At 44.1% G+C, this 271,610-nt stretch overlaps 6 protein-coding genes and 1 pseudogene across 12 annotated transcripts; 3 read left to right on the top strand and 4 right to left on the bottom strand.

Annotated features, from left to right (window-relative positions):
* Positions 1-12,590: 12,590 nt before the first annotated feature.
* On the top strand, positions 12,591-35,099 carry LOC118844298 (ER degradation-enhancing alpha-mannosidase-like protein 2). Its single transcript, XM_036752156.1, has 11 exons — positions 12,591-12,786; positions 13,276-13,386; positions 18,557-18,596; positions 19,904-20,009; positions 20,675-20,800; positions 21,832-22,043; positions 22,550-22,691; positions 24,718-24,842; positions 27,402-27,546; positions 29,126-29,247; positions 34,543-35,099. The coding sequence occupies exons 1-11, from the start codon at positions 12,680-12,682 to the stop codon at positions 35,044-35,046; spliced, it is 1,740 nt and encodes a 579-aa protein (XP_036608051.1). The 5' UTR covers positions 12,591-12,679; the 3' UTR covers positions 35,047-35,099.
* Positions 35,100-44,723: 9,624 nt separating this feature from the next.
* LOC118841921 (transient receptor potential cation channel subfamily C member 4 associated protein) lies at positions 44,724-124,409 on the top strand. Of its 3 annotated transcripts, none has more exons than XM_036749616.1 (19): positions 44,724-44,966; positions 54,811-54,939; positions 60,261-60,377; positions 65,383-65,440; positions 68,880-68,935; positions 70,195-70,323; positions 77,175-77,376; positions 91,557-91,745; positions 105,722-105,864; positions 110,157-110,288; positions 111,310-111,368; positions 113,880-113,981; positions 114,641-114,724; positions 115,389-115,479; positions 116,845-116,985; positions 118,110-118,218; positions 120,837-120,949; positions 122,675-122,881; positions 123,599-124,409. In XM_036749616.1, the coding sequence occupies exons 1-19, from the start codon at positions 44,823-44,825 to the stop codon at positions 123,734-123,736; spliced, it is 2,343 nt and encodes a 780-aa protein (XP_036605511.1). In that variant the 5' UTR covers positions 44,724-44,822; the 3' UTR covers positions 123,737-124,409. The 3 variants fall into 3 exon arrangements, with proteins under 3 accessions (XP_036605511.1, XP_036605513.1, XP_036605512.1); XM_036749617.1 differs by having other exon boundaries at positions 44,815-44,966; positions 118,116-118,218; XM_036749618.1 differs by lacking the exon at positions 91,557-91,745 and having other exon boundaries at positions 44,814-44,966.
* On the bottom strand, positions 87,236-87,693 carry LOC118841922 (40S ribosomal protein S19-like). The gene has a single exon (XM_036749619.1). It carries the CDS (start codon positions 87,685-87,687, stop codon positions 87,250-87,252), a length of 438 nt encoding a protein of 145 aa, XP_036605514.1. The 5' UTR covers positions 87,688-87,693; the 3' UTR covers positions 87,236-87,249.
* A 1,120-nt stretch (positions 124,410-125,529) lies between the features above and the next one.
* MYH7B (myosin heavy chain 7B) lies at positions 125,530-170,160 on the bottom strand. The gene is made up of 42 exons (XM_036749620.1): positions 170,042-170,160; positions 168,587-168,690; positions 164,693-164,836; positions 163,860-164,016; positions 163,622-163,649; positions 162,970-163,066; positions 158,385-158,408; positions 158,079-158,171; positions 157,700-157,763; positions 154,970-155,068; positions 153,103-153,206; positions 152,585-152,723; positions 152,317-152,435; positions 151,205-151,354; positions 149,544-149,714; positions 147,859-148,038; positions 147,423-147,561; positions 147,244-147,320; positions 146,496-146,583; positions 146,135-146,252; positions 144,502-144,625; positions 143,951-144,087; positions 143,596-143,851; positions 140,247-140,489; positions 137,597-137,773; positions 137,289-137,434; positions 135,413-135,503; positions 134,838-135,227; positions 134,096-134,222; positions 133,886-134,004; positions 133,585-133,781; positions 131,840-132,189; positions 131,443-131,567; positions 131,208-131,323; positions 129,698-129,890; positions 129,249-129,452; positions 128,490-128,615; positions 127,397-127,567; positions 126,426-126,530; positions 126,235-126,330; positions 125,897-126,034; positions 125,530-125,724 (listed from the first exon to the last, which is right to left on the bottom strand). Exons 1-42 carry the CDS (start codon positions 170,130-170,132, stop codon positions 125,713-125,715), a joined length of 5,829 nt encoding a protein of 1,942 aa, XP_036605515.1. The 5' UTR covers positions 170,133-170,160; the 3' UTR covers positions 125,530-125,712.
* Positions 170,161-201,278: 31,118 nt separating this feature from the next.
* GSS (glutathione synthetase) lies at positions 201,279-232,360 on the top strand. Of its 4 annotated transcripts, none has more exons than XM_036751947.1 (13): positions 201,279-201,341; positions 206,788-206,921; positions 215,156-215,301; positions 216,629-216,704; positions 217,058-217,197; positions 218,462-218,578; positions 223,920-224,000; positions 224,076-224,153; positions 225,401-225,467; positions 226,954-227,148; positions 227,803-227,884; positions 229,413-229,602; positions 231,937-232,360. In XM_036751947.1, the coding sequence occupies exons 2-13, from the start codon at positions 206,793-206,795 to the stop codon at positions 232,070-232,072; spliced, it is 1,437 nt and encodes a 478-aa protein (XP_036607842.1). In that variant the 5' UTR covers positions 201,279-201,341; positions 206,788-206,792; the 3' UTR covers positions 232,073-232,360. The 4 variants fall into 4 exon arrangements, with proteins under 4 accessions (XP_036607842.1, XP_036607844.1, XP_036607843.1 ...); XM_036751949.1 differs by having other exon boundaries at positions 201,287-201,341; positions 206,785-206,921; XM_036751948.1 differs by lacking the exon at positions 201,279-201,341 and adding an exon at positions 201,511-201,593.
* A 663-nt stretch (positions 232,361-233,023) lies between these two features.
* ACSS2 (acyl-CoA synthetase short chain family member 2) lies at positions 233,024-263,443 on the bottom strand. 2 transcript variants are annotated; one of them, XM_036749520.1, is made up of 19 exons: positions 263,181-263,443; positions 260,621-260,816; positions 244,866-244,957; positions 242,407-242,510; positions 242,217-242,289; positions 241,834-241,909; positions 241,634-241,748; positions 240,847-240,885; positions 236,987-237,124; positions 236,724-236,894; positions 236,400-236,533; positions 235,921-236,053; positions 235,792-235,848; positions 235,526-235,606; positions 235,157-235,265; positions 234,917-234,985; positions 234,181-234,357; positions 233,995-234,069; positions 233,024-233,903 (listed from the first exon to the last, which is right to left on the bottom strand). In XM_036749520.1, exons 1-19 carry the CDS (start codon positions 263,356-263,358, stop codon positions 233,776-233,778), a joined length of 2,145 nt encoding a protein of 714 aa, XP_036605415.1. In that variant the 5' UTR covers positions 263,359-263,443; the 3' UTR covers positions 233,024-233,775. The 2 variants fall into 2 exon arrangements, with proteins under 2 accessions (XP_036605415.1, XP_036605416.1); XM_036749521.1 differs by lacking the exon at positions 240,847-240,885.
* Positions 263,444-269,525: 6,082 nt separating this feature from the next.
* LOC118842147 lies at positions 269,526-271,315 on the bottom strand (annotated as a pseudogene).
* Between the last annotated feature and the right edge of the window lie 295 nt (positions 271,316-271,610).

Raw genomic sequence — 271,610 nt, 5'->3', positions numbered from 1 at the left:
AAAATGTAACTCCTGCCAGGAATGACAGTTCTATGGTTTATTCTCTTTCCATTTAGTTTTGCCTCATTCCAAGTCTCTAGCACTGATCTGATCACTGCTCTCCCTCTAGCTCATCGACTGTTTTCTCACCTCTGACCTTTTTTTCACCCTGTTCCCTCTATCTGAGGTACTTTCTCCCCTGTTCCAGCCTCTTGATACTCTCAGGCTCTGATCAATAATAGTCAAAATAATAACAATAACCAGCATTTATATAACACTTTACAAATATCTCACTTGATCCTCCCCCAAATCCTGGGAGGTAGGTGCTAGTATGATCCCCATTTTAAAGTCGAGGAACTGAAGCAGATGGGGGTGAAGTCACTTGCCCAGAATCACGTAGCTAGTATTGGAGGTCACATTTGAACTCAGGTCTTCCTGACTCCAAGTTCGGCACTCTATCCACTCTATCACCTTGTTTCCAAATGACATCTCCTCTAAGAAGCCTTCCTTGATTGCTCCTATTGGTAATAGACTTACCCCCTCTGATCTCAGATGACATTTTGTGTTTGCGATTTGCGTTTGCAAATGAATCTACTGTAAAACATTATGTCTTATAGCTATCTTTCTTTGTATCTCATCCCCCTTCTAGACCATAAGTTTCATGAGGGCAGGGATCCTATCTTATCCAAGTGTCCAACTGCAGGACTCTCTGCCCACAATTGGATCATGGAATCATAGAATTTAGAGCTGAAAGGTACCTTAGGTGTTAAAAAAAAAGAGAGTTCTTGAAACTAGTTTCACAAAACTGATTGGAAAAAAATAAATGCCAATTAGTAATGAAATGTATGGGTCAGGTAGGTGGTACAGTGGATAGAACACTGGGCCTGGAGTCAGAAAGACCTGAATTCAAATCTAGCCTCAGATACTTACTACCTACGTGACCCTCGGCAAGTCACTCAACCCTGTTTGCCTCAGTTTCCTCATCTGTAAAATGAGCTGGAGAAGGAAATGGCAAACCACTCTGGTATCTTTGCCAAGAAAACCTCAAATGGGGTCATGAAGAATTGAACACAGCTGAACAACAACAACAAATAATGAGATATATAACTACTAAACAGACCAGATACTTATATCAGTTGGTCAACACTTCCTCTCTCTAATAGGAAAGCCCATTTGGAGAAACACATTAATAATACAAAAATGATTGAGGAATGACCTTCAAAGGTATTGTCCTATGACTATGATATACTATCTCCTTTTTAAGGTTAGTCCTGATGAGTCAACCGGATATTACTTGCTTGGAGTTCTGAGTCTGATACTTATTAGTTCTGTGACCCTGGGCAAATAAATCACTTAACCTCTGTGAGCTGCAGGTTCCACATCTATAAGGGAAGAGAGTTCTATTTGGGTTACTTAGACACTGTGCCCTAGAGGAAAGAGCATAGATTCCAGAATAAGAGAACCTATGGTCACATCCCAGCTTTGTTACTTACTGTCTGTGTGACCTTTCTTTAAGTCAATTCGGCTTTCTGGGCTTCGGTTCTTTCATCTGTAAAATGATGGAGTTGAACTAGTGACCTCTGAGGACCTTTTCATCTCTAAATCTGTGATCTTACCTCAGAGCTTCGGTCAGGAAATTGCTTTACGAATGTGAATTATTATGATTCTTTTTACTATGATTCCTTGAACCAGCTCCTTCAAAGCAGGGATTTATTTCCATTTTGTCTTTGTTTCCTCAACACCTATCAAAGTGCTTGTTCCTAGTAGGGGCTTAATGCTTTTTGGTTGATATTTGCTGATCTCAGCACCCTCTTCCCGGATGGTGCTGGAAAAATATCTACAATGTCTTCCTCTTTAGATGTCCTTTCTCCTAGAGCCAAAGCAGACTATCTCCTTCTGCTGTGCTATTAATTAGATCCTATCTTTTTTTTTTTACATGTACCTCATATACCCATGTCAATGAAATCACAAAATCATGTAAATATTGAACTCTGTTTGGGGATGGGCATCTCTTATGTCTGAGAATAAAAGGGAGGCTTCCAGGAGAAACACTCCTCTGTCCATGTGGTTTGGGGAGTCAGCCTGTTCTCCTTGATTGAATCTGGGAGATAGCTGTCAGAGCCCAGATAAAGCCCAGCTTCTGGAGAAGAAGCTCAGAGATGAAAGAAAGGTTTAGAGCTTACAGGTCATCCAACTCCCTCGTTTTGTAATTGGAGAATCTGAGGTCCAGAAAAGTTACGCAATTTGCCCAAGGTTACACATGTAGCAAGTAGAAGGGGTGGGATTTGAACCCAGGTTCTCTGACTCCATATCTGGCATTCCTTCCTGGGGCTTTCAAGAAGATATCAGTGGAAGATCAGGTGGAGTAAACAGGAAGCTGGAGAGGGAAGCAAAAAAAGAAGAAAAAGAAGAAGCAGATCTAAGGCACCAACCGAGTTGACTACAGCAAGAAACAAAAGAAACTGAAATGAAAAAGACAAATAAATGTAGAAGATGGAAAGAAAAGCTGGGCTTAAGTACATGAAGACAGGAAACAAGTGTTAAGGGATGAGGTAAGCCAGTGCATGATCTCTTTTTTGAATCATACAATTTAGAGCTGGAACTACTGGCTCTGGGGTCAGAGGACCTGGCTTTGAATCCTGACTCTGATGCCTGCTATCTGTATAATTTTGGACAAGTCACTTCGTCTCCCTGTGCCACAGTGTTCTCAGGTATTCAACGAGAGGGGTTGGATTAGAAGAACTCTAAGGTCCCTTCTGACTCTAGAGCCATGACCTTTAGATCTTCTAATAATGTAATCCAGCTCCCTCATTTAATGGACGAAGCAGCCAAAGCCCAGAGAGATTTAGTGACTTGCCTGAGATCACCCAGGGAGTAAGTGTGTGAGACCAGATTCTGGACCCATTTCTGCTGACTTTTTAGGCCACTGATCTTCCTTCTGCACCAGGATGCTTCCAACCTTATGGCAGTGGCTAAGGCCAACCAGCATCCTGAAGACGTAAGTCAGATCCCTGAGGATGTTCTCCACTCTTCACATATATGCACAATCCATCTCAGAGTAGGTGACTTTAAAACAATTCAGATCTTATGAGGTGCCCATGATTAGCACTGGCAGATTTCTACAGCTGCTCAAAACCCTTTTTTCTCAGTAGGTGAAATTTTCTAATCTTATCCCTAGATCTTGAGGCTGTCTTCTGTTTGGGGCCATTGGGGTAAATGTTTAACAACTGGTTCTCCCCAACCCCACCAAAAAAAGCATGCAGAATACACTTTAAATTTTTTGTTGTTCATTTGTTTCAGTTGTGTCTGACTTTTCATGACCTCATCTGAAGTTTTCTTGGCAAAGATACTGGAGTGGTTTACCATTTCCTTCTCCAGTTGTTTGTTTTTTCCCCAGTCACATCCAATTTTTTCTGACAGGGTTTTCTTGGCAAAGATCCTGGAGTGGTTTGTCATTTCCTTCTCTGGTTCGTTTTACAAACGAGAAAACTGAGGCAAACAAGGTTAAGTGACTTGCTCAGGGTCACACAGCTAGTAAGTAGGCCGAATTTGAATTCAAGCAGATGAGTCTCCTGACTTCAGGCCCAGCACTCTGTGCAGTATGGCGCCACCTAGCTGCCCTTTAAAAGGAGAGTTATAATGGTTATTGGCACTAACTTCACAGAATTTCTATTAGTCAGTAAATTGCTTTGGAAAATGTATATAAAATTATTAGTTTTTGTTAGTAACTCTAACCTTTGCACAAGAGATACTATAGCATAGTGGATAGAGGGCTGGCCTGGAAGTCAGGAAGACCTTGGTTCAAGTCTTGTTTCTGATACAAACTACATGAACCTGGGCAAATCACTTAATCTCTCACTGCCCTAGGCAAAGAATTGCCCAAGTACATGGGTAGGAGTTCCCTTATTTCAAGTTCCCTATGAAAGTGATGTCATTGAACCTGTCCAAAAATAAACAAATAAACAAAGCCAACCTAATATCTTCTTGAGGAGGTCAGGTCTTAATCTTAATATTAAAATTTTAAAATAGGAAGGAGGAAGAGCAGCCAGTCCCCAGGTAGAACTAAAATCTTGGAGGTCTCAGCTTTCCTCTGGTTGGACATCCTCTCTTCTTATTCCCTCGGGGTAGGCATATACTCTAAGGGTACCCTGGGGCCATTCTCCCTCACGATCAGAATCTGTAGGGAGAATCTGTAGGGGGACAAGGACTTTTTGCCTTAACAATAGGAATTCAGGGTCAAGGTCACCTATCTGCCTATGTCCCCTTAACTCCCCCCTTTCCACTCCCCCTCCAGTGTTACTAAGTGCCTTGAGACTTGTGAAAACTTCAAAGTATTTTTCACAGTTTTGGTGCGATAGGTGTTAGCTTCCAGGGGCATGAGAGGATTTCAAAGGATAAATGAGACAGACAGACAGGCAGACAGACTTGACTCAACTTGATCCAACTAGGAGTGAATATTGGAGGCCTTTCTATGAGAGGGTTGAGTAGGAGAGGTCTTGATCAACCCTTTTACCTTCCAGCTTGGCTGTGTTGTTGATGAACCATCCAGGCAGAACCATCCATAACTCACTCCCTGAACAAAGAAGCAGCTGCACCTACAGATGATGGTTCTAGGAGAAGGCCAAGGAGATGGACAGCAAAACGGTTCTAGAGGAAAAAACCAGTGGGGGAAGGCTGAACTTCAGCTAACTATAGCTGCAGAGCTAGAGTAAGTAGAATGATAGTGATAAGGGGGCTCAGGAATCACCCCAAGGGAGCCAGGCATGAGTTTCAAAGAAGTAGTGATGCACAACTGGTTGCCAGAAGTTGGAGCTATGAGAGGTGTTTTGGCTTCCACAAAACCCTCCCTCACTTCAGAGTTTTCCAGGGACAGTTTGTTGATGGGTTTAGGGGAGTCAAGGGGGAAATATATATCCCTTTCTGTATAGGAGCATTGAGAATAAATCTATTGCTTGATTTTCTGTTAGTTACGCGCCTTTTTGGTGCAAAACTGGGATAACAAGAGGTTCCAGAATCTTGTTCAGACCATACAAATTGCCTTGATTTTTTTTTAATAGGCCCCAAGAAGCCATTTAATAATGTGGTTAGGGAAAAGGTGTAGTTGTTCACTTTTGTCCTGAATTTCTGCAGTCCAGGAAAAAGTCCCTTATTCCTCTCACTATTAGAAACCATGACTTCTGCCACAGCCTTCTAGTAGTATCCTATTGACCCTACTGCAGGAAACATTTGTGGTCACAAGTTAATGGAGTTCAATAAGGCAGGATTGCAGGAAAAGAATGCCAGGAACTCCTCCTGGAATTGGATTTTTCTGACCTCCAATGTGCACTGACTTGTGAAGTTTGCAGCCAGATCATAGAGGGACTTGCATGTCAGAGTAATAAGTTGGGATTTTATCTTGCCAGTAATGGGGAGCAACTGAAGGGATCCCCATTTTTTTGCCCAGGGGAAGGGATTGTTTTTAGGAAATTAAATCAGATGGCAAGAAGGCATTTGAGTGGGCAGATACTGAAAATGGGGAGAGCAATTTGGAGGCTAATGTAAGACTCTGAGAGATAATAGATGTGAGCCTGGTCTGGAAAGCCAACTATGAGAATGGAAAGGAGCCAAATGAAAGTGAGATTGAGGAAACAGAATAGAAAGAAATTGGTGACTGACTGAACCATGAGGAGTGAGAGAGAGGGGGAAATATCTACAAGTTTCTAACCTGGGTGGCTGAGTGGATGATGTGGGTTTCTGAAATTTAGTCTGAAGAAGCCAAGCTAAGATGGAATGTGATTGCTATCTTCAAATATGGAAGTGGGAAAACCCAATGACAAGTGATCAGAGGATATGAACAAACAATTCTCATGAGAAAAATTGCAAACTATTAATAACTATATAAAAGAAGGCTCTAAATCACTAATAATAAGATAAATCCTTATCGAATCAATCCTGAAGTTTCACCTCACACCCTGAAAATTGACAGAGATGATGGAAGATGGAAATAGTCAATGTTGGAGAGGTTGTGAGAAGATAGGCACAGTGGTGCATCATTAAGAATCAATGTAACCATTTTTATGCAAATAAAATGACTAAAATGTCCACTCTTTGAATCAGAGATTTTGCTACTTGGGTTGTGCCACCATGAGCCATCAATAAGAAGAAAGTTCTTATATGCACCAAAATATTTATGGTGGCACTTTTTGTGATAGCAAAGAATTGGAGACAAAATAGATGTCCATCAATTAGGGAATGCTTAAATGAATTGTGGCACATGAATGTAATGGAATATTGTTATAAAAGAGTGATAAGTATAATTAATACAAAGAAGCACGAAAAGATTCACATGAAATGATGCCAAGTGAAATAATTAGAGCCAAGAAAACAATATATACAATGACTACAACAATGTAACTGGAAAGAATGGTAGCCACAAAATAATTGTAAAATTGCTGTAAAATTACAAAGAATGAGCCTTGCTCCAAAGAAGAGATAAGAGAACATGCCTTTATTTCCATCCCTTTTCAGAGATAAGAGGTTAACAGGTGTGACAGATTTTGGACTTCCAGACATATTTTCAGACTTTTTTGATAATATTGACCAGTTTCACTAGGTTTTTTTTCTTTAAAAATGTTATTTGTTATATGGGATGGCTCTCTCGGAGGGAGAGAGATACGGGGGAAATTTTTGGTGATGTAAAAAAAAATCAATATTTTTTTTAACACGGAAGAAGAGGATGGCTAGACTCATTATGATTGGCTCCAGAGGGCAGAAAAAGGAAAAGTGGGTTAGAGTTACAGAAAGCTGGATTTCTACTCCATAAAAAGACAAACTTTCTAACAAATAAATATGTTCATAAGTAGAATGGGCTGCCTTGATAGAAAGTGAATTTCCCACTCTTGGGATGGGAAGCTTAGATGACTATTTGTCAAAAATATTATAGAGGAGATTCCGCTTTCAGGTACCAGTTAGTCTTGGTGCCTATTGAGATCCTGAGAGCTGTGGTGTAGTGGAAAGTGCATTGGGACTTCCTGGAAAGGGAAAAGAGCAAGAGTTTGAAAGAAGGCCGAGCTCTGTGACATTTGCCTCAAAAACAGCAGTGAAAATGCCCCAAAGAAGAAAAACCAGAAACCCTTCAGAAGGAAATTTGTTGGCTGTAGGGGGGGAAAACACTCAAAGAATTTTTTTAAAAATCCTGACACAATAATAAAAAAAAAACCTTGTGGATTATAAGAGTAAAGACAAAAACACCAGAAGAAAAATATATCATGCCAACAGCCAGTTCGTCCAATGATATCAAACTCAAATAGAAATGAGAATCCCTACAGGTTACATATTGACTTAGAAAACCACACATTTATGTATTTATTATTATTAATATTATTAATATAGCAACACATTAAAATCAGATAGGAGCTACATTTTAATCTGGTTCAGGCCATACTTGAGAGTACTGTGAGTTGAATCCAGCCTTCAGGCCACATGTTTGAAATACTTGAGTTCGTCAATAAACATTTATTAAGCACCTACTGTGTGCCCAGTACTTTGCAAAGCCTTGAGGATACAAAGAATGATAAAAGACAATTCCTTCTCTCAAGGAGTTCACCAACAGGAACATCAGAAACTACACTAGAATTTTCTTGTGATACAAGAAAAAAAATGGGAGGTGTTAAATAGTCATCCTTTACTTTCTTTTAAAAAAATTTTTTATTCATTTTGAACTTAAATACAAAAAGAAAAAAAAAGCATTTCCATGTACACAGCACAACACAAAATGAGGATTCAATATGAAACCATGAATCTCCATTTCACACTGTTTATTAAAAAAAAAAACCAATGACTGTGTAATAAGCACTACACATTGTTTTCAAAACTACCCTGCTTTTCTGTGCTTCCTTCTGAGTTTTCTTTTCTTTTTTGCTGTGCACAAGAAAATGCTTCTTTTTAAAGTACACTGACAGAATTAAGTGAAGAAATGGAAATAGCAAATATATTACAAAACAAAATAAGGAAAGATCTGGGTATGACTAAGAAATCTCAGCTAGGATGATAATGAAAGTCAGCAATTTAGAAATATCATTAGAAAAATTTTTTTTAAAGATAGGCTTAATGAAAAACAATAATTTTTGGAGAATAGAATGATGGAAACATTTGTAAGGGGGATAAGAGCTTTGCTGTGAAGGCAGAAGTTTCAGGAGAGGACTTGCTGCTTTTCCCTATCCCTTTGAAATGTTTGGTGACTTTTTAAGACTTCTCAAAGTTTCAGGATAATTTGAATGACAGGGCATGGTCGAGATTGGACCAAACAAGAATGGTGTATATATTTATCCCCCACCTCATAAAACTGAAGTGTGATGTGTAGATACTGTGAGCAGTCATGTTGTCGGTCCTTGAGGTAAAAAGAGATAAAACAAAGTAGCCCCCCTGATTCAGAATGGAGTTAAGACTTGAGACTTTTTGTGGAGAGTGAAGAAGTGTTTCATAGCAGCTTCCTGAGGAACCCTTTTAGGAGGTTAAGTGATTTCAGCAAGGCCACATAAATAATAAGTATCAGAAGAGGAATTTCAACCCAGATCTCTGACTCCAAAGCCAATGGGATGTACCATGAAGAATTAGGATGATTGAATGATTTTATTACATGGGTTTTCCTTGTAGTCATGGATTTTTAAAAATATGATTCAATTAAATGCCTTATCATTTGATTTCTGTTTATTTTTCCTATCTGTGGGTAAAATATGAATTTCAGTGGATTGTAGACAAGAATATATTTCCCTTCCTCCACATTGAATCTGATCATGGAATAGGGACTTTTGGAGTGGAATGGATTTCGATTGTCATATGTTAAAGGAAACAGAAAAGTGTACTTGGCAAACTATACAACAGAAAATGATTTGGAGTCTATGCAAACAAAAATCACATTTCTGGAAGATGGAGCAAGGAGAGAAAAATTTAAGAAATATCAGGCTTTCAAAAAGCTATGAAGAAGAAAAAAAGTCTCACTACCACACATAAGGAAACCATCCAAGGATATTCCCTAGAAAATATTGAAAAATATGGACTAATTGCAAATTGACAGAATTCACAGGATGCTGACATGGGTGAGTCTTAAATTCAACTTTATATACATTATTGTTAACTTTCAAGATAGCTGTGACAAAGGGATAACGTGATTTTTAAAATAAACATCCCAAAAGGAAAATGTCACATACCTAAGAAACTTCAATTTCATGTTCTCAAGACTTTCCACAAAAATGAGAAAGGACAGAAACTTGAACATAATATGTCAAAAAATAAGACACTGGACTTCACCCCCAAATCAACTACCCAGCTAATCTAAGCAATCTCTTCTAAGACAAAAGAGGATTATTTAACAATTCAGCAAAACCAACAAAAATAGGGAGCATAAATGTATCATCAAGATAAATACTAAACTCAATAGATTCTTTGCATTTATGATTAACTATTTGATATCTCACTATGATCACTGTGGGTCATAACCAACAACTGTAGCTGTTTTGATTAACAACTGAATGACACAAGCAGTCTTGAGAAAAGGGGGCGGGGAGAAGACAGAAATAAGTTGATTTGGAGTATCAAAGAGGGGTCTTACAAAGAATGACCAAAAAAGAGAGTGGAGAGGGGAAGGGGTTTGGGAAAACGGACAAAGGTTTGTTAGCATTGGTGCTGGGGGAAATTCCAGAGGGATATTCTCATTTCAAACAGAATGGGAAAGTTTAAAGTTTTGTAAAACCTATTGTTAATATCATAAAAACAACTTTCAAAGATTTAGAAACCCTGATCAACACAATGGAACCACATTTCCAGAGGACTCATGATAAAACCTGCTATCAACAACCAGATAGAGAGGTGATGGACCCAGAACATAGACTGAAGCATATTTTTGGTTACATGAAACTAAAAATCTTCAGTACAGACAATATTAACACATCTAGGATAAGAAGGGATGTTGTCAAATGGGGGGAAAAATCTTTGTACTAATGCAGAGTACAGTAAGCAGAGCCAAGAAAACAATATACACGGTAACTACAACAATGTAACTAGAACTATACAGCAAAAAAAAAAAAAATCAATAGTGAATATAACAAAATTACAAAGATCGAGTGGGACTTGAAGCAATATGAGAGAATACCCTTCCTAGAGGTGGGAGGTCCACAGGTGTTACATATTGCACATGTTTTGGTACTTTTTCAATGTATCAGTTATGCTGATTTTTTTCTAAAAAAATATTATTTGTTACATAGACGAGCTCTATGGGAGGGGTGGAGAAGGGATACTTGGGATAACTACAATGACGTAAGAAACAGAAGACACCAATAAAAATTTATTTTAAAAAAGATTGAAGCATTTTTTTGGTTAAAGCTAATGCAGGAATTTGCTTTGCTTGGCTATACATATTGGTAACAGGTTTCATTTTCCTTGCATTCTCAACAGGTGGGGGAGGGAGATGTGGGAGGGCAAGAATTTGCAAATGAAAGTAAAACCGAATTTAAAAAATAAAAATAAAATGTTTTATATAGGAATATATGTAGGAACTGTGTTTAGTATTGCATTTTAAAGGTAATTAAAATTTTAAGGTAATTGACAAAATATAGTAAGGTAATGAACTGCTTCGTCTACCACAACTACAGAGAGGTGGAAAATTCTTAGCTCTACAATAAATAGAAGAAATTGTTTTAAAGCTAAATTATTAGTGATTTAGAGTACATAAAACTAAAGAGCTTTTACATTACAAGAAAGTTATTCATTCAAAATGAAAAAGAAGGAAACAGATTGGGAAAAATCATTAATAAACACATTTCTAGTTAGTGTCAGACATTCAAAATGTACAAGGAATTGATAATTTTCTTAAAGTAAGAAGCATTATCCGATAGGTAAGTAATCAAAGGATATGAATTGTCGGATTGTAAAAGAAATGCAAATGATCAAAGAACCACCTGGAAAAAATGACAATCTTATAATTAGGGAAATGTAAATTACAACTCTGTGATATTACTTTATACCACTAAGTTGGCAAAAAGTGTTGAAAATGATAAAATTCAATGCTGGCAAGGTTGTGGAGAAACAGACTACTATCACACTTCTTGGTGCTTCTGTAAATTGCTGAAATCCTTTTGGAAAGCACTATCACATAATACAATAAGAGATACAAATCCCTTTGCTACAGTAACCACATTCCTCGAACTGTATCTTAAAGATATTATTGGAAGAGAGGAGACCTAGCTGTACAAAAATATTCCTTGCATCATTATTCATAACAGCGGCAAACTGGAAAAAATTCGTATCTCCAGTGATTGTGGAATGAAATGACCTAACAGATTGTGTTATATAATTGTAAGAGATATTATTGTGCTTAAAGCAATAACAAATATGAAGACCGTTAAGGAACATGGGAAGATATAGGAAATGTTATAGAACAAAGAAAGCAGAACCAAAAATACTAATATGCATTACTTACAAGTATAACAGCAACAAGATCAGGGGGAAAAAAAACCGCAGAAGAAAAAAAAAAGACCAGGTGGGGACTCAGGAAGAAAACAAGCTGATTTTGTTAATACTGTATCTTGTTAATGTTAATGTTTAGATGGAAAATGTTCCACTTAAACAAACTGTAACTAACCGGAAGTGATGGTTTACCATGCAATACTACTGTTTAAATCCTCATTTCTGTATTTGAATGTCCGTGTTTGTCGGAGACTACTAAAATCATTTAGAGGCAAAACAGTGGATAGAAAGTCAGCCATGAAAACATGGGTTCTAGTCCTAACTCTGATAATGTACTGTTCATTTGAACCTGGGCAAATTAACTTCTCAGTCCTTTGGGCAATACGCCAAGGGGCAGAAAAGGTGCCAACCTGAAATGGTAGAGCAAGTTCTCTATAGGAATGAAATAATGGGTCCAATACTTACTTCTGCTTAGTTTACATTAAGATTTCTTTAAAAAGGGAAAAAGAAAGTGGGCAGTCTAGGAGAGTCAGGATATCTGTATTTCAATCTCAGCCCCGCCAGTTACTAGCAACATACCCTTGGGAAAATTTGCTTCAGCTTCCTCATCTGTAAAATATTGGGGTTGAAGTGGATTTTAAAAGTACAGAAAGGCAGGGTGGCACAGAGGAAACTGAGGTAGGTTTTGGAGTTACAAGATCAAAGATGTAAGGTTGGAAGGGCTACGGAGGGCCCCTCATTTTACAGACGAGGAAACTGAGGCAGAGCTCTGTCCAGGGCCACATTACTAGTAAGTGTCTTGAGGTTAGATTTGAAGACACATTTTCGGACTCTACAGAGGGACTGGGTTCGAATCCCAGCTTAACCTGCGTGATTTTGGGCAAGTCACTCAATGTATCTGAGCCTATTTCCTCATCTGTAAAATGAGGGGTTTGAATTAGATGGCTTCCAAGGTCTCCTTCTAGCTCTAGGTCTATAATCCTGACAGTTTTAGCAATCTCGTAAGGAGTGGAAGAGGATGGAATAGGAAGATCTCAGCAGCACAGGATCTGGAAGCTAGACCACCGGGGAAGCCACCCTGAGCCTTCAGGACCACACTTCCCGGTTTACACTGCGGCCCCGTTGCATGCTGGGTCTTGTAGTGTGCTGCGGTCCGCGGCGAGGCACGCAGGCGCAAGCAGGGAGCGCAGGAGACCCCGGAAGCGCGGCGGAGGCGGCTGCGGGGCTATGCCGGCATCTCTGAGAGCACCTGTGCCACATGCCCCGGTGCCGGCTGTACTCGCTCTGTCTCCTGTGCGCGCTGCTGCCCTTGCACCACAATGCGCCCGAGCCCGAGGGCACCGCGCCCGATCCGGCCCACTACAGGTGAGCAGGGGCCGGGTCTGGGGAGGAGGCGGGACGGCACCTCTCCCTCCCCGCCCCCACTCCCAGGTCCCACGTTCCCGACTCTGCCCCGGGGGTCGGGGCTGAGCTCCTGGGCACTCGCCGGGGGGTGAGGCCTCCCTGCGTGAGCAGCAGGATGAAGAAATCAGGCTGTGGCTTCCCTGCCTGATTTCCCCCCTCCCCTCCTGATTTTTGTTCTCCTCCCCTCCTGATTTCTCCCCCTTCACCCCGTTTGTCACCTCCCATCCTGATTTTTCACCTTCTCTCTTGATCTCCCCTCTCGCCTCCTGATTTCTTCCTTTCTTGTCCTGCCCCCGCCTGCTTTCTTGCTTCCCAATCCTCCCCTTTAGGTCTTGCCTCGCCCTGTCCCTTCCCTCGTTTACCGCTTTATTTCTTGCCCTCACCCCGACCCTGTCTCCTTCCTCTCTCCCCTTCTTCCTCTCATGGCTTCCACTTTCTTTCCTGCCCCAGGGAGCGAGTCAAGTCCATGTTCTATCACGCCTACAACAACTACCTGGAGAATGCCTTTCCCTACGACGAGCTGCGGCCGCTCACCTGCGACGGGCAGGACACCTGGGGAAGGTAGAGCCGGAGGGCGGGGTGGGAGCGTGCCAAGGGTTAATCGGGCTGCAGACCTGGCCGGGGAGCTGGAGATGAGCCTGAGTCTCCCTGGCCTCAAGGACCTGGTTCCGGAAGAGTTCCCAGCTAGCGGAGCTGAGCTGTTTGGGGCGGGGATTCAGAACAGTACTGGCTATTCTAAGCCCAGCACTGAGTCACTCAGTGTCAGAGCTGGTAGAGCAGTGAGAAAAATAAGTCTCCTACTCATTGTAGGGGGGGATGGGGAGGGATGGGGAAGCTGAGGCCCCCAGAAGGGGTGTGACTTGTCCAGGGATAAACAACTTCAGTGACAGATTGGAGGCCTAAGTGTCCTGAAGAGGCACACACATGAAATAACAATCTGTGATAGCATGGTGTTCTACCAGGTCCTGGTTAGTGCAAATATAGCAATAAAACATTTGTCTTGGAGACAGGAAATCTGGATTTCCTGGAAACTAAGTACCAACATTAGCTGTGTGACCTTGACCAAGTCATTTTTTTTTTTACTTTGGTCAAGCATTTATTTATTTATTTATTTTCATTTGATTTGTTTAATATATTTAGTTTTCAGCATTGATTTTCACAAGAGCTTGAATTACGAATTTTCTCCGCATTTCTACCCTCCCCCTCACTCCAAGATAGCGTATATTCTGGTTGCCCCCTTCCCCAGTCAGCCCTCCCTTCTGTCACCCCACTCCCCTCCCATCCCCTTTTCCCTTCCTTTCTTGTAGGGCAAGATAAATTTCTACACCCCATTGCCTGTGTATCTTATTTTCTAGTTGCATGCAAAAACTTTTTTTTTTGTTTTTGAACATCTGTTTTTAAAACTTTGAGTTCCAAATTCTCTCCCCTCTTCCCTTCCCACCCACCCTCCCTAAGAAGGCAAGCAATTCGGCATAGGCCACATATGTATCATTATGTAAAACCCTTCCACAATGCTCATGTTGTGAAAGATTAACTATATTTTGCTCCTTCCTAACATGTCCCCCTTTATTGAATTTTCTCCCTTGATCCTGGCCCTTTTTGAAAGTGTTTGGTTTTGATTACCTCCTCCCCCATCTGCCCTCCCTTCTATCATCCCCCCTTTTTTTATCTTCTTCCTCCTTCTTTCCTGTGGGGTCAGATGCCCAATTGAGTGTGTATGATATTCCCTCCTCAGGTCAAATCCAGTGAGAGAAAGATTCACTCATTCCCTCTCACCTGCCCCCTCTTCCCTTCCTACCGAACTGCTTTGTCTTGCCACTTTTATGGGAGATAATTTACCCCATTCTATCTCTCCCTTTCTCCCTCTCTCAATATATTCCTCTCTCATCCCTTAATTTGATTTTATTCTTTTAGATATCATCCCTTCATATTCAACTCACCGTGTCCTCTGTCTATATATATATATATACACATACATGTATACATACACATACAGATATATAAACATACACACACACACACACACACATATACACATACACACATATGCATATTCCTTTCAGCTACCCTAATACTGAGGTCTCATGAATCATACACATCATCTTTCCATGTAGGAATGTAGACAGAACAGTTCAGCTTTAGTAAGTCCCTTGTGATTTCTTTTTCTTGTTTACCTTTTCATGCTTCTCTTGATTCTTGTGTTTGAAAATCAAATTTTCTATTCATCTCTGGTCTTTTCACTGAGAAAGCTTGAAAGTCCTCTATTTTATTGAAAGTCTATATTTTGCCTTGGAGCATGATACTCAGTTTTGCTGGTTAGGTGAAGCTTGGTTTTAATCCTAGCTCCATCGGCCTCTGGAATATCATATTCTAAGCCCTTGGATCCCTTAATGTAGAAGCTGCTAGATCTTGTATTATTCTGATTGTGTTTCCACAATACTCAAATTGTTTCTTTCTGGCTGCTTGCAGTATTTTCTCCTTGATCTGGGAGCTCTGGAATTTAGCGACAATATTCCTAGGAGTTTTCTTTTTGGGATCTTTTTCAGGAGGCGATCTGTGGATTCTTTCAATTTCTATTTTACCCTCTGGCTCTAGGATATCAGGGCAGTTCTCCTGATAATTTTTTGAAAGATGATCATGGCTTCCAGGTAGTCGAATAATTTTTAAATTATCTCTCCTGGATCTATTTTCCAGGTCAGTGGTTTTTCCATTGAGATATTTCATGTTGTTTTCCACTTTTTCATTCCTTTGGTTCTGTTTTATAATATCTTGATTTCTCATAAAGTCACTAGCTTCCACTTGCTCCAATCTAATTTTTAAGGTAGAATTTTCTTCAGTGGTCTTTTGGACCTCCTTTTCCATTTGGCTAATTCTGCCTTTCAAGGCATTCTTCTCCTCATTGGCTTTTTGGAGCTCTTTTGCCATTTGAGTTAGCCCATTTTTTAAAGTGTTGTTTTCTAGAGTATTTTTTTTTCTGTATTTTTTTGGGTCTCTTTTAGCAAGTCATTGACTTGTTTTTCATGGTTTTCTCGCATCATACTCATTTCTCTTCCCAATTTTTCCTCTACTTCTCTAACTTCCAAATCTTTTTTGAGCTCTTCTGTGGCCTGAGACCAGTTCATGTTTTTCTTGGAGGCTTTTGATGTAGGCTCTTTGACTTTGTTGACTTCTTCTGTCTGTATGTTTTGGTCTTCTTTGTCACCAAAGAAAGATTCCAAAGTCTGAGACTGAATCTGAGTTCATTTTCTCTGCCTGGCCATGTTCCCAGCCAACTTACTTGACCCTTGAGTTTTTTGTTGGGATATGATTGCTTGTAGAGTAAAGAGTACTTTATTCCAAGCTTGAGGGGATGCGCTGTTGTTTTCAGAGCTATTTCTATACAGTCAGCTCTGCCACACCAGCACTCCTCCTTCCCCAAGAACCACCAACCTGGACCTGACTCAGATCTTCAGCAGGCTCTGCACTGCAGCTCTGATCCACTACTTAATTCCTCCCACCAGGTGGGCCTGGGGCCAGAAGCAACTGCAGCTGTAGTTCTGTAGCTGCACCTCCTTCGCTGCCCCCCGGGGGCAGTGGCCGAACCTCGAACTCCTTTCACTCCCCACAGCTTTTCCCACTAACCTTCTCTGTTGTCTTTGGTGTTTGTGGGTTGAGAAGTCTGGTAACTGCCACAGCTCACTGATTCAGGGTGCTAGGGCCTCTTCTGCTGGGCTCCTGGTCTGGTTGGTCCTTGGTCCACGCAACCCACACTGGGCTCCACTCCTCTCCGCTCCCAGCTCTGTGCATGGTAGACCTCACCCAGCAACCATCCAGGCTGTCCTGGGCTAGAGCCCTGCTTCCCTCTGCTATTTTGTGGGTTCTGCAGTTCTAGAATTTGTTCAGAGCCATTTTTTATAGGTTTTTGGAGGGACTTGGAGGGGAGCTCACGCAAGTCCCTGCTTTCCAGCCACCATCTTGGCTCTGCCCCTGACCAAGTCACTTTTAACCTCAGTTTCCATATCTGTTTAAAAAAAACCACTCTATCTCACTGCTATGGAAATGTGATCCATTAGTAGTACAGGTTTAAAAGTGGTCAGTGGGTAGGACCAAATGCCAAAGTATATGGGACATACAGTTAGCCTTCCTACTGCCAGTCAAGAAAAGCAATGTTGAGTGTTGGTTGGAGTTATCTGAGAAGGACTTGAGATCTGTCCCTTGAAAGATTGGTATGATTTACATGGGGGGGGGCGGGGTGGGATGAGGAAGGAAGGAAGGATGAAGGAGTGAGGGGGACGGATAGTATAATAATCTCATGAACAGAGCTGAGAATGAGTTTGTGTTGTGCGGTGGGGCAGAGAGGAAACACAACAGTAAGTGCTATAAAGTGACGTTCTGGCCTGAGTGTTGACAGTGGGGTATAGTGGACAGATTACAGAGGTCTCAGTTGCCAGAGTTGATTTAATAAACTGTTTGTGTCGGCGGGGGGGGGGGAAGAGTAATACCCTGTCTTTCCTGATATTCTTTTTGCTTTCCATTGATTATCCTCTCTCTTTTGCTTGCTGTCTTTATCTTTTCCATGCTATGCTCAGCATTCACTCCAGGCACCTCTGTCTCCTTAGAGTTTGAATCACTCACAACTATGGAATTACTTCCAGAAAGCAGATGTTATGATAGGGTGGGCTTTAAATCGTCATAGAGGGGCGCTAAGCTAGAGTAGCCGAGGCCCAGAGAGACTCCCTACGTCTCTAAAAGATCCTCAGTGAACCATGGAGGTGCTTCATTTCTCAAATACATAGGAACTAAGCCAAATTTATAAAAATAGGAGCCATTCCCCAATTGATATTCAAAGGATAGGAACAAGCAGTTTTCAGAAGAAATCAAGTCGTTATTCGAAACAGTGCCCCAAATCACTAATAATTAGGGAAATGAATATTAAAAGAACTCCTGAAATACCACCTTATACCTATCAGATTGGCTAACATGATAGGAAACAAATATGACAAATGCTGGAGGGGATGTGGAAAACTAGGTACAGTAATGCATTGTTGGAGTTGTGAACTGGTCCAGCCATTCTTTAGAACAATTTGGAACTATGCCCAAAGGGATAGAAAACTGTGTATACTCTTTGACCCAGCAGTACCACTACTAGATCTGTACCCCAGAGAGATCAAAGGAAAAGAACCAAATGTACAAAAACATTTATAGCAGCTCTTTTTGTGGTGGCAAGAATTGGAAATTGAAGGGATGCCCATCAGTTGGGGATTGGCTGAACAAGTTGTGGTATATAATTTTGCTATAAGAAATGGCATAGGGGATGGTTTCAGAAAAACCTGGGGAGACTTATATGAACTGATGAGCAGAACCAGGAGAACATTATACATAGAGCAATATTGTAATGATAATCAACTGTGAAAGACTTATCTACTCTGATCAATACAATGAATGTTGTGGATACAACAGTTCTAAAGGATTTGCAAATGCTGTTCACCTGTAGAGAGAGAACTGATGGGCCCTGCTAATAGAAACCTTTTTTTTTTCACTTTATTATCATTTTTTTGCAACATTGCTAATATGTAAATATGTTTTATATGACTTCAAATGTATAATGGGTATCAGATTACTTGCCTTCTCAATGTGTGGGGGAGAGCCTGGAGGAAGGGAGAAAATTTGGAACTCACAATTAAAAAAAAAGAATGTTAAAAAACAAGTAAACATTAGAAAAAGAAACAACGGGGTTTTTGTCCTTTTGCAGTTTTTCTCTGACACTGATAGATGCCCTGGACACCTTGTTGGTAAGTGTATTTTTTTCTTTCTTATTTCCTTTCTCGTGTTGCTCTTTTTTCATTGAGTTTATTTCAATTAAAAACCAGTTCACCCCCTGCATGTTTTTCCTCTGGTTATTCAGAATCAATAATATCAAATCACTCAGTTGAAGCCGTGGAGGATTAGTCTCACTTGACTGACTTCTCCTCAGGAGAGTATTTGTGATCCTGGCAATTCTTTGGGGTATTGACCTGCCCCGGGAATGGGGATCAGAGCCCAGAGGGCCTGCCAGGCTTAGGTTGTATTAGCTTCTGGGAGTCCTAGGCAATGAGGAAAATGCAGAGAAAAACAGGTGATTCTGATCCTCAGGGTGCTTACAGTTTTGATGGAGTGACAAGACTGTCTTTCCATTTTACCCCAAGAGCAGGAAAGTTAAACTGTGAGATACAGAATAATATATATAATGTAAATAACACAACAATGTAACATAACACAATATGAGAGGTTACAAGGCAATCTCTGCTCAGTGCCTAGTGAATGGCACACTATTGGTACTATGATTTAGAGGTGTCACAGATGCCTCTGAGTTGGAGTAACCAAGATAGTTTCTTGTAGGGAGGTGTGGATCTTTACCTGGGCCTTAAAAAATAAATAGGATTTGTGTTGACAAATTAGGGTGGATACTTTCCTGGCAGGAGAATCAGCCTGAGTCATTATTGTAAAGAGGACAGTAAGAATTGGTCTGGCTAAAATGGAGGATTTTACATAGGAGAGTAATGAGAGATCAGACAGAAAGGTAGGTAGGGTCCTTGTTATGGGGGGGGGACCTTGAATCCCATGGCAAAGAGTAGCCACAACACATTATTTTAAAATGTCAGAATCAGGGTTTGGAGAAGATTTACTTGATGGGTGAATGCCTGGGCACAGCCTCTGCCTGTGAGACTCCCTAGGTGAGCAGAGAGGCAGAAATCGGGCTGAGACTCCCCTGCCTGATTTCTGATTTCCCTGCCTAATTGCCCCTCCTGGAAGCAGGAAGGGTGCTTGTTGGGGACAGGAACTGGGGAAGATTTCCTTTTCCTCACTCTCAAGTATTTTCCTTATATAGCTCATCAATTTGGCTTTGAGAGCTTTTCTCCTATTCTTTAAGTAGACAGCAACCCTAGCATATTCACAAAGGGGCAAAGAAGCAACCTGAGACCAAGATCTGGAGTGAGATCCATGAAGGAAGTGCCAGGACAGGGCTCATAAATCTTGCATTTTGTTTCTTTAGCTCCTTCTCCCTCCCTGCTCCCAATGGCCTTACCTCTCCTGGGATTTCCTGCCTTTGTTCTTTCAGATTTTGGGAAATGTCACTGAATTCCAGAGGGTTGTTGATGTGCTTCAGGAAAGTGTGGATTTTGATATCGATGTTAATGCCTCTGTGTTTGAAACCAACATTCGAGGTAAGCACTGTCCAGGAGACCTCAGGGACCCAGAGCCTTTGGAAAAGGGCCTGGGTCTTTCACTAGGCAAGCAGAGGGGAGGTGGAGGAGAGCTAACCTTGAAAAGACAAGTAATTTCAAGGAGCTACCACCAGACCCAGTGTCTGAGAGAGTAAGCCCTCATTGTGGAAAAGGGTGAGGGAGGGGAGACACCTTCATTTCAGACATCACAGGGTTAAAAAGACCACAGGCTTTTGTCCTCAGACTTCTCTTACTCTCATTACCCTGTGACTATTGAGTAAGCCTTTAACCTCTCTCAGATTCAGTTTCCTCATCTGTTTCTAAAAAAATCAAAGGGTTGGACTGAATGGCCTCCTAGGAGCCTTTCCAGCTGTAAATTTATTATCCTTTGATCTCGTCTTAATTTTTATTTATTTTTTAATTTTTTTCTTCTGTCAGGCAATTGGAGTTAAGTGACTTGCCCAGGGTCACACGTCTAGTACGTGTCAAGTGTTTGAGGCCAGATTTGAACTCAAGTCTATCCTAACTCCAGGCTGGGTGCTCTATCCACTGCACCACCTCACTGGCCCCCTTTGATCTCTTCTTAAGCATCCAGCATCTTGATTTTGCATGAATGAGCAATTCAGTTTCTTGGTGCTAGCACTAACTGGCTGTTTATTCTTCAGTGGTAGGAGGCCTCTTGTCGGCTCACCTGCTGTCCAAGAAGGCTGGAGTAGAAGTGGAGGCAGGATGGCCTTGTTCTGGACCTCTCCTGAGGATGGCCGAGGAGGCAGCTCGAAAGCTTCTTCCAGGTATGGACAGACCTTTGCCCATTTCCAGGGGTGAGCATGGGTCACTTGTATCTGGTATCGCTCACTTGACACAGTGGGCCTAGATGTAAGTTGATTTCTTATTGTAAATAGTTCTCCCTTTTCCCTCTGGGCCCAGGAAGAAAATATGGGGTGGGAGAAATGAGAGTCTTGATTGCTCTAAAGACTTGCTGTTACTTTCCTGGAATTGGTTTAGGGTTGAATAAGCTGACTTCATCATTGTTGGCAGGGAAGGAGTATTGCTTAAGGAGGGCCTAATAGGTATAAATCCCTTGCTTAAATAAGTAACCCTTTACTCCTTTCCTTCCAAGTCTGCTACCCAGCTGTAATGGAAGCACGGTATAGGCAAATGCCTGCCTGCTGGAGGAAAGCCATGTTTGTACTGGGCTAAGTTCACCAGCCATACCTTGGCCTCGCCATCATGGACCACCCCACCCCCATCTTCCCCAACACACATGCATCATACAGGCATTTCTTTATTCTCTTGACATGCTACTTGCCTCTGGAAAGAGTAAAGCCCAGGTCCTGGGCCTTGTAGCACTGATAACATACTCAGCAGCTTCCTTTTCAGTGGTATATCCTGTGTGATTCACTGTGCTGGGAGCCCTGCCTGGCTGTTCCTTTGTTTTAGGACAATGTGAAACTCTCCAAACATTCCCATTGTTACCTTTGGCCATAACATTCTCCTGGGCCTACTGGATGGTGAGATTCTCTAAGCCTGTTGCCATTAAGGAATTTGAGGAAATATAGATTCTTCTGGTTGGAAGAGGAAATCCCCATGGTAGCATCATGCCCTCTAGATGCAGGCAGGCAGTCTGGTTCCTGCCCTTGGACTAACATGTCAGGTGTGGCCCCTGTTTCTCAGGAACTACATCAGTAGTCCAGGGCTCTAGCCTCAGCTTCCAGTGTCCTGAGTGGGAGGCCCCATCAGCCTTGCAGTGCTCCAAGGTGTGGGATTTGCCATGAGCATGGCCCCTAGCTCCTTGCCCAGACTCCCAATCTCTGTGGTTCAGCTTTTCAGACCCCAACGGGGATGCCATATGGAACAGTGAACTTGATGCATGGTGTGAATCCTGGAGAAACTCCTGTGACCTGCACCGCTGGAATAGGAACCTTCATTGTAGAATTTGCTACCCTGAGCAGCCTGACTGGTGACCCAATATTTGAGGACGTAGCCAGAAGGGCCCTGAAAGGCTTGTGGAAAAGCCGGTCAGATATTGGGCTGGTGAGTAGGAGGATACTCTTCCTGTTTGACTCAGATCTGACACATTGAGATGGCCTCTTTGGCAAAGGGCTTTGAGCCAAGCCGAAGCCAGGCCAAGGAAAACCTAGAGAGGTAGAATGTAGAATGGGACTTGACTTGTTATGAGGGCTTTTTTCTGGAGTACTTAGGACTCTTAAAATAGACCACTACCAAATTAGAATGGGTGTAGGGTATCAGGAAAGTACAATTCAAAGAGTAGCAAGAGGTCTCAAGTGTTTTCATCTTGAGTTTTTCAAGTTTCCAGGGCATTTGGCTATACTTCCTAGAAACGTTTCTAATAATAGTATAATGGATTCCATATCCAAGCCAATAACAGACCCCGTTGGTATGACGGGAAGAAAGTTTCCCTGTATGCCCGAATTGCATGTGTCCTTCTGGTGGGGGTGGGAAGCTGTGCAGGTGTTATATGAGGTGGCAGGGGTGGCATGGCTGTGGGCCCTCGGTTGGGACCTGCTTCTTTTTCACAGGTAGGCAACCACATTGATGTGGTGACAGGCAAGTGGGTGGCTCAGGATGCTGGCATAGGTGCTGGTGTGGATTCCTACTTCGAGTACCTCGTGAAGGGAGCTATCCTGCTTCAGGACAAAGAGCTGATGTCCATGTTTTTGGGTAAGAAAGGTTCCATCTCTCTGCGTGTGGGTGGAGTGCCTGTACTTAGAGGCTCCAGCCTTTGGTCTAAAAAGCTAAATTAGATGCCAGTAACTCCTTGTGACCTTTAGGCCTACATGAGGGCTATGACCTTTTTTTTAAAATGACAAAATTCCCTTACAGTGATACATTATCACAATATAAAAGGAGTCTCTTGACCTTTACACCAAACATACAACATTTCCCAGATGACAGAAGCCAGAACTTCAAAGCTGGTAACTGATTGGCTCTTACTTTTTTGAGTTGTTTTTGCTGGAAAGAGAAGACATGATTTCTCTGGCTCTCTGTTGAATAGGGTTGTTGGTTTTTCTTTCCCCATAGCTCCCTCTGCTCTGTCTCATGTTTGGTGGGGAATTTGGGAGCCTGACTTCTTCCAAGAATCCTTCTAGGGTCACTCGGTGACGCTAATTTGTACTGCAGCAGACTTTATGTGACATAACTCTCTTCTCAGGTTGGGAGCCTGACTTCCTTTGTCAAACTAGGGAGATTATCTAGCTTTCTTTTAAGATTCCACTTGAGTAATGTGTGATTTCATTGATGCTGGTACTCCCTACTCCAACCTAGATTGCAACCTTGATAGTAGATGCTGCCCAACATGGAGTTAGATGGCCTTCCAGCATGTCAGTGGGGCTAACCCAGTGAAGCACCTCCAAACTTTGCCAGATTGTCTGGGCCTCAAAACATAAACCTAGAGCTCCTGCCATATGCTTGAATCCTTCCCAGCTCCATAGACCTTTGGTAGGCTCAGACTGATCAAGGTGGCCTCCCAGCTTCAGAGAAGCACTAGAAGAGGACTCTGATCCTAACACTGGTACTAAGGACCTAACTATAGGAAGGCTTAGACTGTCAACAAGAAGATCAAGAAATAAGGAAACTCAGGGATGACTTCTGTGGCTTCTGGCTTTGTAGGATCTAAGCCCAAGAAGACTGAGCCCTCACCCTCCTGCATACCCTGATGCTGTGAGACAATGGCTAGACTGTTGGCACTAGTGAAGACGTAGAAAGCATGTGAACAGTTTTTGTAGGCTTCCGTAATGCCAGGAATACAGATAAGGGAATTGGGGAGGCAATCCCTGGTCAATCTTTTTCAAAACAGTAGCTTCTAACAGTAGCCTCTGAACCAGAAGGCACCTTAGAAGTCCTCTTTTCTAACCTTCCACCCAGTGCAGGGGTCCCCTGACATTCCTGGTGTTGGAGTGGGTAGCAGGCCCAGGGCTAGGGAACCTGCGGCCTCAAGGCCACATGTGGCCTTCTGGGTCCTTGGGTGCAGCCTTTTGACTGAGTCCAGGTTTTGTAGAACAAATCTTTTTATTAAAGGGATTTGTTCTGTGAAGTTTGGATTCAGTCAAAGGGCCCCAGTTAAGGACTTAGAGGGCCATGTTGGCTTTGAGGTTGCAGGTTCCCTAGCCCTGGTGGTAGCCTATGCCATTGTTGAATAGTTCTCACTGTTAGGAAATTCCTCCCTGTTAGGAAATCTGCTTGCCTACCACTTTCCCCTCTTGAATTTAATTCTCCCCTCTGGGCCAAGCAGAATGAGTTTGATCTGTCTTTCCACATCACACGAGTTAGAGCTTCAGGGAGGGAAAAGAACCAGGGTAAGCCTATTGCAAGCCAGGTTGAGAGGCAAGCGAAGGCGTGCTTGCTAGGCCTGGAGAGACTTTACATAGGGGTCCACATTGGAGAAGAAATGGAGAATGGGCTTCTTGACTCCTTTGCCCTTGCTCTACATAACAGCACCTGGAAAGGGAACTGGCTAAAGCATGCCATCGTTGGGCATGGGTTTTCTATACTTTAAAAGAGGCTGTTCTGGATGAAGTATTTCTGAAGTTTGACCATTTTACCCCTTTACTTACTGAATTTTGAACCATTGCAATTCCATCCCAGCTTTGGCTGCTCCTTATTGGATTGTATTAATGCACCGATCCCCATTCAGTGATGAGGGCTGTCTTCCTATTCCCTGACATGACTAACCCCATCTCCACTGCAGAGTATAATAAAGCCATTCGGAACTACACCCGTTTTGATGACTGGTACCTATGGGTGCAGATGTACAAAGGGACTGTTTCCATGCCAGTATTTCAGTCTCTGGAAGCCTATTGGCCAGGTTTACAGGTAAGAATGCTTATCTTTCAATCCCTGGAAGCCTGTTGGCCAGGCTTGAAGGTGGGAATGATCAGAGTTGTAGTTTTACTGTGAAAATAAAAATGTGAAGGCTTTTTTAAAATAAGTTTTTATTGGTCTTTTAAAAAAAATCATCTTAGTTTCCCCCAGTATCCTTTCCCCTACTCCATCCAGAGAGCCATTCCATTGAATAGATAATATTTTTCAAAAGAAAAAGAAAACAAAAAAATCAGCATAACTGATTTGAATTAATTAGAGTGCTTTTGTATTTGGGGTAGTCTGAGGTGAAGGAGATACATATATGCAATGGACATCGCTTGTGGACCTCCTGCCTCTACCAAAGGGTGGGCAGGGAGTGTCTTCCTAATATCTCTTCTTCTGAGCCATGCTTGGTCTTTATAATTTTGCAACATTCACTTTTGGTCTTCCTGTTGTGTGTGGCTGTTCTTTATGTTTACATAGTTGTGGTCACTGTGTGTATTGTTTTCGGGTTCTGTTTACTTCATTCTGCCTTAGTTCTTGTAAGACTTTCCATCCTCTGAATTTATCACATAAAGAAGTTATTTTCAATGTAGAATTTGAATTAGGTTGCTTTTGTATTCGGGGTAGCCTGAGGTGAAGGAGATGCAGGAGTCATAGGTTTAGGCATAATTTCCCTCCACACACTGGTCGATCCTGCCAAACTAGCCTGAGTTCTGTCCTAACAGCAAGCTGATATTCTTGTCCCTGTGGCTCCCGTATCTGAAATGAACCCCCTTTGCTTCTTAGAATCTGAAGTTCCCCTCAAAGCTCAACCTAAACATCACCTACCTGAGGCCTTTCCCAGGCTCCAGCTGCCGGTGCTTTCTGCCCTCCCAAAATCATTTTTCCTTTATTTTATGTGTATTATGTATGTGTGTGTGTGTGCATATGTATGTGTGTCTATATACACGTAGACACACATACACACATGGGTATATGTATATATGTTTTTGTGTATGTGCACACACCCTAACACATGGATATATATGTATGCATGTGCATAGACACATGATATTTACATATAGTTCTAGAGATATGACCATATTGCAAACATGTGCATGCACACGTGTGTATATGTATACACACAATGTGCAGATACGGATATATGTCTATGTGCACATGCATGTGTACATATATAGACACATGGATATATGTATTCGTATACACACATTTAGATATGGGTATATGTGTATATACGTATATGTCTATGTGTGTATACAAACATAAATATATCTTCATCTGTGTCTGTATATATATATGTATGTGTACACACACACACACACACACACACACACACACATCTCCCTGATGAAATGTAAACTCCTTAAAGCTGCTGAGAGTTTTTGTCTTTGGACCACTCCTTCCCCTGCCCCCACCCGCCCAGTACAATGCCTGCCACTGGTAAACCCTGAAGAAGTCTTTGTTGACTGATGGGCTGGTTCAGAGCTACAAGGGTCCTCAGAGATCATCTGGGGCAGCGCCTTCATTTTCTTGATCTTAACCTTTACTTGCTTCTACATTTTCTTAGCAGATCCTTAAGGTGAGAAGGCTGGGGCTTTTTGTCAACTGGGAGTTCCTAAGTAGTTCCCCCACTCAAAATTTTCTACCTAAAGCATATTCAGAATCCTCCTGGGCCAAGGAGAAATTGGGTCTATGACATCTTCCTCCTCGTGGTGTGGGATTTCTATCAAGTCTGCTGGGGTAGAGAGAAAGAAAGGAAAAGGAGCTAAGATTAACCCTTAAAAATGGGAGGACCCTTGTAGGGCCCATCTCTATTATCTGCTGCAGCACTTAGCATGGTGCCTGGCACATAGGAGGTGTTTAACAAATGCTTGTTGACTAACTTACAGGAGTATACTCATGATACAAGAGCTTACATTTACACAGCACTGTAGGTCAACATATTTTCCTCACAGTGGCTCTGTGCAGCCAGTAGGACGGGTATCATCCCCATTTCACAGATGAGGAAACTGAGCTTCCTGAGAGGTAGGATGATTTGCTGGAGGTCTTACAGCTGTGGACCCAGGTCTTTTGAATGGAGTCAAACTCGTGGTGGTGTTGTAGGGAAGTGGAGAGAGTGCTGGACTGGGATTCGGGAAGACCCATCAAGTCGCTTCACTCTTCTCGGCATCAGTCCTTCCTTACCTGTAATAGGAGAGAATTAGGCTGGAGAGTCTCCAAGATCCCTTGGAGCTCTGTAGGCTCACAGGCTTCTATGAATCCTGAAGCAGTCTCTTCATAGCTGTGTGACTCTCCACAAATTGCTGAACCTTTCTGAACCTGTTTCCTCATAGGGTTATGAGTACCAAATGAGCTAATGTCTGTAAAATGCTTCCTAAACCTTAAAGCATTTAGCTATCTTTTTTTCATTAAATGTTTGTTATTAGTAATACTGTTCCTTTTTCCATGGCACCATCTGTCTCTGATTTCCGTTACCTAATTCTCTAGGGCTTGGCTCTGGTGGTGTCAGCGAGCCGGACAGACTGTGTCACATATCATCCTGACTGGGTAGCTTGTCTGTCTTTGCAGAGCCTCATTGGGGACATTGACAATGCCATGAGGACGTTCCTCAATTACTACACGGTGTGGAAGCAGTTTGGAGGGCTGCCAGAATTCTATAACATTCCGCAGGGCTACACCGTAGAGAAACGAGAAGGATACCCACTTCGGCCGGGTGAGTGGAAGCATCAGCCTGGCCGCTTGGCTGCACTCCTGGGCTCTCCTAATACCAGATTAGCCAACCAGAGCCCAGAAGAGGTTGGGGGAGTTAGAAAATGACTGTGGGAGATGCCATGGAGATCAGTGGAGATGGAGGGAAGAACAGAGCTTCCAGCTCCCTCTTCTCTCCAGGGGTGAGGCACTTACCTCTTACCTCTTCCTCCCCCCAGATTCCAGAAATTTACAATCAATTTTCAGCTGGGTGGAGATTCTCCAAAAAAAAGGGGCGGGGTGCAGACTTACAGACAGGTCTGGGCTTATGATTGATGGGCATGAGAATCAGCTCAGGAATGGGTTAAATTTTTTCCAAGGGTGTAGTTAGCCTAAATTGACACCTTTTTTTTGGCCTTTTCAATTAAGGGGTTTCCCAGTCTTTCTTCTATGGGGGCATTTGCTTTTAAAAGATAGTCAGGAGAAGGGGAGCTTACATAGCTTCCCAGACAAATACTCTTCAAGTTAACTGCCTGGAGGGAGGTAACTAAGACCCCTGACTAGAAACCCAAGCACTGGGAGCAAGGATGCCTGGATTCTAAATACAGCTCTGTCCCTGACTCAATGTATGACACTTCCTCCCTGGCTCAATTTCCCCTATGAACAATGAGGATGTTATATTTAGTCTTCCAGCTCTTAGGCTCTGTGATTCTACAAAATGCATAGATTCTCACAACCCCTTTGAGTTCAGGCAGAGTGTTATGACCCTTTTCAGATGGATAAAATGAAGTGGAGGGCCTGGGATTTAGTAGTTCAGAGTCATAGAACCACAGAATGTTAGAAGCTGGAGGGAAACTTGGAGATCATTGAGACCAACCCTCTATTTTTAGAGATGAGCAAACTGAGACCCAGTGAGGTTGTGACTTGCCCAAAGTCTCACAAGGAATTAGTAGCAGAGCCAGAACCAAAAGCCAGTGTCCTTTCCACTGCCCTTTGACCAGCAATGGCCTCCCTGCTCCCCAAGGAGGAAGAATGGAGAGCCTTGGTGGGGTGAGAGGGTGAAGAAGGGAAGAACTTAGGTCGGATGAGGGCTTTCATTTCCCAGACAGCTTTATTTCTTTCTAATGGAGGAGGAATGAAGTTGGGGTAAGGAGTTGAGAGAGATCAGCAGAGGAAACCTTAGTGTCCTCTGGCCTAGTTCCTGTTCCCCAGGAGTCAGATTGTTCCTCCCATTTGGGGGTGTGTGTATCTGTCTGTCTGTCTGTGTATGTGTGTTGGGAATGGGAGAGGAACAGAGGAACGGCTACCCTGTACAGGTCACAAACTTAGTAAATTAAGAGACTTGATTTGGGAATTTTGTCTCTCATTCTTGGACGCATCCTCTCCTAGACTGGCCAGCTTTAGGGCTGTTTTTCACCCTGTTCCATCCTTGTGATGGATCAGAAAACATGGCAATGGACACTCTTACTTCTGTGCCCAGTAGGATACCCTTGGCCAGGTGGACAGAGGATATAATGGGAAGATTTGACCTTGCATCCGCCCAGACCTACCCTGATCCCAACCCCTATGCCTTTGTGAGAAGGACTGTGCTTTGGATTTTGCAGAACTGATTGAGAGTGCGATGTACCTCTACCAAGCCACAAGGGACCCCACTCTCTTAGAACTTGGAAGAGACGCTGTGGAGTCCATCGAGAAAATCAGCAAAGTGGAATGTGGATTTGCAACAGTAAGTGTTTCTGAAGAGTCAGAAGTCTGGCCAGTGCCCCCTCTGGCTGCTGCTGGAGATTGGAGGAGCCTCGTCACTCACTGCCTAAAGAGCACATACTCTCCCTGTGCACTCAGGCCCTTTTCCTTGTGCTAGTGAAGGAGCCAAGGGAGGTAGTGTTTGAAGCTCTCCCCTATGCCAGGAATGAGCTTCCTTCTCATTTCCACCTCCCAGAATCTCTTATTTCCTTCAGAACTTGACTCAAGTGTCGCCTTCTACATGAAGCCTTTGCTGTCCCTCCCAGCTGCCAGTTCTTCTTCTCCATCCTCTCTCCCCATCCTCACTGCTGCTGCTGTTGAGTCATTTCAGTCATGTCTGACTCTGTGACCCCATTTAGGGTTGTCTTGACAAAGATACTGGAAGTGGTTTGGCATTTCCTTCTCCAGCTCATTTTACAGATGAGGAAACTGAGGCAAACAGGGTTAAGTGACTTGCTCAGCCCCATTACCTTGTATATATTTTGTACACATCTATGTGTGTGCTGTTTCCCCCAGAAAAGTACAAACTCCTTGTGAATAGGGATTGTTTCATTTTGGTCTTTGTATGCCCAGCACCTGGCATGTAGTAGGTACTTAATAGATACTTACTGATTGAAGTGCTTGTTGAAGACCACCAGACTTAGAGAACCTGGCTGGATTGTGCTGCCAGTTCTGCTGTTTACTGGCTGTTTTGTCCTGTGCATGTCAGTGGACATCTTTGAGCCTCACTTTCCTCATTTATAAAGTCCCTCCCATTCTCCTCCCCACCCCCCACCCCCACATTTGTCATGAAGATCAAATGAGATTTATACATAAAGGGCTTTTTAATCTTATAAGTGCCAGTATGAATGGGAGCTACTCCACCCTTTCCCTAAACCCAGAGACTTGTTGCCCTGGATCATATAACATTGTAAATAGTTTGGAAGACAGCCCAACCTTTTGTAATCCTCGGTCCTTGTGTTCATAACATGGGATTGTTGTTTGTCTTGTGCCTTGGCAGTGGAGGGTGGACTCAACAGGGGCATGGATGGATTTGAAAAAGTTCTGTCTTCTCCTGTAGCACTTTGTTTCATTTATCTGGGCTATAGGAGGTGACTGAATGTATTAGGCAGTCTGCCTTGCAGTAATCTCTTCCCTTCAGAAGTGTTTCAGCCTGACCTGTTTAAGAGGGGTGGGTCAGTGGGTCCCTGGAGGTTCCTTTCAGCTTCAGTAGCTGGGGATGAGAACTGCTTGTTCTTGTTCTTCCTAGGGCCCCTAACCCAGGCATCACTTCTTAGGATTTAGAGCAGCACATGATCTCCTTACTGAAAACAAAGGCATAAAAATCAAATATTTGGTAGAACTTTTGAACCAAATGAAACCTTAGGGAACCACCTAATCCAGTGGTTCTTAGCCAGGGGTCCGTGAACTCACTTTGTTAATATTTTGATCATTCTTTCAATCTAATTGGTTTCCTCTGTAATCCTATGTATTGTTTGATGAATTTAAAAAGATCTTACGAGGGGTACTCAGGCTTCCACTGCCAATGGCATACGAACTTCTGATTTAGACCAGCCTTTTACAGAAGAGGAAAGAGACCTAGAGAGAGGAAATGACCTGCCCAAGGACACAAAGCACGTTACTAGTAGAGCCAGGATTAAATGCAAGTCTTCTGGCTCTCAGCCCAGGGCTCTTTCTATTGCACTACAGTGATGTGCCTGGACCTGGCTAGTTTTGTGAAAGGAGGGCATAAGAGGAGAGCATTTTCAGGGCATTTTTGATTCAAATCCGAGGACTCTTTCTAGGAGGATTATCATGAGTCCCCTAACTCAGAAAGTGACTATGAAGAGAAACAATTTTTTGACTAGTTGGAGATAGTTCCTTGGCTCCCTAATGCCAACAGAGTAAATTTCAGACTCTAGTTACAAACTGTATTTCTTGACTGTTCTTATACTATGTCTCATATAGTCTATTCCTTTTCCTTTTATTTTTCAACTAATACCCCCATCCCCAATTTACAAGAAAAAAAGAAACGCAAAAACCTTGTAAAAAAATTCATCATCAACCAAGATAAATTCCCACATTGGCTGTGTCCAAAAATGTAAGTCTCATTCTTCATCTTGAATCTTATTTCTCTGTCAGGAGGTAGGTGGCATGCTTCATCATCCGTTCTTTGGAATCATGGTTGGTCATTATGCTGATCAGAGTTCTTAAGTCTTACCTTTATAATGTTATTGTATAAATTATTCTCCTGGTTCTGTTCACTTGACTGCATCAGTTTATTCAAGTCTTCTTAGGTTTCTCTGAAGACCTCCCTTTTGTCATTTCTTATGGAACAATAATATTCCATTGCATTCATATACCATAATTTGCTCTCCCATTCCCCAGTTGTTCTGGTTCCCCTTGGTTTCCAGTTCTTTGCCACTACAAACATATTTTTGTATGTATGGCTTATTTTCCTCTTTCTTCCATTTCTTTAGGGGTATAGATCTAGGATAGGTATTGCTGGGTCTTAGTGACTTTCGAGGCACAGTTCCAAATTGTTTTCCAGAATGGCTGCTCCACCAACAGCCATGAGGTCTCTTCCAGTCTACTCCGTAGCCAGACTGGCTGGTCGTCCATCCTCTACATACACTCCATTGCCTTTATTCATATCTCATCTTTCCAAGTTGAAATTCCACCCACGTTGGGGAGGCAGGGAAGGAGAGAATTTGGAACTCAAAATTTAAAAAAACAAATGTTAAAATTTATTTTTACATACAATTAGGAAAAAATAAGATATTATTTTAAAAAATTGAAATTCCACTCAAACTTTAAATTCACATGCCACCTTTCTCCATGAAATGTTTCTTGATTTCCTTCCCATTCAATAATGACTTGCACCTAGCTTTTTTTTTTTAAACACAGCTCTGTGTAGACCTCATATATACACATACTATTCAGTGCTTTTTATTATGGGTATTTGAGCATAGTCTTATCTAGACTCTAAGCCCCATGAGAGTGAGGACCATGCCTTATTCATCTTTGTAGCCCCCACCTTGTCTAGCATAGTAGAAGCTTAATGTTTGTTGAACATGAACTGTTGTTGAGGCCCAAACTTTATAACTGTTGCTCAGAGCTTAAATTCTAAAAGTCACAAGTGCCGCTTGTCAGAGATGTTGAGTTCTCATTTGGCTTCCACTTGGCCTGGATAACCCTCTGAGATTCTGTGATTCTGGATAATCCAGACCCCAGCAAACCCACATGAAGGAAGAGAAGGAACAGACAGCCTGGGTAGTGACTGCAGGGTTAAACACCTGTTCTGACCACAGTTTTGTTCTAAAGTTTCGTAAAGCACACGCATGTTTTTGAAAAGCTATTTTCTGCCAATATTTGCATATATTGAATCCCGAACACCAAACTCTCAGCTATCGCAACTCGCCTTACAAGGGGTGGTTTGTACTGCCCTTTGAGCCTGTCCCATGTAATAGAAAGGTCTCTGGTGTTAATGGTGGAGAATGTGCCCCAGAGCTGGCATTTTTCGGTACCATGCTCCTGACTACATGCTCTACACTCCATATCTAGGAAGAAGGCTCAGGGACCCTTCCAGATTGCCTCTGTTGCTTACCTGGGTGATTTCACCTATCTGTGACTCAGTTTCCCAATCTGTGAAATGAAAGATGGCCTCTGATGATCCTGATCCACCATGACCGAAGAATCCCTGCGCTGCCTTAGTATCTTCGCGCTAGAAGGGATTTCAGATGTCACGTCTAACTCCTTCACTTGGCGGATAAGGGAATTGTGACCTAGAAAGGAGGTGTGACCTGCTCAGTGTCATTCAGTCCACAAACACTCTGTGCTGGGGGCTATGGAATATGAAGATTAATTTGGCAAACCCTCATCAAGCACTTGGTATTGAGGGCTTATTTACAAAGTCCTGTTCTCAAGGAGCTCACGGTAGAGTGAGCACAGGAGGCAGGAGAAAAAACCTCCACAGATAGCACATGCTGACTTGCGGTTGTGTTGCCAGAGTGGTTTTAACAAGGACCTATGGGTATCCAAATGAGGGAGTGCTTCAGTCTGGCCTGGGAAGGGTCATTGTAGGTCTTAGGCAGGAGGTAACGTTTGAGCTTGGCTTGGAATAGCAGAAAGGATTTTGGACCAATGAAGATGGGGTGGGGTAAAGGAATGTACTGCAGGCCTAGGGAGCAGTGAGTTAATAGCAGAGATTTGACCAGAAATGAAGATTCCTGGTTCTTAGGCCAATTCTTTTTTTGCTATGCAAGGTGCATTCTCTCTCTCTCTCTCTCTCACACACACACAAACACACACACACATCCCTCTCTCTCCCTCTCTCTCTCTTCCTCGCCCTCCCTCTCTCTCTCTCTCTCTGTCTCATCCCTCTCTCCTCTCTCTCTCTCTGTGCCTCTCTCTTTTTCTCTCTCTCATTTTCCAGCATCTTAATGGAATTAAGTTTCATTCTCCATTCAAGCACTAACCATTTCGATTACCCTATTGGTTTTAGAATGTGGAAGAGCCTTGGTATGCTTATGCTTCACCTCTTCCTTTCCCTTTTCCCGGCCTCCATTAGAAATACGGAGGAATCTGTATCAGCTTCTCTCTTGAGGTCTTGTCCAGTTCAGCTTTGGTAGCTAACCCACGGCCAAAAGGATATTGACCTTATAGAAGTCAGATGTGGTAGCTGAAGCCTGGTACCATTGCTTTGATAGAGTCCTACATCATTTGTTTTGTCCTGGCTGTACTGAAGCTAGCTCTCTCCTTAGGACATTTCCCACCACTGACACTCATGCCGTTCCACACCCAGCCTTGGAGCAGACTAAAAGGGATTGAAAGTTGGAAAGCTCTTCTCAGTTTGTCACTGTCCCCAGCCAGTTAGGTCATGGGGACTTGGGACTCATTGCTGTCCTTTGGAGGTACTCCAAGACAGAGCAACAGAGGAACAAGCCTCTTGAGTTCCTCAGCTTTTGCCAAACAGCAAAAGAACAGTTCCTGGTTGTTCCAAATCCTTTCTGAGTCACATTTATGAATAAAGCTAGAAATCCACTGAGAATTGATTGTTAAAGGGAAAGCACTTTTCTAATCCCAAATAGTTGAAGTGGATCTGACTCATCTGTGCCAGTAAACTGAATTAGCTTATTCAAGTAACTTGAAAATCAAAAGCTGTTTCAGCCACAGATTTTTGAGATGGATCTAGTATACTGCCTTTCACCTTTACTGACTTTCTCTCTTGGTCCAACAGTTGAGTGGAGTCCCTGCTTCTAGTGATGATCTGACTTCCTTTTTCTCTCCCATCTTTCAGATTAAAGACCTGAGAGATCACAAATTGGATAACCGGATGGAATCTTTCTTTCTGGCTGAGACCGTCAAGTATCTCTACCTGCTATTTGACTCAACCAATTTCATTCACAACAATGGCTCCACCTTTGATGCAGTGATCACACCCTACGGGGAATGTATCCTGGGAGCCGGAGGTTACGTCTTCAACACCGAAGCTCACCCCATTGACCCTGCAGCCTTGCACTGCTGTAGGAAACAGAAGGAAGAGCAGTGGGAAGTAGAAGACTTAATGAGGGAATTTTACTCCCTTAAACGAAGCCGAAAATTCACATTAAGGAAAACTGCCACTGGCTCTGGCCGTTGGGAAATCCCAGCAAAAGGGAAAGATGCCTCAGCTTCGGAAAACCATATAGAGATGAATGGTAAAGAGAGCTCCAAGCGTAGTGTTCCACTCCTCAGGTGTCCCAGCCAGCCCTTTACTTCCAAGTTGGCCTTGCTTGGACAAGTTTTCCTAGACTCCCCATGACCACATGAAGATTTATTTTGAAGTGAACTCTAATAAACGTGTTTGGTTTTGCCTCTGCCGTTTTTTCCCTCAAGAACCCAAGTCCCAGGACCTTTATGATCACCTAGTACAGGGCTGTCACTTTGCAGATGGGGAAGGTGAGGTCTAGAGAGGGGGGAGGGACTCACCCAAGGTCAGTCTGTGACATAAGGGCTGGGAATAGGGGCTGCAACTTTAGAGACCTCCTGTGACACTGAGACCCAGGGAAAGGAAAGTGACTTACCCAGGGTCATGAAGTAAGTTAAGGGTAGAACTGGGATCAGAATCCAGACGTCCTGACTCCCGGTCTCTGCAGGTTCTTGTCACACCACCTCCACTCAGATTCCAGATTTGGATATCGGAATCTTAGTAGAAATTGTATTGGCAGAGAACTGAAAAATAATCTCCAGGCATGAACCCAAACTATTTCGGTATACATCAGATGTGGCTGCTACTTTTCTTGGTTTTAGAACTTTTTTTTTTTAATCAAAGGTTAAGCTTTCCGAAGGCCCAGGCTACCAGAGTAACTCAATTATTGGAGTTTAGGAATTAGGCCCCAGTGAAGAGCTTTTGAGATAGTATGAAAGGTCATGGGAGGTTGGTAATGTTAGGGCTGAGAATTGGCTATTTCTCTCTAGCTTGGGAATCTGAAAAATTTCATAACTTGTCTGTGTGGGGGAGAGGCTAAGGACATATCTCAAGTAATTTGGAAGAGAAAGGTTACTGAATATCAAGGAAGAGAGTGATGGAACCTTGTGGGGTGCGGAGGGGGAATGTTGCACATAAGTGAATGTGCCCTTTGGGGACTGCCTGTTCCCCAAACCACATCCTGGGAACATTGCACAGGTCAGCAAGTTACAGTGTTCTCTCTACATGGAATTCCATCCTTCTGGACCTCCACGTCAAAACTCCTGCCCATCCTTAAAACCCCAGTTTAAATGCCCACCTTGTCTAGGAAAGCTTCCCCCACTCTACGTTAGCAGTGACCTTCCCCCTCCTCCCCACCCATAAAGGCCACTTTGTACCTCCCTTAGGAATGTGTAACTTTTATTCTGGCTGCTTATGAATGTTTCACAGCCTTCTACTAGACTGGATGTAAGCCGCGCCACCCCCCCCTCCAAGCTCGGAAACTGCCATGTTTATCCACTTGTAGCTTCACCAGCCTTCTGAAAGCTTACTGTCTCCCTGGTCAGTCAGTCAAGAGACGTTAATTGCCTACTCTCTGCCAAGCACGGCATACTATGGGAAATGTGAGGGACCTACCTGCTGTGACTAAACTGATATGACTAATTTCAAAGATAGACAAAATAAACTTACACATGTAAATGAGTAACCATCTTGGGAGCCTCTACAGTAATCCCAATGAGGCCAGCATCGCTCCAAACAATTCCATAACTCCTCTAATTTTCCCACTTCTTTCCCCCAGCCCTTATGTCTGACTCTGGCTGAATTTTCATGAATATCTCTGGTCATGTTATTTGGCTGCTGAAAAACAGTTTTCCATCACTGACTGAATTACATTCAAATAATAGCTTGTCATTCAAGGCCTTTCAATATGGCTCCAACCTACCTTTCTATGATCCTCCTTGCATTCTCTACACCACCACCCCACCAGCCACACTTGGACCAAACCCTCTCTCTTGGACACACCTTGTTCTTTGCTTTCCTCATTGCTTTTGTTCATGCCTGAAATGCCCTCTACCCCCACCCATCCATCTCCACCTTTTGAAGTTCTGCTGGTCTTTCAAGGTCCAAGTTAAATGCCACCTGCAAAAAGCTTTGGGTCTCCCTAGCTAGAAGTAATCTCCCCTTTTCTGGACCTTTCTGTTTCAGACCTCTCAGGTATTTCAATTCTATTCTGCATGTTAGTCGTCTTTTTTTTTTTTCTGTCACATCTGTTGGACTGTAAACTCTGTGAGGGCAGGACCTAGTGTCATTCTCTTGTAGTTAAGTTCCTCAGCACCAGGTTCCATAAAGAGTGGGTGCTAGATCAATATTTTTGGTTTTTTTTTAATAGTCTGCAGAATTTGTGAGCTCTACCACCCCAAAAAAAGAATCAGTCTCTTCATTTTAGTTATTTTCCCTAAAAATGGTTTTTCCAAGTTTAATCACCCACCTTTACCAAATATGGTTTCAAATTACACTTGGCTGTTTCTGGAAATCAGATCCTTTCTCAAAGAATGAATATCTGTCATGATGGAGGATATTCAAAAGAATGTCCTGAAAAAGTTCCAAAAATGCTTTGAAGAATGGCAGTCTTGCTGGACTGTATGTGGCAGGGGTGGGGAGCCTGCAGCCTCTAGGCCACATATGGCCTTCCAGGTCCTCAAGTGTGGAATCCAAACTTCACGGAACAAATCCACTTAATAAGAGAATTTGTTCTGTAAAACTTAGACTCAGTCTAAGGGCTGTGCTTGAGGACCTGGAAAGCCACATGTGGCCTGGAGGCTGCAGGTTCCCCACTCCTGCTGGGTATATGGCCTTAAAAGACTACTTTGAAGAGGAAGGCCACCCTTTGGAGATGTGTGTAGATTGCATTTATCAGACTAGACTTAATACCAATAATCCTTTGTAAGCCTAAGAGCACTATATAAATCACAGGTTAAGGACAAAAAAAGTAAAATAATGCATTGTATTTTTTAGGAGGGGCTGGGGATCTGGACATATGATTTCTGGTGAGGTGGAACTTCCAGTATGGAAAATTACTCCACTGTATAGGCAAATCATCTGTAACTTAGAATGTTGAGGCGTAGCCTGGGGTTGTAAGAGGTTCAGTACCCTGTCAGTGGTAGCTGGTCTGTGGGATAGTCAGGGCTTGAACACAGGTCCTACTCCAGCTCCAGCTCTCCCTTATGCTTTGTTGCTTCTCTATTTGTATGACAAAAAAATAATTAAATTTCACATTTTCTGCAGCCTTTTACGAAGTTTTATATGCCATTTGGTCTACCTTTGAGCAGAGGTGGTTTATGTGATTCCCACTTTACAGATGAGGAAGCCAAATCTCTGACAGAAGAGATGACCTGGTAGGAGATTGGAATACGGCTTAGGATGTTGAGATGGGGACATTAGAACTCAGTGACTTGTTGGATAGGAAGCATAAAAAAGATGAAGGAATATGCTTCCATGTGACTTTAAGGACCAAGTCTTGATCTTGGGCATCCTCATGGCAGGTTAGGTCGTTAGGAGACTCAGGTATAGGGCCTTGTCTGTGTAGTTAAAGTAAGTTAGCAGTTCACTAGCCGGCGTAAATGAGAGTGAGATAGTTGTATTATCCCTGTTTTATATATGAGGAAACAGATTCAACAAACTTGCCCAGTGAGTTAGAGCTTGAGCACGTGCCTTCTGACTTAAGGCTAGTTCTCTTTCTGCTGTATTGCATGTAAGATGGAGACTTTGCTCTCATGGAATTTATATGTCAGAGTCAGAAAAATCCACTCAGTTTGGATTATTAGGAAGTAAATGAATTCATTTTTCAAATGCCATTTTGCTGCAACCTCCACAGTTCTATCATGGGAAATCAATGAATACTATTTGTTTCGCCCTCTGGTGGCTAAAGCTTGCCAGTGCATTCTCTGGGACAGAGAGGATGTGGCTATTTGAATACACAAAGTGATAGGACATATGGGGTTTAGGATCATAGAATTTAGAGCAGGAAGGAATATTAGACATCTAGTCTATCTCCTGCCCCTGCTTTTTTTTTTAAACAGATGAAGAAAATGAAGCACAGAAGTCATAAGTGACTTCCCAAGGTCACACAACTAGAAAGTAGGAGAACCTGTGGTTTTTCCCTTTTGTTCTAATTCTTCCTTTACAACACGACTAATGTGGAAATATGTCTAATAGCATTGTACATGTATAGTCTATATCAGATTGCATGCCATCTTGAGGAGGGAGGAGAAGAGGGAAGGAGAAAAAATTTGGAATTCAAAATCTTTTAAAAGTGAATGTTTGAAACTATCTTTACCTGTAATTGGTAAAAATAAAATACTATTAAGTACGGACAAAAATGTAGGAGAACCAACCAACCAGGATTCCAATCCATGTTTCCTCCAGATCCCAGTACTTTTCCTATTGTCTTACTATTTCCTAGTCACATCATGTGTCTGAGAACTGAATGTGAAATTAATTTAGTATTTTATTTTTCCTCAATAACATGTAAAAACAATTTTTAACATTCATTTTTAAAAATTTTGAGTTCCAAATTCTCTCCCTCCTCACCTCTCCCCCCTCATTGAGAAAGCAATTTGACGTAAATTATACTTGTGCAGTCATGCAAAACATGTTTCGATATTAGTCATGTTATGAAAGAAAACAGACCAAAAAAATCCCCCAAAAGTATGCTTCAGCCTTCATTCAGACTCATTCAGTTATTTATCTGGGGATGAATAGCATTTTTCGTCTTAGGTCCTTCAGAATTGTCTTGGACCATGTATTCCTGAGAATAGCTAAGTCACTCATAGTTGGTCATCATACAATAGGGCTATTACCATGTCAAATTTGAAATTCTATCTTTAACCAAGGAACTGGTTAGCTTGGTGGAGCCCTGGACCAGGTGAGACATCCATTCAACATTTATTAAATACCTACTACATTCGGGTACTCTGTTAGGCCACGTGGCGTAAAATGGGGGAGGGGAGGAAGATATAAAGAGGAAGACTCAACTTTTGCTCTTAGGGAATTAAGATTCTATTAAGGGAGAAAAGATATGCACAGAAATGACTACTACAAGGCTGTATTTGATAGGGGCCACAAGAGTAATAGAAATTCACCGGAGATAGAACTTCTTAGGGGAGGACGGGGAGGCAATTAGGGAACACCAATAGTGCTCACACTTCTATATCACTTTAAGGTTTACTTTAAGGTTATCCTGTGAGGTAGGGAGTAGAAGGAGCCCAAACCCATTTTAGAGAAGGTGAACTGAGACTCAGTGAGGTTCAATGAGTCACTTAGTCCTGAGTCACAGGGCTAATAAGTGGTAGAGGAAGTGGCATTTGAGCTGGGCTTTGAAGGATGAGTAAACTATCACAAGCAGAGATGGAAGGTTGGAGAGGAGATTGGGGATGCTGGAAACAAAGGGTGGGGATGGGGAGACCCTAGGAAGAGAGAAGCACCAACATGCTTTTGGACGTGGCTGTTATGAGAATTTGTTTTGTTTGTCTGTGCTTATTTGTTACAAGGGTTTTTCTATCTTTCTTTCTTTCTTTCTTTTTCTTTCCTTCTTTCTTTTTAGAGAGAAGGGAGGAAAAATAAATAATAATTGAAAAAATATTGAATTGAAAGAGAAAGTCATGAAAGGGAACATATGTGAGACTTTGAAAGTCAGTTGGTACCAAATTGAAGAGAAATCAAGTTTTGGTGTGAAAGAGTGTCTTCTGTATAGTTTGCTGTCGTCATTCAGTCATGTCCAACTCCTTGTGACCCCATTTGGAGTTTTCTTGGCAGATACTAGAGTGGTTTGCCATTTCCCTCTCCAGCTCATTTCACAGATGAGGAAACTGAGGGAAACAGGGTTAAGTGACTTGCCCAGGTTCACATAGCTAGTAAGCATCTGAGGCCGGATTTGAACTCAGGAAGATGAGTCTTCTTGACTCCAGGTCCAGCGCTCTATCCACTGCACCACTTAGTTGCCCCTTCATATAGTAGTCATTTAATAATAAGCCCTGGACTTGAAGCCAGAAAACCTGGGTTCAAGTTCCAGGTCCAGTGCTTACAAGCTGTTTATTACTCAGCAAGTCACTTAACCTAGCTAAGCTTTAGTTTTCTATGTTAAATGGGGAATAAGAACATCTGAACACAGGGTTCTTGTGAGGATCAAATGAGCTGTTTCTTTGTAAAGCGCTTTTTAAACCCCAAGCACTATAAAAATGTCAGCTCTTCCTTTTTAGGCCTGGCATGTGAGGACAGGTTTGCAAATTCAGGCATCAGAATAAAAACTCTATTTGCAGTTGTTTTTTGCTGTTGTTGAGATACTGAAGCCAGGCCCCTGTTTTCTGGGTCATTAGGGTGAGCCTAGGTTCCAATTTGCTGGGTGCTTTTCTCAGCTATCTGCCCATGTGAGCAGGGAGGGGTGTGTAGGGGCAGACACAAGGCCTGTGCCTCGAGTCACTGACCACCAGGAGGAAGCACAGATTCCCAGGAAAGAGGCTGAGGTGGGACCTTGGGCTGGAGAAGGATCCAGGTCTGGAGAAGGATCCAGGTCTGATGTTGCTGTTCTTTGTTGCCAGAGTCGAAAGTATAAATGGTGGTTGTGTCTGTGAGCTGGCTGCTCAGAAATTAAGTTGGGTCAACTAGCATTTATCAAGTGTCTAGTATGTGACAAGGGATACAAGACAACATGCAAATAACTATACAAATGATATATAATATACATTATGTATATAGTCTGTATATACATACATGTGTATACAGGTGCATATATATTTATAGATACATCTAAATATATATAAGTTTGCATTAAATGTCTCTTCTCCTGGCTAAACAACCCCAGTTACTTCAACTGATCCTCTTAATGGCATGGTCCTCCTTAATCTTAGTGACTTCCCTCTAAGATTACCTTCAATTCATATATATATATATATACATATATACACACACACATATAGATATATATACACATATAGATATATATATACACACACATACATATATGTATAAATGTGTGTATAGATATATATGATAAACTGAAAATATATACGCTAAATTAAAGAGATGTATGATAAATTGGATATATCTCTAATTGACATATATAGGCTTATAGATAGCTATTGATTTATATATATTATATATAGAGAGATATAGATGATATATCCAGTTGATAGATAGATAGTGATCAGTTGAAGTAACTGGAGATATTTAACCAGGAGAAGAGAAATTTAAGAGGAGGGACATGTTAGGGGTCTTCGAGTATGTGAAGACCTGTTAAGTACAAGAAGGTTTAGATTTGTTCTGCTTGGCGCCAGAGCTAGAAGCAATGGACGGTAGTTGCAGAGACGAACATTAGGGAGAGGGAGAGAGTATTTATTAAGTGCCTACTATGTGCCAGGCACTATGCTAAGTGCCTTACAAATATTACCTCATTTGATTCTCACAACAACCCTGGGAAGTAGGTATTATGACAGATGAGGAAACTGAGGCAGAAAGAGGTTAAGTGCCTTGCTCAGGGTCACACAGCTAGTAAGTATCTGAGGCTGATGTCTTCCATTTGCCCCAAAGCAACCACTTCCACCTCTGCTAGCATAAGGCAACTTCTACTTTGCACTGCCAGCCCAAGTTGTGGAGAACCTCTGAAGAGCAATCCTCCCTCTGACATAAAGCCTCCCATCTTCTGCTATATCTGTCCTTTAATGGCATAGGAGTAGCTCCCATTTACTCAATAACTGCTAATACCATTCACATCCCAAATTTATCTATCCCGCTCCAAACTCTCTGCTGATCTCCAGTCTCGAATCTCCACCTGCTTTTCAAACATCTCAAACTGGATGTCTAGTAGGTATCTTAAACTCTGTGTCCAAAATGTAACTCATTATCTTTCCCCCTAAACCTGCCCCACCCCACCCCCACCCTTCTTGGTCGCTCAGTTTTGCAACCTAGAAGTCATCCTGGGGCTCCTCAGTATCTCTCACCGTGCCCCCTGCCCCATATGCTATCATTTATTGTTAAGGCCTGTCAATTTCACCTTTGCAACATCTCTAGTATACATCTCTGGAAGGCCCTCAGCACCTCACACCTGGACTATTGCAATATGCTGCTGTGGGTCGGCTTGCCTCAAGTCTCTCCCCACTCCAATCCATCATCCATTCAGTCACGAAAGTGATTTTCCTAAATCAGTCAAATCATGTCACCCTCTGCCCCCATTTAATAAACTCCAGCAACTCCCTATTGCCTCTAGGATTAAACAACAATGACCCCTCCATTTGTCATTCAAAGCCCTTCATAACCTAGCCCCCTCCTACCTTTCCAGTCTTCTTACACCTTACTTCCTGCCACAGACTTTAATCCAGTGACACTGGCCTTCTGGCTGTTCCATGAACAAGACACTTGATCTCTTGACAACCCTTGCACATTTTCTCTGGTTGTCCCCCATGCCTGGGGGGCTCTCTCTTCTCCTTTCTAACTACTGACCTCCCTGGATTCCTTTCAGATAAAATCTTATCTTCTACAGGAAAGCTTCCCCAACTTAAGTCTAGTGTCTCCTCTCTGTTAATTGTTTCCTATTTATCCTGTATATAGCTTACTTTGTATATATTCGTTTGCATACTGTCTCCTCCATTAAACTGTAAGTCCCTTAAAGGCAGACTCTTTTTGTGCATCCCTCACACTTAGCACAGTACCTGGCTCATAGTAGGCACCTAATAAATATTTACTGATTGATTGCCTCACTCTGCCATCTAGTTGCTCGATAGATGGAAAAACTCGAGTTATCTAGAAGTGGCTACCTCGGGGAGTCGGTGGGCTCCCCATCACTGGAGATCTTCAAGCAGAAGCTAGATGACTACCTGGTAGTGGATTTGTAGAGGAGGTTCCTGTTTGGGTGCAAGTTTGACTACATGATCCTTCTGGCTCTGAGAGGCTGTGACTATATGGTACTTTGAGTTTACAGCATCATAGGATGGCAAATTTTAAAGCCAAAGGGAACAGCAGCAGGAAACTAATCTAATTCCCCTCATTTTACAGATGAGGAAACTGAGACCAAGAGAGGTTAAGTGACTTTCTCAGCCTTGACCAGGTGGCAAGTTTCAGAGAAAAGGATTTGAATACAATCTCCTAACTCTAAAACCAAACACTCTTTTAAAAAATTATTCTATCTGCAGGTCTGCATTCTTTCCCTCTCTCTACTTCTCACATTGAGAAAGCAATAAAAACAAAACCAGTTACAAACACTTATAATCAGGCAAAACAAATTCCCACAATGTCTATGTAAAAAAAATGCCCCAATCTGCACTCTGAGTCTGTTAGTTCTCTATCTGGAAATGGGGTAGCATGTTTAATTATGAGTCCTCTGGACCTATAGTTGTTTATTGTATTGATCACTTCTTAACTCTTTCAAAGTTATTTGTCTTTGCAATATGGTTGTTATTGTATAAAATTGTTCTGGTTCTGCTCACTTTCCTCTGCATCAGTTCATACAACTCTTCCCAGGTTTCTTTGAAACTATCCCCTTCATCATTTCTTATAGCATATTAGTATTCCATTACATTCATATCACATAACTTGGTCAGCCATTCTCCAGTGGATGGGCACCCTTTTTTGCCACCATAAAAAGAGCTGCTCTAAACAATACTGTACACATGTATCCTTTTCCTTTGATCTTTGATTCTGAGACCTTTGATCCCTTTGGTATATTAGACCTATATAGCAGTACTGCTGGTAAAAGGAGGGGCAGAGTTTCAAAGTGCAAAGTAAAATACTCTTTCCAGTGTACCGTGTGTGTGTGTGTGTGTGTGTGTGTGTGTGTGTGTGTGTGTGTGTGTGTGTGTGTGTGTGTGTGTTTTGGAGGATGGTATTTGCCACTGATTGACCCTGAAGCACCCACCAACCCCGCCTTCTATCTCTTACCTCGTTCCATATTCCAGAGGGCACTGAGCACTTCCCCACCACCCTGAGACAGCCGAACTACATTTCCCAGAATCCTCCGCTACGGACACGCAGCTTGCGCTTCGGCCCTGGGCCAGCTGGGGTCGCTGCGGCGGCCCCTCCGCCGCTCCGTACAAATCGCCACTAGCCCCGGAGGCCGCTTCCTGTTTGTCCTAGGAGGAGCCATGGCGGCGGCGGCTGTTCCCGGGGCCGGCCGAGAGCGGCGGGCGGCGGCCTGGGGCTGGGGAGGCCGGCCGTGCTCCGGGAACATCTTGGATCAACTCCGGCAGGGCCAGGTGACGGGCCAGGGCCTGGCCCGGGGCGCGCAGGTAGAGCCGGGCAGGCCTGAAGGGGCGGGGCCTGGGCTGCGGGCCCGGAGCAGTCTGTCTGTCCGTGTGTCAGTCAGCCAGCCAGCCGGCCCTGGGGCCGGGGCAGCTGCCACGACTGGGGCCGGGACTGGCGGCTCGGGGTGTCAGCACTGGCGCGTGACTGCCTGCCTGCTTGGCCGGGGAGGGGCGGGCCGGTCCGTCGCGGCTGGGGAGGGGGCCGCTCCGAGGGTCGACCGGTCACTTGGTCAGTCAGCGCCGCTCTGGGACCCCGTCAGGCCGTAGTGCAGAGGGCAGGCTCATCCCTCCCCCACCCCTCCACTCTGGCCCGTCGGGTCTGTCAGCTCGAGGCGGGGTTAGTCTGGGGGCCCAGCCCCGGCCCCTAGAGGTAGCGAGGGAAGGCGACTGTCCGCCCTGGTTTAGAGCCCCCCTCAACATCTGGAATGGTGAAGGTGGATGGGGCATGGGGGAGCCTGGTAAATGTCAAAGAGTGTCGGGAAAGTGACCCCAGAGGAAGAATTCACACCCTGTTCTGACCCCACTTCCCACGTAGTGATATGGGATAGTCAGTAAACTTTTACTGAGTACCTACTATGTGCCAGGCATAAGCCCTGGGGAAATCAAAAGAGGCAAAAGGTGGTCCTTCCCACCCCCAAAGAGCTTACTATCTAATGAGACCACAAGCAAATAAATGTGTACACACTCGCTATATATAGAATAAATAAGAAATAATTTAGAGAGGGAAAGCACTAGAATTAAGAAGGGTAGGGAAAGGCATCCTGTAGAAGATGGGATTTTAATTGGGACTTAAAAGGAAGCTAGGAGGTTGAGGATGAGGAAGGAGAGCTTTTCAGGCATGGGGAGTAGCCAAAGCCAAGAGATGGAGTATTGTGTTCATGAAACAGCCAAGAATCCAGTGTCACTGGATGGAAGGGGGTTGAGGGGGCCAGTGTTAAGGTTAAAAACACTGTAAAAGTGTGTGTAGGAGTATGTGGCGTAGTCAGACCTGCACTTTAGAAAAATCTCTTTATTGGCTGAAAGGAGGATGAATTGAAGTGGGGAGAGATGTGGCAAAGGGACCCACCAGCAGGCTGTTGCAGTAGTTCACGTGTGAGGTGACCAGGGCCTTCATAAGAGCCCTGGAAGTGTCAGAGGAGAGAACATGGACTTGCCAGAGATGTTGCAAAGGTGGTATCAGCAAACCTTGGTAATGGATTCAATATGGGGGGGTGAGAATGAGGAATCCAGGGTGACCACTAGGTTGCTAGCCTGAGGGACTGGGAGGATGGTGATGCTCTGGACAGTCAGAGGGAAGTTATAGGAGAAAAGTTTAGGGGGAAAGATAATGACTTCCCTTTTGGACAGGTTAAGATTTCTTTTGAACATCTGGTTTGAGATGTCTGAAAGGCAACTGGAGATGGGACATAGGTCAGCAGAGAAGTTAGAGCAGGATGGGTAGGTTCAAGAATTATTAACATAGAGATGTTTAATTAAATCCATGGGAGCTGATAAGGTGACCAAGTGCTGTAGTACAGAAACCTGAAGTTTAAAAAAGGATGGCCCTGAAGGGTCTTTGGACAACTTCTTAAAGCATGAGGTGCAGCGTTCAAAGTGAAGTCTGAATGAATCATAGTATGGTGAAAAAGGTACTATCCTTAGAAGACCTGTGGATTTGATTTTTGGCTTAGCAAAGTTAAGGGAGTTTTTTAATCTCTCAGGGTCTCAATTTCCCTATCTGTAAAATGAAGAGGTTGGACTAGGTAATCCTTAAATTCCCTCCCAGTCCTATCATTCGATGATCATTACTTGCTACACTGGGGTATAGTGAGGAAGACACTTTGTAATTCTTTATGTACTATATGATTTTGACTTAGTTTTTGTCATTATTGGCCTGGGGAGATTACCCCCACTCTTACTAATCTTCAGTCTTTTCTTTTCTACCATTGCTTCCTTGCTGCCTACAGACACTCCCATGTTTCCCTCATCTTCCAGAAGTCCTCACCTGATCTGTCGTCCATTCCTACTAGCTGTCCTCTCATATTTCTTTTCTTTGTCTTGGAAAAACTCTTTGAGTGGGACATCTATAATCAGATATTTCTCTTTCATTCTCTTCTTAACTCTACAGTTAGGTTTTTTACCTCATCATTCAACAGAAGCTGCTCTTTCCAAAGTTACTGGTGATCTCTTAATTGCCAAATCTAATGGGCTTTTTACAATCTTTCTTGACCTTTCTGCTGCCTTTAACTCTGTCCACCCTCTTTTTTTCTCTAGCTTTTCATGACACTGCTCTCTTGTCTGGTTACCTACCCTTTTGACTACTCCTCACTTTCCTTTGCTGGATCTTGGTTCAGATTGCACCCACTAACTGTGGAGCCCCCAGGGCTCTGTCCTGGGTCTTCTACTACTTCTATACTATTTCACTTGGTAATCTCATCAGCTCCCCTGGATTCCAGATTCCCAGGTCTATTTATTCAGCCCAAACCTCTCTCTTGACCTCTAATATTGCATCTTTAATTAGCTATGAGAAATCTCCAACTGGATGTACCACAAACATCTTAAACTCAATGTGTCAAAAATTGAATTAATTCTCTTTTTCCTCAAACCCTCTCCTATTCCTAACTTCTCCATTTGTAGACACCACCATCCCCCTAGTCATCCAGGCTTGCAATCTAGAGGTTATCCTCAGTTCCTCACTCACCATCACCCCCATTCAATCTTTTGCCACTTCCTGTCCATTCTACCTTCTCAAGATTTTTCATATATGCCCTGTTCTCTCCTCTTAAACTGCTACCACCCTGATCCAAACCCTCATCACCTCATGCCTAGGCTATTGCTTTAGCCTTCAGGCTGATCGCCCTGCCTCAAGGCTCTCCCCATTCCCATCCATTCTTCCCTCAGCTAACAAAGTGATCTTGGTAAAGCACAGAACTGAAAATGTCACTCTCACTACTGAAAAAATTCTAGTGGCTCCTTATTGCCTCCGAGATCAAATGTAAAATCCTGTTTGGCTTTTAAAGCCTTTTTATAACCTGGTTTCTTCCTATGTTTCCAGTCTTGTTGCACCTTATTCTCATCTCCATACTCTGTAATCCATTGACTCTGACTGTCTTGTTGCTCCTTGGACAAGACACTCCAACTCTGGACTCCGGGGATTTGATTGACTGTCCCACATGCCTGGAACTCTTTCCCTCCTCATCTCTGCCTCCTGTCTTCCTTCAAGTCTCAGTAAAATTCCCACATTCTGCAAAGAAGCCTTTCTGGTCCCATTAATGTGGTGCCATCCCCCCGCTATTATCTCTAGTTTATCCTGTATACATGTTGTTTGTACAGTTGTTTGCATGTTGTCTTCGCCACTAGATTATGAGCACTCTGAGGGCAGAGACTGTTTTTGCTTTTCATTGTATCTCCAACTTTGGCTCAGTGCCTGGCATATATTTGGCACTTGACAAATGCTTGTTGACTTGTTTTGATGAGGGCTGGATAAGGATTCGTGGATGAAGTAGAATTGAATTGTACTTTAGAAAAGGGAGAGGAATTGAACAGGCAGAGAAGGGCATTGTAGGCATGGGAAACTGGATGAACAAAGGTTTGAAGTTGTGATTGTTGCAGGTTCAAGTGCTTGTGAGTAGTTTGACTGGAGAGAAGACTGTTGGAGGGGAAGTAGTGTGAGAGAAGGTTACCTCGGTGCCAGATTGTGGAGGGCTTTGAACATTAGGCTAAGGAGTTTGGACTTTGTCCAGAAAACAGTAGGGAGACATTGAAGGGTTTTGAACAGAGAAATGATCTGTCCCAATTTATGCATAAATGTGTGCAGTGATTTGGCCATGGGATTGCTTCCTGTGGTTTTCTCTTTGCGTTTGGTCATTCTCCCAATTCATTATACCTTTGTTTGCCCACCTGATCCCTTGTTCAGAACTTGTTTCATTTTACAGTTGATTCACTTCAGCAAATAATTACTGTACTTCTGCAGCCGTCGTTTTTTGCCTACTCAGACAGTGTTCCTAGTTCAGAATGGAATCACCTTTCACATGGATTATTGTAATAGTCTCCTGATTGGTCTCTCTGCCTCCATCTTCTACAGAGCTGCCAAATAGATTCTCCTAAAGCACAGATCAAAGAGCTTCAGTGGTGCCTTAATACCTATAGGTTAAAACACAGACTGGTCTTTGGCATTAAAGCCTATCACCGTCTAGCTTCAGTGTATCACTTTAGGCTGATGTCACATTGCTCCCCTTTGCACGCTCTTGAGTTCTAGCCACACCGACCTGTTTGCTGCTCACAGTGTTAATTGAAGCATTCCGTTTCCTCCCTCCATGCTTTTGCAGAAGCTGTCCCTGATACCTGAAAAGTTCTCCATCTTCAACTCTACTTTTTGGGATGCTTAGGTCATTTCAGAATTCACCTCAAATACCATCTCTTCATGCACAAATCTTTTAAAAAATTTTTTAATCCTTCCCCAGTTCTTAGGATTCCCCACCCTGCCCCTAGCCCCCTCCCAAAATTGTATTTATTTTTATTTTTTTATCTGTTTATTTGTGGTTTTCCCCTCAGTAGAATGTAAGCTCCTCGAGGGCAGGAATTGTTTTATCTTTGTATCCTCAGCACCTTGCACAGTGAGTAGTGTATGTTAGCCCTTAATTAATGCTTGTCATATTGTGTTATGTGCTGAGCATTCTGCTAGGTGTTGTAGGTGATACAGAAGAAGTCACAATGTCACAGTGAAAAGAGCACCAAACTGGAAATGAGAAGACCTGGATCCTAGTTCTGGTTCTGCCACTGCCCTGTAGTATGTATGACCTTAGGTAAATTACTAATCTCCTTTGTGCCTCAGTTTCCTTATCTGTAAAATAGGCAGGTTTGATTGGTTAGTTTGTTACAACCTCTCTCAGCTACTATGAGAAGTATAAGAGAAATTCTCTGTCCTCCAGCAACTTACAGTCTTATTGAAGATAAGAGATTAACATTCACAGAACAGCTGGATAATAATATAGTTTGTATTTGATTAGGTGCCAAAATGAATATAGACAGAAAGTGCTGTAAGAGAGAAGGCAGAAAAAGGCCAGGTCAGAGAAAGCTTAATAGAAGAAATGGGCCTCATACAGGCCCTGAAGGATGAGTGGAAGATCCTTTGAATGGTGGGGATAGAGCATGGCATTCCATGTGTTGGGGAAAGCATACACAAAGGGCTAGATGATAGGATGGGTCCAGATTATAGACACTCTTAAACATCAGGGAGAGGAATTTGAACTTTATCCTGTAGGGAATCAGTGAAAATTTTTGAGTAGGCAGAGCTGTGGTAGATCTGTTTATTAGGAGGCACTGTTTTGTGAAGAATAGATATGAGGGGAAGAGATTGAAGGCAGAGGGGCCAATTATAAGACTATTGAAATAGTTCACTTGTGAAATAAGGGCCTGAGCTAGCGTGTTGGTTCTAAGAAGGGACCTAAGAGAAGCTTAGACTCAGAAGAGGAAGAAAAGAAGAAATCACTGTATAGGATTTTGCAGCCAGTTGGATATTCCGAGGAAAGGAAGACCAATTAAGGCTCCAAGGTTTTGGAACTGGGTGATTGGGAAAATGATGATGCTGTTGTCAGAAATAGGGAAGTCAGGAGGGAAACCACTTTGGGAGAGGAACAGGGACAGAGTTTAGTTTTAGACAGCATTGGCTCTAGTTAATTACTTCCTGTTAGCTTTTTAAGTTTAGAATTCAAGGTTAGATGGCAAAAGAGAAAAGCTTTCATTTGGTTTTCACATTTTTCATAGTAAAATGTCATTTGTGAGAAAGTATCTGAAACCCCCACATATACTGGTCATTGGCTTATTAAGCAAGCTACTCTCTACGAGCTTGCTTAAAGTTCTTTCCACTTTTGTAAGAGGAGAAAATCATGAAAGGACTTCAGTTTCCTGTCTCTGAAATGGCATTAAGTACTACGTGGGTATGCAGCATTGGACTTTCAGTATGAATATGGTTTCTGAGGCCCTGGGGTCCTCCCTGAAAGACACTTTTTTTTTCCATGTGCCACTCTAGCCCCCCTTATTACTTGATGCCTAGCCTACGAGCCTGTCTTCTGTAACCGCTACTGTCTTCCCTTTTCTCTATAGGGTAAAATCAAACTCTTTTGCAGTCAAGGCTCTCCATTGTGTTGCTTCTGCCCTATCTGTCCAAGTATTATCTCTTACTCCCCCAATATGCCCTCTACATTCTAGCTGGACTCATCTTCTCACTGTCTGTCACCATACCATACTTAATCTCAAGTATAATTCAGTTCTACTAATATTTAGTAAAGTATATGAGACTAAGCGTCAGGTTAGCTGAATTTGAGTCTTAACTCTGTTGTATGATAGTGCTAGCCACTTATTTTCTTCCTAAATCCTCAGTTTCTTTGTCTCTTAAATGAGGATAGTATTTGTACTAACCTACTTTATGGGGCTAATGTGAAGATACAGTGGGATAGTGTTTTTAAAATGCTTTGCAAACTAAGTCAATATATAAATATAAAATAGTCTTATCATTTATCCCTCAGGGCCCAGCCCAAGTATTGCTTTCTCCCAGAAGCATTCCTAATTCTCTTCAGCCTACGTTGCTTTGCTCTATCTCCTTTGCACACCTACAGGGCTTATTGTCTGGATCATTCATTATTGGCACATATATTGCCTTATGTTGTTATTTAATTAGTTCATATGTTTATGTCCTATGTCTTAGAGACAGCTGGTGGCACAGTGATGCTGGGTTTCAAGTTGGGAAGACTTGCATTCAAATTTGTTCTCAAACACTTATTAGCTGTGCAGCCTTGGGCAAGTCACTTAACCTGTGTTTGCTTCAGTTTCCTCAACTGATAATAGAATAATAACCAGGATAATAACCACACCTACTTTGCAGGGTCATTGTGAGGATCAAATGAGATGATATTTGTAAAATGTGTTCAGCAAAGTACCTGGCACATAGCAGACTAGATTAAATGCTTATTTCCTTCCCCTTCCCTTCCCACTTTCCTCATTTCTCCAGCTAGATTAAAAACTACTTAAGAACAGGAACTATGTCTTCTTTGTCCTTCTCTTCTAGCATGTAGCGCAGTGCTTCCTAGTAAGCACTGAATGAAGAAATGAAATAAAGAGTAATTTTAGGACTAGAGGTTCAGGATTGGCTCAGGCATTCCAGAACAGTGTCCTAGGCCTTCTCTTTAGGAGCAAGCCAGAGTCCCCAGCTGCCAAAAATGAAGATATGTCTGCTTCCAGATTGTAAGCACTTTGAAACAGGGAGAGACTCTGTCCCCTTTTCCATCTTTTCATCCTCAGTACTTTTACTCTACAAGTAAGCTCTTAACAGGTTTGTTGAATTCAATTATAATCTTACCTGTCCTACCCACTTTCACATTTCATTGCCATCAGTTTATCCCTGTTGGTGCTCCCAGTGTGCTTCTGGTATATTTGCAGCTGTCTCTACCTGTTTTTCTCTCCAAAATGATAAGATCATAAATACAATCCATGGTTCATTCCAGTATATTAACTAGTATTCTGTCTGAATAAAGGATTGTAAAATATTAGAGTTAGAAGGTATTCTTAGAAGTCGTGTGATCTACACTTTTCCTATTCTTGGCTGGTTTATGGGAAAGCATGGTGTTAGTGACTTCAGCCTTAAGATAAGGGTTGTAACCAAGCACCATACACTTTTCTGTATAACCTTTTATGAGTACATGACATTATCTACATTTTTCTTGAATGTATGTTTTCAAAAGGCTAACAAATTCCATATATTATCATTGTATAAAATAGAATGATTTTTATGTATACTAGAACTATCCCTTTAGGCTTCAAAAAGGGCCTCTTATTCTGGCAAGTAGGTCTGGATTCACCCTATACATACTTTTAATAATCTTATTAATTTCAGTCATATTTCCCTCCAGCCTGTATCTCTCTTGGCTGAAAAGGTTTAATTTTCATAGTTTATTCTCATGTGGAAATTCCTCTATCCTTTTGATAACTTCAGTTGACTGTCTTGGGGAGGGCCCAGTGAGAACTGTGGATATACATAATTTTGTACAGAGAGAAACTCCTAGCAAACGCTTTCTGTTAATGCTTTTGAGTAATTCTATTTCTTTTATTCCAGGGGTTTCCACTGTTATAGTATTCTTCTGTGAACCTCTTCATTCTCTATTAGTTGCCAGGGATTTATGTTGGTGTTTCACAATGCCATCTATGGATTCTGTTGTGTGGGACTGCTGTGAAGCAGTCCCAAGGATTTCCAGTAGCTCCCCTTGCCTACCATGGTCCAAGATGGAGTTTATTAATGTATTCAGACACTATCTTCCATATTTATTTGGCTCTGTACTTAGCAATGTGGGAAGTACAAAGGTGTGTATAATCTAGACTTGGTGCTAGAGGGGCTTGCAGACTAGGTGGACAGGTAAGATATGCACAGCAGATAACCATAATGCAAGGCAATATACAGGGCAATGGAGAGAACAAGTGGTACAAAATGGTATAGGAATTCAGAGAAGGAGCCAGTTACTTCTGGCCAGGGGTGCATAGACTGTTGCATGGAGGTGGCATTTGAGCTGGACATTGGAAAAGAGGTGGAATTTTGATAGGTGAAGCTGGGGGAACATGAAAAATATTCCAGTAAGAAAAGAATTTCATGAACAAAGCACACCTGGAAAATTAGTCTTAAGTTAGTTGTACTGTGTGGATGGGTCTAGTGGGGAAATAGAGGTGGAGCCAAGGACCTGGGGGGTTGATTATAGGATTAGAGCTGGGAAGGTTTGATAATCTTACCCTCGCATTTTAAAGATAATGGAACCCAGACGTGGAGGAGCTAAGAGCTGGGATTCAAAACCAGGTCATTTTCCTCCAAATCCAGTGTTTATATCTTGCTGATCCTCCTATTTAGCAAATGGGCCGTACCATGCATAAAACAACATTATAAATATAGTATGTAAAGTAAGCCCCTTGGAGAATTCTTTTGGTTGTACCCTTTTGTCTCCCCAGTGCTTAGCAAGATTGCTTGCACTTGGTAGGCATTCAGTAAATGTTAATTAATTAACCTGCTTCCATTGTAGATGAATTCTTTTAAATAAGATATTATGCCTTGATTTAGACTGACAGTGTCTTTTAATAAATCAAAATGCTTTTGGATTTCCACAAGCATGCTTGACTTTAACAGACCTTGAATTTCATATGTTAATCTGGAGTGAATAAGGTAATCTGGATTTTAATCTCTGTCACCTAATTACTGTGTAACCTTGAACAAGTTGCTTCCTTTGTTCTGGGCTTGTGTTTCCTCTTTAGTAAAATGAGGGTGTGGACTAGAAGATATTTAAGGTCACTTCTAGTCCTGAAATTGTGTTTTGCCTTAGTAATAAAATGGGCAAAGAGCATTTGGAGTATAAATAGGTGCAGAACCATAATTCATTAATTTACCTTTTTATGTACCAATATTTGCCTAGTTGAAGCCATCTTATTCTTTTTACCGTAACTAGGTGGCACAGTGGATAGAGTGCCAGGCCTAGAGTCAGGAAGACCTGAGTTCAAACCCAGCCTCAAGTGCTTACTAGCTATGTGACCCTGGCTAAGTCACTTAACCTCTGTTTGTTTCATCTGTTAAACAGGAATAGTAATAGCACCTATTTCCCAGGGTTCTTGTAAGGCACTAAACGCAGGGCCTGGCACATAGTAGGCACTATGTAAGGGCTAGCCGTTATTATGATGTCTCTACTCAAATGCTTTAAACATTTTTCTTTGAACGGGGTGTCTTATCCCAGGTCTGTCTGAGCAAGGCATGCCCCTCTGCCATCTTTGCCAGGGGCATCTGTCTGGAGAGTGAACGTTCATGTTGTTGTTTCAATTGCAGATCACAGAGGCTTTTCTGAAAGAAAGAGACAAACAAGCCAAATGGAATGGGATCCCTCTGTTGCTTCAGAAACTCTATGTGAACAGTCAACCCAACAGCGACTTTTCTAAGTGCCAAAGCATCCTCAAGGTAATGTCCGCAGTCTCTTGGAAAAGGTTTCGTTTTAACGACATGATTTTATTTTATACCTGTGTTATTTGTAACAATTGTTATGTTTGAGGGGTGTGTGATAATTCTTAATACAAATAACATTTAAAAGATAATAGGTATTTATGTAATATTTTACAGTTTATAAAGTGAGGGTGCGTAATTTCATTTAATCCTCAAAACAACCTGTGAGGTTAACAGTGTAAGATTGTTGTTCTCGTTTGATAGATTAGGAAATTGAGCCTCAAAGAGGGGAAGGGGCTGCTGGCAAAGTCATGTACATAAGCTAGTAAATGGAGGCTCTGGTACTAAAATCCAAGCCGTCTGATTCTAGTCCAGGACTTGCTGAAGTAAGCCATGTTGAAAAGGACATCTCTAGCCCAAACTCTTCCCTACCCAATCTCCTTGTTGCAGTGTGGCCCCTAACTTAGATGAAAAGAGATGCAGTCTAGGAGACTCTCGGAAATGGTGAGAAAAGAGACGTGGCAGTGGCTGAGAGGTTTGCTTATATTTGGGTGGGGTTGGTTTTTAGCAGAAGAAGGATTCTTCTCTCAGGTCAATTGAAGGAGCAGGACTGGCACAAAGTCAGCAAAGGAGAGATGAGATGATAGAGTTACCTTTCTAAAATCTTGTTATCAGATCTGGGATTTTTAATTCATGACACCCATTCCAAAAAGCAGCTAAGTGGCACAGTAGATAAGAATGCAGGGCCTGAAGTCAGGAAGCCTGAGTTCAGATTTGGCCTCAGATACTAATTTGACCCTGGGCAAGTCACTTAACCCTGTTTGCCTCAATTCCTCCTCTGTAAAATGAGCTGGAGAAGGTAGTGACAAACCACTCCCGTATCTTTGCCAAGAAAACCTCAAATGAGGTCATGAAGAGTTGGACAAGACTGAAATGACTGAACAACAAAATTCCAGCTAAAGATAAACATTATCCTTATAATTTTATCTTAGTGTCCAAACTAAATTTAATATCCAAATTAAAATTTTATCTTAATGTCCAAATTTATATTGAGGTTAAAATATTGCATCATATAACATTTTTGTCCGTCAGAATATATTTGGTACTAGATAATCATCATTATCTGCAAGAAGGATAAGAATAAAGATTTCTGATAGCATGTGTTAGAAATGTTGTATGAGGAATTTTTGAACCAAAGAGTGAAATGGACAAGGTGATCTCCCAAACTCCTTTCATTGCTGAGATTCTGTGATCCCCAACCTACCAAAGCATACAAAAGACTCGAATAGATTCAGTTACAGAGTGGTCCTCAGAGAAATAACAAACAATTTAAAGAACTAGTGGAATATTCAGTGCTCACGGCTAGGCTGTGCCAACAGAATAAAAATGACAGTACTACCAAATTTAATTTATACTTTTCATACTATACCAACCAAATTACCAAGGATAAACTTTACAGAGTTGATTAAATAATAACAAAGTTTACTTGGAAAAACAAAACCTCTAGAATATCAATGATGAAAAAATAAAGGTATGAAGGGGAAATTACACTTCTAAACCTCACACTAGTAAAGCAGCAATTGTCAAAGCCTCTGTTATTGGATTAAAAAAGAGCAGTAGATCAGTGGAATAGGCTAGACAAAGGAGAATCAGAAACAATAGAATTCAATAACCCTGTATTTGATAAAACGGAAAATGGAAATTACTCAGGAAAAACTCCTTATTTGATAAAAACTGCTGGGAAAACTGGAAAATAGTCTGGCAGAAATTAAGCTTAGACTAAAACCTTATATCATTTTCTGCAATACATTTTAATTAGATATACAGCCTTATTATGAAAGATTAGAAAATATATAGAAAACTATAGAAAAATTAGAAGAGAATCAGATGATATTATGATATACCCATCACATCAATGGATAGGAAAGGTATTCTTAACCAAATAAGAGAAAAAAGCAATTACAAAAGATAAAATAGAAAACTGGTTACATGAAATTGAAAAGTTTCTGAACAGAAAAAATTAATGCTATCATAAGAGCTGTAGTCGAATAGGAAGAAAAATCTTTGTATCATATTTCTCTGATGAGAATTTAGTATTCAAGATGTATAGACATTTAATAAAGATATATAAGATTAATAGCCATTCCCCCATAGATAAGTGGTCAAAGGATGATACGGACAAACCATGCTCAAAAGAACTACATGAATGAAAGAATGAATGTTCCAAATCACTAACAACAAGAGAAATGCAAATCAAAATAACCCTGAGATTTCACCTCATACCTTGCAAATTGACAAAGATAACAAAAAAATGCCAGTGGTCAGTTTTGGAGGGTTGTGAAATGAAAGGCATGTTAATACATTGTTAAGAGCTCTGAAATGGTATAACCTAGGGGTGGGGAACCTGTGGCCTCAGGGCCACATGTGACCCCTTAATGAAAGGATTTGTTTTGTAAAACTTGGACTCAGCAATTTGGGACTATGCCCAAAGGGCTATAAAAATGTTCATACCCTTTGAGCCAGCAATACCACTTCTAGGGTTGTATCCCAAAGAGATCGCACAAGTGGGAAAAGGACCCATGTGTACAAAAGTATTCATAGCGGCTCTTTTTGTAGTAGCAAAGAATTGGAAATCAAGGGGATGTCCATCAATTGGGGAATGGCTGAACAAGTTGTGGTATATGAAGGTAATGGAATACTGTTGTGCTATAAGAAATGGGGATGATACAGACTTCATAACAACCTGGAAAAACCTATACAATATAATGGTGAGTGAGTGGAGCAGAGCCAGGAGAACATTGTACAGAACCACAGATATATGGATTCTGTGATGACGAACCCTGATAGACTTTGCTCTTCTCAGCAACACAAGGTGCAAAGACAACTCCAAAGGACTCACGATGGAGAGTGTTATCTACATCCAGAGAAAGAACTATGGAGTCTGAATGCAGATTGAGGCACACTTCATGCTTGCCTTTTTTTTCCCTTTTTTTTTTCCTCTTTTTGTTTTTGGGGGTTTTTTTGGTTCTGTTTCCTCTTTCTCATGATTCATTCTTGGTCATAATTTTTCTTCACAGCTTGACTAGTGTGTTATACATAGTAGATATATCAGATTCCATGCTGTCTTGGGGAGGGAGGTGCAGAGTGGGGAAAGAAAACCTAGAACTCAAAATTATGTAGAACCGAGTGTTGTAAACTAAAAATAAAAACTCTCAAAAAAAATAAATAAAACTTGGACTCAGTCAAAAGGCCACACCTAAAGACCTAGAAGGCTACATGTGGCCTCGAGGCCACAGGTTCTCCACCCTGGTATAGCCCTTCTGGAAAGAAGTGTGGAATTATGCACATAAAATGGCTAAAATGTCTAGACCCTTTGAACCAGAGATTCCATTATTGGGCTTATACCCCAAGGAAGCCATTAGTAAGAAGAAATATTTATAGCAGTACTTTTTGTGATAGCAAAGAATTGGAAATAAAGTATATGTCCATCACTTGGGAAATAGCGAAATAAATTGTGGGGTCATGAGTATAATGGAACTTTACTGTACTGTAATAAATGATATGTGTTGATGAGTGCAGAGAAGCATGAAAAGATTTACATGGACTGATGTAGAGTGAAATAAGCAGAACCAAGAAAACAACACACACAGTAACTATAATAGTGTAAATAGAAAGAATAACCACACACCAAAAAAGCCAAAAGTAAATGCAACAAAATTATAAAGATCAAGCAGTATTCAAAAGAAGAGATATGAGAGGACATCTGTCCATAGATATCACATATGTTATGTTTTTGGACTTAATCTGTTTGTCAATCAGGTGTGCTGGGGTTTTTTCCTCTTTAAGAAAAATGCTATTTGTTATGTGGGATGACTGGGAGGGGGGAGAAAGATTCTGGGGATAAGTATGATGATATAAAAGACAGAAGATATCAATAAAAACATTTCTTAAAAAAAGGAACCTTTTTCAAAGCAAGGCTTATTTCACTTGTCTTTGTATTCCAACTGCTAAGCACAATGCCTGGCATAGTAGTCCCTTAATAAAAATGGTATTCTGTTAAAAAAAAAGGATTCTATGATTCCTTCTAAAAAATCTACACACGGTTCATCTTTAGTAGAAGGTTCAGATTTGAAGGGAAGAGAAGGCTAAAATAGACTGTTATTACTTGCAGCTGGTGGCTGATGGCTTTTCCTGAATTCACTGCTAAGAATGGTTCCTCAAACAGGCACGCTCTGCATAGTGTTCCTTTTACCAGCATCATTTCCAATAATGTGTATAATATTTGTTAACCTAACCCTCTTATCACATTACAAAACCCTACTGTAATGTCATTTGACCTTTCACCTGAGATGGGAGTGGGGTAGTCAACAACCAGTCAGGCTGCCATTGGAACTCGAGTAACCTTAGCTCCTACAGGTGTCAGTCTACTTACTGCTTACAAAATTGGTCCTGTGGAACTATGTGCCTCTCGTGACATTGTTTTGTCTGACTGGTGTGTTCGAGAAATCAGTTAATATTAGTTGAGGTGTGCCTGTATTTGTAGTCTTCCTACTGAGGAATGAGAGGAAGCTTAATTGTAGTGGAAAGGATATTGGATTTGAAATCAGAGTCTAGGTGTGAATCTGGATTTTGTTACTTAACTACCTGTGTGACCCTGGGCGAAAATCATTGAACTTCTCTGGGTATCAGTTCCTTATCTTTAAAATGAGAAAGTGGCCTCTAAGATTTCCTTTCTGTTCTAAATCACAGGATCACATAATCCTGTGAACTTACAGTGTTGGTAATTTATTATAACACCTTATCTTGTCATTGGCTTAAGATCCTCACATCAGCTCTTTGAGGCAAAAGTAGATCATTTGATGAATGAAGGAATAGATTCAGCAAGACTAAGTGACCTGCTTATATTTATCTGTCCATGTAGTGATGGAGTCAGGACTAAAATCCAGATCTTCAGACTCCTGGGTCTCCTTGCTTTGAAAGGACTAATGATGCAGCTATCTGAGTATGGCATTCTCAGAGTATTCATATTGGAACTAAAATGACCATTAACAAGACAGTGCAGTAGGAAGAATTCTAGGAGTCAGGAGAATTGATTTTGAATTCTGGCTTTACCATTAAGCTTTGTGACCTCAGGCAATTGATTTCATCTCTGAGTCTCAGTTTTTTCATCTGCAAAGCAGAGATAGTACTTTCACTCCTCCAAGGATTAGTTAGGACCAAATGAGATTGAGATTGTATATGTAAAGTACCACCTAAATGTACCTGCTATTAGATACAGGATTTGCTCTATGATTATGGTCATTCAAAAGCCTTTCTTTTCCTTCCTATTTTTCAAACAGGAAATCTCTCCACTTCTCTCTATGGAAGCTATGGTGTTTGTTACAGAAGATAGAAAATTTTCCCAAGAATCCACCTTCCCCAACACATACACTTTTGATTTGTTCGGAGGTGTAGACGTAAGTTTGTTTTGGTTTTCTTGGTATTGTGCTCTGTGTAACTGTTGGATATGAAGATATTTCAGAATTTCATTTGAGAGAGACCATTCTAAGCTTGCATCTTTTAAATGTGAATAGCTTTAGCTGTAGCGCAAATACATAACATTATAGAAAAGATCTTGCTTGCTATTTAAAGTAGTTAAAAACCTCTGTTTCCATCTCTGCATATTGAAATCCCTCCCTTCATTTAGGGGGCCTACTCAGGATACCACCTGCTGGGTAACCTTCCCTGATCCTTCTGCTAGAAGTAATCTCTCTCTCTCTCCCCCCCTCCCTTCTTCCCACTCCCCCCCTTCCTCCCTCCATCCTTTCTCTTTCTCCCTCTTTCCAGTTTCTCATAGCACTTTGGATTTCTCTTTTGCATTTAACACAGTTTGTCTATTAATTTTTGTATGCATTTTAACCCCTCTATTAGATTGTAGTCTTCCTTTTGTATCTCATCATAGCATGGGAGTCACTGTACCAGCAGAACATTTGCTCTGAAAGATCCTATAAAGCCAAAGAGACTGTTGAGGGAATGGATTAAGTGATGGACTGTGCATGTCTGTTGTCCTGGTACCAGTTCTCTACTATGTCATGCTGTTTTAAAAAAAAAATTCAAATTTTAAAGGACATTTTACAAAAATGAATAGAAAGCAACCTAATAATTTCTGAGTACATTTTTAGTAGCTTAAGTGGTCTATACAGAAGAAGTCTATTTAGAATCATAGACTCTGTGGGCTGGAAGAGACCTCTAAAAATTATCCAGTGAAAGTAACATCCCTTGTCTCTGATTTGGCAGATTTGTTTCAGCCTGGAGACTTGAAGACATTTTGAGGTGCTAGGTGCTCTTCTCACTTGTTGAGCTTCATTTTCCTCTTAATAGAATTTATCCTTTTCTTTCCAATTTGAATGTCTTTCTCCTGGGATGGAAAAGACAACAGCTAAATAGGAATTAAGCTTTCTATCATTCAACTTAACAAACATTTATTAAGTGTTTATTATGTGCAAAGTTCCTTCTGATGGGACCTGGGGAGACAAAGACAGATAAAACACAGATCCTGCTTTTAATGAACTTACACTTTAATTTAGGGAGGGATGGAGGGGGGATGGACATGTACACAAATAACCATGGTAAAAGGAAAGCAGCATGATATGGTGGATAGAGCACTGGGCTTTGAGTTAGGAAAACCTGGCTTCAAATTCTACCTCTTGGGCAAGTCACTTAACCCCTTTGGGCCTCAGTTTCCTCATCTGTAAAATGAGAGGTGGATGAGGTGGCCTTTGAGGTGGGAAGGGGAATGATGAAAGGAGAATGTGAAAAGTGTAAAGGAGAGATCCTATGAAAATGCTGGGAGAAATTTGAGGAGGAAAAGATCGCTTACAGCAGGGGTTCTATGTCATCTTATGAGTGCTGTTAATAGAGATCATAAAGCTCTAGTCAGGCAAAAGTCTCTGAATATTTTGAAGTCTACTTTTCCTTAAATCCTATACCTAGAATTTTTTCCTTCCTAGTTATCAGTTCCAAGATTACATTGTCATTTTCTCATTTGCTCAGCAAATATAAAAACAAAGCAGTTTTTAGGGGGATGGTATTAACATCTGAGGGGATTGAGACAGGTCTCATGAAGGAGGTAACATTTGAGCTAAGTCTTAAAGGGTCCCAGAGATTCCAAAAGGCAGAGGTCACAAGGGAGTGCGTTCCAGGCATGGGGGATAGCCTGTGCAAAGGCACGGAGGTGGGAGATTGAATGTTATATATGAGGAGCAGCAAATTCTCCAAAGATTATGGTCACTTAAGTATCATCAGTTAGTTTTTCCTCAGTTGTAAGAGAGTCTGGTGTCTTTAGAAAGCTTATCCCCTCCCTCCCACCTCCCACTCTGCCTGCTCACTTTACTTTTCAAGAGATAAAATTGTTGATTAGGCAAGCCAAGAGTTTATCAGGTTCTGTACTTTTAACAGAGTTAGACTTCTGGCTGATACCCAGAGAGATGAAGTCTTTCATTTGCTACTGCTAAAACGGTTATCCTTATGTAATCTCTTCAATTTATCATATCTAGTTTAGAGGCCAGGTTTTTATTAACTGTTAGAGGAAATGTCTCCATGGTTTATGCTAAAGGAAGTGAATCATTTTTTTCTTGGTGAAAGGAATTTGTGTTCATGTTGTCATTTAATTATTAGGTCTTTTGGAAGATTTCTATTGGGTATGGGACCATTAGCTTCATTTTGTCATTTTAGTTTACAGTCCTAGAAGCCTTTACAGTGGGATCACAAAGAGGGAAATGACTAGACATCCTTTGAAGATTAGGGATTCTTACAGCTTCTCAGCCAAGTGGGGGTCACTCTGCCATTCCAACTAGGATGTGGTGGTGGCAAGGGCTTGCTTAGGAAATGGCAGCCTTGACAGGGTTGGCTGCTAGTCTTCTCTCTCGTTTTTTGTTGTTCAGTCTTCAGTCATGTACAACTATTTGTGACCCCATTTGGAGTTTTCTTGGCAGAGATGCTGGAGTGGTCTGCCATTCCTTCTCCAGCTCATTTTACAGATGAGGAAACTGAGGCTTACAGGGTTAAGCAACTTGGCCCTGAGTCGCACAGCTAGTAAGTATCTGAGGCCAGATTTGAACTCAGGGCTTCCTGACTCCAGGCCTGGTGCTCTACCCACTGTACCACCTAGCTGCCCCGTTTTCTCCTACAGAGTTTTGCTATTTTAAGATCGTTGAATAGCTGCAAGGTGCTGGTGGGATTTCTGTCCAACCCCTAGGCTTCTGGACCATTGTTCTTTCTCAGTGCTACCCTGATAAAGGCAGGATGTGTAGTGAAAAAAGCCCTAGGCTTGCAGTCAGGAGACCTGGATTCTCATTCTGGCTCTTTCACTAACTAGTTGTATGACTTTTGGCAATTTGCTTTCCCTCTGGGATGTAGGCTCCTCACCGCTAACACAAAAGGGTTAGACTAGGTGACCTGAGGTCTCTTCCAGCTCTTTATATGTTATGATTTGTAAAATGTTTTGCCCCAGTTATATATAGAACAGTCACTGTGAATTACATCAAGGGCAGAAAAATCATTGAAATTCTAAGTAGTAAAGGTCACATCAATAAACTCTCTTCCCTTAGGCAGTTGCTTACATAGCAGTTGCTTTGAAATATGAGGCACTTAAAATATCACAAAGTATTAGCTTCATTTTTGTATGCTGTCAGAGTTTGCCTGTGTCTTGGGAGCCAGCAGGGCATGTGAAGATTACTTAAGTCCTCTGCTGAGCTGGGTGCCATATAGAACCTAAAATTGGTGGGTTCCCATGGTACTGAAGGGAACCTTCTTTTGGGTTTTCTTTTCCATATATTATATGCTTTCCTCCTGGGGCTTCATTAATTCCAAACTTCTGAGTTGTATATCTTCTCCTACTAGCCCCATGGCAGTTAGAACTGAACACAATTAGAAAGGGGAAGGGGGAAGAAGAGGGGGAAACACTAACACCAACTCATAGAATATAGTACCTTGGAGCTATAAGGGATCTTAAATAGTGTAGCTTCCTCATTTGACAAAAAAATGTCATTCGAGACTTGCCAAAAGTCGTATGGGCTGGGATTAGAATGCTGAGTTCAGTGCTCTTCCCATTACGTGAAAATGTGTCATCGTTTAGAAGGTACCTTGCCTCTACCCCAGGACCATAGCAACATTTCAAGCTAGCTGCCCTGGGTTTATTCTTTGCTGTAGCCCCTTAATTCTATATTGGTCTCACCAGAATTTCCCACATCAGCTCTGGAATTTGGGCCTTTCCCCAGATCAGTATGTACTTCTCTGACCTTTCAGTAGGCCCTTTCTTGCTGAGCCTGCTTGCTGAATCAGCTGCCTGCTTTTGAAGATACTCTCTAATGTTAGTCTGCAACTAACTGCCATAGCTCTCTCTCATCTCAGGGTACTGGAGCTGCTTTGCTAAATCCATCTTTGGAGCAATCTCAGGAATGTTGATTTGTCTTCTAGAGTGGAAGTTAGATTCTGAGCCCAAGGAATCTGTTTGAGTTAAGCTGAAGCTTTTCTGTTACCTGGAGAGGGTTCATTTATTACATGTGTACTAAGCTCCTACTATGTTCATTGCATTGTGCTGGGCCCAGGTGGGGATACAGAGATGAATAAGATACAGCCCCTGCTTTCAGAGAGCCTACAATCTGATAGGGGCAAGAGAACATGTAACACAGAGAGCTGTGATAATATATTAAAACATGACAAGTGCAGTTTAAGGGGACACAGTGCTAGAAGGTCAATGAGGGAGCTGTTACCTAGTTTAGCCTTATAGGCAGAGCCAGAGACAGCCTTACAGAAGAAGCAGCATCTGAGCTGTATATTGAAGACAGGGACGATAGCACATAAGGGTGGAGAAGGGCTTTAGTAGGGAGCAAACGGTGATTTTATAATTACAATTGACAATGCAGGGTGTATTCCTTTGACCATTAATTGTAGCATTGTCTATCACTGTGAAAGCAGAAACGAGAACTTATGGTAGAGATCAGAAATAATCTAGTCTTAAATATCCTCATTTTATAAAGAAGGCTTCTGAGGGGCCTAGAGGGGCAGTGACCTACCTAAGGACTTACATCTGTTTATTGGTAGAGTCAGGACTAGGATTCACCTTTTCTGATTCCCCTTATTAGTCATATAATCTGGGGCAAGTCAGTTGACTTTTATGAGCCTTGGTTCTGTCATTTGTAAAATGGAGGATATTTTTCTCTGTTCTGCTTCCCTCATAGAGTTGTTTTGAGGATGAAATGGCCTAACAGATCTAAAAGTATAAATTGTAAAACATGAGACAAATGTGATGGATTATTGTTATTCCATTGTTCTGCCTCTCTTGTGTCCTGGATATGTGTGGGAGGGTCTTAAAAGTCTTGGGAAGAGCACATTGAGCCCTGAGCTGACACAGACAACACTAGGCCATAACTTGTACTTTGAAATGACTTTGTAGATTTAATTCAATTCTTTTTTTAATAGCTCCTTGTGGAAATTCTTATGAGACCTACACTTACTACTCAGAAAAAGAAACAGAAAAGTAAGTGAGCCTGTCATTGTCTCTTAAGCCCTTGTTTGTTGTGCTTTCCCCCACATCAGCTCTAAAATCCTGTCGCCCTTAGCCTCTATGACTCTCTGGGAGAATTCTGTTCCTGTGTTGGGAAGAATTCCTTGCTCTTAAACCTCGCCTGTATTGTCTCAGGAAAAGAAATTGGTTATTTAACAATTAATGGTATTTGTAGGTAATCAGATTAGCTATTCAGAACTTAAAAATAAAAAAAAAAAAAGATAAAACTTACCAATGATTGATTTCCTTTCCCCATAGGGGCAGGTCCTTGGAAGGGATTATGTTGCATCTGATAGGGTTGAAATATGGGACAGTCCAACCCTTGTACCCCACGATAGGGAAGCCCTGTCCTGTTGCCACTCTTGGAGGGCATAGCATCGTCAGATGTTAGCATTGGCAGGCACATCAGATCCTTCAGTTCAGCCTCTTCATCTTAGAGAGGAAGAAACTGAGGCCCAGAGAAGTGAAGTATTTTCTCAGAGTTATCCAGCCACAAAATGGAAAAGCCAGAACTAAAATTCAGCTTCATGACTCCAAGGCCGCATTTCTTTTCACTTTACCATCTATTAGAAAATTCAAGTAATCAGACTTTCTGCCCCTTCCTCTGTGTTTACTAAATATACTGGTTAATTGATGTTTTTTTGTATATTACTATGTGTATAATCAAAGGCAACATGAGATATTATATAATACCCCGGACCTGGAGTCAGGAAGCCCTAGTTCAGATCTTACTTCTGACATTAGCTACATGTTACCATGGACAAATCACTTAACTTCTGAGAGCCTCAGTTTCCTTATCTGTAAAATGGGAATAATATGCCTGTAGTTTTAAAACACATGCTTTTTGTGAGATTTCAAGTGAGATAATGTATGTGTTTTGCTTTGCAAACTTTTATAGTCAAAAACAACTATGTCAGTTGCTGTGGAGGTTATGGTTTGACATAGACTATCATTCAGTAAATCATTAAAGTGCCTACTGTGTACAAGGCATGTGTTCGATGCTGGGGATTCAAAAACCAAGGTGAGAGTCCCTGCTCCCAATATCCTACCATAACAAATACAGGTAAGTATAATATAGTATAAGGAATGAATGAGTAGCCAAGGAGACATTAGACAAAAGTGCTAGGAAAGTTTGATGGGAGCAAGAGCTGACCCCTGTGGCTGTCTTGGAAGGCCTGTCCAGAGGACAGCCTGTGTAAATGTGTAGAGGCAGACACTTGTACTGATAGAGCCTGGAACACAGGGGAATGTAAAGTAAGACTGAGGAAGTAGATTGGACCAGATTGTGGAGAGTTTTTCAGATGTCAGGCCCAGGAGCGTGTATTTTATCCTAGTGGTGGTAGGGAGCTGCTGATAGCTTTTGAGCAGGCGTGTGACGTATCAGTCCTGTGACCATGTTCCATCTTAGAAATGAATCTGAGGTGAAACAAGTATTTTTATAACAAGGCTTTACTGTAGGTTCTTTTTGGTTTGCACGTGGGGCTAGAAACGTGTTCAGACCAGTGGTCAGTTTCCCCTAAAGGAAGACAAGACGTGGAATGAAGGTTCTGTAAGTGATCAGTGTTCCCTGGGCTGTGCTCTGCTGAAAGACTTATTCTGGCCACGTGGAATGGCTAAAGGATTGAGTAATGGGTTAGCTTTCCAGACTAGCAGAAAAAAATTAGGCCCATAAGGCTGGTTTCCTGTTTCAGCTTATTTTAGACAGATTTTTTTTCAGTAGCACAGGGATCCTAAAGGAGCTGACTTAGTGGGGAGACTTTGAATCACTAGGGTAATATTGAAGCCTATTCTTACTGATTGTGAGCACACCAGTTTTCTTCTAAGGAAGAAGTAGCAGTAAGTGACAAGGAAATAGCTTATGCTAGAAGTGGCTGTCAGCATTCATTTAAGCCTCTCCATTTAGTCCTTTTCCAAATTAAAACAAACACCACACCAAGGGCTGAAGGCAAACTTATTCTTCTATCCAATATCCATTTCTAAACAAGCAGACTGAAGTAAAACATCACATGTCATCTTCATCTCTTTAGACTTCCTGGTCAAATACTTAGAGTTTGCACAGGTCTAGAAGATGAAGGTTTGAAGGCAAAAAGACATTAGGTCATATACCCAACCAGAAATACCGAATTGGGAAACGGAGAAATTTATAGAGGCTCTGTGGCGAGGATGCAGCTTTCGTTTTTGGAAACTCCTTACTGGTGTCGCTGATACTCTAAGGAAGTGAGTGGTCCTGTGAACTGATGCTAGTTTGAGTTTCTGTACATTTTGTGATTTAGGCATTCCCCACCTAACCCCAGTCATTGGTTTTGTAAAAATGACATTATAGGAAGTAGTTAGTTCAAGAGGAATAATACCAAAATTGGAATGGGAAGTTGACTGACTGTAAGGGGAATTAACATTGGGACTTATCACTCATCAGCTGGTCATTGTCCACCTTATTTATGTCTCTGGTGATAGGGCAAATGATGATAGTCTGTTTTTGCAGAGTTACAATGGAGTCTGTTTAAAATGCCTTGAAGATGTTATTGTAAAGTGACATTTCTGAGCCCAGTATTATGTTGGGTTTGTGCATTCTTCAACCAGCTCAGTAATGCTCCTTCCTCTAGGACAGGGCTGTCCAAAAATTTGGCCTGCCTACAAGCATAGAAATTTACATAAATGCTTTAGTAAATGAAGCCAGCTACTGCAGACCTCTCACTAAAATGGCAAATCAAAATATAATGTCTATTGTTTCAATAAAAACCTAAGGTTGGACACCCCTGCTCTAGAAAGTGAAGGCTGTGGTAGAAAAGAGCAGGGATTGAGACTTGGTGTCTACCCTAATAGCCCATGAATTCCTAGAGGATTGGAATTCTTTATTTCATTCGGAAGTGTTGGCACAATTTTTCTTAAGAGCAGATATCCAGAGAGATTGCCCTACTTGCCATGTAGGCCAAACGCTAGCACAGGGTAATGGTGAGGACAAAAGTTCTGGGATTATGGATTAGAACACTTGGCACAGAATTAGATACAACTCGCATTAGGTGGGCTGCTCATGGGGATATGAGAGAGAGAGAGAGAGAGAGAGAGAGAGAGAGAGAGAGAGGAAAATATCTTTTGTTGATCAGTAAGAACTTATTAATTGCCTTCTGTGTGCTAGGCACTGGGGATACACAGACAAAAATGAAACAGTACCTGTCCTCAGGGCAATAACAGCATGATGTTAGTAGTTACTGGGGTTTGTGCATATGTTTATTTTAAAATGTGCTTCACTATTCACAGCCATACTTGGCCCCCTTTGGATTTTGAGTTTTGCAGCTGATTAAAAAAGGAAGTTTTATTTTGGTATTATGGTTAACCTCCATCCTTGCCTAGCCTCTTGTTAAAGTGATTCATTCCAGCATTAATAACCAGTTATTATTTTTTTTTCTTTCAGTAAGTGATGATCTGACTAAGGACTGTTTAAGCATCTTGTATAATACGTGTATTTGTGTAAGTATCTCTGCTTTGGGGAACCTGATTTTTGTTTCATTGATAGATTGGCAAGTAGGACTTTTCTGGTGCTTTGGCCCAAATCAACATGTGGTATTTTTGTAAATTAGCCACTTTACATTTTCAGGAGACATCAAAATTCACTGGATTCAGGTGATTAGACAGATATTTCCCATGTCTATCTGTGAAAGTCCATCAGCTTCCATGATCCTGAGTTTTGATCTTTTTCTTCAGAATATTCCTAAGCTTGGGAAGATATTGGGAATGTTATCTCTGGTCCCTAGTTCTTCAAGGATTCCCGTGGTTTTGGTTGATTTTTGAATTGTCTTCCTTACTCTGACAGTAAAGTTCTTAAATGGAAAAACAATGTGAATGCCTTTGCTTCGCCCAAGGAGACTACTAAATGCAAAAGTAATATAATTGAGTTTATTTGCCTGGTTATTATTGCTATTAATACTATTCCTTGATGATACTGTGCATTTATAGAGAATTTTGCAATTTGCAACATGCGTTACCTCATTTGATCCTCACAAAAACCTTGTAAGACAAGCAAGGCTGTAATTATTCACCCCGTTTTTCAGATGAGAAAATAGGGTTAGAAAGGTGAAGTGTCTAATCCAATGTTTTATAACTGAGTGGCAGATCCTGGAGTAGAACCCAGGTCTTAGGAGTACTTTCAGTGCTCTTTTCCTTTTGCCATCCTGTCACCCTATATTGTACTGTCTCTCTTCTTGCTGGCACCCTAAGTGTTTGACATTATAATCCTTAAAGATGTGTACTCTTCATCAATACTCTTGACTTTTGGCTAGTTGCTTAACTTAATCCTATTTCCTAGATTGAAACATATTTTCCATTTGAGAATTCTCATGAACAGAATTTCTTTATTTACACATTTGATTAAATATTCTTAAAAGATTTCAGGTCTCCTTCACACATGGAATTGTTCCTATATCTTGTTTGGAGGAGAACTAAAGAAAAAGTAACAGCATTATGACCCTGATATGAGACTCTGCCTGAAGGTAGCAGTTTTTTATGTTGGAGGTGTTATATCTCATCTCATGGGACTTGAACTTAATCAAGCAGGGAGCATTCTATTCCAGTGTTGAATGATGAGGAAGTATATGTGTGGCATCCTAGCTAAGCTGGCTACTTGTTTGCAACATATTGACCATATATATCTAACAAAAGTATGTTGGCATCACTAACCTTTATCCAAGGTGGCTGTACTTCAGCCAACATTGTTCATTTCCTTTTAACAGACTGATGGAGTTACAAAGCGTCTGGCAGAAAGAAATGACTTTGTCCTCTTCTTGTTTACACTGATGACAAATAGGAAGACATTTTTACAGACAGCAACCCTTATTGAAGACATTCTGGGTGTTAAAAAGGTGAGTTTTGTCTCAAGATTGACCATCTAGTTGGGGTTGATCCTTAGACTACAGTATGATGCTGAGGTCATTTTTTCATGTGTTTATTCATTCAGCATCCATTTATCGAGTACATCCTATGTGCCACACAACGTACTGAGCACCTAGCTTGGCTGGATCAGAGGGAGCTAAGACATGGTCCCTGTTCTCAGGACGCTTGTGCTCTAGCAGAAAGGCTATGCAACACATGCTTTCCTAGGCCAAACAAAACTAGTCAGTCAACATCTGTTAAATGCTTGCTGTGTGCAGATTAGTCTGCTGACCATGACTAGCATGCTTGGAAGCTCTCTGATGTCCTGGGCATGGGGGATTCCTGGTGTGGGAGCTCCCTCCACCAATTTCTGCAACTACGCTAACACATCTCAGGGAGGCACTTGAGCCTTTAAGAGGTTAAGAGATGCAGGACTGTGGGAGCACAGATTTAAAGCTGAAACGGACCTTGGACTCCATCCAAGAACCCAAGACAAAGAGAGGTTGAATGACTCCAAGGTTTGCCAAACTAGTGTGGGTTTGAGGTGGGACTTGAACCCGTCTTCCTGATTCCAGATCTAGCGCCCTTGTTATTTGCTCTCTTAACAGCAGCATAAGAGAGCCACAAAGAGGTGTGTAAGGCCAGAAGAAGGGAAGCTTACTTTTATTTCTTTCATTCATATTGGGTAGTGGGGTGGCACAGGGGTGGAGCACTGGGCCTGGAACCAGGAAGCCTGAGTCCAAATGTGGTCTCACACTTAAGGGGCTGGGTAAGCCCCTTAACCTTTACTTGCCTCAGTTTCCTCAGTTGTAGAATGGGGATAATTATAGCCCTTATCTTGCAGGGTTGTTGTGAGGATCAAATGAGCTGATAGTCACCAAGCATTTAGCACAGTGTCCGATACACAGTAAGCGCCATATAAATGTCATTGTTCTTATTTCATGGAGGAGCTGATGTTGGAGTTAGCATTTGAAAGAAGAGTAGGGTCACACATGCACAGTGTACCAACCAACCGGAACTAGAAGCCGTTCCTCTAATTCAGAGGTCCATCTCCTCTACTCAATCACACAGGCCATACCCCAGATTTCTAGAATTCATGTCCCTCTGATCTTCTACCTTGAAAGGTTCATTTCAGCTTCTACCACCTATGTAATTTCTCCCCCGATGAAAGTGTTCTCTTTCTCCTCAAATCTCCTTAAAGTACATTGCCAGGAACTAGATTTGGAGTTGTAGGCCATCGTGTTCAAGCCTCTCGCTTTCTAAATGAGGAACTGAAGTGTAGAGTGGTTGAGTGATGTGCTTAAGATTTCATAGGAAGGAAGTAGCAGAGTTGGGTTGTGGACCCAGGTCCTCTGATTTTAAATCCAACATGCTTTCTACTGTATCATGCTGCTTCCAAAAATAAAAATTACCTAGGATTACAAAAGGAAAAGATGAGGTATTCCAGGCATAGGGAAACAATGTAAGCAAACGGATAAAGGTGGAAAAGTTCTGAATATATACAAGGGATTGTTTAGAGCTCTTGTAGTGGAGCAGAAAGCAGAGATAAGGCCAGAAAGTCATTCTACCAGCATTTATTAAGTGCCAAGAACTGTGTTGAGTGCTGGGGATAAAAAGAAACACAAAAATAGTCTTGCCTTCAGGGAGCTAACATTCCAGTAAGGGAGAAAAACATGAAAACTAGATACATACAAGTTATATGCAGAGTCGATGGAAGGCAGTAGAAGTCGAGATAGTGGGACGAGGGCACTGGAAAAGGCATCCTGTAGAAGGTGGAATTTAAGTGAGTCTTGAAGGAAACCGGGGCAGCATTGAGAAGGAAGAACATTTCAGGGTATGAAGGAAAACCAGGATAAAGGCACAGATAGGAGATGAAGGTTGAGGAATAGCCAGTAGGCCAATTAGGGTTACATTTTAGAATGTAGGGAGGAAAGTAAAGTGTAAGAAGATTGAAAAAGTAGCCAGGGAACAGGTACTGAAGACCTTTTTTTTTAATTAAATTTTTTTCCCAATTACATGTGAACAACAATTTTTATTGTTCATTTCTTAAAAATTTAAGTCCCAAATTCTCTCTCTCCCTCCCTCTTCTCCCTCCTCCCTGGACAACAGGCAATTTGATATAGATTACACATATGCAGTTGTGCAAAACATTTCCATATTAGTCGTGTTGCAAAAGAAAATACAGATTAAAAAAATAGAATAATAAAGAAAGTTTAAAAAAAGTATGCTTCTCTCAATATTCAGACTCCATTAGTTCTTTCTTTGGAGGCAGTTATCTTTCTTAAGTCCTTCAGAATTGTCTTGGATCGTTTTACTGCTGAGAATAGCTAGGTCATTCATAATTGTGATCATCTTACAATATTGTTGTTACTGTGTATAGTGTTCTCCTGGCTCTGCTTATTTCCCTTTGCTTCAGTTCATGTAAGTCTTCTGAATAACTTTAAGAGCTGACCAGGGGATGTTATATTTGAGGAGGTAATAGGGGAATCATTAGAGTTTGGTCCAATCTCTGCTTAAGAAAAATCACTTTGGTAGCAGGGTGGAGGATGGATTAAAGTAGGAAGAGACCTGAGGAAGTCAAATCAAGTAGAAAAACATTTTAATAGTCTTAGCAAGAGGTGATAAAGGCCTGAACAAGGCTACTAACTGTGTGAACAGAGGGAAAGTATATGAGAATCATTGTGAAGAGAGAAATAGTGAGGTCTGGCAGTGGATTGTGTATGTGGAATTAATGAGAGTGAGGAACAGAGAATAACACTGAAGTTGAGAACCTGAGTGACTGGGGAGATTGTGGTATTGTCAACAATAATAGCAAAGTTTAGAAGAGGAAAGAGTTTGAGGGAGAAGATAATGAGTTCTCTTTTGGACATGTTGCGTTTAAGATGCCTAAGGGGCATCCAGTTCACGATGTGGGACTGTAGCTCATGAGAGAATAGTACTGGATATATAGATATGGGAATCATCTTCAGAGATAGTAATTGAACCAGTGGGAGTCAATGTGATCACCAAATGATACAGTATAAAAAGAAAGGAGAAGTGGGCCCAGAATAGAGCTTTAAAGGGAAACCCACAGTTAGAGGGTGTGACATCAATGAAGATACAACAAAAGAGACTGAAAAAGAGTAGTCAGGTAGGAGGAGAGCCAAGGGAGAACAGAGTCACAAAAACCTGGAGAGGAGAGAGTATCTAGGAGGAAAAGATTATCAATAATGTCAGATGCTGCAGAGAGGTCAAAAAATATCAGAATTGAGAAAAGACCAGTAGATTTGACAATTAAGACATCGTTGGCAACTTTGGGGAAGATATTTGGAGAGAGCAGTTTGAATTAAATGATGAAATTAGAAGCCAGATTGCAGAGGATTAAGAAGAGAATGGAAGGAAGAGAAATAAAGGCACTTAGTGTAGCCAGCTTTGTCAAGGAGTGTAGCTGAGAAAGAGAGAAGACTTGTGGGAAGATAGCTAGTGGGGTTGGTCAGATCAACTGAAGATTTTTAAGGGTGGAGGAAACTTGGACATGTTGTGGGTAGCAGGGAAGAAACCTGTAGAGAGGGGGAGATTGAAGATTAGAGGGAGACTGGGGATGATAGGCAGGACAATTTCCTGGAAAAGGTGAAAGGGGATGGGATCAAAGCTGCATTTAGGTGGGTTGGCCTTGCAAAATGAGATCCTGGACAAGTCACTTAACCCTAGTTGCCTCACAACTCCCCCCCCCCCACCAAAACCAAAAACAAATGAAGAAAAAATAAAGAAGGACCACCACCTTTTCAGTTGATAGAGGAAGTGAAGGGGGAAATAGGGAACATATGAGTGATGCAAGATGAGGGGAGGAGGTGCTCTGGCTGAATGGACAAAGGGCAGGGGATTCAAGAGTAGAGGATAGTGTAGAGTTGAACTGGTTCATCAAGGGGTCAAGACAGGGAAGGAGGGATTGTGTAGTCAAGATCTGAGAGGTAGGAGGAATGAAAGTCACAGTGAAGAAGAGTGGCGCTATGGATCATAAGGCTTAGGGAAAGATGAAATGATAAAAAGCTTCAGTCAGGTAAGGAATTTGAGAGTTCATGAATGTGAAGGCATACGTAGAACCTATCCTGGATTACATGCCATCTTGGGCGGGGAGGAGAGGGAGGGGAAGAAAATTTGGAACTCAAAAACTTGTGGAACTGAGTGTTGTAAACTAAAAATAAAAAATAAAAAAAAGAATAATAACTATCCATAGGATTTGATTCTGACATTGAGGAATATCAGCACCTCCCACAGTAATCAAAAGTGCTACTTAGAGACTATATTTGCAAATCATAATTCTGTCTAATCCTTACAAAAATCCTGTGAGGTGGGTGTTACGAATATCCACATCTTACAGATGAGAGAGCTGTGGCTCCAAGAGGTTCAAAGATTGACCACACACATAATAAGTGTCAGAAGGAGGATTTAAAATTGCTTTACAGTGTCTTGTGTACCGTCTACTAAGGTGTAGATTTGGATTAGCTGAAGGAAGTGACTAACATCATTAAATAATGTATAGATTGGTCATTCGCATTAATAAAAATTTTTAAAACTCCTTCAAAAAAAAAGTATTTTAAATTCACCTAGGAATGATTGAGAATTGATTCATGGTATCTAAACCCATGAGAGACTACTTCATAAATCAGGATGCCAGTTTACTATGGTAGATTTGCCTTTCTAGTAACCCAGATGCCTCTTAGAGTGGTTTACTTCTACATGGCTTAATCACATCCATTTTATATTGCTTCTTAGCTCCAGATTCATAGGGGACCATTTTCTGACTCTTTACAAATTCTGTGCATACCTCTTGATATGGGGCCCATGGCCTCCTGTCCATGACATCTTCAATTAACAGATTTCCTCTTATTAGTATTGAGGTACACAGAAGGAGCCTTCTAGGGAATATATGGGTAGGTTATGGTTATTATTTGATGATAAGAGATCTGTGTGCTCTCCTTTCCTAGTCCCCTTTACCCCCAGTTTGCCTGTTTTTCAATCAGGCTCCCATTTCATTGTCCCTGCTGAATTCTCTCTAGGCCTGGTCCTTTGTTCTGGTGTGATGAAGCACAAATGGCTAATTGTCTTGTCCCAAGCTCCATATGAGTGCAGTGTGTGTGTGTGTGTGTGTGTGTGTGTGTGTGCGTGTGCGCGCGCACGCATGTGTGTGTGTGTGTGTGTGTGTGTACACTCGCCCTTTTACAAAGGGCCCCAGGCCAGTCCATTGTACCTTTAATGAAAGGGTTTTATTCTTCTTTACCAGTTATTTTTTCCAGCTTATGAAAAGGGAGGAGCAGACAAAATGGGGGGGAGGACCTAAAGTGGGGCATCTGTGGTGTGGTAGGAAGCACTGGCTAGGGAATCAGAAGATTTGGGTTCTTGTGTACCTCTGTCACTCGTTATGTAAAAGTAATTTCTCTTTACTTCTTTGCCTTGGTTTCCCCATTCACAAAATGAGAGGATTGTCCTAAAACCATTCTAGTGCTAATGTTCTGTGATTTTTTTAACAAAGGTACTTCAGAGTCCTCTTATGTTCTTTGGCACCTGAGCAAGGAGGGAAAGGATCATGCTAAAACCTTAGTCTCAAGTGACTGGCTGAGGCACTCACTATTCCTTCATCAACCCTCATCTGTATTGAAAGCCTGCCTTGTTCAGGAAGGCTTTTTCTCCCCTCCAGGAGGCATCTTTATTCTCCCAGAGTTTGGAGGTTCCTGTTGCAACAAGCTAAGTCTACTAGTAGGTACACTGTGCTAGAACCTACACTGTTTGATTTTTTTCCCTTAAAAAAATGAAAACATTTAAAAGGTGATTTGGATTTTTTTTCCCCTACCAGTTTTCCTTTCCAGTCCTCTCACCTTGTACAAAAAATAGCAAGAAACAATCCTTCTCCCTTCTTGGCAGGAAGAGCCTGGCTTTCAGCTTTGTCTGATGTCAGTCTCTCATGTCAAGATCTCTTGCCGTAGACCATGTTTTCAGGGACAGCTAAATTTGAATGAGGTAAATAAGTCCTTTTAGTTAGTTATTTATATTGTAAAAAACACAACTTTAGTTTTTTCTCCTTAAAACATTTTTTGACTTTTAAAAGGTGATTCGGACTTTTTTTTTCCCCATATTGATCTTTCTTCTCATTCCTCTATAGCCCCATTATTTTCCTGCTCATCATCCTCAACATATCCCAGAGGCTGAAAATTCAGATTAGAACTTAACAGCCAATGGCCAAGGATACACAACATTCCTCTTCTCATTATCTGAGATTGTTTTCTTCCTTTTCCTCTACCTTCTTTTCCTAAGGCGAGGAAATAAAAATTAAAGGTGAAATGCCAGCTTTTTAAGCCCAAGTGCCACACAGAAAGAATCTGGCCTGTGGCTCAGTGACGTTTCAAATGTAGGCTATAGAGAGGGCCTCTGGTTGAAAGGTGCTGGCATACAATGCAGAAATTTATTTTGCTTGACTATATGTATTTTGATTTTCTTGTCTTATCAATGGGGGGGGAAGAGAAAATGGGAGGGAGAAAAGGTGGATCTTTGTTAGAAAAAAAATTTTTTTAATTAAAAAAAGTTACTGGCAAAGACATTTCTTACTGGGAAGTGGGCCATGGCCAGGAGCTGCTGAATATATGTAGCTATCAGCATGCCCCTTTCCTTACACAGTAGAAGCAAGATTGTTCTGTCACTACTTCCCCTAATACTTATTTCCCTATTAGTCAGAATTTCTCCTCCCAAGTCAGTGACTGTTTGGCAGAAAGGAAGAGACTATCCCTTTACCCTAAAAAAATCAGTTTTCTGGTTTGCTCTGTGAAGTAAGAGTATATAGAAAAAACTTCTTTTGTGTTTTTTGCAGGAGATGATCCGGTTAGAAGACATCCCCAACCTTGCTACTTTAGTTTCCAGTTTTGATCAGCAGCAGCTTGCTAACTTCTGCAGGATTCTGGCTGTCACAATATCAGAGCTTGACACTGGAAGTGATGACAAGCATACACTTCTTGCCAAAAATGCCCAGCAAAAGAAAAACCTGGGTCCTACTCGTGCTGAGATCAACCAAGGTTAGTGGCCTGGCTCTCAGACCATGAGGCTTTAACTCACCCTGAGACATCCTGTTCTCAAAATGTTTCTCAAGTTTCAGAAGAGGGTCTCACGTTTTCCTTTTGACATTCATCTGTATTAAAAGCCTACTTTGTTTGGTAAGACTTTTCCTCCCTTCCAGGAGGCATTTTAATTTTCCCTGTACTAGTAGGTACACTGTACACTACATTTATTGATTTTTTTACCTTAAAAAAATTAAAACTTTTAAAAAGTGATTTGAATTTTTTCCCCTGTCAGTTTTCCTTTCATATCCCATAACTGGGAGCTTTTGTAAGATTATCAGTTAAAAAATATAGCAGAGATAGGGAAGAGAAGTAAATTTTTGTTTTTATTACTATCTGTGACACACACTTTCGTTACTAAGTGCTGATTTAGTTCATTTAATTCAAACATTTATTAGGCATCTACTATGTTCAAAAGACTGTTAAGTGCTGGTCATACTAAGAAATGACTGAAATAATATTTCCTCTCAAAGGAATTTACATTCTATTGGGGTATAAAACATGTAGACAGTTCCTTAAGTAAATTGAAGAGGGAGAGATCAAGGAGGTAGCACCTAAGCTGGCTAAGGTCTGAAGCAAGATAAGGGTTTTGAGGAGGGAGTATATTCTAGGCTTGTGGGGAGGTGGGAGAAGTCAGGCAGGGACAGTTTGTGCAAATAGATGGAGGCAGGAAATGGATTGTTCTGGAAATAGTAACCTCATTTAGCTAAATTATAGATGCAGAGTGCCTGAGAGGGAGGGCATAAGGAGAAATAGAGCTGGAAAGGTAGGTTGGATCCAAACTCTGGATGGCCTTAAATACTGGGCCAGGAAGCTCAGATCTTATTCTAGAGGCATTGGATCCACTTTTTGAGTTTTTTAGAGGATTACTAAGTTGTTTAGATTTGTGCCTTAATAAACAGGTTTTGAGATCTTTCAGAAAACCATTAAAATGGAAACAGGAAGCTGTTACAGTTCAGGTGAGAAGTGATAAATTTCTCTAAGAGTGGAGAGAAAGGAATAAATACAAAAGATGTTGTGGAAATAGAATTCACAGGACTTATTAATTGCACATTCAAATGTGAGGGTGATGAATAACAGAGTTTAGTATAATACAGATGTTTCAAGCTTAGATGATTGGGAAAATGTGGTGGTTCTCCTAGAAATAGGCATGTTTGGAAGAGGAGCAGAATTGCGAGGAAAAGTGATGAATTCCATTTTGAATTGGAGATGCTGATCAGACATCCATATGGGGATGTCTGGCAGATAGTTGAAAATATAGAAGTAGGGTTCAGGAGACATATGTATATGTACATACACAATCATATGTTTCTATGTATGTGTGTGTGTATACACACGTGTATACATATATATATTTCACATATATGTATATATACATGCATGTGTACATATATTTGCGTATGTGTGTGTATTTATTACATACACACACTTTTAAGTCATCTGCATTCAATTATCAACCGATGGGAACTATTGAAATCACCAAAGAGGAGAAGATCTATAGAGAAGAGAGATAAAGACAGAACATTGGGGATAAACAAGGATCAAGACTAACTTTAGGATTGTATTTGTTAGAAGAGAGGACTATACTGATAATTTTCAAATCTGCGTTTCCTGCCCAAAACTCTCTGCTCACTCCCAGTCTCATATCTCTAAACTGCTTTTCAGACATCTCTGGGTGTCCAGTAGACAGCTTAAGCTCAGTATCCCCAAACAGAACTCATTCTCTTCCTTCCTAAATCCTCCCCACCTCCTATCTTTCCTGTTACCATAGGGGGCATCGCTATCCTCCTAGTTCCTCAGGCTCAAAATTTAGGAATCATCCTGGACTCACCTTCCACGTTCAAGGTATTGCCAAGGCCTGACAGTTTTGCCTTTGTAACCTCTCTGGTATATGCCCCCTTCTCTCCTCTGAGACTGCTACCACTCTGGTAGGCTCTCATTGCCTCACAGCAGATTATTGTTCAGTAGCCTTCTGGTGAGTCTGCCTTCCTCGAGTCTTTCCTCACTCTAATCCATTCTCCCTTCAGCCACTGAAGTGATTCTCCTGAAGTGCAGGTCTCATGGTGTCACTGTTCCACTCAGTAAAGGTCCCTAATGCCTCTTTGTTTGGCATTCAAAATCCTTTATAACCTAGTCCTCTCCAACATGTCTTCTTATACCTTACTCCCTGTCATATACTCTTCAATCCAATGATACTGACCTCCTGGCTGTTCCCAAACAAGATACTCCATCTCTGGTTTTTGGGCATTCTCTGGCTGCCCCCCATGCCTGGAACACTCTCCTCCTCTGCTTTATTTCCTCACTTCCCTTGCTTACTGACCTCCTTTAAGTCCCAACTAAAATCCCTTGTTTTACTAGAAGCCTTCCCTAACCCCCTCTTAATTCTAGCTTTCCCTATGTTAATTTTTTCCTGTTTATACATATATAGGTTGCTTAGGGCAGCTGGGTGGCACAGTGGATAGAGTCCCAGGCCTGGAGTCAGGAAAACTCACCTTCCTGAGTTCACATCTGGCCTCAGACACTTACTAGCTCTGTGACCTTGGGCAAGTCATTTAACCCTGTTTGCCTCAGTTTCCTCATCTGTAAAATGAACTGGAGAAGGAAATGGCAAAGCACTCCAGTATCTCTGCCAAGAAAACCCCAAATGGGGTCTTGAAGAGTCAGACATGACTGACAAATGACTCCACAACGACAACATAGCTTGTTTTCTATATATTTGTTTGTATGTTGTCTCCCCTCTTAGATTGTAAGCTCCTTGAGGGAAGAAACTGTCTTTTGCTTCTTTTTCTATCTCCAGTCCTTAGTAGGCACTTGATAAACGTTTTTTGATTAATTTGGTTCTGTTTGGGTGTTATTAGGAAAAGCAAAAAAAAGTGATTGTTTAGGGAAAAAAAGACATTTTGATCAGAGATGTAAATTTCAGAATAGAGGCTGAACCATTTTGGGTAGTGTAAGTAAGATTTGACCCTGAGTGTGGCCTCGTGGGGCATGTGGGTTAAGGAGGTTGATGAATGGAGAGGCTAGGGTTTTTGAGGGAACATAATATGAATTTTTTAATGTAGTATTTATTTTAAACATTCTTTTTTATCTTTCAGATTTTGAATTCCTAATTCTCTCCTTCCAGCCCCTTCTCCACTCATTGAGAAAGCAAGCAATATGACATTAGTTATACATGTGAAAACATACAAAGTATATTTCCATATTAGCTGTGTCACACAAAGCAAGAAAAATAAAATGAAAAAATTATAGTTCAATTTGTACTCAGAGTTCCTCAGTTTTCTTTCTGGAGGCGGGTAGCATTTTTCATCATCGTCCTTCAGAATTGCCTTGGATCATTGTGTTGATCAGAGTAGCTAAGTCTTTCACAGATATCATGTGAATATTGAAGCCTCTGAGAATGTGATTGAGATGGACAGGAAGATTGAGCCAGGTACTGAATTCCTTGAGAAAGAAAAGGAATGGCCTGAGAACCAATAGATAGCAACAACAAGGTAAGATAAATGGAGGGAGAGAACCTCAAAGAAAGAGAGATTTCGTTATTGCTTTTGCTTCTGCAGTGTCTACTGGCTTGTTGTTGGCTTAGTGGCTTGCTTTGTTAACTCCGTTTAGGTTTTTGATAAAGGATTTTTTCTTCTCCATGCCCAAGTTTTGGCATTATAATTACTCAGAATTTGGTTTCAGTTTTTTGTTCTTTCTGTTTACATTGCTGTCTGTCATTGTATATATTGCATTCCTTTGTTGCTTCATTCTCTATCAATTTATATACAGTTTTCCGTGTTTCTCTGAATACTTCACATTCATCTTTTCTTAAGGCACAATAACATTCCATTACTTACCACAATTTGTTTAGCCATTCTCCAGGCAATGAGCACCTACCTCCTTTGTTTCAGATTTTTGCGACGACGAAAACTGTTGCAATGAATGTTTTGGTGTACGTAGGATTCTTCTTTCTGTCTTTTATCTCTTTGGAGTCTATGCTTAACAGTGGGATATCTGGATTTAAAAAGTATAGATGTGGGGCAGCTAGGTGGGACAGTGAGTAGAGCACTGGCCCTGGAGTCAGGAGGACCTGAGTTCAAATGTGACCCCAGATACTTGACACACTCACTAGCTGTGTGACCTTGGGCAAGTCACTTAACCCCAATTGCCCTCTGCTCCCCTGCAAAAAATAGAAATAAAAATAAAAAAGTTGCGTTGGTAAATAAAAATTTTTTTTTAAAAAGTATAGGTGTTAATTCCTTTCTAGTATACTTAAATATTCATTGCAGAATGTTTGGACCAGTTTTTCAGTTTTACCAACGGTGTATTTTAGTGTACCTATCTTCCTACAGCTCAGTCATTGTTAACTGTTTCCCTTTTTTGTCGTTTTTGCCAATTTGTTGGGTGTGAATTGAAACTCCGTAGTTGTTTTGGTTTGTATTTTTCTTGTTAGTGATTTACAACCATCTTTCATATCATTCATTGTTAATAATATGCAGTTCATATTCTTGTTATTATTTTGAGAGGTGCAGTGTAGTTCAATGGACTTTAGAATCAGAGGACTTCAATTCAAGCTGTTTCCTTGTCACTACCTCTGTGACCTTGATAAATCACTTCACCTCTTTGGGCCTCAGTTTCCTCATCTATAAAATGAGGGGGTTGGACAAGACACTGAGATCCTTTCCAGTTTTAAATCTATAATCCTAAATGTTCACATCCTTTGTTTTACATATTTGTGTCAATTCTTTCAATATCTTGGATATCAGATCTTTATTGAAGATATTTGATGGAAAAGTTGTGGGTTTTTTTTTGTACTCAACAGTTTCCCTTATTCTGTTCATGCAAAGACTTTTTAATTTCTTATAGTTCGTATTATCTCTTTTTTCTTTTTTGACTGCTTCCATCCCATGTTTGGTTGAGAATTCTTCCCTAAGCATGGAAAAATGTAATTGTCAGATCTATGGATAAGGGAAGAGTTTATGACCAAATAAGAGATAGAGAGGATCATGAGAAGTAAAATGGATAGTTTTGATTACATGAAATAAAGGGTTTGCACAAACAAAACTAATACAGCCAAAATTAGAAGGAAAGTAGGAAACTGGGAAAAAACTTGCAGCAAGTTTCTCTGATAAAGGCCTCATTTTTCAACATATAGGGAACTCAGCCAAATTTATAAAAATATGAGCCATTTCCCAATTAATGGTCTAAGTATATGAATAGGCCATTTTCAGAAGAAAAAATCAAAGCTGTTAGTGAAAAAAATGCTCAAAATCACTATTGGTTATAGAAATGCAAATTAAAACAACTCTGAGATGTCATCATCTCATACCTATTGGATTGGCTAATATGACAGAAAAGGAAAATGACAAATACTGGAGCAGATATGAAAAAATTGGGATGCTGATGTACTGTTGGTGGAGTTGTGAACAGTTCAACTACTCTGAAGATCAATTTGGAATTACACCCATAGGGCTATAAAATTGTGCATACCCTTTGACCCAGCAATACCACTACTGGGTCTCTATCCCAAAGAGGTCAAAGAAAAAGGAAAAGGACATATATGTAAAACAATATTTATAGCAGCTCTTTTTGTGGCGGCAAAGAATTGGGAATTGAGGGGATGCCTATCAGTTGGGGGATTGCTGAACAAGTCGTGGCATATGATTATGATGGAATACTATTGAACTAAAAGAAATGACGTGGGATGGTTTCAGAAAAACCTGGGAAGGCATATATGAACTGATGTGAAGTGAAGTGAGCAGAACTAGGAGATCATCATACACAGTAACAGCAATATTGTAAGGATGATCAGCTGTGAAAGACTTAGCTATTCTGATCAAGACAGTGATCCAAGACAATTCCGAAGGACCCATAAAAAAGAGAGAGAACGGATGGATCCTGAGTACAGATTGAAAGATAATTTTTTTACTTTATTTTTTGTGTGTGTGTGAGTATGTGTGTTTTCCTCTGCAACATGATTAATATGGAAGTATATTTTTCATGATTTCACATGTATAATAGATCTATTGATTGCCTTCTCAGTGGGTGGGGAGGTGTAAGAGAATTTGGAACTCATAATTTTAAAAAATGAATCTTAAAATCTTTTTATACATAACTGGCAAGTAGTTAATGAAATAAATAAAAAATATATTTTAAAAAAATTTTTTGCTAACCATAGTCAGGAAAGATACTTTTCATATTTAAGGCAAATATCCATTTGAAACTTGTGGTACATGGGATGCTGTTCTAAGCCTCTTTTTCTTCAGTTACTTTCCAGTTTTTTTAGCTGTTCTTGGCAAATAGGAAGATTCCCCAAGGAGATAATGTTCTCAGATTTATTGAAAACTGGATTATTGAACTTAATTTTTTCTGATTTTTGCTTATCTAGTCTGTCCTCCTGGTCTACTTTTCTATTTTTATAATTTTGACAATTACTGCTTTAAAGTATAAGTTGAGGTCTGGGAATGATATTTTTTGTTCCTCCTTCATTTCTATTTTTTTCATTATTTCCCTTAAGATTCTAATTCTTTTGTTCTTCTAAATGAATTTTGCTATATTGGTAGTTTTGTATAGCACTAAATCTTTAAATTAGATGTCATTTTCATTACCTTGATATGGCCAATCACTAGCAACGAATATATTCCTCTAATTTATTCTTCATTTCTTTAAAGGAGTGTTTTGTAATTGTAGTTAGGGTGGTTGAGTATTGTAAGCATAGCAGCAGCTGAATTTGTTTTAAGTTTTAATGTGATAAATTAGTTTAGTTTAATTTACCCACTACATTTGATGGCTGCAGAGAGAGGGTCTGGAAGTAGCTATGGACAGCAAGAAGTCTGCTCACTCCTTTCCCTGTCTTAGTCTGTCAGAGACCTCTTACAAGAGAGTCAGAAGCCACCTTCACTGGAGAGCAGTGGCCAGGAATGAGGTGTCTTCAAGAGAACCAGATTTCTGTGAGCCTAAGAATATGGAGAGTGAGAGGAAGAGATCCAGGTTGAAGGGGAGTTTGTTAATGATAAAGCAGGGATTTCTGAGGATATAGTGAAGGGATAGGGAAGAAGGATAGAGATTTGAGAAGGTGAAGTCTCTGAACTGGACAGGAAAGAGAAAGCAGTGGCAAGGAGTAAGAGAAAGGGGTTTTTCCTTTGGCAGATTGCAGCCCTGAACCACAGGTATTAAAGGAGCAAGAAGTAGGTATTCGCTAGTTATATTACAGAGAGGAAAAGCAGCTGTTTGGAGTATTCAATTCAGAGTTCAAAGGGATCGCCAAAGCCATCTTGTCCAACCCATACCTGAAAAAGAATCACCATTATAGTATTACCAACAAGCAATTATTCATCTCTACTCAAATACTTCCTTTTAGGGGCGGCCTACTACCTCCCAAATAGCCAGTTTCACTTTTGGACATGTTTAATAACCTCGGGACTTGAGAGATGTATTCCCTTCCACAGAGCCAAAATCTGCTTCATTGTAACTTCTACCCAGTGCTCCTACTTCAGCCCTTTGGCACCAAGCAGAACAAATCCCTCTTCCACGTAATACCCCCACTTCAAACACTTGAAAAGAGCTATCGTCTCTACCCTTAGTATTCCAGTTTAAATATCCCCAGTTTCTTCAATAGATATTCATACAGTGTGATCTTTAGACCCTTTACCATGCTGATCACCTTCCTCCAGAGACTCTCTTACCTTGTTGTTCAGTTGTGCCAAACTCTTCGTGACCCCGTGGACCCTACTGACCATGGGGTTTTCTTAGCAAATATACTGCAGTGGTTGTTCACCATTTCCTTCTCTACTGGATTAAAGCAAACAGAAGTTTAGTGACTTGTCCAGGATCACACAACTATAAGTGTCTGAGGCTGGATTTGAACTCACATCTTCCTGTTTCTAGGCCCAGTGCTCCGTCCACCGAGTCACCTAGCTGCCTCCTGGTTTGCCTATTCTTAGCTTACCAGGGTCCTTAAACATTGGTGTCCAGAATCACACACATTATTCTTCATGTAGCCTGACCAAGATATTATTCATATTGGTGGAAATCTATATGGACTTTTTGAATTATTGAAGAAAGTAGAATTTAGAGTTGGAAGGGCCTTTAGAGAGCGTCATTTTACCGATGACAATAATAATAGCAGTTAACGTTTATAGAGTGCATTCATGTTTGGCAAAGTGCTTTACAGCTCATTATCATTACATAGCTACAGCTTTAGCAGCAATATTTGAACCCTTGTCTTCTGTTTCTGAGTATAATACTCAATACCACATTGGCTCCCAGATTTATCAGGGATAGGTATAAAGCCTCACCGGTGTATTCAGACAGTCAGCTGGCAGTAGAGGATGGAGGAGATTTGATTTGGAAGCAGTTCATGGGCAAAAAGATCTGGAGATACTAGTTTACCAGATGTGTGTGTTAACATTGTGGTCTAGCAGCTTCAAAAAGATACACAATCTCAGGCCACTAATGGACATGCAGCATCAGAACAATTTGAAGAAAACTATCATTCTCCACTTAGTAGAGGCAGCTAGATGACTCACTGTATAGAGGGCTAGCCCTGGAGTCAAGAAGATCTGAGTTTGATTGTGGCTTCTTAGATACTTAGTAGCTGTGTGACCTTGAACAAGTCACTTAACTTCTGTTTGCCTAATCCACTGGAGAAGGAAATGGCAAACTACTCCATCATCTTTGCAAAGAAAATCTTATGTGGGGTCACAAAGAGTCAGACTCAACTGAATAACTGAACAATGATAGCAATAATTATATTTCCCTTTAGTTTGGTTCCATCATCAAATATGGTTCTCAGTTCTAGTCCCTGCATTTGAGGATGAATATTAACAATCAGTCAGTAAGCACTTATTGTTTTTTACAGTATGAGTTAACTCATATTATTTTTCAGTAAGCACTTATTAAACACCTACTATGTGTTAGGCACTGCGCTAAGTGCTGGAGATAAAAAAGCAAAAGACAGCCCTTGTTCTCAAGGAGCTTGAAGTCCACTGGAGAGACAACATGAAAACAACTATGTACAAACAAGCTATATACAGGCTAAATTAGAGATGATCAGTAAATTGAAGGCATTAGTGTTAAGGGGAATCAGGAAAGGCTTTTTGTAGAAAGTGGGATTTTAGCTGGGTCTTGAAGAAAGCCAGAGAAGCCAGAAGGCAAAGATATGGAGGAAGGGCAGTGAAAATGCCCAAAGTCTGGAGATGGAGAGTTATCTCTGAGGAATAGCAAGGAGGCCAGTGTCACTGGATCACCGACTTATGTAGGGGTGTAGGAATTGGGGGGTAGGGAGCAAGGTGTAAGAAGACTGGAAAGGTAGGAGGGAGCCAGGTTCTAAAGGGTTTTCAATGCCAAGCAGGATTTTATATTTGATCCTGGAGGTGATAGGGAACCACTGGAGTTTATTGGATAGGGGAGTAATGTGGTCAGATGTGCACTTTAGATTCATTTGACAGCTGAGTGGAAGATGGACTGGAATGAGGAGAGATTTGAGACAGGGAAAACAAGCAGGCTGCTGTAGTAAGTCCAGGCATGAGGTGATACGGGTCTGCACCAGGATGGTGACAGTGCTGAAAGAGAAAGGGGGCATACATGAGAGATGTCAGGAAATTCATATCGATAGGACATAGCAACAAATTGGTTGTGGGGGGTAAGAGAGGATGAGCAATCCAGGATGACACCTAAGTTGCAAGCCTGGGTGACTGGGAGGATAGTAGTGCTTTTGAAAGGAAGTAATGAAATTTGGATGTGGGGAGAGTTTAGGAGGAGAGATAATGAGTTCAGTTTTAGACATTTTGAATTTATTTGTTTATTTTTTGAGAACAAGGCAATTTATTAATGAATCTGATCTAGTTTGTCTTAATGTTTCTTGTTGGCAGCTGCCACCTGTCCAGCAATTCTGTCCAGGTCTCTCTGTCCCTGAGGTGTCAGCTTCCGGCCCCCATCCTGGTCCTTTTCCATCATCTTGAGGCCTTCCAAGGCTTGCAGGACCCTCCAGGCCACGCTCTTGGAGCCCCTGCTGAAGTGACTGGGCATGACCCCATTGCGCTGGCGCCCCCTGTAGATCTTGGTCATGGATCCTATGCCGGCCCCGCCTCGGAGGTTAAGGTGCCGGGCCGTGGAGGCAGCCCGGGTGTAGAACCAGTTCTCGTCGTAGGGCGCCAGCTCCTTATGTTTGGCCAACTTGACTGTGTCCACCCATTCGGGGACTTTCAGCTTCCCTGACTTTTTCAGCAAGGCGGCTAGGACCTGGACGAACTCCTGCTGGTTCACGTCCTTCACCATGACTCCGGGCATCGTGCGGGCTCCGCGTGGCCAGCCGACATTTTGAATTTAAGATACATACGGGACATCCAGTTTGAGATAGCTGATGAGCAGTTGGTGATGTGAATCTGGAAGTTAGGAGAGAAGCAGAATAAATAGATCTGAGAAAAGTGGGCATAGTGATGATCATTGAAACCATGGGAATTGATGTGACCACCAAGTGAAATAATATATAGACTGAAGAGAACCCAGGATAGAGTCCTGGGGGACACTTAACTTAGTGGGCATGACCTGGACAAAGATCCAGCAAAGGAGACTCATAAAGAGCAGTCAGGTGGGAAGAGAACTAGGGCAGAACTATGTCACAGAAACCTAGAGGGTGATTGACAGAGGCTGCAGAGAGATCGAGAAGGATAAGGATTGAAAAAAGGACCTTAGATTTGGCGGTTCATAGATCACTGATGACTTTGGAGAGGGCAGTTTGAGTTCAGTGATGAGGTCAGAAGCCAGACTATAGAGAGTTGAAAAGATCAAGGGAAAAGGAAGTGGAGACACCCATTTTAGATAACCTTAAGGAGGTTAGTCACAAAATGGAGAAGAGATATGGGACAGTAGCTAGTGGGGAATGGTCAAGTGAGTGTTTTTTTTTTTGTTTTTTATTGTCTTTTGAGGTTGGGGGACAAGGGCATATTTGTTTGTAGGCTGTAGGGAAGCAGCCAGTAGACAAGGAGAAATTGAAAATAATAATGTAGGGGGCAGTGTGCTAGAGAAGATGGGATGGAGTGGGATCACTTGTGCAGGTAGCATTTTGCCTTGGAATACAATGATCCAAGACAATTCTGAAGGACTTATGGTTCTTCAGAAATGCTCCCCACCTTCAGAAAAAGATCTGATGAACTCTAAATGCAGACCAAAGCATACTTTTCAAAACTTTTTTTAAATTTTTCTTGTTTTTTGTTCTAACAGTGTGACTAATATGGAGATATTTTTTGCATGCTGCACATGTACAACCTGTCAAATGGCTTACTTTCTTGATAATGGGGGAGGGGAGGGAAAGAATTTAGAACTCAAAAATTTTTTAAATGTTAAAAAATTGTTTTTTGCATATAATTGGGAAAAAATAAAATACTAAAAGATGTAGAAGGTTTACCTTGGTAAGGAAAAAGGCCACTTCTTCCACGTGAGTCCGAGATGGAGGAGGAGATAATAGTAGAAGGCATCCGGGTTATGAGATGAGGAGGAAGGGAGAAGAAGAAGAAGAAGAGAGAGCTCTTGACAGATAGCCTCAATTTTTTTCAATGAAATATGAAGCAGAATTCTCAGACTACAGCATGGTGGGGAAGGGGAGCAATGGGAGGTTTAAGGAAAGATGAAAAGGTTTGGAAGAACCGCTGTGGCATATGGGATAGTAAGTCGGTTAGGGAAGTGTAAAAGGATTGCTTTGCCATAGCATGGGCCCAGCTGAATTTATGTAGCATACATTTGTAGTGGACCCAGTCAGAATGGTATCAGGATTTTTCTCCAGCTTTGTTCAGCAGCACATGTGTATAGGAGCAAAGGCAGCCGCAGATGGTGGGAGTGATCCAAGGCTGAGGTTTGGTAGCGACAATATGGCAAGGGGGCAGGGGACTCAAAAGGACAGTGTAGGGTTTAACTGCTTCACAAGGGAGAACAAGTGTAGCTAGCTAGCACAGGAGTGATGGCCTGAGAAAGAAATGAGGAGTTGAAGAATGGGAGGACCTGGTGAGGATGAAGAACAGAATTTAGGGTTTCAAGGCAGAGGAAGAGGTGTAATGACAATAGATTGTAATCACATTAGGGTATTCCAGAGTTCATGACCACGGAAAGGGTTTGTTTATGAATGATGACAAGAACAAGGGTACCCATACAAACTAGGATGTGCCCTAAGGAGGGTGACTAGGATCCTGAGGGGCTCTAGAAACCATATAATGAGGACTGGTTGAAGAAAGTGCAGATGTTTAATTTGGAGAAGGGAAGTCTACAGGAAGTATGATTGCTTTCAGAGATTTGAAGGGTTGTCGTGTGAAAATGAGAGTAGACATTTCATTATTTCTCCAGAAGGCTGGAGTAGCGCTAATAAGAGACAGATTTTGACTCAACATGAGAGGACTTTTAAAAAATGTAGTACAGGCCAGCAATGGACTAGGCTTCCTCTTGAGCTACTAAATTACATGTCATTGGAAGTATTGAGGAAGAATCTAGCTGATCCATCAACAGAAAGGAAACAAACAAAAAACTGCCAACTTAATTGAGGTTTCTTCTAGTTAGCTGAGTTCTGGTTATAACCAAGGTTTTAGGGTGGGTTGTGTTAAAGTATATTTCTTATCCTTCTAAACTATATATCTACCCCTATAAAATGCAGATTTAATGGATATAGCTAAAATATGTTGCCCAAGAGAGGGTATCCAGTGTTGACGGATGTGCTTACATTCAATCAAACCTGTCCCATGTTTACAGTTCCCCACTCAGCCTCCCCTATTGACTATTTTCTTTTGCTTTGTGTAGATTTCTTACAGGAGATCAGGCCCACCTTTCCCCTGTCTGTGTTGATGGGTAGAAACTTGTATGATTTTTTATCTCCTCTGTCATTGGGCAGTGTCCTAAGGTAGTCCTGCAGTAGACTTGTGCATAGGCCTTTAATCCATACTTCTGTTTGCATACTGAGCCATAAAAGTGAATCTGATAATCAGTTTTCATCAGATCCATTTGGTACTCAGTTCCTATATTCCGGCTGGCCTATTCCCTTTAAGAGGAAAAAGAATATCATAAATACTTACTGAACAGAAGAGTACCTGGCCTTTGTATGCCAGCCAGTTACCAAAGGAAAACCGTGGGGAGGCATATGTTTTCAGATGGCAGCCTATTCATTTCTTTAGGATGACCTATCTGGGCTTCCTCCTGACTGACTCCTTGGTTTCATGATTGCTAGCTGCTGTCCTGGTTCTTCCATTCTTGTCCATAGACACTTTGCATGCCACACTCATCTCATTTTGACACAACTCTTATCTTGGCATCTGTTTCCATCTGTGCCTTGGCTTTCTCATTCTAGCCTAGTTACTCAAGGCAATGGTAGCTGACTGTTTGTCTTAACCATTTTCTGTGCTGAAGGAACTGAATCAGTTGATTTGGACCAGATTGACCTTTAGGGTTCTTACAACTATCACACTGTAGAATTCTGAGTGTGCCTGGTACTGTGCTGGGTGCTTTAGGAAATAGAGAGGTGTTTTAGGAATATTCCTTGCCTTTATATGAAAAATCAAACCTAGATGGAGAATCCAGGGCTAATGCAGCTGAAAATTTAAGTAACAATGTAAGACAGTGACAAAAACCAATTGAATGACATGGATTGTAAATAACTGCAGGAGATTAGAATGCAAGTTAATATCCAAAACAAATGAGTGGTTTTCACAAAGTATACATTTGTAATATCTTGTTTCTCAGTTTACACTTTTTGTGCAGGTGCCAAAAGATTGAGATCTCAGACAGCTGCTGTCAGAAATGAGTTCAAAAGAAGTATGACTAGATATAGGGAGAGAAGAACTGGTGATCGTCATTTAGATGATAAACTTGAATATAGGGCATTAATGTTCCTAATTAGACTGTTATTAATTAATCTGGCAATCATTCTTTCAATAAAGTGGGTAAAAGTGTTGAAAAGCTAAGTGCCATATCACTTTTGCTACATAAGTTGACTCAGAATTTTGGTATAAAATAACAATTCTGGTTTAGTAAAATTGATCTCTTTCCAAGTAAGAGTCATTTCCTGTCAAGCTGGTAGAAAGGAAGTACTTGCATGCTTGAAGAGTTTGGGGGTAGTATTCCTCCTCTGTGTATTCAGTTTTCTTAATTATGAAGATTTATCACTTTTTTTTCTTTTTCAGCAACTCTTCTGAATATCCCAGGTTTTATTGAGCGCCTCTGCAAGCTAGCAACGAGAAAAGTATCTGAAAGCACAGGCACCTCCAGTTTCTTGCAGGAGCTAGAGGAATGGTACACGTGGTTGGATAATGCCCTAGTGTTGGATGCACTGATGCGCGTAGCTAATGAAGAGACTGAGCACAGCAGCCCAGGTACTCCAGTTGAGACCTGTGAAACCATGCCTATGAAACCATAAACTGGGGACTCTTAAGTTGAGCTATTTGTTTTTCTTGCTTCTGTCCCGCTCTACCCTGTTCACTTTCTACTTTCATCAAATCTTTGAGCCTCCCTCCTGTTTAGCATAATCCTGTTTAGCGATCTCCATTGCAGAGAAAGAGAAAACAGTTTAGAGAGAAACATGGTTTTCTTGGACAAGTTTTTATATGGAAATTGTTTTCTTCTAAATTTCACATACTATAACCTTGTATACTTGGATAATAGGAATAGGGACTAGGCAGTGATCTCATGATAGGCAGTTTTCAGATGGGGAAACTCCCAATGCAGATCAACATCTTCTCTGTAATTTATAGTCTTAGAGAATTTCCTAAAACACTGAGATATTAAGTGCTTTAATGTCCAAGGTGGGACTTGAACCCAGGTCTTCCTGGCTATGCTTTTGGGTCTGCCATGCTATGATAAGATAAAGGAATTCCTTTCTGGTGCACATCTTTCCATCTAGCCTTTGTGAATCAAGGGGCAAAGGAGAGTAATGATTTTTAAGAACCATCATACATACCTGTTTCTCATATGTTTGTTTATTTTTTGGTTTTTATCAGAAAATCCAGTCGTAGCATTTTACCATTGTGAGCTCAGCCACTACTTTCCCCAACTATCACCTCTTCCATTGGTAACCCCATTCTGTATATCCTGATGTACAGGGTGTTCTTAAAGTCTGGACACACAGGCAAAAATGCATATTTTCAGGAAATGAAATGAATGAAATTTTCAACATTTTATTGAATTGGAATATTAACAAATAACATCTTCAATTTATTTGTGATGCAAAGGTTGGTGTACTTTGCAAGATTAACATGAACTCGATGCGGTAACTCCACATTGCCGTCAATTGCCTATGTGTCCAGACTTTAGGAACACCCTGTATAAGTTGATACATTAGAAGTTGTTTTTCCCCCCTCTCCAGATTGGACCAGTTTTATACGTCTCAGGTGTCCAATGTGTCCTCAAAGCCCCACAAACTCCTATCTGGTACTGAAGTAGAAGACTCTTTGCTATGGCCATTAGCGCAGTTGCTCAACTTTGAAACACCTCTCACTCAATTCTTTCTCCATTGTGTGGTAGATATTCTTCCACTTGCCCTGCTCCAAACTTCCAAGGGAGAGAGCCAGTAATGGGGCCAGGGAAGAGAGACAACTGAGGGTTTTCATGACTAGATTATCCAGATAACATTGGTATAGGAGCTTTGAAAGCTGCCTGCTGCCACAGCATCAGTAATAGTGGTCTTAGTAGCCTTGGGAAAGCCTCTTCGGGGTGGGAGAAAAAAGTAGCAGTCTCAAAGTGTTCCCCCCTCCCCACCCATTTTAGTGGCAGCTAGTGGAGGCCAAGGGAGTGACATACTGGTCTTCCAATTAACAGTGCTGGCAGCACCCCACTTCTGGGGCTACATGCTAAGAGTAAGCACAATGAACGGAAAAAAAGAGATCAACCTCTTTGCATGGTATTTTATGTTTAGTCAGTTTGTACTCCAGGATAGTAGATTGATGTTTCATAACTCCATTAGGAACTGGAGTTGATTCTTAATCTTCCTTTGTTTCTTTCTTGAACCAGCATTGGGATTAGACTTCTAAAATTAAGCATGTCCTTAAAAATGCAAGTCATTAGTCTAATTTGAGGGTGTAGTAGTTTGAGCCTAAATCATCAGTATTTCTTTAAAACTCATAGTATTAGTAAACTTATCCAGAGGAATATAGCACAGAAGACACGCAGTGACTGTTGGTTTCCAAAAAAAGTGAGTCATGGTCAAATCATCAACTGCAGATGAAAACAAGTCCCCACCCTAGAAGCTAGAGTGTCTAAACTAAGGACAACAACACTGCTGTTCATCTTTGAAGTCCAGACCATTGCTTTCACCATTTTTAGGTGAGAAACTTTTTCTCTCACCTAGAAATATCTCCTTGGCCAGATGCCTTGTGGAGGCTCAACAAAACTCAAGAACACCTGCACAATTTGCTGTCACAGGGGGCTTTTTTCAGGTGCGTGATCTCCAGCGGTGCCAGCAGCCAGTTCAAAGTCGAAGTGCTGTAAATGGCCAGTTCTGTGGGGTCTTCGGATTCAGGTGATTAGAAAGTATTTCACTGGATTTTCCAGGAAGTTTCAGTCTTCTTTTTTTTCCTTTTCAGCATACAGGAGAAACTAGATCATAGAATGTCAGAAAAAAAAGGGAATCTAAAGTCATCTAGCCCATTCTCTTCATTTTATAGTTGGAGAAACTGAGAGAGACCCGAAAGGAGAAAGGAATTGCCCAGTTTCATTGTCCAATAATAGGCTACTGTATACCAATTGGTGTGCTAGGTGATGAGGGTACAAAGACAGAAGTGAAGCAGTCCTTACTCTTAAGGAGCTTCTGGTCTATCAGGGGAGATAATCTATACATGTAAAAGATTATGCAAAATCAATACAAAGTGGTTTGGGGAGGCAGCACGCTAGAACCTAAGAAAGTGAAGAAAGGTTTTGTGCTAAATGTGGTCCTTAAACTGAGTCTTGAAGGAAATGGTTTCTAAATGTTGGAGGTAGGAGAAGGGAGCTTATTCCCAACACAAAGGACAATCAGAACAAAGGCATGGAAATGAGAAGTAAAGTGTCAAGTGTGAGAAACAGCAAGATGGATGTTTTGGATGGACCATGGAGTAGGAGAGACAGGGTAATTTGTAATAAACCTGAAAAGGTAGTTTTGGGACTGGGTGGTAAAGCCTAGCTCTGAATGCCTAGCGGAATAGTTTGTATTTTATTCTAGAGGCAATAGGAAGTCACTAGAGTTTAATCAGTGGGGAGAAACATGGTCCGACTTGAACTTAAAGAAAATCATTTTGGCATTTATGTGGAGAACGTATTGGTAAAGGGAGAAACGAACCAGGGAGAATAATTAGGGGGCTATTGCAGTAGTCCAGGCAAGAGGTAATGAGGACATGAACCATAGTGTTGGCCGTATGAATAGTAAGAAGGGGGATGTGACAAGTGTTGTAGAGGTTAAAATGAAAATATTTGGCAACTGATTAGATATGTTGAGTGAAGAATCAAGGATAACACCAAGGTTGCAAACCTGGAAGACATGAAGAATAGTGGTGCCTTCTACAGAATAGGGAAATGTGAAAGGGGACTGAGTTTTGGGGTAAAGATAAGAAGCTCTGTTTTGAACTTGTTGAATCTGAGGTGCTTATGGGACATCCAGTTCAAAATATCCAGTAAGTAGTTAGTGACGTGAGGCTAGATGGAGCTCAGGAAAGAGAGTAGGACTGGCTATATAGATCTGGGAGTCGTAAGTATAGAGATGATGATTGAATCTGTGAGAACTAATGAGGTCATCAAGTAAGAGAGTTTAGAGAGAGAAAAAGGCCTGGATCGGATCCTTGGAAAGTGCCCACAGTTAGGTAGAGTGATGTGGAAGATGAACTAGCAAAGGAGATTGGTAAGGAGCATCAGAAAGAGGAGAATCAAGAGGAGGCAGTCACAAAAACCCAGGAGGATAGTGTAGTTAATAGTACCAAATGCTACAGAGGTCAAAAAGAATGTAGTTTGAGAAAAAGCCATTAGGTTTGGAAATTAAGAGATCATTGGCAACTTTGGAGAGAGCAGTTTTATCGAATGATGACTTCAGAAGCCAGCTTGCAAAAGCTTGAAGAGTGAGGGTAGAAGAAATAGAGGCAAAAAGGATAGATAACTTTTCCTAGAAGTTGGGTAGTGAAAAGGAGGAAAGATAGGATTTAAGAGGATGATGGAGTCTATTGAGGGTTTCTTAAAGATGGCTGGATACGGATATATTTGTAAATGGCAGGGAAGGACCCAATAGGTAGATACTGAATATTAAATAGAGGGAAGTTGAGTAAGGGGCCATTCTGCTGGAGAAGATTGAGGGAGAATAGATTCATAAGTATATGTTAAGGGATAGGCCTGGGTGAGGAGAACAGCCTCTGAAGGAAATGGGATAGAGAATCAGTGGAGGAGGGAGGAGTAAAGGTTACTGCGTTAGACCAGTTGAGATTAGAGTGACGTAGTTGAGACTTTATTATGGGTTTGAATTTCACAGATAGAATTATAGATTTAGATTGGAAGGAACCTTAGATGTCATAGACTCCAACCTCTTCATTCTACAGATGAGGAAACTGAGGCCTAGAAAGGTAAAATGGCTTGTCCAGGTCACACAAGCAATCAGTAGCAGAGCTAGTATTTATTGATTTTTAAAGTTTTATTGATGTAGTTTATTCTTATATTACAAATATTTATTGAGCACCTCTATTTTGTGAGGTCTTTCAGCAAAGGAATAGCAATAGTTAATCGTTAACATTCATATGGTGCTTGCAATATGCCAGGTACTGTGCTAAAACTTTTACAGTTATTATCTCATTTGATCCTAACAACCTTTGGAGGTAGGTGCTATTATCATTCCTATTTTACAGATGAGGAACTGAGGTAAACAGAGGCTAAATGATTTGCTCTGGGTCACACAGCTGCGAAGTGTCAGGGACCAGCTTTGAACTATGGTCTTCCTGACTCCAGGCACAGCACACTATCCAATTGCACCACCTGGATGCCTGATAAACAATTAAAATTAATAGTCTGAAAATGTGTGCATCATTCCAGCACATCCACCTCTCTATTTTGTAATTGATTTTTTAAAATTAGCATCTATTTTCTCTCCTTCCTACCCCATTGGAAAAAAGAGAAAAGAAAAACAAATTCCTTGTAACAAATATGCATAGTTAAACTAAACAAATTTCTTTGTTGACTGTATACAAAAATACAAAGTCTCATTCTGCATCTTAAATCTATTACCCCTTTGTCAGGAGGTGTATAGTGTTTTATCTTTAGTCCTTTGGAATCATGGATAGCCATTGTAGTGATAGTTCTTACAGCCTTCCAGATTGTTTTTACATTATTATGATTCTACTCATTTAATTTTTTACTAGTTTATAAGTCTTCAAAACTGTTCATTTTTATGGTATTGATGTTAAGAGTATATATGGTTCTTCTTATTTCACTATGCATCATGTCTTTCCATCTCTTTGACATCATCTACTTCCTCTTTTCTTACAACATAATAATATTCCATCACATTCATGTATCATTCATTCAGCCATTCATCATTTCATTTCCATCCCTTAAAAGCATATATGTACACACTGTATGGCAATATAGATAGACAGAGGTTCATCCCCATTGATTCAAGAAACCCACGAGCTTGAGGGAGAGAGAGGCATGTTGGAGGCAGAGTATGTTCAAAGTTGGGCTTCAAGCAAGGTGGTTATATACCCTAAAAATTGGCTTTCTGGAGAACAGGTAATTGGTGCCAGATGTAAGAGGGGACATTACTGATCAGATGTGATAGAGAAGTGCTCAGGATGATTTATTGATAACAGTCTTAGAGGGGAGTTTCTTTATTAGGACAAACAATTGAGAGGGTTTGCATTGACTATCTGAGGTAGCAAAAAAGGAGTTACTCAGACTGCTGCAGTCAGTTTTATCCAGTTAGAAGCTGCAAACTTCACCAGGGCAGTCAACCCTATAGCAACAGCAGAGCCAGTGCCAGGGCAGACGACTCTGCAGCACCAGCACTGGAAAGCTCTGAATTAATTAGCATCTGGCTAAAGAATTGAACAGAGGCAGTGGACAGGATATCACGCATATGCACAACTATGCGGCATCCTACCAAGCCTGAAGGAGAGAGCATAGCATCTAGCTGGGGTTAGTTCTGACCACCCAAAAGTCACGTGGGGTCAGAGACCTAGACCGGTGACACTTTGAGAGCCAGCCCCCAAGGAAATCACAAGCAGAGGGAAGAGAGTCAGAATGTGAGCAATTAGGGAAAAATAAGAAAAGAAAAAAAAACACTAGAGCTACCAAACATTTCAGAAAAAAAGAAAATGCAAAGATCTTGAACATAAGCAGATAAATCAACAAAGAAAACAGTAACAACACAAGGAAATATGGCCTCCAGATTAGTAAAAGAGTTCAGACATCTATGAATAAATACTTTTAAAAAAAAAAGGAAAACAGTCCAATTCTTTTTTTTTTTTTGAGGAAAGAAGGCAGGGCAATTGGGCTTAAGTGACTTGCCCAAGGTCACACAGCTAGTAAGTGTGACAAGTGTCTGAGGCCGGATTTGAACTCATGTCCTCCTGACTCCAGGGCCGGTGCTCTACTTGCTGCACCTCCTAGTTGCCCCAGACAGTCCAATTCTAAAAGACACAGACGACCCTGTGGAATTTCAGGAGAACGTGGACCCCCAACATGCTGTTCATGAGTAATTCAAAAGAGAAATGAGAATTATGAAGGCAGAATGTATGGCCTGCACAGAAAAAAATAATGGGAAGAATAGAAAAACTATAATCTGCCATGGGAAGCGTCACCAAAGAAACAAAAAAAAAGAACAATAGATTGGAATTCAGATACGCAGAAGTAAAGGACAATCAAGTCGAAAAGAAACAGAAAACAACATTAAAAGAAAACATGCCCATTCAAGCAAAGCATACTAATCTTGGAGATTGGATGTATAGAGACAATCGAAGGATCAATAATCTTCCAGAAGAACAACAGTACAAAAAACCCTTAATACCATAATGAAGGATATAATCAAAGAGAACTGCCCAGAACTAATGATCGTAGAAAATGAACTACTAGTTGAAAGAATTTACAGATTTCCTCCAGAAAAAAAGGCCAGGGCTACAAACTCTGACACATAGTGATTACATTTAACAGTTTGATTCAGAAACAATTTCTGCAATTGAGGAGAAAGGAGAAAGACCTTCAAATACAAAGGAAAAGAAACTCAAATAATGTGAGACTATTCTTCATCCTTTAGAAAACATACAAGGGAATAGAATAATGTGTTCTGAAAAGCGGTGGAGCTCAGGATGTAGCCCAGAGTGACCTATTCTGGCAAATCCGAGCTTAATCACACAATAAAAAAAGGTAGACCTTCAATAATAAAGAGACATTTGAAACATTTTAAAAAAGAAAACCAGAACTGATAAGATTATTTGTTTCTTGAGCACCCCAAATAACAGAAATGCAGGAGGAATTAATAAATGCAGCAGCCAAGGACAGCAACAGCAACAGTGACCACAGAGAAAATAGTAAGAGATTTCTTTCTACATGCACAAAAGGAGACAGGCAAAGATCTTGTGGAGGTAATAGTGAAGAATACAGTGGGTGTTATAGACAGAACCTGACAACACTTTGCCTACAGGTGAGGACTATATTACAACATAAAAGGGGAGGAAGAGAATGGAGGATAGAAATATGTGATATGCTGTGGTCAAATCAGGGGCTAGCAGTGAGGGAAAGGTGACGTCTGTGGATTCAGAAAGAAAAGAACCTTCAGGGGAGTGGGTAAGAAGGAAGTGGGGAAGGACTGAAAAGAGGGAGAAAGGAAGGAAGCTTTACTTAAGTAGTGAGAGGAGGTTCCATTGATGAATATTTCTACAAGTGAAGGGAGATGTGGACCTTACACTCAGTGAAACCTGGGGGATTTGGTATTTGAAAAGTCTATTCATCCTACATTGGGAGGAGTGGAGTTGGAATCCCTGAGAGGAACTAGCCCTTGGGAGGTAGAAGAATATGGACACAAGGAGCAGATTTTGAAGCAAATGTAGTGGGGAGAAAGGTAACCAGGAGAAGGTATAGAATAGTGGCAGGCTACGTAATCAGTGATGTGGGGGCTGGGGCCCTACTAGGGGGCAGTGTCCTCACTGACACCTGCAATAATTTACATTGTTACATAAATGAGGCACAATTGAAAGGGGAAATCCATTTTACAAACTCTACGAGGCAATGACAGAAACCTAGCGGGGAAAGGCTAGACTATATGAGGATGTATGAGAAATACAGAGAGAGACTAGATAATATTAAGGGTCATGAATTAGAGAATGAGGTTCTACAGTAGGCAGAAAGAGAGGATGGATAATGTTCCATTATCCATCCAGAGAGTAAAAGGAAATCCTTTTTTGGAAATGGGTGCAAAAAATGAAATTTTAATAGTTAATGAGCAGGACTAGTTGAAGGGGAGAAGAAGGGGGAATTTACTAGACTGATAGGAAAGAAAGGGGCCAAGAATTAACCAGATAAAAGCATGAGAGAAAAAGGAACTAACCCTGAAGGGAAGGGAGTAACAAATGAGAGGAGGAAATGAGGGGTGAAGGGAAAAGAACCTGTGGGAACAGGGCCACTTAAAAAAAAAGAGTAAGGTAAAGTAACTGAAGGAATATAGTATTGTGTTTACAGCAGAAAAGGGGAAAAATAATAACTTGCAAAACCCTACAATATTAGGGATAAATGAAGATAAAAGCCTAACTTTCTTTTTAATTTTTTTTTTTTACATCTTAAGTTCTGAACAGTCTCCCTTCTTCCCTCTGCACCCCACACTAGAGAAGGTTACCATTTGACTCAGATTTATAAATATATGTAAAACCATACTATGCATACTAAATTTTTATCAATTCTTTTTCTGGAGATGGATAGTGTCTTCCTTCACAGGTCATTTATAGTTGATTTGAGTATTTATAGTACTCAGAATAATTTGTCACAATTATTCTTTGGAACAATATTGCTGTTACTGTATATAATGTTTTCTTGGTTCTGCTCACTTCACTTTTCATTATTTCATGCAAGTCTTTCCATGGTTTTCTAACATAAACTAGTTCATCATTTCTGAAAGCACATTTCATCACAACCACAAGCAGTCTGTTTAACCGTTCCCCAGCCGACGGGCATCCCCTCAATTTCCAGTTCTTTGCTACCACAAAGAGAATTCTGTAAATGTTTTAGAATGTATTGATTCTTTGCCTTTTTGTCTTGTCACCTTGGGAAACAGACCTACTAGTAGCATTGCTGGGTCAAAGGGTATACACAGGTTTATAACTCTCTGGGCATAATTCCAACAGAAATGGTTGGATCCGTTCACACAGTTCTACCAACAATGTGTTAATGTCCCAATTTTTCCACATCCCCTTCCACATTTATCATTTTCCCCTTCTATCATTTTAGCCAATGTGATAGGTGTGAGATGACATCTCATAGTTGTTTTGATTTGCATTTCTCCAATGAGTAATGATTTAGAGCATTTTTCATGACTTTATCAAGAAACTACCTGTTCATATCCTTTGACCATTTATTTGACAAAGTTCTCCATATGTTGGGGATATGAAGCCTTTATCTGAGGAAGTGTCTATAAACATTTTTTCCCAGATTTTCTGCTTTCCTTCTAATTTCAGCTACATTGGTTTTATTTGTACAAAACCTTTTTAATTTAGTGTAATCAAAATTATACATTTTACATTTTATGATGCTTTATGTCTCTTGCTTATTCATAAGTTCTGATAGGTAATGTGTTCCATGTTCTTCAGATTTTCTTATGCTATCTCCCTTTATATCTAGGTCATGCATCCATTTTGACCTTATTTTGATAAATGGTGTAAGATACTGATCTATACTCAGTTTTTGCTAGATTGCTTTCCAGCTTTCCCAGCAATTTTTACCAAATAGTATATTCTTATCCCAAAAGCTTAAATCTCTACATTTGTCAAACACAAAGTTACTACAATCATTTCCTCTTGTGTGTTGTATGTCTGCTTTGTTCTACTGATATGCCTTTCTATTTCTTAGCTAATACCAGATAGTTTTGATAATTGCTGCCTTATAATATAGTTTAAGATCTGGTACTGCTAAACCTCCTTCTTTTACATTTTTTTCATTAATTCCTTTGATATTCTTGACCTTTTGTTTTTCCAGATAAATTTATTATTATTTTTTCTAGCTCAGTAAAATAATTTTTTGGTAGTTTAATTGGGATGGCATTGAATAAGTAGATTAGTTTAGGTAGAACTATCATTTTTGTTATATTGGCTCAGCCCACCTATGAATAGTTAATATTTCTCCAATTATTTAAGTCTCACTTTACTTGTATAAAAATGTTTTATAATTATGTTCATATAGTTCTTGTGTCTTGGCGCAGGTTTATTCCCAGGTATTTTATATGTTCTACAATTATTTTCAATGGTGTATCTTTTCTTACAGGGTTTTGGTGATATATTGAAATGCTGATGATTTATGTGGGTTTATTTTATATCTTGCTACTTTGCTAAAATTATTAATTTTTTAAACTAACTTTTTAGTTGACTCTCCAGGATTTTCAAAGCATATCATCATATTGTCTGTAAAAAGAGAGAGTTTTATTATTTATTTTTGTTATTAATATATTAAATATATTTATAATAATTATGTATTTAATATATTTATTCTTATTATTGATATTGCCCAGTCTAATTCTTTCCATTTCTTTTTCTTCTCTTCTTGCTATTGCTAGCATTTTAGATACAATATTGAATAATATTGGTGATAATGGGCATCATTGCTTCACTCCTGACCTTATTGGGAAGGCTTATCCCCATTACAAATAATGCTTAATGTTTTAGGTAGATGCTTCTTATTTTAAGGAAAAATTCATTTATACTTATGCTTTTGAGTGTTTTTAATAGGAATGAGTATTGTATTTTGTCAAAAGCCTTTTTTGCTTCTACCGATAAAATCATATGATTTTTGTTACTTTCATTATTTGATATACTCAATTATGCTAATACTTTTCCTTATGTTAAACCATTCCTGCATTCTTGGTATAAATCCTACTTAGTCATCAGGTATAATCTTTGTTAAACCTAATTTTCATAACTCTAAAAGTGAACGGATTAAACAATCCAATAAAACAAGAAGAGTGACGTTGGGTAAGGAAACAAAACCCAATGATATGTTGCTTACAAGAAACACATTTAAGAAAAAACATACACAAAGTGAAATTGAGGGGATGGAGAAATTACTATGCATAAAATGAATTTTTAAAAGGAGGAATTGCATCATGCCATCTGACAAAGCAAAAAAAGCATTAAAAAAATAAAAAGAGATATACAAGGAAACTATATTATGCTGAAAGAAACCGTAGACAGCAAACCATTGTCAGTAATAATCTTATATATTCTAAATGCCTTAGCATCCATATTCATAAAGGAAACATCTGAGCTACAAGAAAACATTGATACTAACAGTGACAGGGGACGTCAATATTCTTCTCAGTTTTTGATAGGTCTAACAGAAAAATAAACAAAAAGAAAAAAATGGAACTGAACAAATTACTAGAGAAAACTAGAGTTAAAAGACTTACTCGATGGAACAGCAAAAGAATATGCATATTTCTTAGAACCATATGAATCTTTTAACAAAAATTGACCATATACTAGGGCACAGAGATATTGCAAACAAATGTGAAAAGGCAGGAATAGTTAATGCACTTATTTCAGAACATACTGCAATAAAAATAGTAATTGGTTCAGGGACCCAAAAAACAAAAGACACAGATCCAAATCAAGTGTTAATGAAATCTTAAATAATGAGTGGGTAAAAAAACACATCATAGAAATAATTAATAACTACATGAAAGAAAATGATAAAGATGAAACTGAAACTGTGAGTGTTAACTACTTGACACAGGGTTAAAGTTCAGAAAAGTGGAAAAGTGCAAGCTTCTATGTCTTTGCCCTTATGCTTTATGGACATTGGGACCACTTAACCCAAGTGACTCCATATTGGAGTCCTGTCATTTTAATTTTAACATCAAACAATATATAAATTACAGTTATCATGCCTTTAGTTTCCTTTTTTTGCCTCACAAAAAGAATTTTTTGTACATCATAGGACCTTATTCTTTTTCTTTGATCTCTCTTGGCAGTAAGTCTAACAGTGGTGTCACTGGGTTAAAGTTAGGCAGGTACTATTTAGTAACTTTCTGTGTGTAATTCCAAATTGTTTTCCATAAGGATTGTACCCATTCTCAGATCAACCAACATTACATTAGTGTCTCTGTTTTCCCACATCCTTTCCAACATTTACCATTTTTCTTTTTCCTTCTCTTTGCCAATATGATGACAGTGACATAGAATCTCAAATTTGCTTTAATTTTAATTTCTTTAATTAGTAGTGATTTGGAACATTTTCATATCATTTTAAATAGCCAAAATTTCTTCCCTTGAGAACTGCCTGTTTATATCCTTAGACCATTTATCAGTTGGGGAATGGCACTTATAAATATGAATCAATTCCTTGTATATCTTGGAAAAGAGGCCTTTATCAGAGAAACTTGCTGGAAAGATTTTTTCCACAGTTAATTCTCTTGTAATAGTAACTTTATTGGATTTGTACAAAACCTTTTAAATTTTATATAATCAAAATTATCTATTTTATCTTCTGTGATTCTCTGTATCCCTTATTTGGTCACAAACTTTTCTCCTTTCCACAGATAAGAGATAGTAATTTTTTTTCCATGTTTCTCTAATTTGCTTAGGATGTAACCTTTTATATCTAGATTATGTATCCATTTGGAGCTTATGTTAGTATAAGGCAGGACTGTCCAAAAGTGCGATTTATGCAGCTGCCTACAAGCATAGAAATTTACATAAATGCTTTAATAAATGAAGCCAGGCTACCTCAGAGCCCTCACTAAAATGGTAAATCAAAATATATTGTCTTCTGTTTCAGTAAAAACTCAAGGTTGGACAGCCCTGGTATAAGGTGTGAAGTATTGGTCTAAAACTAATTTCTTCCATATTATTATCCAATTTTCCCAGCAGTTTTTTAGGTGTCCTTGTCCCACTAGCTGGGGTCTTTGTGCAGATCAAATACTTGAGCACTAGATACTTTTGCTTCTCTCTGATGTATAGCTAATCTGTTCCATTGCCTTAATTTCTCTCCTTTTTAATCAGTATCAAGTTGTTATGAAAATTAACGCTTTGTAGTTTGAAATTTGGCACTGCTAGGCTCCCTGTGTTCCTGCTTCTTGTCATTATTCCCCTTGAGATTTTTGACCTTTTTTCTTCCATATGAATTTCATTATTATTTTTTCTAGCTCTATAACGTAATCCTTTGGTAGTTTTATTGGTACGACACTGAATAAGTGAATTAATTTAGGTGATATTAATTTTTTGGTAGATGCCTAAATATTTTATTGCATTCTGTAGTAATTTCAAATGGTGTTTCACTTTGTATCTCTTCTTGCAAAGTACTGTTGGTATTGTATAGAAATGCTGATGATTTGTGTGGATTTATTTTATATCTTGAAAATTTGCTGAAGTTATTCATTATTTCAATTAATTTGGGGGTCTTAGGGTTCTTAAATTATGCCATCCTATCATTTGCATAAAAGCAATAATTTTTTTTTCTTTATCTATACGTATTCCCTCAGTTTCTTTTTTTTGTTGCTATACGTGCATTTCTAGCGTCATGTCAAATAGAAGTAGTGACGATGGTTATTTCTGTTACGTAGCACATCTTGAGACACACACACACGCACACACACCCCATAGTTATTGATGCTCTGGGGACTCCTTGTACTATTTATCATTTTAAGGAAAAGGTCCATGGGTGTTCAGAGCTAGGATTTAAACTCTGGTCTTCTGACCTGGTTTCCCGCCCCCACTTACCCTCACTATATCGTACTGCATCTCGTACTTGCTTTGCCATTCTCCTTGATTTTTTCTGGGCTTGCCAGGACACCCTGGACTGACTGGTATTCCAGCCCAAGCCCTGGTTGCCAAGAAGCCTGTTTAGTGTCCAGGTGTGAGAGCTGCCCTTCCAAGAGGGTGTAATCGCATGGCCAGAAACTTTTTATGCTCACAAACAACTTAGGGAATAAAGGATCTAAGAAAGAGTGGCAAATTCTGTTTATTCTGAATTTCCAAGTTTGCTTTTGGGAATTTGGTGAGCTTTCTGGTGCTTTTATAAGACCGTCTTAGTTCTGCTGGCATGGGGACCTAAGCTTGGAAGTCTATACAAAGCAAATGTGACTTGAAAGGATTTGGTCTTTATAAATTCCTTTTGAAATGGGTTTCTGAACTTACTGCATTGCCTCCTTTAGAATCTTCAGATGAGAGTGGTGTGGCAAACACTTCCTCAAGGACCCAGCTGCCCCAGTCAATGAAGATCATGCACGAGATCATGTACAAACTGGAGGTGCTCTATGTCCTGTGTGTGCTACTGATGGGCCGACAGCGGAATCAGGTGACTGCCTTCCTACGGCAGGGGTTCAACCACTTTTTGACACAGAGTGCTGAGAGGCCGTGGTGTTTGCTCAGAATTGGTGTATAGCATGAGACTGCAGCAGGGGGTGGGGAGTGAGGGGGTTGCTACGGAAGGTTTTGGCTTAGTACTTAGACACTGTGGGTCCCTGCCAAAATGAAAAACCAAGGGGATGGAGAAGCTTGGGCCCTTTTGACACCACTGTGCCAGCTGTGCTTCTGTCGTGGGAACAAATGTAAATAGAAGTAAATAGAAGTTCCTGATGGGTCAGTCTTTGAGAAACTCTAAGGAATGGGAAAGCTCAGAAGATGGAAGAGGCACTATAGAACTGTATTATACTTGGAATTATACTTGGGTAGCATTCAGAGTAGCTTTCAGCTATGCTCAGAGTCGTTAAGGTCCCTACAGTAGCCTTGCGTCCAGAATCCTGTGCAGGACCCTATGTAGAAGAGACAAGTATTTAGCAACTTCTTCTGGAGGAAAGGGAACCATGATAGTCTCTGGTGGTTGATTTATTTTTTTAAATTGATGAGGATTAGCCATTTTCCAAAACTCAAAGATCCATGGATATATTCCTCAATAACCAAAGGTGTGGGAGGAAAGGATAACAGCCAAGTCTAGTGTTGGAGAGGGAAATTTCCCCCTTTTCAACTGGAAAAATCTTATTCTTAACATCGTTGATGTACAGGGTATTCCTAAAGTCTGGACACATAGGCAAAAATGGATATATTCAAGAAATGAAATGAATGAAATTTCCTTTTTTTTATCTTTTTAAAAAAATTATTTATTTTATTTATTTAATATATTTAGTTTTCAGCATTGATTTTCACAAGAGTTTGAATTACAGATTTTCTCCCCATTTCTATCCTTCCACCCACTCCAAGATGGCATATATTCTGGTTGCCCCGTTCCCCAGTCGGCCCTCCCTTCTGTCACCCCACTCCCCTCCCATCCCCTTTTCCCTTACTTTCTTGTAGGGCAAGATAAATTTCTATGCCCCATTGCCTGTGTATCTTATTTCCTAGTTGCATGCAAAAGCTTTTTTTTTTGAACATCTGTTTTTTAAAACTTTGAGTTCCAAATTCTCTCCCCTCTTCCCTCCCCACCCACCCTCCCTAAGAAGGCAAGCAATTCAACATAGGCCACATGCGTATCATTATGTAAAACCCTTCCACAATACTTGTGTTGTGAAAGACTAACTATATTTTGCTCCTTCCTAACCTATCCCCCTTTACTGAATTTTCTCCCTTGACCCTGTCCCTTTTCGAAAGTGTTTGTTTTTGATTACCTCCCCCCATCTGCCCTCCCTTCTATCGTTCCCCCTTTTTTATCTTCTTCCTCCTTCTTTCCTGTGGGGTAAGATACCCAGTTGAGTGTGTATGTTATACCCTTCTCAGGTCAAATCTGATGAGAGCAAGATTCACTCATTCCCCCTCACCTGCCTCCTCTTTCCTTCTTACAAAACTGCTTTTTCTTGCCACTTTTATGGGAGATAAATTTACCCCATTCTATCTCTCCCTTTCTCCCTCTCTCAATATATTCCTCTCTCATCCCTTAATTTGATTTGATTTTTTTTAGATATCATCCCTTCATATTCTTCAACTCACTCTGTGCCCTCTGTCTACATATATGTTATATATATACATATATATTCCCTTCAGCTACCCTCATGGATTATACACATCATCTTTCCATGTAGGAATGTAAACAAAACAGTTCAACTTTAGTAAGTCCCTTGTGATTTCTCTTTCTTGTTTACCTTTTCATGCTTCTCTTGTTTCTTGTGTTTGAAAGTCATATTTTCTATTCAGCTCTGATCTTTTCACTGAAAAAGCTTGAAAGTCCTCTATTTTATTGAAAATCCGTATTTTGCCTTGGAGCATGATACTCGGTTTTGCTGGGTATGAATGAAATTTTCAACATTTTATTTAATTAGAATATTAACAAATAACATCTTCAATATGATTTTCATCATTTGTGGTGCAAAAGATGCACTTTGCAAGATCCACGTGAACTCCATGCAGTAACTCCACATTGCCATCAATTTTAGCACGTTGACTCTTTGAGTTTAATCAAGTGTATTTCATCTGTGATTTTCATTGGATACACCTTCTCCTTTAGCATACCCCAGAAAAAGAAGTCAAGGGGGCTAAGGTTTGGTGAACAAGGGGACCACTCCACATGGCCACATCTTCCAGTCCAGTTAGGGAAATTGTCATTCAGCCAATCTCTTACCACCGTGGCGAAATGGGCAGGGGTGCCATCCTGTTGGGACCACTCAGGAAGTCCTTCACCTAGCTTTTCCAAGTTGGGGCATTAACTGGTCTCTCAACATGGCAAAATAAGTCTCACCAATTGCATGTTCATCGACGAAAAATGACCCCAACACATGAGCTTTCCACAAACCACACTACACCATAATTTTTTGTGCTCCTTGCTGTTTGGAGTGGTCCACCCAATGCAGATTGCTTTGCGACCGGTATCAAACATTCTGTCTGTTAACCTCACCATTCACATAAAACAGAACTGCATCGCTGAACAACACAGAGTCTTTGGTGAAACGGTTAATGAGATTTCGTGTCCAGACTTTAGGGATACCCTGTAGAGATGACTTCTAGAAACCCACCTAGAATGTCAGAACTGGAAGGGATCTCAGAGATCAATTAGTCCGATCCTCTTGTTTTATTTTGTTTGTTTTTTAAATTAAATTTTATTTCATATTCAGATCTGTATTCTCTCTGTCCCACTTCCTCGCTTCCTCCCCTCCCCCCCAACCTTCTTATTTTAAAGAGGATTTTTAGGCCCATAGAGAGGAAGTGACATCTAAGGTCATGTAATTAAATTGGTTATATAGCAGCAGGACCCCATTAATGGTACATTAACATTCAAGGTCCACAGTTGGGCAAAGACATTCACAGGGTTTGACGGACTGTTATAAGTAGTTCAGCTAGTATCCAGGGAATATCAGATCATAAAGTCCCCATGTATTCAGATGTTCTTGCTTACAGAGTAACTTAGAAACAAGCGGCTGGAAGGAGCCTTTTACTAGTTCTCTGTTCCAGAAAGGGGTCCCAGCTTTTAAGCATCTGTGAAGTAGAAATTATTTATTTAGGGTAATTCACTTCACATTTATCTAAAACATTGTTTTAGAGCCCAGACTAGACATTGCACATAGCCCACACTCACCTCCACCCTTTGAAGCACATAATGTGTGATGAAATACCTAACCCCCTTAAATCATCCAAATGATATTTTAGGGAAAATGTCAGATATTTTTAGGGCATGTTGCATTCAGAAGCAGGTATAGCAAAAAGAATAAATCCAAGATCAGCCATTTTTGCCCACTTTAGTGTTCCTACTTTGGAACCAGCCAAATACTCCTTTTTGTATATATTATCCTATTTTGTTAATTCTGTATATACAGTGTACATCAGATGCTTGCTTTGCATATGCAGATTATGAAATTATTGTCTTCACTAGAACACAGACAATGCATTTTCCCCTTGTGCCAGCCCTAGATGGGCTAACAGAGGAAAGGAAGAGAAAGACACAAACTCACCCAGTCAAAGCGAGGGAGTAGTCCTAGATGCAGAAGGCAAGGAGTTCTGTAATTTTTACACTCTTGTCCAAGAGTTTTGGCTATAAAATTAAGAGTCTCTGCTCTACAATCACTTTACTTAACTAGATGGAGACAAGTGTCTATATTCTTAAATTTTGTGACCCCTTTCAAACACTCATTTTAAGGTTCCCAGCTTTCAAACCCTCTGGTGAGAGGTAGACACTAATGTTGGACTCTGTAGGAGGCATACAAGGAGAACAGCTTAGGGGAGGCTCCTGTAGGAGTCCTTTTTGACTTTGACTCCCTCCTGAAGCACCTGTGGTGCAGTAGGAGACATCTCTAGTGAAGAAAGTCAGGAGGACCTTCTTTTCTTTATACCCTAGTCCCTAGTTAGCATAGCTGGCATGAATTTGGTTGCTCTGCTATAAACATGGCTGCCACCCAAGGAACAGCTCTTTAGCCTTTGGGAGGTTGGGATTCCTCAAGGTAAATGGTATGGAGATTTCTGAGAACAGTGGCCAAAGAGGACTCTTAATATCTTGTATGGTGGCCCAGAACTTTGCAAATTTAGGCCCCCATTTTGTGACACTATCTCCTAGATCTATTGCTTTTATTTCTGAAGACTTCCCACATCCCTTAATTTTCATGCCATATAAGATTGGCTGAGTTGACAGTATTTTGTTGTTAATGTTCCTCTGCTTTTTGCCCCATATAGGTTCATAAAATGATAGCAGAATTCAAACTGATCCCTGGGCTTAATAATCTGTTTGACAAGTTAATATGGAGGAAGCATTCAACATCCACCCTTGTTCTACATGGACATAACCAGAATTGTGACTGCAGTCCGGTGAGTTCTGCTGTGAATTGTTCTCTTTCAGGAGTTTGGTTCATAAGTAGAGGTGACTGCCTAGTAAGGCAGGACCCATGACCTTGAGTACAGGAGCAAAATATACAATGTCCCTTTTATTTATTTGTTTTATCAGTAATGGTGTCATTTCCCAATGACTTCTCCACCCCAATTACCTCTTCCCTCATAACGAAGTATAATTAAGCAAAACAAGCCAGCTCAATAGCCGAGTCTAACAGTATCTTCCTTCTTACGTTTCTGTAATCTAAACACATCCCTGACAAGAGGTGGGAGGCATGGCTCACCATCAGTCCTCGAGGTTGATAACTGCTTCGATCATAGTTCTTGTTTGTTCTTGTTGTTTTCCTTTACACCATTCTGCCCATTCTGCCTCAGTTCACACAAGGCCTCCCAAGTTTACCTTAGTTCTTCAGGTTTGCCATTTTGGACAATGCCATTTTGTTCCATCACATTCATACATCTGTTTTTTTAGCCTGTCTCTTAAGAGATGGTCACTCACTTTGTTTCCAGGCTTTTTGCTACCACAAAAAGTGCTACTGTAAATATTTTTTGTATTTATGGGTCCTTTCCATTCAGTCTCTGACCTTGGGGGTCATTCCTAGTGCTGGTATCACTGGATCAAAGAGGTACATAGAGCATAGTGAATTTTCTGGTGTTATTTGAAATTGTTTTCCAGAATTGTTGGAGCAATTCACGACTCTACCAGTAGTGAATTTGGCTGCCTGTCTTCTCACAACTTCTTCAGCATTTTTTATTTTTGCCAATCTAGATATGAGGTGAAACCTTAGAGAAATTCTAACTTGCACTTTTCTTAATAATGAATGTCTTCCTTCATTTTGCTGTAACAGTTACATTTTGATGTAACAGACCTAGAGAATGGACTTGATTTGCCTGAGGTCACATACCTGTCTGTCTTATTTGCTTTCATAGATGCTTAATTCTTGTTTTAACAGATTCTGTAGTCTATTTTGAAGACATTTTGCTTTTTTTTTCCCCTTAGGACATCACCTTAAAGATACAGTTTTTGAGACTTCTCCAGAGTTTTAGTGATCACCATGAGTAAGTATGATCCTCATTTTGGAAAAGGGTTTTATGTTGGCTGCTTCTTTAAGGCACTTTTTTCCTCCAAGTCATTAACCTTAGTCAGGATAGCCAGGCAGTCTGAGTACACCCTACTGATATGGTATGTTCTACCAAACATCCATTCCTCTTTCTAAGTATGTTTTTTAATATTGTGATTTTTATTGATGTAGAGAATTCCTGCTGAGATAAATCCCTCTCTGAATGCAGATGAGTAGTTCTTCTGTAATTTCTAGTCCCTGCTAAGTTCTCAGAGAGGCTGAGCTGATTGCCCAGGGTCACTGAACCAGGGCATGGCAGAGGCAGTATTTGGAGCCTGGTCTTACCAAGTGAGGCTGGCTGTCTCTCCAGCCACACTATACCATGCTGAGTGTTCTGAGAAGCACTGTTGAGACCTGGATTGAGTTGAATAATCTAAATTAATAGACTGAGTCCTGGCAGGGTCCCTCTAGAGTCTATTTAATTCAATTCAACAGAATTTATTAAGAATCTTCCTTGTACTTAGTATTTGGGTCTGTTGGGAGAGAGCAAAAAACACATGGACTCTTTTCTCAAAGAGATTGTAGTTTCGTTAGGGAGACACATGAAACAGAAAACTGTAGTAACCACTAGGTGGTTAAATGTCAAATGGGTACATTAGATTGTGGGCTCCTTGACAGTCTCTTTTGCCTTTCTTTATATGCCCAGCACTTAGCATGGTGCTAAGCACATAGTGAGGACAGAATAAATGTTTATTGACTGACTGACTTAATATAGTGTATGTGGAAAACACTTTTAGCTGTGCCGTATGAGTCACTGCTTCACTTCAGGGACTTGGGGAAGGGCTTTTAATTCCTGCCTCGTCAGTCTTGCCCTCACTGTCAAATGGACCATAGTATAGCTTGTTGTGAACTTTATGGTAACCAAGAAAAAAGACAAAAAGAAGAACAGAATTGTGTGTGGGAGGAAGAAGAAGTCAAGTCAGTAAGAAGGAAGGAAGATAGTCCTACTCACTATTTAAAAAAAATTTTCTGTTAATATTTTTTACATCAGTCAATTCCTAATAACTTTCCCCCTTCTCTCCCCACCTACTCCCCAACATGAAACAACTTCCTAGTTGTAAATAAATACAGTTAAGTAAAACAAAATAACACATTGGCTATGTCTGAAAATGTATGTGTTATTGCTCACCTGTTATTTACCACCTCTCTCCCAAGAGGCAGGAAGCATGCTTTGCCGTAAGTCCCCCAAAGTCACAATTGGTCATCACATTGGTCATAGTTTTGAAATCTTTTAGCGTTGCTTTCCTTTATGTTGTTGTCTTTGTCATGTAAATTATTCTCCTGGTTCTGCTTACTTTGCTTTGCATCAGTTCATACAAGTCTTCCCAAGTTCCTTAGAATTCATCATATTTGTCATTCTTATAGTAATACTCTGTTACATTCATATGCCATAATTTTTTAGCCCTTCCCTAATCACTTTCTTTCCAGGTCTTTGCCACTACAAAAAGTACTAATATAAATATGTTTGTATATATAGGACCTTTCCCATTCTCCTTGACCTTCTTAAGGTATATGCCCAATAGTGGTGTCACTGAGTCAGAGGATTTAGTGACTTTGCTAGTATAGTTTAAAATTATTTTCCAGAAGAATTGAGCCAGTTCAAAGCTTTGCCAACATTGCTTTAATGTGACTGTTCCCACATGGAACCCTGGTTCCATTTCTGTCATCTGATGGATATAAGTTGAAACCTCATAGTTTTAATTTCCATTTCTCTTTTATTAATGATTTTGATAATTTTTTCCTATGGTTTTTGTTAGCTTGAATTTCTTCTTTTGAAAACTGCCTGTCTATATTTTTTTACCATTTTTGTATTGGCAAAAGGCCTCACTTATTTTCTGGAGGCCAGAAGTGATCTGCTGTAGTCAAATCACCCTAGGGAGAAATCTTCCTACTCCTTGTGGGCAGGAATGCAGCCCTAGGCTTTGGTACCATTCTGTGACTTGTAAGAAAACACACACACACAGAACACACACACTCACTAACATACACACACACACTAACACACACCAACACACATCTCTCCTGCCCCAAATACCCACAAAGATGTGGGCCTAGCTGAAGTCACAGGAGTGTCTCTTGTGTTGAACCATCTCTAGAGCTCCCCCGGGACCATGCTATGTGCTCAGCCCTATGCTAGGCTCTCGGAGGAAATAACTGGGTCTCTGCCCTCAGGGAACTTAATGTCTCGCTGGATTTATTTCATATATGTCACTTATGCATATGAAATAACAAAAGGGCAGGACACTCCACTACAAAATTTAGTACAGTCCATGAATGCTGTGGATGGTCAGGACAGATTTTGGTGAAGGCAAGAGCTGTCAGGGAAGTAGATGAGTGAATGTCTCATAAGCCCTGAGAACACGGCAGCTGCACAGACTGCAGAGTCCTTTGGCCAGTGAGGAAACCATAGTTCTTCCCCCTTACCTACCTCAAATCCCATCTGTTTCAGGAACAAGTATCTGCTGTTAAATAGCCAAGAACTGAATGAACTCAGTGCAATCTCCCTCAAGGCCAATATCCCTGAGGTAGATGCAGTTGTCAACACAGACAGGTAAGTCACTTGTAGTGGAAAACCTCAGCAGAACTCACCACAGTCTCACCTTGATTCACCCTGTTGCAGCTTTGTAAGGAAAGAAGGTTTTATACTCCACTTGACATGATGGCATTGACACAAACAGTTTAGAAGTAGAGGCTGAGGGACAGGAAAGAGAAGTTAACTTTCTGAGTGTGCCCAGTTTGGCCACCTTCCATTCCACCTTGTTCCAGACCCATTCTTCCTGGACTCAAGTCTAGTGCAACCTCAGGCACACATCCAGCATCTGAACACTAGCCAGTAGTTTAGGGAAGGAAAAGCTGCCCAAGAGTTGATGGGGAGATCAGTTGAAAGGGAAAACTTGTCCAAAATGTGTGAGGGAAGTGCTTGGCTGTTAAATTCTGAGTTCTCTAGAGTCCCCTGGGGAGAAACGGGGTCCTGGAGGGGAAGGAAAGCTGACAGCTGTGCTGTGTGGCATCCAGCCGATCTGGAAGGACTCTCTTCACCAGTCACTGCCAACACAGGAAGCCTGTCCTGGACTCTGGGGCTAAAACTTAAAACTCTGTAAATCTTTTAGACAGTGCTGATTTCCTTTGTTGGCTAAGTTGTGTCTTGGCCTCTTCCTTCTCTAGCCTCTCAGTTCTGTGTCAACTTTTACTTTTGTCTTTTGATTGTAGAAGTTTGGTCTGTGATGGAAAAAGAGGTTTGTTAACTCGCTTGCTGCAGGTCATGAAGAAAGAGCCAACGGAGTCGTCCTTCAGGTAGGTCTGGACCTGTGGCCCTGTTGGAGTGAGCCTCGCCACATTATTAGAACGTCTTCCCAGAATTCCTCCGGGGGTTTGGTTGTCCTCATATACAGACCTTCCCCCTTTTCACCCTTGTGTGGAGTTGAGTCACACACATGAATTAAATCCCTGCTACATTAGCGTCGCATATGAGGAGTTATGAATATTAGGAACAACAAAAAGCAGCCCATAAAGTTCCTGCTATCCACGAGGAGCCCACTAGCAACTAGTTGGAGATGAAACTACCACTAACACTAGTAATTGTGATTATTGTAGTTCACACATTACTCAGTCTGAGGCTTTAAAACCCTATGAGGAAAGTAGTACGAGTATCATTATTCCCATCTAACAGATAAGGAGGCTGAGGTCCAGAGAAGGGAAGTGACTTACCTAAGGGCACTCCTTTAGTAAGAGGCAGAGTTCAGCCTCAAGCCCCAGATCATCTTACTGGAAATTCAGTGTTCTTCTTGCTGCACTGAGCTCCCCTTTTAAGACATCTTTGAAACAGTTAAGGAGCATACCTGCAGGATAGCAGGAAAAGAAGTATTGCTATGGTGTCTAGAGTTTAGGAAAATAGGGCTGCTGCCTACAAGCTGGCAGCTTCTTTGAGGGAGAACAGCAGATTGTGTTTGGGTCACAGGTTTTGGCAAGCAAGGGCTGTTGAAAGTTTCCTCCGAGGGGCCACTTCCTATGCTGATCAGATGTTCCTGCTGAAGAGAGGCCTTTTAGAGGTAAGTACCCAAATGATGAGGGATTAAAATTTTTTTTTTCAAAGCGAGTAGGTTTTTTTTAATTGTTTGATTGTTTATTTGTTTGGGGTGGGGGGGAGGTTTTATGTATGTGTGTGTTTTGAAAATTTTTACTGAGCTAATTGAATTTTTTATAATGCTTATTTCCCTATAGCAACCAAAAGAGGGTATATAGCTATACTCTCAAGGCCTTCACAGATGGTCTGCTATTTACTGAGTGGCCTTCAGCCCCTAACCTTTAGGTTATAGCAGCATAAAATCTTAGAGATCATTGAATTCAACTCCTTTTTGCAGAAAAGGAAATTGAGTCTCAGAGAGAAGTGATTTGCCTAGATTAGAACTTGGGTTTGCTGCTCTTAGCTTGTCACTCTCTATAACGCAGTATAATGGGTGTTACCTTTAGTTCGGGTTTATACTTCAATGGACCAATGATTCCCATGAGTGTGGGTGCTCTCTTCCCTGGTACAGATTATAGCCCATCCTTACCCTTTCGTCTTGTGTGATTCTTGCCCATGTCTTTGTGTTAATCCAACAGCCTAGAAGCACATTCCACTTCTTTTAATCTTTCCTGGGTACCAGTGCAGCATTCTGGCCATCTTTTATTCCTCTTTCACCAAATGATGGGTGCATTGACAAAAGAGATCTATGATGTTTGGACAGTGATCCTGAGGAGCTGTTTTTAAGAGTAAAACTTCAGCAGCTTCAGTACTAAAGAAATGTAAAAACCTCATTTCTAAGGACAGTTCTGCTCCTCCCTTTATAGTAGAGAGCCCTGACCAACTTTGTTGGAGCAGTTTGGCTCCCCACCAACACCTGGAGACAACCCTGCCACCTCAATTACTTATGCTGCCCCAGCTCAGAGACAGGTCAGGCCCTGGGGTGTTTGGTCATTTGGAATGAGTGACTTCTACTGAAGATTTGGATCCAGGCAAAGGGGAGATTTCTGCAGATCTGAGTTTGACCCAGTATGCAGATTTCTGCTTCATATAAGGAAGTATTTTCTAACAATGAAAGTTGTTTAGCAGCGGAACAGGCTACTTTGTGAGATAAAAAGTTCCTTGTCACCAGAAATACACAGATGCAAAGTGACTGCTTGTAATTGATGTTTTAGAGATTTGTCCATTGGGCTGTGGGTTGAACTAGATGACCTTTAAGGTCTCTTTTGCTTCTAGGATTCTATTAGTACTAGGTTGAAGTCTTTATTTCATGAATAAGTCACACCTCCGTGGTTCACTATTCATAGCACTATGGATTTCCTAGCGCGTAGTCAGTTTGTCTGTACTCCAGGTGAACAGCTTTCTGGCCCGCTTAGGAATCTTGTTTTGTTTTGCTTTGTTTCCACAATAGCATATTCTGTATTGCATCGTGGACAGTGAGTGTAAATCCAGGGATGTGCTCCAGAGTTACTTTGACCTCCTGGGTGAGCTGATGAAATTCAACATCGATGCTTTTAAAAGATTCAATAAGTACATCAACACAGATGAGAAGGTAAAATAGAAGAAACTTTTGCAGTCGCCGTACCTGTCTTCAGAAATTTGTGTTAGCATAAACATGTCTTTTTCAAAATCCGCTGATTCTTGGCACATGCTCAGCTCTGTTTGTGGTCTGCAGTGCAGATGGCCTTCAGCTCCCAAACTAGAGAACACTGAGAAACTAGTGAGTTAACAAGTATTTGCTGAGTGCCTACCGTGTGCTCAGCTCTAAGGAAGAGCTGTGAGCGAGACAGAAGAAGTAGAAGTCACGGTCCCTGCCCCTGAGGAGTTCAGGATCTTGTTGGGGAGACAGACATGTGAAATAGAACCAAAAAGATTGTTAAGAGAGCATTAGATTGTGGGGTTCGTATGGTAAGTGCCATTAAGGGTTGAAAAAAATGGGAAAGATGGATGCGGGCTGGGGCCGTTAGGGAAAGCCTCATGCTGGAGATAACATCTGATGTAGACTTTGAAGAATGGTAGAATTGAAATAGAGGAGGGGGCAGTGTCCCATGTGGACAGAAAAGTGTTAGCAAAGGTAGCATGTGATGGGGACTGCATCTGGGCCAGCCTGATTGGAGCATTGTGGAGTAGTGGGGGGTATTATTCGTTAGGTACAGTGTCAGATGTTATCTCTCAGGAGTGTTTTATTAAGTGTAGGGGGATGTATTACAAACAAGACCCATTTAATACAATGGCTCTTAAGAGTCACACTTCTTTAGAAAGGTGGGCTCCAGAGATCCCTTCCATTAAGAATCTTTGGCGGAAGACATTAGGGATACAGGTAGCAAACTTGTGAAAGGAGATCAGAAGCTTCGGCATGCAGGTGGTTTGAAGGTCAGGGGATCTAAAGTTTAGGTCCCATAGATGGTTGGCCTACGGACCCAGCAGGTATACCCCCCTTGTCAATTTGCCCCTAAGTTGGGATTGACCAGATACGGATTTCCACATGAAATCTCCTGTTGATTCTTCAGAGATAATTAAAGGAATGAAAAGAAACCACATATTAAGGTCTCAGTAGCTGAACAAGCAGTGAGGATGACAGGAGCCCACGGTCTTATCTTTGTTAAGGCTCCCAGATTTTGTCACACAGGATGCTTTCCACTACCCACCCGTGTTTCAGTGAGATCTCTGCTCTAGTTCCAGGTTTTCCTGAGCCAGATCAATAGTTCGTTGGTGGACTCCAATATGCTGGTGCGCTGTATCACACTCTCTCTTGACCGATTTGAAAACCAGTCGGACATGAAAGGTAATGGGAAGGTGGCTCCTGGGGAGCAGAGTGCGTTCGTTAGAAGCAGTGAAGGTGGAAGCTGTTTTTAGCTGTGCCCCTTATTGACAGCAGTAGATGGAGAGTGGCTGGATTTTCCTTCTAATTTTTGCCTTCTACACAGTTCAAAACTGTTTGCATTACTTCAACTTAACACAAGGGGGTAGTCAAATTTAAAAAAGTCACTCATCTTAGCCCTTCTACTTTGCTAAACCTTTTAGTGATTGGCCTGTGGTAGAGAATATAGTGTTCGTTCTCCTGACACTGCTGAAATTGTGCTGTTTTCTTCGCTAATCCTACTATGTGATACGAACCACCATTGATGTTTGTTTGTTTGCTTTAGCTTCAGTAACCCATTGTCAGTTAATGTCTTGTAATAGAGCTGGGAAATATTAGAACCGGGAAGGTACTCGTGGATCATCTAGACCACGGAGGCCCAGAGAAGGGAAGGGACTTGTCTCAGGCTGTCCACTAACTATAACTGCTTACTGCAGGGAAAGAAAAAAATAATAGATCACTAAATTAGACTGCTGTTATCATGACTGATCATTGTGGGGGGGAGGGGGGTAGCTGGGGCAGACATCTCGGCATTTAAGGTAATTTTCGTCAATGAGTTAATGAAAATGTTACATTCCTTAAGTTTTATATTCCATAGAATGGATTCACACTCATACTTTTCTGGAATAGCATCTAGTGTAAATATACCAGGTCTCCACCTAACATTTGTTTAGCCTTTACGATACAGATGTGGACAGAACCCTAAGCCTTGAGTTTGCTGATTTGTTTTTCCTTGATGCAGTAGCCAGCGTCTGATCTTATCTGATGATCACGTGCTGCTTACATGAGCAGAAGAGGAGTGACTAAAAACTCAAGACAACTAGATCTGATGATTTCTCAATGCTCAGCTAGCAAACTCTCTGGCTTCTTTGCTCAGAATTTATTGACCAGTCACCGTAGTGTCCTGTACAGGATACTCTAAGCAGTTTTAAAGAATATAAGATATCAAATGTGATTCTTACCTTTGAGGAACTTATGGTTATGCCAAATTGTCCTTTTCAGAAGATAATGTGGGTGTGGCTAACAGGATCAAGTGTGGTATTAAATAATGCACTGTGTTCACAAAAGTAGATAGCACAAGTATTAAGACATAAACAGATAACCAATGAGTCATAAGTTATTAAAATTAGTGCTTGAAGTTCATCACTGAGTGCTAGTCTTGGAAAGAGCCTCGTCCTGGGAGGCCAGAAACCTGGATTCTAGGCCTGGCTCTCTCACTGACTTAGCATGTGACTTTGGTCAGATCACCTTTGCTGAGTCTCAAGCACCTCTGTAAAATGTGAGTTTGACTAAATGATACCCAAGGTCCATTCCAGCTCAGACATTCTGTGATTCTTGAAAAACCCCAAAAATTCATTCATTGAAATTATCACCACTTGTAATTTCCCATAGGTATTTTTGATTTAGATTCATTGAATTTCCTCTAATGTATTGAATTCTTCCATTTTCCATACACCATCCTCATGTGGAATGCCTCACAACTGTTCTCCTTGTTTCCTAAGAAATTAGCTCTAAAAAATGGACAAAGACTCCTATGTAAGCTGCCAGTGGCTGCCTAGCTCATTTAGAGAGCTGTTGCTCACAGACCAAGTGTCAGAGCTAGAAGAGACCTCAGAAACCATCTAGTTCACCCTTCTCTTTTATCTTGGTTATTTAAAATGTTTTTATTAGCATGTTTTGGTTTTATATCACCTTCATTTCCCTTCCGTATTCAGTAAGCTCTGTCTTGTAAGAAAGAAAAGAAAAAAAAAGATGTGTCAGCAAACCAGAACTAACCAACACAGTGACTGAGTGTGTGACAATATATGCATTATTCGACACCCCCAGTTCTAGTCCTTGTAGGCAGTGAAATCACCCCACTCCTTTCACAGAGGAGGAGACTGAAGTCCAGAGAAGTCAACCTTGTATACCTGTCTTTATGGATACATAGGATACTAAGGTTGGAGTGAACTTGCCAAGGGTCACATAAGTGAGTTAGTACTTACTCTGCAGCAGTTCACATATGTGCCCCAAAGGATTCTCGGCTTGCATTATGCAATAATATTGTTACCAGTATTAAAGTAGAACAAAGGATATCCTGATTACTCCTCTCAGTTCCTATTTACAATATTGTTACCCCACTCCTGGGAATATTTGAAAGAGGAGGCCTTTCCACATAGAGTAGTCATGAGCGGCAATCAGATGGGGTGAGGAAAAGCTCCCTAGAGAGAGGTGAACTGCAGGCACTATTTTAAAGAAAGAAAGCTGTGGATTGGTAGAAGGAAAAGATACTCCAAACAGGAGGAATATCTTCAAGGTAAGAGCAAAGAAGTTACAGTTCATTAGGTGCCGGTCACTTTTTAAATACCTACTCTGTGCAGTTTCCCGTGATCATTGCTGTAAGGAGACAAATTGGACTGTCAGGGAACAAAGGTTAATAAGTTGTTTTGTTTGGCCTGAGCCAGACCACTGGCAGATGAGGGCTCTTAGCCAAATCTGCCCTCTTCAGCTTGTCTTTAATTTCCATTGCAGACCAAACTCTGACCTTTTTTCTTGTCCCGCAGTTGTACACGTTTTGTCAGAGTGCCGCCTACTCTCCTACATGTACCAGATGTCCAACAGAACTACTTTCCTTTTCCGTCTCATTAACATTATTCATGTACAGACTTTAACACAGGTAAGAGACTAAAATGTGATACTCAAGAGTATACAGCTAGCACAAGTATTAAGGCATGTCGCCAGCTTCTGTAGTTCAGATTCTTGCCTGCTTGGCCACGCTCCCTTTGCTCTGTGTGCATAGCCTTCTGGGCTCTTCAGAGAATCCTGTTCTTTTTTTCAACAGTAGCACATTCTGTCTACTGGAAATCTTATTTCTTTGATATAACAAGATCCCCCCCAGTTATTGGTGCAAGAGGAGAAACATTGAAAACTTGCCTACATAGGTGTCATAATACTACTAGGGTTCATCAGAAAGAAAGATCCCTTAACTTTTATAGAAAAAAAAAACCATCGAATCCCTCTTAACTCTCAGCAAGCTATGCTGAGAGGGGTGTAGTACCAGCATAGGACAGCACTGTCATTTGGTTGGTTGGTTTTTTCATTGTGATCCTGGAAGAGGATACATTACACCTGGCCCAGTGGTGAACTTCTTACTGGAGTACAGGGTTACACAAGAAGATAATTTCTAGAGGCCTCAGAAGAGAGGCAAGGGGTGAGGATGAAACAAAAGTTTGGAAAATAGGACGGTTAAGGAGAAGGTGGGAAACTGAAAGGCTCAGTGGTCTGTAAGCTTATGAAGGATGTGTACAGAGGATGGTGCCCACATATTCTCCATCTCTGCTGAACAGAATTTAAAAAATGGACAGGAGCTGCAGTGTGAATGACTTAGATGAGATGTGGCAAACCTCTCAACATCCGGGGTTATTGGGGAAAACTAATGAAGTTAGAGATATCCCTCCTTGGATATCTGGGACTGGTCCTGGGAGCTGTCTTCTGCATCTCAGAGTAAATTCTGAGACCACAGCAACAATCACTTGTTTGCATAACAAAAGCTGTGGGATGTAGGAAGCATTTGCAGACTAACAGCCCTTTGGAAGAAATGCCCTTTGTAGAGATTAGTCTCCCCGATTTAGAGATGACATTACTGAGGTCTATGGTGTGTCCCTTGAAGCTCGCAGCTGTCAAGTGATGGAACTGGGCTGCCAAGGACTGGAATCCAGGGCCTTTTATTTCTAATCCACAGGCCTTTCTGCCAGGAGCTAGATTGGCTATGATTACTGCTGGCCAGTTAGGGCAGGAAGCATTATTTTGTGATCATCTGTTATGCTTTAGGATCACAGAGTTGAGGGGACCTAGTGGGTCAACTAGTCCAGCCTTTAACTAAGCAGAGATCCCCTTAGAGCATCCAGATATTACTTGATGATCCCCAGTGACTAAAAACCCACTTTAGACAGCTTGGATTGTTAGGAACTCTTTTCCTTCATCTTCAGCTGAAATTTGCTTTCACAAGTTCCACCCCTTGCTCCTAGTTATGTTTCCTATAATGGCCCTCCAGATATACAAGTGGTTGTGTTCCTGAGACTTCTCTTCCCAAGACTGAATAGTGTTAGCTCCTAGGACCTAGGCTGCCAAACTTCCTGTCTGAAGTCCACTTTTGTGGGAAGAAATGGGCCCCTAACTAGGCCTCTGACAGGGGTGACCCTTTCATATCCCTACTTCAGGTCAGAGCTAAAGGCCCTGAGGCTTCTTTCCTGCCTGTTTTCACTGTGTCTGGCCCCATAAAATTAAGCCCATTCCTCCTCTCAGCCTGGCACTTGGTCCCCTCCCCCTGTCTGGGCTCCAGACCTGCTGTCCTGGCTCTGAGCTCACTGGTTTGGGGCGGGCTGGGGCTCTGGCATTTCAGGAGAACGTCAGCTGCCTGAACACCAGTCTGGTGATCCTGATGCTTGCTCGGAGGAAAGACAAACTGCCTGGGTACCTGAATGCCCTCCAGAAGATGGAATATGATGAGAAATATCCTGGCTTCATCCTCAACAACTTTCACAGCCTCCTGCGCTTCTGGCAGCAGCACTACCTCCATAAGGACAAGGACAGCACCTGCTTAGAGAATGTAGGAGTGTGTGGGAGCCCAGGGGGCTGGGCAGATATTCCCACATTTGGGGATTGGAGGGAGGAGGCTATGAATTCCTTGGGCCCAAGACACCTGGGGGTAACAGAGGGAGGGGATGAGGTGGGGTCCAACCTTGAGTGTCCACTCGTCCTGCCTGTTTCTTGGAGAAGGGTCGATTCTGGCCTCATTACCTTGAATGCTATAAAATGGGCCAGCAGTTCCATACCACCTAGAAACAGATTGTATAAAACCAAGAGAGGGGAAGCCTAAGCCAGGCCTCCACCATAGGCGCCTTCATGTCATGGAGACCAAAGCCACTAGAGGAGTTCTTGAACTTTTTATGTGTCGTTATTCCCCACCCTCTCTCCCCTACCTGTGCTAAATATTGGTGGAGTTTAATTGGTTGCCCTCATTCTGAAATTCTCCCACAGTCTTGGAGCCAGGAGGCTATTCACCTTTTCCTGAGGGCAGTGTGGACTAAGATGTCCAAATTCTGTGTTCCAAGGGGCCTAGATACAGAAGGTTCATCTTTCTCTCCCCTCTTCAGCAAAGCCTCAGTCCTAGCTGGAGGACAAAGCTGGCCCAAGGGGAGGAGCTATGAGTGATGGCACCAGCTGGCCCATTTCTAGCCTTGGATGGGGGACGGTGAAATGGAATATGTGGTTGTGCTATCTCTGCATCCCTTCTGCAGCCCTTTCTCCTTTCTCTTCTCCACAGAGCTCCTGTATTAGTTTTACCTACTGGAAAGAGACTGTGTCCATCCTGCTAAGTCCTGACCGGACATCGCCCTGTGCCCTGGTCAGCTATATTGAGGAGCCCTATATGGACATAGATAGAAGCTTCACAGAGGAGTGACCTTCCAGGGCCAGGCCTCTGAGGACATCTTGCAGACAGTGGTGATTCAGGGATTACAGTGTGGTGTGTGTGCACTTCTCCATTTGGATCCATGGACCGTGTGGGCCCCCTCCTTCATTCCTGCCCCCTCTTGCTACTCCCCTCTCCATCCCCTGCTCCCATTGCTCCTGGGATGGGACATTTCAGGGACTTCTGGTTTGAAGGAGAAAATACCTTTTCCCGGAAGAGACAGTGCTATTTTCTCTCCCTGGGGGAGGCAGGGCTCACCGAGAGCTCTTTCCTTCTTTCCTGCCTCTCTGTCTCTAATCCCTCACAATTGAAGCTTCTGCTGACCAGTATCACCAAGCACTCTGTTTGGCTGCCATTTCTGAGGCTAGGCCTGTGCTGCAGGCTCCTGGCCTGGGTCACTGACACGTGAATTCAGATGTTCCCTGAGCAGGGGCTGTAGACGGACTCATCATTTCCTCTCTTCCCCTTGCTCCTGAAACCTGGTACTCCATTTGAGGGTCTCCATCTTTTTATCTGGTGTTCCCTCCGAGCCTCTCATTGTTTTTCTCCCCCGGGGAGAATCCTTTTCCCTAAAGCACTGGGCCGGAGCGTCAGACCATTGCTTAGATGTTGTTCACTGCCCCCACCTGTGGCCGAGTGGAACTTAAAATCTTCATATCTCAGATGTTTCCTCAGCGCTTTTCTGTGGTACCTCCTCCCACCCTGGCATTACAGTCCTCCATACAAGGGGAGTGGGGCTGGAGAGAGGGGGAGAGGGTATACTGGTCACCCCAACAGTTGGTACACTTGGCCTTCTCTGGAGCCAGAGAGAGGTCAGAAGGAGTAGTAGGAAGCTCCCCACAAAGTGTCCACCTCCCCAGAATTCAGACTATTTAGAAGTATGTTGTCCCTCATTCTCTGGTAAGATGGCTCAGTGCTGATGAAGAGCACAGAGAAGGGGCCCAGGGAGTCCTTAACGTCTCTGGGCCATTCCTGTGGGAACTTCACCTTGGTTAGCCCAGGACCAGTCCAGCCCTAGCAGGCCCATCCTGAGTTCTCAGGCTTCCTTTCCAGGTCAAGCCCCAGAATGAGGGCCAGCCCACCCCCATCAGTTTCTTGTTTATTTGATCCCTCTCCCCTGTGTTCCTTTTTTGTTTTGCCACCTTTTAGTGCACAGGCCGCTCACGAGAAGACCTGTCATCCTTCTGACCTGCCCCATGTCTCTTCCCTTAAACCCCAGACAGTCTGAGTCACTTTTCCTTCCCACACCGGACTCAAGGGGGCTGCTCCCAGCAGAGCAGGGGAATGTGCCCAGGGAGGGCTAGGTCCAACAGCCCATGCTCCCTGGAGTTCTGCCAGCAGCTCTGGGAAAGGAAGAAGTCTGTCTTCTTTAAATCCAGATGTTATGGAGTTGTATCCCTTGACTGTCCCCAGAGCTGACTCAGTCCTTTCCTGGGGGACTTCTCCCCAGGCCCCCCCCCCACACAGATCGGCTCTGCCCCTCCCCCAGGATGAGGACCGCATGGCAGTATGGCCAATCTATTAACAGCAAATAAACTGCTTATTAGATGGAGAGTATTAAAGTATTTTAAGTGAGGGACGTGGAACTGGCCTTTGTTTGGGTGAGCAGTTCTAGGGCCTGGGAGACTGGATGGACTAGGGGTGTGCTGTAGGCCCAGTTCCCCTCCCTTTGTGCTCTTTCTGCCCAGTGGCCTGAGTCTAACTCTCAGGTTCTTCACTACTCTTAGCTCCAGAAAGGTTTCTCCCCCTCTCCCTCCCCTCAGTAGAAGGCATACAAAATAGGCTGGGTTAAGGAAGTTGCATTTATTTGGGAAAGTAGAAGGGACTGGAGGGAGAGTTACACTAAGTGATGGAGCTGGAGGTACTGGGGATAGGACAGGGAAGCAGTGAGATGGTCCGTGATGCTGTTGCAGCAACCGTTCTTGTTCAGATCTCAGGCCCCCGAGGCCTTGGGGGCTTCTGTGCCCTCACTCTTTATGCTGAGGAATGGTAGAGACATCTCAACTGGCCACCCGTGCCTCCCTCCTCCCTCCCTGCTACCCGTAGGCACAGACAGCCCTGCAGAGAAGGAGGAATTCTGAATTTGCTTCCCCCCAGACCCTCCCCAGGGAGCTTCTTTCTATTCTCCACCTTCTGTCCCCAGCCCCTCACCTTCGGGGTCAGGGCGTCCCGAGTGCGAGCCCGAAGCTTGTTAACCTGGGTTTCTGCGATGTCTGCCCGTTCCTCTGCATCGTCAAGCTCGTGCTGAGCCTTCCGATACTTCACCAGGTTGGAGTTGGCCTGTTGCTCCTGGGAAGGAGTAGTCACACGTAGGATTAGTCCATTAACAAGCGTTACGTTAAGTGCCTACTATGTAGGATTATGCACAAATAGTTGTACATGGATGTTTAGGCCAAACCACATTTCTCTTGGCCTCAGTTTCCACTTCTGTAAAATGGAAAAATTAATGCCTGGCACACAGCCACGTGTGTGTTTGCACACACACTTACCGCCTCCTCAAACTGGCGCTTATAGCTCTTGACTTTGCTCTGTAGCTTCTCAATGAGATCCTGCATCCGGGCCAGGTTCTTCCTGTCTTCCTCAGCCTGAGGAGGAGGGACAGTGGGGATCACTCAGGGCCATGAACTCTTCTTGCAGCCCCAGAGACACTATCCAGACCCCAAGCCCCACTCCCACTGACCTGATAAGTGAGCTCCTTCACTCGACGCTCATGTTTTCGAATGCCTTTCTGGGCCTCCACGTTCTTCTTCTGTTCCCCGTCCAGCTCCAGCTCCAGTTCCCGTACCTACAGAACAGTGGGGAGATGTTCAGGGAGGTAGGATCTTGGTACAGTGGGAAGAGTGCTTACTGGCCTAAGGGACCTGAGTTCAAATCCTGATTCTGATACTACCTGCGTGACTTTGGGCACATCATCACTTCTTGGGCCTCATTTTCATCATCTTTAAAATGAGGGGGTGTTCTAGGTAGCCTTTGAGGTCCCTTCTAGCTCTACATCTCTGATCTCCCTAGAACTAGGGGAGAGTAACCATGCTGAGGAAAGAAGAGGTGAAAAAAGGACAAGGAGGCTGAGGAAATGGGTAGGAGCCCCAAAAGGAGTTCAAGGCAGTTGGCAGGTGAAGAATCTGGGCCCTGATGAAGAGCCAGGGGAGTGGTCAGGAATGCCCAGAAGAGATCTGGAAATGCCTGGGGAGTTCAGAAGCATCTTGGAATCTAGAAGGCCATATGTCTTTGGGGTACTCAAAGTTCTTCCCCAGGGTGCAGTGGGATGCTTAAAGGATCACCTAGGAGAGGAGAGATCCTGTTCATCCCTGAGGGTGAGGCCTGGAGCTGCTTGGCCCATGCCCCTAGATGCTGGGTGATGAAACACCCCTTCCCTCTCCAAATAGTTGATAGCATGGCTAATGTTGGTTTAGTGAGGCCTCCAGTGCCTAGCGGTGATCCTGGGTGAGGTGGCGAGGGAGAGGAGATTCTTGCCACAAGGAATGCTGAGTTTTGGTTCCCTGCACTGGAAAGTGATGGGGAGATATACAGGACCCTGCTAGCAAGGCCTGGAGAATCTAGGGAGAGGACTGGCTGAGTCGGATCGAGACTGAAAGCACCAGGAAGGAGAGAGGCAGAGGGCAAGGGGACGGGGCACGGGGACGGACTGACCTTTGCTTCCAACTTTTGGACCTGTTTCTTGCCACCCCTGAGGGCTACCTGCTCAGCCTCATCCAGCCGAACCTGTAGTTCCCTCACTGTCTGCTCCAAGGTCTTCTTCATGCGCTCCAGGTGGGCGCTGGTGTCCTGTTCCTTCTTCAGCTCCTCAGCCATCATAGCTGCCTGGAGGGAGTGGGGGCACAGGGCGCAGACGAGTTACAATCCTAGTCTTCCTCACCTCGTACTCTGTAGTCCAGCAACATGGGCACAAAACAGTCCATCTACAGGCTGGGCATTCTCACGGACTGTCCCCTTTACCAGGAATGTTCTCCCTTCTGCCTCCTGGCCTTCTTCACAGCTAAAATCCCACCTTCCTCAGGAAGCCCTTCCCCATCCCCTCCTCATGCTAATCCTTTCCCTCAGTTGATTATCTGAGATTTAAACTGTACATAGCTTGTTTGTACATAGGCGGTTTGCATGTCGTCTCCTCCATAAGACTGTGAGCCCCTTGAGGGCAGGGACTGCCTTCTGCCTTTGTATCTCCAGAGATGAGCACAGTGCCTGGTACATGGCAGGCACTTAATAAATGTTTATTGACTGACTGTCCCTGCCCCCTTCTGAGGGTCATTCCCCACCTCCCTCTTGGATGGGGGTAACCTAGTATCAAGAGAATTGGATTTAGTCAGAAAGTCTGGGTTCCAATTCTAGTCCCGTCACTATGACCTCGAGCAACTTAACTTCTCAAGGCCTCACTTTCTGCTAAAAGAAGGGGTTGAGCTAGATCTCTAAGCTGCCCTCTAACTCTAGAGACTGATTCTGATTTAAAGTCAGAAGACCTGGGTTCAGATCCTGGTTCTGTCATTTTAATACCAATGTGACCTTGGGCATCACTTCAATCTCTCAGGACCTCACTTCCCTCATGAGCAAAATGTGGGGATCCCTTCGAGCTGAAAGGCTATAATCTATCATCCTGCTGGAAAGTCCTTCCTTCTGTCCTGAAGCCTTCCTGTTCTAGTCGCAGCCCGGTTCTTCAGTTCTGAGGTGGACCAAGCTGGTCCCCCTCCCCAGGACTGGGCCCAGCCCAGTCCAGCCTCTGGACCCTCACATCAGTGATGGCTTTCTTGGCCTTCTCCTCAGCCTCACGACTTTCCTGCACGGCCTCTTCCACCTCACCACTCAGTTGTGACACGTCAGCCTCTAATTTCTTCTTCTGGCTGACAAGGCCTGTGTTCTGGGAGCGTATGTGGGTTGAGGTGGGGGGCAGGGCGGAGAGATGGAGAGAGAGAGAGAAGAGAGGAGAGAGAGTGAGTCAGAGTCAGATGTAGGTTGGGTCCCCTCTAAGGCAGGGGTCCTTAATCTTTTGTGTCATGGACCCCTTTGACAGGCTGGTGAAGCCTATGGATCCCTTCTTAGAGGAATATTTATAAATGCATAAAATAAAATACATAGGATTACAAAGGAAACCAATTCTATTGAAGTACAGTTATCAAAACAGTGTGAAAAAAATGAAACCCAAGTTCACAGGTGAAGAACCCCTGCTAAGGAGAGTACTGAGTGCCCTGGGCAGGCCCTCAGCAGAAAGGACTCATGGGGCCTCTGAAGAATGGGGTCTCAAGGGTCTCCAGGTCCTGTGTTCCTGTGCGTAGTGTCTGGCAGGTCCCACTTTGGGGCCAAGGCCTGCTATGACCTATTCTCACTATGTCCTGTGTCTCATGTTAATATATTTTAAATATGCATACAAATATAGAAATTATAATTAGTAAATATAGAAATTATGTCAACAAATATAGAAATTATAGTAGTGATTATTTGTGCAAATATTTATTGAGTACTATGCACAGCCCTGGTTGCTGCCCCTGCTCACCTGGGAGTGCAGTAAGTTAATCCTCTCCGTGGCCTCAAGCAGCTCCTGCTCAGCGAGTCTCCGGGCTCTCTCCCCTTGCTCCAGCACTGCCCGGAGCTCCTCCAGCTCTGCCAGAAGCAGCCCATTCCTTCGTTCCAAGGCCTGGGCCTGTTCCCGCAGCTCCCCAGCCATGCGCTGTGCCTCATCCTGGGCCACCTGGGCATCCTGGAGAGGTGGGGATGGGAGGAGTGGGGAGGCAGAGACCAGCTCACCCAGCCCCAGTCTGAACTCATGCTTCCTGATACTTGTCCACAGCTCCTTGTATACCCCATTGCTCCCTGAATTCCCCTGTGGCTCCCTAGCTTTGCCCCAAGGCACTGCCCCCCCTTTCCCCTGCCAAGCTCAGCTCCCTGGTGTGCCCTTAGGGTGTCTTCCCATTGCTTCTCCTCCCACCTCAGCCACAGTCTCACCTTGAGCTGGCCTTGCAGCAGGCGAGTCGCTGCATGGGCCTCACTGGCCTGGCGGGTGGCATGACCCAGCTGCAGCTCCAGCTCATTCAAGTCCCCCTCCATCTTCTTTTTAAGCCTCAGCGCCTCATTCCGTGCCCGGCCCTCAGCATCCAGAGAAGCCTGCAGTGACTCTACTGTGCGCTGGTGATTCCGTCTGGAGTGGGGGGGGGGTGGGTAGGATTAGTGCCAAGGGCCTCCTGCCTAAATGACTTCCAGGGTCTTAGCCCCAGAGTCTCCTCTACTACCCACTAGCTCCTGCCACCTCAGGTGCCACTTCCTAGCCCTTCTTCTCTCTTCTTACTGCCACTGATCACTGCTTCCATCCAATCAGGAGCTATGCTCAAATGGAAGGAGCTGCCTGGAGTGAACTCCCCATCATGGAAGTATTTCAAAAAAAAGCTAGATGGCCCCTTGTCTGGGATGTTGTAGGGATGACTCAGGTTCCAGTAGGGCCGGGACTAGGTTGCACTTTGAGGTCTCTTCCACCTCGGAGATGCTACAACCATAGAAGATTTTCATGTTCCAATAAAAGTTCTCTGCGGTGTTCAGCCAGATAGTCCTCTCTGTGAAACCCCTCTGGGAGGGAGAAATCTTTTGGAAGCCTGGCTCCCTCCGAAAGACACTGCATCCTGGCTACCCTCTTCCAGTGCTGAATGTTCCTTCTCACTTGCCCCTCAACACAGAGGGGAGAGGGGGAAGAGGAAGAAGAGGAGGGGGAGGAGGAGGGAGGAGAGGAAGAGAAGAAGAAGGAGGTGAAAGAGGAGGAAGAAGAGAAGGAGGGAGGGGAGAGGAGGAGGAAAAGAAGGAAAAGGAGAAGGAGAAAAGAGGAGAAGGAAGCAGAGGGGGAAAGAAGGAGAAGGAAGAGGAGGAGGAGAAAGCGGAGGAAGAAGAGGAAGAGGAGGAGGAGGCAGTTTGCTCCTTGGTCCTCATTGCCACTTCTAGACCATCCTTTGCCACCATCGCTCAGCAGCCTCTTCTCTAAAGTTCATTTCATCCATCTAGGTCACCTGGTGCTTCATAGCCTCTTACCTGCCCTCCTGCTTTTCAGTCTTTTTACACCTCATTCCCTTCGCCCCAATCCCCTGTAGTGACACTGGCCTCCGTCTTATTTGCACAAGACACTCCAACACCAGATTCTGAGCATTTTCACTGGCATCCCTCATTCCTGGAATTCTCTCCCTGATCCCCCATAATAAAAATGTTTATTGACTGGTGAACTATTTTAGATTCTTGTTACAATCATACTAGCTTCACACACACACATGCACATGCTCGTGCACACACACACACACACACACTCACACACTAATGTATGGAGGTTTAGGAGTACAAAGGAAGAGTTTTCTACCTCCTCAAGAGAAGCCCAGACCTAGGATCGGCTTTCTAAGGGTGAAGGGCCTAAAGTCACTTGAAGGGCTCACTCAGTGTCAGGGGGAGCATAGGCTGAGTGGGGCATCTCTGGCCTTCCCACCTGAGGTTCTCACTCTCCTCATTCTTCTCCGCCAGCTTCCGGTCCATGTCTGCCTTCACCTGGGACAGTTCCAGCTGGCTTCTCAGAGTCTTTGTCTCCTCCAGCTCCAAGGCCCCCTGGAAGTCAGTGACAAGGAGTCAGCAGGTGTCCAGGTGGTCAGTGTCCTGGCAGTCAGTGTGAGGAAGTTAGTTTGGGAGGGTCAGTATCTGGAGACCAGTGAGAGGAATGCTCTGACCTCGGCTTCCTCCAGTGCGGCCTGGAGCTCACTCTTTTCTCCCTCTAGTGCCTTCTTTACTTTCTCCAGCTCTTGTAAATTCTTCCCACTCAGGCTGATCTGGTCAGTGAGGTCACTGATTTCCTCTGGGGAGGATAGGAAAGTGTTGTGAGGCCTGATCTCTGGGGATGCCCCTAACATAAGAAGACCCCCATCAATCCCATTGTGACTCCCCTAGATGCCTACAGATGTCAGGATGACCCCAACCCTCCAAAATGACCCCATGACCTGGAATGATCTTTGACCCCAGTGATCTATGATCTTAAGGGCTTCCACATTAACCCAGAAGCTGCTGACACCCAGAATGACCTTCTGCCCCGAGATGCTGCTCACAGGGTAGGTGGGCAGAGAGTCATACCCTGGAGGTGCTTATTCTCCCTCTTGAGGGTCTCCAAGGCCTCGAGCACCTCCTCATGGCTGTGCCGGAGCCTGAAGAGCTCAGAGCCGAGGCTTCGTGCCTCCCTCTGCGCAGCCTCTAGCTCCCGCTGAGTCTCCTCCTCCTGGCGCCTCCGCTCCTCCAGTGCCCGCTCCAGAAGGCGTTGCTTCTTGTCCAGGGCAGCTGCAGCAGAGGTGGACCGCTCCAGCTCCAGGCTCACGTCATCCACCTCAGTCTGCAGCCGTAGCTTTGCCTTCTCCAGGGATGAGCACCTCGCATGGGCCGCCTCTGCAACCTCCTCGGCCTCCTGCAGCCGAGCTGCCAACTTCTTCCTGAGGCCATGGGGAGAGTCATGGGATCATGGCCAAGGGTTCATAAGGTCAGAGGGTCAGGAACATGGGGTCACAAGACAGAAGCATGGCCAAGGGTTCACAAGGTCAGAGGGTCAGGAACATGGGGTCACAAGACAGAAGCATGGCCAAGGGTTCACTAGGCCAGAGGGTCAGGAACATGGGGTCACAAGACAGAAGCATGGCCAAGGGTTCACTAGGCCAGAGGGTCAGGAACATGGGGTCACAAGACAGAAGCATGGCCAAGGGTTCACAAGGTCAGAGGGTCAGGAACATGGGGTCACAAGACAGAAGCATGGCCAAGGGTTCACTAGGCCAGAGGGTCAGGAACATGGGGTCACAAGACAGAAGCATGGCCAAGGGTTCACAAGGTCAGAGGGTCAGGAACATGGGGTCACAAGACAGAAGCATGGCCAAGGGTTCAGAAGGTCAGAGGGTCAGGAACATGGGGTCACAAGACAGAAGCATGGCCAAGGGTTCACAAGGTCAGAGGGTCAGGAACATGGGGTCACAAGACAGAAGCATGGCCAAGGGTTCACTAGGTCGGAGGGTCAGGAACATGGGGTCACAGGGCAGGATCATGGCCAAGGGTTCACAAGGTCAGAGGGTCAGGAACATGGGGTCACAAGACAGAAGCATGGCCAAGGGTTCGCTAGGTCGGAGGGTCAGGAACATGGGGTCACAAGACAGAAGCATGGCCAAGGGTTCACTAGGCTGGAGGGTCAGGAACATGGGGTCACAGGGCAGGATCATGGCCAAATGTTCATGATGTCAGGAACATGGTGGTCACAGGGTCCTAGACACAGAAGTGATCATAGGGTCACAGACCTAGAGCTGAAAGGGACCTCAGATCTGCACTCCATTACTCTGACTTCAGTCATCGCTCTTTCCACTGACCATGTGAACATGGGGTGAGCTGGTCAGAGACGGGGCCAAATGAGGCCAAGGGGAATAAGGGAATAAGCATTTATCCAGCACCTACTATGTGCCAGGCACCATGCTAAGCACTTCTTACAAATATTATCTCATCGGATCCTCACAACAACCCCTGGAGGTAGGTCCTGCTGTCATCCCCATGTTACAGATGTGGAAACTAAGGCAGGCAAAGGACCTGCTCAGGATCACACAGCTAGTGTCTGAGGCCGTATCTGAACTCAAGTCTTCCCCACTCCAGGCCCAGCACTCTATCCATTGGGCCACCTGGGGGAAGGGAGTGGAACAATCACATATGGGTCAGAGCATGCCACCAGTTCCCGGCCAGGGGTTCCCAGGAACATGGGGGATGAAAGTTACAGACAAGACAGTGATGGGGTCCTAGGTAGGAGTCTCAGACCCTGCAGGCAGGCAGGCAGTGGGGCCTGGCTTGGGGCTCCTTACTTGGCCTCCTCCAGCTCCTCGGTCCTCTGGATAGCATCAGCCTCATACTTGCTCCTCCACTGGGCAACCTCGGCATTGGCCTTGGACAGGAGCCGCTGCAACTCCGCCTGGGCCTCGGCCTCCTCCTCGTGCTGCTCCCTTAGGAGCTCACAGTCGTGGCGAGACGCCTGAATGGTGTGGGCCAGCGCGCTCTTTGCCTGTGTGGAGAGGACAGAGAATGAGGGGTGTCGGGAGCCAGGCAGCCCTTCCCTTTCTTAACTGCCCAGGTCCATCCTCCCCGAGCCTCTGGGTCCCCTGGGACCTTGGTCTCCTCCTCCAGCTGCCGCCGCAGCTCCTCCAGACTCTGGGTCACTGATATCTTCCCGCGGCTCAGCTGACTGATCAGAGACTCCTTCTCCTCCAGCAGGCGGCTCAGTTCCCCTGGAGGTGGGGGACAAGGCATCAGCGAGAGGAGCTCCATCCCCCTTCCCCTGCCCCAGGATCCTTCCCATCCTGCTCACGGGGACCTCACCATTCTCGGTCTGCAGCCTCCCACGCTGGGCAGTCACGTCTGCCAGTTGCCTCTGCAGCTCGTCAACCTTGATCTTGGCTTCGCTCAGATGGTCCTCGGATGCCCGGCAGAGCTTCTCTGCGTTGGTCTGGTTTGGGGAAGGGGTATCACAGTGGGACATCAGAAGGTCAAAAGTTGGAAGAGAGGTGGTGGGGGTCCCGGGGAGTGGAAACAAAGGTTGGTAAGTCAGGCATCATTAGAGTTTGGGGTCAAAGGCTTTAGAGCTGTGGATCTGAGGACAGGAGCAGAGGGTAAAGGGAAGTCATGGATCCATAGTCTGATCAAGGATCAGGGTTTGGAATTCAAGGGTCATCCTTAGGTCAGGAGGCAAAAGACACCTTAGTGGTATGGGGCCTGGAGTCAGGAAGATCTGAGTTCAAATCTTGCCTCAGACATACATAACCCCTGTTTGCCTCAGTTTCCTCATCTGTAAAATGGAGATAATCATAGCTCCAACCTCCCAGGGTTGTTGCGTGAATTAAACGAGATAATACTTGTCAAGTGCTTAGCCCAGTGCCTGACTCATAGTAAGTGTTTTATAAATGTTAGCTATTATGCAGAGGAGGAGGAGGAGGCATGTTGAGATGAGGGTAGGGTGCAGGGTCATCAGAAGTTGTCTGGGTTGGGTCAGCCAGGGTCCTAAGCCTGAAGGTGAGGTCAGGGATGGGTGAATTGGATCAGTGGTCAAGCATCCCGAATCTACCTTGCCCCGGGTCAGGGCCTCCACGTTGGCACTGAGGTCATCCACCTCCATCCTGAGCTCGCTCTTCTCCTTCTCCAGCTTCTGCCTGGCCCTCTGGAGACTGTCGATGTGCTCCCCCAGCTCAGCCGCGCTGTCCGCCTGCCTCCGGCGCAGGGCTGCCACGTTGGCCTCGTGCCTCAGGGTGGCTTCCTCCAGCTCCCGCCGCAGCCGGCCAAGCTCTGCCTCCAGTTTCCGACTGCCCTCACGCTGCCCGGCCGATGCCCCTCCCGCCTCCTCCAGCCGCTCGCTCAGCTCCTCCAGCTCTTGGGCACTCTCTGCCCGCTGTTTCTCCACCCGAGCCCGGGCCGCCCGCTCTGCCTCCAGCTCTTCCTCCAGCTCCTCTCCACGGGACTGGGGAGGGGGGCCAGGTAAGGTGTGAAGATGCCGGGGTTGCCAAAGGGATTCCCACCCCCACCCCTTGGTGGCACAGGGGAGCATTTAACGCTGCCCAAGCCAGTCAGCCAGGCTGGAACCTCACGCTTGCTGACCGCTGGACCCCATCGGGAGGAAGGGGTGAGGGTGCGAAGGAAAGGCACCTGTAGTTCTTTGATCTTTTTCTGCATCTGGGCTCCCAGCACCTGTTCATCCTCAATTCGAGAGTTCAGCTGGCTCATCTCAAAGTCCTTCCTGCAGTGGATAAGAGATGGCTATGGGTGATGTGATGAGAGGGCAAGAGCAACCAGCCTGCAGTCCAGTCTCAGACAGGGCCAAGGAGCCGTGAATGAATGAGACAGGGAGGTGGGTTTGGGTTCAATGAAAGAAAAAACTTCTTAGCAATCAGAGATGTCTAGAAGTGGAATGGACTTCAAGGCAGGTGGTGAGCTCATCATCGGAGGTCTTCAAGCAGAGACTGGATGACTGTTTGTCAGGGATTGTAGAGGGCATCTCTGGTCAGGTACAAGTTGGCCTAGATGGGCTCTGTGGGCCCTTCTAACCCCAACTTCTTGGGATTCTGTTCTGACACAGAGAAACCATAAGAGTTAGAGCCCTCTGAGCTTATTCACTCTATAGAAGAGGAAGCTGCGGGTTGGAGAAGGAAAAGAGTGGTGTTCAAGGTGACACAAGCAGTGAGGCGCTGGGCCAGAAACGGACCCCAAGGCCTCCAGCTCCAAATCCGGAGTTTTGTGCCACTATACCCATTTGGCACCTTTGTCCCTGATTCTATGTGCAGGACACTATGCTAGGTGCTGGGCAAATAAGGGTGAAAATGTACCAGCCCCCCTGCCCTCAAGGAGCTTACAGTTGAAATACTTCAAAAGCCCTGTGATTTCATCAGTCTGGGAACTCCCTCCATCCAGTTTCTTGAATTGACATGGCCACAATATTCCTCACCTGATGGCCAGCCTTTTGATAATGCACCTCTGAATTTAGCTAGGCTGGCCACTGAAGGACAGGCCCAAGGTCTATCATTATGCCCATCCTTGAATAGCACCAACCTCTCAGGGCTGTGGTGAGGTTCAAATGAGATAATATTTGTCACAGTGTCTAGAACGTGGTAGGTGCTTAATAAAGACTTGTTCTTCCTTCCCTCCTTCATTTCTCTCCTCTTCTTCCTTCCCTTCTTCCCTCTCTCCCTCTCACCCTTCCTTCCTTCCTTCCTTCCTTCCTTCCTTACTTTCTGTCTTCCTGCCTTCCTTCCTTCCTTCCTATAGTACTTTAAGACCCAGCTCAAGCCACCATCTTCTAAATGAAGACTTTCCTGATCCCCCCCAATTGCTAGCATGCTCTGTCGCTACCTTGTATTTAACTGCTTTGCATGTATTTATATTTATTAGCTTTCTGTCTATGCTGTTTGCATTTTTGTATGTACTTGTCTTCTCTATAAGAATGTAACCTCCTTGTGACTGGGGATCATTGCATTCTTTGCACTTATATCCTCGGCACCAGCACCTGGCACATAGTAGGAGCTTAATAAGGTCTTATTGACTGATCGATTGTTCCTTCTCCTGTCCCTCGGAATCATGCCAGGTTTATAAAATGTTAATTACCAAAGGTCCATACTTTCTACTATAAACTCAAAAACCCATCTCAGATGCTTCCCTGTGCCTTACTTCTCCCACTTCTGTCTCCCCAGACCCTAGGCCTTACCCACTGAGTCCTGAAGTGTGCAGAAGGCTGAATAGTCTCCAGAGCAAATTTAGATCTTTGCACATCAATGGTATGGTTTGGAGTTGGAGGCACCAGCCCTGAGAGTCTCTGATATTTTATGAGCCTGACCTGGCCTCCGCCATCCCTGCCTTGGAGTGCACCTGGCCCTGAGCTATCTGGTCCACAGTTGCCTTGAGGGCATATAAGAGCCCATTTTATCCAAACTCTCTTATTTTACAGATAAGGAAACTGAGGCCCAGAGAGAGGAGAAATGATGCCCCAGACCACCAGCTTCTACCCTCTATCACTATACACTAGACCCACTTTTTGAGCTTCTCCTCCAGCTGCCGCCGGTCCCGCTCTCCATCTGCCACTGACTCCTGGGTGAGCTTCAGGTCCCCCTCTAGCTTCCTCTTGGCCCGTTCCACATCCAGGCGTAGTTTCTTCTCCTGCTCTAGGGAGCTTTCCAGCTGTGGAAGGCAGGAGTACAAGCTCAGGCTTTCTCAGTTCTTTCCTCTCCCAGCCCCAGGGCTGCCCATCCTCTCCCATCCCTGCCTGGGGCCCTGTCTGGGGCCCAGTCCAGGGCCCAGATGGCTTCCTCCTCCTGCACACACCTGCCAGGTCACACTTACATCATCCACCTGCTGCTCCAGCTTGACCTTGGCTTTGCTCAGAGTGTTGACCTTGTCCTCCTCAGTCTGCAAGTCATCCAGCCCTTGCTGGTGGGCTTCCTGCAGAGCCTTCTTCTCCTTTGTCAGCCTGACAATTGTTTCATCCCGCCCAGCCATCTCTTCCACCAAGGTCTTCACCTGAACCAGGAGAAGTGATGAGATGACAGGTGGAAGAAGACATGGGAGCTGGAGGGGAGATGGTTCTCCTTCCCTCCATTTCAATCTTAGGTCTTCATCCCCAAGTCTTGGGTCAGAGCTGGAGGGAAACTTAGAAGTCATCTTGTCCAAATCCCTAATTTTTTTCTTTTTTTAAAAATTGTTTTATTATTTAACATTTTTAAATTTTCAACATTGATTTCCACAAGAATTTGAGTTACAAACTTTCTTCCCATTTCTACCCTCCTCCTGCCCATGACATATATTCTGATTGTCCCTTTCCCCAGTCTGGCCTCCCTTCTATCACCCTACTCCCCACCCCATCCCCTTTTCCCACACTTTCTTGTAGGGCAAGATAGATTTCTTTACCCCATTGCTTGTATATCTTATTTCCCAGTTGCATGTAAAAGCAACTTTTTTCTGAGCATTTGTTTTTAGAACTTTGAGTTCCAAATTCTCTCCCTTCTTCCCTCCCCACCCACCCTCCTTGAGAAGGCAAGCAATTCAACATAGGCCACACATGTATCATTCTGCAAAACACTTCCATAATAGTCATGTTGTGAAAGACTAACTATATTTCCCTCCAACCTATACTGTCCCCCTTTATTCAATTTTCTCCCTTGACCCTGGCCCTTTAAAACTGTTTGCTTTTGATTACCTCCTCCCCTGCAAATCCCTTATTTTATGGATAAGAAAATTGAGACCTAGAGAGAGGAAGTCACTTGCCCAAGATCACACAACAGTAAAGAAGCAGGACTGGGATTTGAACCTAGAACCTAGACTTTAAGTCAAGTTAAAACTCTTCCCATGATGCCATGCTTTTCTTCAAAGGGCTCATATTTCTCAATGTCTTGGTGAGGGGAGGAAAGGGCATAGCAGGAGAATTAGAGCCCATGGGACAGCCCCCAGGACATCTATGTTCCCATGGTGCCAAGTTCCCATATCTGCTGGCACCAACCCTTCCACAAATAGTAAAATGGAGGTTGGTGAGATGGTGTGCTTTAGTGGAAAGGGTGCTAGACCAGCAATTGAGAGACCTGAGGCCAAATTCTGGTTCTGCCATTTTCTAACTATGTGACTTCACTGAAGGCCTCTGAGCTTCAGTTTCCTTATCCACGAAATGGAGCTAATCACAGAGGAATTGGGAGGAAAGTACCATATGAACTTCGATGGGCTACCTCGCTCTGAGCCATTGATGATCTTGAACTGGTCTTTGTGGCAATGAACAGAGCGTTTAGTGGAGTAAGTGTTCTCAGTGAAGGGGGAAGACCATGGAGGAATGAAGCTGAGAGGCTTGGGTTTTTCTCCCTGTATGTCTTTACCGTGGCATGGGGGTAAGAACTAGGTGTGTGTGTTGGTCACGGCTCAGGTCTACGTAATGGCATGAATTGGGAGTTAGCAACGATGGGTGCCACGTTGAGAATGTGTTCTCAGACATTGACAGCGTTGCCTGCCAGAGCAGTACCGGCTGAGATGACCCCCTGACCTCCCATCCTCGGAGAACAGGGCCCAGTAGCACTGAGTGTCTTAACGGTGTTTCTCTAATTCTCATTTTCCAAGGATTCCCGCATTGACCTAGATCAGAGCTGTCCAACCTTAGGTTTTTATTGAAACAATAGACAATATATTTTGATTTGCCATTTTAGTGAGAGCTCTGCGGTTTACTAAAGCATTTATATAAATTTCTATGCTTGTAGGCAGGCTGCATAAATCACAGGGCTGCATGCGACCCGTGGGCATTTTGGACAGCCCTGACCTAGATCATTGACCTAGGTTTAGAAGGGAACTTGGGAGTTACCCAAACCTCTCATTTTACAGGAGGGAAAACTGAGGTGCAAAGAGGTTAAGTCACATATGTAGCCCAGGCAATATTCAGTCAGTTAGCCAACAAGCATTTATTAAGTGCATACTGTGTTAAGTGTTAAAGATACAAAAAAGGGCAAAGAAGTGTTCACAGTCTGATAGAGGAGACAACACACAAACTCTGTCTGTACAAGATATATACAGGCCAGATGACTCCAAGTTCAGTAGTCTTTCCAGACTTCTCACCTTCTAGATCCCAAGCCCTTTACCCCATTCCTTGACACAAAGCCCCGCTTTTCCCCCCCAGATCTCTGCTTCAGGCCTTCCCGGTGTTCTGGGTTCCTGCTTGTTTCCCAGCCCTTCCTTGTTTTAGGCTTCACCCTGGTGCCTTTCCCAATCATCTGCTCTAGTCCTGTCCAGTCCCAATTCTTTGCTATTTTCTGAGCCTTCTCTTTGCATTTCCCTCTGAGCTGGTTTTTCTTTCCCTGGTTCTCTGCTCTGGTCCAATCCAGCCCTCATTCTAGGTCTTCCCTCAGATCTAAGCACCAGCTCCTCTGGTTCTCCTGCGCCCAGTGTCTTGCTCTGGGCTCTGGACCCAGTTCTAATCCTGTGCGGTGGCTCTCCCTCATCCCACCCCTCACCACACACGAACCTTATTCTCTGTGGCATGCTTCTCCTTCTCCACCTTGGCCAGAGTCAGCTCCAGATCATCGATGTCCTTCTTGAGCTCGGTGCACTCATCCTCCAGGTGTCGTTTCCTCGCCGTAAGATCTGAGTTCGTCTCCTCTTCATCCTCCAGCCGCTCACTCAGCTCCTTCACTTTGGCCTCCAGCTGTACCTTGGACTTGATCAGAAGGTCACAGCGCTCCTCTGCATCCGCCAGGTTGTCCTGCTCCTGGAAGGAAAGGGGACAGACAGCAGGGATCGGCACCCCAGGCCCAGGGGCAGAGCAGGACCCAGAGACATGAAGCTGGGACTGAAAGGGGACAGGCTGCAGGCAGGTGAAAATGCAGATGGGTCTTATTCATTGGTTCATTCATTCATTCATTCACTAATTCATTCCCAAACATTTACGGAGTACCTATTGGGGTGTTTAGCCTGGAGAAGAAAACATTTAGGGAGAAATTTGATCACATATCTGAAAGGGAAGAGGAAGGGCATGAGCATTTATTAAGAGCCAGCTATGTGCCAGGCACTTACAAACATTGCCTCATTTGAAACTCAAAACATATCTGGGAATTATTATCCCCATTTCACTGAGGCAGACAGAGGTGAAAGAAAGACTTGTCCAGAGTCACAAAGCTAGTAAGTGTCTGAGGTCACATTTGAACTCAGGTCTTCCTGACTCCAGGCCCAGCACTCCATTCATTGTGCCAACAAACTGCCTGTAAAGGTCATTATATGGAAGAGAGGAGCTTTGCTCCATTCGGTTCAAAGGCTAAAACTAAGGTGAGACAGACAGACAGACAGACAGAGAGACAGAGAGACAGAGACAGAGAGACAGAGAGACAGAGACAGAGAGATAGAGAGAGACAGAGACTGACAGACAGACAGAGAGTTACAGAGGCCAAATTCAACTCAATATAAGAAATTTTAAAAAATAGAGCTATCCAAAAGTGAAATGTGCAGTGATGCAGTGAACAAGGTAGGTAGTGATCTCCCTGTTACTGGAGGTGTTCAACTAAAGTCTAAATGGCCACTTGCTGGGGATATTGTGGAGAGGACTGGACTAGAGACCACTGAGGCTCCTCTTCCAGCTCTCAGACTCTGCATTTCTTTTAGCTTGGGGAACAAAGATAAATAAGTCAAGATGACTCATAAAATACTAGGCCTTAAAGATACTGACTTCATATAACTTAGTTTAGTAAGAGGGAGAAGTGGGTACATCTGAATACAATTCAGTTCAGCTGGGGGCATTTGCTAAGAGACCTGTCTGAAAGACATGTTGTGAGATGACCTAAAGGATCATAAAATATCAGAGCTGGAGGGAACTTTGGAGGCAATCTAGGCCAACCTCTAGAGGAAACTGAGTCACAGAGAGACGACACGTGAAGCTGGGTTATAGATTTAGGCCTGGAAGGTACCTTGAAAGTCATCTAATGCAGAAGGGTCAAACATGTGGCCACAACACTCCTGAGTGCTGCTGAATCAGACTGAAGTATAATTCAGAAATATTTTTTAACAGTAAATAGAAATATAATAGAACATAAATACCATTAATATGTGGTTTTCAAAGTCAATATGTACCTTTAGGGATCCTTATTACGATTTAGTGGCCCTTGTTTCTATTTGAGTTGGACTCCAGTGAGCCAGGCTAATCCTCTTGCTTTATAGATGAGGACAGAGGACCAGAAAGGGGAAGGGACTTTCACACGTTCACAAAGGTAGTAATTACATTAATTACTACTTTTTCCCACAATATCACATTGTACCAGTTGTGATACAAGCTTAGCATTCAAGGAAGGCTTTTCTTCCTTTCTCCCTTCCTTCCTTCCTTCCTTCCTTCCTTCCTTCCTTCCTTCCTTCCATCCATTGATTCCCTTAATTCCATTAATTACTAATGAGATCATGATTCAAGCCTGGGTTTCACTGATTCTGAATCCAGCCCACTTTCTGATGCACTGTGACACATACCCAATAAGACCTTCAGGGGAAATTCCATAAAAGGAGGTGGTATTTGATCTGGGCATTGAAGGATGGGTAGGCTTTTTAATAAGGCAGTGGGGAAGGCAAGACAGAAGGAGGTGATGGAGAGCAGGTATTCCACATTGGGACAACCACATAAGCAAACAGGTGGAGGCAGGAAGGTACAGGCCTATGAAGGGGACATTAGGTAGATCCATTGGAATAAAGGGGCAGGATGTGTGGGGAAGTGGGAAGAAATGAGTCTAACCAGGGGTGTGCCACATCGCTGGCCTGACATAAATGTCTGCTGAATGAATTAAATGAAATGGAAGGAAGGAGGATAGGGAAAGGAGAAGGAAGGAAGGAAAGAAGAAGGACAAGAGGGAGGGCAGGAAGGAGGGAAGAAGGGAAGGAAGGAGAGAAGGAAGGAAAGAAGAAAGGAGAAAAGGAAAGATGGATGTAGGAAAGAAAGAGATGAAGGAAGGAAAGAAAAAGGAAGGATGGAAGGAAGGAAGAAGGGTAAGAGGGAGGGAAGGAAGGAGAGAAGAAGGGAAGGAAGGAGAGAAGGAAGGAAAGAAGAAAGGAGGGAAGGAAAGATGGATGGAGGGAAGAAAGAGAGGAAGGAAGGAAGGAAAAAAGGAAGAAGGAAAGAAGAAAGGAGGGAAGGAAGGAAGAAGGGTAAGACAGAAGGAAGGAAGGAGAGAAGGAAGGAAAGAAGAAAGGAGGGAAGGAAAGATGGATAGAGGGAAGAAAGAGAGGAAGGAAGGAAAAGAGGAAGGAAGGAAAGAGAGAAGAAAGGAGGGAAGGAAAGATGCATGGAAGGGAGAAAGAGAGGAAGGAAGGAAGGAAGGAAGAAGAGCCTTCCTTGAATGCTAGGCTTGTATCATGACTGGGAGAATATGATATTGTGGAAAAAACAGGTTTAGGGTCAGGAGGCCTGATTTTAAATCTCAGTTCTATTACTTACTACTCATATGGCCTTGGAAAAACTGCTTGTCTTCCCTGTTTCCTCATCCACAAAATGAAGAACCTGACCTGAATCCTTCACAGGGGACCTCTAAGATCCCTACCAGTTCTAAATCCTATCATTTGAGTCTGAGTCTTAGCTCCAATACTTACTAGTTATATTGACCCTAGGCAAGTTACTTTCTGCCTGTTTCTTCCTCTCTAAACTGAGCATCACCATCCTTGTTCTCCCTGTCTCATGGGGCTAATGTGAGGAGAGCATTTTTGCAGACTTTGACGCCTCCTGTCTAAATGTGGGTGGATCCACTGGTGTCTACTGGGGATGCCAGAAGGGCTGGTGCTCTAACTGCTGCTCCCGAGGGCCCAGCCTCCCCCCAACCCAAGCCCAGCCTCTCCCTGCCAGGGCTCACAGCCTGCAGCTGCAGGGACAGGTCGTTCTTCTCCTGGGCAATGCTGATGTGCTTCTCCTCCAGCTCCTGTCTCTTGGCCTCGGCCTCGGCCAGGGAGCTGCGCAGCCCCCGGAGCTCAGCCCGCAGGGCCCCCAGCTCCTCCTCCGCCTGCACTGAGCGCAGCAGCGGCTTCATCTTGAAGAAGAGCTTCATCCAGGACCAGTTCTTCACAGCCGCAAAAGCCCGGATATTGCACTGAATGGTGTAGAGGGCATCCCTGGAGATGGGGAGTGAGGGTCAGGGGGCAGAAAGAGCCAGGGGGAAGTCTCCAGCCCCCTGCCCCACCATGGGCAGGACACCCCTGGACTCCTCATACCGTCCCCCTCTCATGTGCTGGTGTTCAATGCGCATGAGGTGTCCCCGGATCCTCGCCTGCAGCAAGGTCAGGATCTTGGCCAGCCGCTCATCCCGAAGATCCTCCAGCACGGCCAGCAGCCCTGACTTAAAGAACACCTGCAAGGAAAAGATGGGCTTTCCTTGACCCTGTCTGACCCCTGACCGCCCCTTCCACCCCATTCCCAGTGTGAGCCCTCAGCCATAGGACTTTGGGCGAGTCATGTGCCCTCCCCAAGTTCTCAGTGTCTACGTGTATAACATGAGGGGGGTGAACTGGATGACCTTGAGATCATTTCAAGTTCTAGACCTGTGATCCTATGAACCCGTGTGTCTGGTAACCTCGGAGTGACCCTGACCTTGATATAACCCCCCTTGGTATCTCCCTGACCTCAATGGGACTTCTGATCCTTTTGAACCACTCCTAAACTCAGTGGGACCCACATGCGCGATTCCCAACGTCAGAGTGACCCTTGACCCCTGACACTTGACAGTGTGTCCCCCCCCTCATCTTGGTGTGACACCCCCCCTCACCTTGGTGTGACCAAACTTGTACTGTGTGTGGTCAATGTCCAGTGAGCCAAGGAGCTTCTCAGTGGCCTTCCTGCTATCCACAAAGGTGTCATCTGGGACGGCGCTGGGATTCAGGATGCGATATCTGGAGAGATTGTGAGAATGAAGGGGTGGCAGGTGGGTCCCTGGAAGTGAGCAGGGGATACATGGGGGAGGGGGTCAGGGACCAGGTATCATGAGGTCAAGGGGAAGAGCCATGTGTGGCCCAGACTTAGGGCTTAAACTAGAAGAGGTCAAGGTAAAGGCGGGTAGAAGGGCAACAGAGGACACTGAGTCATGGGAAGAAATTGCTTTATATCTTGATTTTAGAACCTGGTTCTATCCTGTTAAGAAGCCTTTTTTAAAAAGGTTAATTCCTTTGATTGGGAATAGATGGTCCGACATGGTCACTATGTTGGTTGATTTGATGTTAAACTGTTGGACTACGTTGGAGTGATTTGTTTTCTTTTTATTAAGTTTTTGTTACAAAGGATGGTTTACTAGTGGGGGGGGAGGGGAGGGATATATTTGGAAATGTGTGTGATATAACCAAAAAAGGCATCATTAAAAATAATATTTAAAAAAGTTAACTCCTTTGGAATGTTCCTAGCATCTGTTTCATCTTTGTGATACCCAACCATAAGATAACAACAGATTTTAGATCTGGAAGAGTCCATAGAAGCCACCGAGTCTAACCCCCTCATTTTACAGATAAGGAAATTGTGTCACAGAGAAGTTTAGTGACTTGTCCGAGATAACACAGCTAATAAGTATCTTAGGACAAGATTTGAACCCAGGTCTTTCTGATTTGAATTCCAAATCCCTATCTGCTATCTAGTATGATGTTGCTTCTTAGCTCCTCCAGTCAAGCTTCCTCCTGCCTAAACATAACAGCCTCTTAAATGACATTCTTCCCTTTCTATAAGGCACAACTCTGAGCATCTCCCTCCTCTTGCTCAAAAACCTCCACTGGCTTCCTATCACCACTAGAGAATAAAATTCCAAACTCCTCATCCTGGCATTCAAGGCCTTCTATGATCTGGTCCCAATCTTCTCCGCTACAAACAGGCTAGGTTTCCCCAAATACTTGATTCCCAGCTCTGACCCTTGGCTCATACATTTCCCCTTCCTAGAACGCCCTCTTTGCCTCCTCTTGTAATCATTTTCATCCTTCAGGACCCATCTTGGAGCAGCCAGGTGGCTCAGTGAGTAGAGCACTGGCCCTGGAGTCAGGAAGATCTGAGTTCAAATTTGACCTCAGACACTTGACACATTTACTAGCAGTGTGACCTTGGGCAAGTCACTTAACCCCAATTGCCCTGCCTTCCCCCGGGCAAAAAAAAAAAGACCCTTCTGTCCATCTTTCTCCAAGCAGCCAACCATTCTTCTAAGTCCTCATAGACCTGACTGACAGGCCTCAAGCATGCAAAATCTTGTCTGATTATTTAACTTTACATATGCATTATGTGGATTTTGTTTTCCCAGCAAGATTCTTGGATTTCATAAGGGCAGGGCTTGCAGCTTTGTCCCTATGTGGCCATTTACTACCGAGGAAGAAATGGAGGAGAACCTATAGCACTGTCACATTGTCACAGGGAGCAGGGGAGTCACGGACCGCTGTCGGAAATCCATGTAAAGCAGGCGGTTGGGGAAACCCTGGCGGCAGATGCGGATTCCTTCTAGAACTCCATTGCAGCGTAGCTGGTGTAGCACCAAGAAGGCATCCATCACTCCTGGGATGGGGATCAGGGGGTAGAGGTCAATGGAGACTAGATCTCAGCCCAACCTCCAGAAAACCCAGCAAAGACAAGTGGGGACAGGCAGAGATCTCTGAGGTTGTGTGCAATATATCAGGGAGCGGGGAAGGGGAAGGGATGATGATATCAGGTGAGGTCGCCCAGTCCCAGGTTTCTCTGCCTAATACCCTCCGGACACCAGAATTCCCCAAATCCCCAAGTGCACAGTCAGGTGCCTACCTGGTGTCTTGCTCTCATTAGGGACGATGCAGCGGACAAAGTGTGGCTGGGTGGCCCGTAGGTTGGTCATCAGTTTATTGAGGTTTTCCTGGACAGGAGAGGAGGCAGTGAGTGGGGGATAAAATGAGAGGGAGCCCCTGGCATCCCCTCTCAGCTGATTGCCCCTCTCACCTCCCAGTATTCCTGGTCATGTCCCAAACCCCTGGCTTTGGGGTTCCTTATGTCTGTTTCATGGCCTCCCCATCCCCTATGGAGTTTCCACATTCCTCAGCTTTCCCTGTGCCTTCATGAGTCTCTCTTACTTCCAGAGACCCTCTATGCCTGAGCTGGCCTGCTTCTTGGTTCATGAGATTAAGAGTAGGCAAGGGCCTTAGAGATGATATAGGCAATGCCCTCCGCATTTTACAAATGAGGACACCAAGGCCCAGAGACAGCAAAGGACTTGTTGCCCAAGGTCACACAGCTGAATATCTTTCTACATGCCCCAGGGCTCCAGTGACCCTTTGGTATTCTCCACTGGTGACTCCCATGGCCAATCCTTCCAAGCCCCCAACCCCAATCCCCATCTGCCACCAGCTTGGTCCCAGATGTGTGGGGCTGGGAAACTGTATAGACTTGTTGTGATGTTCACGTAGAGAAGAATTAAACATCACTGCAAGTCTTAACAGCTGCCCACCCAGAGATGCAGGGGACTGGCTGAGGAGAGGGGTTAGTGCCCAGGGGAGCAGGGAAGGCATTGCCCCCTCACCTTGTGCACCTGGGACACCGTCTGAAACGATGCCGCCTTCTTCCGCTTTTCCTTCACCCCAGATTTGGGGCCCTCAGCTGGTGGAGACAAGGACACGGGTCACATGGAAGGGACAGCTCCCCATTGCACCCTTCATCCCTGGATCCCCCCACCCTAGGCTACGGGGTGGGGGGACTGACCTGAAGCAGTGGTAGAAGCTGAGTAGCTCTCATAGAGTGAAGCCAACAGTTTGTTCTGGGATTTCTGGAAGACAGGGACGACAGTCTCATTCAGTGGGTCCTTGTTCTTCTCCAGCCATCCCACGATGCTATAGGGTACCTGAAGTAGAAAGAGCCAGGAGCAGGGGTGGGATCAGGCCTTCAGTATGCAATGGTAAGCACCTCCCATGTACATGATACTGTGGTCAATGCTGGAGATACAAATGACAAAAGTAAAACAGCCCTATATTCTTATATTCTATTGGATGGAAGGTTGAGATAAGGGTAAAGGATATGAATAGGGTTAGGGTCAGGGTTGGGATCAGGGTCAGGGTGTCAGAGGTCAGAGTTGGGATTAAGGTTAAGGTTAAGGAAAGTTAAAGAAGGTTGGGGGCCAGGGGCCAGGACTGGTACACACCACCCCAGCGTAGTGCACAATCTCAAAATGTGCTTCATATTTGCGCTTCTTATCTGGCCGCGGCTTCTGGAAATTGGGTGATTTCCCAGCATGGTTGTCATAGAGCTTGGCCCGGAAGCTCACATCAGAGGCCTTAGGGAACATGCACTCCTCCTCCAAGATGGACAGGATGCCCATTGGCTGCAGAGTCAGAGCGGGAGGCAGGTCAGTGGGCACACATGCATGCAACACACCAGAACATCTGAAGTCCTTCGCTATCTGGCCCCTTCCTCACTTTCTGGTCTTTTTATACCTTACTCTTCTTCATATACCCTACAATCCATCTATACCAGTCTCCTGCTATTCCTCAGGGGACATTCCATTTCCCAACTCCCTAAATATGAAGTGGTCACCCCAATGCCTGGATGCTCACCCTCCTCCCCTCTGACACCTGGTTTCCTGCAAGGCTCAGCTCCAATCTCACCTGTGGCCAGAGGCCTTCCCAGCCAACCCCCATGGGGCCCCTTCTTTCTGAGATTACCTTTCATTCATGCTTTATATATCTTGTCTGTGTATGTGTGTGTATGTATTATATATATATACATATATATATATATGTATGTATATGTATAGTTATTTTCAAGTCATATACCCCATTAGAATGTGAGCTTCTTGAAGGGAGGGACTATGTTTTTCCTCTTCTTTGTATCCCCAGTGCTTAGCACAGTACCTAACACATAGTAAGCACTTAACTGACTGACTCTCTCTCTCTCTCTCTCTCTCTCTCTCCCTCTCTTCTCTCATCTCCCTTCTCTCTCTCTCTGCCTCTCTCCTCTCTCTCTGCCTCTCTCCTCTCTGTCTGTCTCCCTCTCCCCTCTGTTTTCCCTGTCTCTGTTTCTCCTCTCTGTCTCTTTCCTCTCTCTCTCTCTCTCTCACACACACACACACACACACACACACACACACACACACTGATAAGATAATCAGAAGAGTCCTGGATATGGAGGCAGGAGACCTGGGTTGTTCTACTCTCAACTCCGCCGATAACTCATTATATAAACTGGGTAAGCCTCTAAATTTCTCTGGGCCTCACTTTCCTCATGTGTATAATGGAATTATTAATAGAGTCATTCATGAAGAGCGAATGAGAAGACTTACACCAATATTGGACGCCATGCCGTGGAGGACCTGATAATTTTATCTCCAGAATGTCTATTCCTGCTCTCCTGGTTGGTGAGGAGCCATCTATATCAGGCCTGGCTAAGTTACACTTAATTTACTCCCTGGCTATCTATCTCCTTTCCAGCTGCCTTGCTGCCCCAATCAGAGGCCGGGTTCCAAACCAAAACACCCCTCCCTGGCTGCTGCTCCCAGCTCTTGAAGATAGCTATCATCCCCACAGGGAACACTGAGTCAACATCAGCCTGGAAGACCCGGGATTGAGCCCCTCCTTTGGCCTACCTAATTTATGGTGACCCTGGACAAGCTATTTAAGCTCTCAGTGCCCCTAGGGGACTCTCTAAGACAAGCTGATGAAGCTGGAGGACCAATGCCACTGGTGGATGGAGTTTCCTCCTTGGGAGTTAATGACACGGAGGAAGTCACTTGTCATGACCCCCTGCCCAGATCTTCACTACCATGGCTCTCCCCAGCATTCTCAAGGGAACACTTGGGCCCCCTTCCCTTCCTGAAAGCGCAGAGCCCACCTTCTCAATGAGGTCGATGCAGGGCTGTAGGTCAAGGCCAAAGTCAATGAACACCCACTCGATGCCCTCCCGGCGATATTCCTCTTGCTCCAACACAAACATGTGCTGGTTAAAGAACTGCTGAAGCTTCTCGTTGGTAAAATTGATGCACAGCTGTTCAAAGGAGTTAAACTGCAGATGGGACATGGAAGAGGAATGTATTAGGTACTCCCTATGGGCAAGGCAGCTAGGTGGCACAATGGAGACAGCTGGGCCTGGAGTCAGGAAGACCTGAGTTCAAATCCAGCCTCAGACACTTACTAGCAGCGTGACCTTGGGCAATTCACTGGACCTCTGTTTGCCTAGGATAAATATATAACAACTGGCTCTCTGGAAGGGGTAGGGGGTGCACTTTAAAGTTTCATCTTCATTATTAACAACGATAATATGGAGAGACAGTATGGTGTGGAGGAGAGACCTGGCTTCAGTCAGAAAGGCCTGAGTTCAAATCATGCTTCTTACACATTCTGATAGAGTCTAATTTGTCAGTGCCCCATCATATATTTCAGCATAGATTCTTATCTGCATGGCATTCTTCACCAGGCGTCTAATACTGATGAAATCACAGGTCTGGTTTTTAGAAAAAATGATTTGTATTCATGTAGCACTCTAGGTTTACAAAATATTTCCTCGTACCATACAAAGCTGCTGGGTGAGTTCTGAGGGGTAAGTTTGCCCCCAACAGGAGAGATCAGGGAAGGTATCTTGGAGGAGGTGGTATTGAGTCAGGTATTAGGGGAAGGGGAAAAAATTCAACAGGTGAAAGGTGAAGGGAGGGATCCCTGACCAAATCTTTTTGTCCTTTAGTTGTTTTTCAGTTGTGTCCGACTCTTCCTTTTCCCATTTGGGTTTTCTTGGCAAAAATACTTGAGTGGTTTGCCATTTTCTTCTCGAATTCATTTTACAGGTAAGGAAACAGGGGCCAATAGGGTTAAGTGACTTGCCCAAGGTCACACAGCTACTAGGTGTCTGAGGCTGGATTTGAACTCAGGAAGATGAATCTTCCTGACTCCAGCCCCAGTGCTCTACCCACTGTGACACCTACCTACCCCAATCTAATCAATTCTATTCCAATAAATTCAGCTCTCATTTCTATGTGAATGATTGCCTGAGGCGGCTAGATGGTGCAGTGAATAGAGGCCCGGATCTGGAGTCAGGACAACCTGAGTTCATTCAACTCCAGACTCAGATACTTACTAGCTATGTGACCCTGGGCAAAACTCTATTTGTCTCAGTTTCCTCATCTGTAAAATGGGATGGATAATAATAGCACCTCCCTCACAGTGTGCTTGTAAGGAAGAAATGAGATAATATTTGAAAAGCATTTAGCACAGTGCCTGGCACACAGTAGGCATTATATAAATGCTTATTCTCTTCCCTTCCTAGGAAGAAATTCTTTTTCAGACATGGGTACGGAGAGGGAGCTGAAGAATTGAGGAGATGATGCGCCTGTGCCATCATAAAACTACGCTGGAGCCCCTTCATTGAGGGGTCATCCATTGCATGTGGGTATCTACCTCCTCCCCTAGGAAGCTGAGGGACCTACAGAATTAAGCGGTCATGGATGCACGGGAGCCAAGAGCCCAGGGACCAGACTGGTGCCTGCCTCCTGGCCCCCTCACCTCAAAGATCTCGAAGCCAGCGATGTCCAGCACCCCGATGAAGAACTGCCGGGCCAGCTTTGTGTCCAGGGTTCGGTTAATACGCATGACCAACCATCTAAAGAGCCGGTCATATGTAGCTTTAGCCAGAGCCCCCACAGCAAACACCACCTGCAAGAATGCCCCGAGGGACTGGGTTAGGAACAATTCTGACCCTGGGAATTCAGGCTCTCAGGCAGGCCCCTCCTCGCTAAGGCCCCGCCCCTTCATCAGGTAGGCCTCTCCCCCACTCCTCAGGCAAGCTCCGCCTCCCTCCTCAGGAAGGCTCCGCCCCACCACTCCTCAGACAGGCTCCGCCCCTCTCAGGTGGTCCCCTAAGCTCCCCTAAGTCCATCCTCATGCTCCCCACTACTCAGGCAAGCTCCGCCCGTATCCTCAGGTAGGCTCCGCCCCTCCTTTGGACAGGCTCCGCCCCCTCCTCGGGTAGGCTCCGCCCTCTCCCTTCTCTTGCTCCTTTTTTTTGTCCCTCTCACCTGGTCTTCTTGCTGTCACCCTCTTCCGCTCTTCTGTTCCCCAACACTTCTCCTCTCTATCCCCCCCCATTCGTCTCTCTGTTCCCTAACACCTGCTCCTCTGCCTCTCATACCTGCTCCTCTCTATTCTCCCTTACTTTCTTTTCTCTGTTCTGTCTTACCTTCTCCTTTGTCCCCTTCACTTTCTTCTCTCTGTCCTCCCCCCTCACCCATTCCTCTCTCCTCTCTCACCTATTCTTCTGGCCCTCCACACCTGCTCCTCTGTCCTCCCTTCCTGCTTCTCACTATCTCCACATACCTGTGCCTCTGACCCCTCTCCTGTTTCTCTGTCTCCCTTCATCCGTTCCTCTGCCCCCACTGATCCCTCTCTGATCCCATACCTGCCTTTCTCTGTCTCCTCTCACCTCCTTTTCTGTCCCCCTTCATTTTCTTTCTCTGTCCCCACTCACTTGTTCCTCTGCCCCCATGCCGCTCCTCTAGCCCCCCTTACCTGTTCCTCTGTCCCTCCACCTAATCCTCTCTGCCCCGCTATCTGCTTCTCTGTCACCTCTCACATGCTCCTTTGTCCCCCTCGCCCCTGCTCCCCCTCATTCCACTCACCTGCTCCACACTCTGTCCCTTGGTCACATACTCATTCCCCACTTTGACTCGTGGGTGCAGCAGTCCCTTTAGGAGGTCCCCACTGCTAATCCCCATCAAGTAGGCAGCCTTATCTGCACCTGTGGGGGTGATCAGGAGAGATTCAGCAGTTTGGGGGGCTGTGGACATTGGAGGTAACACCTGGTAGGACTGGGGGCCATTGTCCCCAAACTACACAAGGGTATCAGTGACAACAGGGCAGGGGCAGAGTCCAGGATCTGAGTCTCACTTTCAGTGCCATCCGCCTCTGCCTGCTCCTCCCGCTGCTTCTGCTTGAACTTCATGTTGCCAAAGTGCATCAGAGCGCCCACTACTTTGTAGCAGGCACACTTTTCATCTACGCTGAAGCCCAGGATGTCCATAGCGTGCTGGGCAGGAGAAATGGGAAGAAGGTCACACAGGATATAAGCGTCCTGAGCCCCAAACATCTTCCTCTTTCCCTTATTTGTGCCCTCCATGAATCTCCACTCTGTCACCTAACATCCTGAGCCCCTCCAATACATCTCCCTCTGTCCCTAAACACCTTCTATGTTCCCCTAAGTCCACCCTCATGCCCAAGCCTCCCAACTGTCTCTGTTCTTCCATACCCCTGGCTCCCTAGATGTTCTTCCTGCTTTTCCACTGCCCTGCCTCTACATCTCCCTCTGGCCTCCCAGAATGTGTCCCCTGCCCCTCTAACATCCTGGGCTCCCTGTAGGTCTCCTTCTGCCCTTCTCATGCTAGAGGTTTCCATCCCCCCCAATATACATCAGTTGCAATCAGCTCTTGTCCATCATCCATATTGTCCACAGTCGTGACGCCCTGGCTGCAGAAGTGGTAGTCATAGGGGTTCAAGGAGAGCAGCAGCATGTCTGAGGACACACAGAGAAATTTTAGGCCTGGCAGGGACAGTTTTCTCCCTGGGGCAGGCCTCTGGGCATAGGCTAGCATGAGGGGACCCCAGAGAGAAGGATGCTCAAACCAGAGGTCAGCCCCTATCCAGAAAGCTGCCAGGGACTCCAGCCAGGGCATCCACTCCCTGAATCAACCCTGGGTCTCAAGAAGCTCCCCCAAGGCTTGCCTTCATCCTGCCTCCCATGGCCCCTGGAACCCAGGCCACCTGTTTCTTCTTTTCTAGCTGACAACCCTGAGCCTCTCTATACCTTGGTCCTTGTGAGACAGGGCAGCCCCAGTGGCTCCTTCCTTCTTGTCCCCATAGTGACCACATAGCCCTGGGCAGTTTCACACTCAGAACTGCAGAGACCAGAAGGTAAAATACGGCTTGGGGAAGCAATGGACCTACTCTAAGCATCTCCAGTGTCAGCCAGTCAAGGTTCTCCCTGGCTCCCCTATTCCTCCTAGTAATAATTTCATTTCTCTAGCGCTTAAGGTCTACATGGCGCCTTCTGCCCAAATACCTTATTAGACAGGCAACACAAGTATTATATACACCCATTTTACATATGTGTAAACTAAAGGTCAGAGAGCTTAAGCAACCTGCCTATACACACAGCTGGTAGATAGGAGAGTCAGAATTCAAAGCCAGGTCTCCTGATTCCAAGTTGAAGAGGATGCTTTCTCTGTTCCTTCCTTCCTCCCAGTAGCCCAAGGTAGTAGAACAAGGGCTGGCCTTGAAGTCAGGAGGCCTGGCTTCGAAACTTGACTCAGATATTCACTGGCTGTGTGACTTAAGCCTAATCATTTCACTTCTCTGCTTATCTATAACATGGGGGTCAATGCTTGTAAACCCCAAATTTAACAGAATCGAGAGTTCTTTTTTTTGGTCTTGGAACCAGCCCCTCCTTCCCCCTCCCAGAGTGGAAGCCACTCCTCTTCTCTCTCCCAGCATACCCTTTGAGGAAGAGACAAGGGGACCTATAGGTGCTAAATGAGGTATCGATGGGGAGCAGGGAAAGGAGAGGGAAGGGCTTTGTAAATGCGAAAGCCCTAAATCAAAGTGAGTTATTCTGATTAGCTGTGACTTTAGGAGGGCCTGCTTCTGCTTTCTCTGAACCCCTATGACTAACGTTTTCTCATTTATGAGATGGGGCTAATAAGCCTTCTTTCATTCGCTCCTCCTGAGGAGTGCATTCTGAAACCTTTAAACACTGGAGAAGTGTGGCATCATCATTATTACTATTCGTGATAATTACCCATGGACATCTCAGAGGAAACTCTAGGCACGCTGTCTGGAGGTCAAGATCTTTGACATTTTAGGCCTCTCCTTGACAGATGGTGGCCACTTGTCTCCAGATGGGGGCTCCCTATTGCACTCTCTCATTTCCCTAATACCTGATCTTCTCCTCCACCCTCTGTCCTCCTGACCCAGTACCCAGGGCTTTGCTGGAGCTAGCTCTAACCCACTTGAGAGAGGATTGCTAAATTTTCAGGGTGAGCATCATTTACACCTCAGAAACCGGCAAACACTTCAAATTAGGCCTTCATGTATTGTTTTGTTAATTTTCCAGTGATGGTGGGTAAAATGTTAAAAATGTAGATTAAACTTAGAAGTGTATCCTGCAGACATTTTTTCAAACATCATTAAACGTTTATCCACACACTGGTGCTTGCAACCCCATGCCGTTTGGACCTGGTCCTACTCGGTCCCCCTTTCCCACCTCCTTCACCCCCTTACCCTGAAGCTCTGGCTTCTTCCCTGACAGGATCTGGTAGTAGATATGATAGCCTCGCTCCCCGGGCAGCTGGAAGATCACTCGGGATTTCTCCAGGAGGTCTGGGTGGGAGGCAGGAGGAAGGGAGGAGTTAGGACCCAAGAGGAGGACAAAGTAGCCTAGATTCTCCTATGGGCGGGGTGGGGGTAGGGGGGTGGGGGGGTGGGGTGGGGGGGGTGGGGATCGGGGCAGGAAGCTGCCCTAGAGGACAGTTGGGCAACCCTTTTGCTGATGCAGGAGGATCCTGGGATGTGTATGAGTGAGAACATGGCTATGTGGGTGAATGAATGAATGTGAATCTGCCCCAAAATGTATTCAAATCTGTAGCAATGTTATCTGTGTGTTGGCAGATTTGTTTCTGTATCTATCTGTCATTGTGTCCATGTCCATGAGAGTGTCAGCATGTAAGGAGGTGATGTACATGGTACAGGAAAAAGAACATTGACTCCGAAGTCAGGGGACCTGTCTCTGAGAGCTTATTATCTATGTGACTTTGGACAAGTCCCTTAACCTCCCTGTGCCTCAGTTTCCTCAATTGTAACATGGAGGGGTTGGACTAACTCTAACTCTATGATCCTATGCATGTGTTACTATATCTATATAGTCATATGTGTACGTGTGCATATTTGTGTGTCAGTGGCAGGGGGAGGTGGGACTGTGCTGTGTATGTGTGTGAGAGAGGGATGGAAAGCCAGAGAATCGGGATATTCTCATTCATTCAACAAACATTTCCTGTGTGCCTAGATTGGTGGGGGATACAAAGGTTTGTGCCAGAGACACACGGATACTAGGTGCTCTGGGAGCAGTCACAGGTAGGAAGCAGGACTTCCTCTGAGTCTTGGAGGATGGACAGGGTTTGGAGGTGGGGGGTGGGGGAACAAGAATCAACAGCATAAGCAAAGGTGAGAACAAGTATGGTGTGTTAAGTTGAGCTGGGGTGTTCTTGTTTGGTGTGGCCGACTCTTTCGTGACCTCATTTGAGATTTTCTTGGCAGAGACGCTAGAGCGGTTTGCCATTTCCTTCTCCAGCTCATTTTACAGATGAGGAAACTGAAGCCAGCAGAGTGAAGTGACTTGCCCAGGGTCATACAACTAGCATCTGAGGCCAGATTTGCAATCAGGTTTTCCCAACTCCAGGTCTGGCGCTCTATCCGCTCCGCCACCTAACTGCCCCGCCGGACTGGAATACAGAGATGGTTCCCAAGACTGATGACAATATGGCAGAAGACTAACACCAGACTGAGGAGACTGGACTTTTTCCTACGCGTGAGGGTTGGGGAGGAGGGGGGAGCCATTACGGGTCTTTGAGGAGGAAAGTAACATAGTTATATGGTTAGATTGATAAGTTAGGGATCGAGACTGGACTTGACACTTTATTAGGGCAGGCAGCCATGTGGAAGTGCTTAGAGTGCCGAATCTGGAGTCAGAAAGATCTGAGTTCAAATTTGACCTCAGACACTTAATAGCTGTGTGTCTCTGGACGAGTCACTACCTCTGTCGGCCTGAGTTTCCTCATCTGTAAAAAGGGGATAATAATGGAGGAGAAGGGGGAATAAGCCTCTATATGGCACCTACTAAGTGTCGGGTACTGTGGCACATGCTTTACATGTTATTTCCTTTGATCCAGGGTTGTTCTGAGGGTGAAATGGGATAATGTTTGTAAAGTACTTTTTAAACTTTAGAATGCTATATAAATGTCAGCCATTATTAGAAATATTAGTTATAGGGAACTCCCAGGTGAGGAAACTCCCCCCACTAAGGAAGGATGGCGCCTTGTTTACAACTTAATTCTTAAGGAATTGCCCAGAATACCGAGAGGTTCATTGTCTTGCCCAGGGTAACAGAGCCAGTGCATGTCAGAGGCAAAACTGAATCCCAGATCTTCCTGGCTTCGAGGTCAGTTCTCTAGCCACTAACCCCTACTGCCCTCCCTCTGCTTGTCATGAAGAGAGGGCAGTTCTATGTGAAGGGTGGATTGGAGGTGGGGGACACTGGGGGTAGGGAGACCAGTTAGGAAGACATTATAGTAATCCAGGCAAGAAGGGAGACCTAAATTGGAGAAGAGGTGGCAGTAAGGGGAGAGATGAGGGAAATATTTTTTTTGAAAAAAATCCTCAGGTCTTGGTGACTGGAGGCACAGAATAAGAAAGGGGGAATTTGCAATAGAACTGTGACCTCTGGTCAAGCTCACAATCCTCATTCTCTCTGTCTCTCTGTCTGTCTCTGTCTCTCTCTCTGTGTCTCTGTGTCTCTCTGTCTCTCTCTGTCTCTCTGTCTCTCTCTCTCTCTGTCTCTCTCTCTCTCTCTGTCTCTGTCTCTCTGTCTCTGTCTCTCTCTGTCTCTCTGTCTATGTCTCTCTGTCTGTCTCTCTCTCTCTTTCTCTCTCTCTCTCTCCCTCTCTCTCTCTCTCTCTATCTCTCTCTCTTTCTCTCGCTCTCGTTCTCTCCCCCTCCCTCCTATTCTGCCTTCTCCGTTTCTTCTGTCCCTGAAACTGGTGCTCCTAAATCTCTCATCCCTGTTATAAGACAATCCTGAAATGTCAAGCCTGGATGACTGGGAGGTTGACAGGGCTGGGGAAAGCTAGAGGTGTGAAAAGAGCAAGCCTGTTTTTGTTTCTGGGTCTAGTATACAGAAAACCAGAACCTTCTGCCCCCTCCATTCCCCCTCCCCTCTCATCCTTCCCTCTGACTTACAGCTATCGATATCGGCAGATGCCAGCTTTCCTGATGGTCCAAAGTGGATCCGGATGAACTTACCCTGAGGAGTGAAAAGGACACAGGCAGGCTGTGAGTAGGCCTGGATTCTAGGGTTCCCAGCCCCCATTCACTCCATGCCCATCCCAGTATACCTAAGACCCTGCACCTCTACTCCCCCTGTACCAATCCTTGATGGCTGATGTTCTTCTTCCAGCCCCCTCACCTGCTCCTCTCTCTATCCCCTCACCTATTCCTCTTTACCCCAGACCACTTAGCTGTGGGACTCTGACCCTAACTGCTAACTGCTGGGGCCACAGGGCTATTTCCCCCACCCCACACCTCCTTTATTCCCTCAGTTGCCCCAGGAATAACTTACAAAACGGGAGGAGTTGTCATTCCTCAGGGTCTTGGCATTTCCAAAGGCCTCCAAAGCTGGGTTGGCCTCGATGATTTGATCTTCGAGGGTTCCCTGGAGTGGAGGGGAAGTAAAAGGGGAGGGCATCTTAATTGGGGGCTTCTGACTACAAGCATAGCTGAGAGTTAGAAGGGGAAGGCTGACAGGAAGATGCCTTTTATTTTTTAATCTCCCAGCCTTGCTTACTAAGAGACACAAGGGTAGCAGTGAGGGGAAGCCCTGGGAGTACATGTCTCCCTCTCTCCTCCCTAAGACCCCCAAACTCACCCCAGTCTTAGTTGCCAAAAGTTGCTGGAAAAAAGAGAGATAGAAAGAGAGATAGTGAGAAACCATTGTGAGGTGAAGGCAAAGGGCCAAGGGCAGCATGTTGGTTAGTGGGGAGAACCTGGGCAGGATTAACTTGAACCACCCAAATGGCCTCCCCCCAACTGGAGGATAACCTCCCCCCCAGAGTTCTTCTGGGAGAAGGAAGAAGGGACAGATGGAGAAATGCAAAAGGCAGGAGGGACAAAGGGGGAGAGAGAGGGAGGAAAGGAGAAAAGACAGAGGGGCTGGGGGGGCTGGGGTGGGGGGGTGCTCCCTGGTTGCTCTCTACTCCCTCTCCTCCAGCCCACTTCAGCCAGAGACTCCCACCAAGAGTCTCTCCTTTGTCCTCCCTCTCTGTATGTGGACTCAAAGTCAGGAAACTGGAGTAGGAATCCTGAATCTAGCATTTCCTAACCGTAGGTCCTTGAGCCAGCTAGGTTTCTATTCTGAGCCTCAGTTTCCTCATCTGTAAAACAGGGGTGATGATACCTGCCCTGGCTCCTTCACTGATCTATGAAGATGAGCAACCTTTGTTATCCTATCCCCTGCCCCAGTATGGCCTGGCTTAGAGGTTCAGCTCACTCTCAGTTGCTGACCCCATGGGACCAAAGTGGACCCCCCTTCACCCCAGAGCACTGAGTTATGAGAAATGACTTAGACTTATAGAATGTCAGAGCCATAATGGCCCTTGGAGAATACTGAGTCCAAACTCCTTTAATATGGGAAGAAACAGAGACCCAGGAAAGGCAATAAACATGCCCAAGGTCACCTAGTACTAGAATCCAGATCTCTTGACTCCCCATTTGGGATTCTTACATTACCTGGGATTTGGGGGTCTATTGGGCCAATTGAGGGCAGCTAGGTGGCACAGCGGATAGAGCACCAGGCTTGAGTCAAGAAGACTCATCTTTCTGAGTTCAAATCCAGCCTTAGACACTTACTAGCTGTGTGACCCTGGGCAAGTCACTTAACCCTGTTTGCCTCAGTTTTCTCATCTGTAAAATGAGCTGGAGAAGGAAATGGCAAACCACTCCAGTGTCTTTGCCAAGAAAACCCCAAATGAGGTGACAAAGAGTTGGACATGACTGAAAAAAAAGTGAATGACTGACTCGGCCAGCTGCAAAGACATAAACATATTTTTCCCTGCCACCATCTCTCAGAAGTAACAAGTCTAAGTGTAGACGTGTGTAAGAAGGTAAGGGGGACTCCCTTTCTGCACACACACTATACTCCTTGGAGCGGTTCCCCAAAGCCTGGCTACAACAATACAACATGGCCCCCAGAAATGCTAATTAATTAAAAGAGAGGCAGAAGGGAAAATGTGCTGGAACCACTGTCCTCTGCCCAGATCAGAGCACATTTCGACTGTCCTATGTAGCTCATTTTAAAGAATATTGCAAGTTGGAGAAGAGTGGGGACCAAGGCCATCTAGGGCACCAGTCGAAGGAACTTGGGATGTCTAGTTTGGGGAAGACATAATTGTTGCCTTCAGATATTTGTAAGGCTGTAAAATATGGAAGCTGTAAGAGGCCGTGTCAGATGGTGGAGGACGCTGCATTTGGAGGTAGAGAGAATCTGGGTTTGGATCCCAGCTGCAATGTCAACTAGCCATGTGACCTTGAGCTAATCAGTCCTCTGAGCCTCAGTTTCCTTATCTATAAAGTAATAGTGGCATAGTGGATAGAAAGCTGGGCTAAGAGCCAGGAAGATCTCCATTCAAATCCTGCCTCTGAAGCTCTCTGACTGTGATAACTGGGCAAGTTATGTGACCTTTCAATGTTCTAGGCAACTCGGTAACTGTAACTTGCAGAGAAGGTGCTAACTTTCATTGATAGAGTGAATTTCCTCATTGGGAATTTATTATACTGGTGAAATCCCGTGTCTAATCCATCAGTCATTCGGTCAACAAGCATCTGTTGAGAACCTAAAATGTCCCAGGCTCCGTGTTGGGCACTAGGGATAAAAATGTAAAAATGAAATAATCCCTCCAACAACACTTGTCCTACCTACCTGGCCTAACCGTTGTAGAGGCTTTGCCAACCCTTTGTTGCTAGAGTTTACATTCCAGTAAAACATAAGCTTTTTTAGGGCAACGATTATCTCATTTTTGCCTTTATATCCCCACAGCCTAGCACAGTACTGGGGGCACAACAGGAACCTAATAAATATTTGTTGATTGATTGCTGACTGAGAGAAAAGCATGTAATTATCTGTATTACTGCTCCCAGAGAGCAGAACAAGGAGCATCTGGAGAGAGTTACAGGAAGACACATTTTAGTTGGAAAACATTCCTAATAATTAGAGCTGTGCACGAATTTTTAACTAGCAATTCTTATATTCAGGTCAAGTACTATAAAACACGCCCAGGGTCAGCAGCATGGAGTGCTTCCTCAAGTCAACTTGAGAGAAGTTTGGTTGGTGGAAGGCAGGGAAAACCTCAGCGAGGTATCTCAGACCTTATGGAGAGTACCCAGTTCATCGCCCCATGCTGGTGAGCCAGTGAACACTAGCCCCCATGACACTGGGAGGCCAGCTCCATAGAAGGCTACCATGTGAGAGGGAGCATAGTATGGTTGAGGCCCAGAAAGAGCTCAATGAGGGTACGACCTTGGGGGAAGAGGAAGTAGGTCAATGGGTCACTTCCTATATACCCAGCTCCAGTCTCTCTCCTGATCTTCAGTGCCACCTCACTAACTACCTTCAAACTGGAAGACCCATAGACACCTCAAATTCTACATGTACAAAAAAGAAAATCCATTATCTTTCCCCAATGCTCATCCGTCTACCAAACTCCCCTACTTCTGTTGAATGTTCTTTCAATATCCCAGGTTTGTAACCACTGTGGTGTTATCTGAGACTCCTCCCATTGTCCCACCCCACACCTCCAATCAGTTTTCAGATCTTACCATGTCTAAATCTACAACATCTCTCTTTGGCCCCTTCTCTCACCTCAAACAACCACCACCCTAATTCAGACTCTCATTACCTCTCCCTTGGACTAGTTTCCCATTGGGTCTCTCTGCCTCATCTCTCCTCCACACAGCTGCCAACACGACTTTCCTTAAGTGCAGATCTGACGGCGTCACTCATTCTCCCCACTCAATGAACTCGGGGCGGGGGGCCTCATTATTGCTCCTACTAGCTCCTCCTACCTTTTCAACCTGCCCCCAACCTATCTTTTCAGGCTTATTATAGACCATGCTTCTTAAGCACTCTGAGGGTCAGTCATACTGACCTTTGCATTTCTCATGCAGGGTACAGCATAGCCCATCCCTTTGCTAAAGCACTCGTCATTCCCCATACCTGAAATGCACTCCTTACCCTAATAGAATTCCTCCCTCCCTTCAAGACACAAATGATACTCCGCCTTCTTCATGAAAGCTTTCCAGATGCTTGAAGCCGCTAGTGCCTTCCCTCCCTAATTACTTTGTATTTATTCTGAATATCATTCTACACTTGTCTCCCCTCATCGACTATAAGCTCTTTGAGGGTAGGGATTATTTCATTTTTGTCTTCTATCTCTCTACAGTCACCCAACCCAGTGCCTAGCACCTCTTTGACACACAATAAATGTTCATTGAGTGACTGATTCCAATTTTAACTAATTATTCTTGCTAATGAGATGCTAAACTTGGTTGTTTCTCTCATTGTTTCTGAAGTGCGAACAGCCTCCCTTAGTTATGGATCTGTCTGTCTGTCTGTGGAAAAGTGGAATTGGCTTCCTTTTTTGAGTAGTGGGCTTCTCATCAGTGGAGATTTTTAAGTGGAAGCTGAGAGGACTCAGAGGACATTTCTAAGGTATAGATTGGACTAAATGATTGCTGATGGTCTTTCCAAGATAGCTTCCAAGATTTCATAGTGAAGAGAAAGGGGTTATGGCCCTGATCACTTCCCTTCTCCCCCTTCAAAGTCCCTCATCCTGTTCTGTGGGATCTGAAACGGTTCCCTTTTGCTTTTCCTCACTTTGCCCATACAGGCTGCTGCTCTTCCCTGCTAGCCCAAAGCTCCCAGACTACCTTTCTTTATGTAGTTTCATGTCCTCTGGCCACTCAGGAGAAGGTAGAAGGTGGAAAAAGGAAAGGTTTAAAAAAGAGAGAGAGAGAAAAAAAAAGAAGTAGAAGAAAAAACACCCCAAACAGGGAGATAAGACATGAAAAGGGAAAAGTGATAAAATAAAGAAAAAAAAGATGATAATGTCAAAAGCACAGGAAAAAAACAAAAACACCACAAAACCGAAAAGCCCCCAGAGAGCAAGGCTCAACAGTTGGAAATGGGACTGGACAGGACCAGGAGAGGCCTGCGGGTGGGTGGGCATCGTTCAGTAAAGGGCAGAAGTCCTGGAAGGAAGGAGTGGAGGGAACCCCAGAGCTCTGGACACAGGGCCCTGGGCTGGTCAAGCCTTGCTCAGGCCAGAGTCTTGCCTCCCTGGGGGAGGAGGCTCAGGCAGGGCCAGGGCTGAGAGGCCCCAGAAGGAAAATAGGAGAAAGGGGAAAAGGAGGAAGAAAAGAAAGGGAACAAGCCGAAGCCAAAACAGGGCAGGTCTTACGGCTTTCTTGCCCGGCCCCTCTCCCAGGGCAGCGACGATGGCAAAATATTGAATGACCCGCTTGGTGTTAACGGTCTTACCGGCTCCTGACTCTCCGCTTGGGTGACAGAAAAGCCAGTCAGTCTCCATCGGAAGGCTTCTCCCACCCCTTTGGGGCCCCTTCTTCCTTAGTCCTCCCCTTTACATTCCCTACCCCTGGCTCCAAGGCTCCCTGCCCTGGGATCCCCAAGGAAAGTCTTGGTCTTGTGCTGAAACAAAGATCAGATCCCCTCCTCCCACCTCTGATTGGGAGGTGGAGGCATGAACTCTTGAGGCAGAAAGGGAGTGCCTCCCTAAAGGAACAAATGTAGGCTTACTCTTGGTTCAGGGGCTGGTTTAGAGCTGTGATGCGGGTGGGGGGGGGGAGGCGGATATCAGGGACAGGGTGTCTCTGAAGCCCCTGAGGGCTTTGAACTTCTCCCAGCCCCAATCTAAAGCCTTGGTGTCCTGCCATCTGTCTGGAGCCTTGGGGGATCCTGAAATCCCAATTCTAAGTCAGCAAGCTAGAGAGGATGGGGGTGAGGGGAGATAGTCTCATTATCTCCCTAGCCCTAGGCTGGATTCCCAGTCCCTTCCCCAGCCTCCCAACCCATCCCCAACACTGGGTACTCACGTGATAAGCATGGACTGGTTTTCCCGATCTGTAGTGGAAAAATGGAAGATGTGAGTCTCAGCCCCTACCACAATACCTCCCCCCACCCCACAAGCTCAGCCTAGCCCCAGATCCTGGGCAGCCTTGTACTCTATGTATTAGGGGAGCCAGCCAACAGCCTGACCCATGGATCAGGATGGAGGAGAAGCTAGAGGAGGGAGTCTGATATTAGGGGTGTGGGTCCGGGTCAGCCCCTTACTCTGTAGCATGGTGTGGTAGGCATTGTCCGCCACAGAGTAGATGTGGGGTGGTGCCTCTGAGCGTCGTTTGCCCTTGTAGGCAGCCACTACGGTTGCAGTGTAGACAGGAAGCCACTTGTAGGGATTGATGGTGACACAGAACAGGCCTGAATAAGTCTGTAAGAGAGACAAAAACCTGGTCAGAATCTGATTGCTTCCTACCTTTCTAGGGTCTTCACACATTCTCACACATCCGCACACTCCATGGTGCTACCAAACCACTGTATTTGCTGTTTCTCCTACTTAGTACTCCATGCCTTTTCTTGGTTTCTTTGCCCGGGCTGTTCCCACTCCTGGAATGTTCTCCCTTCCCATCTCCCGCTCAGAATCCTTGACTTCTCTGGAGGCTCAACTCAAACACTGCCTCTAACATGAAGCACCTTCCTGATCATCCCCTGCTGCTGGTGCCTCCTCCTGAGTCTCACTCCCCCAAATTATTTTGTACTTCCTTATGGATCTTTTGCATTTACTTATCTGTGTATATGCTGTTGCCCCTTTCCCCTCCCCTTCAACCTATCCACACCTATATCCCTCCCTTAGAGGGCAGGGGCCATGTCATTTTTGCCTTTGGATCCCTAGTACCTGGCACAGGGCCCAGTTCATCAAATAACAAATACTTGTTATTTGATTATTTGTCAGGTGCTGCCTGAGATGCCTATAGAAGCCCAAAATTCCCTCCCTCTTGGGCTGAGGGAGTTCTCTGAAACGTAGGACTCCCCTGTCCCAGGACCTTCTGAAGGGCTCCTGCCGGTCCCCTGGATGCCCTCCCCAGCCTTGGCCTCCAGGGACTCACATAGATCATCCAGTGGGCGTAGCGTTGACGAAGGTTATGTAGTACTGAGGCTTCGTTGAGGTGGGTCATCATGGACATGTCCTCCAGCAGGTCAAAACGAGGTGGGTTCATGGACTGCACGTCAGCCTCACGTACAGTCAGGACCTGTAGGGGAAGTGGGGGCTATCACCTGGGAGTCTCAGAACCCTTCCCTCTGGCCCCAGGCCCTGGGACCCCTCCCAGCCATCTAGGGCCCCACAGCCCCTAATGTCCCTCAGGGAGACCAAGGGGAGGGTCCAACCTGACCCAGCAGGTCAGTCTTGGGAAGGAGAGGGGTGCAAAGGTAGGGAGGGCAGGGCTACTATTCTGGAAAGAGGGGTAGGGGAGGATAGAGGGTCAGAGGTGGAAGGGGCTCATCCAGCCTGCCCCCCAGTTTAGGAATCCCATCCCAGACAGGGAGTCATCTTTTGCCTGAAGACCTTCAGTGACAAGGACTTCACTACCTCCCAAAGCCAACTATTCCATGGCTGGACTGCTCTCCCCAACTGTTAGAAAGTCCTTTCTTCTACTGAACTGAAATCTGCCTCCCCGAGACTGCCCCATCTCTTCTAGCGCTGCCTTCTGGTACCAAACAGGACAAGTCTAGGTGGTATAGTGCCTGGAGCACTGGGCCTGCAATAAGGAAGACCTGAGTTTTCAGATGCTGATTGGCTGTGTGACCCTGGGCAAGTCACTTAACCAGTCTACCTCCATTTTCTCCCTGTCAAATGGGGATAAGAACAGCACCTGCTTCCCCAGGTTGTTGAGATCATATTTGTAAAGCGCTTAGTACAGTGCCTGGTGCATAATAGGTGCTGTATCAATGCTGGTTCACCTCCCTCCTGTCAGATATTTGATGAAGGCTATCATAGAATCAGAGATTTAAGGCTAAAAGTGACTTTAAAAGCCGTTGAGTTTAACCCCTCCTCTCCTTTTTTTAAACATGTAAGAAATTTGAGGCAGAGACAAGTTGTGACTTGGCCAGGGTCACATAGCTGATAAGTGTCTGAAGCAGGATTTGAACCCAGGTCCTCATGACTTGAAGTCCAGTGCCCTAGACCAGGCTGCTTCATAATATCCATTATGGCTCTTCTCTTCTACAGACTAACCCACCCCATTTCCTTAACTGAGCCTTGTGCGGTATCAAGTTCCATTCAATTCGTTTCAACAAATGCCACACACATGCCATGTGCCAGGCATCATGCTAGATGCTGGGCATACAAACAGAAAACTGAGACAGAGTTCCTGCTCTCAAGAAGCTTATGTCCTCCTGAGGCACACAGCCCGAAAATGTAAGTGAATAAATGAAGGATGATTTAAGAAGGAAGGGCACCTTTACTCATGCCTGGAATGGCTCCCTCCTCCCTTGCCAGTCTCCACCTCCTGAAGTGCATCCATCATTCTCTGCCCTGCTCAGGTGCCACCTCCTCCACGAAGCCCTCGTGATCCCTCCTCTCAGTTCAAAGTGACCCTTCCGTCTCCACATCTCTCAGGCTTCTCTATTTGACCTTTAGTTCACCTAATTGTGGTGCAGTGGAAAAACCGCAGGACTCATAGATGGGAAAACTGGGTTCCAATCCTTCCTCCAATACTTACTAATTGTGTTACCCTCAGCAAGTCTCTAGACCTCATTTGCCTCATATTTAAAACAGGTATAATAATAACCATCCTATTGTCTCTCAAAGATATGAAGAAAGCACTCTGTCGATTCAATGATTCAATTAAATCCGAAAGTATTTATTAAGGATTTTACTATGTGGTGGGAGGACAGGGACAGAAATAAAATTCACCCCCAATCTCAAAGAGCTTCTATTCAAACTACAAGCTCTACAGAAATGGAAGCAATGAATCATGATGTAATCATCTATATTATACCTATACCGATATATCTATAGGAGCTAGGGATAGGACCTGTGATTTCATTGGTATAGAGAACTCCCAGGTGAGGGCATTCCTCCACCAGTGCAGGTCGGCACCTTCTCTGCAATTTATGTTCTTGGAGAGGTTAAGTGCTCCATCAGGGGTCACACAGCCAAGATGTCAGAGGTGGGGCTCAAACCTAGGTCTCCCTGTCCTCGAGGCTGGTTTTCTATCTGCTGCTGTACCCTGCCTCTCATTTATATATCCATCTCCCCCTTCTTCCAAATGGTGAGCTCTCTGATGACAAAGACTATGTCTTTTTTCATCTTTGTATTCTACGTGCCCTTAGAGCTTAGGAGAATAGACCACAGGATCATAGATTTCAGACCTGGAAAAGACCCTAGAGTCCACTGAATCCAATTCTCTCATTTTACAAATGAGGAAACTGAGGCTGAGTAAGGTCAAGCGACGTTCCCAGGGTCATACATCTGCTAAGTGGCAGGTAGGTCTTCAACTTAAGCCTTCCTGACTCAAGGCCCAGTGTTCTCTCCACTGAGCCCCCTCAGAGATATTTAATCGAATCAAATTTTAATTGAATCAAAGTGATCCAAGCAGGGTGGTCAGCAGGACCACCCACCCTCTTCCTCTCTTTGTTCACTAGACTTCTGTTAATTCAGCCTTAGAGCCCATTAGCTTTTGGGGGTTGCCACTGCACACATGATTCATATTGAACTTGTGATCACCCAAGTCACCCCCTCCCCAATCTCTTTTTCAAATGAATTTTTTTTTCTAATCAGGTCTCCATTACAACCATGGCTAGATGGCCAATATTCCTATGGGGAAGTGTATCAGGTTAATCATGTGTTCCCCTTCATTGCTTTCTATGGATTGGGCTCTCTCTCTTTCTCTCTGTCTCTGTCTCTTCTCTTCCCTCTCTTCTCTTCCCTCTCTTCTCTCCTCTCTCTTCTCTTCTCTTCTCTTCTCTGTTTCTCTCTCTATTTCTCTCTCTGTCTCTCTCCCTCTTCTCTTCTCTTCTCTTCTCTTCTCTTCTCTTCTCTTCTCTTTCTCTCTATTTCTCTCTCTGTCTCTGTCTCTGTCCCTCTTCTCTCTCTCTCTCTCTCTCTCTCTCTCTCTCTCTCTCTCTCTCTCTCTCTCTCTCCCCCCTCTCTTTCTCTCACTCTCCCTTTCTCTTGCTCTCTGTCTCTCTATCTGTCCCTCCTGTCCCTGTCTCTCTGTCTCTCTCCCTCTTCTCTCTCTTCTCACTCCCTCTTCTCTCTCTCTCTTCTCTCTCCCCCTTCTCTCTTTCCCTCTTCTCTCTCTCTCTCTGTCTCTTCTCTCTCTTCTCTCCCCCTCTTCTCTCTCTTCTCTCCCCCTCTTCTCTCTCTTTTCTCCCCCTCTTCTCTCCCCCCATTCTCTCTCTCTCTTCTCTCTCCCTCTTCTCCCTCTCTTCTCTTCTCTCTCTCTTCTCTTCTCTTCTCTTGTCTTCTCTCTCTCTCTCTCTCTCTCTCTCTCCCTCCCTCCCTCCCTCCCCACCCCCTACATGATAGAGAGACAGAGATAGAGAGAGAGAAAGAGACAAAGAGAGCAAGCTTATAGGTTCAAATGACCTTTGATTATGCATGTTTGCTGTCATAGGCTCACAGCTGCAGAGCTGAAAGAGAGCTTAAGAGGCCACTTAATTCAACCCCCTCATTTTGCAAGTGAAGAAACTGAGGCCCAGAGAAGCTAAGTGACTTGCACCAGGTCACACAGGTCCTCTGCATCTTCTCCTGTATCTTACTGTCTCTTCATCACAGTCTCAGCCCCAGCTTATCTGTCTGGATTAGAGTAAAATTCCATTCCTCCTTGGGAAGTTGATTTCCCTTGAATCTTGGCTCCTTGGGTTAGGGAAGACCGTGTTTTAGGATTATAGGCCTGGCCCCAGGTGGCCTGAGGGTCTCAGAGTAGTCAAAGCAAGGGAGGCCTGTGATGTCAGGGGTTTTCGGGTGAAGAACAGCAGAGTCCAGGGGCTCTTACCTTCTGGTCCTTGGTCTCCACAGTGACTCTGCCTGCCTTGATCTCCTTGACCTCTGCCTCCAGATAGGCTTCCTGCTCATCCGGGACCCAGACCCATTTCTTCCCTGGAGAAGGGGAAATAAGAATGTCAGGATGGGGGGTAGGGGGGAAACCTCTTCTAATTGAGGCTCAGGAGCTTCCAGGGAGAGGGTGTGAGAAATTCAACGGTTCTCTCTGATCTCCCCACCTCCAAGACCTCCTATTTCCCCCCAACAATGCTACCCCCCTAAACACCAGGCCTCCTCCCACCCCCAGCCCTGAGGCTCCTCATTTCCCTCCCCACCAGCCCTAAGTGACAGGTATGTAACTTTCCTGTATACACAAGGGGGACCTAGGTGCAAGGAAACCTGGATTCTGACCGGGCTCAGCCACTAACTCACAGGGTGATTTTGGACAAGGCCCCTTTGAGATTGATTTTAGTCACCTGGGAATGAGAGTGTTAGTAATACTCATCTCTATAAATATGAGCACAGAGACGCAAGCACACCGAGAGGCCCAGCCTTCTCTCCTGGTTCCAGCTTACGCCCCTCAGGGCCCTAGGGGTTTAACTGAGGTAGCCTCCCCTAGCCATCTAGGGGCTAGGCTACTCGTGTCTATGACTCTCTCCAGGGCCCTTGGCCCACAGCCCCATTTTCCTTGTGTTCACATCACTCTGCCCGAGTCTCCACCTTTGTTCAAACTGTTCTCTATGCCTGGAATGTCCTCCCTCCCCCTCCTGGCTGGTTGGATTCCTACCCATCCTTAAAAATGCAACTCACTCATGCACCAACTCTTCCCCTGACACCCTCAACCTTCCTCCCCTCAGATCACTGCTCACAGCCCCTCGTTTCACACCTCTAGTGTGCTTATCCTGTTATATTGGGTTTTATAGTTCCAGTATCTGTGAATGTGTCTTGTCCTCCCACCATGAGCTCCACAAGGGCAGGAACCACATCTTGGCCAAACTTATCCCAAGGCCAGCAGAGTTCTCCACACACACCCCTATATTTGTTCTTAATAAATGTCTATTGAGTTTACCGATAGAATTTACTATGTGGCCCCGGGGAGTACGAGTATGGGACTGGGAGTTGGAAACACCAAAGTCTGAATCTGCCTCGGATACTTGCTGTGTGAGATTTTTCAAGGCACTTAACCCCACTTGGCCTCAGTTTCCTTTTTCGTGAAATTAAAAATGGTAATAGCACCTATGTCTTAAGGAATGTGAGGATCAAATGAAAGAATACATGGTATTTTGTAAACATTAAGGTGCTATATGAGTTACTATCATATTAATACCTATCATTATTAAATTGAAACATCTGCCTTCTCTGTGTCATGGTCTCCACACTCCCATGCTCCTGTAACTCCTGGATCCCCATACTAGCGTCCCACATCTGTGTCTGTGCCTGCGTCCCTATGTCCCATGCCCGCTCTCACCATCTCCCGGAACGGTGTGCACCTTCACCGTCTCCTGGTAGCTCTTCCTCAGGTAGGCTGCGGCCTCCCCCAACTCACTCAGGTCCATCATGGCGGCAGAGGTGGCAGCCGGGCAGTAACGACAAGAAATGAGGAACAGTAGGAGAATCTGGGGAGCCCCATGAGGAGAAGATAAGAAAGAAGGAAGGGTCAACAAGGAAGTGCCAGAGCTGGCCGAGGGCAAGTCAGCGTGCAAGAGCCCTGGAGTATGGAGGAGGGCAGGCCTCAGAAGCTTCATGGAATCATTCCTTCAGCCTCCCTCAGCTGAGAAGCCAACCCAAAGGTCCCGAGTTAGGGGCAGGATAACAGCCCGGTCCTCCTTCCTCCTTCACACGCACACGCAGACATAGGCATGGTAAACCTACCAATGTAGGACACAGCAGTTCATGGGTAAATACATCCACGCTCAGACCCACTCACAGAGAAGTGGACTTGCCCACTCAGACTCATACCCATGCGCTGTCTTGTACCCCTGCACACTCACAGCCATAGTCTAAGACAGCCTCCCGCAGACATACCCACAGAGCTACCCTCTCCCACATACAGCCAAGTGTGAATAGCTACACACACAGTCCGAGTCCCAGCACACTCAAGCCCAGCTCACACTCCCCCACTGTGTATCACCAACCTCAGCACCCGAAGTGAAGGCCTGGGGCAGCTCAGGCTCTTTTATCAGCCCTGTCAAGGTCAGCAGGGAAGCTATGTCAGCAATCCCCATGTGTCAGCGCAGGCCCAGCGACCCCCCCATCCTGGCCACAGGACACAAAAGGCAAATTCCCTTTTATCTCTATCCCAGCCAGCACCGCCCAGGGGCTATTTTTACCTCCTATTGTCAGGGGAGCACAAAGACAGACAGAGACACTGAGAGACTGAAATACAGAGATACAGAGAGACACTGAGAGACTGAAATGCAGAGATATAGAGATACACAGAGAAACTGAAATACAGAGATACAGAGAGACACTAAGAGACTGAAATACAGAGATACAGAGACACGCTGAGACTGAAATACAGAGATACAGAGAGACACTGAGACTGAAATACAGAGATACAGAGAGACACTGAGAGACTGAAATGCAGAGATATAGAGATACACAGAGAAACTGAAATACGGAGATACAGAGAGACACTAAGAGACTGAAATACAGAGATACAGAGATACACTGAGACTGAAATACAGAGATACAGAGACACTGAGACTGAAATACAGAGATACAGAGAGACACTGAGAGACTGAAATACAGAGATAGGGAGAGACACTGAGACTGAAATAGAGATAAGGAGAGACAACTGAGAGACTGAAATATAGAGATAGAGACAAAGAGACTAAAATACAGAGACAGAGACACTGAGAGGCTGAAATACAGAGATACAGAGAGACACTGAGAGAATGAAATACAGAGATACAGAGAGACACTGAGAGACTGAAATACAGAGATAGGGAAAGACAACTGAGAGACTGAAATATAGAGATAGAGACACTAAAAGACTTAAAATATAGAGACAGAGAGAGACCCTGAGAGACTGAAATACAGAGATACAGAGAGATACTGAGACTGAAATACAGAGATACAGAGAGACACTGAGACTGAGATACAGAGATACAGAGATACACAGAGACTGAAATATAGAGATAGGGAGAGATACTGAGAGACTGAGATACAGAGACAGAGACAACTGAGAGACTGAAATATAGAGATACAGAGAGACCCTGAGAGACTGAAATACAGAGATACACAGAGACTGAAATATAGAGACAGGGAGAAACACTGAGAGACTGAAATACAGAGACAGAGACACTAAGAGACTAAAATACAGAGACAGAGACATTGAGAGATTGAAATACAGAGACAGAGACACTGAGAGACTAAAATACAGAGACAGAGACACTGAAAGATTGAAATACAGAGGCAGAGACATTGAGAGACCGAAACACAGAGTTAGGGAGAGATACTGAGAGACTGAAGTACAGAGATTGAGAAACATAGAGACAGAGTCACAGAGAAAGAAAAAGGGATAGAAATATGGAGACAAAGAAGGAGACAGGAACAGAAACAGACAGGCATGGAGACAGAGAGACACAGCAAGACTGAGACACAGAGACCAAGTCCCAGAGACAGAGACATGGAGAGAGTGCAGGGTGCAGAATGCTGTGCACACTGGGACATTAGCATTGCAGAGACAGAGATGCAGAGACACACAGGTAGAGGCAGTGCCTGAGAAGGTCAGGGCTATAGAAACACAGGGAGAGATGGGGATCTTCGTGTCCCCAGAGCCTGGCATAGCACAAGGAACCTTTCAAGTGCTTAATGCGTGTTTATGGATTGACCGAGGAAGGAAAACATAGAACTAGTGAATACTAGAGTTTGTAGAGGCCTTAGAAATTAGACAGTTCATTCCCTTCATTCCATACATGGAAAACTGTGAGCCAGAGAGGGAGAGGAAAGGGACTAGCCTAGAGTCACCCAGAAACTCAATGACAGAGCTGAGACAGGAAGAGAAACAGTAAAAGATGGAAACTCCCTGACTCTTCTCCTAGTCCACTGTCCTCTTCCTTTGCTCCCTCCTGTCCCCCCTCCCAAAAAGCCCCACACAGAGACCCCAGTGTCAACTGGCAATACTACAAAGGAAATTGGAACTGGTGACTCAGAAATTACAAAGAAAAAACATGGTTTCATAGAACCCATATGAAATTAGATTAAAATTTTAAGTTTAATTAAATTAAAAGCCCAAGTAAATTAATAGCCACAAATTGTGAGATTTTTTGTGGGGGGGAGGGATTCTGGATCTGTGATTTTATTAGTATGGTGAACTCTCAGTGTGGAAACTCACTCCACTGATACAGAGCACCACCTCCTCAGTAACTTAGGGTCATAGAATTAAGAACTGGAAGAAAACTGAGAAATAAATGGTCTAATCCCTCCCTTTTATAGATGGAGAAACTAAGGCTCAGAAAGGTGGATTGATTTGCTCAAGGTCACTCAAGTAGTAATTTATAGTCTTAGAGAAATGTCTGGGACACAGAGAAGTTAAATTACTTTTCCAGGGTCACAAACATAGGAGTAAGTGGCAGAGTCAGAATGTGAACTCAGGTCCTCTGACTCCAAAGCCACTGCTTACTCTACTGTGAATTTTTTTAAATTTTTTATTGTTATATTTTAATTTTACATGACCTTAAGTATTGAATGGCTCCCTCCCTCCTTCCCCACTCCAGAGAGCCACCTCTACTAAAAAAAAAGAGAAAAAGAAAAAGGGGGTGAGGGGAATAGTATAGCAAAACTAACCAAAGATTGATTAAGACTGACAGTAAAAGACTTATATGAACTGATGCAAAGTGAAATGTGCAGAACCAGGAGGACATTGTACACAGTAACAGCAATATTGTAAGGATGATCAACTGTGAAAGATTTAGCTATTCTGATCAATTCAATAATCCAAGACAATTCCAAAGGACTCATGATGAAAAATACTATTCACCTCCAGAGAGAGAAGTGATGCACTCTGAGTACAAATAGAAGTGTAATTTTCTCATTTTCTTGCTTTTTTCTGAAACATAGTTAATATAGAGATAGGTTTTGCATGATTTCATATGTATAATTGATATACTGCTTGCATTCTTAATGGATGGTGGAAACTGAGGGAAGGGAGAGAATTCAGAACTCAAAAATGTTTTTCTAATGAAGTTTAAAATAAATAAATAATGAATTTTATTAAAAAAAAAAAAAAAGACTGACAGTATAAGTAGTGCCCCACACCGCAACTCTGCAAGGAAATGAGAGAAGTGATTTTTCATTTCTTTTCCTGGGAGCCAAGCTTGGACATTATTATTACACAGAGTTCAATTTTGTGTTTTCTTGTTCTTTCCACTGATATTGCTGCAGTCACTACATATTCTGTTTTCCTGGTTCTGCTTACTTCATGGTGTACCAATTCAATATAAGTCTTCCCATGTTTATCTAAGTTCTTCATATTTCTCATTTCTTATGGTATAATAATGTTCTGTTACAGTCATGTACTATAATTTATTTAACCATTCTCCAATCAATGTGCGTCTATCTTGTTTATAATTCTTTAATGTCACCAAAAGTGCTGCTTTTCATGTTTTGTTGTGTGGGACCTGCCTTTCTCTCTTCAGTCTCCTAAGGGTACATGCCCACCACATTCTTGGAGCCATTGTCCTTTCTTGCTATTTCATCCTTCTTCTGCCCCCAGATCAGAGTTTAGCCCCCTCTTTGATCCCCAGTTCCCTAAAGAGAAAGAGCCCTTATCTGCCTAGGTCCCTGCTTCATTCCTCTTAGCCTTAATAGGAAAGAATTGCTATCCTCAAAGTCACCTGAATTCTAATGTAGAAAATACCTTCCGAATTCTTCCCACAGAAATTTCCTCATTGATTTTTTTCCTGCTTGGTTCTGCATGAGCAATATCTTATTCAGTTTCCTTGAGCTGAAACTCCATCACAGTTACACCTGCAGTGTTCCCTTTCCCCTTTCCTTCTCCATTCTTTTCCTAAAACCTTGCCCTTTTTAAACCTTCCCTCAAATCCCACTTCCAGGTCTTCTTGTTCCAAACCCAGCACTCTCTCCAATATACCACCCAGCCTCTTAAGTTCTCAACCTTGGCTCTAAGCAGGTAACTCAGAGAGAAAGGTAGGCTGGAGCTGAAGTCCCCTAGAGGAGATAACTAACAATGAGTGTACCGACAATCACCAAGCATTTATTTAGCACCTACTAAGTGCTAGGCAATATTAGGCTCTGGAGAACCAGAGCCTTCAAGGCAACTAGGGGGCAGCCAACATGGAAACATACACGTATGTTCAAAATATATACAAAGAAGACCAGAGTAAGTAAGGATGATGACAACATGAAGACTGGGGAACTGAAGAAAGAGAAAAGGTCTGATGAAGGGAGAGAGTGGGAAGAGTAGGGCTTGCAGCAGCCTGGAACGCTGTAGTTTTGTTCATTCATCTGTCCCTCCATCCATCTGTCTCTACACTCATTCATTTACCCATCTTTTGAGTTCATTTGTCCATTTATCCATTGGGCCACCTATCCATTTACTCATCCTTTCACCTATTCATCCATTCATCTGTCCGTATGTTTGTCTACCCATTCAATTCAATTAAGCAAACATTTATTTAGTGCTTAAATATTCTACGCAGTGAGAATGGCGCTGAGAATACAAAGGCAAATGAAAAGTAATCCCTGCCCTTAATTAACTAACATTCTACAGGGAGAGGGGAGGGATGAAATCACTGAGTTCACAGATAAGTAAGCTCAAGATAATTTTGAGGATGGGGAGAGCATTAACAATCAGGGAAAAGCTATAGAAAGCTGTCTCAGAACTGAGACTAAAATGAAACCAGGGATCCTAAGGTGAAGAAGGAATGCATGAATTGGGTGAGAGAAGGAGGGAAAGGAGCAGCCTTTACAAAGTCAAAAGAGAGAACACCAAATTTGAGAAATGGTAAGTGGGCTGATTATGCAGATTGAAACTGAGTTCAGGGAACAGCAAATAAACCAGTTTAGGGCCAAAGTGCATGAAGGGGAGTAATGTGAAATAAATCTAGAAAGGTAGGTTGGAACAAGATTGTGAGAGCTTTTCAATGTCAAACTGAGGAGTTGTATTTTGATTCTATAGGCAGTTGAGAACCCTAAGATTCTGGAGCAAGACAAAAATTGTCTGAGCTTAGGTATGGCTGCCAACTATACAATCAACAAGGCAGAAATGGCCTGGGGGGATGGCTTATTATGCTCAGAACATAGATTCATCACATACAAAAATCATTCAGCCCTGAGCAGCAGTTTCAACAACCTTATGTAGGATAAGCAGGATGGGTACAGTGGAATTTCAAAAAGTTAATAAAGATGATGATTTATAGACCAAAGAACAGATGGCAGAAAGGTAAGATCTGTATCAGATAAAGGAAACTAGCTGGCAAACACTGGAATTATAATTGATGTCTTTGCAAGCTCTGGCTAGTTATATGGTCTGCTCATCTTTAGTAAACAGCAATTAAGAAAGTTAAGCCAGAAATTCTCTTATCATAGGGTAATAGGTTCAGATCTGCGGTTTAGGAAGATAATTTTGTTGAATTAAACTTATCTATCAGATCACCCATCATCCATCCATAAAGTAATGTCAATTCATCCTTCCTCTATCTATTAATTAATCCACTAACTTCTCTATCCATTCATCCATACATCTATTATTTACCCATTCCACAAAATTATTGAGCACAAAGTACAAAGCCCAGAGCAAGAAGAGGGTATACTATACTCTATATAGACTGTAGCTAAAAGTGAATTCTCTCAGAGTTTAGATTGTGGCTACAGGTCAGGGCAGGGGTGGGGAAACTGCCATCTCAGGTCCATTTCTCCTCCATCAGATAGAGCTTGAATACCCCCAGATTATTTGCTACCCTAACCCAGAGGTGGGGAACCTGTAGCTTCAAGGCCACATGTAGCCCTCTCAGTCTTCAAGTGCAGCCCTTTGACTGAATCCAAACTTCACAGAACAAATCCCCTTAATAAAAGGATTTGTTCTGTAAAACTTGGACTCAGTCAAAAGGCTGTACCCAAACTTCGACTCAGTCAAAAAGCTGTACCCAATGACCTAGAAGGTCATATGTGGCCTTGAGGCTGCAGGTTCCCCACCCCTGGGTTAGGGTAGCAAATAATCTGGGGGTATTCAAGCCCTGTCTGATAGAGGAGAAATGGACCTGAAATGGCTTTACTCTCTCTGACACGTACCAAGATCAAGTAAGTCACTGCTGTCTCAGAAGTCTTAAAAAAGCCCATGGAAGAGTTTCCTCATACTCCTGATCACTGCTCCTATGTAGGGCCAATCCCACAAAAACACAGAAGAGAATCCAGAGACCAAGGTTTTATCAGGACCATGATCTGAGCTAGGGGTTATGTTGCTGGGATCTTGAAGACCAAGGCCTGAAGGTTGAGGGATGAAGAATTTAGGAAAGTTCAGGTTCAGGGGCTTTAGGCAGGTTCCAGGCTCAAGTGAGTTGGGGACTAGAGGTTCAGTGTTGGAGGCAGGAGTTTCAGGGCTGGGAGACTAGAAGTTCATATATGGATGCTCAGGGTTCAAAATGGGGTCTGGCTGCTGGGTACTGAAGGATTGGGGGTGTCCAGTTAGGAGCTAGAAGCTTCAAGTCGAATGGACTAGAGGCTTAGGTCTGGGGAACTGGAAACTTGGGGATGGGTGGATGCTAAAAGGAATCAAGGCTAAAGGCCTCATTGGAACTGGGGTCTGGAGGCTGATTAGAGAGACTGAGATGTGACAGGCTGGAGACTTAGGCTGAGTTGGGGAGCTAGCACCTCTCAGCTGAAAGGGCTAGATAGTCAGGGCTAAGGGCTTGGATCCTGAGACTGGGAAAGCAAGACCGGACCTGGAGGCAGAGTGCTGACAGCTGCCATCCCCCAACACCTTCCTATCAGCAGTTGCTGGGAGAGATATTGCTCATGGAGCCCTCAGTCACTGATTATCAAGGCAGTTACTGAGCTGGGAGCTATTTTGGGGAAATTGGGCCCCACTGGAAAGAAGGGTGAGAGATTGGGGGCTTGAGGTGGCTGGGGGTGGGGAAAACCAATCTCAGCCCAAGTTCCATCTGAGCCTATATCTTGTTCCATTGGCACAATCAGAGCACAGGTTGTAATTGGGAGTCAAACCATGGTCCTAGATTCCCAGGACAAAGAAGAGGACTTCCATGAAGCCCAAAGTAGTCAGGAAAGGTTTCCTTATAAACTTTGAGAGACTTCAGAATTCTGCTCGGTGCCATGACCAATAACAGCTCTGGAAGACCAATGAAGCATGTTTCCTAACTTTTGGCAAAGAGATGGTGGCTTCGTGGGTACAGAATGAGGCATACATTTCAGACGTGATTGATATGTGAAGTCAATTTTTGACTATACTTATTTGTCATAAGGGAGTATTGGGAAATAAATAGGAAGTGAGATTGATACAAAAAAAGAAGAAAAGAAAAAAGATTGTCAACGAAACAATACTTGTTAACATTTACATAACACTTTAAGTTTTACAAAATGCTTTACATATATTGTCTCATTGAATCCTCACAACAACCATGTGGGTACTTATATAGTCCGCATTTTACAGATGAGAAAAGTGAGACAGCTTACCCAGGTCACAGAGCTATAAGGCAGGATTCAAACGCAGATCTTCCCAACTCTAAGTCATCTGTACAATGGGGATGATATTAGGCCCAGGTGCCTTAACTATTCCTTAACTACTCCTGCCCCTTACATTTCCCCTCTCATTACATTGCATAGATTTGTTCTGCTTATTGATTAATTATGTCCATGTGTCCTCATCCATAAAGTGAGCTGGAGAAGGAAATGCCTAACTATTCCAGTATCTTTTCCAAGAAAACCCCAAATGGGGTCATGATGAGTCAGACACGACCGCAGAACAACGACAAAGATTTAGGAAAGTGGTAAAGAAAATGTTAAAATAACAAATTAAATTTCAACCTATGCCCTTTGGGACCCGTTATGAAAAGTGCTCGCCACCTCCAGAGAAAGAACTGATGATCTCTGAATGTATACACTTTCTTTATGTTTCTTGCTTTTATTATTTCATTTTGTTTTTGCAATATGGCTAATATGGAAATATGTTCTGCATGACTTCACATGTATAATTGAGATCATATTGCTTGCCTCCTCAATGAGTGGGGGAGGGGTGGAAGAGAGGGAAAGAATTTGGAAATAAAATCTTTTTAAAAATTAATATTAACAATAAATAAAAGAAAGTATGTCCTTTGTCCATTCCCCACCCTCTCCCCAAGAGCTGTTTGTCACATATGCTCTAGAAAAACCCTTGCCTAAAAGGCACCTCAGAGGCCATCTAAAATAAAGTTAGAGGGGCAGCTAAGTGGCGCAGTGAGTAGAACACCACACCTAGAGTCAGGAGGACCTGAGTTCAAATCCAACCTCAGACACTTGACACACTTACTAACTGTGTGACCTTGGGCAAGTTACTTAACCCCAATTGCCCTACCTTCCCCCCCTCTAAAAAAATAAAATAAGTTGGAGAAATGTGACTGAATACCTATAACTCACTTGGGGGAGTGGGAAAGACAAAGATGGAATAAGACTCCTCTGTCCCTGAACTTTTGGAGCTTAAAATCTAATGAAGGTAAGACAGACACAAATAATTATAGTGCAAGGTGGTATGTTATCTAGGCCACCTGAAAAGTACAAATCAGTCTTGAAGTTCAGAGCACAAAAGGATCACATCTACCTGAAAAGTCCCAGGAAGACTTTCTGGAGGAAGAGTCATCTGTAAAGAGCCGTAAGGAAGGGATAATATTAGCCCAGGTATAGGACATAGTATGAGCCAAGGCACGGAGGAGAGAGAGCTTGGGTTATTTGGAAAACAAATCCAGTTTCACTGGAGCAAAGGACATGTGTAAAGAAGTACTGGCAAATAAGGAAGGACCTATAGGTGCCCTTACCTTCACTCTCTCTTCTCTCCAGTCCATCTTTCTTACTACTGCCAGAGGTGACTTTCACATGCAGAGATTCCATTCAAAAATATCCCATGATTTCCTATTGCCTTCTTTTTAGGGTCGAATTCTTTTTTCAATTAAGAAAAACCCATTTTCTGTCCCTTTGACTCCTCCTATTGGAAAAAAAGAGAAAAACAAAACTCTTGTAACAAATATGTATAGTCAAGCAAAACAAATTCCCATCATGACCATGACCCTCAAAATATGTGTTATTTTGCATCTTGAGTCTATCACCTCTTTATCAGGAGGTAGGTAGCATATATTATTGTTGGTCTTCTGGAATTGTTGCCAGTCATTGTGTGGATCAGAGTTCTTAAATCTTTCAAAGGTGTTCATCTTTACAATGTACTGTTGTACTGTTTAGCAAAATGTATTTCTGAATCCTACTGTGTGTATACTTTCTTTCTTCCTTTGACCAGTTCAAATGAGAGTGTTATTCTTATTTGTATAGATACGTACTTGCATACAAGCCTGATACCCATCAGTGAGTTAGGGGGTGTCTACCTCAAGAACGTGAAGACTTCCCCCAGTGAAGTGGGCAGATGAGAATAATTTGTTCCAGTGGCCACGAAGGCAGCTGAAGCAGGCATTGTGGCGTGCTTAGAGCTTGGTCAGACATCAAAGACACCAAGGTTATCCACTGCATGGTCACCGCCAGTTGTCCTGACTTTTGTCCTGCCACCAGACTTTAATGACTCTGGAAGAGAGAGTGAGGCTGATGACTTTGTACAACTCTACCTCACTTAAATCCAATTCACTGTTAAATCAAGATATCACCCCATGATATCACCCCGTTAGTCCTTTTCAAAAACAGAGGATGAACAATTCACATACCCCAAATTTATGAGATAATTTTCCCTAACCTTCTTTTACTTCCCCCCTCCAAGTATATTCCTCCTCCCCTCCCTTTCCACTCTTCTTTTAAGACCATCAAGATATAACAGAACCAATCCCAAACCTTCTGTCCAGTTAGATTCTATGATCCCTGATGATGATGGAGTTCAGAGAAGGCACACGTTTATTCTCTTTCCTTACTAGAACATAAACAATTTGTTTAGACTCCTAACATTGTTTGCACATGTTTAATTTACATTTCTCTTGACTCTGTACTTTCAAGTTTCTATTCAGTTTTGGTATTTTCATCAGAAATTCTTGGAAGTCCTTTATTTCATTAAAGATATATTTTTTCTCTTGCAGGATTATACTCAGTTTTGCTGGGGAGGTTATTCTAGGCTGTAAATCAACATATCCTTTGCCTTCGGGATCATCATATTTTAAGCTCTCTGCTCCTTTGTAGTGATGGCAGCTAAATCTGGTATGATCTTGACTGTGACTCCTTGGTATTTGAATTCTTTCTTTCTGGCTAGTTTCAGTATTTTTTTCTTTGACCTGGAAACTCTGGATTTTGGCTCAATTCCTGGGATTTTTCACTTGGGGATTTTGTTTAGTAGGTGATTGATGGATTCTTTCTCTATACATTTTATCCTTTGATTCTTGGGAATCTAGGTAGTTTTTTTTTAAAGATTTTTTGAAATACGATGGTTGAGATCTACTTTTAGTAGTGGCTTTTGGTTAGTCCAATGATTCTTAAGTTATCTCTCCTCAATCTGTTTTGCAGGTCAGGCATTTTTGCTATGAGATACCTTACATTTTCTTCTATTTTCTTCTTTTCTTTTGACTTTACATCGATACTTTTTTCTTTCTCATGGAATCATTAACTTGTTTAGTCTATTCTAATTTTCAGAGTTTGCTGTTTGGGCAAAGTTTTCTATTTCTTGTTCTAAGCTGCTAATTCCCTTTTCCATCCTTCTTTCCATGGCTCTTATTTCCTTTCCAATTTTTTTCCTCTACTCTTCTCATTTCATTTATAAAAACATTTTACTCTGTTTGTTTAACTCTTACATTTTTTGAGGCTTTGATTACAGATGTTTTGGGATCATTCTCTTCTGGTTTACATCTTAAGCATCCCTGTCCTTCTGGTCACTTTTTATGGTGAGATTCTTTTTTGTTTGCTCATTTTTCCAGTCTACTTCCTAACTTCAGCTCTGCACACTTCTGGTGGGAGTGTCTAGGTCAGTACTGCTGCTGTTTTCTTGGGGTATTGAATGTTGCATTACTCCAGAATTTCAGAAACAGTTCAGGCTGGCGCCTACAAGTTTTCAGTGCTCCTAAAGTGGCATGATCTAGGGCAAAGTCTGATTGCTGCCTCCCTGATCTGAGTTCTGCAAATTCTGGACCTGGGTTTGGATTTGAGCAATACGTCTGTGGGTTTACCCTACTTGGAGTTTCAGGAGACTGCCGCTGAGCTCAGTCATTATCAGTCAACTAGAAATCACCCAGAACAGGGTAGTAAGAGATAGATTTGCCAGCGGCCACCTGTTCCTGCACCCTCCACAAATTTAGGTCCCTCTAAGCTGGATCCTGGATCTCTTCTTGCCTTGGTGCACAGGTTCTTCCTTTAGTAGAGAACTCTTCAGGGCACATTCTTGGCCAGACCCAATCCTCAGTGTCCAAAGACTTCTCTGTCTGTCTCCCAATGCTAACCTGGGCTTGAAAAATGACTCACTTTGATTTTTTTTCTTGGATTTCCTGATAAAGATTCATTATGGTTCATTTTCTGGATGTGTTTGGGAAGAGGAACTCAATATATTTTTTCTTGTTACTTCAGGATCTTGGCTCTGCCTCTGCCTTCATAGGTTTTTCTGAACTCATCCGTTTCATCATTTTTTTATGGCACAGTAGTATTCATATGCCGAAATCCATTCCCTAATTGGTGGGCACCCTTCCCTATTGCATTCTGTAGGGTTTAAACTCTTTATTCAAGGCCCTCCCCAAGTTGACCTCACCCTCCCTCTCCAGCCTTCTCTTATAACTTCCCTTTAGTAATGGAATAGTGGACACTCCAGTCAAAATAGGCAACTCTGCTCCCTAAGCATACCCCACATTCTGCCACCTCTGTGTGGCTCATCATAACCCCACTGCCTTTTCAAAGAGATTCCCTTCTCCCCTTTGCCAGTTGAATTCTTACCCAGACTGCAAAACCAGAGACTCAGATGCCACCTATCACCTCCCTTCCTTGACTCCCCTTTGTCAGTAATGACCTTCTCCTTCTTCAACTCATGTAACCCTTTGTTCTCTCCTCTCTGGTGAGAGAGACCATCAAGCTGAGCAGTTTGAACTTCATCCTTTAGGCACTGGGGAGTCATGGAAGGCTTTTGAGCAAGGAGACCGATATACCTAGATATAATAAAGATTACTTTGGCAGGGTATAAAGAATGGTTTGGATCTTGATACTGGGTAGAAAAGCTCATCATTATACCCTTAAAGTTGGTAGTCACTGGCTACAAACATTTGTCAGAAATATGGTAGTCCCAAGAAAACAAACACGCTTGTATAAATTGCAGAGAATTCTGTGGGGCCAAATGGTATCACATTAGAAGTGATATGGTCAGTATAGAAAAAGATGCTCAGAATCCTGGTTCATATTTTAAAAGAACTCATTTTTTTAAGTAAAAGATTAATGAGCTTGTGTCATTTCTAATTTGTTTATACTGATGCAGTCCTATGAACATTCCCTGGCACTGGTTTCAAATGTTTTATAAATCGGAAGCACCTGTTGAACTTGGTAATATGTGAAAGTTTCTCATTTTCTAAGCAGTTTTTCTTACGTAGCATTGTCTTTAAAAAGCCAGATCATTTCTCCAAGGTTGAAAGTATTTTATATTTTCTGATTCAAAAAATCAAAATTTTTGTAGAGTTTTCATGCAGTCAAGCTGAAATAAATAGAATGTATGGTTTTTGTAAATGCCTTACCAGCTGATAAAATTTTGTTTGTAAAATTATTGTAATATATTGTACTGATACAAAAGAGTTTTTAAACTCCCCCAAAAGGAAAGGATTGGTGGGGGAAGACTTTTGTTATGAGGGATGGCTCTCTGGGAAGCAGAGGGGACATATTGGGAAATGTAATGGATATAAAAACAAAAGATAGCTATGACATTTCCTTTAAATGGAATGAAAGAAGAGAGAGTAGAAGCAGGAAGGCTGTTTAATTGTGCAGGCAAGACCAGATAAGGACCTTAACGAGGATGGGGGTGGGCTGGTCTCAAGGTCTCAGGACAGCTGGATAGAGAACAGAGGCAGGTTCTAGTCATGGGGGGTTGGGGTGGGGGAAGCGGCATGCGGGGGAGACAGGAGGTAGGGAGTCAGATCAGAGCCATAAGAACAGATGGAAAGGGTAGGGACTATTTATCCAGGAGAAGATAAAATACAGTGGATTTACTACACCAAGGTTATCCTAAGGGGAAGGTTGGCCAGCTGTTCCCCACGCTCACAGAGCTGGGCTGGGGGGTGGCTTAGACTGCAGTGGGAGGGAAGAAGGGTGGACACACTCAGAACAGTGGGAGAATGTTGAATGACCACAGAATATCAGTGCTGGTAGGGCCTTAGAGATCATTTACCCCAACTCTCTCCTTTTCTAGGTGAGTACATTGAGGCCTAGAAGGGGAAGTAACTTGCTGAAGGTCATGCAGTGAGATGGTGGCAGGGCCAGAGCTAAAACCAGGGGTCTCCTATTCCCAAGCTCATTGCTCCTCTCCTCTCCCTGTGGGGGAGTAGTTAGACCCCACAGAACGATACTATGGCCTTCACTTCAAAGATCTTTGGGAGGATCCCTACTGAACCCAGGGAAATCCAAGGTCTATTTTATGCTGCTAGCAATATTTCCATACTTCTGCCCACCGTGACTTTCTCCCTCTCTCGCCGGGTTCCATTTCCCAGCCTGACACTCAAAAGCTGTGACAGTGTTTAAATCTGGCCTTTCACTGGCTGTGTTTCCAGGGCCTCACCAGTACCATGGAGGCATTAATAGCACCTACCTCACTTACCCTGAGCCTCAGTTTCCTCATCTGTAAGATGAGGCTGATAAGCATCTGAACTACTTATTTCGATGGGGTGTTGTGTGGAAAGCTCTTTGTAAACTTTTAAACATAACAAAGATGTGAGTTCTCAGAAAATCAGAGAATCTCAGAAGGGACCTCTGAGACCATCTATCTAGTTCATGTGTCTTCAACTCTTCTCTGGGGCTGGGCTGGGCCCCGAGCCCCATGGTGCTGCCCCACACACAGACAATGCCTGGGCACTGTGCCCTTAGGGGAGGTGGAGGGGGAGCCTAGGACAGACAGTGGCAGCTGCAGGCCTATCTATAGCTCTCTGTGCCCTTCAATTGTTGTTCCCAACTTCAAACAATAGTCGGACAGAGGATTAGGACCCTCTCCCTGGCCCCTCCCCACCCCAAGTGAAATGGATCTCAAAGGGCCTCCCCCACCAAGGCCTGCTGCGTGAGGCCCCCGAGGTGTCTGGGGCCTGGGACACCATGTGGGATATCCCTAACAGGTTAGAAGGGCCCTGGAGAGAGAGGCTAGACCCCAGCACTAAGGCAGGGGTGAGCCCTCTGAGGGGCTGGGGAGCAGCCTAAGATGGAAAGTGGATATGCATTGCTGAAAGAAGCAGGGGAAAAAGAAATGGCTAATGGCTGGATTGGGAGAATGTCAGAGGGCATAGACCATCAGAAGGAGAAAAGTCAGAGCATAGAGCACCAGAATGTCAGAGCCAGAAAGGAGCTCAGTATACAGACTACAGGATATGAGAGTTGGGAGGTGCCTAGAATGTCAGCGCTGAAGTGAACTTTGGACCACGGAACATCAAATGTCAGAATGGTTTAGAACCCAAAAAACTACATGGTAAAATCCTCTCGTTTTACAGAGAAGGAAACTGAGTCTCAGGGAAGGGGTATGACCTTCCCCAAGGCCACAGAGTGAAAGCTGAGCGGTGAAACCAGATCTTCTCACTCCCAGACCAAGACTCTTTTCTATTATATTGTAATGAGGTTTTGGTGAAGGGGAAGTTGGGGGGAGGGTGGAGGCAGGTAGGGATGAGGGATTATAGAAAGGCAGTCAGGCTTTGGTGTGCTCTGGTTTGTAGCAGCTGGGCTGGTGCTGGTGCTGGATGGAAATGGGGTAATAGTAATAATTAGTAATAATACCTAGCCTAGCATTTATGTAGCACTTTTAAGGTTTGTAAAGCTCTTTACATAGGTTTTCTCATTTGATTCTCACAGTCCAGTGAGGGAGGTACTATTATATCCCCATATTACAGATAAGAAAACTAAGACCAAGAGAGGTATAAATAACTTGCCCCACCCAGAACACCCAAGCTAGTAAGTGTCTGAGACAGGATTCAAACTCAGGCCTGAAGGTCCAGACCTAACCCAGAGACTGCAAATCCTTGGAGGAGGCATCAGCACATAATAAACACTTAATAAAGTTCACTGAATGAGTGAATTGCAGGGATTGGATCATGGGGTCCATGGTCTAGGGGTGCAGTCTAAGAGAGTAGGATTGTAACCTACAGGTAGACAGAGGCTATAGAACATGATAATGGACCTGAGCATCCCGGGATGGTGGGTATATGCATACATGTCAGTCAGCCTACATTTATTAGCATTTACTATATGCGCCAAACATTTTGCTAAGCGCTGGGGGTACAAAGAAAGGTAAAAATAGCCCCTGTCCTCAAGGAGCTTACATCCTAATATAGCATGTATATAACTAGATCCCTACCAGATAGCAGGTAATCTCAAAGAGGAAGGCATGAGCCATTGCTGAGGGAGGGGAGATTAGGAAAAGCCTCCAAGAGAAAGTAGGGTTTGGGTTGAATCTTAAAGGGAAGCCAAAAATAAAAACAAAAACACACACACACACACAAAAGAAGGGAAGCCAAGAGGCCGAGGTGAGGAAGGAGGACATTCCAGAGATTGAGGATCTCCAGTGAAAAGGCCTGGAGGCATAGTGGGATAGAAAGATGGGAAAGTGCCAGGTTGTGAAGAGTTTTTACATACCAAAGGGAACATTTTATACTTGATTCTGGTGTAAGGGACAGACAATCTATTCCTATAGTCCTTGTCCTCTGAGTCACATCTGTCCAATGAGCTAACATCTGTCCCATGGAGACATGGAAGCTTGTTGGATCTCTGACTGAGAAGACCTGCCCGGGGCCTGTTGAGAGCAAATCACATCCCTAGCAGCCTAACAAGGCAGAAAGAACCCTGCAAAAGCAATCAGGACACTTTGGTTTTAGTCCTGGCTTCACCACTGATTTTCTGGGTAACTGATCCAGCGCTTATTTACAGAGCCTGGCACATAGTAGGTGCTTAGTAGATGCTTGCTGACTTGACCAGGGACACATCCCTCTGGGCCTCAGATTCCTTAAGATGCAAAATGAGGATAAGAAGTATTGTCCTGATTCTCTCACAAGGCTGCATAGAGAATAAATAAGAAAATGTATTGGAAAGTGTTTTATAACTGAAGAGTGACCACCTCATGGGAAGGAGTAGTATGTCTGAGTTCCAGATGGTGAATGGACAAGTACCTGTTTTGTACCTAGTTTCCTCACGCCTGTATTAGGCTCTGTGAGGAGGCCTAGTAGGAGATGACAGGGGTCTCTGTCTCTGGGAGCTCACAGTCTGATTAGTGGTACAAGAGTCATCAACATATCATTGTTGTTGTGTTTTTCCTTCGTTCTCGAAGAGGACCATGACATCAGGGAAATGACATGACTTGCAGTTGACTTGGATTTGAGTGAGGGAGGGCTGTGCAAGGTCACTGGCCTCACTTTCTCCTCCAGAGCCATCTGGGTCCAGTGGCCAGATATTCACCAGGATGACTGGAGATGGCCCAAGATGTAATGGGAGACCCTGGCCCTTTTAAGCTAAGGCCTTTTCATGTACTCACTTAGAGTGAGGTAGCCCATTCAGTGAACAGGCCTCTTTAAAAAGTGAGTCAAAGGATGGCCCCTTTCATTAGAAAAAAAGACTTAAAAAAATCAAACTGGGAGGGGAAGACTTTCAGGGTTGCTGTTCCAAAGAGAAACAGTTACCATTGACATTCACTCTAAGGCAGGAGGGCCCAAAATACAGCCGTTAATTGGAGCTTGGGCTGGGACCTAAGACTAGTGGAGGAAGGAACAAGGTGAAGATAGCAGTTTGCACCAGGAGAATTCAGTTCGAATCCTGCCTCTGATTTCCTTTGTGACCTGGTGCAAGCCATGTCACCTCTTAAGACTTAGTTCCTCCTATATAAATCAAATGAGATATTTGTAATGTGCTTAGCCCTGTGCCTAGCATACAGTAGGCACTTAATAAATGCAAGTTCCCTCTCCTCCCTTAAAATGAGGAGGTAGGCGGAGGTAATTTCTAAAGTACCTCTCAACTCCAAATCTTAAAGATCCTACTTTTTACCATTCTTTTTTTCTAGCCTTTCTAGTGGGAAAAGCACTGGATTATGAGTCTGAAGATCTGGGTTCAAATCCTAGCTCTACTACTTATTACTAGTAGTGTGACCTTCTCATGCCAGTCCCTTAATCTTGCTAGGCCTCAATTTTCTCATTTGTAGAATGAGGAGGGTTAGGTTTGATGACTCCGTAAGTACCTTCCAACCCTAAATTTATGATCTTTGCAAGAGCCCAAAGGTGGGACTCAGGAATGCCTGGGCTCTGTACCAGCTCTGCCAGTTCAGTTTCCTCTACTCAAAGATTTGAGGTAGGCTTTGCTGATCTCTAAGGGCCCTCCAGCTCTTATCTTCCATGAAACAATTACACAATTGAGACAAGACAGGAAAGCCTGGACTCATGCATTCCATTTCAGGGTACAGACAGCAACTGAAAAGGAGTAGGGAGATAGCAGGATCCCAGAGTAATCCAGGCAGGCTTCCCAAAGGAAGGGACCATAAAATGAGGTCTGACTTCTCTCCCCAGGCCTCAGTCTCACTGTGATGAGTCCAGTCAGCTATTCCTAGCCCCACCCCCCATCTCCACTCCTCCCCAGTGGCTATTCTTGGGCCAGAGATAAGGCCCTTCCAGCTGCTGCTGTTTGTCTCTGTCTACTCCCGGAACCACCACAGCCCTGGATAAGGGGCTGGAGCCACCCAAGGCCCACAGGCGGTTGGGGGGTGGGGGCCGGGAGGGTCCTATCTGCAGGCTAAGGAGCCTGCTTTGTGCTCTGCTCCTCTCCAGTGACACATGGGCTAAGCAAAACAGGTATGTAGTAGGCGTCTGTCTGGCAGGCAAGCAACAGGCATGGGGCATAGAGAGCAATCCTCTCTTTCCTTGGGGCCCTAGGCAGGGGGCTTAGATACCAGACTCCCATGCAGAGAACCAGACTAGATGCTTTTACAATCCGTTACAGCTGTAAATCCTAGGATTCTGTGACCCTTCCTGGTCATAGGGCCAAGGCTGGAGACTCCACAGAGGTGCAGGGGGGTAAACTGAGCTTTCTGACCCACAAAGAATGCAACCTCAGCAACTCCCAAACTATCCCTGATATCATGGGTGGAGGGAGTTTTAGGGGGCTCTGATATTCTAGGGGAAATGTCCTAGATGCTCTGATTCTTTGGGAAAGGTTAAAGTTTGAGGGAGCCTTGTAGAATAGTGGTTTGGAAGGAGTTATCAAAAGTGCTCTGACATTTCAGGGGGAGCAGAGTCCTTCTGTGAGGGGGAAGAAAGAATAGGAAGGCAGTGTGGTACAGTAAAAAACAAACAAACAAAAAACCCCTTGCTCCAGAGTCTGAGGACCTGAGTTCAAATCGCACCTCTGACCCTCACTCTCTATGTGACCTTGGGCAAAGTGATTATTCTTCTTGGGCATTGGTTTCCTTATCTATAAAGTGGGTTGGGGGATGTTGAGGAGAGAGGGCATCTGAGGTCCTTTCTAGCTCTGGATCTATGAGGATCCACAAATGTCCACCCCCTGGGAACCAGCCTGAACTGTGCCCTCTCTCTAGATACAAAGCCCGTATGCCAAGATTATGCAGAAAGAGGCCATAATATGGAGCAGACAGGGAGTCTTTTAGCCTTTATTGGACACTTGTTTCTTTCCAAATCCCAGGAAGTACTCCCCTGACCCCTCCAGGATCCTTTGGTCCATCCCCAGGATATTACTGCAGGACAGAAAACTTCGAGGATGATTAAAGGGTTGGATGGCCTAGGTCTGTGTCTGTTTTCATGCGAAAATGTTTTTTTCTATGTATGTGCTCATGGTGATGTGCTTGAGATGGCATCTCTATGTGTATGTTCATGTCTGCATGTGCCTGTGTGTCTGACCATTCACCATATGGCATCAGGCTAGCACACCCTTGTGTGGGACCCAAGTCTAGCTGAGGTGGCTGCAGGACCCTTGCTTCACCAGAGTCTGTATGACCGAAAGGCTGAGGTTGGCCCCAGCATCCTGGTGTGGGCCGGCCTGCCTCTGTGGTTCCATGATATGCCTGGCACACACTCATCTTAGGCCACAGCTGTCTGGCAGATTCAGGCCTTATCGAGAAGGAGCTCATCAGCTCCACAATGTCTTTCCTCTCTTCTGTGTCCATCTTCCAATCACTTTGTCTGGGATGGGTAGACAGGCCATGGGAGGAGTTGCGTGTCACCGGCTCTGTGGCCTCTGGGAGAGAGAAGAGCGCTATGGGGCCCAGCTGCCCACAGTTACAGCTAGCAGGATGCTCTGTGCTTGGGGCCCCCAAGGCCTCAGAGATGGGGGTGAGGCTGGATTCCCACAGCAGCTTGCTTCTGTCCACTACCCCAGTGGATCCCTCCCCATCAGGGGATAATACCGCATCCCAAGGGCCCTGGTCCTTCTCTGTGCTGCTCATACTGTCTCCCTCTAGGAAGCATGGCATGTTGTCTGGGAGGATTTCATTCTCCAGAAGGGCATCTTCTGCCTCTGATGGGGGGCGGCCCATGATCTGCAGCAGAGGGGCTTCAATCTTGGGCAGGAAAGGCTGGCTGTTCTTGGACCCTAGAAAGCGTCCAAAGCAAAAGCTCAGGATGTTCTGGATACTGATGTCCATTTCCCAGGGGCTGGGGGCCCACACTTATGAGCGGGCACAGAGATGGACCTGATCCTCCAAGGGGGAAGAGGAAGGGGGAATTCTTTTTTTGTAGTGAAGCTCTTGGACAAAAAGGTTTGGAACTACACAAGGAGCTGCCTCAAGGGTGAAGTCTCAGGCTGAGGGGATTTGACTTTCCTGTTAGGCATTAAATATTTGTGCCCCTGGGAGTGAGGGAAATGGTTTCCAGTCTTCTTAGTGAATCAGGTTTCTTTAAATCTGGGTGCTTGTAGCCAGATTTGTAGGCCTGGCCTGGCCTGTGGTTTCAGGGTCTTGCTGTCTGACTCAGCTGCCCCTGGGACCAGGGGTGTTCCTGACCCTACTTGGACTGAGCAGGCAACATCCAGGACTCTCTTGGGCTCAACGGCTGGTGATGGTGTGTGGGGCCTGGAGGGATGGATGGATGGATGTTCAGTTCCAGGTCCTGATCACCACCGAGTGGCCACCAGATGATCACAAGGGCAGGGGGATGTCTGACAGCCTCTCCCAGGCCCTGGGCCGAGGGACTGGGACAGCTTCCCTGCAGGAGAGAGGTGGGATTGGAGAGGACGGGGTAGTTTGATATTCTTAAGGCCCTAGGTGGTAATTTGATATTCTCAAGGCCCTAGATGGCTAAGGGTAGGAATTGTCCCCACATGAAATGAATCCTGGGCTGGGTGTTTGCCTATCAGGTAAGGGGAAAGAAGACCTCTATCTTTCTGCCCTGATTCAGTCATTTACTATTCGCTAATTTCCCAAGTAGTGACAATCTCCTAGCCCAGGAGAAGAGCCCTGTCCTTCTCTCTCTCTCTCTCTCCCTCCCCCCCTCTCTCCCCCTCCCTTCATCCCTCCTTCTCTCCCTTTCTCCCTTCATCCCTCCTTCCCCCCCTTCCTCCCTTCATCCCTCCTTCCCTCCCTTTCTCTCTTCCTCCCTCCAGTGGAGGGATGGAGGCAGAATGCCTAATGTCTATAGCTAGTTAGCCAGTCGAGGCCTCCCTGATGCCTTGGGACACCAGAAGGAAGGACACCTGTCAGGTATCCCCCTGGAGGAAAGGGAGTCTTCCCTTGGTGTGTTAGGAATCATGACTGGGAAAAGCACTGAATTTGCAGTCGTCATGAAGGTCTGGCTTAAATCCCAGCTCCAACATAACTAGCTGTGTGACCCTTAACCTCTCTAAACCCCAATTTCTTAATATGCAAAAAAACAGCAGGTGGGGAATAATGCCTATACTATCTCCTTAATAGGTTTGTTGGTAGGAATCCTGCACTTTGTTATCTTCAAAGTGTGTGAGGATTATTTATTTTTCCGAGACTTCAGCATTTGGGCTTCTTGAGGGGAACATTATGCTCAAGCCGAGGAATCTTCCCGGTGGGGACAGGGAGCTCACTCATGGGTGTTTTCTGCCTCTTTGTCCCAGAGCCACCCCGGGCCCATCTCCTCCTCCCTCCTTGGGTCCCGGGGACAACATAGCATAAGCAACCCTACGCCCTTGATAGAATGAAACTGAATTTTGGGGGAGGCTGAATGTTGCAAGAGAAAGGGCGGGATTAGTCTCTTGGGGCGGTTGAACCATCCTTACCCCCAAAGACTGTGTAGGAGACCTGGGCCGAGCTCTGGGAAGTCCCCTCCCCATCCCAGCGTCCTCCCTTCAGGCTCGAGTTTTCATCATGCCCCCCGGGAATGCTGTGACTTTCCAGGGTCCGCCCGGAGCAGTGCCCCTTGCCCTGATCCATCGGCGGGGCAGCTCCTCCTCCCCAAACCCTCCCCAAACTCTCCCCAAGTCCTTTTATTCACCTGCAGAGTCTGGCGCCGCCCGGGGTTCTGGTCCTTACCGGCATTGTGGGGGTCTCAATGCCGGTGACTACGTCATAGCAGCCCCGGCCCCTCCCCCGCCCCACTGTGAGCCAGGCTCTGGTCCGTCTAGAAATTCCTCTACCATCCCTCCCACACCCACACCTCTAGGGGTGCAGTGACCCCCTTTTCCCGGTCGGAACAAAGAGAGCCCAGGCGCACAGCCCCTTGACAGGGCTGCCTCGCGCTGACCTCCACTGTACTCCCTGGCCCCACGCCAGGGCAACAGAAGACTGGAGATCGAAGAACCGGTAGCTTCACTCTCTGGGTGAGGGAAAGGCTGGACAGCGCACCTACAACCTCATCCCTATCCCACGGGATCAAGTTCCAAACCACGTATAGGGATGGATAAGGCATGATGTGAGAGAGGCTTTGAGTGGAGACCAAATTAAGCAGCTGGTTTCTGGTGGTACTATTGTGTCTGGGAATTCTCTCAGCTATGCCACAAAAGAGGGTGACCTTAGACAAGTCACTTAACCCTTCAGTTTCTCCAATTGTAAAATTGGGGCAGCTAGGTGGTACAGTGGATAGAGTGCTGAGCCTGGAGTCAGGAAGACCTGAATTCAAATCCCACCTCAGACACTTACCTGTATGACCCTTGGGCAAATCACTTAACTCTTTTTGCCTCAATTTCCTCATCTGTAAAATGAGGAGAAGGAAAGGGCAAACCTCCAGTATCTTGGCCAAGAAAACCCCAAACGGGGTCATGAAGAGTTGGACACACTCAACAACAAAGAATAAGGGCTGGTTGATTTGGGCAGATCACCTCTAAAGCTCCCTTAATTCCATTCTTGCTCTCAATGATTCCAATAAATTTAATTCGACAGACATTAAGTGCTGACTCTGGTCTACTGCTCTAGACCCTTAACTACTTACTAGCCCCTACCATGTGCCAGATTCTGTGCTAAGCATTTTACACATATAATCTCATTCTCTCTGGCTGTCTCCTATGCCTGGAATGCTTTCCCCCCTACTCTTTGGTAGCTGGCTTTCCTAGCTTCTTTTAAGTTTCAGCTGAAATCTAACTTAAAAACTAACCCTTCTTAATTCTGGTGCTTTCCCTCTTCTAATTATTTCCTATTTATCCTCTGCATAGCTTGCTTTGTAAATTTATTTGCATGTTGTCTCCCCTGTTAGATCGTAAGCTCCTTGAGGGTCCTCTTTGGCCTCTTTTTGTATCCCCAGTGCTTTGCACAGTGCCTGGCACATAACAGATGCTTCATAAATGTTTACTGATTGATTTTTTGATTGCTCCAATAACCCTAGGAGGTAGGTGCTATTATCATCTCCATTTTACTGTTGAGGAAACTGAGGCAACAGAGGTGAAGTGGCTTGCCCAAGGTCACATGGTAAAGGTCTGAGACCACTTTTAACTCAGGTCTTTCTGACTAGGCACACCCTAGTCTCCCTCTTCAAGAACCCCACACCCTACTGAACCTTATGAGCAAGTCCCCTGGGCTGAAGTCCTGAGCAAGACCAAAATCAAAACCAAAACCACCACCACCACACACAATGTATATGGCAGAGTATGGAAGTAGTCTTAAGAGGTAAAGTAAACCAACATCACTACTGTCTTCAAATGGAGACTGGATGACCACTTGTCAGGAGTTTTCAATACAAGGTATTCATTCTATAAGGAAAGAATGTTGCTTTCTTTGAGTCTGGGAGTCAGAAATTATTCCAAGATTGAGATCTAGAGGATGTTAGATTTGGAAGAGTGTCGTTTTAATGGGGGAACTTTGAGCTTTGCTTTCTGCCCCCCCCATTCCCCAAAGGCAGAGCTGAAAGAAATGTGTAAAAGTGGTGGACAGACAGATCAATGGAAGGAAGGACTTCTTAATGTGACACCTGCGGGTTGTGTGTTCACTTGGTGGATCCTTGGAGTGACACTTGGGGCGCTGTGGTAACAGCTTACATCAGTTTCTAAGCCTCCTTCCTTAAGCCTGCAAAAAAGCAGTATACCACTAGATGAGTGTAATATCAGAATTGTCCACCAGGCAACACTATATTCACTCAATCGGCTAACTGGTCTCATCAGAGTCTCTCTGGCTTGCTTGTGTGAGCTTCCCACACATCCTTGGAGCTGCAGGGTTCCAGGTGGCTGAATAAATTAAAACCATTGCTGGCCATGTTCTGGATTTAGAATAAGGAATAATGAAATAATAGCTTTACAATTTTAAAGTTTTTAAAATTATTTATTTTTAGTTTTCAACATTCACTTTTATAAGATTTTTAGTTCTAAAATTGCTCCCTTCCTCCCTCCCCCCTCCCAAAGACGGCATGCAATCTGAAACAGGTTATACATGTGCAATCATAGTAAAGGTATTTTCACCTTAGTCATGTTGTGAAAGAGAAATCAGAACAAAAGGGAAAAACCATGAAAAAGAAAATGATGACAAAAGTAGAAAATAGTATGCTTTCATCTGGATTCAGATTCCAAAGTTCTTTCTTTAGATGTAGATAGCATTTTCCATCATGAATCTTTTGGAATTGTCTTAGATCATTGTACTGCTGAGAAGAGCTAAGTTTATCAAAGTTGGTGTAGCTGTTACTGTGTACAATGTTCTCCTGGTTCTACTCACTTCACTCAGCATCAGTTCATGTAAGTCTTTCCAAGTTTTTCTGAAATCTGCCTGCTCATTGTTTCTTATAGAATTTTGGAGGAGGCTAAATGTTGCAATTGAATCATGGCAGCAGTGGCAGTTTCCAAACCTCTCAGCCCACAGACAGTAAGGGGATCAGTCAGAAGGGCATTTACAGGGGTCCCTTGCTGGCACCAAGGGCAGGACTCTGTTGCATTGGCTATACAGTCCTGGGTCTTAGTCCCACTGTGAGGAAGAGCACTAGCTTGTGATTGCAGGGGAGTAGAGATCTTGGTCATAGTTCCAGGGTTGAAAACATTGCTTGTAGTCACTCACAAACCAGTGCACAGTACGGGAGAGTAGTAAACATACCTCCCCCTAGATTATACCATCTTGGAAGAACCAAAAACTTACAGGTCCCCAGAACTGCTTCTGAAAACAGTTGCACAAAAGACCCTGAAGGTTGAGGCAGTCCCCACCTTGGGGCAGAGCCCCACTTTAGTAGAGAGTTAAATGTCACGAAATAGGCTGGAAAATGAGCAAACAGAAGAAAATTCTGACCATAGAAAGTTACTATGGTGACAAGGAAGATCAAAATACGCACTCAGAAGAGGACAACCCAGCCAAAATTCCTGCATCCAAAACCTCAAAGAAAAATATGAATTGGTCTCAGGCCATGGAAAAGCTCAAAAAGAATTTAAAAAATCAAGTTAAGAGAGGTAGAGGAAAAACTGGGAACAGAAATGAGAGTGATGCAAGAAAATCATGAAAAAGGGTCCACACCTTGGTAAAGGAGGCACAAAAAAATACTGAAGAAAATAAACACCTTAAAAAACAGAATAAGCCAAATGGAAAAGAGGCACAAAAATCCAATGAAGAGAAGAATGCCTTGAAAAGCAAAATTGGCCAAATGGAAAAAGATATACAAAAATTCACTGAAGAGAAGAACTCCTTAAAAAGTGAATTGGCCAAATGGGAAAGGAGGTATAAAAGCTCACCAAAGAAAATGATTCCTTAAAAATTAGAATTGTGCAAGTGGAAGCTAATGACTTTATGAGACATCAAGAAACGATCAAACAATCAAAAGAATGGAAAATCAGAAAAACAACTGTCCTGGAAAATAGATCCAGGAGAGATAATTTAAGAATTATTGGACTACCTGAAAGTCATGACAAAAAAAATCTTTCAAGAAATAATCAAGGAAAACTGCTCTGATATTCTAAAACCAAGGAGTAAAATAGAAATTGAAAGAATCTATTGATCACCTCCTGAAAGAGATCCCAAAATGAAAACTCCCAGGAATATTATAGCCAAATTCCAGACCTCCCAGATCAAGGACTAAACACTGCAAACAGCCAAAAAGAAACATTCAAATATCATGGAGCCACAGACAAGATAACACAAGATTGAGCAACTTCTACATTAAAGGATCAGAAGATTTGGGGGGCAGCTAGGTGGCGCAGTGAGGATAGCACCAGCCATGGAGTCAGGAGGACCTGAGTTCAAATCCAGCCTCAGACACTTGACACATGTACTAGCTGTGTGACCTTGGGCAAGTAACTTAACCCCAACTGCCCTGCCCCCCCCAAAAAAAAACCAACAAAAAAGAAGATTTGGAATATGATATTATGGAGGGCAAAAGAGCTAGGATTACAACCAAGAATCACCCACCCAGAAAAACTGAGTATATTCCTTCAGAGGAAAAAAATGGATATTCAACAAAATAGAAGACTTTCAAGCATTCCTGATGAAAAGACCAGAGCTAAATAGAAAATGTGTCTTTCAAATACAAGATGCAAAAGAAGCTTAAAAAGGTAGACAGGAAAAAGAAATCATAAGGGATTTGATAAGGTTAAACTGTTTATATTCTTATGGGAAAATGATATTTATAACTCCTAAAAAGTTTCTCATTATCAGAGCAGTTAAAAGGAGTATACAAAGAGAAAAAACAGAGATGTGAGTTGAATGTGACAGTATTATCATCTAAAAGAAATAAAATTAAGGATTGAGAAAGAAGAATGCACTGGTAAAAGGGGAAAGGGAGAGGTAGAATGGGATAAATTATCTGACATAAAAGAGACCTGAAAGAGATTTTACAGTGGAGGGGAAAATGGGGGAAGCAGGAAGGGGAGCACATGAACCTTACTCTCATTAGAATTGGCTCAAAGAGGGAATAATAGATGCACTCAGGTGTAAAATCTATCTTTTTTTCCTTTTAAATTTATTTTTAGTTTACGACATTCAGTTCCACAAGCTTCTGAGTTCCAAATTTCCTCCCCGTGCCTTCTCTGCCTTTCCTCACCCCTCCCCCACAACATGGCATGCAATCCAATATAGGTTCTACATATATCTTCACATTAAACATATTTTCACATTAGTCATGTTGTAAAGAAGAATTATAACCAATGAAAAGAACAATGAGAAAGAGGAAACAAAACACAAAAATTTTCTTAAAAAAAGAGAGCAAATAGTTTGCTTCAATCAGCATTCAGTCTCTAATTCTTTCTCTGGATGTGGATAGCTTTTTCCATCATGAGTCTTTTGCAGTTGTCTTAGAACCTTGCATTGCTGAGAGGAGTCAAGTCTATCAAAGTTATTCATCTCACAACGTGTCTGTAATTGGGTACAATGTTCTCCTGGCTCTGCTCCCCTCACTCAGAATCAGTTCGTGTAAGTCTTTTCAGGTTATTATGAAGTCCGTCTGCTGCTTATTTCTTATAGCACAATAGTATTTCATTACATTCATATACCACAACTTATTCAGCCATTCCTCAAGTGATGGGCATCCCCTCAATTTCCAATTCCTGGCCACCACAAAAAGAGCTGCTACAAAAATTTTTGTATACGTGGTCCTTTTCCCATCTGTATGATCTCTTTGGAATATAGCCCTAGAAGTGGTATTGCCGAGTCAAAGGGTATGCACATTTTTATAGCCCTTTGGGCATAGTTCCAAATTGTTCTCCAGAATGGTTAGATCAGTTCACAACTCCACCAACAATGCATTAGTGTTCCAATTTTCCCACATCTTCTCTAGCATTTATCATTTTTCTGTTTTGTCATGTTCAGTCAATCTGACAGGTGAGATGTGGTACCTAAGACTTGTTTTGATTTGCATTTCTCTAATCAATAGTGATTTAGAGCACTTTTTCATATGACTATAGATATCTTTAATCTCTTCCTCTGAAAACTGCCTGTTCATATCCTTTGACCATTTATCAGCTGGGGAATGTGAAATCTATCTTAATATACAGGAAAGTAGGAAGGGAAGGGGATAAGAGAGGGGGCGGGGCTGATAGAATGGAGGGCAGTTTGGGGGAGGTAAAAGTCAGAAGCAAAACACTTTAAAGACTGGACCAGGGTAAAATCAGAGAGTAGGATAAACGGGGAAAATAGGATGTAGGGGAATAGTTAGTAATCATTATTGTGAAAAAAAATTTTACAATGAGTTTCTCTGATAAAGACTTCATTTCTCAAACATATAGAAAATTTATAGAAATAAGAGCCATTCCTCAATTGATAAATGGTCAAAGGATGTGAACAGGTAGTTTTCAGACAAATTAATCAAAGCTATCTATAACGGTGTGAAAACAATGCCCTAAATAAAGCCACTGTTAAATAGTTCAATTAGATGTGTAAAAGCATGGTAACGGCAAGAAACATCAGACAGCTGCATCATAGGATACAGTAACCCAGGAACTTTCCATTTCCGACCCTCCTTTTCAGACTATATAAATAGTTCAGATGCTAGTCATTCTAGCACCTTTTTTTTCCTTTAGTATTTTATTTTTCCTTATTTATATGTAAGAACAATTTTTAACATTCGTTTTCTAAGACTTTTGAGTTCTAAATTTTCTCCCTTCCTCCCTCCCCACCCCACCCCCATTGAAAGGGCAAGCAATTTGATATAGGTTGTACACATGTGGTGATGCAAAACATTTCTATATCAGTCATGTTGTGAACGAAAACATAGAGCCAAAAAACCCTCCAATAAAAATAAAATTAAAAAAAGTATGCTTCAATCTACATTCCGACACCATCAGTTCTTTGTCGAGATGAATAGCATTTTTCATCATAAGTCCTTCGGAGTTGTCTTGGATCATCATATTGCTGAGAATAGCTAAGTCATTCACAGCTGATCATCTTACAAAATGGTTGTTGCTTTGTACACAGTACATCTCACTTTGCATCTGCTCGTGTAATTCTTTCCAGGTTTTTCCATTTCTTACAACACACTCCTAAGCTGAGAAAAAGACAGCCTCAAAGTGTCAAGTCTTAATAAATTTCCCATTTCCCAGCATGCACACCATGCATGCTGGGACTGGAAAGTGCTACAAAGGCTTTTGGTGACTGTTGGACAAGGCTGCATGGGACAACCAGACAGCCCAGTCCCTGATTCCGTGGTCCCAGTGGCTCCCAACTTCTGGAAGCTACATGGCTTATTGTTCTGGCTCAAGAGTGGGAGCATTTCTGCAACACCAGCCCTGGAAAGAAGGGCTTCTTAAATACCTCATAGGCTATAGGAAGCCACTCATGAAAAACGTAACACTGATAAATCGGGGAAGGGGAAAAGGCAGGCATAACTGTGTGGAAGCCTTGGCCACCATTTCTTTTTCTTCTCTTCTTTAAGCTCCTCATGCCATCCCTGATGTCTGGGGTCACATCTGCAGTCAAACGAATTTGGGTCGTGCTGACACCAAAGCCAACTGTAAAGTGTCTTGGTACTGGCAGTCTCTGTGGAAACACTGTATCTCAACAAACACATTACGTATTTGAAGAACTGTAAAAATGTAAGCTATGAGCTACACTTACTATTTTTGGATTATATGCCCCTGTTGGGCCAGCTCCAAGACTTTTTACCTTCTCTTGCATGTCACAGTACCTAGCACAGAGAAGGCACCAAATGAATACTTGATCAACGAAGCTGTAAAATAATATAATTTTACTAAAGCATACCTTGCAAGCAACGTGCCTATTTGCAATATAAAATGGAAAGTGTGACTATAAGCTTCCTCCTTTTGTATCAGCTAATTAATTTTTGTATCATTTCAAGGAGGATCTGGGTCTTCTTTTAGAAACCCCAAACTACAACTTGGGGAGTTCATGCAGAGTCAACCTGGGCTCCCAAATCTACTTTGTTTTAAACCTTCCCCCACTGCTGTTCTTTCCCTCTCATTTTATCAAATTCATTTATTCAACATTTGGTGAGACACATACTACCCTTTTTTGTAAGGCCCTGATGGGACTGGGAGATGAAAAGATTACCTGGTCACTGTCCAAGTGAGACTCGCAGGACAGTAGGGAATATACAACACGTTTCTTAACACTTAGAATGTAAGAGAATTTGTAATAAGAAGCCACATAAACAGAGGCAACACGGGCAGTGGAAAGAATGTTGCATTTGGAGTCAAGGGCCCTAGCTGCCAAGCCCAGCCTTGCCAAATGGCAAGTAAATACTAATACTGTCAAAGCCATACCTCTTGGGCCTCAGTTTCCTCATCTGTAAAACTGAGGAGTTCGATTCCTTCTAAGATCCCTTCCAATTCTAAATGTACGATCCTGTATAAGGAAAATAGTTCCACAGTTTGAGGATGAAAGGGTGGTGGGGGTATATGTTCTGCCAGTAACTCCCTGTGTGGCCTAGCAAGCCCCCAGTGGACCTCCTGCATATGGTGGGGGGGAAGGGTGAAGACCAGGACCAGGTGGTTTGAGGTCCCCTCCAGCTCTGACTTTTTGCACTTGATCAGGGAAGGCTTTGCAGAGCACTTATTTAATGATTTCAAAAAATCTTTACGCCCAGCCGTTATGAGCTGGTGCCCAGGTCCCCTGCTCCCGTTGGAAAAGACCTCCCCTATCATTTTACAGAGGAAGAAAACTGATGCAAGGAGAGGTGAAGCGACTTGTTCAAGGTCATACTGCTAGTAAAAGACTGGGGTGGGATTTGAACCCTTGCCCTAGGAGCACCTCATCACGCCTCCGGGTCAAATTCCATCTGGGGAATTCCATGACGTCACCATGGGGAGCCAGAGCAGCGGAGGAGCCAAGCCTGGAGAAAGCTGGTGCGCGTGCACGTCCGGAGGACCCAGCTCTCCAGCGGTCCGCGAGCCCGCCTGCCCTCCCCTCCCTGCCTCTCCACCTCCAGTGCACGTCTCTTCCCGGCCTCGGATCACCACCCTTCCTACAAGCAACCTTTACCCCCGCTCTGTTCTTCCGTCTCCCTGGCTGCACCCAATGCGCAGACGTACGCTTTCTGGCCCCGCCTCCCTTGTGCCCCGCCCCCTCCTCCGTTTCTCCCCTCCCTTCCGGGGCTAGGGGGCCTCCCACCCTGGAGCGGCGCTTGAAGCCCAGTTGCTGCAGCCTGGGCTGTGCGAGCGCTCGGGTAAGTGAGGGGATGCCCGGGACGGTGGCCTGCGAGGGACATGCTCCAGGAGACTTCTTCCAGAGAGCGGGGAGGGGCCGTAGCCTGCTCGTCTGGACCCGGGGAGGAGGGGGCGGGGGAGAGGACGGCGATAGGTCCGCGGGTGCGCCCGCCTTGGCGGAGCCGGCTCGCGGCCCAGATCCGCGCTCGCGTGGGTGAAGGAAGAAGCTCCTGGGCCGAAAGGAAGGACGGGGCTGGAGCCTCCGACCAAAGGTCCCCCGAGGCGGCTGTGGGGCCCTGAGCCGGACGAGATCCACGCCCCTTTCACGGGCCGCCCCCGCCTTCTTCCTTCCCTCCCCCCATCCTTACGCCCCCCTCCGCCTTCTCTCCCCTTCTTTACACCACCCTTCTTTCCCTCCCCCTCCTTGCCCCCTTCCCTCTTTTCTCCTCTCCCTTCATTTCTCCATCCTTTCCCCTCCCCCCCTTTACAGCTCCCTTCTCCCCTTTCTTTCCTCCTGTCTCCCTCCTTTCCCCTTGTTTCCCTCTCCTTCCTTTCCCCTCTCCCTTTTTTCTCTCCCTCTTTTCCCTCCCTCTTTTCCCTCCTCCTTCCCACCTTTCCACTTCTCCCCCCCTTCCACTGTTCCACATTGCTTCCTCTCCATCTCTCTTCCCACTATCCTTCTGTCCTCCCCATTCCCATCCACTGGGGTGTCCGGCAGCTTCTTCCCACAGTGGGGACCTAAGTGCTCTTAGACTCCCAGGGAAGAGCTCAGGGTTTGGAATCGGGATCTGAGTTCAAATGCTGTCTTTTCTATGTGACCATGGGCAAATCACTTCTTTCCTACTGTGGACCCTAGTTTTCTACTCTGTAAAACAGAGCGACAGGTTGGGCTAGGTAATCTTGTTGGAGGCTCCTTTCGGCTCTGCATCCTGTTTCATGAACAAAGGGGGCACTTGCATCTCTCCTCTGTGCTCTTTTCTGGGGATGAGTAGTACCACGTTGTTCTTGTCCTTGAGGATAGGAGGGTTGGAGGTAGAGGAGGGGGTACGGACAGAAGAGGAGATGTGTAAGCAAAATAAACGTAAGAGAAGTTGTTGTAGGATAAAGGCAGAGAGAGGCCCTGGTAAGGTGCTATTAGAAATTTGAAGGATAATCCTTTTATTCCTGCACAATGGTGTTGTGAGAGGGAAAAAATACTTTAAGCCTTAAAACCCTATAGAAATGTGATGCTATTATTCATGGTACTAGAGTCAGGAAGCCTAAGGTCAGATCTATTCATCTAAATGCAGATCATTGTCTGGACATGAGGTATGTTCGGTTGGTAGTTTCCCTTCCCCCTTCCTGGAATTATTATATTTGTTCCATTTTTGTCTTTGGTATCCAGAGTACCTGGCACTTTTTCTTTTTTAGTAGGTGGGGAGAGTGGAGGGTATGGAACTATGATTTCATCTCTACAGGGAGTTCCCAGAGTTGAAGCTCCATCCCTGATGGCAACACTACAACTCATCTGTAACTTAAAATATTAGATTTGTCTGAGGCCCTGAAAGCCAGTATGTGAGACCAGTTCTGTATCTACTACTCCAGAGTCTCTCTCCCTCCTCCCCCTCACAAAGACCAAAAAAGTCCCTTCCCTCAAGGAGCTTACGTTCAATATGAAATAACGTCTGTATGTGACAGAATAAATGTAAAGTAATTCCCATAAAGACCTCATGTAGGAGAAGGCATTTGAGCAGATCTTTGAAGAAAACTAGGGATTCTGGAGCATGGGAGTGAGGAATTGCATTCCAGGCAAGGCTTGGTGATGAGAAGATGGCATGTCTTTTGAGGAACAGACAGAAATTCAGTTTGGCTGGATTGAAGAGGGTGTGAAGGAGAGTGATGTATGAGACTGGAAAGGTAGGTTAGTGCTAGGCTGTGAAGGACAGAAATCGAACCCAGATATTCCTGACTTCCAGGAAGGAGCCTGTACTGAGCCACCTCTCACCTGACACTTGGCATTTTTGAATAAAAGCTTGTTGAATGAACAGTGACACGTAATAGCTTTTGTGACTATTTTCAGATTACTTCACCTCTGTAAAATTCAAGTGATAACTTGTAATATTAACCTTACAGATTTTTTGAGGGGGTAGGGTGGGGTGGATAGGCAATGCTTTGTGGACCTTGTGGTTTATTATTAATTGAGAACCCAAACCTTAAGGGAGCCAGAAACATGCACGCTCATTCGCTAAACCTGAATTTCTAGTATACCACAGTAATTTTTCTTACCAAAGTACTTAAAAACTCCCACCTCATTAATACTCTCTCTTTTCTTTTTTATTCTTCTCTTTCTCATCTCTCCTTTCTCTTTATTTTTACTCTCATTTCTTTCTTCTTTCTCCTCTTCCTATTTTCGTTCTTTATCTTTTCTTTTTCCTTTCTCTTCCTTTTCTCTTTCTCCTCTCTTCCTCTTCTATCTTTTCTCCCTCTATTGTCTTTCTCTATCTCTTCTACTTCCTCCCTCCCTCCTCCACCCCCCCCCCACTAGTAAAAGGAATTTCTTCACTTTGGAGTTCACTATGCTAATGAAATAATAGATCCAGTCCTCACACATCTATGTCTTTGAAGTTCTTCATTTTTCTAAAACCATCCACCTGGATCATCTGGATAGTCCCTGAACTGTTTAATTCCAGACTACACTGTTTAATTCCAGTGAAATTATGTTTTTCTAAAACTACTAAATCAGATCATTTGCATATTTCCCTGAATGAAGGCATATTTGGTACAGTTTGAGGCCCCAGCTCCTATCTACTTGAAAACCCAAGGAGGCACAAATATACTAACAGATTCTGTCTGCACAACCCTGGTCTAAGAACTGTTAGCTAATACAGAACTGTTACCAGAGCGGTACGGCCCAGAACATGTCTGACTTTGCTATGAAGCGGGCCTGGGCATGGTGCCCGTCCATCTGCCTCGGGGCAGGATTGAGGAAAGCCTGCCTCCTGGTTACTCTAATGAGTTAACAATGCACTGGCTGCCTGAGCAGTGCCCCAGTTAGGGTAGTTAGAGCCTTTCTTTCTAACAGCAAGACAGCTAGGAAGCCAGACCTCCCTTCTCTTCTGACCTTCATTCTGCTGGATGGACGGACGGACCTCAGGTGGGTGGGAATAAGCAGGTAGGATCGTGGAGCAATTGAGCACCTGAGTCAAGAGATCTGGGTTCTTCTCTTGACTCTGCCACCAATATGCTCTATCATGTTGGGCAAATTGCTTCATGTCTCATCTCAGGTGTCCTCCTCTGTAGAATGGGGATAATAATACCTCGCAATCAAATTAGGTAATGTTTGTGAAAGTATGAAAAGTCACTGTAATATCACAGAAGAAATGCTGGATTTTAAGTCTGAGGACCTGGTTTTGAATCCTGGCTTTGTTATTTTAATACATGCATGGCCTTGGGAAAGTCACAAAATCTATCTGGGTCTGAGGTTCTGCATCAGAAAAATGAGAGGTTTGGGCTAGATTGTCCTTTCCAACTGTAAATCCTATGTGCTGTACCAGGGATCATAGGTAACTAGGTGGTTCAGTAAATAGGGCACCAGCCCTGCAGTCAGGAGGACCTGAGTTCAAATCTGGCCTCAGACATTTACTGTCTGTATGACCCTGGACAAGTTACTCAACCCTATTTACCTCAGTTTCCTCATCTGTAAGATGAGCTGGAGAAGGAAATGGCAAACCACAGTATTTTTGTCAGGAAAACCCTGTAAGGAGTTACTAAGAGCCAGACACAACTAATCAACAAAATAACCAGAGGTCAATGATATTTTGAAAAAGTAGGGTGCTAAGATTCTGTTCTATTTTTCCATTGTATATGGGTGCTTTAAGTGGCTTACTCCTATATAAATACTGAGAATCGTAGAAATTGGGTAGGATCTGAGAGATAATTTTGTCCAATTCAAATAAGATCATGTATGATAACATAACCATGAAGTATAGATAAATGTAAGCTTATTATTACAAATAATAACTTTACAGATGAAATTAAGAAAACTGGCCCATAGAGGTTAAGTAGTATGCCCAAGGCCACACAGTCAGTCAGTCAACAAGCATTTTAAAATGTCTTGTATCAGGCATTGTACTAAGTACTGGGGATATAAAGAGAAGCAAAAACATGGTTCTCTGCTCTCAAGATGCTCACAATCTACTAGGGGAGGCAACATGCAAATAATTGGGTGCCTAAAAGATAAATATAGTATAAATGGAAGATTAATCCCATATGGGAGGGATTGGAGGGTTGGAGGACAAATGGAAAGGGAACAACTTTGAGCTGAGTCTTGAAACCAGGCAAATCAGGAGGCAGAGGTGAGGAGGGAGGGCATACCAGGCATGGGGCACAGCTAGGGCAAATGCTCAGAGATGGGATGTCGTGTGAGGTACAACAAGTAGGACAATGCAGTTGGATCAGAGTTGATGGAAGATAGTCTAATATCAGAAGACTGGAAAGGCAGGAAGGGATCAAGTGGTAAGGGCTTTAAATTCCCAAAAGAGGATTTTATATTTGAGTCTAGAGGTAACAGGGAGCCACTGGATTGGGTGGAGGTATGTGTTGTATGTGTGCTGTAGCATGGTCAGACCTGAGCTTCAGGAAAATCACTTTAGCAGCTAAGTGGAAGATGGATTAAAATAGGGAAAGACAGGGCAGGGAGACCCAATAGGAGACTGTTATAACAATCCAGGTAAGAGGTAATGAATTTCTGAACTAAAGTTGTGGCTAAGTGAAGAGAAAAAGTGTGTGTGCGTGTCGCGTGCGTGCGTGTGCGTGTGTGTACACATGCACGTTGATGAGTCCAGCTCTCCATGACCTCATTTGGCGTTTTCTTGGCAAAGATACTGGAATGGTTTGCCATTTCCTTCAGATCATTTTACAGATGAGGAAACTGAGACAAACGGGGTTAAGTGGCTTGCCCAGGGTCATATAGGTAAGTGTCTGAGTCTGGATTGGAATTCAGGTCCTCCCGACTCCAGGGCTGGCATTCTATCCAGTATGCCACCTAGCTGCCCCATGTATTTGAGAGATGTTGTGGAGGTAAAAGTGACAAGATCTGATAACAGACTAGATGTGTCCAGTGAGCGAATGAGCCAGGAAAATAACAGACCTGAGACCTTAGTCTCTCAATTTCCCAAAGTCAGTCAGTACTCCACCATCCGCCCATTCGAAGCAGGAATCCAAATTTAGAAAGGTTAAACAACTCTGAGGATCGTGGCTTTAAAGCTGAAGTGGACCTTATAGCTCGTCTGGCTCAACCTGCTTGCTCATCGTGTAGTTGAAGCAGATAGAGGGAAGACGGTTTGTCTCATGTCACATAGGTAGTAAAATCAAGAACTCTCACCCACTCCCAATCCAGATGAGTTAATATAAAAGCCCTTCTATAGGGTTATTTGGTGTAGCTTAGTAAGTAGCCTCTGTAACTTTGTCTCTTGCATGTCCTAGCAGGGGTGATGGCGGCCAGCTGGGAAAGCATTCTGCAGAATGAAGAGCAGCTGGAAGAGCTGGCCCGGCAGGCCGTGGACAAGGCCTTGATGGAGGGAGTGCTGATGAGAACCAAGCAGGACCCTGGCTCCTCTGATGTAAGCTGCACCAAGTCTGGTCTGGGGGAGGAGGGTGGTGGCCTGGAGTGAGAATGTTGGCTGCTTTGCTGATGGGGCAGCCACTGAAGCTTCTCTGAGCTACAAGCCATGATAGGACAAGGGTTTTGCCTTCCTCTGATTTCATTCCTCCAGTCAGTCAGCAGACATCGATCTGTTGAGAAAGGCCACCAAGGTCCTGTACGTGTTCCTGTGGAGAGTTAACTGACAAAGGGACAGGGGATATGTGTGTATGCTTGTGCATGCCAGCATATCCATTTGCGCAGAGAGATAGTCTTGTCAGCAGTAGCACCTCTGTGTGGAAGTGCAGGAGTTGTAGGTCATGAGACTGTTGGATGTTGTTGGGGCCTGACAGGACACGTTTGGGAACAGTGAGTTCCAGGTAGAATTTTAAAGATGGGAAAGGACTGTGGAATTCTCGTAAATCAGTGCTTATTCCAGAGCTAAATTCCTAAGCCACCCTGTAAACCTGTAACACTTAAAAGCGTTTCCCTCATAAAATACTTCAGCTTAATATTGTTTGAAAACTAATGCCAAATTCTTTGTCCTCAAATAACAACTAATGTACATAACGCTCGACTCCTTCAGCTTTGTGAATTATGCACTAAAGCCGCATCCGATAGATAGCCTCAAGCTGTGAATGTACTTTTTCAGAAGATAATTGTAAACTTGTTTGGAACTAGGACTATATTTTTGCATAGACATGATCTTAATAGTATAGTTCAACTAACAGTGGATTAAAAACGGCTTTTCTAGATTGGCTTGAGAACCTAACCTGAACAGTGATTCTCTTACCCATCCTGAGTTCCAGCTTGCTGTTCTGTGTTTATGTTTCTCTTCTGAGGCTCTAACAGTGAGATCAAGGAGCCTCCCTGCCCCTCCTCCTGGAGTATAAGAGGGCTTTGAGGCAGGCTCAGCATCGTGGCCTGAAATTGGGAATTAGCACACAGAAGGTTAATTGGCTGTATAAGACTCTTTGGCTCCACAGGACTTGCCAGAGCCAGCAGGGAGCAGCAGTGGCCTGGCTGAGAAGAGCTTATTCCCATGGACACCAAGAAAACAAGGGAGCTATCAGTAAACCACCACAAGCACTGTTGCGGATATCTACCTGGAATGGAGTGAAAGGCAGGGCAGGACCTAAGCAGAATGATGGACAGCAGCAAAATTATGATATAAGCTGTGAATTGGCAATCTTGGGAAGCAGATGGAGCACAGGGTCAATGGAACCAACTGGATATGAGTGGAATCAGAGCCTATAGAATCAGAAAAAAAACAACAGGAAGTTCAAGCAACAAATGGCAGAGGTGAATTACCCACCGACTGGGCTCTTTGAACAAAGAGCCAATGGGGAGCTGTGTAGAATACTATCTTCCCTTTTAGGACAGCTAATGGTACAGTGGATAAGAAAGTGCTGGGCCTGGAATCAGGAAGACCCAGATTCAAACTCAGCCTCAGAAACTTAGTGTGATCCTAGGGAAGTCACTTAACCTCTGCCTCAGTTTCCTCAGCTCTAAAATGGGAATAATACTAGTACCTGCCTCATAGGGTTAGTTGGGATCGAATGAGATAATATTTGTAAAAAAAAAAAAAAAAGAAAAAAGCCCCTGGCACACAATGGGCAGTATACAAATCCTTATTCCCCCTCCCCTGAGGGTAACATACTTCCTAGGAAGCTGGCAATCAGCATGTGGTTGGGTAGTAGCCATTGAAAGCCTTTGGAAGCCTAGAAGCACAAAAACTAGTTCTTATGTATAGTCCTTCAGATAACAGCCTTTCCAGGCCACTGTGGCAGACTGGTAACATGTTACCTTATAAACGGTAGGTGCTTCACAAGTATTCATTGAATTAAATCATGGCAGCAGCAGGAGACCTAATGGCCCAGATCTTATCCTAATTCCTTTAATACTGGAGGGGCATCTTGGCAGCTATAGGTTGGAGAGTTGAGTCAAGCCAGACCTGCCAGGGCACATAATGACAGAAAACAGGGTTGGATTGGACATGGAAGTAGGTCGTTGAAGGCAAGAGGTCATTTGATTTATCACTTATGGTATAGGAAGGGATCCCTCCTAGAGGTCCTCTATTGTTTGGGGTTTTTTTGCGGGGGGAGCAGGTATTTCAGAGGTTATAAGTAAAGAGCCATGGCTGGTATCTTATCTGGAGAGACTCCCTGGAGAAACAGAATAATATTTATAGGCCCATTGGAGAGAGCTTTTAGATTGACTTGGGTCATCTCTAGTTCCTTCAGGAAATGTTCATGGCAAGTACTTCCATGTGGGGAAGGGGTAGAATCTGGGAAGTACAAGAGGTGAAAGCTATTGTTATCATGGAGAAAGGAATCATCTGTGCAGATAACCCTTTGGTTAGGGTTATAACAAAATCCAGACAGCAAGGTGACCTGGTTGATCTGTAGCATCATATCCTGCTTGAAAGGTTGATTGGTGCGGTCAGTCTTTCTACCAGCTTGAGGGAGATAAGTGGAAGCCAGCTCTCCTTGTATTTGCAGGATAGAGAACAGGGAGTTTCAGAGGTGGGAGATGATCTGGGAGTGGTGGTCCAAGCTGAGGAGCTTGGGCGGCTGTGGAGGCAGGTCATTCTTTTTTTTTATTTTTTATTTTTTTAATATATTTAGTTTTCAGCATTGATTTTCACAAGAGTTTGAATTACAAATTTTCTCCCCATTTCTACCCTCCCCCCCCTCTCCAAGATGGTGTATATTCTGGTTGCCCTGTTCCCCAGTCAGCCGTCCCTTCTGTCACCCCACTCCCCTCCCATCCCCTTTTCCCTTTCTTTCTTGTAGGGCAAGATAAATTTCTACACCCCATTGCCTGTGTATCTTATTTTCTAGTGGCATGCAAAAACTTTTTTTTTGTTGTTTTTGAACATCTGTTTTTAAAACTTTGAGTTCCAAATTCTCTCCCCTCTTCCATTACCACCCACCCTCCCTAAGAAGTCAAGCAATTCAACATAGGCCACATGCGTATCATTATGTATAACCCTTCCACAATACTCATGTTGTGAAAGACTAACTATATTTTGCTCCTTCCTAACCTATCCCCCTTTATTGAATTTTCTCCCTTGACACTGTCCCCTTTCGAAAGCGTTTGTTTTTGCTTACCTCCACCCCCATCTGCCCTCCCTTCTATCATCGCTCCTTTTTTTATCTTCTTCTTCCTCCTTTTTTCCTGTGGGGTAAGTTACCCAATTGAGTATGTATGGTATTCCTTCCTCAGGTCAAATCTGATGAAAGCAAGGTTCACTCATTCACCCTCACCTGACTTCTCTTCCCTTCCTACAGAACTGCTTTTTCTTGCCACTTTTATGCGAGATAATTTACCCCATTCTATCTCTCCCTTTCTCCCTCTCTCAATATATTCCTTTCTCATCCCTCAATTTTATTTTATTTCTTTTAGATATCTTCCCTTCATCTTCAACTCACCCTGTGCCTGCTCTCTCTCTCTATATATATATATACACACATACATATATACATACATACGCACTCACATATACATATATATATATATATATATGAATATTCCCTTCAGCTACCCTAATACTGAGGTCTCATGAATCATACACATCATCTTTCCATGTAGGAATGTAAACAAAACAGCTCAACTTTAGTAAGTCCCTTGCAATTTCTTTTTCTTGTTCTTTTTCTTGATTACCTTTTCATGCTTCTCTTGACTCTTGTGTTTGAAAGTCAAATTTTCTATTCAGCTCTGTTCTTTTCACTGAGAAAGCTTCAAAGTCCTCTATTTTATTGAAAATCCATATTTTGCCTTGGAGCATGATACTCAGTTTTACTGGGTTGGTTGTAATCCTAGCTCCACTGACCTCCGGAATATCGTATTCCAAGCCCTTTGATCTCTTAATGTAGAAGCTGCTAATCTTGGATTATTCTGGTTGTGTTTCCACAATACTCAAATTGTTTCTTTCTGGCTGCTTGCAGTATTTTCTCCTTGACCTGGGAGCTCTGGAATTTGGCAACAATATTCCTAGGAGATTTCTTTTTGGGATCTATTTGAGGAGGCGATCTGTGGATTCTTTCCATTTCTATTTTGCCCTGTGGCTCTAGAATATCAGGGCAGTTCTCCTTGATGATTTTTTGAAAGATGATATCTAGGCTCTTTTTTTGATCATGGCTTTCAGGTAGTCCAATAATTTTTAAATTATCTCTCCTGGATCTATTCTCCAGGTCAGTGTTTTTTCCAATGAGATATTTTACATTGTCTTCCATTTTTTCATTTCTTTGGTTCTGTTTTATAATATCCTGATTTCTCATAAAGTCACTAGCTTCCACTTGCTCCAATCTAATTTTTAAGGTAGTATTTTCTTCAGTGGTCTTTTGGACCTCCTTTTCCATTTGGCTAATTCTGCCTTTCAAGGCATTCTTCTCCTCATTGGCTTTTTGGAGCTCTTTTGCCGTTTGAGTTAGTCTATTTTTTAAGATGTTGTTTTCTTCAGTGTATTTTTCAGTATTTTTTTTAGGTCTCCTTTAGCAACTCATTGACTTGTTTTTCATGGTTTTCTTGCGTCTTCTCATTTCTCTTCCCAATTTTTCCTCTACTTCTCTAACTTGCTTTTCCAAATCCTTTTTCAGCTCTTCCATGGCCTGAGACCAGTTCATGTTTTTCTTGGAGGCTTTTGTTGTAGGCTCTTTGACTTTGTTGACTTCTTCTGGCTGTATATTTTGGTCTTCTTTGTCACCAAAGTAAGATTCCAAAGTCTGAGACTGAATGTGGGTGCATTTTCGCTGCCTGGCCATATTCCCAACCAACTAACTTGACCCTTGAGTTTTTCAGCAGGGTATGACTGCCTGTAGACTAAAGAGTTCTATGTTCCACGCATGGGGGGATGCACCAGCTCTGCCACCCCAGCATTCCTCCTTCCCCAAGAACCCCGAACCCGGGCTGGACTTAGATCTTCAGCAGGCTCTGCACTCCTGCTCTGATCTGCCACTTAATTCCTCCCACTAGGTGGGCCTGGGGCTGGAAGCAACTGCAGCTGTACTTCTGTAGCTGCCCAACCTCTGCTGCCCCTGGGGCGGTAGCCGAACCAGGAACTCCTTCCACTCCCGCAGCTTTTCCCACTAACCTTCTCTGTTGTCTTTGGCGTTAGTGGGTTGAGAAGTCTGGTAACTGCTGCAGCTCACTGATTCAGGGCACTACGGCACGGTCTGCCCGGCTCCTGGTCTGGTTGGTCCGCTCCGCTCCCCTCCGCTCCCAGCTCCGTGCGGGGTAGACCTCACCCAGAGACCATCCAGGCTGTCCTGGGCTGGAGCCCTGCTTCCCTCTGCTCTTTTGTGGATTCTGCAGTTCTAGAATTGGTTCAGAGCCATTTTTTATAGGTTTTTGGAGGGACTTGGTGGGGAGCTCACGCTAGTCCCTGCTTTTCAGCCGCCATCTTGGCTCCGCCCCCTGCCAACTCCAGGTCATTCTTTTTTAAAATTTATTTTTAAGTTCAACATTTACTTCTGTAAGATTGAGTTCTAAATTTTCTCTCCCTCCATTTCCTCCCCCCACCAAGATGGCATGCAATCTGATGTAGGCTTTACATATACATTCATATTAAACCTATTTTCATATTAGTCATGTTGTAAAGAAGAATTAGAACCAATGGGAGAAATCACAAGAAAGAAGAAACAAAAAAAAGAGAGAGCAAGCAAATAGCATGCTTCGATTTGCATTCAGACTCCAAAGTTCTTTCTGTGGATGTGGACAGCATTTTCCATCACAAGTCTTTTGGAGTTGTCTTAGGTCCTTACATTGCTGAGAAGAGCTAAGTCTATCAAATCAATCCTCAAAAAATGTTGCTGTTCCCGTGTACAGTGTTCTCCTGGTTTTGCTCACTTCACTCAGCATCAGTTCATGTAAGTCTTCCAGGTTTTTCTGAAGTCTGCCTGCTCATCATTTCTTATTGGGACAGTAGTATTTCATTACATTCATATACCACAACTTGTTCAGCCATTCCCCAATTGATGGGCATCCCCTCAATTTCCAGTTCTTGGCCACCACAAAAAGAGCTGCTATAAATATTTTTGTACATATAGGTTCTTTTCTCATTTTTATGATCTCTTTGGGATACAGACCTGGAAAAGTGTTATTGCTGGGTCAGAGGGTATGCTCAGTTTTATAGCCCTTTGGGCATAGTTCCAAATTGTTGGAAATCCGGAATGGTTGGATCAGTTCACAACTCCACCAACAATGCATAAGTGCCCCAATTTTCCCACATCTTTTCCAACATTTATCATTTTTCTGTTTTGTCGTGTTAGCCAATCTGATAGTTGTGTTGTGGTACCTCAGAGTTGTTTTGAATTTGCATTTCTCTAATCAATAGTGATTTAGGGTGTTTTTTCATATGACTATAGATAGCTTTAATTTCTTCATCTGAAAAGGAGGCAGATCATTCTTGAAAAATGGGTGGGCTGACTTGGTGGCTCTGGGAGGACCAGAGCAAGAGAAAAAACGGGGTCTGCTAATGAAAATGTCTTCTAGGAAGAAAATTACATCATAGATGTCAGATGGGAGAAGGTGAATTAAGAAGTTGAGAGATAATGTGGCCTGCAGTTGCCCAGGGATGGATAGGAGCTCTCAGAGGCCTTCTGTTTTCCTGACTAGATGGATCCTTTGCTGGGGCACAGGCTTTGCATGTGCTCATGTCGTGGCTGACAGACTCAAGGCCACCAGAAGTCCGAGATAACCAGAGGCTCTGAATGAAATGGAAACCTCTTCATTGGGCAGCTTCAAGCCAGCATACAGGGCAGTAAGCATGGCTTATGTATGGTTTGCTGGTGAACCCCGATGAAGGAGATTCTGCTAACTCCTAGTTGGGTACTGGGGATGTGGGGGGAGATGATGATGGCTTCCAGTATTCAGTTTTGTGTGAGAGTACCTCAGCCCTCTGGTTCTTATGGCTATGTATGGCTTATGGCTTATAATCATATGCAGGTAGAGACCAAATATTTGCTGTTGACTTAGCTCATGGCTTCCAATAGATACGTGAGGTTGGGGTGATCTGTTCTCATGTTCCCTACTATTTGAGTCCTGTTTAGGTGTTCCTAAGCCTTGAACATGGCCTTAGTGATCAGGGCTCCTTTTTCTAGGGGATACTCAGTGAAAGTTAGGGGAAAGGGAGAGGGAGGGGGATGGTGTATAAAGGGCCAAGTCCAGAGAGCAGGAACATGGCCCTGGTACAAGCCCGAAGTTGAGAAGCCAGGGGAAGAGACTGAGCCAACGAAGTGAAGTCTGAAAAGCAGGGGCCCAGTCAAGTACCTGAACAGACTGGTAGCGGACAGCAAAGATTGGAGGTAGGGTGAGAGAGCAGAGGGAAGGGGGAATGTGGAGCAAGCCATACTTGGGAACCTGGGTAGCTGACTAGAGAGATGTCTGGTGTGCCCAAGACCGATAAGGAAGTTGGAATGAGGAGTGGGTAGAGTGAGAGTTTGTGTCTACTCATCACTCTTTGTCCCTGAAAAAATGAGAATCATGGATATTTGTGTGTTGGGGCCAGGAAGAGAGCTTATTCACCAGCTTCTATGGTGAGAAGCTGTCACTATGGTAATGAGGGACAAGAGGTGGGGAGGTGCTAGAAATTTGCCTACACAGCTGCTGTTGCTCCCTATGTCTTGTTAGGGTATGTTTTTCCCATTGTGAGGGGAGGCTGTGCCTCTTGTAGCCAGTGCAGGCCAGATATAGGAGCAGGCAGAGGGAAGGAGTATTGAACAGAGATGGTATGACTGTGTTGGAGAAAAGACCACAGTTGTTTATAAGAAGAGGGATGGTGGGATGTGACCTATCTTCCCACCCTCTGTTCACTATACCTTGAGATCAAGCCACAGTCCTCAATTTGGAGACCACTGTAGGTGTGAAGGCTTAGGAGGATGTGGTCATTGATTCTATTTCAGAATCTTAAAGGGTCAGCACATCAGTGGACCAGGGCCTGACAGTTCAGAAATGGAAGTTCAGAGATGTGGGTATCGTGCTGCGAGGTGGGTGGCAGCAGCTTTTAGTATATGTAAATTGTTTCGACTAACTAGCTGGAATATGTTATCATAGAGCAAGACCCACATTGATCAGAAAACTAGAGCTTAGAGAGGTCTTGATTTGGTGTGGGGGTCCTGCTTGTGCACGAGATACTTCTGCAGCCTGCCTCGTATCCACGTGTGTAGAAAGGCTAATAAGTTGTTTCGTCTTCTGTCATCTTTTCCTATTTAGATTGTAAGTTATGCCCCCTTCACACTGTTCCCCTCCGCAGTACCCAGAGAGCTTCTGGAGCAAGCCTATGAGGTGCAAGTGGACTTCAACCTCCTTGTAGACACAGTCAGCCAGGACTCGGCCTTCTTGGAACAGACTCTCTCCAGGTACCAGGGCTTCTAGGTGGGAGACATGGAGGCTGGGGAGGGGAGCTATGCGGGGCATCAGTGCAGGCCTGTGACTTCACCAGGGCTACTGACTTCTTGTTTTGAAGATGGGCAATTCCATTTGGAATCAGGTTGGGTGTAAGTGACATAACCACATTTTCAGCTAGATTTGGCAGACTACTCCAGCGAAGGAACGCTCTGGTTTGTTGACTTCTGCTTTTCCTGCTGCTGCTTTATGTAGCCTACCCTGCTTGGATACAACCCAGGCCCAGGCCTACCCACCGCCAAAGTTCATGTGTAACCTGTCACAACCCCAAGAGTAGCTGACCGTTTTTCTCCTATGAGTCTCTCTCTTTCTCCCAAGAGGCAGAAGGAAGGAACCTGTCTTCATTCCCCAAAGCTCAGGTGGTCTGACCTTGCACAATTCATGACCTTTAGATGGATTGTTAATGTGGGCCATTCTTGTTGTACCACATGTTCATGTTTCCCTAACTCACCCTTTCTACCACCTTAACTCTCCTGTATTATCCAGGTTCCAGGAAGATGAAGTCTAGGCAGGTGCCAGGAGTTCATATGAGCAGAATAATGTCCCCTCTGAGGGCAGAGCAACAATTGGGACATTTTTATTTCCCTGAGATCTGGGTTGGGATTTTTCACAATGGAGTGATCTGCAGGGTCTCCAGCCTGGCTGGGGGCAATGGGTTTCTAGTAGATAATAAACTCACCAATACCCCATTCTTCTGTCTCTTTTCTCCATCTCAACTGAGTCACCATGGAGGAACACGGGAGCTAGGCCTGGAGATTATTTGGAAAGGTCGTTTTGGCTCAGATGATACAAGAAACTTAGTTTTACCCACAGGTCCTTGCTAGGGACAGCTAGGTAGTAAAGCGGCTGGAATGCTGGGCCTGGAATCAAGAAGAGACTTGAGTTCAAATCTGGCCTCCTACATTTATTAGTTTTGTGACCGTGGGCAAGTCACTTAACCTCCCTGTGTGCCTCAGTTTCTTCATCTGTATGTCTCACAGTTTTTATGAGAATTAAAGAAGATGGTATTTGTAAAGCACTTTGCAAAACTTAAAGCGCTATATAGATGCTAGCTATCATCATCATGATCATCATCTGATATAGTTCTTCCTGAGCCCTTTTCAAAGTGTATCCGGACAGGGACAGCTTTTTCTTCTTACTGCCTAAGGCAGGCATCCTGAGACTCATCCTTTAGATGGAAAGCCCTGGGTCAGGGAAGGATCGTTGGTGGAAATAGGAAAAAGGCCATAGTTGATATTTACTCCGTGGTGAGTGACTGCTTTCTGCTTCTTCTTCTTCTAGCACCATTAAAATAGATGACTTCATTGCTCGGCTCTTTAGCATCTACAGACAAGTCCTGAAAGAGGGCATTGCCCAGGTAACTCCCCCACCTAACCCACCTTGCCCCGACCCCACCACATGCACTACCAGGCGTGGCCCCTGGGCCTCTTTTCTTTTCCTCTAAAGCATTTTATTGGGTGCCGGAGCTCATTTGAATCTATCTGGTAGAGATGACAGGGAGGAACAGATAAACTGTCTCATTGGATTTGAAAAGTGTTAATGAGCTCCCCTGGGGTCTCTGGCAGATTCTCTAAGAGCTGTCCTGTAGTGATGCGGCCCCAGGAAACCTTCTCCCCCTGTGGAAACAGGTCCGAGTCCCCTGCTTGCTGACAGTGCCCGCGCAGACCCCTGGTGACGGCCATCCTCGGCGTTTTGTTTTCCCTCCTGCAGACGGTGTTTCTAGGACTGAATCGCTCTGATTACATGTTTAACCGCAGTGCAGCTGGCCCCCCGGTCCTGAAACAAATCGAGATCAACACTATTTCTGCCAGCTTTGGGGGCCTCTCCTCCAAGACCCCAGCTGTGCATCGGTGAGCCCTTGATATGCAGCCACTTCTAGGCCAGAGTTTCTCAGGCCACGAGGCAGACCTAAGGTGTCTCTATCCACAGAGGGCTGTAAGACCCAACCTGCTGCAGGCAGAGAGCACTGGTTGTAATGAGAGAGTTTCAGTCACACCTGGGGGAAAAGAACACAAGCCTGGCTCACAAAGACAGGCCTGGGCTTCCATATATCCAGCTCCTGACCCTCTCTTTATACTTTCGAGTGAAAGTTTCAGGATTTGGTTCATTTCCACACATCTGTATTGAGAGGACTGCTCTGTGTATAGCCGTGTTCAACGCACCATGGAAGTACAAGAAAACCCACCACCCCTCACCTCAATAAGCTTGTGGTTTGCCCAGGGAAAACTAAGCACAAATCAGATTTAAGAGATGTTGTGCAGTGAAACAAGACTGATTGTCCTCCGGATCCTGCCAGAGCCCCACACCTGAAGCAATGTTGTCCTGTAAGCACAGTAGCTCCCAGAGAAGCTGTGCATTTATTTTAACTCAAAACATGCTTGGAAATCCTCCTTAGAAACTGCCTTCAGTGTCAGGTTACAAACCACCTAATGAGAGAATTAGCCTCCTTACTTAAGTTATAAATGCAGCTGACATTTACAGAGGATTCTGAAGTTTGCAAAATACATGCATTCTCCTGTTGGGTTACTGTATAACCACAACTTGTTTCTATCCCTAAATAGTAATGATTGGTCCACCTTATTCGGTGCACTCCACTTACCATATTTTTTGGCTCTTTCTGCCTTTGCAGGACAGAGATTTGCCACTGTTAAGATTGTTCCAAAAGGAAGGGCTTTGGGTTCTCTCTGAAAGCAGCTTCCAAAGCAGTGGTAGCCTCACTGAAATCAGTTTGATGCTTTCCAAGGGACTTCTTTGCACAATAACACTCATGTGGATGGATGAATTCTGACATAATTGATTTAAAAAAAAAAGTAAACACATTATGGTCTCATTTCATACGAGACAGTGTGTAATCTCCTGATGTGTGTGGTGTGAAGAGTGAGGTAGACCTCCCTTCAGCAGGAAGAGACCATGGGCTGGAATTGCCAGGGAAGACTCTCTGGACGAGGTGGGACCCCTGGTGGGTCCTGAAGGGTCGTGTTTCTAAAATGCTTTGAGTTACTCAGCAGACATCGAGGATGTAGCAGTGCTGTTAGGAGAGTGACTAGTTAATAAGAAGCAGACCCTCAGATATTCCCCGGGCCCATACTATAACCCTTGTCCTTCCTCCTACAGGCACATCCTTAATGTCCTGGGCAAAACTAAGGAAGCTGCCAGTATCCTCTCCAACAATCCCAGCAAGGGGCTGGCCCTGGGCATTGCCAAAGCATGGGAACTCTACGGTTCACCCAAGTAAGGATGAGGCAACGAGGCAGTGCCTTTATAGAGGTTTTGTGAAGATGGTGACTACAGACAGCAGCACCTCATTTATTCCACGTCTCTAAGGAATAGTTCTAGGACTAGGGAGGTAATAATAGTCCACCCACCATACTGTGCTCTAGGCGGACCAGATATGGAATATCGCCTTCGTTCCTGAGTGCCACATTTTAGCAGGAACATGGATGAGCAGAAGAGTCTAGAGGAGGGTAACCAAAATGGTAGATAGCTTTGAGATTATGCCATGAAGATCATTGGAACAAAATGAGAATATTTAGTCTGGAGAAGAGAAGATATAACCGTCTTCAGATATTTGAAGGGCTGGCCTGTAGAAGAGAGATTAGGCTTGTTCCATTTAACCCCAGAGGGCAGAAACAGTGGGTAGAAGATGCAGAGAGGCAGCTCTGGCTGAAGGAAGGCTTTTTAACACTGGGAGTTGTCCAGAGAAGCACAATGGCTTCCCCCTCCCTGAAGGTCTTTAAGCAGAGGCCGGAGCTATGGGCACTTGTGGAGTTTGTTGTAGAAAGAATTCTTGTTCAGATAGGATTGGACCAGATGACTTCTGAGGCCTCTAACTAAGATTCTATGAACTGAATACTCCATTAACAACAATTGATTGGTATTTCCCCTCTCCCATTCTGCTAGCAAACTCCCATGTCCCCTATCTCAGTCTGTCTTACCCCCATTCCCACCCTGACCCCACATAATTGTGATTCAGAGTCAGAGTCAAAGCAGAAAACCTGCCTTCTTTCCTTTTGTAGTGCAGGCATAACTATTCAGGTCTAGTTCCTCCACCAAATTTTCTTATAGCTTCTGGGTTCCCTAACATCTTATTTATGTTTTCTTTTTTTTTTTTCTTTTTTTTTTTAATTTAAATTTATTTATTTGACATATTTAGTTTTCAGCATTGATTTTCACAATAGTTTGAATTACAAATTTTCTCCCCATTTCTACCCTCCCCCCCCACTCCAAGATGGCGTATATTCTGGTTGCCCTGTTCCCTAGTCAGCCCTCCCCTCTATCACCCCACTCCCCTCTCATCTCCTTTTCCCTTCCTTTCTTGTAGGGCAAGATAAATTTCTACGCCCCATTGCCTGTGTATCTTATTTTTTAATTGCATGCAAAAACTTTTTTTTGTTTGTTTTTGAACATCTGATTTTAAAACTTTGAGTTCCAAATTCTCTCCCCTCTTCCCTTCTCACCCACCCTCCCTAAGAAGTCGAGCAATTCAACCTAGGCCACATGTGTATCATTATGTATAACCCTTCCATAATACTCATGTTGTGAAAGACTAACTACATTTTGCTCCTTCCCAACCCATCCCACTTTATTGAGTTTTCTCCCTTGACCCTGTCCCCTTTCCAAAGTGTTTGTTTTTGATTACCTTCACCCCCATCTGCCCTCCCCTCCATCATCCCCCCCCTTTTATTTTTTTTTCTTCCTCCCTCTTCTTTTCTGTGGGGTAAGATACACAACTCAGTATGTATGGTATTCCCTCCTCAGGCCAAATCTGATGAGCGCAAGGTTCACTCATTCCCTCCTCACCTGCCCTCTCCCCTCCTCCCACAGAACTGCTTCCTCTTGCCACCTTTATGTGAGATAATCCACCCCATTCTATCTCTCCCTATCTCCCTCTCTCAGTATGATGCTCTCTTATCCCTTAATTTCATTTTATTTCTTTTAGATATCTTCCCTTCATCTTCAACTCACCCTGTGTCACACATATATATACACATAGATATATACATACATACACATTCACTTATATATATATATACATAAACATATATATATATATGCATATTCCCTTCAGCTACCCTAATACTGAGGTCTCATGAATCATCCATGTCATCTTTCCATGTAGCAGTGTAAACAAAACAGTTCAACTTTAGTAAGTCCCTTGCAATTTCTGTTTCTTGATTACCTTTTCATGCTTCTCTTAATTCTTATGTTTGAAAGTCAGATTTTCTATTCAGTTCTGGTCTTTTCACTGAGAAAGCTTGAAAGTCCTCTATTTTATTGAAAATCCATATTTTGCCTTGGAGCATGATACTCAGTTTTGCTGGGTAGGTGATTCGAGGTTTTAATCCTAGCTCCATTGACCTCCGGAATATCGCATTCCAAGCCCTTCGATCTCTTAATGTAGAAGCTGCCAGATCCTGGGTTATTCTGATTGGGTTTCCACAATACTCAAATTGTTTCTTTCTGGCTGCTTGCAGTATTTTCTCCTTGATCTGGGAGCTCTGGAATTTGGCGACAATATTCCTAGGAGATTTCTTTTTGGGATCTATTTGAGGAGGCGATCGATGGATTCTTTCAATTTCTATTTTGCCCCGTGGCTCTAGAATATCAGGGCAGTTCTCCTTCATAATTTCTTGAAAGATGATATCTAGGCTCTTTTTTTGATCATGGCTTTCAGGTAGTCCAATTATTTTTAAATTATCTCTCCTGGATCTATTTTCCAGGTCAGTGGTTTTTCCAAGGAGATATTTCACATTGTCTTCCATTTTTTCATTCCTTTGGTTCTGTTTTATAATATCCTGATTTCTCATAAAGCTTCCACTTGCTCCAATCTAATTTTTAAAGTAGTATTTTCTTCAGTGGTCTTTTGGACCTCCTTTTCCATTTGGCTAATTCTGCCTTTCAAGGCATTCTTCTCCTCATTGGCTTTTTGGAGCTCTTTTGCCATTTGAGTTAATCTGTTTTTTAAGGTGTTGTTTTCTTCAGTGTATTTTTCAGTATTTTTTGGGGTCTCCTTTAGCAAGTCATTGACTTGTTTTTCATGGTTTTCTCGCATCCTTCTCATTTCTCTTCCCAATTTTTCCTCTACTTCTCTAACTTGCTTTTCCAAATCCTTTTTGAGCTCTTCCATGGCCTGGGACCAGTTCATGTTTTTCTTGGAGGTTTCTGTTGTAGGCTCTTTGACTTTATTAATTTCTTCTGTCTGTATGTTTTGGTCTTCTTTGTCAGCAAAGAAAGAATGCAGTGTCTGAGACTGAATCTCGGTGCGTTTTCGCTGCCTGGCCATATTCCCAACCAACTAACTTGACCTTTGAGTTTTTCAGTGGGGTATGACTGCTTGTAGACTACAGAGTTCTATGTTCCACGTTTGGGGGGGAGGTGCCAGCTCTGCTGCACCAGCACTGCTCCTTCCCCAAGGACCCCCAACCCGAACTGGGCTCAGATCTTCGGCAGGCTGTGCACCCCTGCTCTGATCCGCCACTTAATTCCTCCCACCAGGTGGGCCTGGAGCCGGAAGCAGCAGCAGCCTAGCTGCCCCACCTCCGCTGCCCCCGGGGCTGGAAGCCGAACTGCGAACTCCTTCCTCTCCCGCAGCTTTTCCCACTAACCTTCTCAGCAGTCTTTGGTGTTTGTGGGTTGAGAAGTCTCGTAACTGCCGCAGCTCACTGAATCAGGTCGCTAGGGCCCCCTCCGCCCGGCTTCTGGTCTGGGTGGTCCAAGTCACTCAGGCTGGGCTCTGCTCCACTCCGTTCCCAGCTCCCAGCTCCGTGCGGGATAGACCTCACCCAGAGACCATCCAGGCTGTCCTGGGCTGGAGCCCTGCTTCCCTCTGCTGTTCTGTGGGTTCTGCCGTTCTAGAATTGGTTCAGAGCCATTTTTATAGGTTTTTGGAGGGGCTCGGCAGGGAGCTCAGGCTGGTCCCTGCTTTCCAGCTGCCATCTTGGCTCCGCCCCCTTATTTATGTTTTCTAATAGTTCTGTTTGACTGTAACTGCATCCAGAATCCATGCCCTTAGAGTTTGTTGCTTTTAATCTGCTGTGGCAAGCCAGAAATCGAAGTTCATTAGAAGTATGTGCAAAGTAAGAGTAGAAGGATCCTGAATGAGGGCTGAAGGGCTTCGCTAGGAGCCTTAATGCCTGAACTTTTGATGTTTGTTTTGGATACTTATTTTGAATGACTTTTTTGTTTTCATTTGGTTCTTATCTATGTTCCAGACCACTTAAATTGCCAAATATTGTGTGAGTGTTTTCTACATTGGCCACTGATGATCTTTTGACCAAAATGATTAAGAGATCAGATCCTGATAGTACAATTACCATCATTACTGTTCATCAGGCCCTCTCTAACACTTGAGGAAATTCAGGCTCCTGTCGGTGGAGTGGCTTTGCAGAATAATCTGGCACATTTTTAGAGTCTTGGACAAGAAGAGAATGAGCCTGGGAGTTTGGGGGTCACGCTCTTTGTCCTTCTAATGAGGGGACAAGAGCAGCAGAAAGCAGGAGTGTGAAGCGAAGATCCATTTGCATAAACTCTCAGCTAGGGGCAGCCCTTACTTGCACTCTTTGTCTGATTCCATAAAAGTGCACTCACCTATTTGGAGAACAGTACTTTGTAAAGGGAAGGGTAGGCAGCCTGTTACCCTCAACAGGTGGTCTTCTCTCTTCCATTTGCCCCTCTTATCTGCCCTCATTTCCCATTCCCCTCTTTTTGTCCATGTGTTCTACTGCCTGCCAATGACTCCACAGCTAGAACATTTTCCCTCGGTCAGATGAGGTGGCATACTGGCTTACCCAAATTACATGTTTGCATTTTATAACCCATGAGGCCTCCAGCCTTTGCCCCCTCCTAAAAAGAGGGAAGTCCAGGGCTTTTTGCCATGGCCAGAGAACGTATTGTTAAGCGCATCTAGAGTTCATCCTGGTTATCAGGTAAATGCTGTGGCCAGTCTCTGGGACTGTCACAGGATGGAGTAGATCGTAACCACCTTGTTTTCACTTTCTTGGATGTCTATCCCTGGGCCTACCATTAGGCTAACACTCTCCGTATTACACCAGGTCTTGGATAGTGACTAAATCAGGAAGGCCTAGATTAGAAGTCCAGGAGAATCAGCTAAGAAGAGTCCCATAGATTCACGCAGGTAATGGGTCCAGTTTCAGAAATCAAGCAGTAGGTATCAGGAATTTAAAGAGGCAAGGAAACCCAGGCCAAAGCACTCAGCATCCACGGGTCAGGATCTAGGCCGGGGTGGAGAACCTTCGGCCTCAAGGCCGCATGTGGCCCTCTGGGTCCTTGGGTTAGACCTTTCGACTGACTCCAAATTTTAAGAACAAATCCTTTTATTAAGGGGATTTGTTCTGAGAAGTTTGGATTTAGTCAAAGGGCTGCACTTGAGGACCTAGAGGCCCACATGTGGCCTCAGGGCTCCCAGGGATGATATGTTAAGAAACCTTATATGTGGCATTCTGGATGAGTTGAAAGCTATGTCTCAGTTTGGGAAGTTAACTTACCTCTTAAGTATTGGGGAGGTATAACAAAAGGAAAATGGAATCTGTGAACTTCGATGTCCCTTTTGTAGGGCTCTGGTTCTTGTCATTGCTCAGAAAGAAGAAAGAAATGTGTTTGACCAACACTACATAGAACATGACCTATTAGCCAGGTAAGTGTGACCCCTTTGGACCTTGTCCGCATCAGCAGTCCAGGGCTTCTCCCAGTGACCTGTGCCTTCTTTCAGGAACATCCATGTGATTCGGAGAAGTTTCGAAGATGTTGCTAAAACAGGATCTTTGGCCCAAGACCGGAAATTGTTTGTGTAAGTACTTAGGTGGGCTGCTTCCTAAGGGGAGAAGGTGAAGAGGATTCTGGAAAAGCCACATCCCCTTCACCCTCTGTAGGAAAGAGTGTGCTAGCCACAACGTCATCCAGTCAAAGGAAGTCGGTTTCTGATGGGTTGGACGATAATGCTATAAATGAGCATGTCCTTCCTTAGTACTGTTCTCCATGTCTCAGCAGTCACTCAAGAGGAAGGGGGAAAGGGAGCTGACACCCAGTCCAATGGAGGATGTGCCTGGCACTTGGAGTTTTGGAGCAAGTCTTTTAAGAGTCTGCTTAGTTCCTCCCTGAACTATGCTAACTCAGCCACTTGTTTAGGCAGAGACCTTTAAGAGTGGGAAGTCACAAATCCCTAAGGAAATCCCTAATCTCAAAGGAGTTCCCTAAAGTAATCCTACACCAGAGTTTTTATACCAAGAATACCCATTTATTGTAACAAAACTAAAGCTGATCTCTCCCTCTCATAGTTTCCTTTGGCATGTTGTCTGTCTCCTTTTTTTTTTCCCCATTCTCCTTTATGTCGTGTGTTTTTGTGTGTACATCATCTATCCTATTGGACCATAAGCTCTTGGAAGATGTGGCTTGTGTTGCTTTTCTTATTTATCCCCAATGCCGATCTTAGCATCTTGTGTATGGGAAGCAATTTGTTGAACTGAAATGAATTCATGAATGACTTCTGTCATTTATCAACTTAAATAGAGAAACCAAACAGTAGAGCAAAGGAAAAGGAAAAAAATCCTTCCAAGTGCGGAAGGTTGTACTTTGTCTTTTTTAAACAGAACTGTGATCATTCATCCATCTCGGCCTAGTCCTAGGTACTTGAAGCATTAGAATCCCAACACCTTGTCACCATCTGCACAACGTGTGACTGCTCAGTTAAGAGTGGCCCAGTGCCTTGGATTTACCTGTTTGTTTGGCTTTTTCCCCCATGGTTCTTCATGCATCTTGTTTCTTCTTTTCTCTTCTCAGCCTAGCTCACCTTCTGCACTAGCCTGAAGTGGGCCTCCTTTCTCTAGTTTCCCTGTGCCTTTTGTAGTGGGAGGCATGTAGTGTCATAAGAGTTTACCTAGACGGGTTCCAGGTAGCCAGGATTTTGCTATGTAAATGGCACTGTAACCTAGCTTTCTTAAGGAGCCTTTGATTCATAAGACATAGGTTATATTTAATTCAATCATTTAACTGCCATTACTCATTAACATAAAAAGATTTCTTTATATTGTGTTCCAGGGATGGCCAGGAGATTGCTGTGGTTTACTTCCGTGATGGCTACATGCCCAGTCAATACAGCCCCCAGGTTGGTATTTTGGGTTTAAACCATTGTTTTGTTCCCAGGAATACACCACTGCATCCCAGAGACGTAATTTTAGCCTCACATTGGCCTGGGGTTCTGTCCCCAGCTGGCCTCCTCTTGGGGCTCTTCTACATCCTAATAGTCACTTGGCCCTTATGTGCTTGTTTCTTCTCTCTGCTTCCCTGAATATGAAGCCTGAGGACTTCATAGTACGTCATCTGTGCCCCTTTGGAGCAGCTGGGCATCAGTGTCCCTCTCTTCCTCACTTTCTCTCTTCAGTGTCAGAGGCATATGCAGTCTCCTCAGCAACCTCTGCCCCTGTTTTGTGGCCACTTGAGACAATAGTGGGACTCATTTCTCCCCAGGCATGCTGTGGTTCATATTTATAGACATACCACAGAATGGGTCAAGGAGCACAGTGAATATTAGATAGGCCCAGGCTAATAGCAGATAATGCTGCATGTGACACACACAGACGTAGAATCAAGGGCTTGCCATACAAAGAAATTCAGGACCTGGGTTGTCATTTTAATTTTTCTCCCACCAGCTTTCTCTGTGACATTAGGCAAATACCTTCCCCATTCTAGGCCTTGGTTTCCTCCTCTAAAACTAGGGAGTTGGATTGTAGGATCTTTAAAGCCCCTTCCATCCCTGGCATTCTGTGAGTCTGTGAAAAAGTTAGGAAACCCTGCCTTAGATTGGAGGCTGTCATGATAGGAGATGAGAAAGTTGAGATGACTGCAACAGGCCTACAGCTTCTCAGAAGATTACCAGGGGCCTTCTGGATATGTTGGATTAAATAGGTTGTTGGGGAATATATGGAGGGAGGGGAAAACCAAATGAAATGTCTTTACCTCCACTTCTGACTGGATCACACTATCTAGAGAATGGGAAATATGCTGGGCAGGAGGCCAGGGAAAGCCAGGCCTGGGCCTGGAGGGAAAAGTGTGCCTAAAGATTTTTTGTCTGATAAAGAAAGGCAGTTCCTCAGGGAACTAACTGACTGAGAAAGGGTGACTCCTTAGGGAACGACATACATTCCATGCCAAGGAAGCCAAGCATTTGGGGAGCTAGAGGAATATAGTTTGAGTGACAGAATCAGTGAGAGAAGCCTTCTCAAAGGCTCTATGTCTGTTCTGTGTGCCAATGATCGCCTGCCTGTCTGTTGAAATACCAGTGTAATTGTGTTATGTTTGAGAGGACTGACATGGTGATTGTGTTGTTGCTGGGATAGCCCATTACAGAGAAGAAGATGGGAATAGAGGAAAGACTAAATTAACTCTAACAAGTTCCTGCTAATTCTTGTATTCTTGATTCTGTCAAAACATCTCCAAGCCCTTGGTTGTAAAATACGTGTGCTGTGTTGCTTCTGGAGGCTGGGGCAGGCTTCCCAGTTGTTTTGGATGTGAAGCCAAAGCAGCCACCCCATCACAGCAGTCTGGGATGGACAGTGGGGAGGTTGGAACACTCTCTTCCCTTCTTGCTGCAGAATTGGGAAGCACGCTTGCTCGTGGAGAGGTCGTGTGCTGTTAAGTGCCCAGATGTAGCCACTCAGTTGGTCGGGACCAAGAAGGTCCAGCAGGAGCTGAGCCGCCCAGGGGTGCTGGAGACCTTGATGCCAGACCAGCCAGAAGCTGTGGCCCGCCTCCGGGCCACATTCGCAGGCCTCTACTCTTTGGATGTGGTAAATAGTCGCACATTGTGTCTTATCTCCCAGGAGCCCTCCAGCCTGTTCTCTCTCCTCAGATGGAATTGGCCCCAAGAAGGAGGAAGATCTGGTGGGGAAAGCTGGGCTGTTTGGGGTAGGATTTGTGACAAATTCATTAGTAGAGAAAGGGGGCTCTAGTCAGGGTCAGACCCGCTTTGTGTTGTAAATCAGGGCTGACCTCTTGGTAGGACAGCTGGACTATGAGAAGGAGCCTGGGAGCTGTGGCTGAGATCAATCTCAGTCCGTGAGGGGGGCAGGGCTAAGTCAGGGTCACCCTTGCTCAGTGAAGATGCTAAATTTCCGCAGCTGTTGCTATTTTTGTGCCCATTGCATAGAGCAACGGGCCCCTGCTAGGGCCAGTGCCAGGAGAGGAGGGGCCGTCTCATGAAGCTCATTTCTCTGTCTTGTCTGAGGAAGAACAAGGGGCAGCTCTGAGCTAGCCCAAGGAACTAGCCTTGGCCTTCTTCCATTCCTGACCACTTCGCCCTCAGGTGGCCCAGTGCCAGTATGTGCTCTGGGCTCTTCTCCCAGTCTTGTTTGGTATTTGGCTTAGTGTTGGCCAGGCCCCTACCCCCCGCATTAGACCCATACACCACAGCTGCCAACGATGGGTCCATTGCTTCATGCCAGGGCGAAGAAGGTGACCGGGCTATCATGGAGGCCATCGCTGCCCCAGACCGATTTGTTCTGAAGCCCCAAAGGGAGGGTGGAGGTAGGTGGCCAGTGTCCCTCTTTCTCTAGGATGTTTCAGCAAGTGAAGCAGGCAGTGGGACCTCAGGCTTTAACCAGTGCTGACACACTCCCCCTTCCCCAGTAGCATCCCCACACCATGCCTCAGGGGTCCGGTCCCATCCTGTCACCAGATCCTGGGGCCTTGTTTCCTTCCTCCTGCTGATACAAGGAGAGGCCAAACCTTGCCATATGTGTTCCCAAACATAGCCATGTTCCCAAAAGACGGAGGCTTTCTCTGGCTGCTAGGAACCAGAATTGTCCCTCTAGCCCAGAGGCCAGTCACCATTCTCCTCCCTGATGTCACCTGAAGTTTTGACATCACCCAAACATTCTAATTAGCCTTAATAGAACCCCTTATGTGTACGCCATTTGGGGATTAATTTAAATGTTACTTGAACCTGTTTATACCTTCAGCCTAGACTGTCTCTTGGGGGGATGAGTTCCCTAGGATTTCTGTTCACTTATACTTGTCCTACATTTACTTCTTTTGAGTTTCAAAGGGCTCTCCTAGTGCCAAGGAACAAGCCCCCATCTGCCCTCCCCATCTGTGAGATGATTTTGTAGATGCTGGGCAGGTCCTCCCTTGTTCCTTAGGTAGCAGGGAACCACAAAGCCAACGTATGCAAGCAGCCACTAAAACAACTGTGACCTTCAGCTTCATGAACCAGTGCATTGTGTTCAGGGGTGTTAGGCCTGGTGGTTTAATTAGCATCGACTCTAACACTAGGGACCATATTTTAAGAAGGTCATTGACAGACTAAATCCATGGCCAGAGGAAGGTGATCAGAATGTTGAAGGTACAGGAGACCATACAGGAGGAGGAGAGCATGGAGAGCATTTAAAGTTTGTGGAGTGTTTTCTATGCCTTATCTCACTGGAGCCTCACCCTTAGGGCAGGATCTCAGGTATCCTCCACACTACAGATGAGGGAACTGTCAGAGCTTTGTCAGAGTTACAGGAAGGAGGATTGGTTGGTTTTATACCTGGACAAGACTTAGGAAGAACGTGATCATCACTGTCTTCAGGTATCTAAAGGTTTGTCGGGTGAGACATTGTCCCAGAGAGAGGATGGCGGAAGTTACAGGATGCTAAGAACTTTTAAAGGAGTAGAACTGTTTAGCACTGGGAGGAGCTGCCTCAGGAGATGCTGAGCTCATTAGGAGTGTTTAAGCAAAGGCTGGATGACCATGTGTCAAAGATACTATTGAAGGGTCTTTCTCATTCTGCCCCCTCTCTGCCTCCATAACTAGGAAAGTGGCTCCTGTCATCATTCCTGTTCCCCCCCAACAGCCATTAGGGTAGCCTTCTTAGATTAAACTGATAGGATGCCCAGCCCCAGCAAGCTAAGCTCTCAGGCAGGAGCTGAGCTCGCTCAAAATTGGGTCAGCTTGGCCCCTTACAGCCGCTGGAGAATACTTGATAGGGCCCGAGGCCCCAGCAGTGTGGGGATGGGGTAATGGAGCCATTGGGGTCCCCAGAGTGACTGGCTTTGGGGCCGTCTGTTTCAGGAAACAACCTGTATGGGGAGGAGATAGCACAAACCCTGGAGCAGCTGAAGGCCAGTGAGAAGAGAGCTTCCTACATTCTCATGGAGAAGATTGAGCCTGAGCCCTTTGAGAACTGTCTCTTGCAAGCTGGGATCCCTGCACGGATGACCCAGTGTATTTCAGAGCTGGGCATCTTTGGTGTTTATGTCAGGTAAGCCGGGGGAAGGCTTAGCCCCACATACGACAGCTTCCTTCCACATGGACATAGGAAGACCAGAGTTGGAACCTAGTCTCTTGTGCGGTGGTGCAACCCATGAGTGCACAATTTTAGTATGTCCTGCTTGGTCAGTCAGGAGTCATTCTGTTTCTTCACGGGATCCTGTGATAGGCCCAGGCCACCAGAAAGTAGGTAGGGATGGCATGAGTGGGGATAAAAGGTACAGTGAGCTGCTTCTGGGGTCTCGGGACATGGGAGAACTCCTTGGTCTGCCCCTCCAGAAAGTTGGCCATCAATCAGTCAACATTTATTAGGCTTCCACTATGTTCCAGGCACTGCAGTTACAAAGAAAAGAGTCCTAGCTCTCAAAGAACTCACAGTCTGATGGAGGGAGATGATATGGAAACAACTGTGTAGAAACAAGCTATGTAGAGGGTAACTGGAGTCAGTAGTGGAAAGGCATTAAAATTCTGGGGGAACAGGAAAGGCTTCTCATGGATGATGGAATTTTGGCTAGGACTTCAGGGAAGTCAAAAGGTGGAGGATGAGGATTCCAGGGGTGGGGGAGAGCCAGTAAAAATGCCTGGAATTTGGAGATAGAACAATTGGTCTGAGGAACAAGGCAGCCAGTGTCACTGGATCACAGACCATGTGGAGGGACTAAGTGTAAGAAGCCCAGAAAGGTAGGATGGAGTCAGGTTGTAAAGGGCTCTGAACACCAAACACAGGATTTGATATTTGATCCAGGAGATGATAGGGAGCCACAGGAGTTTATTGAATGGAGGGGAGGGGAGGGGCAGGAGAGAGAGAGAAACTTGAGGCAGACAGACCCACCAGCAGCTTTTGCAGTAGTCCAGACATGAGGTGATGAGGGACTGCACCAGGGTGGTAGCAATGTCAGGAGAAGGGAACGTCTTCCAGAGATGTTAGAATGGTAAAAATTTGATACAACTTGGCAACAGATTGGATATGGGGGGCTGGGGGGGTGGGTGTGAGAAGGAAGAGTGGAGGATGACACATTGCTTGAGAGCCTGAATGGGATGATGGTGGTGCTCCTGACAATAATGGGAAAGTTCAGAAACAGGGAGAAATTAGGGGAAAAGAGAATGAGTTCAGTTTTAGACGTGTTGAGTTTAAGATGTCTACAGGATATCCAGTTTGAGAAGTCTAACAGGTAGTTGGAGATATGAACCTAGAGGTCAGGAGAGGTTAGAGCTTGATAAATCAGAATCATCAGCATAGAGATGATCATTGACTCCATGGGCGCTGATGATGATGTCACCAAGTGAAATAGTTTATAGAGGGAGGGAGAAGAAGGCCCAGAACAGGCCCCAGGGGGATACCCATCATCATTGGGTGTGACCTGGACAAAAATCCAGCAAAGGAGACAGAGAAGGAGCAGTCAGATGGGTTAGAGAACCGGTAAGAAAAAGTGGTGTCACAAACCTAGATAGGAGGATCACCAGTGTCAAAGGCCACCAAGAGGTCAAGAAGGATGAGGCTTGAAAAAGGCCACCACATTTAGCATTCAAGAGATCATTAGTAATTTTGGAGAGAGCAGTTTGGGCTGAATGATGAGGTCAGAAGCCAGAATGTAGAGAACCAAAGAAAGTGAGAGGAGAGGAAGTGGAGACACCCATTGCAGATGGCTTTCTCAAGTGAGAAGAGATGTGACATGATGGCTAGTGGAGATGAACAAATCAAGTGAAGGTTTTCTGTGGTTGCGAGACGTTTGTAGGCAGTAGGGGAGCAGCCAGCAGACAAGGAAAAGCCAGAGTAGGGGACAATCCACTGGAGAAGATGGGATGGAATGGGAACATTTGTGCACATAAAGGAGGCCTTGGAAGGAGAAGAGCCACCTCTCCATGTGAGACAGGAGTGAAGGAGCAGATAGTGGAAGGAGACTTCTGGGTGGTGTGAGATGAGGAGGTGGGAGTACAGAGCTCTTGTTTGAGTGGCCTCCATTTTTTTTTTTTTTTTTTTTTTTTTTTTTTTTTTGCTGTTAGTAAAACATGAGGAGAGGGTGGGAGAAGGGGGAGCCATGACAGGTTTGAGGAGGGAATCTTAAGGGAGTTGGTGGTGAAAGAAAGGCTGTTGGGGTAGAGGCAGGGCTGGTCTTTAATATTCTTAAGTGATTAAAGGGACCGTGGAAAGCTGTATCAGGGGCAAAGAACAACAAAGAACCAGGTCTTTTTACTCCCAAACTCACTACTCCCTCTGGAGCCAGGCTCTTCCTCTTTTCCCCATTCCCAAGCACACATTGCCCCACCCCTGCTCCTGTGCCTGTTGGTTTCCTGCCAACAAGTATTTCTTCCTCTCCCTTTGCAGGCAAGGGAAGACGCTGGTGATGAACAAGCATGTGGGTCACCTTCTTCGTACCAAGTCTACGAAATATGCAGATGGTGGGGTGGCTGCTGGGGTAGCTGTCCTAGACAACCCCTATCCAGTTGTGAGGGACTGGTAGAGAACTCTGTCATACTGCCTTGTGTGTGTATGCAAGGCGGGGCAGGGACTGGCTAATGAATGGCCTGGGGTTCTCCCTGCTTTCTTCAGATTTCCCCTCTCTCCTCACAGCTTAGATTGCCTTCAGATGACCAGAAAAGCCGCAGGAAACTGTTTTTTTCCCTGAACCTTAGGCCCTTGAAACCCAGTGGGATCAGAGGCCTGCCCTTCTCCTACCCTCTGCAGAGGCCAGACCTCAGCCTGGACTGGATTAGCTCCCCACCCCTCAAATAAAGATGCATTGATTAAAGCTGTGTTCACGCAGAGTTCTGTCCACCAGGTTCAAAGCGGACATTTTCTTGATTCCATATGAGCCTGGGTAGCAGTGGTCACAAGCAGCCACCATTCTTTAGCCCAAGAGTATCAGCCCTCAAACTTACAGCCTTTTTGGCAGAGGAATGAATGAGCCCTGCGCACAGGTTAAGGCACCTTGACACATTCTTGGTGTCAAGGACCCCTTTCTTAATGTTCTAAATGCACAAAAATACTTAGGATTACAAAGGAAACCAAATACGGTGAAGCAGGACAACTAGGTGGCGCCAACTTCAAATCTAGCCTCAGACACTTGCTAGCTGTGTGACCTTGGGCAAGTGGCCTCAGTTCCTCATCTGTAAAGTGAGCCAGAGAAGGAAATAGCAAAACACTCTAGCATCTTTGCCAAGAAAACCCAAATGAGGTCATGGAGAGTGAGACACAACCAAAACGACTCAACAACAAAAAGAATGGAACAAAGATGGAATCTTTTTTTTCCCCAGCCATGTTCACAGACCCCCCCCCTAAAATTTACCCATACATCCCTTGGAGGGACCTGTGAACCCCTGGTTAAGAATCCCTGCTTTGGAAGGCCCTGGGCAGACTTGCTCGCTGGTGTGTGATACAGCTGCATTTAAAAGTCTACAAGAAAGAATATCCATTCCCTCCATTTTAGAAACTTTATTCTTACAACCATAGGGCTTGAGGGATTGTTCAGCCCCAATGACAGTGTGATGGAGGCAGGAAACAAACCTGAGAGCCGCACAAATTCTAGCAACAGCCCCTCACTTTTCCTGACCTGGACATCATGGGGCCCTGAGATTTGTCGTTCCAGGGAGAAAACATCAATGGGGTCCAAGAAGATGGAAGAGTTGCAATTCTTTCAAGTGGTGAAACTAAGAGGTTCTGGTCGGTGGCCTCTAGAATTTGTGGACACACTTTCCCTCTCCCGATGCCTCCACCAGCAAAGGGAGAAGGATTTTGCTTTTGTTTTTCTTTAAATCACCTTGTGCAAGCTGTCAATAAGGAACAGTTTCTAAAGACAGATCTAAGGTAAGTGCTGGTGCTCCTGGGGAAGGGCCTGTGACCCAGTCCAGCTGAACATGGACCAAGCGCCTGCCCTCATTGCCAGGGCTCCAGCTCCCTCCCCACCCAACTCCCCTCCATCACCTGACTCTGGCAGAGGCTCCAGTGCCTGGCAAGGCCTAGAGGAAGGGGTCTAGCCTGTTCTGTGCCCTGGCTGTCAAGGAGAGAAGGTGCTAGGCCCTGCCCCACATCTCCTAGCCCTGAGGATACAAGCTACATCTCCTGTTAGTTCTCCTGGGTGATGGTTGGCAAGGGTGGCAAGTTGGACACAACTCTGGACAGTCAAGCAGGGATGTCTGGAGGAGGAGCTGTGGGTGGAACCTTGGTTCATAGGACTGTCTGGCAGCGGTGGCTGAAAAGATGGCTGATGACGGACTGGTCAGCCACAGTGGATGTATCCCCCAGGTCATGGTCATTCTGTGCGATCTTCCTCAGTACCCGCCTCATGATCTTCCCTGTGGTACATGATAGGATTGTGGTTACCCCAGGTTCCCACCGCCCTTGGTCAGCACCAGCCTACCCACAGGAACAAGGATGCATGCCTACCTGACCGTGTTTTGGGCAAGCCAGGTGCATTCTGGATGTAATCCGGGGTGGCAATAGGGCTGATTTTTTCTCTTACTGTAATCAAGCATCAAACCTTTACTGAGAATTTGTTTTTAGGGGAGGAAGGTCCTGCTTTTCCTGGACCAAAGTCCACCCTCTTTGTCCCCAGTGGGTGAGGATGCTTACCCTGCTTCTTGAGCTCCTCAGTGAGGGTAGGGGTGAAGCTATGGCCCTCCCGAAGAGTGACAAAGCAGTAGAGACACTCGCCCTTTATAGGGTGCGGGTGGCTAACCACAGCTGCCTCAGCAATGGCCTTGTGCTCCACCAGTGCTGACTCCACTTCTGCTGTGCTCAGCAGGTGACCTGGCAAGGATGGGCATTGTGAGAAGCAGCTCCGGGCCTCCAAGCAAAGCACCTCAGCTTCTCACACTGATCCTGTATTTGCCATCCACTCTACCTCACAAAGGCCACCGTGATTGTCCAAGGCTGCTTAAATCTCAGAAGGCCCCGAGCCCAACCTCCTCCCCAGGCCTGACATCCCCAGTGAGTGGCTCCTAAGGTGCCCACTCCACTTCTGAGCAGTGCTCAGTGTTACAAGTTTTTCCCTGGGCTTAAGCAAAATCTGCCTCTTTAAACCTCTGCCCTTATACTAGTTCTGCCTAGTGAGGCTAAGCCAAGCAGGTCTAATCCCAGCCCTACAGATATTGGAAGACAGCTATCTGCTCAAAGTTTGCTTTTCTCCAAGCTAATTATCCCCAGTTTCTTTTTCTCAGTCATCACTTCTTTCTTTATCCTTGTGATTTTCTTGTGGATGTTCCATCTGTCCATATCCCTCCTAAAGTGGAGTCCCAGACTTGAGGCTAGGTTTGGATGTAAGATGTAAAAAGGGACTGGTCAGATGAGATGGGTCAGCATCCCTCACCAGACACGTTGAGCATGTCGTCAATCCGGCCTGTTATCCAGTAATAGCCATCTTCATCCCGCCGACAACCTTAGAAGCACATGGAAGCACAAGGGGTATGACACGCAAGACCGGCCCACGCAGCGGCCCAGATCCAGGGAAGAAAAGAGAGGTATACTACCTGACCCAGTGGGATAGAGCCCTGCCTTTTCTGGGTGACCTGGCCAAGAGGTCAGAGGCTGGGAAAGTGGGAGAGCTCACCATCTCCTGTTACATAATAGCCTGGGAACTTCCGGAAATAAGTGGCCTCAAAGCGCTCATGGTTCCCATAGACTGTACGCATGATCCCAGGCCAGGGCTGCTTGAACACCTGAAGGACAAGGGAGGAATATCTGGCATGCCTGTTAAGTGTCATACTCTCCCACCTTACCCATTATGTATATTACCTATGTGACCTGTCTCATGAATCACATATAGCCTGCCAACTGTCACATACCATCTGAAAAAACCAGCTCACCTGTCATACATCATAAATACTGCCCAAGTCCCATTTCCTATGTACTCTATCATCCATGTCATGTCTGTCCTACATACCGCCCCTGTCACCGCAGGCCTCAGATGTAGCCTTACCAGGTAACCTTCTGCTTCTCCTTCCAGCTCCTCCCCAGACTCATTCAAGATCGCTGGCGCCACACCAAAGAATGGGAAAGTCTGGGGGTAGAGGCAGACCCAGTGTAGGCAAGGGGCAGACGCTGATAAGGGGATCCTCAGTTTCCTACTGAAGCCCAAGAACCCAGGGCCCACAAAATTCATGGAAGCAACCACTCCTTAACCTCTCACTCCCCCCTTAGTCATTCCCTTCCCTGGGGGTTAGGAGGAGGGCTGGCCTCACTCACCGCAGAGCCTGGCTTCATGGGTGTGGCACCAGGGAGAGGGGTCAGCATATGGCCACCCTGTTGGAGGTCAGAGGTCAGTCCTGACATCAGGTCCCAGCCCCCCAACTTCCCAGGTATCTTGTACTCAACTGTTTCTGTCTGCCAGAAGGTATCCACAATAGGGCAGCGCTGGGCTCCCACAACACGGTAGTACCATAGCCAGGCCTCTGGATTGATGGGTTCACCCACTGTCCCTAATACCCGCAGGGATGCCCGACTATATCTGTGAAGATAGGAGCAAGGATTGGAACACCAGGGACACCAACAAGTTTCCCTGTTGCCCAATGGGAAGAGCCCTGGATTGAGAATTGGGAGATGCGGGCCCCAGCTGATGGCTGTGCTATGACTTGATAGTTTCCCCTTCTATAAAACAAGGAAAGCGGCCTTGATGGTCTTCAAAGCCTCCCAACTTTGCACTTCAGTGATAGAGCCAGGGCAGGGGCTTGTTCCTCTTTCACAGCAAAGTGACTAGCCTCAGTGACTCCATCTCTACAATAAGGAAAATTGATTCCACTGCCTCAGGGGTGCCAAGGAGGAAGGCAAAGGTGAGGTGAGGGACTGGGCCTTACTTGGTGACAGGCTCATCCCCAAACTTCATGAGCAGGCGGATAGCTGTGGGTGCCGTGTAGAACTTGGTCACCTTGTACTTGTCCACAATGTTCCATAAGCGACTCACATCAGGGTACGTGGGGATCCCCTCAAACTGTGCCCAACCAAGATGTTACCCCATGTTCCCTCAACCATCCCCAAGGCCTACCCACTGGAACACCTTACCCTACCAGAGCCTCTGCCCCTCCCTCTGAGGCCCCTGTCCAAAACCACCCAGGCCCCATCTCCCCAGAAGCCTTGGGACCTGACCCTCGTCCCAAGCTGGATAGCCCACCCTGTCTCACCAGGACACTTGTAGCCCCATTAGCCAGAGGCCCATAGGTGACATAGGAGTGCCCAGTGATCCAGCCGATGTCTGCTGTGCACCAAAACACATCGTCCTCGTGGAAGTCAAAGACATACTTGAAGGAGGTAGCTGCGTAGAGCATATATCCCCCTACTGTGTGTACCACTCCCTGTGGCAAGAGTGTGAGGCAGAGAGTTAGGGCTCATCCTAGTCCCCTCCTACTCATGTGCCCACCCAACCCTCACCCTCCCAAGCACTGACCTTGGGCTTGCCAGTGGAGCCACTGGTATAAAGGATGAAGAGTGGGTCCTCTGCGTCGCACCACTCGGGCTCACACTCCTCCCCTGCGTCCCCCAGGATCTCATGCCACCACAGGTCAACCCCCTGATTCCAGGGGATCTGGAGGGACAGGAGGAGGGAGGGAGGACGAGAAATATGTCCAGGGTGGTTTTGGAGGGATGCCCTAAGGGTCTTGACCTGAGTCACCAGCTAAGGGGAATTCCCAAGGCTTGGACTCCCCAAACGGCCATGGCACCAATCCCCTTCATGGTCTACCTGGGATTAGTACACAAGTCCCACAGATGCATAGTCAGGACTTTGTGTGAATACTTCCGTTCAGCCCTGAATGGGCCTCATTCAGTTTCTCACACAAAATCCCAGAGATGGCCTGAGGGTGGCCCCAGCCACCAGGCCTATGTAGTTCTCCTCCCTTTGTGCCGCTACCATCCTACATTCGGCCCTTAACCAACTTTCTGGATTGCTGTCATAGTTTCCTCCTTGATAGTCTCCCCCATTTTAAGGCCCTGCTACAATCCATGGCCCTCATACTACCAGATTAACCTTCCCAAAGCACAGATTTAGAGCCAAAAGGCCCTTAGAGGACACTGATAGCACTTTCATTTTGCAGATGGGGGAACTGGACCAGATATCCTTTACCTGCCTGTGAACCTAGGGTGGCTCCATTTCCTTGGGGTCAAATCCAAGAATCTCTGCTTGATATTCAATGTCCTCTGCAACTCAGCCCCACTCTCCTGCTCCAACTTCATCTATGACTCTTTGACGAACACTCCACTCCAGTCAGATTGGTTTCTTTCTGACCAATCCCCACCCTCTTATACCGCTCCCCGCCCCCACAGAGTTATTACAACTTCCCCTTTCTCCCATGACCTTGCCATCTAAAACCTGTTCACCCTTCAAGTTCCCCTCCTTTGGGAAGCAATCTCTGATCACCCTAGCTACTCTGATCTCCCTCCTCAGATTTCCTACAGTGTTTGGAGACTAAACCACAGTCCTGAATTCCATCCTCTGGTGTGTGATCATTAATATATAGTTCCATGTATAAGTCACGTTTCTCTGACCAGAATGAGCTCAAGAACTGAAACTGCATTTCCTCCTTCCCTAGAAAGTACTATAATGCAGTGGTCACAGGGCACATAGTAGGTGCTCCATAAAATGATGGGGATTTGAAGATGGGAAGAACCCCCAACAAAAACCATGGAATTGACAGTGTTCCCAAGAGTCAGAGAGGGAAGGATCAGAATTTTCACTGGTAACAATGTGGGGCATGGCACCAGCCTCCCCCTTAGCTCACCTTCCCACCCCAGAACCACTTCTCTCAGGGGCAGTGGTTCATGCCAGGAGGTTCTGCCAGGCTCCCCAGGGATCAGCTCTCAAGGCTAATATGCTCTCAACACACACTCACACTCACACACACATACACAGACAAGCATGTTGATGCATGAGTGTCCACAGCTTAGGAGCAGGAATGCATATGCACAAACACTAGAAGCAGCAAAGGCCCGGATGCCACTCGGCCTTGTTAGCTTTGTGGCAGCTTCTGTGCGAGTCCCCAGTTCCTTGTATCTCAAAGTTCAAAGCCCAAGCCCCGAGTCAGCAAGGAAGATGTCATTCCTACTACCTAGGGCAGGAGGGATCAGGAGCTGGAGCTCCCTCTACTGCCTGTGGGCAGCTTAGGAGGACTCTGTGCACACATGCCCCATGTGGGTCTGGGCAACTGGATCTGAAGCCCCCTGCCCCAGGCCAGGATGCCTACAGAAACCTGTTTACAGGGTCAGACTTTGGAAATGGACCAGTCCCAGAGTCAGCCCAGAAGCCAGGTACTGATGGTGTCTCTCATGATAGCTGTCCTCCCATGATGTCCCCAAACATCCGAATTTCTCAGCCTTATATATCTTCTGTCTAGCAATCTATCAAAAACCTCCCTCAATCTGCTTATATTTTCAAACTATGTCACCCCTTGGGGAAATTAGTTTACATGCTGGGTGAGGGTCTAACAGCCTCGAGTTTATCCTAAAATGGCCTTGTGGGGGGCAGGAAAAGTGATGCAACTCCATTGTCCAGAGCTGGTGAATAGCATTTTCCCTCACCCCTTGTGGCTTCTACTTGTCCCCCCCACCCTTCTTTCCCTCCACACACATAACTTAGCCATTCATTTAATCTGTACTAAGGTCAAGTAGTGTTCTCTGCATACCATGATATATCGAGGGCCAACCCCAAGGCCAGTACCCAAGAATGGCTAATCAGACACACCTGCAGGGAAAGAGGCTAAGTCCAGGATCCAGGGTTTGAAAGGACTGTGGGACACAGGAAACAAAAGCAGCCAAGGTTTCTGGTTTTCTACCCCACCAGCACCAGTGCTGCTATGAAAGGAGCCTTCAGGGAGGTCCCTCAAAATGACAACCCTAACTTTATCATCATTCAAGTTCCTCCTCCAGAAAGAATTTCTCAAATATTGTTGCTCACAGAAAGTCCGTTCTTTTTTAACCTTGAATCTCTCCTAAATATGAACTATACTGTGACCTCTATCCAGTCTACTACTTGATTCTCTATGCCTGTGTGCATGCATACCCTGCCTTCCCAGCAGACTCTGCTCTGGTCCCATTTCTCCAGCACGACTGCCTGCCTCGCACAGATCTGGACACCACAGATCATGGAAACTAGAAACAGCCCCAGAGTCCTGGCTCTGCCACAAATCCATGGTGCAGCTCTGGGCAGCTCACTGCCACTCCCCATCTCCTCTGTAAATAAAAAAGTGGTTTCTTTACTGTACTAAATTCCACCTCCTCATTTTACAGATAAGCAAACTGAGGCTCAGAAGAATGTAAGCACTTGGAGAGTAGAGATTTCCACTTCTGTCTTTATATCCCCAGAACAGTGGCTCACAGCTCAAAACCTACAGCAATAAAACACTCTTCCGATAGGAACTCGATGATAAGAGTTAACTCTCAGTTATCCAGTGGTTAACTGCCTAGGACTCTTGCTTTTTCTGATTCTCAGTCCCATGCCTGCTTCTTGGTAATTTCTTTACTGGTTAGAAATTTCACCTGAAGCTATGCAGAGCCAGAAGAAAGCCAAACATATCCTTTCTACACTGCTGTTATCTTTGTAGCCTAGGTTTATGCAACAAATGGCCAAAATGATATTTGGGTATCCATAGAAACCCCAAATTGTCTCTTATCTTTTATCCCTTTTCCTTATACTTGGCAGGCATAAAAAAGTAAGTCCTTCTTTCCCACTACTGTGCATCTACCAGAGAGCTTGATCCTGCTACCTGTGTGGATTTAAAAGGAAAAGCAAGACTCCAGGGAACAAGGAACCTACTAGAGAATAAATTTAGAAAACTTACTCAGACCCTGTACACGGCAAGCACTAGATAAATGCTTGTTGAACTGAAAAGATTTGTGCAAGGGCACAAAGCCGATGAGGGACTACGTCAGAGCCAGAACCTTGGCCTTCTTAACTCTTCCCACTGTATGGTGCTGGGTTTTTGGTTGGTTTGGTTGGCTGGTTTTTTTTTTGTTTTTTTTTTTTTTACCAATTCCTGGGCTCCCTTCCCAGAGAGATGCACCTCACACGGTCATCCTTCCCAGTACGTCAGTCAGAGTCCAAATAGCATTTATTAACCACCTACTATGTGCCAAGTACTGGGCTAAGCCCTAGAAGCAGATGCATAGTGTAGTGGCTGATGACCAGAGTGAGGTCAGCAGAGGTCTCAGGGACCATGAAGCAAGCTCAAGTCCACACTAACAGGGCAAGCAGGTGCAAAACAGATGTACACACAGACAAGGGCACAGTGAAGCAGTGCCTGGGACAGTGGATACCTGGGGCCGCTTGGACATGGGTTTCTCTTTCGTTTTGTCCTGTTAAAAGCCCATGGAGAGGCTGGTGAGTAGGGGAGGGAAGTAACAAAGGGATGGAACTAAGATCCCCAACCCCAAGCCACCACCCAAGGGTTCCTCAGCTACTCCTCTGACTGCCCCCCAAGATCTGATCCCCCACCTCAGGAACCCTGTGACCTCAGAGCTGCCCCAAACTTAGCTCTTAGGTCTAGAGGCCCAAGCCTACCATTTTCCAGCCAAAAGTAGGTGAACAAATAACCATCAAGTTTCCAAGACTCTTTCCTGGAGGCTCAAAAAGGAGCTGGTAATAGTCATGCTTGCCTGTGCTCATCTAAGACTCTTTCCTGGAGGCCCGTCTAAAAAATGGGGTGAGGCATCCCCCAACCTCCACACCTGGGCTCACCACAGGGGCCAACTACAGAGCACCCCTTGCCAAGAGGGTCAGTCTCCAATCTCATAGGCCCAGATGAAGCCAACAGCTCACAAAGAATGGATACTGCCCCCCAGGGGTTTTCATACCAACTAGAACCCCAGGGGAGCTGGGTGCTCCCAACTGGTACTTTCGTGCTGCTGCCTTCCCCCATTCCCAATCAATCTACAATATATACACATACTACAGCCTCCCAAGCCAGACTATCTCCTTGCTGTGGACACTGGCCATTCTCCCTGACTACATGCATCTCCTTGCCTGAGTTGCTCCAGAAGTAATTATGATAATACTATGACAGTTGTACATATCGATGAGGGCACGTGGGGAGAAGGGGCCTACCTGCAAGTCCTGGCATGGCCTCTTCAATGGGGGGGAATGGCTGGGAGAATCACCCGTGCCCAGCTCTGCTCGGCCAAGGTGCTTGACTACAATGCAGCTCTTCACTGGGAAGCCCCTAGAGAACAAAGGCGGCCCTGTGAGGTATGGCGGCAGGGAGAACCTAAGGAAAACCTATGGGGAACTCAGAGTAGAAGACTTACTTCTCCCGGCACTTGTGCAGGGCCTCATCCACAAGCTCCTTCAGGTTCACTAGTTTCTCTCCCCTATAGAAGGCATCTGTGGGAAGAGTGGGCATTATGCTCCCAGCTCCCTCCCTGATTGCCAGAGGCAAGAGAAGGCCTTAGTCAATGGGGCCAGTGCCAGAAAAAGGACAGGTGAGGGCAAAGCACTTGGAAGGGGGCTCTCCTGAACAGCTACTGGTTTTCCCATCAGAGAGTCCATATAGGGGCTTCACTTACTTCCTTACAAGATTCGGTACAGCTCTCCTCCTCCCACTCCCCCACCTAACCTGGGAAGAGCCAACCAGGAGCTGGAAGATTGCCTGGAAGAGCCAGCCTAGCCTAGAGAGAGAGGACCCAGTCACCTGCTGTAATAAGGAGGCTACAGCTTGAGTCCAGGATCCGCTCACATAAGGAATCAGCCGAGAAGCCTGCAAACTGAGGGAGTAAGGGGAAACTGAGGGTGGGGTCTTGGGGTAAGGAAATGAGCTCCATTAGGGTCCCAGAGCTTCTGTCATCCCCCACCCAACACTTTCTGTCCCCTAAGACCCCTACCACGATAGAATGCAGTGCACCAAGACGAGCACAGGCAAGCATGGCCACCACCAGCTCCAGGATCATGGGCATGTAGATGGATACACGGTCACCCTTCCGAATGCCTGCAATCAGGAGATACGGCCTATGCGCTTGTTGATCTTTCCACTCTCCAGCCATCTGTCCCCTCTGGCTTACTCTCTCTCAATCTTACGCCCTCCTCAAGTCTCCTGGGCCCATGAGTGTCGCCATCAGCTCTGTCTGGGGCCCTCTTCTCTTCTCTGTCTCTGTACTATTTCACTTGGTAATACCATCAGCTCTCATGGATTCAATGATCATCTCTATGCTAATGACAGAAAGATCTCACATCTACTTCTCCTGCCTGAACCTCCAGTCTTGAATCTCCAACTGCCTATTGAACATCTTGAGCTAGATGTTCTGAAGACACCTTAAATTTAACATATCTGAACTAAACTCATTATCTTAATTTCCCCTTAAACCCTCCCTCTGAAGCAGAAAATTGGGGGAAAATCTTTACAACTAGTGTCACTGATAAAGGCCTCATTTCCAAAATATACAGGGAACTGAACCAAATATATAGGAATACAAGTCATTCCCCAATTGAGAAATGGTCAAAGGATTTGAACAGGCAGTTTTCAGAGGAAGAAATTAAAGATATCTATAGGCATATGAAAAAATGCTCGAAATCACTACTGATTAGAGAAATGCAAATCAAAACTCTTAGATACCATATCTCTCCTGTCAGATTGGCTAAAATAACAAAACAGGAAAATGATAAATGCTGGAGAGGATGTGGGAAAATTGGAACATTGTTACATTGCTGGTGGAGTTGTGAACTGATCCAGCCATTTTGGAGAGCAATTTGGAACTATGCCCAAAAGGCTATAAAAATGTTCATACCTTTTGACCCAGCAATACCACTTTTAGGGTTGTATCCCAAAGAGATCACACAAGCGGGAAAAGGACCCATTTGTACAAAAATATTTATAGCGGCTCTTTTTGTGGTAGCTAAGAATTGGAAATCAAAGGGATGTCCATCAATTGGGGAATGGCTGAACAAGTTGTGGTATATGAAGCTAATGGAATACTATTGTGCTATAAGAAATGGGGATGATACGGACTTCATAACAACCTGGAAAAACCTACATGACATAATGCTGAATGAGCAGAGCAGAGCCAGGAGAACATTGTACACAACCACAGATATATGGATTCTGTGAGGACCAACCCTGACAGACTTTGCTCTTCTCAGCAACACAAGGTGCAAATACAACTCGAAAGGACTCACGATGGGGAATGCTATCCACATCCAGAGAAAGAACTATGAAGTATGAATGCAGATTGAGGCACACTTCATGCTAGCCTTTTTCTCCCCCTTTTTTTTTCTCTCTTTTGTATTTGTTTTTGGGTTGTGTTTTTTTTTTGGTTCTGTTTCTTCTTTTCCATGATTCATTCCATTGGTCATAATTCTTCTCCACAACTTGCCTAGTGTGTAAATTAATTCAATGCAAAGTTATACGTGGAAGTTATATGGGATTCTACACTGTCTTGGGGAGGGAGGGGGGGAAGGAGGGAAGAAACTCTGGAACTCGAAATTATGTAGAACCGTGGGTTGCAAACTAAAAATAAAAAAAACCCTCCCTCTTCCTGACTTCCCTATTACTGTGGGGCTTACCACCAACCTCCCAGCATCCCATGCTGAAAACCTAAGTGTCATCCTCGACTCCTCACTCTCCCTCACCTCCCATATCCTATCTGTTGCCAAATCTTCTCTGCCACTGCCACCACTCTGGTCTAGGCTAGTATCACCTCACACCTTGACTACAGCAGTAGCCTGCTAGTTGTTCTCCCGGCCTCAAGTCTCTCCCCATTCCAGTCCTTCTTCCACTCAGCTGCCAAACTTAATCTTTCTAAAGTGCAGATATAATCGTGTCACCCCACCCACCTCCTCCCATTCAGTAAACTCCTGTGGATCCCTACTACCTCCAATATTGAATATAAAATCTTGTTTGGTTTCTAATGCCCTTCATAAATCTGGCCCCTTCTTAACCTTTCCAGTCTTCTTAGACCCCACATCTTTAACCCTAACATTTAACCTTAGCATTTTCACTATCTTCCATGCCTGGAATTTTCTCTCTCCTCCTCTCCATCTTCTGGCTTCTTCCAAGTCTCAGCTAAAGTCCCACTTTCTTCAAGATGCTTTTCCTGATGCTCTTTAATCTTAGGGCCTTCTCTCTGAGATATATCTCCTCCAATTTTTCCTCTCCATACTTTGTTTGTACACAGTTGTTTGAATGTTCCCTCCCCCATTAGGTCATGAACTACTTGCATGGGGGAACTGCTTTCTTTTTCTGTTTGCCTTTGCTTGCATCCCCAATGCTCAGTATAGTGCCTGGAACACCATAGGACCAACAAATGCTTTCTGACTTGCCTTGCCTTGTGCAGCCTTCAGTACTCACCCTGCTTCCGGAGGGCATTAGCGCACCGACACACCTGGGTCAGGAGCTCTTGGTAGGTGATCTGGGTGGCTTCCCCAGGCTCATTGCCTTCCCTGAGAGACACCAGGGGAACTTGTATCAATGGACACTCTTTAGAAATCCCCAAGGACAACTACAAATGTAAACCCTTGTATTCCACCTGCTGGCAGGCAAGCTGACGTCTAAGATCTCCTCTGTCAGGGCTACATTTGGTATGGGACTTTGGGAAAGGCATTATTCCCTCTCTGAGCCTCAGTAAGACTGGGTGATTATCCCTCCCTCTTCTCCTCTCTCTCCCAGGGCTGTTCAGAGGAGGGATTGGCTCAGTGAAAGCCAGGACGAAAACTACTCAAACCTAGGAGACAGGTGTAACAAGTACCTGAAGTGGGGATAGAAAGGGGTATGGGGAGCAGAGGCCAGGAATGTGCTCTCTCCCATGGGACTGTCCTAAGGATAGGACTATCCTAACCTTGTCAAGGGCTTCAGAAGCCAAGGGATCACTGAACTGAGCAAATCAGTCACACTCCTCACCTCAATCCAAACCTGGAACACTGAGGAGGCTTTTTAGGAGTCAGGAAACAATCAGAATTCCCAGAAATCCAGGTCAAATACAGGGAGCTTAGATCAATGAACCAGTGCCTGAAATGTTCAGGGTAGGAAGGCCATTTCCTGGGCCAAACACATGATAGCAGAGAGCCTTGGGAAAGCCTCTGAAAGGTGTCAATTAGGGTGCTTTCAAAAAGTACTACCTCCCATTCCACATACCCATGTTCACCTGAATGCACATGAACTAACATGCCTGGATGCTCCCTCCGCATGAACCAGCATGTATGTGAAGACCAGTGTGGAAGCATATTAAAAAATATCTTTTTTTGGCTTCTTCAAAAATACAAAGAAATAATATTTTCCTCTATGGATATGGATTAAGAATAACCTTTTAATAAAGAAGAACTTGTCTTGTTCACATCACTGCTTTCCCCACCCCTACCATGATGTGGTTATTGACCTAAGGGCAGTCTGCTCTTTACCTGTCCACAGGAAATGACTGAGGACTAGCACCCACCCTCCTCCACTGAGAAAGGAGTAAGATAGAAGAAAGGAGCTCCCCAGGAGTGAGGAAAATGGTCCTGGAGATATGAGATGGTGACTTGATTGCTCAATCATGAAATGTTAATCCAAATGGAATTTTAAGACATCTTTTCTTGTTTCAAGGGTCTTACAAATGTTAACTGAAATCTTGGTTCAGAATCATGTCAGAGGACATGGGGAACTATGCCAGTGTGTACATCTCTCTAAGCTAGGAATAGATATAGATTAATGATAAATTAATTTCTGGAAAACTGGTACCTAAACACTTCTTAGTATTAGTATTAATATTTTTTTACTTCAACACCAGCCTGTACAAAACAGACATACCTTATGCACAAACCTACCCAAATGTGCACAGATGAATAGGCGTACACAAACATACTTGCACGTATGAAACGTGTACAGCCTTTTCCTTTCATGCCCATAAGGGACTCCAATCTGTCCTTATCCTAAATTATTGATACAGTTATTCCATTTTCCCTAGTGTTCGCTTTCTCTGAGAAAATCCAGCTCTAGGCCAGCAATAAATACTGTTCCTCTAGCAGGAGTCAAACCATATGTCCCAAAGCCCAGCCCAAGGGATAAATGGATTTCTAACTTTGCCTAGGAAAGAAAGGAAACAAGCATTGATTAAGCGCCTACTATGTGTTAGGCACTGCGCTAAGGTCTTTGACAAATATTATCTCATTCGATCTTCACAACAATGCTGGGAGGTAAGTGCTTTTATCATCTCCATTTTATAGATGAGACCAGACAGAGGGTAAATGATTTGCTCAGGGTCACACAGCTAGGAAATAAGTGTCTGAAGCTGGATTGTAACTCGGATCTTCCTGAATCCAGGCCCAATGCTCTGTCCACTTAAGATGCCCCCCACCCACCCAGATGGCAAGCCCTGGGTCCTTTAACCTAGAATCCAAGCAAAACAAGCTTACAAGGAGGCTCAGTCCCCATCAGTAGGGCTAAACTGACCTTTGTATGGGTGATGACCCAAGTTTTAATCAAGCTTCAAATCTTACCTCTTACATGAAGCCTTTCACAATTCATTTAGGCCACAATGATCACAAACCTTTCTGATTTTCTACAGCAACTGGAAGCCTGAACCATACACCTAATTCTATCCTGTCTGATCTTGTCTTCTGACTGTACCATGAATGAGTCCTATTTCTCTAACCAGGCGCTATATACGGACAGGTTTCATCCTTTCGTCTCCCCTCCTGTAGAACAGTAAACCCCAGAGTTTGCAGTGTGAATAAACTACTCAGGAAAGATTCATAACACCCATTAGATAATTATTTCTTTTTAAAGGATGGTAATAACCTTGCTGCCTCCTACTCTCCGAATATGGATTAGGGTTTGACTCAGGAGGAAAGGAAAGGACAGTCAATGGGCAAGATGCAGCTGGGCAAGGTCTGAGGTTCTTACCCCACCTCACATCTCATCTAAAGAGCTGCTTTCAAATGAGGAAGTGAAGCCCTGACCCTCAGAACCAGGAAAGAAAGGGCCCAAGTGACCCACATATAAAATAAATCCTTTTATTACCAGTAGAAATGGTCTGCATCACTACTGTAGTTTTAATCATTTGTCATATTACACTATGGGATTGTGGAAAGTTACATGGGGTGGAGCAGAGAAAGGCACCTGAGTCATGAGTTATCACAAATAGTCCTGAGGAAGTAGGTGGAGCTGAGAAGCTGGTCCTGGGGGTGTCTATCATTCCAGCTCTGTGAATGGGTAGCTGAAAACAGGAACTGGGAAGGGGAGGTACAGCGAGGAAATAAAAACAGTACTGGGTTCATAACAGAGATTTGCAGTTTTATATATAATCCTATTTTTCAGCTCTTCTTTGGCTATGGAAATGTTCGTGTTAATTGGTGTTTGTCAAGTACAAAATAACAAAAATTAAACAGTTTTTTAAAGAGTCCTGGGCTAGGAGCCAGGAGACCTGGCTCTGCCGTTTTCTGGCTGTGGCCTTAGTTGCTTCCCCTTCAAATAAAGGGGCTGCACAGTCTAGTGGAAAGAACACTGCATGTGGGTTCAAATCCTGGCTCTGCTGATTTCTAGCTCCTTGATTGTGCACAAGATGACTTCTAAGGTCCTTCCTGCTCTAATGTTACATGACTACCTCAAGAGAGGTACTGTACCTTTACTGAACCTACTGCATCATAGAGAAGATAAAGAAGGGTCCCTGCCCCATCTATGGAGCTCAGTCTTGGCTCGCTGGTGTCACACTGTCCTTTTCCTGCTTTGCCCTGGTGTCTCATTCCTGCCCCAACACCACCCCACCCCTCCTCAGGCTATTTCAGTCCTGGACCCAGAGCTCTCTTGCCTACCCCTCAGGCTTCTTGCCAGGCTTCCCCAGGCCTTCTGCCAAGAGAGCTCAGGTACCTGTCTGCCCTGGCCCTCAGAGAGACAGCATGGCATAATGAAAAGAACACCATAGCCTGCTTGTACATAGCTGCTTGCAAGTTGATGTACTACTCCAACCCACTTCAGCCACACACAAAGATGACCATACCCTTGATCTTACCATCCCTGCCACATGCACCACCTCCAAATTCAAGAATTCTGAAACCTCCTTATCTGACCATTATCTATTCATTTTCCACCTCTCTCTCTGCCTTCTCATACCAAATCCTGCTCTTCTTCCACACCAGGACTTCCAATCCTTTGACCTCTCAATTTTTGCCCGGCTATCACCCCTGCACTAGCCACTCTCTCTTCTTTTAACCATCTTGAACCCTTGGTTACCCAGGTCAACTCTACACTGTTCTCTTCTCCTGAGTCCTTGGACCCCTTAAGATACTGCCAACTGCACCCTACCAAGCCTCAGCCTTGGATAACTCCCACCATCTGCTGTCTTTACTCCTACACAAGTACTAATAAATGAAGGTAGAGAAAATCAAAATTGTTCTGACTAGGTCCACTATAAATATATGGCATACAACCTCAACTGGGTCCTCCCTGATGCTAGGCACTCCTACTATATGTCCCTCACTAACTCACAATCCCACTCTCCAGTGGCTCTTCCAAATCTTTTCATCCCTCTTCAAACCTCCTCCTCCTCTTCCCATTCTCTCAGCTGAAATCCTCGCTTCATATTTTACAGAAAAAATTGAGGCCATCCACCAAACGCTCCCGCTTCTCTTCCTCCTCTCATATCACTCAGATGCCTTCTGCCACTATCTCCTCCTTCACCCCTATCTCAGCAAAGAGGTGGTCCCACTTCTTTACCTGTACAAATGATCCCATTCCATCCTGTCTCCTCCAACAGATTGTTCCTTCTGTCATCCTCACTGTCACTTATCTTCAGTCTCTCCCTGTCTACTGGTTCATTCCCTACTGCCTATAAACTTGCCCATTATCACCTTCGGTCTCAAAAAAACCCTCACCTAATCCTTCCATCCTGCTGTCATACTATATATCCCCCACCCTTTGTAGCAGATCTCCTGGAAAAGTCCATCTACAATAGGTGCCTCCACTTCCTCTCCTCTCACTCTCTTCTTAACCCCTAAAAATCCAGCTTCCAACCTCATCATTCCACCAAAACTGCTCTCTTCTTATGAACAATGTAGGACTTTATGACCAAACAAGAAATAGAGACCATTATGAAATGCAAAATGGATAATTTTGATTACATTAAATTGAAAAGTTTTTGCACAAACAAAGCCAATGAAACCAAGATTAGGAGGGAAGCGAAAAACTGGGATAGAGTTTTTACAACTAGTGTCTCTGATAAAGGCCTCATGTCTAAAATATATAGAGAATTGAGTCAAATCTACAAGAATACAAGTCATTCTCCAACTGATAAATGGTCAAAGGATATGAATAGGCAGTTTTCAGAGGAAGAAATTAAAGCTCCCTATAATCATGAAAAAATGCTCTAAACAACTACTGACTAGAGAGATGCAAATTAAAACAACTCCAAGGTACCACATCATACCTATTGGATTGGCTAACATGACAGAACAGGAAAATGATAAATGTTGGAGAAGATGCAGGAAAATTAGAACACTAATTCATTACTGGTGGAGCCATTCTGGAGAGCAATTTGGAACTATGCAAAGGGCTATAAAAATGTGCACCACCCTTTGATCCAGCAATACCGCTTCTAAGGCTATATCCCAAAGAGATCATAAAAATGGGAAAAGGAACCACATGTACAAAAATATTTATAGCAGCTCTCTTTGTGGTGGCCAAGAACTGAAAATTGAGGGGATGCCCATCAATTAGGAAATGGCTGAACAAGTTGTAATATATGAATGAAATGTAATATTATTGTTTCATAAGAAATGATGAGCAGGCCGACTTCAGAAAAAACTGGAAAGACTTATATGAACTGATGCTGGGTGAAGTGAGAATCAGGAGAACCTTGTACATAGTAACAGCATAGTGTGCAACATCTGATTTTGATAGACTTAGCTCTTCTCAGCAATGCAAGGACCTAAAACAATTCCAAAGGACTCATGATGGAAAATGCCATCCACATCCAGAGAGAACTATGGAGTCTAAATGCAGAACAACACAGACTATTTTCTTTGTTTTGTTTTGTTTTTTCTTTTCTTTCTCATGGTTTCTCCCATTCATTATAATTCTCCTATACAACATGACTATTGTGAAAATACGTTTATTAGGAATGTATATGTAGAGCCAATATCAGATGGCAGGCTGTCTTGGGGAGGGAGGGGGAGAAAATTTAAAACTTCCGGAAGCGAATGTTGAAAACTAAAAATAAATAAACTAATAACAGGGGAAAAAAGAGAAAATATCATTGAAAATAAAAGTAAGAGTCTGGAAATGCCAATAAAACAAAACTACTCTCTTCAAAGTTACTAATGGTGTCTTAGTTGCCAAATCCTTTTCTCAGTCCTCATTCTCCCTGACCTCTCTGCAGCCTCTAACACTGCTGATCCCTCCAAACCTTTTCATCCCTCTTCAAACCTCCTCCCCCTCCTCCCATTCTCTCTCCCTCCTCTTTGATACTCTCTTCTCTCTAGGTTTTCAGGACACTACTCTCTTCTGATTCTCTTCCTAGCTATGTGACCACTGCTTCTCAGTCTCTTACTGGATGCTCATCCAGATCATGCCTTCTTACCACAGGTGTCCCTCAGGGCTCTGTCCCAGGCCCTCTTCTCTTCTCCCTCTATACTTCTTCGCTTGGTGATCTCATTGGACCCCATGGATTACCCGTTCTATGCTGATGATTCTCAGAACTGCCTACTCTGTCCTAACCTCTCTACTGATGTCCAATTTCATATATCCAACTACCTCTTAGACATCTCAAAATGGAGTCCAATAAAAATCTTAAACTCAACATGTCCAAAATTGAACTCATTATCTTTCCCCCTAAACTCTTCCCTCTTTTAACTTTCTTATTACTGTAGGGGGCAACATTTCTGGTCTCCTAGCCTCACGACCTAAATGTCATCCTCGATTCCACATTATCTCTCACGACCCTCATGCAACCTGTTGATTTCACCTTTGCAGCATCTTTCAGATATGCCCCCTTCTCTCCTCTGATACTGCCATCACTCTACTACAGACCCTCATCACCTCACACCTAGATTACTGCAGCAGCCCGCTGGTGGGTCTGCCTGCCTCAAGTCTCTCCTTTCCAGATCATTCTCCTTTCAGTTGTCAATGTGATTTTCCTAAAATACAGGTCCAATCATGTCACCCACATATTCAGTAAACTCCAGTGGCTCCCGTCAAATACAAAAGCTTCTGTTTGGCATTCAAAGCTCTTCATGACCTTCCCCCTCTCCCCGCTCCTTCCCTACCCCCACCAAGTACTCTTCAAGCCAGTGATACTAGCCTCCTTGCTGTCATATGCACAAGATATTCAATCTCTTGGCACTGGGCATTCATTCTCTGGCCATCCTCCATTCCTGGAATGCTCTCCCTCCTCATCTCTACCTTCTGGCTTCTCTAGCTTCCTTCAAGTCCCAACTAAAATCCTACCTTCTACTGGAAGCCTACCCCAGTCTCTCTTAATTCTATTAATTATTTCCGATTTGTCCTGTACATAGCCTGTTTGTACATATTTTTTGCTTGTTGTCTCCCCTGTTAGATTATGAGCTCCTTGAGGTCAGGGCCTGTCTTTTGCCTTCCTTTGTATCCCTAGAGCTTAGCACAGTGCTTGGCACATATTAAGCACTTAATAAATGTTTGACTGACTGACATTTGCAATCGAGATCTGGGATCTAGTCCTGGGCCTGTTACTAATTCTGTGTGACAAATAATGTACCCTCCTTAGAGTCTAAGTTTCCTCATCTGTAAAATGGACACAGGTAATATGAGACCCAAATAAAATAGTGGAGGGAACTTCAAATCCTAAGAATGTTACAAGGAATGGTTAATGGTTGCTAGGCAACAATATGGATGTCCTCCACATAGTCTACAAAGAACAGCTGACAGGCTTGGGGATTTTAGATTAAAAAAAGAAGATTTAGAAGAATATGCCCACTGTGCTCAACTATTTGTCATAGTAAAGAATGACTGGGCTTATTCTGTGTGGCTTCATAGCGAGGAACATGTGGGTTAGAGTTATAGTAAGGCAAACATCAGCTTAATATAAGGAAAAACTTCCCCATAATCAAGACCCTGCAGTAATGAGGTACTTCCTGGGGTAAGGAAGATTTTATTGCTGGAGGACTTAAAACAGAATCTAAATAACTCCTTAGGGATGTTATTATAAATGGGATTTGGGAATGCTGAGTGAAATAAACAGAACTGAGAGAACAATTCACACAACTAACAATGTATATGAAAAGATCACCAAAAGGAAGCTGAACTCTGTGTAACAGAAAAGAAAAAAACAAACTAAAGGGTCAGAAAAGAGAATAGACATAGTTCGTCTCTCACAGAAGGGGGGATCTCCTAGGCCAAAGCACTGTATACATTGTCAGCTACGGTCAAACACCAGCTATTTGAGGCTGGAGGAAAGGGGAAGAGAACAAAGAGAAAGCAAAGTAAAGGGAAGACAATTATGGAGAGGGAACAGAATTCCATGGGACCTTGACAAGAGGCCTGGACGGCTAGAGAAGGGATCATAAAGGAGGGGAAAGAGATTCAGACCTAGTCAAGAAGCCGGTGAGAAAGAATGTGTAAGGCTGGACGCTTAACCTGCTCTCTGCACTATCGATGTAAACCTGACTTATTATAGAGCTATGGGATGTTGCAACTGAAAGGATTTTAAAAATAGATGATCCTATCTATCTAACACCCTCCTTTTGCAGATGGGTAAGCTGAGGCCCAGAAAGGGGAAATGACTTCCCAAAGGCCACACATGTTAAGTGTGTAGTATAATGGAAAGAGCGCTGGATCAAAGGGCCTAGGCTCTGCCACTTGCTACTTTCAAGATTTTGGCCACATCGTTTAACTCTAGCCTCAGTTTACTCAGCTGCAAAATATGGAGGTGACACTAGATGACCTTCTGAGGGCCAGGATCATAAATCCTGGGGGCAGAACTGGAACAAGCCATACAGCTACTTAATGGCAGAAACCAGCAAGCTCGTGTGTGACCCCACACAAGTCATCTAGCCTCTCTGAGACTACTTCCTCATTTGCAGAATGTGGGGGTTAGATGAGATGCTCTCTAAGGGCTCTCCCAGCAGCAAGATGTGAAAAGGACACTCTGAAAACAGCCACCTGAGGCTCTGAGAAGGATCCAATTTCTTTCTTTGCAGAGACTGGCAATGCTCAAGTGACAGCTGGAACAAGGGAACGGGGACCAGCACCTGGGGAAGAACCCCACCCCCTTCACCTGCTGTGATGCAAGAAAAAACACAATACCCCAGCACCAAATATCCCCTTCCCAAGTTAAACTCAGGCCTGGAGGTTAAAACTCTGCTTTAATCATGGGGCTATGTTAGAGTAGAAAACCCTTGGATGGGGAGTCAGGCTAAGTGGGTTTTCTTCCTAGCTCTGCTACCAATTCGCTGTGTGATCTCAAACAGCTGACTTCTCTTTTCAGGGCCACAATTCCGCCTGAAAAGTTAAGGTAAGCTCCAGCCTACCTTTCTAAGCTTTCTTCACATTCCTCCTCCTTGCACATTCGGTGTTCTAGCCACAACAGCCCAACCTAGCTCCTGCCTCAACCTTCAGACAGGGCATCCCCCAAGCACAGGATCTTCTCCTGAAGTTCTCAGCTCTAGCGTCACCTCGTATGCATGGACTCCCCTGAGCCTCTAATTATTTGTGCTCTTCTCCCGTAAAAAACTACACTGCAAGTAATTTATGTTTACTTGTCTGCATAGATATTGTAGCCATCAAGCAGATGATAAACTCAAGGGCAGAGACCACTTCGCTGTTGCCTTTGAATTCCCTACCACCTAGCACAATGCTTTGCACACAGTAAGTGTTTAATAAATGCATGTTGAGTGAATTAAAAAAATAACTGAAGGGCTGTCAAGTGGAAGAGGGGAGCCAAATTATTCTTCAGAGGACAGAATTAGGTGCTAATTCTGAGGCTAAGTTATAGAGAGGCAGGTCTCAGTTTAATATAAAGAAGGATTTTCCAAGAATTAGAGCCTTCCACCAATAAAACAGGCTGCCTTATGAGGTAGTGTTTTCTCCATCACTGGAAATCTTTAAAGCAGAGAGGCTGGATGGGTGGTCAGTCACCCAGTGGTTGGACGGCTGACTGGAGTCGGGATGACAATGACTCCAATCTTGCCTTCAATACTGAACAGATATGTGATGCCTGGCAAATTATTCAGTTTCTCCAAGGCTGTAAAATGAGGTTAATACCTGTAATACCTAGCTCCAAGACTGTTGTGAGGAAAGCACTTCACTGACTTTTAAGTACCATGTAAATGTGATTTATTATTACTATGTTGTAAAGAGGACTCCTGCATTTGGTAGGCCTTGGCCCAGATAACCTCTGAGGTCTGTTTCCAGCACTAATATCCTATGAAAGGGGCCTCTGGGAAAGAAGTACAAGGGCAATTTTACCTCTTCCTGCAAGAGGCACATGTGGCCAATCTCCCCCAAAGCACAAGTGGAAAAAGATAGGGCATCTCCAGCTCCATGGCTAGTATTCTGTGAGCGACCTTGGTGCGCAGTTAGGGAGTCAGGGGAAATCCAATCTCAGTGAAGAGAAGAGGACATTTCCCCCATCCATCCAAATAAGTTTCCTGAATGCCTATTCAGTCACACCATAGAAGCATGCAGGTAGGGGCTACTCCCAGAATCAGGGAACCAAGTCAGAAAATACCACCCAATGAAATGTGCCCTAAGGAGAATACAGAATGGATAAGAAGTCAGTAAGGCCATGGTTTGTAAAGGGGGTCTGGTTGAGATGAGTGTCTCTTCACTTCAGTCAAAAAAGCTGTCACCTAATTAATTATATTGTCCCTCATGAGCTAAGGTTGTTACGGCAGAAGAAATTGGTCTACAAGGTGCCTGTAGAACCCAAGAGGAAGAAAATATCTACACTGCCCTGGGGAGCAGTCACTCTAGTTCTAGGTGACACCCAGCTTCTTTAGTCAGAAATTTCCTTATGACTAGAGAAAGTTTACCAAGCTATTCTAGCTCGAGAGCTTACCAAGGAAACTTTCCGACAAACTGGGTTTCCTGAACAGATAGACTTACTAATTAAAGGGAGGGCATCCTATAGACAGGTAAGAATACTTCTGGAGCCAGGAATATTCCTATTGTAAATCAATACATTGGCATCTGGTTAATCAGTTTCTGGTTTGTGTGATTAATGGGAAGCAGGTTCCTGTAGCCTGATCACCTTTAAGAGGATGGATAAGATCAAATTACAGAGCCTCCTGAGCCAAGGCTCAGACCCTGGGGCCTGAAGTGACCCTCAGGGTACTACCACCCTGTGAAGCTTGCTGCCTCTCTGTATCTTCATCATGTGTTAGCTGCAATACCTATTTGAGTCGAGGGAGACAGGAAAAGAAGATGTGACTCTTCTCACACAGCTCCCCAAAGGTTGCAAAAGAACTCCTGAAAACCACTTCCTTCCTCCTAGCAAGACAGAGCCATAGAACCATTGGATGTCAGAGCTAGAAAGGATTTTGCCCAACTCCTTGATTGTACAGCAGAAGAAAATGAGGCCTAAAGGGGCTTGCCAGAGTTCACCCTAGCCATTCTCAAATGTTTATGGAATTGACGATACCCAGAAGAGGAAACCACTCAGCATGGCCACAGGACATGTTTGTAACTACCCACAGCCTACCCACTCCACTCAGTTGTGCCTCCTCAGGGGCAGGTTCTAAAAATATCAAGGATCCACCATGGAGGGAGAAAGTTACTATCTACATAAGGTAATCAGGCTAAACGATGGTGATAAGGATAAACCCATTAGATACAGAACCAAGAAAAATAAGAATGAGGCTGGGACAGACAGGAAAACCTCTTCCTTGTCTCTCAAATCTGGACCCCATCCTTTGGTAGCAAGGGTAGAGAAACGAGAGAATCAGGGGAAGTAAAATAGCTAATTTTGATTATATGAAATTAACCAAACCATGTGGCCAAAACTAGAAGGAAAACAGGAAATTGGGAAAATAGTTTACAACAATTTCATTTTATAAAGGCCTCCTTTATCAAAGATATAGGGAACTGAGTCAAATTTATGAAAAGCCATTCCCCAGTTGATAAATTATCAAAGGATGTGATAGACAATTTTCATAAGAAGAAATCAAAGCTATCAAGAGTCACATAAAAAAATACTCTAAATCACTACTGATTAGAGAAATACAAATTAAAACAGTTCTGAGGTACAACTTCACACCTATCAGATTGACTAACATGACAGAAAATGAAAATGATGAATGCTGGAGGGGATGTAGGAAAATTGGGACACTAATGCATCGTTGGTGGAGTTGTGAACTAGTCCTACCATTCTGGAGAACACTTTGGAATGAGGCTGAAAGGGACATAAGACGGTGCATACCCTTTGATCCAGAAATACCACTCTTATAAAAGAAATATCTGTATCCCAAAGGGATCAAAAAAAGAAAAAAAGTAAAAGGACCTATTTGTATAAAAATATTTACAGTAGCTCTTTTTGTGGTCACAATGAATTGGAAATCAAAGGAAGGCCCAACAATTGGGGAATGACTGAACAAGTGGTTATATATGATTATGAAGGAATATATTGCTCTATAAGAAATCACCTGCAGGATTGTTTCAGAAGAACCTGCAAAGACTTCTATGAAATCATTCAAAGGGAAGGTAGCAGAACCAGGAAAACATACACGGTAATACCAATATTGCAAGGATGATCAACTCTGAAAGATTTAGCTACTCTGATCAAGACAATGATCCAAGATAATTCCAGAAGACCCTTGATGAAAATGCTATCCATCTCCTGAGAGAGAAGTGATGAACTGTGAGTGCAGAGTGAAGTATACTTTTTTATTTTTTCCATTTTTTCTTTCTTTTTTTGTCTGTGTTTTCTTTTGCAACTGCCTAATATGAAAATGTGGTTTGCATGACATCACAAGTGTAACAAATCCAATTGCTTACCTTCTTAAGGCAGAGTCTGGGGCAATTAGGAAGGAGATAATTTGGAATTTAAATTGTTAAAAAATGGATGTTAAATTTTTTTACATGTAATCAGGAAATGTTTAATAAAATAATTAAAAATATATTTTTATAAAGAAAAAAGAAAGAGTAGAGAAATGATAAAGCCAGGACACTTGAGGAGACTGTGGCATCTTGGAGAGGGGACACAGGAAAAAGGATGCACTTTGAGTCAAGGTCCTGTGGCCTTAGGGTTAGTGATTCTTTGCCTAGAGATGCCATGGACACTCGGCCAAGACAAAATGAGTCTCTCTCTCTGCCCCTCTACACACACACACACACACACACACACACACACACACACACACACACACACACACACCCACACACGCGCACACAGCCTTAGAACATAGATATGAGCAGTACATCCACACTCTCCCCAATCCTAACACATATAGGGACTTACATGGACTTAGATATACCCCAGATACGTGGAACCCCACTAGAATCTGATTTTCCTCTCATGACCAAATCTAACTTCTTCTTTCCTCTCTGTGGGTTTTTTTTCACCACCAACCCACCCTACCTAGGATCCTAAATCTCACATTCTGAGACCCAAAGCTCAGAGCCATCTGGAGGAGCTCAGCCCTCTGGTGCTTAAGGTCAGCAAGTAGGAAGCAGAGCCTTCAAGGTTACCCACAAGGTCATCAGTTCCTCAGCATCTCTAGTTTCAAAGCGAAGGTTTGAAATAGGTCCAGGAGCTGGCAAAAGGGAGAAAAGTAATTTCAGCTGACCTTGTCCAACCAGGGCAGGAGGGAGACCTTTCAACAGGCTCTTAGCCCCAGCCACCATCCTGCTGCAATACTAGAATCTCTGACTAATAGCAATGGCTGCAGGGGACTTGGGACAGTAGCAGACCACTGAGAGCAAAGGCAGAGGGGTGGCTCACAAGAAATGGCAAGTTTAGACTAGGGGCTTCCCCCAGACATCCTAAGGCCATGCAGTAAGAGGCAGTGATGCAGAAATCACTAAAGGATCAGTGATGACCCCTTATCCACAGTCCCTTTCAAAACCCAGCCCTATTCCTCTAATACTGACCCGCCCTCAGACCCCCACTCCAGTCCCCAAATGCCCCCATTGCCTCCTCCCCTTCCTACTTACTTCCAACACACACACACACACACAGTCCTACTTCTGAAGCCCAATAGCTGTGAAGTTACTGGCTAGGGTTATTGACTAGTTTGGAGGAAGAGAGAGACATATGAGGTTCTGGGATAAAAGGAGCTAATACTTTTTCAAAACTAAAAGTTCTACATGCAGATTTGTCAAGGCCCTATAAAGCCTGTTTTGTAAAATCTCTCAAATCTATCCCCATTTCTCTATGCTTACTACTCTGACCCTAAACTAGACCCTCATTACCCATTTCATAGACTATTGCAAGAATCTAACTGCTCTCTTAGCCTTTTCCAATCCCTCCTGTACAGGAGGCCAAATTAATTTTCCTAATGAACAAGTCTGTGTCATTCCTTTGCCCCCAAATCTTTCAGCTGCTCATGGATAATTGCCAGATTTCTTGGTTTAGCATTCAAGGCTTCCACCATCTAGCTACTTTTCAGCCTGACCCCCAACTGTTCTCCTTCATGTACCCTCTAGCCAGGCCAGTGTCCTAGCCCCTCACATCTCCCATCATCATTACGGCCTCTGAATCTTAGCTCACACAAACCCTCTTCTTTGGAAGACATCTTCTGTCCCACCACCTGAATTCTACATAGTCTTCAAGGCCCAGCTCCAGCCCTTTTTATCCTGTGAAACCTTCCCTGATAGCTTCATTTTTCTGAAATAGCATTTAATTGTTCTCTCAAATTTGTTTCCTGTGTCAGTTTCATTTCCCCAATCAGACTGTGAGACACTCAGGAGTAAGAGTCAGGTCTTCTTCCTCTCCACGATGACATAACTTAGCCTCAGGCTAGGCACACAGTAGGTTCAATAAGGATGCTTATTGACTGAGTAACTGTCCCAACTTCCCATCTGCCTTCCTGCCTTCTAGATCCTCTCTTGCCCTGTGAATGAATAACCTCTGCTCTTCCAGTCTATCACCTTATCCAGGGGGTGGACACAAGATTTCAAGGCTCCAGCCAAGTAACAGTAACAGCAGCTAACACCTATACATCACTATAAAGGACCCGGCAACAGTGCCCAGGTAAAGTCTCCTGGGTCCTGGCAGTTAAATGTTCATTCCTGGCTGGTCTTTAATGGTCTAGGATGTCTCCAAGATGCTCAGGAGGTAGCCTGAGCCCACAGGAAAGGACTGCAACCTGGAGGCTGAACAGCGACCAAGAGAAAACAGTTGAGTGGTGCTGGAGACAAGATCAGGATAAATAATAAATATAAGATAACCATAACAGCCCATCATACTTTGAGAGCAATAATAACTTTTCAAAGCATTTTCATGGTGACAATCTCATTTCACAGAACCATAGACCTGGAGCTGGTAAGGACCATAAAGACCATCTAGTTCAAGCTTCTTATTTTACAGATAAGGAACTGAGGTTCAGAGGGGTAAAATGACTTACCCACGGTCACAAAGGCTATGAGTGAGTGGCAAAGTCAGGATTTGAATTGAGGTCCTCTGATTCTAAATCCGATGTCATGCCTTTTGTGATTCTCACAAAGATTGGAGCCTTTGGGCAGGCAAAGAAGGTATTATTATCCCCATTTTAAATATAAGGAAACTCAGGCCCATAGCATTTAGGTGACTGACTAAAGTCACTAAAACCCAGGTTTCCTGATGACCTGCCAGGGCTCTTTCCAGCATACCATACTGCAGAAGACTAAGCAACCAGGACTGTTACTTGCCCTAACCTCCAGCGTTTTCCTAGGGCACCTACTGAGGGAGGCAAAAAAAAAAACAAACAAACCCCAGAATACAACATTAGCAAGGTCCTATCCACATTCAAGTGTATGATACCCAGCAAGGGGCACTGGGACTACAGACTCTCCAGTGGGGATGGAAGCAGATTGTAGGAGGGAAGAACAGAGACAGCCTGGTCCCCATGTATGCATGAATAAGAGAGAAGCCAGAGTTGCCCTTTTCCAGTTTCCACCCTAGCTTTTACTCTGGCTCATACTGCATAGGATGCTATTTCCTGGGACTAGGAACCAGATGTTTTTACCAGTAAAAGGCCACTCGGTCTCCAAGGTTCTTCTCAATAACATTTCGGTCTAGCACGTTGTAGCAGATGTTGGTAGTTGCTCCCTTCATCCATTCAATGAAGATCTTCCCTTTGGTCACATCAAAATTATACTGAAGGAAGGGGCCAGAACATGGAGTTTTCCAGTAAAATTCCTTAGCAATTTCTCCCCAAAACTCTGTATAGAAAAAGAAAGTCAGATTATGGCTTAGCTTCCCAGAAATCATTATTTTTTTGATCACACAGGGGACCAAGTCTAAGGACCAAGTCCAAACATCTCCCTTCCAATGTCACCCTGTTTCATCTCCCTAAAGTTCCACCAACTGCAGCTGGCACTGGGTTCCTCCCTATTCCCTCTTAGCTCCTACTGCTCCCTTTCCACAACTCCTTCTCCCTTGCTTCGCCTGTCCCACTCCTGCCTTTCAAGGGAATAGGGATAGGGACTGGACCCTCAGGTTTCATTAGTTATAGATAACTCCTGAGTGGGGAAACTCCCTCTTCCTATGCAAGTCCTCATTCCCTTTGTAACTTACAGTCTTAAAGAACTGCCTAGAGCACTGAGAGATCAGTAACCCACTCAGGATTACACAGCCAATTTGTGTTTGAGACAGGTCTTGAACCCAAGTCTTCTTGGTTCCACGGCCAGTTTTCTATCCACTGTGACATGCTGCCTCTTTGCTGTTCAAGGCTTAGCTCAGATCCAGCTTTCTCTGGGCCCCCATGGAGCTCTCCTGAGCTCCTGCTGCCTTTGTCACAAGACAGAACAACATCAAGAGCTAGATTGTTTGGTACAGATTGTAAATGCTGTAGGAATTCGGGGAAGGGAAATCAGGGGGACAGCAGAGAGTAGGAGGAAATGGGACTTGGCCCCTAGGCAGTTCTTTCTCAGCTATTTCACCTCTCTGAGATTCAGTTTCCACGTCTATAAAATGGGGATAACACTGGGGTTATCTACTTCAAAGGGCTGTTGTGAGATTCCAATGAGATTGTGTATATAAATCAATTTATAAACCATAAAACACTATGAGAATGGGCGCTATTGATTATTATCATCATTAAATCAGTGTGGACTTTGGAGGTTGAGAGAGGTTTCCTGAAAGAGGCTGGATTTGAGCAGGCAAATAAAGGATGGTATGGGCTAGAACAGTAAAAGGAAGAGGGAATGGGTTCATAAAGGGGACAGAAGCAATGGCAACCACTGTAGATTTGACATGTACAGAGGCATGAAGACAGGACTAAACATGGTATATGAGACACTGAGAAGACAGGCTTGTGGAGGGTTTTGAGTGCCAGGTTAAGCCTGGGAGACACAGAATGTTTTTGAATGGGGAAGTGTCTTAACCATAGCTGCCTATAAGGAATATTAAACTGGCAGAAAGCATAGGATGGATAGGAGGGTGGAGAGACTGGAGAAGGGAAGTTAGGCACCTATTGCAATAGTCCAGGGGAGAGGCAACAGAACAAAGATTTTAATCAGGGTGTTGGCAGTAGTAACAGAAAGGAAGGGCAAATTTGAAACACATTTTGAAGGAAGAACAAACAGGACTTGGTGACTGGATGTGCATAACTGAGAGAGGGAACAGTCAAACATGACTTTTAATGATGAAAATTTCAAGTCTGAATGACTTGGGGAGACGACAACGTTGCTAATAGTCATAGGAAAGTCAGTCAGAAGGAACAAGTTGGGTGAGGGAAGATGATAGGTCTTAGCTGTAGACAAGGTTAAGCCTGAGAGGTAGAAACTCCCAAAAAGAAGTTGGAAATTAAAGAATTGAAGAAGTAGGGAAGGAAGCTGAAATGGGAAAGGAGACAGGTAGACCACAGAACTGGGAGGAAACTTAAGAGATCATTTAGCTCAACTCATTTTGTAAATTAGGAAAATGAAGTTCAAAGAAATTACTTCCCTGGCGTCATAAAGATTAGAACTCAGGTTTCCTGACTCCTAATTCAATTTAATATACATTGACTGTCTACTATTGTACAGGTACTGTGGGAGCGAGACGGGACAAAGACCAAAAACAAATAGTCCTTGCCCTCAAGCGGTTTTCACGGGGGTAACACACCAAGCATACAGATAAGTAAACAAGACAATCTGAAAATACTGGCGGATCAGGAAATAAGAGGATGCTTGCTGTGAGGAGGAAGGGCTAAGGAAGAGAAACAGTCTCAAACCCAGGTGGGGCAGAAGTTTCCACCTTTCCCTTCCATCTCACACCTTTTCTCTAATTCTTGTCCCCCTGACATCCCACTTTGGCAAATCTCCTTTCCCCCTCCTTCGCCCTCCAAATCAACCTTCCTCTATCATCTCCTGGGGTCTCTCCGGTCACCCATACCTCCTTCCCACCAACTCCCTCCAACCGTCTGCTCTGACTCCCGAATAATCATCTTCCCCTCTCCCCACCAAAGAACCCCCTCCACACAGACCTCCCCTCCATTCTCCTCCCCTTACAGCCCCTCCTCCGCGTCTCCCAAGCTCCCAGAACACCGCCCCCCCAGCAACTCCCTGGGGCGCGGAGGCGCAGGCGCAGAGGGGCACACTCACCCCGAGGCTCCAGCACCGATCGCCCGTGCAGTTCCCGGTAGCGCGCCATGGAAGGGACGTGCGCGGTGCGGCTGAGCTCCGGCGGCGGGGACCAGCTCCGCGTCCGCTCCCCACTCCCGCTCCCGCTGCCGCTCCCGCTCCCATTCCCGGTACCGCTCCTTTCCTCAGGCAGCCCCATCTCTCCTAGTCCCAGCCCGTCTCTGTCACTGTCCGGTTGTCCCGGCGCCCTCTGGCCAGTCACTGCCACTACCTCACCCTGACCAGCTCTGAGGGAAAACAGCCCCGCCCGATCGGGGGCGGGGCCAAACGGGAAGGGGAGGGGCCTGACATGGGGTGGGGCTCCGTTGACAAGGGGTGGGGCGGGGCCACGCCAGGGCGGAGCCCAAGTGGGAAAGAGAAGGAAGGAGATAGGCCAGGGATATAGGAAGGGGGAGGGGCCAGGTCATGTAGGCGGGACCTGGTCGGGGCTACCAATGGGCGGAACGTGAGCTCCCTCTGTGTGATAGCGCTAGAAGAGGTGACTATCACCCCACCTGATGGAGGCGGGGTAGGGGGTCCCATGCTAGGGTCTGACCATCCTCCAGCTCAAAGGACAGACACTACTCTCAACAGGTCCTGAAAACAAATATCCCCCAACCCCCTCCTCCAGGCCCTGCAAGTGGAGCCTCCTCCAACCTCAAATAGACTTAGACACCCCCCACCACCACCTTAAGCCTGGGGGCAGAATGCCGCTGCAACCCCCTGGACAGAGCTCACCACTCTCCACCCTAGGTATGGAGACCTCCCTCCCCATCTCCACTCTGGATAGAGACACCACCCCAGGAGTAAACCTTCAACTCTCAGGACTGAAAGAACCCCTACCTCAGAGACAAGAGAGTCCCTGAACCCTAACCCCACCTCCCATCCCCCACCCCCTCCCCCGCCCAAGCCCTTACCTCCTCAAACCAACTTACCCAACTCACTCCCAGTCATAGACTCATAAATTGTAATAGCTGGGAGGAGGATTAGCGATCATCCGGTCCAACTCCTTCGTTTTACAAATGGAGGAACTGAGGTTCAGAAAGGGGGGAAATGTATAAAGTCACCCTGTGAGTTACTAACTGGGACTAAAATCAGCACCTCACATGCAGCGTGTCCAAAATAGAACTCATTATTTTTGCCTTCACACACCCCAAACCCAACCATTCCTCCAAACTTCCTTACTCTTGTTGAAGTCACCATCATATCTCCCATCACCGCAATGTGCAACCTTGACTTGCATCATTGGCTCTTTTTCCTTTCCCTTTATTTTCGTATCCATTTAGTTTAGAAGCCCTGGTGATTCTACCCCCACATCATTTGAATCTGTCTCCTCTGGGTTCACACTACCAGTACCCTAGTTTAGAACCTCATTGCCTCTCACCTGGACTATTGTACTCCCCTCCTAGATGTCTCCACTCTGACCTGACCTCCATACAGATGCCCAAATCATCTTCCTCAAGCACAGGTCTGACCATGTCACTCTCCGCCCCCAAAACCTTTAGTGGCTGCCTATTGCTTCTAGAATAAAATACTGCAAATTTTTTGGCCTGTCTTTTAAACTCCTCTATCAACTGGCTCCAAAATATTTCATTATTACATGTTAACCTCCTTCTTGCACTTTGTTTTCCAGTCAAACTGGCCTCTTAATTGCCTTACAAACTGACATCCCAGGAAATGAAAAATGCTATCCACCTCCAGATAGAGAACTGAGGTACTCAGTGCAAATAGAAGCATATTTTTTCTCTTTCTTTTTTTGTTTTTATTTTGTGTGCATTTGTGAGTGAACATGGCTAATGTAGAAATAAGGTTTGCATGACTTCATATTTATAATGGGTATTGTATTTCTTGCCTTCTGGAGGGGTTGGAGGGAGGGAGGGAATTTGGAACTTAAAATTTTTAAAAATTCCATTTCCTATCTCTTTTCTTCATATCCAGAATTCATTCCCTCCTTACTTTCATGTCTATTAGCTTCCCTCGAGGTCCAGTTCAATTGAAACCTCCTATGCAAAGTCTTTTCTAATCTAGCCATTAATAAAAAATGTTTTTCAAAATATCATGACTGAATCATAAGTGAGAAAATCACTTAACAGCTGAGTGGCAGAACTAAGGTTCAAGTTTTTTACTTTGGTATCCAAAATTGGTTTTGGAGTCTAGATTCATGCTGTAGTGAAAAGCACATTAGCCCTTGGAATTAGGAGACTTGTGTTAGATTATTCCTGCCATTATGAGGCAGCATGGCAGCTAGCCTCAAAGCCAGGGAGACTTGGGTTCAAGTCTCACCTCTAATATAAATTGGCTGTGTGACCCTGAGCAAGTCATTGCTCAATGCCCTAAGCAACAATCTAAGCTGAGAAGGTGCACATCTGTAGTGTGTAGAGGGAGCTTTCTTACCAAGGATGTCCCTACTAATGAAATCATAGGTCCTGTCTCTGTCCTTTAAAAAAATATATTTTCTATTCCAAATTCTCTCCCTCCTTCTACCCCTTATCTTTTTTTTTTTTTTTTTTTTAAGAAAAAGAACACTGCATCTGGTGTCAGAGGACCTGAGTTTAAATCCTAGCACTGTCACTACCTCGGTGACCTGAACATTGCTGGGTCTCAGCTTTCTCATTTGTAAAATGAGGAGATAGGACTAGGTGAACCCTGAGGTCTCTTCTGTTATTCGCCTTCAGGACTCTTGGGTCCACCTAAACCTGTTTTGTTCTTCACACTGAACACTCATCTCCTGTTTATATGCATACCTTTGCCCAGGCCGACCCCCATGCCTGGAATGCACTCACTCCTCACATCTGCCTTTTAGAATCCCTAGTTTCCTTCAAAGCTCAGTTCAATCAGCACTTCTTACATAAGGCCTTTCCCAAGACTTACAGCCTGATAGTGCCTACTACCAAAAAAAATTACCTTGTACAGTATATCTTTTTTTTTTAGGTAATCGTGATTAAATGACTTGTTCAGGGTCACCCTGGCAGAGAAATGCTATTTATTATCCCCATTTTATAGTCAAGGAAACTGAAGCAACAGAGGTGAAGAGATTTGCCTGGGATCACATAGCTACTAAGTGTCTGAGGTCAGAATTGAGCTCAGGTCCTGTGTTCTATCCACTGTACCACCTAACTACCCCTGTGTATTCTTATTTTGTATATACTGATATGTGTATGTGTCTTTACCTATAGAATGCCCTCTTGGAGAGCAGGGACTTGTATTTTTGTCTTTGCATCTCTAATTCCCATCATCTAGTTCCCAGGCACACAGTAGGCACTTAAACACTTGTTGATCAATAGACTGATTAAATTCTAAATCTATAATTCTATGATTCAGCTTTTTATTTCACTTTTTTAATGGCTGTTATCTTTTTTTAAATTAAATTTAGTTATTTATTTTTAGTTTTCAACATTCACTTCCATAAGATTTTGAGTTGCAAATTTTTCAATTTTTAATGCTGTCTCTCCATCATCAAAATATCATGTATTTCCTTATCTGTTTACATGTTGCATTCCCCAGCAGAGTGAAATCTTTAGGTCAGAAGCTATTTTTTTTGTCTCTGTACCCCCAGTGCTTTGTGCCTAGTAGGCACTTAATAAATAAAATAATAAAAAGTACATTTGCATCCATTGCCTCTCCTCTCTCAGTTCTCACTCTATGCAGTCTGGCTTCTGACCCTACTACTCAACAGAAACTGCTTTCTGTAAAGTTTCTAATGATCTCAACTGCCAAATCATAGGGCCTTTTCTCAGTTACCATCCTTTACTTCTCTCACCTTTGACACTGTTGACCAACCAAATACCCTGCTGAATAATTTCTCCTTTCTGGGTTTCGTGGCACTGTTCTCTCTCAATTCCACTCCTTCACTGTTTAACCAATCCTCCTCTGTTCTCTTTGTGGATCATTATCCACAGTTACTCCAGCTGTGGGTGGTACCCAAGACTCTGATCTAGGTCCTCTTCTCTTTTTTTCTCTACACTCTCACTTGGTGATCTTATCATCTCCCACAGATTTCAACATACTCACAATGCAGATGACTCCCTAATCTATAGATCCAGCCCAAGGCTCTTTTCTAAGCATTAAAGGCTCAGGAGAGTCCCCACAACACCAGCTGCCTATTGGACACTTTGAAGTATATATCCCCCCCAACAGGCCTCTCAACCTTAATGTGTCCAAAATGGAATTCAATATCTTTTTCCCAAAACCCACCACTCTCCGAGACTTCTCTATTACTGTCACAGTGCATCTTTTCATTTCTACTTCTACAACATCTCATTCATCCAACCCCTTCCCTTCACTCACACAGCAACCACCCTAGTTCAGGCCCTCATTACTTTTCACCTGGACTTTTACCACAGGCTCCTAATTGGTCTCAATGACTCCTCTTTCCCCAAGCCACACCTTCCTCCACTCATTAGCCAAAGAGATTTCCCAAAAGAATGGATCTGACCACATCACCTTCCTCCTTAATTAACTCCAGTGTCTCCTTATTGGCCTGTAGGATAAAATATAAACTACTCTGTTTGGCATTTAAAGCTTTTCACTACGTGGTCCCGACCATGCCATGTGGGTCTTCTTTCTGATTTTCATATATGACCGTTCATTTCCTGTTTTTATATCTTTGCTTTGGTTGAATCTCATGCCTACAATTAATCAATCAATAGGCATTTTTTACATTTAATTTTTATTTTATTCTTTTTTCAATTACATATAAACAAACATTTTTAATATTTGCTTTTTAAAATTTTGTGTTCCAAACTCTGTCCCTCCCTCCCCTCCCCCTCCCTGAGACAGCAAGCAATTTGATATGTTATACATGTGCAATCACGCAAAACATTTTCATATTAGCCATGTTGCAAAAGAAAATGCAGACAAAAAACAATAATAAAGTAAAAAAAAATATGCTTCAATCTACAATCAGACTCCATCGGTTCTTTCTCTGAAGGTGGATAGCATTTTTCATCATAAGTCCTTCAGAATTGTCTTGGATCACTGTATTGCTGAGAATAGCTGACTTATTCACACTTGATCACCATACAATATTACTGTTTCTATGTATGATACTCTCCTCATTTCACTTTGCATCAGTTCACATAAGTCTTCCCAGGTTTTTCTGAAAGCATCCTGCTCATCATTTCTTAGCGCACACTAGCATTCCATCACAATCATATACCACCACTTGTTCAGCCATTCCCCGATTGATGGGCATCTCTTCGATGTCCAATTCTTTGCCACCACAAAAAGAGCTGCTATAAATATTTTTTGTACACATAGGTCCTTTTCCTTTTTCTTTTGATCTCTTTGGGGTACAGAACTAGTAGTCATATTGTTGGTCAAAGGGTCATGGTCTTGGTCATGGTCTTATAGGCCTTTGGGCTGTGAAAAATGATTTTTCTTAGTAATCATTATCTTGGAAACTCAGAGCTTCCCCATCCCCCTTTCTTTCAAAGTTCAGTCCTTCAGAAGGACATTAAGATCTAATCCAAATAGGTCTATTCCTGCTCATAATGTTGCCCAGACAGGTCAGAGAAAATGTTTATTCCTCCCTATTGTCAAGATAGGTTATACGGAAATTGATGTCTCTTTGATCAGGATTAAGTGACCCAAGTCAGGAACTCAAGACCTCATTTTGATACAGACTACCTCCCAGCATGTTGACCAGAATTGATTGGAACCCTTTGGGAAGACCTACTCTTTGAAAGGCATATAACCTGTATCCCCAAATCAAGCCAGTTCTGAACTGGCCCCCTCAGGGTGGGGCCTAGTTGTGCATTGTAATTCCCACGCAATGCATGTCAAGCCAGCTTGAGAGAAATTAAACCATGGACACATGCAACCTAATTTCGTTTGTCTCTTTCTTAGTACAGACTCTGTTCCAAATTGGGGTTCATGGGCATAGTTCTATATTGCCCTTCAGAATGGTTGAACTAGTTCCCAACTCCACCCACATTCCATTAGTGTCCCTACTTTTCTACATCCCCTCCAGCATTTGTCATTTTGCTTTTCTGTCACATTAGCCAATATGATGGGTGCAAGGTGGTACTTCAGTTGTTTTAATTTGCATTTCCCTAATCAATAGTGATTTAGAGCATTTTTTTTCATATGACTATTGATAGTTTTGATTTCTTCTTCTGAAAACTGCCTTCAACAAGCATTTTAAACACTAGGTATATATTTGGCAATCTTCTAAGCACTGGAGACCCAAATATAATAAATAAAATAATTTCTACTCTCAATGAGTTTACATTATATTTTATTTATTTTTTAAAAGAGCCATAGTTTATTAACTCCACACATGGTGCCCTGCCCTCCCAGCTCCCCTCCTCACATCCAACTCCTTGGTCACTTCTGACGTTTGTAGATATTTGCCATTTCCAGGAAGATAGATGGGAGAAGGGGGGATGAATGCTTCTCAATGAACCCCATCAGTCTACTGTAACTTTCTTCTTCAAACTTGGTGAAATGAGCAGGCAATTCAAGTTTGGCATACAGTTCCTTCACTTTGGCAACCTTTTCTGGACCTTTCTGTCCATAACTCTCCTCCAACATCTTTCTTTGTTCAGATGATGTCAGTACCAATCTTGCCAGTCATACTGGAGTCACCAAAATCATCCTGAATTTGAAAAAATTCCCCCATCTCCAGAAGGATGTTCTTGACGTTGGCGTGTTCTTTCTCCCTATCTATGCCTGCCATGTACAAAACAGCAGGAAATAAATGGTAAGAAGAAGGAGTAGAAAGCCGTCTTGTATTTGACAATGTTCTTATATCTCTGCTCAGTGAATCTGGTAAGATCAATGTTAGGAAATACGCTTGACACTGAAATTCAGGAATCAAGGGCAATTTATTATTATTGAGGAATTCAAATGAATTGGTAAACATTCCTGGCCAGGAGCAGACTCCACCCTTCTTTAGGAAGAGGGAGTGGGGAGTACAGGGGTGAGACCAACTTTATTCTGTCAGATTGACATAGATTGATGCACCATCAGCTCAGTACCTCCCTTCAGAGAACAGATTGGTCTGCTCCCTTCTAGGTCACAATCTTCCCTATACGCCCCTAACATGCAACTCCTTGGCATGTTCCCCTCTCCTCAACATGCATCCCATGTTCAGAAATGGTGGAAAACTCCTCCCTGAGGGCGTGTAAGGTAATATTCAACTAGCCAATTAAGCTATTTGACCCAGCTTTCTCTTCAACCCTGACCGTTATCTGGTCAGTTTAGATCAGTTTTCCTAACATCCAGGATCTGCAGTTTCTGCAAAAGCACAAACTCTATTCCTATTGGCTGAGGACTCTCATCCTGGTTAATTTTTACTCCTTCTTTGTTCAAGCTGACAATTAATTATTCTGTGGAACTCAATTAACTCTTCTGTGGAAACCTAACTTTCCCTTTTACCTATCTCTCACAATCAACCTTGCCTGAGGGGCTGTAATAAGATTAAGAGTTTGGCCAATCTCAGTCTGGTAAATGCTCTGTAGGAAGAGTTCCATGAGTTTCAGGTAATAGGGCTGCTCATGGCAGTAATGCTTCAGCAGGCAGTAGATACAGGCTTCCAAGTACATGGCATCATTGATGGTGTCCAAGCCAATGCCAAGCTTCTTATACCAGCATGGCTGTCCTCAGTGGGTAAGAGAAGCATTCATGATGACATCTGTTACTAGGAAAAGAGCCTGGAGCAGCTCCACACACCAGCCCACTGCTAGTGCTGTCTGTAGACTGTCAGCATCCTGTTTTCGGGGTTCCACCAGCTCCCAGAATACCATGAGCACTGACAAGCCTCGATTGTATTTTCCTCCAAGGACATTGTACTCTAGGACCTCCTTGAGTCTGGCTATGGCATCTCCCACCTCAGGATGCCACATCCCATCTTCTGTCAGGATCTTTACAGTCTGGCAGAAATGCTGGACGAAGTCTTCCTTGTCTTGGGCAAAAATTGATTTCTGGTGTGGATGAAGCCACAGTCTTCTCTGGGGGGTGGGGAGATTACATTGTATTTTAAAAGTATGTTTTATTTTCAAATGATCTGCCTTCTCTTTTTCCTATCCCCCTCCCCCACATTGAGAAAACAAGAAAAAAACAACAACCCTGTTACAAACCTGTATTGTCAAGCAAAAAATTCCTGCATTAGCCATGTCCAGAAAAGTATGTCCTAATCTGTACTCTGAGTCCATTATCTATTGGGAAGTAGATAGCATGTTTCATCATAAGTCCTCTGGAATCATGGTTGGTCATTGTGTTGATCAGAGTTCCCAAGCCTTTTAAAGTTGTTTATCTTTACAATATAGTTGTCATTGTATAACTTGATCTCCTGACTCTGCTTACCTCATTCTACATCAGTTCATACAAGTTTTCCTAGGTTTCTTTCTGGCTGCTTGCAATATTTTCTCCTTGACCTGGGAACTCTGGAATTTGGCTATAATATTCCTA

Source organism: Trichosurus vulpecula, chromosome 3 (assembly GCF_011100635.1).
Source record: "Trichosurus vulpecula isolate mTriVul1 chromosome 3, mTriVul1.pri, whole genome shotgun sequence".
NCBI lineage: Eukaryota > Metazoa > Chordata > Mammalia > Diprotodontia > Phalangeridae > Trichosurus > Trichosurus vulpecula.
Note: the sequence above shows the minus strand (reverse complement) of the source record. Positions and strands in the feature narration are given on the sequence as shown.

Bases quoted from the DNA above. Each gene is read 5' to 3' on its own strand.
- MYH7B (XM_036749620.1), bottom strand. From the start codon at position 170,132: ATGATGGACCTGAGTGAGTTGGGGGAGGCCGCAGCCTACCTGAGGAAG. The intron at 144,626-146,134 runs GTCCGTGACTCC...CAATCTCTCCAG, and splicing joins TACATGGATTTCCGACAGCG to ATATCGCATCCTGAATCCCA. The intron at 131,324-131,442 runs GTCAGAGCATTC...ACTGACTTCCAG, and splicing joins CCGCACTGGAGGAAGCCGAG to GGGGCCTTGGAGCTGGAGGA.
- GSS (XM_036751946.1), top strand. The intron at 227,149-227,802 runs GTAAATAGTCGC...GCTTCATGCCAG, and splicing joins GCCTCTACTCTTTGGATGTG to GGCGAAGAAGGTGACCGGGC. The intron at 227,885-229,412 runs GTAGGTGGCCAG...CGTCTGTTTCAG, and splicing joins GCCCCAAAGGGAGGGTGGAG to GAAACAACCTGTATGGGGAG.
- LOC118844298 (XM_036752156.1), top strand. From the start codon at position 12,680: ATGCCCCGGTGCCGGCTGTACTCGCTCTGTCTCCTGTGCGCGCTGCTG. The intron at 18,597-19,903 runs GTAAGTGTATTT...TTGTTCTTTCAG, and splicing joins ATGCCCTGGACACCTTGTTG to ATTTTGGGAAATGTCACTGA. The intron at 27,547-29,125 runs GTGAGTGGAAGC...TGGATTTTGCAG, and splicing joins AGGATACCCACTTCGGCCGG to AACTGATTGAGAGTGCGATG.
- ACSS2 (XM_036749520.1), bottom strand. From the start codon at position 263,358: ATGGGGCTGCCTGAGGAAAGGAGCGGTACCGGGAATGGGAGCGGGAGC. The intron at 242,511-244,865 runs GTGAGTACTGAA...TCCTGATTGCAG, and splicing joins TAATGCCCTCCGGAAGCAGG to GCATTCGGAAGGGTGACCGT. The intron at 241,749-241,833 runs GTAAGTCTTCTA...TTTGTTCTCTAG, and splicing joins CTGCACAAGTGCCGGGAGAA to GGGCTTCCCAGTGAAGAGCT.
- LOC118841922 (XM_036749619.1), bottom strand. From the start codon at position 87,687: ATGCCCGGAGTCATGGTGAAGGACGTGAACCAGCAGGAGTTCGTCCAG.
- LOC118841921 (XM_036749616.1), top strand. From the start codon at position 44,823: ATGGCGGCGGCGGCTGTTCCCGGGGCCGGCCGAGAGCGGCGGGCGGCG. The intron at 68,936-70,194 runs GTAAGTATCTCT...TCCTTTTAACAG, and splicing joins TGTATAATACGTGTATTTGT to ACTGATGGAGTTACAAAGCG. The intron at 115,480-116,844 runs GTAAGTACCCAA...TTTCCACAATAG, and splicing joins TGAAGAGAGGCCTTTTAGAG to CATATTCTGTATTGCATCGT.